Below are 272,286 nucleotides of genomic sequence, written 5' to 3'. Positions count from 1 at the left end.
TCCTATATTTCCTGAAACTTAAAGCTGTCTCTTCGGTGTCTCCTATTTCTTTGCCTTCTGACTGTATTCTTTGCATTTCTCCCTCTCTTCTACTGGTGTATCACGTCTGATGAATTCTACATTGAATTCCATCTTGTCTTATACGTTCCTTAATCTTCGTTAAGTACTGCCTGGTTACAAGACTCTAGATCGAACGCGACCACAACTGGTCGACCCTATATTTCTAAGTTATATCAAACAACTCATCTCCGTTCTCTTATTACACAAACTTATCCTCCTCCTGTACTAATCTTTCTAACTTTGGTACCATCCACTTTTCTGCTAAATACTTTAGTGCACACACACACACACACACACACACACACCCTAGCCTATGCCAATCTTACTGACCAGTCGCTAGGGGAGGATGAACAACTGGGTGGATTGTGAGCCAGCTGCTACGACCAGGAGTCGAGCCTATGCAGGTTTGATCCCAGGCTAACCGTTCACCCGAGATAGTGTGTGTGTGTGTGTGTGTGTGTGTGTTAAGAATTCATGCCGTAAATAGCAGAAAGAAGAAAAAGCACTTCACCTCGCTCGCGATAAACGCTTGCCCACGAGTTTGTAACCATTACTATGTGTGAAATCAGACGAGTCAAACCTTAAATAGCTGCCTAGATCGAGATTATCGAAGCCTAAGAAACTTTTGAACACCTGTATTACATTATCCCTTAACCTATTCGGCTCTAACTCAATATATCTTTGTAGTTTAGCCGGCTTTCAAGAGATGTGTGTCTCAGCGCGGGAAACATCTTCGTATCTCGATACTGTACTCTCTCTCTCTCTCTCTCTCTCTCTCTCTCTCTCTCTCTCTCTCTCTCTCTCTCTCTCTCTCTCTCTCCCTCTCTCCATTCTGTCCCATGTCTTTCTTTCTTCATGTAAGGTGACCGAAACTGAACACACTATTCAAGATGGGTACGTCCGCACACCAATGAACGGGAAAAACTTTCTTCGAGTTGGTTTCCTGGGACGAAGTCGAAAGCCCCAACCTATGAAGCCAAGAATTTTGTTAATCCTTTTTTTCACTGGATTTGTGCAATGCTTACGTGGCTTTATGGATCACCAGAGATTATTGCACCCAAGTCTTTCCCCTCATCTACCACAACATTCAGCTCAGCAGAATTCATACTGCAAATTTGTTATCTCGTTTCACTACCGATGGGTAAAATGTGTAGAATTCATCTGCCGTCTAGTCATTCAGTTCAGTTTCAGTTGCAGAATAATTTCCCAGCTTAGTATTTTTTTTCTTTTTTTTGCGAGTTTCGATATCTTACAATGCAATCTACTATTAGTGTCATTAACATACATGATTTGGAATCTATTCGAAAACGCTGGTCTCTGCAGCACACCAAGTGTCACGTTTAACCACTGATGACGACTTTGTTAATGGCCAGTCAACCAATTTTCATATCTAACCCAATATTCAGAAATATCAATCATATCAAGTTTGTTTGTTTTTCCCCTCCAGTGCAACAACAGCCTCTTACGTTCAAATTTTGCTGCGTATACTCCACGCATCGACATGATGATGTATTTTGATATGCAACTGCGACTTATTTCGAAAAGTAAATACTTACGAAGTACGATGAGGCGGGACGAGGTCTTGTTTTAACTTTAGGCTACGTTTTGTGACCAGAACGAACGCGTAGACCCACTGAAGAAGGAGAGCCTAGTCGAAGCCGCAGTTCAGTTGTATAGTTCACATCCTTCGCACAATCATCATCAGTACCTGTACCTAAAGCCATTCCCCTGTATCAATCTAAAACGGTGCACTATTACCTATTGTACCCCCTCGACGTGGTAGAGAGAGAGAGAGAGAGAGAGAGAGAGAGAGAGAGAGAGAGAGAGAGAGAGAGAGAGAGAGAGAGAGAGAGAGAGAGATGCTGCTCTTTTTCTAACATTTCAATCCATTTGTTTGTCCTCCCACCCTCACGCACGTTCAGCTAGCGACGACACATCCACCAGTCACTTTTTTTTATCATGGATCTACACTCCACTTCCAGACGTATGGCTAGAGAAGTGCTGGTGTGAAGGAGAGAGAGAGAGAGAGAGAGAGAGAGAGAGAGAGAGAGAGAGAGAGAGAGAGAGAGAGATACTCTTTGGTGAGTGGTTTCTTTTTCTTTAAATTTCGATGTGGAGCGAGAGGCAGTGGTCAGACTGTATCAGAAAAAAAAGAAGAAAATATGTAGGCAAGGGAGAGAAAAAAATCGTTGTTTGGAAGAAAACTCAGAAGAAATATGAATATGATATCTACTAAGAGTGCCCGTACAAAGCATAAGGCCCAGTAAATTGAAATTGTGCAACTTGAAACAAAAGTGTCTTGGAATTCCCAAGTGAAATCAATAATAAAAAAAAGGAAAAAAATGTTCTCATACAGATTAAAAGCAACTCACTTATAACTCTCTTACAAAAATACATTCAAACATGACGATGTACATCAACGAATGAAAAACACAGCGATTCATATAAAGTAAATGTAACGGAAAGAGGCAATATTCCATTGTTAAATATCAAAATCGTAAGGTTGGCAGGCTAACTATTCTAGCAATAATCCCACATGACGGGGAAACAACTTGATAATCCCAAACTCAACAAAAACTTATTTAAGAACGCAGTAACTTCGTAGCTGCCTTACTGTTGCTGACGATGGGTTAGTACCGGTTGATCAAGAAGGACTCTAGTGTTAGCAGTTCACAGTCTGAGGAGCTACTGACTGACACAGAGAAATATGACCGCCCCGCCCCCCCCGACATTGGCTGGTCATTATTGTGATCGCGATTACGCATTGTTAACAAGGCTATTAGACAATTAGTTCGTGTTGATTGGCCAAAATGTTTATGCATGCGTGTCCTGTGGAGTCGTTTGGTCTTGCCAGTGTACCAAGCAATAGAGCTGTTGTACCGGTAAACAATAACGTTAATTTACTTAAAGAGACAAAGTGGATCCTGTTTGTTACTCTGCAAACTACTCTAGCGATAATCTGAGGAAGAAATTCAGGTAACGAGGTAGTCGGTCGTTATGGTGTGTGTGTGTGTGTGTCTTTCCCAGCGAAACTTCGCGAGCGTAATGTCGAACATATTAATTTGCTCAGTGTCTTACGAACAAAGACATAAAGTAAAATTCATAGAAAAACTATTCATATGCAACATCTTTGTTTTTCCAGTGCTCCTTGTTCAGTGTGAAGTCGACACTGATCAGAGAATATGTGTTATGTTCGAGTGAATTATGTCACCATCAACTTATGCTTGTATTCGACTGGAATGAAATACGTCAAGTCTGTGCCGAGTGCAATACATGTGGGTCTGTTACGTACGTACTAGCTGTAGTAAGTGTATTTCTTTGCTTACATAACAGGAATATCGAGAGAAGAGAAGGTATTACTTCTCTCTCCTTCCGAAGTGAACTCCGTGTTGATATGTTTCAGTCGAAAATAGCGAAATATCATTTACGAAAACAAAGGATTCAAATACATAACTTTATGGTGATTCAAATGCGTTACCTAATGTTAGAACGAGTGGGGAACCCATCATAAAACCATCTGTTTGTCTATATGTAGATCCACTGACGAAAACCATCACTAAATGACAAATGATACTAATTCCTTAAACTGAAGCTTACTTAACCCATAAACTATGCTTACATCGCTGAACAAGATGTCAGTAAATACAATGACAGTTCCCTCGAGTGGAATGTTTGTAAATAAAGATTTTACTTCATCCTCTCCTCACTCATTCTTTCCATATGTCCAAACCATTTTAGCACACCCTCTTCCGCTCCCTCTCTCAACCTCACTCTTTTTTTACATTTCTTTACCTCTCTTTTATCCTTTCATTTATTCACGCGATCGAACCACCTCACCCCACATATTGTCCCCCAAAATTATATTTCCAACACCTCCACCCTCCTCCGCACAGCCTTTTCTGTAGCCCATGGAGGCATGGGCCATAGAGAGAGAGAGAGAGAGAGAGAGAGAGAGAGAGAGAGAGAGAGAGAGAGAGAGAGCAGTTCTTTCAGACATATTTTGTTACGCAGCCTAGTCCACTTCGTTTCATTACTTGTTTGCGTTTTTCCGAAAACCCTTGTTTACATGCGGGTGTCGGTGGGGAACCTTGTGTATGTGTAGGTAAGAATTGGTGATACCTTTGTCCAGGCTATTATCACTGGGAAGAAACTCTCGTTAAAAGAACTTGTCACTCCAACTGCGTCTACATTTCCCTGCTACTGGAAGTAGCGTGATTTTGAACCACAGGATCCTTTAGAAAAGTCTGGGGTTACACCATTACTCTCACCGAATTTATTCGTGGTGTAATTAGAAATAAGATCGTAAATCCGCTCTCCAGTCCTCATGTATAATGCACAGAAATGAGCGAGGAAAGAAAGACAAGAGTGAGGAAGAGGTGAGAGTGTGTATCATCAATTTTGATGACCGAGTGCGAGCGATGGGCCATTCGAATGCAAGAGTAGGTTACGTGACAGTGGATAATGTAGTGAACAACCTGTGGAGCTTGGCTTTGAAAAAAAGGATTCGTGATGAGGAATATCTAAGTATATTGCTGTTTTCAATGAACATTCGAACGTATATGAGGGGAAGGAAGATGGCTTCCTCTCTCTACTTAATAAGTCCATATTTACCACACAGCCAAACTCAAGCTTACATCATCATTCTCTTCCAGGTAAAGCATCGTATATGATATTCTCAATTCATGCTGGGGGTGTGTGTGTGGGTGTGTGTAAAGATAACATCAGGCAGTGATGGTGTATCAGTCTCTCTGATCAGTAGTGACACGATGGTCTATGAAACTTCCTGTTATACACACCAAGGACTTACTACGTACTGTCGCCATGAGAACATTTTAAAAAGTCTCCCGGTCTAACTCTTTATACTGGATCTCCACCATAGTTAGTACCTCTGAGGAATACGTGCTGGTGTAGTAATCTATTTGTTCAGCAAAGAGAGGGGATTTTACACTCGTGCCGCCCCACCAATCTCCTGAACATTTGCTATCATCATAGAACTTTCCAACTTTCGTATGTTGTCCACATTCATTACCACATTACTTAGCTTAATCAATTTATTTATTCTTTTTTATGGAAACCTCACTGCGTCAGGTTACTCTGTCTTTGTCTTACGATGGACTGTTTACTGCCTACGTCATCAAGCTGGCTTAAGATATCCAAAGGCTGAGATCAAAACACCCGTTACTCCTCTCTCTTCCACGGTGTGTGTACCATTTCCTATTCGTACTGTACAGGGAGAGACTTCTACAGTCGTGGGGGGCCCCCGTCTCTTGAACATGCGTCACTATCATATAACTTTTCAAATCTAAGTGCGTTGTGTGTGTGTGTGTGTGTGTGTGTGTGTGTGTGTGTGTGTGTGTGTGTGTTCATGACAGTAACTGGAATGTTTACAAAAAAATGTATCTATAATTCAGCATTTGCTGCCAGTTGACCCAATACACTTACACTCGCGTGAGTATATATGATCGTATCCCTGAGTGATATTTTTTTTTGTTTTTGTTTCAGTCACTCTTTAAGTACGATACTTACTGGTCGTCAACAGCTGATGGGGCTAGAGATTGGCTTGCGAAACGTTACACGCCCGGAGCTTGAAAACGTTTTCAGAATACTGGCCATAAAAAACGTTTTCAGAACACTGGCCAAAAACGTTTTCAGAGTACTGGCCAAAAACGTTTTCAGAATACCGGCCAAAAACGTTTTCAGAATACTGGCCAAAAAAAAACGTTGGTACCTGAGGTGTTGGATCATAGACTAATGAATGAATGATTAAGACTAGGACTGAGTTTAAGGAGTACTTACAGTAACTTCTGAGTCCCCTCAGCACGACGGTACGACCCTTGAGCACGACGGTGCGACCCTTGAGCACGACGGTACGACCCTTGAGCACGATGGTACGACCCTTGAGCACGACGGTACGATCCTTGAGCACGACGGTACGATCCTTGAGCACGGCGGTACGATCCTTGTGCACGACGGTACGACCCTTGAGCACGGCGGTACGATCCTTGAGCACGACGGTACGATCCTTGAGCACGATGGTACGACCCTTGAGCACGACGGTACGATCCTTGAGCACGATGGTACGACCCTTGAGCACGACGGTACGATCCTTGAGCACGATGGTACGACCCTTGAGCACGATGGTACGACCCTTGAGCACGACGGTACGACCCTTGAGCACGAGGGTACGACCCTTGAGCATGACAGTACGACTCTTTGGTATGACTGACTAGCGTGTGATATGACCCATCACCACTCTAAAACCACTTCCATCGTACATTTTCTTTTTTCAATAAACTTTATTTGTGCAATTGTCATCTCTCTCTCTCTCTCTCTCTCTCTCTCTCTCTCTCTCTCTCTCTCTCTCTCTCTCTCTCTCTCTCTCTCTCTCTCTCTCAGAGCCGTGTTTATATAAAACCTGTCATCATAAAGAGACATTGTGGGTGCGATGCCTCTTTTGGCGAGGTTGTTATCAACGTGAGTACAGTCTCGTCAGAGAACTTATCACTCCAAAGGAGTCTACGTTTCCCTGCCACTGGAACGATATATCCCTGGGGATAGGGGAGAAAGAATACTTCCCACGTATTCCCTGCGTGTCGTAGAAGGCGACTAAAAGGGGAGGAAGCGGGGGACTGGAAATCCTCCCCTTTCTTTTTTTTTCTTTTTTTATTTTCCAAAAGAAGGAACAGAGAAGGGGGCCAGGTGAGGATATTCCCTCAAAGGCCCAGTCCTCTGTTCTTAACGCTACCTCCCCAACGCGGGAGATGTCGAATAGTATGAAAAAAATTTATACATATATATTCAGAGAGAGAGAGAGAGAGAGAGAGAGAGAGAGAGAGAGAGAGAGAGAGAGAGAGAGAGAGAGAGAGAGAGAGAGAGAGAGAGAGAGAGAGAGAGAGAGAAGCATAATTGTTGCTTATCATTTTCTTGTGCCATTTTTCCATCCCTCGTATCATCCTTTTCTTCCTGAGGATAATGGAGTACCACATCTACGTTCTTCATCTTTAGTATCAGTCACACTACAAACACAAAGCGCAGTCCAACGCTGCTCTGCTTCGCACAACGTTACAGATTTCTTAATCCATGACCAAAGTGAATCAAATAAACAACAAAGGCTACAAAAACTGAGCAATGCTGGATTGTACTTAATGCATTCATTTGGGTTCAGCAGGTGTTTGTAGACCTGACTCTTAAAGGAAGAGAGAGAAAACGGAGAAGGAAAGACAGAGGAAGGAGGAGAACTCTGCAGCTTCGCCTTTCGAGGAAGGTAACGGTCAGTCTTTGAGTGGCCGCACTCCACACAGAAACAGCGGGAAGCAAGAGCTACAAGAGTGCCTCGGGTCCGAACCGCGAGGTTGGGGACACCTGCAGACAGCTCAGGAGAACAGCGGTCAAGTTTGGAGAGAGAGAGAGAGAGAGAGAGAGAGAGAGAGAGAGAGAGAGAGAGAGAGAGAGAGAGAGAGAGAGAGAGAGAGAGAGAGAGAGAGAGCAGCAACATGGAGGCGTACGGGAAGGGGAGGTTGGAGAGAGGTGATGGCAGGAGAATCAAAGTGAAGGAAGGTGTCTGATTCCACTCTAGTTAATAACGGAGAGATGGAGGATGGAGGATCCACCCATCAGATGTGTGAGCAGGACGCAGCTCTTGGGAGGATAAAACCTCTTTGTGTGATGTGGAATTAACTGGTCACTACGAAAATCATTAAGCCACCTGTCCAACAGCACCAGCTTGTGGGATCTTGTGATGTTGAGTATGTGGGGTTTACAGGCCAGAATGGAGGATAGGCTTATGCCCAACCTGTTTATGGGATTAATGGGTTGAACTGTGGTGTCTTTGAGATTGAATAAAGGGAGAGGAGTGACTCTTAGATCGTGATAGAGGGAGAAATTGTTACCGTCGTCGGTGGATAATGCTTTGAAAGAAAACCTGCTCCCTAAGTTTGGAGAGAGAGAGAGAGAGAGAGAGAGAGAGAGAGAGAGAGAGAGAGAGAGAGAGAGAGAGAGAGAGAGAGAGAGAGAGAGAGAGAGAGAGAGAGAGACAGACAGACTGACAGAGCGTGTATGTGCCTCTGTTGTAACTACCTATTTGCACTGCGCGGGGAGGAAGTTTCACACCAGCATGGAGGGACCCTAATCTCTTGTTACATCTCTGCTATCACGGAACTTTGTAAACTTCTGTATGGTGTCTGCTTTTACTATTTCCCAATTCGGTTCATTTCATTCTTCCACTACTCTTATGTATATATATATATATATATATATATATATATATATATATATATATATATATATATATATATATATATATATATTTTTTTTTTTTTTTTTTTTTTTTTTATACTTTGTCGCTGTCTCCCGCGTTTGCGAGGTAGCGCAAGGAAACAGACGAAAGAAATGGCCCAACCCCCCCATACACATGTATATACATACGTCCACACACGCAAATATACATACCTACACAGCTTTCCATGGTTAACCCCAGACGCTTCACATGCCTTGATTCAATCCACTGACAGCACGTCAGCCCCGGTATACCACATCGCTCCAATTCACTCTGTTCCTTGCCCTCCTTTCACCCTCCTGCATGTTCAGGCCCCGATCACACAAAATCTTTTTCACTCCATCTTTCCACCTCCAATTTGGTCTCCCTCTTCTCCTTGTTCCCTCCACCTCCGACACATATATCCTCTTGGTCAAGTCTTTCCTCACTCATTCTCTCCATGTGCCCAAACCACTTCAAAACACCCTCTTCTGCTCTCTCAACCACGCTCTTTTTATTTCCACACATCTCTCTTACCCTTACGTTACTCACTCGATCAAACCACCTCACACCACACATTGTCCTCAAACATCTCATTTCCAGCACATCCATCCTCCTGCGCACAACTCTATCCATAGCCCACGCCTCGCAACCATACAACATTGTTGGAACCACTATTCCTTCAAACATACCCATTTTTGCTTTCCGAGATAATGTTCTCGACTTCCACACATTCTTCAAGGCCCCCAGAATTTTCGCCCCCTCCCCCACCCTATGATCCACTTCCGCTTCCATGGTTCCATCCGCTGCCAGATCCACTCCCAGATATCTAAAACACTTCACTTCCTCCAGTTTTTCTCCATTCAAACTCACCTCCCAATTGACTTGACCCTCAACCCTACTGTACCTAATAACCTTGCTCTTATTCACATTTACTCTTAACTTTCTTCTTCCACACACTTTACCAAACTCAGTCACCAGCTTCTGCAGTTTCACACATGAATCAGCCACCAGCGCTGTGTCGTCAGCGAACAACAACTGACTCACTTCCCAAGCTCTTTCATCCCCAACAGACTTCATACTTGCCCCTCTTTCCAAAACTCTTGCATTTACCTCCCTAACAACCCCATCCATAAACAAATATATATATATATATATATTCATTATACTTTGTCGCTGTCTCCCGCGTTGGCGAGGTAGCGCAAGGAAACAGACGAAAGAATGGCCCAACCCACCCACACACACATGTATATGCATATATATATATATATATATATATATATATATATATATATATATATATATATATATATAAACTGCTTCTTTACGTAGTTTTCAACAAGCATCTATACTTTCATGTTCTGTCCTCTGGCTGTTCTATCCTTGCGTCTTCCGGGGAACTGTGTTTTATCTACATCATCAAGTCGACTTTAAAAAACTCAAAAAAGTTTGTGATCAGGTCACCCCTCACTCTTCTCTTTTCCATTGTGGGTAAATTCAGATCTTCTATAGATTTCCCTTGTCACATAGCTCTCTTAATTTTGACACATTCTTTGTTGATCTCCACTGTACCTTCTCCATTAGCTCTTTGTTCTTTTCAAAGTGCATTGACCAAACTTGAGAGGCAAATTCTAGTTCTGGTATTATGAAGGATGTGAAACGCTGGCTGAATATTTCCTTACCATTTACTTGAATGATATCCTGATATCTGCCACTAGAAAGTTTGTCTTCTTGATTATTCTTCTCATGTGGGACTCTGGCAATAGACCACGGATGTTTAACCCCCAAGTCCTTCTTACAAACAGATTCCTGGTTGATGATAGTCATATTGAGGTCTTCTTTCACTCATTACTATCCATGTGCTTGGGTTGAATTTCACCAACTATGTATCTGACCGACTTTGGAGTCTGGTTAAGTCACGTTGTAACTTAATGGGATCCTTCTTGCTTTTCACTCCCCTCATGATCTTGCCATCATGTGCAAACATGTTTAGGTAGGAGTCCATGCCATAGATCAAGAACAGAAAAGGCCCCAGAATAGAACCCTGTGGCACTCCGCCGGTCAACTTGACCCATCTGAAAAAAAGGCTCCTCTGACATATATTCTTTTCGCTCTTCCACTAAGACAATCTATCCACTTATCCATCTTTTTCGCTTATTCCTGCCCAGTGTTCAAGATTCTTAATCAACCTCCCATGCAGTACAGAGTCAAATACTCTCTGACAGTCCAGATACGCACAATCCACTATGCCTTCTCTTTTGTCTAAATCAGAGCTCACTCTCTCATAGAAATCTAAACGGTTTGTTACAAATGACCTTTTCCTAGAACCGTGTTGCCTCTCACTAAGGTAATTTCTTCTCTGGAGAAAGTTATCCATCTGCTTTCTAGTTATTTTTTTCCCAGAACCTTACACATCACACTCATCAGGGACACGGGGCTTGTAGATAGATCACCACCGTGTTCCCTGTCTCCTTTTCCACTCACTCTCTTGGCATTCTGCCTTTCTCTAGCGACATCTTGAACAGTATTTCTAATGATTTATCAAGCGTATCTGCACTTATCTTCAGTACGTGTTGTGAAATTCTATCTGGACAATGAGCCTTGTACAGATGGGTCAAGACCACTTCAAAGTCCAGTCACTATCTTTTACGGATATTTCAACATCTTAAAAACGTCCTCGTTCCATCTCAATAGCGTTCAGGCTATAGTGTCCTCCACTACGAAAACACTTTTGAACTTGCTATTCAGTTCCTCACGTATCCTCAAACTCTTGCCTCTGAATGCCTTAGCTTGATTAGCTGCTCTTTAACTGACAATTTACTCCTGATGAAATTATGGGAACGATTTGGATTATCTCCTGTCTTGTCCATAATGTACTTTGTCAAGTTTCTTTGTTTTTCGTTCTTTATCCAGATATACGCATGTCCCTTGCTCTCGTGTACCTTTTTTTTTTTTAAGAGCTGGCTAGCTGGAATGTCGCCTGTATCAGCGTCACAAGTGAGTCTCAAAGCTCCTTTGTATTTTGACTTCTTTCGCTAAGACTCACCTCCGTCCTTCTCAACCTTCCTTCTGTATTTCCCTCACCTTAAATCTCCCAGAACTTTTCACCACAGTTCTTTTGGTTCATGGCAAGTGAATTCCACTTTCAAATTTATATAACCATAGAATTCCTCTTTTTTTAAAGTCTAGTTTCCACGGCTGTACTTTTCAAATCTTGTCTCATTTCTACTCTTTCTACGCCTTCATTTAACACATAATCAAAGATAAGCATTGCAAGATCACTTTTTCGATTACTGGTATATCAAAATTATGATATTCAAAGTACAAGTTCGTGTGTGTGTGTGTGTGAGTGTCATTACTAATCGTGTTTTACAGCGAGTTTTACACTCCTGTTGCCTCGTCTCTTGACCGTGTATATATGAATCAAGTCTTTACTTCGACGTGCGTATACAGAATACACACACTCCAGCCTTTGTTAAGAACCCATTCATCGACCAACCCCTGAGGGGAGGATGAACACCTAACTTAAATGTGGGCCGACTGCCGCGCCCAGGATTCGAACCCATGCGGCCCAACCCTAGGTGGGCCCGTGTTGATCTGTGGTCATGAATACTCACCACTACACCACGGAGGCCCATGTATTTAATCAACTATATGTACTGTATAGGCTAGGAGTTTCATTACACTTGTGGTGACCCTGTCTCTTGAACACCCACTACCACCATATAACTTCTTGTATTTATATATGATGTCTGCATTGACCATGTCCTCAATCTATCTGTGTCATTCGTGCACCACATTTATACTACACATGTACTTCTTTATATCAACAAGTTTTCTTGCTTATTCTTATGTCCTCTGGTTGTTCTATGCCTACATCTCTCGAAGAACTGTTCTCTGCCCACGTCCTCGATCTGTTTTAGAAATTCATAAGGTTGCAATCAGGTCCCTCCACACTCTTCTCTCATCCAAGGTGTATGATTACTGTGATTACTATTTGGTTACTACGTAATCTATTACGGGGAGACAGTTTCACACTCGTATCTGTGTGACAGTAATGGTTAGCCACAGGAGAAATGTAAAAAAAAAAAAAAAAAAAAAAAAAAAAAAAACGATAAAAAACTAACTATACATTAAGCTGGAAAGAAAAAAGAATATATATAAAAAAATGAAAAACACTCACAGATATACGAAGGTTCCCCCCCCCCCCCCCCCCCCCCCCCCCCCCCCCCGCCACCACCTGCCACATTGACCGCCGCCCGTCAGCGCTCAGCGTGTCGTAAACATGTATGACTAAGACAAACAAAAAAAAAAAAAAAGGGAAAAAAAAAGAAAAAACAGGACATTCGTCCGAATGGTCTCCCACCCCCACATTTGTTCACATTACCGCTGGATCATCCTGCGTACGCAGGGGTCAAAAACGCGTCTCTCTTTTAAACCCTCCGCCACACGGGGCCCAGAATGATGAACACTTGGACACGACAGTGAGACTCTTGAGAACGACGGGGTACACGACCTAGGCTCAGGGTACGACCACTGAGGACACGGTATTACGACCCCTTGAACACGACGGTACGACCTTTAACGTCGCACTAGCCTAGCCCCTTGGCGTGACCGTCTCTCGTCGTATAAAACAAAGAGATGGTCGAGGGAGAAAGAGAAAGCAAGACGCGCATTTTATAAAAAAAAAAAAAAGATGAGAGATACGGGTAGAGAAAGAGAACAAGGGGAGTAGGGGAAGGAAAGACGAAAGAAGAAAAAAAATAGAACAAAATTTTCCCAAGCATAAACGTATACACAGACCACACGTTACGCTCACTGGCATTATAAGATACAATCACAGTTATGATGAATTTCCATTTTCTTTCACATATTCATGCCACGGAAACGATGCACGCAAATAACTTATGTAATATTTTTTTTTACTACTCTCTAAAACTATAAGTTTATTATATAGTTTCTCACTTTGTTTTATCTTTATTTTTTCGTATCTAAAAATAAATTATTTCTTTATCTACTTTACTATATAACGTAACATTTATTCACTTGTACAGAATGTTCACAAACTTTCCTTCGTCTTGAGTAGATAGTAAAAAAAAAAGTTTAGAATTTCCGTTTTCTGTTTCCCAGGTAAGTTCATAAGAAAACAATGTGGAACACTTGCTCTGTTCCCCAGAGACCACAACTTGGTCTCCACTTGGGCTCTACACCACCACAGTCTCCACTTGGCCTCCACAATACCTTGCTCCTCCACACGGCTTCCACAACAACACACTTTCAATCACAGTACAACACACACACACACACACACACACACGTCACTACCCGAAGCACTCGCTCCCACCGTCGCTGGAGGCGTCCGAGAGAGGAACTGACCCCAGCGACCACCACACACCTCTGACCACGCCTCCACCACCACCACCACCTCCGCCGCCACCACCACCGCACCCTACCTACGCTACCTGTTCACATGCTGCCCGCACGCAATGCTACGCTACGCCAGTATACAAGACCACTAACCACCACCACCACAACAAAGAAAGACATGCACAGCGCCCTCCAGACAACGCTGAAAATTTTATATTCTTTAGATTACGAAGAAGAGTGTCGCCTGGCCATTGTATTTATTGATTCTCTGACACCAACCTTACACTTACACTAACTTACAGAGCGTCTACTTACATTAAATTAGCCTACGTTACACCAGCATACACTACACTAGTCTATACTACATCAGTTTACACTACACCGGCTCACACTACACCAGCTCACACTACCACACCAGCTTACACTACACCAGCTTACACTACACCAGCTTACACTACACCATCCTATATCACATCAATTTACACTACACCAGCCTATATCACACCAGCTTGCACTACACCAACCAACACTACACCAGCTTGCGCTACACTAACGTAGAGTACACCAACCTCACTACATCAGCCTACACTAAACCAGCCTACAGCACGCCACCGTTCACTACACCAACCTACAATAAACCAACCTATACTATACCACTACACTACACGTGCCTGCACTACACAGCCCTACACTACACCATCCAACACTACCTCATTCTACAGTGCACCATCCCACACTACCACACGGCACAGAGCCACGTACATAGCACTATACACAACAGAGCCACGCTATACACTACGCTGCACCTCACGCTACATATTACATAGCATCACACGCTACAGAGCCACATTATATATCACTTCATGCTACAGGATCACGCTGTACGTTACGCTACAAAGCCAGGCTATACATTACTATCACTAAATGCTTCCGAGCCACGCTATACATAGCACTATATGCTACAAAACAACGTTATACTAACCAATCATCACGTGCTCTAGAGCCACGCTATGTGTACATAGCAACGCACGCTACAAGACAACGCTATACATCACACAGTACTGCACTCAACTGCCGAGTACCTCATAAAGAAGCCAAACTATTTACGGCATCGATGATTATCGTCTTTATTTACCAGGAAAATTACACTCTTGCTCTGTGTGACCCATCGTTCCCACGGGATCGAACCTCTTGTTTATGTGTGTCAGACATGACATGTGTGATGACTCCCGTGCCAGACATGACAGGTGTGATGACTGCCATGCCAGACATGACAGGTGTGATGACTGCCGTGCCAGACATGACAGGTGTGATGACTGCCGTGCCAGACATGACAGGTGTGATGACTGCCGTGCCAGACATGACAGGTGTGATGACTGCCGTGCCAGACATGACAGGTGTGATGACTGCCGCGCCAGACATGACAGGTGTGATGACTGCCGCGCCAGACATGACAGGTGTGACGACTGCTGCAAACATTAGTGCTAGACATGGTATTAGTGTCAGACATGACATGTGTGATGCAGCAGCAGCAGCAGCAATCCTGGGCGCTCGCTCCTCCACTCACCCCTGGTCCTCCACGCGTGGCCTTGACCATAACGACGCATGGCCAGGCTAGACCCTAACGAGCCATCAGCCAGAGAGCCGTCATAACCCTCCTGATGGGGGAGTGTGTGGGTTCCTCCCCACTTGGGCCCTCTGGCCTCCCGGTAACGACCTAGGAGACGGGCTCTCTCTCCTCCTGCCCGGTCGTACAGTCGTACCGACGTACCTCGCATGACCTTACGTGACCTGACCACCATCCCCAGGGAGGTCAAAGTCATTGACCTGGTGGCCACGCCTACATAACTAAGACCCACCCCTAGCGTGAGCTGGCCAAGCCTGAACCCGTTGAGTCGAACCTCAAGTTTGGGGACACCGAGGCTCGCTCTTACACACACACACAGACACACACACACACACACACACACACACACCCTACCACGTGACTGTGGCTCACGTGGTACCAAGCAGCCCACGTGACTCCAGCTCCTCCCCTCCTGTAGGATCCCTGTTGGACCTTGCACTACGCCTTGTCTCCTGGAGCAACAGAGCCACACGGACCTCGGCTACACCACGACCCTCCTGCACTACGGACCGTCAGCCTCGGCGACCACCTCCCACCTGGAGCAATGGACTGGGGCAAAAACCTCCATCCCTCTTGTTGCTCCGGCCACACAGCCACGGTAATATGGCGACACACATCCCGTATACTACACAGCTACGGTAATACGGCAACACACATCCCGTTTACTACACAGCCACGGAACTTCGGCGATGCCTCCTCCACTCTGCGGCACATCTCGGGAACTCGGCAAACCCCCCACCCTCCTGAAGCACTGATCTCACCGACCGACTCACTCCCATCCCGCGACGATCTTGCCTCGCCTTCCCCGCTGCACCAGCGCTGCGGGGGCAGACCTACCTCATCCGTCATGCTGACAGCTCTGCCTCACCTCACCTCACTCCAAGGCCACCTCTTTCCCCTACCGTGCCAGCTGCAGTTCACCCCTGGAGCGGCACACTAACCTGTTCTTATCAGGACGACATTGTCGCGTTATCCGGGTCTCCCTACCATAGTAAGTAGAGGTTACACAACTTAAACACAACTAAAGTTGCATCGTAACCAGACGTGGCAGGTGTCGTGCCCTACTGCTTATGATAAGGCGAGATATAACATGACCCTTCTTAATGCCAGGTCAAAACCCAAGCCGTCATAGTCAAGGGTCGTCCCGTCGTGCTCAAGGGTCGTATCGTCGTGCTCAAGGGTCATACCGTCATAGTCAAGGGTCGTACCATCAAGATCTAGGGTCATACCGTCGTGTTCAAGGGTCGTACCGTCGTGCTCAAGGGTCATACCGTCATGGTCAATGTTCGCATCGTCATGATCTAGGGTCGTACCGTCGTGTTCAAGGGTCGTACCGTCGTGCTCAAGGGTCATACCGTCGTGCTCACGGATCGTACCGTCGTGTTCAAGGATCATACCGTCGTGCTCAGACTTTCCCGACCTTAGAAACGATCGTAATGTATGAAATAAAGCACAAGGATCCGAAGACATATGCCATGCCCAGAACATAACATTGGGTCTCTCTATACGACAAGAGACTTAACAATGGCAAAATGGCCCCAGGGAACCTAGAAGGGAAGGCGTGAGTAATAAGCCCTGAATACGCTTTGTGTCGCTCGGTGTTAGAATACCACGGGATAATACGGAGAATATAATGGGGACTTTATTTCAAACACGAGCTGTCAATTAATAATACTTAGCATCACGCTCGACCCTCTATGATTGCTCCCAGTCAGCCAATGCCAGTATACGCTGTGGTAAGTACGGAATATATATATATATATATATATATATATATATATATATATATATATATATATATATATATATATATATATATATATATATATATATATCATTATACTTAACGGCTGTTACCCGCGTCAGCGAGGTAGCGCAAGGAAAGAGACGAAGAATGGCCCAACCCACCCACATACACGTGTATATACATAAACGCCCACACACGCACATATACATACATATTCATTTCAACGTATACATACACAGACATATACATATATACACATATACAAAGCCATACTTGCTACCTTCATGCATTCTCGTCGCCACCCTGCCACAAACGAAAATAGCATTCCCCCCAAACCCCCCTCTCCAGCAAGACAGCTCCAGGAACAGACAAAAAAAGGCCACATTCGTTCACACTCAGTCTCTAGCTGTCATGTGTAATGCACCGAAACCACAGCTCCCTTTCCACATCCAGGCCCCACAGACCTTTCCATGGTTTACCCCAGACGCTTCACATGCCCTGGTTCAATCTATTGAAAGCACGTCGACCCCAGTACACCACATCGTTGCAATTCACTCTATTCTTTGGATGCCTTTCAACCTCCTGTATGTTTAGGCCCCGATCGCATCTCTTTCACTCCATCCTTTAACATCCAATTTGGTTTCCCGCTTCTTCTTCCCTCCACCTCTGACACATATATCCTCTTTGTCAATCTTTCCTCACTTATTCTCTCCTTGTGTCGAAACCATTTCAACACCTTCTTCTGCTCTCACAACCACATTCTTTTCGTTACCAAACATCTCTCTTACCCTTTCATTACTTACCCGATCAAACCACCTCACACCACATGTCATCAAACATCTCATTTCCAACACATCCATCTCCTCCGCACAACCCTATCAATAGGCCATGCCTCGCAACCATATAACATTGTTGGAACCACTATTCCTTCAAACATACCCATTTTTGATCTTCGAGATAATCTTCTCGCCTTCCACACATTCTTCAACGCTCCCAGAACCTTTGCCCCCTCCCCATCCTGTGACTCACTTCCGCTTCCATGGTTCCATCCGCTGCCAGATATCTAAAACACTTCACTTCCTCCAATTTTTCTCCATTCAAACTTACCTCCCAGTTAACTTGTCCCTCCACCCTACTGAATCTAATAACCTTGCTCTTATTCACATTTACTCTCAACTATCTTCTTTCACACACTTTACTAAACTTAGTCACCAACCTCTACAGTTTCTCATCCGAATCAGCCACCAGCGCTGTATCACCAGCGAACAACAACTGACTCACTTCCCAAGCCCTCTCATCCACAACAGACTTCATACTTGCTCCTCTCTCTAAAACTCTCGCATTCACCTACCTAACCACCCCAACCATAAACAAATGAAAAAACATGAAGACATCACGCACCCCTGCCGCAAACCGACATTCACTGGGAACTAATCACTTTCCTCTCTTCCTACTCGTACACATGCTTTACATCCTTGGTAAGAACTTTTCACTGCTTCTAGCAACTTACCTCCCTACACCATATGCTCTTAAAACCTTCCACAGAGCATCTCTATCAACCCTATCACATGACTTCTCCAGATCCAAAAATGCTACATATAAATCCATGTTTTTCTAAGTGTTTCTCACATGCATTCTTCAAAGCAAACACTTAATCCACACATCCTCTACCACTTCTGAAACCACACTGCTCCTCCCTAATCTGATGCTCTGTACATGCCTTTACCCTCTCAATCAATACCCTCCTATATAATTTCCCAAGAACATTCCTCAACAAACTTATACCTCTGTAATTTGAACACTCACCTTTATCCCCTTTGTCTTTGTACAATGGCACTATGCATGCATTCCACCATAGAGGCCATGAATGTCAAGCTACATCCAGCAACCGAAAAATCTTCAATGCCTTCTTCAGGTGCTAAGGATAATTCTTAAGACCATATACGCTCTCACTATGCATGTGGCCCTTGAAACTCAAGGACTTGGGACACGTTGAGCGTTTAATTATTCTTGAATTCTATCGTCAATAGAGGAAGTATTGAGCCTCCGGACTTAAACAAATGAAAAAAGCAAATGAAATCAAGTTCTGCCAGATCTGAAATATGTCTTGTGTTTCGTGCGACCTGGGGTCAAGACGATAAAGGAAGTATTGAGCCTCTGGACTTAAACAAATGAAAAAAGCAAATGAAATCAAGTTCTGCCAGATCTGAAATATGTTTTGTGACTCGTGCTACCTGGGGTCAAGATCATGCCTGTAATAGAGTAGCCACCTACTCTGGAGTCTTGCCAAGATCCATTCCATTAACGAGTGGCTTCTCATCCATCAAACTTCCTTCCCACTTTCATTCGATATAGTTCCAGTGCCGTTAGGATCCCTTGAGGCTACTGAAGGGGTTAACTTGGAGGGTTTGCCACTCGTGGTCGATGGGTACCAGCTGGGCTGTACGGTACCCGCTGGAATATTCCTGGCGTACCCTCAGGGATACACGTACCACAGGTTAAGAACCTCTTCATCCCTTCCTCACCTCATAGAGAACATTCTGCTCTAAATAATTCGGTAATTCCCCTGGACCATGCAAATTATGTTCACTCCGGGCAGGATCGTATGTGATCTCCTAGACCTTATGGTCAACAAACATATGGAAACCACTAGGAGGAAAATCGCACGGCATTTTGTTAAAATGTTAAGATCCTCTTTAAATAAAGCGTGGCCCATGAACAATCTTTACACATTCATGTCGTATGAAAGTAAAGTGGAACCATAAAAGATAATGGAATTCATCGCATGTGAAACTGTACATTCTAAATTCTTGTCGTCAAGGCCAGCAGACTTATTATGTATACGAGTCCTTATGGCACATGTAACACTTCAAGGTGATAACCTGCCCCCCCATCAAAGTCCGACCTGAACCTGCAGGAGGAATACGACCTGGACGTGTTACATGCGACGCTGACACAGATATGTTCTGACCTCGACGGTAAAACATTGAAAGGCGTTCTTTCACATGGACCAACACCCCAATCATTGTCCCTCATATCCCTTATCCCTAGAGAGATGTGACTGTAAAGATAATTACAGGACAAACCTGTATTTCATCTTGTGTATAACTCGTGTATAACGTCAGCGAGGACGCGTTTGATCTAGAAGTTTTATGAAGAGAAACAAAACTTTGACAATTTCGAAACGATCAGGTCATCAGTGTCCCGTATGTTCCGTATTTAGTTATGAAAGAGATTCTTAAACATTTTACGGCATCAGTGTCCCGTATGTTCCGTACTTAGTTAAGAAAGAGATTCTTAAACATTTTACGGCCTCGGTATTGAGCTTACGTTACGAGTGGACTGTTGTCATTACAAGGAATACAAAAGCTATTGTGGTAAGGAACCAGTCATAACTTTGGGATCCCTACCTGGTAACTCTGGGGCCCCCAGCCGGAGATGCATAATGTCACCAGACGAGGGATGGACGCGCGGATCATTAAATATTACTGGAACCTTCGGATCACTTGAACTGAAAACTAGATTTGGTGAGTTAGCAACGGGAATAGTAGGAAAATGGCTAAGTATTCCTTGTGTGTGTGTGTGTGTGTGTGTGTGTGTGTGTGTGTGTGTGTGTGTGTGTGTGTGTGTGTGTGTGTATATATAAATTCCTATGAGACCACGGGGAAAATAAAACACGATAAGTTCCCAAGTGAACTTTCGTGTAATAATCACATCATCAGGGGAGACACAAGAGAGAAATATAACGGTCAGTTGATATACATCGAAGAGACGAAGCTAGGACGCCATTTGGTAAACATGCGATTGTCCAAGACAGACAACGAGCGTTCATAAACTTATCATTTTACAAATTTTATCAACAATAAAGTTATCTAATTTGTATGAATTACCATGATGTCCCATCTAGTATAGTGGTAGGTGGGGACGAGTCTTCTGCTATACCATGATGTCCCCATCTATTATGGTGGTAGGTGGGGACGAGTCTTCTGCTATACCATGATGTCCTCATCTATTATGGTGGTAGGTGGGGACGAGTCTTCTGCTATACCATGATGTCCTCATCTATTATGGTGGTAGGTGGGGACGAGTCTTCTGCTTTACTATCCTGTCCCCATCTATTATGGTGGTGGATGGGGAGAAGCTTTCTGCTTCCCAATTATTATAGTAGTGGTTGGGGACGAGTCTGCTTTACTATCCTGTCCCCATCTATCATAGTAGTGGGCTGGTAGAAACCTTCTACTTTACGATCCTTTTCCCATGTATATAAACTAGGAATTCATGTTGTTATTCCTCTCCTCCAGCAGATAACCTTCGTCATAGACCATCAGGTCTTCCGTTACATGTCCCTTCCTATCCACTCCTTATCCCTAGGACCCTACAGGCCACCCGTTCGGCAGTTCCCTCGCCATGAATAAAACCGACCATCAGTTCCTCCAGGCACCTGCAAACACGATGGAGAACATCCAGCTGCCATCCAGTAAGATGATGGAGCCCACCGCTCCTTCCCTCTGACTAGAGGAGAGTCGTCCCTGGTCGCCCGCAGCAGTAACAGACCTCCGTCCTCTTATCTGTACTGATGGAGACGTCTTTTTTCCTCTCCCCCGTCTGCCCGACTTACGACCCACATTTCTTACCTCGCGATTTACTTCTCCTTTCTCTCTCGAAGACCTTTTCCTCGTCGCCTGCAGATTTTTACATCCTTATTATTTTTGCATAGAGAAATAATTCATTCATGTCTTGACATTTACCACACATGAGGAGGTCGCTTCGAACCACCCCCGTGGAACACAGGGCCGGAGCAAGGATGCATTACGTCCAGTACGACGACCAAATCTCTGTTTGTGTCCCTTGAATACGATGGTACGACTCGAGCACGACCACAGGTGTAGGGAGTCAGGACACAGCAGATGTATGGCGTCAGTACACAGCAGGCGCGTGAGGCTCGAACACAACAGGTGTGCGGGCTCAGGGTACAACAAGTGTGTGGAGCCAGGATACAACAGGTGCGTTGAGGTCAGGACACTACAAGTTTGTGGGGTTAGGACACAACATGTGTGAGGAGTTAGGAAACAGGTGTGGGGCGTCAGTACAAAGCAGGTGTGTGAGGTAAGAACACAATAGGTGTGTTGCGTTAGGATAAAATAGTTGCGTGAGGTCAGGACACAACAGGTGTGTGGGGTCAGGGTACTACAGGTGTGTGGGGTCAGTACACTGAAGGTGTGTGGGGTCACCACCCGACAGGTGTGTGAGCTCAGGACACTACAGGTGTGTGTAAGGTCATGCCAACAAATGTAGGGTTGTCACTCATACATGATAAGTTATGTGCTAAAGTACTCTCTCTCTCTCTCTCTCTCTCTCTCTCTCTCTCTCTCTCTCTCTCTCTCTCTCTCTCTCTCTCTCTCTAGGGTAATCATTTTCTTTCCCTCACGTTCTCTATAACGCTGCATTCACGGGCCAGCCGGGATCGAGTCCCACATAGGTTCGAATCTTGGTCGCGGCAGTCGGTCCACAGTCAAACCCAACTGTGCATCCTGCCGTAAGGGCTGCTCAGTGAAGTGGGCACATGGCTGAGGACAGCGGATATAAATAAATGGGAAAGCCATGAATAAGGTATTAAATTGCCCTTGCCGTCTCAGCGAAAAAAAAAGGAAATAAATAAAATAATTATAAATGAATAAATAATACGACGACTATTATGATCCATGTTCATGTCTGCGCGGTAGACATGCGCAACGGCGCCTGCGCGGTAGATGTGCGCACCGCTTATCGCCGCCAACATGACACTGAAATCATAAATTTATTTAGATTTATATCTGAACATTCTTTACGTTATTTCTTTACAACCCCACTGCTTTTTGGTGAGCCTGACGCCAAGGGGGTATAAAATGCTATAACCTTTGTGTAGTAAGGTCGATATCGCACTGAGATTCCGTGTGATTTTGTATGCAAGGATCACAAATGTTTGACACAACTGTGACCTCAAGTTGATCATGTCAGGTGGTGGATGGTGAAAAGTGTACTGTCTAGGGCGCGAGTTGTGTGTTGTTACTGCTGGTGTTCTGTTGTTCGCTGGTGTTACTGCTGTGAGGCAGTGATCTGTTGTTAGCTGGTGTTACTGTTGTGAGGCAGTGATCTGTTGTTAGCTGGTGTTACTGTGATGGTGATCTGTTGTTAGCTGGTGTTACTGTTGTGAGCTAGTGTTCTGTTGTGAGCTGTGTTCCGTTGTTGCCCACGTATTCCTTGCGCGTCGTAAAAGACGACTAAGATGGGCGGGAGTGGGTGACTGGAAATCCTCCCTTCCTGTATTACTTTACAAAAGAAGGAACAGAACAAGGAGCCAGGAGAGGATTTTTCCTTCTAAGGCTCGGGCATCTATTCTTAACACTACCTTACTCACATGGGAAATGGCGAGTATGTATGATCTTTTTTTTTCATACTTGATCGCCGTTTCCCTCGTTAGCGATAGCGCCAGGAAACACATACATACATACATACATACATACATACATAAAAACATACATACATACATGCAATTTCCTAAGCTAGACACAGTATAGTTTTAGGGAAAGGAGGTCCAAACCTCTTAAGAGTTCTACGAGAGAGTGAGATCAAATACCAGAAAGCATTTGACATCGTACCACACAGGAGGCTGGTTAAGAAGCTAGATCACCTGGCAGGAATAAGGGGGTAACTCCTCCGTTGGATAGATCATCTCAGTGGGAGGGAACAAAGGCTGCATATCAGAGGAACCTTTTCCAAATGGGTTAAGCGTGACAAGCGGAGTGCCAAAGGGTTCGGTCTTGGAACCATTACATTTCCTGATGTGTATTAGTGACTTGCCTGAAGGTATGGACTCCTACCTGAATATGTTTGCAGATGCTGCTAAAGGATGAGGGAAGTGAAAAGCAAGTAAGATCGCAACAACTTACAATGGGAGGGGGTCTAAACACACTCCAAAGTTGGTCTTCAACGTGGTTGATGAAATTCAACCGAGCGAATGTTAAGTACTGAGGATGGATGGGGCAGGGCGAAAGACGGCCTCAGTATGACTATTGCCTGGTAGGAAATATGCTTCAAGTGAGTGAGAGGGAGTAGACATCGTCCCTCAGCTGTCGCCATGGTCCCATAATGGGAGAATTTGTTAAGGAGATTATCAGTCTGCCGGCATATCAGAATACGTAGCTTACAGGGATATGGATAAAGAACTATTCAGCTGGCCAGTCATGTCCTACATAAGGTCAAATCGAGAATATGCTTCTCAGGTTTGGTCAAAGCGCCTAAAGAAGCACACAAAACTCTTAAGAGAAGGTCCAGAGGAGGGCAACAAAGACAGTACCAGGATTACGAGTGCTAAGCTAGAGGGAAAGACTGGAGGCTTTGAATTAATCCCCCTTGGAAGACATAAAACTGAGGGTGTGACCTCAAACTTTTAGTCTTCCGAAGAGACTGAGGAAGTGGGCACTGGGCAGTACTTTGGGGAAGGTAGGTACAGAGCAACTAAAGGATATAACAGGAAATCAAACGTGAAACCTGTAAATTAGGATGTAAAGAAATACTTTTCTTTTATAAGAATGATGGATGAATGGAACAGATTGACCGAGAACAACGTAAATGCAGAGAGCATACATAAATCAAAGAGGCTGTACGACAGAACAGCATAAATGGATAACTACAAATAGGTAATAACAAGCAGTAATGATATTCAATGTTCCTCCGATCCACCAATTAGAAGTGGCCTAAAGACCCTTGAAGACATATACGTAAGTCGATCTCATTTTGCCCTCTACACGAGGCTGCAGTGAAGGTATCTTGATACACAATTGATAATGGAAATATTACAAAATTATATGAATAATATTAACGATAATTCGGGGGGGCCCCTGGCGGTCGCCCGTTTTGTTGTCTCGTTGAGCCTTTACTTCAGTCAATTTGGAACGATAGTACGATCAAGAGAAAATACACTCCATCCACAACACGGTGAGGTACCTGCGTTCACAGCAGAGTACCAGTTGCAGCTGCTGGCTTCACTCACACCTGGAGGCGTGAGTTGACAATATTCATCCCACCTCAGGTGTTGCTCCGTCCATTGGCTCCTAGAACGTTACGGTACGACACGTTCGGCAGGACGCTACGACCTTTGGGTATGATGATGAGGCCTTTGAACCTTAGCCTTCAGGGTCAGGTCAAAGATCAGGCCATTCTTACCTGAGAGTGGCAATGTCGTGTTCATGTGCTTACAATATTCTATCAACTTGTAAGGCCCTTCAGCCTCATTCATCCCAATTCAACACTTCTACACTCCTTCTTCCAACCATCTTACAATAATTTCATTGCAGATCATATACCCTTTCTTTTCACCTTTTGTTTTCGAAATCCTTATCTTTGATTTATTCAAATTCATCGTTTTATTATCATTATTCAATCTTTGAACCTTTTACTCATTGTCTTCCCACCCATCACTATCTTAAGCTGTCATCAGTTCCTTCATCAAACTCTGGCTCATCAACCATCGTTTTTTGCAAGATACAGCACTTCCTACCACGCTGGCATATATCTCCCTTTGATAACACCATGCTAACCTAACTCTACCACCAGTCAATTTACATCCACATCCGACGCTGAGAACCTCGCCAACTCTGTCGTTCTAAGACACATACAGAATCTTCAGGCTGAAAAAAAAAAAAACCTCTTCATGATCTTCCTCACCATCCCCACGCCCTCTGTACCTGTGGCGTCCCTCGCCAATGAAGTCTTTCCGTTCATCAACGCCACTCAGACTCACAGCGTATAACCATGTCAATCAATTTCTGAACCAACTATCCTTGCTCTTAAAAAGAATTGCCAACCAACTTCTCATAGCCTAGCTAAGGATGATTTTATCCATTGACAAAACAGTGGTGCACAAAATGAAGCCACAGAAATATATACAAATAATTCAAAACACGAGGAGTAATATTTTCTTGTATCTGTCCACAGTTGTTGGTCATAATCTATCTTCAATATAAACAGTGTAAAGTTAGTCTGATTCCTTACATGATCCCACAACCATCTCATTTTTATGGTAAAATCAATTTCTGAAGAAAAAAAAATCATAGCTCCGAATATCTCGATTTCCCGTCATAATTTTCAAGTTCCATATTCAAGAAAGAAAAAGTCGATCTCAAAACAAGTCTTGGTATAAACGATAAGGAACACATCTGCATAAGAGAGAGAGAGAGAGAGAGAGAGAGAGAGAGAGAGAGAGAGAGAGAGAGAGAGAGAGAGAGAGAGAGAGAGAGCCACTGAAGGTAACATGATAGCGCACAAGAAGAGGTGCAGGCAGAATCCTGGGTCACACACTGACTTCATATGGCATGATAACAGATCATGCCAACAGGAGATCCGCACACGCTGTATAGACTCTGGCACCTTCCCAGAAAACCAATAAACTTCACCCAACTTACCCACCTATACCAATGCTCCTCGCCTCCAGATCACGCATGCTGAAGTTAAAGAAGATACAGAATAAGGTTCTTCGATTCGTTATAAATGAAAAATACCTGTACCTTGAAAACAAGTTAGAACAGCACGAACTTTTGACAATTAAACCAGTCGGTTCATACGCACCTAAGAAGGACAGCTTCAAAGTATGGCAGAGACTTGAAGACAACGATGATACAAACTACAGATAAATTCGAGATCACAACAATAGGTCAGACATGGAACACCCTTGGTTCCTTCGAAGCCTAAGAGCATTAAGGGAGGCTTCAGTCATACATCGATGTTCAATAAATATATAAAAAAGGTTCTACACAAATACATGCACACCCCCAGTCTGCTGGGAATATATAAATACGGCACCAAAAACACGCATTCAGGTAATCATTACCTACATGCATAAAAAAAAAACTTGACACCATACACTTATACACACTTCAATCTTCGCCTCCAGTTCAAACTATAATTCTCCTATCCAACATCTTCTTCCATTCCTCCAACCATCCTAGCAAGAGAGAGAGAGAGAGAGAGAGAGAGAGAGAGAGAGAGAGAGAGAGAGAGAGTCTTAAAAATGATGTACGTTGTAATGTTGGTACGGGAGACGAGGAGCCAGTGACTACTAATGGCTTCTCGGTATTGTCAAGCCTCGATAATGTGAACCAAGAGACAAAAACCGACGACAACTCATATTTTTCGTCGGAGAAAAAACGGGTAATAGGTAGTGCCGCTACCATATACATACCTTAATAAATATTATATGGTAAATGATAGCATAACTAGTACAGTGTGCCGGTACTTTGCAACCATAAACGGCGGTGAGGTTGGTAGCCCTGGCGTTATGGTGCAAGTTTTCTCTAGAGGGATCATTGTTGCCAGACAAGACCATAATCCCCTGCACATAAAACATATCCTCTCCCACGGACACATTTACGATGGAGTGAGGAATGCGAGTAGAAAATTTTGCCTGGCATGGAAAACTTTTATTATAAATCATCCTGGGAATAAAGCTTCATTTAGATGGTCATAATGTTATGCACTTGTAAGGCACTTCGAAACACATAAACGTTTATCCCTCCATGTTTATAACAGCCTAAGTTTTTAATCACACGAGTTATTTATAGTCTATGGGATATTCGCGATGGGAAACAACACGAAAGCCAAACACAACGACAACAGCACACAATCGTTTTCATACACCTCAAGGAAAACAAAGAGATACCACCATTCTTAGTTTGAATAATTAGATTACGACAGCAGTTAATTTAAATACATGAATTCCCACGACAATGCACGCTGAAGATGGGCCATTTACAGAGATACAATATCTGTGGCCATAGAAATTATCTTTTAACACCTGAGAGAGGTGGTGAAGATTTCTTTTTTGTGTGTGGTGTTGGTCGTTTCTTGATTTGCCTAATGACCCCAGCACTTAATAGGCCTAAATCCCAAACAACCAACTAATCAGCTCTCAGAACGGTCTGGGTATACCACAAGAATAGTACACTCGATGTTCTTCTCGATCTTACCTTCAGTAAAAGTGATTTTGCTTCTCTTTCATTCAGTCACCGCAGGGGGAAAAAAAAAAAAATACATGACCGTTTCCTACCCAGAGTAACCAGCGCCGTAACTAGTGTGATCGACGTACCATATCAAGAACCGGGACCGTATCGAAAACAACAGGAACTGTGCGTAGAACAACCGGCACTATACCGATAACAACCGGCACTATACCGACAACAACCGGCAGTATATCTGCAACAACCGCCACCGCATCTTTCATGAACTCTGCATAGTAGCAGTGTAACAGCGTAGTGCCATACCAGCTTAGCAGTATATCAGCACAGCATTATACAACGGCAAGCACCAAGATACCAGTACAGCAGCAGCATGACAGCATAGCAACTTAGCAGCACAGAAGCAGCAGCATGACAGCATAGCAACTTAGCAGCACAGAAGCAGCAGCATATTAGGACAGCAGCAGCAGAGCATTATAGCAGAAACAGCTGTAATAGCAGCATCGAGACTGACCCTAAAGATGGCTAAGCTAGATAAATGCTGACTAGATAAGTTAGCATAACCACCTCTAGGACATGATATGCCAGCAGGATATTTCTGAGCTGATAAAACGAAAATCACGAGAGGTTTTTAAGGTCTCCTCCTAGTAGCAAAGATTAAGATAGCGAAGGTCAGAGACCAAAACTAGAACATAAGAGGACATGGGACATTAATGTCCACATTGGAGAAGTGTAGATGACCATCTTAACTTAAATATTAAACTGGCAACGAAGCATTAAAGTAGGAATATATAATTGTTGGTTTGGGGATTATTAAACTTAAACCTTACGGATTAAATTGGTGACTCTGGGATCAAAGCCTTCGAAATAAGACTAAACAGGTTTTGAAGACGGGGTGAGAATGTACCGAGCTAAGGACCACCTCTTCACTGCTGCAGACTCTCATTCCGAATCTATTTCTGCTAGGAACCCTTGCAGACCTGCAACCCTTGAAGTCAAGCACAGCCTTATGAAGTGTGCTGATAGGTTTTTTATACGATGATAAGTCCTCTAAAGCCTTCACCAACAGCATCTCAAGTAACTCTTACTGTTCAACCTATCGATACTCCTCTCTTCCGACCCAATCAACCTAGCGCCAACCCTTTTCGTAACTTAATATTCCTTCAACTCTAATTTGAATAACTCCACATCTAACCCTCCACTCCACCTGCTCCTAGTAAACCTATGTCCTCTCCCACAGTTTTCTCGTGCCAGGTCTTCCGAGTACACAACGAGGGGATATGAATTGGGCTGGGCATATGGTCTGGAGAGGCAGAAGCCGCGCGTCGAGCGTCTCAGCTACGCTTGGCCATCCCCACGAAAGATCGCTCTAACCTTTCCGGCCATCGCCCTGTCGCTGTCACTTCCGCTATCTCCAGAGTCTTTGAAATTCTCCTCGTCTCTCACTTTCTTCAAGCACTTCGAATATTTCTTATTCGATCCTTTTCACATTACCAATATGGTTTTCGCGGTGCGCGGTCTAGGGGCGATTTCTCCAGTGTGATACCATACCTCTGGTCTTCCTCTCTCTGGGAATGGGTCGGGGTGTGACGTTAAGTCTTTACTTGCGAAATTCCCTCCTTTGTCTTCTCTGCTTCTTTCTCTTTCCTGATGTGTAACTTCATCTTTAATCGGTTCATCGTTTACGGAGTTTCTCTCTTAATCCTGTCGACACCAGTGTTCCTCAGAGTTCTTTCCTATTGCCTACAATCTCTCTCCTCTCCCCAAATGATATTCCTTCACCCTCTAACTCTTCAGATCACTTCAAGACTCCCTTTCTAGCACTGTGTATATTTTCTCTTGTTTACAACCTGTGCAGCATCTCGAAATGGGGAGACAGATAACTGGTTATATTCACTAATGCAAAAACAGTTTATACTTATATCCCTTTTCGAATCTCGTTCGTTGCCCAGTATCAGATTTCAAGACACTGCAATTCGACTTCGAAATAACACAGATTCAACTCGGAGTATCGTGATCTCTCTCCTGGAAACTTCATACAATAAAATCAACAGATTCTGCTTTCCGAAAAAGGCGGTTATTGTATAAGTGTCTTATTCTTTCAACATCTATTTTTCATGTACAGGGGTCTTATTTACCCCAGCACGGGGAAGTACTTACATATCTGGAGCGTTTCCTCCTCCACCTCTTCAACCATCCCTATACCATCGTGACGTATCTGACCTCTACCTCTTCTACAGGTATTATTTCGGGCACTGTTCTCGTTAGCATAATATTGATGATGTTAATAACAATAATAATAATAATAATAATAATAATAATAATAATAATAATGATGATAACTATATCACAATTCTATACATCAATAATGGTGTGTGTGTGTGTGTGTGTGTATGTGTGTGTGTGTGTAGAAAAGGGGTTTATGGCCCGCCTTCGGCTAGTGTTGAACTTAGTCAAGATGAGCCCCAAAAAGAAACAAAGCTCAAGTTTAATGTCCTATATGTAAAGTCAGGGTTGGTGTGAGGGTAAAAACTAAGGGGTAGCACTACTGCTTAGGCAATGGTTGTGGAAATGTCGTGAGACCGTTCTCTTTCTCATGTATATCAATGTCGTGAAACCGTTCTCTTTCTCATGTATATCAATGACGTCGACAATAAGCTGCATTGTAAGATATCAAAATTTGCAGTTGATATTAAGCTGTGAAATAAATCTACAACTGAACTTCAACGCTTGCAGCTCCACTTGCAGTACGGTATACAAACATGTGGGCCAATGCTCTACCTTTAGTTTGACGCATGAACAATTTGCGGGTTTTTCCCTTAAATATTTGTATACCTTTCTTCATTTACCACACTAACCGTGAGTTGCTGATATCTTTTACTAACAAAAACAGCCTCGAAAGAACTGAGTGGTTTCATTGCTTTTTGAATTTCTGTATATATTCATTTGCAAATTACATACGAGAGCTAGAAAATGAATGTAAACGAATGAGGCCATTTCTCCATCTATTCCTACCTTTCCTCGCTAACGCAGGAATGGGTGAAAAGTAAAAAAAAATAATAATGATAACATTATCATTATCATTATTTCTATCATCTTTATTATTACTACTATTATTCTTTTATTTAATTCATTACAAAAATATTGGTACTGACCATCATAATCATCACAAAAAACTTATAAATTAAGAAGCGTATAGCCTCACCTATATATAGTTTAACGAAAAATATATTCGAAGCAAAACAGAGTCGTCAAATAGACGGGACAGACCCTATAAAACTGCGAGGGAAGAGGGTGCCATAATTAACCATTTATCTAATGCCAAACGGATTAACAGGGTGACAAGATGTGAATAAATGGTGCATCAAAACGTAAGAAACAAGAATGAAATGAGAGATCCGGCTCCCTCTCGGAAAAGGGAAGTTTGGAGGGGAATATAGTGGGTTGGGGACATGTCACCAGGGAAAAAATAATTCCCCAATCTGAACAATCATGGCCTACTGAAACGACAACAGCTATTCTGTTGCCATGTCATTTCGTGACCAATCCCATTAACTGACACAACACTTTTAACGACGTAACTAGCGGTTTAGTCCTCATTGTACCACGTCTTGTTGTCAAGACTACCGCCTCTAGATAAGAGTTTAAAACACTAGCAGTCTGTTTAGGGTCGAAAGGCTTTGCCCTATATTCGTAACACGACAAAGGCCACAACAGAGATTATTTCGCGAAAGAGATTGTTGCCGTGGTACGTTTTTCAGCGAAGGTTGATACTCTATTTATTTTGGTTAACGGAAAGGATAACTGTAGCCAAATCAATTGAGGCTGTAGCACATACTTTTTTTTTCCCCTCAGAATACTTCCTCAGACCCTAAAGTTGTGCAGAGTTGATTGGTTGGTAATAAAGTGAACAATCCTGATCTATTATTGTCCACTTCTTCACAGCGTGACGTGAATTCCTCATGAGAGATATGATGCTACCACCGTTATTCCATCTGAACTCAGCGGTGTGACACTTTGGATGTAATGACCTGCCATTTAAATCAACTCAAAGAGAGTACCGTCGCGCTCAAGATTTAGGCCTAAAATCAACTGGGCTATGTTAAGTTGGCTTGTTCTTTTTTTTAGTTTAGCGAGTTTTGTTAGTTTTGCCCCAAATCTTATTAGCCTAATGTTAGCTTGAATCAAATGTTGTTAGTTTAGTCCAGCTAGGTTGTTACTTAATAGGCTATCAGCTGACTAGGCTATTTTAGCTTGATTATTTTTTTTTAGTTTAACCCAACTAAGCTGTGTTAGCTTGAATTAAGTTTTGTTAGTTTAGTACCAAACTAGGATACGTTAGCTTGAATTAAATTTTGTTAGTTTAGCATCAACTAGACTATGGTATCTTGAATCAAGTTGCGTTTATATACCACAATTTTAATGCTTTGGTTAGTTTAGGTTGATTTAGATTGGGCTCATCTATTTAGCTTACATCTGGTTAGTTTAGCCAGAAAAAAATGCTTGTAAAAGTTACGTTATATATTTAACATAGCACATAAACATAATGTGAGAATACATAAAGGCTTTAACTAATAATCATGGCTAATTACTAGCGGAATAACTTAATGCACACAATTGTCACTCACTGTAAGTGCCCCAGAGTTTGTCTACAGGAATTACCATTAATTTTGATATACAAATATTCATTTAATGCTGAAAAGATGAAAACAAAGATAGGGCTGTTAAAACATTTTGGCTATCTTTCAAATGTTGACAATCAAAAACCTAAAAAAAATCATATGATTATTCATATATATATATATATATATATATATATATATATATATATATATATATATATATATATATATTGTACATTATGATGAATTCATACCTCCATTGCTCCACGTCTCTGCTAGTACCAGCCTCCCGGAAGTGCAAGTCATGGTCGTCAGCAACGCCGTGAATCATCAGGCCTGTTAACCTTACCCACCTCGACCACCTGAAATAACCCACTGTTTATCACAACGCGTCTGGTGTCTGGTGAGTCTTCACAGAGGCAATTCAGCTCTACAAGTTCCCTATAACTATCACTGTTGTATTACTAAGCTATGGTACACAAGTGCTAGAGTTTACACTGCTCGACCACCTCAGTGGCAGGACCTCGTTGCGTCTAGTCTTGAGAACTAGAGACTAATTTGACTTGTTAACAGCCGAATGTAATCGTAGTTTCATAATCTTAGATGTCTGTTTGGTTTTCATACTAGAACAAAGTAGTACGCAGAGTTCATCCTAGTCTATATAAGTTTCTTACGTGATGCACTACAACCTATGAGTTTTAGAATAGTTTGAATACCTATCACTAAAATGATAGTTTCAACCTCTCAAAAGACCCACTTTACCTATTTCATGGCCCCATGGCAGCCATCACAACACCAGCACTCATGTGTTATTTTTCTGTTGTAATCCAAGTTTCCCAAATTGGTGACGGAATAAATAGGAAGTTTATTCCTATTGTGAGCACTTTCGATATATTATAGTCACTAGGTTGTTTGTCTGGGTAGAATGTCAAAGACGATGCAATGCACAAGCCATTACCTCACCAGATACAGCTCAAGCTAGTGTTGTTTACCAACCTCAAAGATGGGTTTTCTGGTGATAGAAATGGTCTTTACTAAGAAATAATGAATTTTTCAGCGATAGTACTAACCTAGAAAATTCTTTTAAGAATCATTTACCGAGCACAAAAGGGGAAAATTATTTTGACATTTTCCTTTCAAAATCATCAACCATCTTAGACTACCTTCTTTGAGAAATGAAAGCCCCCAAAAAATTATCATCTTACACTTAATATCTTTATTACATAATAAAGAATAATAGCTCGTTTTAACTACGGATATTCTACTTACCTTCATCGTCCTTTGTATCAACCACCCCAGCGTGTTTACTATCCCTGGTCGCTTATATTACAATCCCTCATGACGTGAAAGAAAACAGGAAGAATAACAACATGAATTAGGTTTATTATTTGCGAGATAAGCCGTGAAATAATCAAACTCTATATATTCATCCTAAATCCATGGACTCTCAATGATCACCAGCACAGTTGCCGCGCTGTGAAGTCTTCTAGTAATTTATGTGACTACTGTTTTTGCGCCTACTACTTTTTATGTTACTGGGAAAGAGAGTTTTACACTAGCGTTGCCTGTGTCTTGACCCTGTAAATATATACCAAGTCTTTGATCGTACATATGTATTCACACACACCCCATCCTAAGCTAGGTTCTCATTATCTACCAACAAACCCCGAGGGGAGGATGAACACTGCCACGCCCGAGCTAGCCTGTCCTGACTGATAAGTCAGTAACGTTAATCTCTGGTGTGTCTCTCTTAGGGATTTTGTCGTGGCCATTGGTATCTAAAGCATTTCACGGTGCATAGTACAAGTATTTACTAGCTAGACTCCTTCCCTTTTGCTTTCCTGTTTCTGTCTGTTCTCAAGTATATAGTTTCCTCTCTAGCCATTCCACTGTGGAAGCCGGCGTTGGGGTGACTGGTCCTTCATATCCTGTTTAGATATGGTGTCTCTTCGGTCGAATCGCCATCTCTCCTGTCTACACATTTTTTTTTTTTTCATCATACTACCCTGTTCACTCATATGCTCATGTTTCCGTTCTAAACTATTTAACCTTCTTTCCTTCCTTACTTTAATACTCATTCTTTTTCTTGCACTGGACATATTTGCTCGCAGAATGAGAGGCAATAACTTTATCAAAACAGTACAAAAACGTATTTCTTCTTACATATATTGTTTTCTATTACTTTCTCTGTTTTCTTTTTATATTGAAGGCTCCAGTTGCAGACAAAAGTCCACATCAAGGCCGGGCCTTAGTTGAAATACAGAGAGAATTATGAAACGGAGAAAAGAGAAGACAAGGAAAAGTATTTACGAAATTTGGAGGTAGTGAGAAACCTGTCTTTTGAAATGTGCCGGGTCATAGTTGTTGGGAAAGACTAGTAGGGAGAGAGTTCCAAAGCCTCGACGTGTAGGGAAAGAAGCAGGTATCAAAACGGTCCACCCTTGAGTTGTGATGGCTACACAATAATCATGTAACGCAGCAGCTTGCCGAGTATTGCTAATTGTAAATTCTACAACCTTACAGTCCAGCTCTGGAGTAATATAAACATGCTCGGTATAACTATTTCCTCAACTCTCCTCTGGAAACCCCACTTAGGGAGTGTCACAAAATCTGTTTCCGAGACCCTGGGGGTTGTGGGGAGACATTGGGTAGTAACCGCAATCATTTTTCATCCGAGCAGCTGCTCCACATGTGCAAAGACCTCATCTGGCCAAGTTTACGAGCACTGCACGTGTGTATGGAGAGGTTCTTCTTCCACCTCTTTCTGAACCAGAGCGTAATCCAAAGACTTCCACTTCACTAACTCTCCAGTTATCACACCACTTCCAACGTCCCTTTATATCTTCCGGAATGCTGTTTCTCCCATACTTTCCTCAAAGCGTTGTTATTTCGAACACGGTTCTTGTGAGCGGTCTGCTTGGATCTCAGCCACTGAGACTTAGATCTGTAGCGAATTATAAGGTGCTTCTTCCCGAAACCTCTGTGCAGAGCCGAGCAACATGAGGATTTACTGTTATGACACCTCCTTCTTTCCTCGCGCAGCTAAACTGTGAAATTTTGTTCATTCGTCTTTCTCTCCCTTCCCATAACCTTTCCACTTTTAAGAGACAAGTCCACAAGCACCCGAGGAACTTAGATTAACTTTTCACGATATCTTTTCAGTCAATATGACTTCGATTAGAGAATACTTTTGCCTGTGTCACGTCGGTCACTATGGTAGTAACACCATAAAAGAGGATGTGATGGTAGATGGTTGTACATATCATTCAAGAATTAGCAATTTTATAATAGTTGTAATTTTTGTGACCGTGCTCTGACTAAAGATTCCACTGGTCTCTTAAACTATTTACCCAGCCTTTTCTTAGAGAAGTATATATATATATATATATATATATATATATATATATATATATATATATATATATATATATATATATATATATATATATATATGTATTTCTCTCTTGTGTCTCCCCTGATGATGTGATTATTACACGAAAGTGCACTTGAGAACTTATCGTGTTTCATTTTCCCCTTTCATTGGAAAGGATCACAATTTTGCGCGTGATCAAGATATTCCTATGAGTCCACGAGGAAAATGAAACACGAAAAGTTCCCAAGTGCACTTTCGTGTAATAATCACATCCTCAGGGGAGACACAAGAGAGAAATATAACAGTCAGCTGATATACATCGAAGAGACGAAGCTAGGACGCCATGTTTACCAAATAGCGTCCTGATCGCTCCTCCCTTTATTGAGTACCCAAGAAGATTAATGGCGTGAACTCTAATAAAAAGTCACACTTGTCGTAAATGAGATTTAAGTGATAATCCTCAGCCACATGCGAAGGCCACCTCCAGTGCAGAATGATTTTGTAAGAATTCATGACCCAAAATCATATCACTACACAAGCTGGGTAACACCTTAAACTTAACGCCATGGTAAGTTTCTCCTCGCAGCTCTACGTCCACCGTATACTGACCCAGGATTTCCGGGGAGTAATACATCGGCCATGGAAACTTCTCCCTTGTCAAGATGGATGGTAAGCTTGTTCAGTATCACTACGTTATCGTTCACGGAGTTTTCAGAACCTCCAGTGTCAATAAGAGCATGAACAGGAATCCAGTTGATTTTTCGAACGGCGCATGGATTTACCAAGGCATGAAAGTGTGGCTCCAGCTAGAGAAGCAAGCAGTGCAGCTCAATGTTTCGATCTGAGGGAGCTATTGGACTGTTTTACTGATCGACATACCTCAGTATAATGCCCGTTTTTCTTACATTTCAAACCTCCCTAGCGGGACACTGACTGCGGGGGTGCCGGTTGTTACCACAGAAGCAGCACAGAGAAGCACTGGTTGTAGTAGCAGAAACTGTATCACCTGTATCCGCAGGACTCAATGGTTGTGGCCCTGTAGCGTTTATCAGTTTAGCCCCAGCATAAGAGGCACAATGTTTCTGGGGCCATTTCCAGTGTGCGGGCCTGCTTATACGCGGTCTCTAAATTCAGGGTTTTGTTTTCTAGTAGTCGCTGACGTATTGGGCCTGAGCCTAGCGCACTGTTAGCGGCATCTCTAACAAAGTTGTCGCATGCCTCCACGGCAGCCACAGAATCAAAATGGCAGACCTTAGCTAGGAGCTTCAACGCCTCGTTCTTGTATACGAGTGGCAAGAACATTTTTTGGATATCACATACAACGCTGCCTGACATACACTCGTGGAGCAATGTTAGCCAGTGAGGAGAACAAGTTGATGCGCCGCGGGAGAAGTTGTCTGCACAGCCAAGGCGAAGTTTGTTAAACGTCTTGAGCCAGTGGTTCCTACTCCTTAACAGCAGTGGCAGAGTCTGGATCTGTGTCAAAGCCGTCAGGGAGTAAGAACCGTTCCGTAACCTTAGGTAGTTGTTTGTGCAATAAACTGAAGCAAACCAACTGGATAACAGGACTTAAGGTCAGGGGCGTAGCTAGGGTATGGCAGGTAGGGCAAGTGCCTTGGGCGCCACTTGAAGGTGGGGCGCCACTCAACAGGTTTGTTTTTTGACATTTTTAACGGATTGGCTTTTGTGAGATAAAAAAAGAAGCTCGGCTACTTTTCAACTATAGTAGTATTTTGCTACTATCAGTTGCATTACCGCTTCTACGTTACAATTTTGATCAAATAAGTCTTTATGTCTTTAAGAGTTTATATAGATTTAAGTTTCGCCTAACTCTTCAACGGTTTATAATTATACCGTATAGATTTTTATATACATCCACTGTATGTACATTTTTAATCAAGCCAGGGGTATGTTATAGCTCAAAACACTTTTTGTTTCAAAACTGAAAGATAAGATATTCAGACACTTCTATACTTGAAATAATCAAGGAAAATATATCATAATGCTCTCATTTACCGATAATACCAAGTAAATACGACTAAGCGATATTTTAAGATCCGATTTGTAATCAGAATGAAAAATACGTCTTGTAATGAGGTTTTAAAGGAAATCTGTTTTGTCTGAGAAAATGCCAAAAATTGAAGGTAACATTTCAGGGTATTTTTTGGCTCCAAAAACTTTTTGTTTCAAAATGGTAAGATGAAATATTCAAACACTTCTATACTTGAAAGGATCATGAAAAATATATCGTAATGCTCTCAGTTACCAATAATACCCAGCAAATACGATACAAAGGAGCAGAAAATATTATGAAACTGACTTTATTTCACATCAAAATTGAATGTCATGAAGACGACTAAACGATATTCTAACACCAGATTTGTATTCAGCATAGAATATTTTTCTCATAATGAGTTTTTAAAGGAAATCAATTTTCCTGAGAAAAATGCCAAAAATTGAAGGTAATAGTTTAGGGTATTTTTTTTTTTTTTTTTTTGCTTCAAAAACTTTTTGTTTCAAAATTGAAAGATAAGGTTTTTAAACACTTCCATATTTGAAATAATCATGGTAAGTATATCATAAAGCTCTCAGTTACCAATATATACCCAGTAGATACGATGCAAAGGAATAGAAGTTATTTTGAAATTGACTTCATTTAACAGTTTAATTGAATGTCATAAAGACAGCTAAACAATATCTTATCGCCAGATTTGTATTCAGCATGAAAAATACTTCTTATAATGCGTTTTTAATGGAAATCTATTTTCTGACAAAAATGCCAAAACTGAAGAAAAAATTCAGGGTATTTTTAGCTCAAAAAAATTTTTGCTTCAAAAATGAAAGATAGAATATTCAAACACTTCTATACTTGAAATAATCGTGGAAAATATATTATAATTCTCTCAGTAACCGATATATACCCAGTAAATACGATGCAAAAGAACAGAAATATTTTAAAATTGACTTCATTGAGCAGCTTAACTGAGTGTCATTAAGAGGACTGAACGTTGTTTCAAGACCAGATTTGTATTCAAAATGAAAAATGCTTTTTATAATCAGTTTTAAAGGAAATCTATTTTTCTGAGAAAAATACCAAAAATTGAAGGAAATAGTTCAGGGTATTTTTTTTTTTTAGCTCAAAAAGCTTTTTATTTCAAGATTGAAAGATAAAATGTTCAAACACTTCTATACTTGAAATAATCATGGAAAATATATAATGCTCTCAGTATCCGATACATACCCCAGTAGATACGATGCAAGGGAGCAGAAAATGATTTGAAATTGACGTCATTTAACAGCTTAACTGAATGTCATACAGACGACTAAAAAAGTTATTCCAATACCAGATTTCAGCATGAAAAGTACTTCTTATAATGAGTTTTTAAGGAAATCTATTTCTCTGAGAAAAATCCCCAAAATTGAAGGTAATAGTTCAGGGTATTTTCTAGCTTAAAAACTTTTTTAATTTAAATTGAAAGATAAAATATCTCAACCTTTCTATACTTGAAATAATCTTGGAAAGTATATCATAATGCTTTTAGTCACCGATACATACACAGTAAATACGATGATACAAAGGAATGGAAAATATCCAAAATTGACTTTGTTTAACAGCTTAATTAAATGTCATACAGACGACAAAACGATATTCTAACACCAGATTTTTTCTTACCATAGAATATACTTCTCATATTGAGTTTTTAAAGGAAATCTATTTTTCTGAGAAAAATACCAAAAACATATTTTATCTATTTATATTTATTATACTTTGTCGCTGTCTCCCGCGTTAGCGAGGTAGCGCAAGGAAACAGACGAAAGAATGGCCCAAGCTACTCATACAAACATGTACATTTCAACACCAGATATTCAGCATGAAAAAAATACATCTTATAATGACTTTTTAGAGGAAATCTATTTTTCTGAGAAAAATGCAAAAAATTCATGGTATTTCTTAGCTCAACTTTTTGTTTCAAAATTGAAAAATAAGATATTCAAACACTTTTGTATTTGAAAAAATCATGAAAAATATATATATTGCTCTCAGTTACCGATACATACTCAGTAAATAAGATGCAAAGGAACAGAAATATTCTACGATTAACTTCATCTAAGAGGTTTATTAGGTATCATTAAGAGGACTAAACGTTACTTTAACACCATATTTGTATTTAGCATGAAAAATATTTCTTATAATGAGCTTTTTAAAGAAAAATCTTGTTTGTTTTTTGAGAAAAGTACCTGCTATATCTAGGGTATGGCAGGTAGGGCAGGTGCCTTAGGCGCCATCGAACATATTTTTTTTTTTTTTTTCTTACATATGCTACCCGACTGACATTAACAGTTTGGTTTTGAGATAAAAAAGAAACTCGCTACTTTTCAACGATAGCAATATCTTGCTACTATCAGTTGCATTACCGCTTCAACATTACAATTTTTTGATCAAATAAGTCTTTAAGTCTTTAATAAGTTTATGTAAATTTAATTTTGGCCTAACTCTTCAACAGCTTATGATTACACTGTATATATTTCTATATACATCCACTGTATGTACATTTTCAATCAAGCCAGGGGCGCAATTTTAGCGTTTGCCATAGGCGTTATTTCCCCTATATACGCCCGTGCTTATAGTTTTATTGCATATATGACAGCACTCCAGCTCCATCATGTAACAAACCATGTGTAGCTATACACATCACACTACTTATACTCACGTTACACATCTAGCAGACAAAACCAACATCAAGAAAACCTTATCCACAAGTCTTACTCATCAGTAAGGCCGGCAAAACATAATATACACAAGATAGCACATAAGTAAAAGGAAAGTAACCAACCTGGGATTTTAATGTACTCAAGTCGCCACAGCTTGACAGGGACCCCTAACGTAAACAATTGCTAAGGGATTTCAAATGTAAAGCCAATAACTATTCACAATTTAAAGATTACCACAACATTATCATAGATTTGAGTTGTTAACGTGAATGAGAGTTTCATGTTTGTTTGAAAAAGTGACCAGTAAGATGCAAATGGAAGACTTTATCAGAGACACAAAATCAATAGTAAATGATGTGTTATTGACTGCATATAGCTTTTTCATCATCTGGGACACCAGAAGGCTCACAAATGCTATTCTCAAAGAATAAACTTATACCTGCTTCTGTAGGTAAGATAGTAGCAAAGACCTAGTCGAAACTAATTGATCATGTTATGTTTATCTTTGGATTTTGTGTTTTATTCAGCAAAGAAAATGCTTTTAAGAACAATAAATCACACGTGTTTGTGTTACTCAGAGATTTTAGCATCACTATAGTAAATCTATATACGTAAAGGTTCAAGGCAGCTTATGCAGTATTCATCAACAAATAATGAAATCACACTTCCAGAAATGACTGCTCCTCCAAACCACAGTTCCCCTTGGTACTCTGTGCAGGTATTGATGATACAATATGTAGTGTGAACGAATGTGGCCTTTGTTGTCTTTTCCTAGCGCTACCTCGCGCGCATGCGGGGGGAAGGGGTCATCATTTCATGTGTGGCGGGGTGGCGACGGGAATGAATCAAGGCAGACGGTATGAATTATGTACATGTGTATATATGTATATGTCTGTGTATGTACATATATGTATACGCTAGAATGTTTAGGTATGTTTATGTGCGTGTGTGGAAGTGTATGTACATACATGTGTATACGAATAAAGTGCAAATTAACGCGCACCTTCATAGAACATACAAACCTCCAACAGCCAGGATCGAACCCGGGATCCCTGTGCCACAGGCGGGAATGCTACCGCTAGGCTATGGGCACAGGGGTTCCAGGTTCGATCCTGGCTGTTAGAAGTGTGTATGATACATGTGTATGTGGGTGGGTTGGGCCATTCTTTCGTCTGTTTCCTTGCGCTACCTCGCTAACGCGGGAGACAGCAACAAAGTATAATGAAATAATGAATAAATATAATATATATATATATATATATATATATATATATATATATATATATATATATATATATATATATATATATATATATGAAGATCATGTAATGTATTTTTGTGTCAATATCTTCCCATGATCATTGACATTCTATAGATAAAGTGGATCTTGGTTTCTGATAGTAGTTTTTAACTGTTGCTAGTACACTGCAACCACCGATTTGAAAGAATGTTTTCATAACTGCCCTACACAAAGATTTCAACAGTTATTTAGTCTTTTAGACTAATCTATTACCTATAAAAATGAATACATATATTTTATCACCTTTATCCCTCTGAAATTTCATAAAGTCTTTGATCATATAGTCTCTCAAAATTTTACACGCCATGGAGGCAGTCATTTAGGCATTTTGCCATTCATCTGTTCTTTTTCCTTTAGTAGAACGAGGGTTGTGTATTAAAAATTACATTAATATACCTAATCTAAGCTCTAAGAGTCAGTTGTAGCTTACATGCTATGTTTCCGTGTCATCTATTCCAATTACTTCAGAAGCAAAGCAAAAGAAGTGTCAACAACAACAACAAAACTGTTCAAGACATAAAAATCACAAAATATGGACACTGAAAAAAAAAACAGATGCTGATTAATTCAATTTATCTTAACCATAATGTTTTAGACATTTTTAGGGCTCAGGCATGGTGTTCAAAACACACACACACACACACACACACACACACAAAAGACGGTGTTATGACAACAAAGAAAAAGTTTTGCCTTAGCCACCTACTACCAGAATCTTAAAGCCAACAGGTTTCTTTGTAACATTGCTTTGCCTTCTGTAAGAGCATTGCACTGGTGAGTACAGGTGGTTATATAAGTAAAATTAGTATGAAAGTGAGTTGGAATACCTACCTACTAAATATCTTGAAAGATAAAGCTGGGAAGATGAAGACAGGAAAAAAAATGTTGTGGCATTATTTATGATGGCATGCATCTTATGCAAGATGAAGAACATGATCAGGTAATAGATTCTATCCAGTGGGAGAAAAGACTTTGGCGGATTTGAAAGGTCAGACACGGTGGGAAAAAATGCATTTGTATTCATGGTCACCAGTTAAAGAGTGGAAACAAGTATCAGGTGTGGTTCTTTTATGAGGAGGAATGAGTGATAATCTTTTACAAACAATGTTTGAAACTGCAGTAAGTAAAGTATAGGAGATTGGATATGATATCATGCAGGGCCTCAGAGAGAGAGGGGGCTCAAGGGGTACATCATACCAGGGACCTGGGGGGAGGGTTCCAAAAAGAGGGGGGGCTGGGAATTTCCTGGAACCTCAGAAAATGCAGAAAATTAACAGAGCGAAGGCTCCATGCCACCCGTCTCTCATCTGCCATACCCATTTTGGCCTTCCATCTCAAGGCATAAAACCTCAGTGGATAAAAACAGGATGACTAATGGAGAAGTGGGAGGGGACCCGAAAGAAAACTTTGTACCTCCTGATAAAATTCCTCTCAGGGGCCCTGAACTTATCAGGCTGTTCGACATGATTATGGTCTAAGGTGAGGTCACTCTGAGTGGACAAAGTGCCCTGTATAAAGACAGGGAGGACAAAACTAAAAGTTAGAATCACAGAGCTAAAAGTCTGTTAAGTATACCCCGTAACGTGTATAGAAGTTTGGTGATTGAAAAGGCGGTGTTGTGCACCTAGCATCGAACTGGGGAGGAACATGATGGTTTGAAGAAGTAAAGGTTGTTTGAACCAGGTATTTGCTTTCAAGAATTTATATGAGACATTACCTGTAGAAATAGAGACTGTATATGGCATTCATGGATTTGGGCAGAGCTTATGATAAGGGTTGGGAGAATTGCTGCAATAAATGGAAAGGTACTGAATGCAGCGAGAAATTTTTCCCTAAGAAAGTAATCATGTGTGATAATGGTGATAATGATAATACTGATGATAACAATACTAGTAATGATAATAGAAGGTTTATCTATCAGTAAAGTTGTACATAGAATAACATTATGTCTTGGTCCGTATGTTATACTACAGGAGTAACTTTTGTTAAATGAATGAAAACGCAAAATAAAACACTCATAAAAGCACTAAAATAGGAGCATGATATCATCTTGTGTCTGATAGAGTATTGAGTTTTGACACCAGATATGGTATACTTGAGTTTCTGTACCAAGATGTTCCACATCTGACAGATTGTTAAAGCTATCTCCTTCACCTTGTGACTCTCCTATAGATGGCATGCAAGTGACTTGGCAAGAAATGTAAATAGATGTTAGATTCGAGAAAAAAGTTTTATTTTTTTTTATCAAAACGAACCGTTAATTCTTCACGTCTTTCCTACACGTCACGTCTTTCCTGCAGCCTAGTCGTACAAAGCGTATTCAGTGCCCTTTCATATCGATTGCGTAAAATGATTTTAAAGCATCGCCTTTGGATGCGTTCCAGTTGCGCGTGTTGTGTCTGGGTTAATCCTGGGTGCCACCAAAGGGGTTGGGTACTCCAGGGTTGTTCTTATGATCCTAACATACAAAGTGAACATAGCGTCTATGCTGAAGCCAAATTGACATGCTCAGTATAGTATGAAAATGGCATTTGTCTGCTTTGGACATCATGGAGTTTACGTGGTCAGTCCAGGTTAATTGCAGAGTTGATGTCAGTACCTAAAAGTTTACATTTGTACGCAATGTGTAAATTACCGTCATTCGGTGTGAGCTGGGGAAAAACATTAGGCGTTCTAGGGGACATAATCTCTATTACCTTATACTTGAGAGGATTAGAAGACATTTAACAGATCTACAGCTTCGTGCAAGGTCATTAAATGTGACCTGATCACAACCTTTAAGTTTCTAAACCAGATTAAGAACGTAAACAGTGAATAATTCTCCCAAAAATGTAGGAATAGGACAACCAGAGGAAACTGCATCATAGTGAAGAGTGTTTAAGAAATGGGGATCCAAAGGTGTAAAACTCCCTCACTATTCCTTACAAGCAGGGAAAGATAAGTGGGGAAAATGCACACATAGTTATTTAGTGCTTGCAATAACTTCACTATACTTTATTTTTGTCTTTCATGTTGAGCTTTATACAGTGAATCAGTTTTATTATTTTCTTTATCGACATATGTGGGAATGAATGCAATCATTTTTCATTTTGTTTACATATCAATGTGTGATCAGCCTATGAAATTCTAATGTTATTGATTTCGTGTTCGAGTCCATGTTTTCATATATATATATATATATATATATATATATATATATATATATATATATATATATATATATATTATCCCTGGGGATAGGAGAGAAAGAATACTTCCCACGTATTCCCTGCGTGTCGTAGAAGGCGACTAAAAGGGGAGGGAGCGGGGGGCTGGAAATCCTCCCCTCTCGCTTTTTTTTTTTTTTTCCCAAAAGAGGGAACAGAGAAGGGGGCCAGGTGAGGATACTCCCTCAAAGGCCCAGTCCTCTGTTCTCAGCGCTACCTCGCTAATGCGGGAAATGGCGAATAGTGTGAAAGAAAAGATATATATATATATATATATATATATATATATATATATATATATATATATATATATATATATAGTTACCGTGCAGCGTCTGCTCGGGGTTACACCGATAGTCACCTTTGGCGAAGAGATGTATCACTGTGAGTACAATCTCTAAAGAACTGACTTCAAAGGAGTGTACAGTTCCCTGCTGCTGGAAAGAACGCAGCCTTGATCTACACGAGCCAATACAAAAATTCTAAGTAACACTAAAACTCTTTCACTGAAATTTAACCTAGAGCCACTACAAACACATAAATAACATAAAAACATATAAGTTAATACATACAAGTTACTACAAATACATAAATAACATAAAAACATATAAGTTCATCCATACAAGTTAGCAGAGCGATCACACTGTTACCAGCTGCGAGGGACCCTTGGGCTGGAGGTAAACAAACCGCTGTGTGTGGCTACACTGGTTCAGTCACCATGTCGAGTGAGGATTGGAGAGAATGTCCCGACTGGCTCGCAAGAATTGGGCTAATAAGTCGGGATCATGTGCTCACATCACCTAATGCTAAACTTACGGATTTATGTAGATTTCTCAGGGATGGTGTCATGGTATGCAAATTACTCCATATTATCGACGAGGACAGTATAGACCTTAGAAGTATTAACCAACGTCCACAGAACGCTCAGGTACTGATATGTTGTTCTACTCGAACTGTCATTTGTGTGAATGTCAGGATAGTGAGGGATTTATATTTAGAGATGTATTAACACACTTTAGCCTTTAGATGCTATTTCTTATCATGTCTGTAGAGATTGTAAACTCTTTAGTTACTTCCATTTATGTGTGCGGGAGACTTTACATAGTGTTTGATATGACATTAGTTATTACACGTTTGATACTCCTCTCACACCGTAATTTGTGGGTAATTAACAGGACTTAACGGATTATCCAGGCTTGAAATGTTTGTTACGATCTTTGATACATGGTTTTCATACCTTGTCAGTGAAGGAGACAATAGGAATGGTTGGTATGTTTTATCTCCCAACATCTGATGATCTGCTTTAAGAATTATCACTGAGCCAGAAAAGTTTTAAGCGTTGGAATAATGAAATATGGTAGAGTATCTGTATAGGGGCACCACTGAAATAACCTGTGGATTTGGAAGAAATTCACGTCAGTGAACTCCTTATACTTTAATAGAAGTGATTTAGACTAGGGGTGTGTGATTTCTAGCACTATACATGTGATGCTTTGATAATTGACATTGAAAATGAGGGAGAGGGCTAGGAAGATCTGGGAAATTGTGGGATAAAAGTGATGGAAACACTTATGGAAATCAACAAAACTTTTGAAAACCTCACCTGACTTTCATTACCAACCTAAGTCTAGGATGTTCTTCGTGTTAATTGAAAAAAGAAAATGTGAATGTTATGATGTCAGGTGCTGTGAATTGTTTGGTAAGTGTTATTTTCCTACAGCTCCATGCCACCAATATGGCGAAAGGAAAATGACAATGATGTCTTTGATATAGTTTGAGTATGGCACTAAAGATTAAAGAAAATTATAGCCTTTTGTGAGATTAGGTGAGATTTTAATGGGTTCCATTGATTAAAACTAGTTTTATATACTTTTACTGCATATTTTACTTGATCATTATACCTCTTATTCTACATATCGTAGGAAAAAGCATATGACAAATCATGCTTCTCTGGTTAAAATCTGTTTTTCTAAGTACAAAGAGTTGGTTAATATGCCTTTCTTCTAACCCCATGATTTATTTTTTATGTGTCCCTAGGAACTTGGTACACCTAAATTCTTTGATCAAACTGTTATGTGGTTAAGAAATCAATTGGGCTTAGATGAGGTCAGCATGGTAACTGGTTTTGGTTCATGTCTTCTCTGCTATTAATTTGGGCACATCCTTAATTACTCAGGAATCTATTTGATATTGTTCCCCCATGAAAGTATATTGTGGTTAGTGGAAAGTGAGATGGAGGAGTGTGATTTGGGCCTTTTTTTCTTTCTATGACACAATACTATTAGGAAAATGTTTTGGAGGAGTATGGAGATCAAAAAAAATATTGTGGGGATGATTTTTGTAAAAGTAGGTGTAATATTTCTAGAAATGAACTAAGCTTACAAGAACTCACCTCACTTTCACTAGCAGCATATATATACTTTTAATGTATTTTTTGGAAAACAGGTGTATAGCTGAATCGAAAAAACTTGGAAAATTTTGAAGTGTTTAAGATTTCTGGGAGTGGGCATGGCAGCTGCTGGAACCATGGAAGTGGAAGTAAACTCAACACCCTCCCATATCTGTATATGTCTTTGATGCCCATTCTTTGTAGGAACTCCCTCAAGGGGGTGGCCATGGTAAAGGGGTCTCCATAACTGTTGAACTCCAGCACTGCTTCTTAGCCTTTAATGCCTCACCGTTAACAGGCCACTGGCAAGGGGAAACTAGCACTATATAGAGAAAGTTATGCAACTTTTATGGGTATATTTTTGATAACATGATATAAACATATTATGTTGAAATTTTTTAAATTTTTTGTGCTGGGAGTATTTCAGATGACTTGCACAATTTAACAGTTAAATAACTGCCTCCCAACCCAGTCTTTAACTTCACCCCACCAGACATACACCCGTCAGTAACTTATCTCCCCCAGGCAGGCATGTATGAGGTACACTTTTAGTCTGTGATCTGGACACCACTCTTGTTGACATTACAAACACTAGTTCAGCATACCGCAAGACCTCCCTTTCCCAAGATGCATTTTCCATGCGAAAGACATTAAACACTCACTCCTCATTTGTCCTGTACTCACCTCATGGACATACTCACCTTACAGACATACACAAAACATCACTACACATCTTGTCCCCATATAGGCTTCACCTCCATAATCTTCAAGTGTGCAGTGGAGTTCCCTAGGAGAGTTTTTCCTCTAACCCTCTTCAATCTCTTCCCACATGACCTCCCTTGACCTCTTGCAGACCATGGTGTGACAGTCCTTTCATATGCAGATGACCTCAGAATCACATCACATCACCTTGACATTACCCAAACAACATAAAACATGCAAAACTACATCACACAGTTAGAAAATAGGCTTCCAGGTCTACAGTAGAATGTCTGCAATACTATAAAAATCTTCTGTTACCCTCTCAACCCTCAATGTACATAAGCTAAACCTGCAGCTCAACCCATGGCCTCCCTCTTCCCTGAATGATTAACCAAGCACACTTATCAAAACTCTAGTCATACCTATATTCACTCCCCTCATCACAATGATTAAAGAAATAAGCAAACTAAATGCTCTCAGAATTAGTACCAGTATGAAATTTGATCAAGTAAAAGAATCCCTTAGGAAACTCAACAAAGAGTTCATCATAAAATGTGCCTCACCTTTCAAAAGCATATATACCATTGCTGCAAACCACTTAAAACACAAAACAATCCCCAGTTATCTAGCAGCCACAGATATTCGACACCTGCATAACATAACAGAATTGCTACCAATGCTGTACAGTCTCACCTCAATATGTTGGGCATTCAGTTCCTTGCAACCACACCATTCATACCACTTCATAACCAACCACCAATCCCCAGGATGAAATATGAAACTTACCGCTCTTCATCCTTCAGCAGTCTGTACTAACAGACCCCCCAACCCCCTTATAAACGAGACATTGACAAAACATGGGCACATTGAAATGACATGAAAGATACTAAACAATTGCCCTCTCCACACAGTCTTAAACACTGCTTAATCATATATACACCCATCTGAATTAAACTTTCTCAGCATGTATGAGTTATTCTCTTTCTGAGTTCTGGACGGCACCCATCTCTCTAGCAGTACAAACACTGATTCAGCATATCACAATTTCACCTGTGTCCTAGATGTAACTCCCATATTGAAGACATTTAACACTTACTCTTCAGTTGACCTGTGTACACTTCACAAAGAGATTCACACAGCATCACCACATTGACCTATAGTCCCACCTAGTACTGCAGGAACCCCATTAAAGTGGATCTTAGGGCAGGAAGGAATTGAAGGACCTCAGTTAATGACAGGGTTATGTTCCAAGAAAACCTGTTGCTGAACGATCTATTGTTGAGCATGCAGCTGAAACCTAGTAAATGAAAGAGGTTACACTCCTGGGCAGAAATTTTCCATATCTGACTCTCATATATGGAATATGAATGAAATAGTTTAAGATCAACTTTCTAGTCATTTTTCATTTAAGTAAGATGATGTTTAGGGTGGAGGGTTACTGGTTGGGAGAGGGAGGGGAACTATTGTTGTCTTTATTGTCCTCTGAATCATCTGATTACACAACTGTTTCAGCCGGAGATGAAAAAGTTATCAGTGTAAGCTGTATGGAATTCTCTGTTTTCTTTATAGATCCCCATATAACAATGTAAACGATATTTAAGTCCTCTGATAATGCAGGGGCAGATTTGGCAGTTGGGGTCTGTCATTAAAGATTGCTGCAGCCTTTTGTATGAGATCAAATACCTTTGCTAACTACTTGGTTGTTTAGTTGCATGTGGTAGGGGATGCTTCTGTCTATTCCTCTTGCAATTTTTTGCCTCTAACTAAGAGTTTCTAATTTGTCAGATCTTCAGAATATGACTCCAGCAACTCATTTGTGGCTTCAATATTTTCAAAGCCAACATTTTTAACGAGAGTTAGAATAGTCTGCTAGATCTGGGGGATTGTTTCTGCCTGCCCATAACCTGAGAAAGCATGCTTACACTCAAACCATATCTTACCTCAAACACCATTCATTGCTGTGGTGGTGAGTTCCTCTTATGATACAGCAGTGTTGTCCACAGCACTCTTGATACTTTAAAGTCTTTCACCACTCCCTGATAAAAGGCTTACCATTCCCAATTGTACCATCAAGGAGTTGGCAGTCATACCATGATCCATGGGCTAAAGTATGGAAATGGTGTTTTTAGGAAGGAGTTCCACCTGGACCTTTGAATTCATCTCAGTCAGGTGTTGAGGGTAGACTGGTTCACCGTGAAGATTGAGCTTTGCTTTAGTGGCTAGATATTTAATCTACTAGCAAAACATTGATATACTACTGGACAGAAAGCTAATTAGCCACTTTTTAAAGTATGTTGGGTTACCCCAAGCTTTCTGGTTAGAATCACCTATTGCAGGTATTGCCAACTTAACACAACCCTTCATGCCCTTCATATGAAAGCTCTGGGATTATCTTCATGAAACACTAGCAAGGATATAGGATTGAAATCCCCCCTCAGCATTCCATTCCAGTAGAAGTGCAAAATACCTGGCTGACTTGAATCTTGGAGTAGTCCTTTCCTCCTTGCTAATGAATGTTAAATCTGTCATTCTTTCCAAAATAAGCTAGTCTCATCTACATTAAAAACTTGCTAGGGTTGTGTAACCTTCTTCTTGAAAGATTTTAGTTAGATGATGAAAGTGCTGTTCTGCTGCCTCAGTATCACTTTAGGCAACGTCCCCAGTCACGTGGACTTAATGCAAGCAGTTTCACCTCTGAAATATTCTACCCTTTACCTGTACCAAAAGTTTCCATTTACCTTGTCTTGCCTACTTCTTGATCATCAAAGTTGTCATTGGCATATTTTTTTTATTGTGGTATTCTGTTGAAGAGAATAACTTTTCCATGTTTTTCATCACATTGCTTCTTCAGCACACTAGCAAAGCTGTTAATGGAGTGCCAGATAAAGAAGTAGGTCTTATTTTATCTTTATTTTTCCTCATGATACCACACTTGAGTGAGCAAGACCCATGAACTGGGCTATAGCCATGAGTTTCCGGCCATCAGAATGTCAAATAGTACCTAATTTCAGCTAATCTGCGTTGGGCTATTGTAGGTAACATATGATAATAACAATCTTACTTTGATTTTAGGAAGACATTCATTTAGTTATTTCTCAAAATGATTTAAATTTCTTTGATGTTCATGTGGCAGTAATTAGATACACATTTGTTTACCAGTACATAATTATATGTAGTGTTACTGGACTTTGCTTGTATGTGGCTATACCATGATTGAAAATTTACATGTGGCGAAGCAGCATTGTCATTAGTGGACAAAAAGAAGTACAGTCTCGTTGAGGATCTTCTCACTCAGGAGCATATTATTTCCCTGCTCATAATTAGACCACTGTCTTGAAGCTGCAGGAGCCTCACGAATAGGGTCCTGGGGTTAAATAGTTAAACTGATCAGTTGTATATAAATATATCCTTCCTTGACTGAAGTAATTGTTTTCTTAAGCCAAACCATATAAACCAGTGGCCTCTCTTTATTTTTTTTCTGAAACAACTTCTGGAAACAGATATCTTATTTCTTCACTCTTGAGCTCCCACATTTAGTTTCTTAGAGGAACATGTTTCTTTTAATTTGTGTTTTTGTTAGTGTTTCCAGGCACAACTCCAAGATTATATTTAAATGTTTTATATTACAGGTTTACCCTAGCAGTGTTTAATTGCAACAGAAAAATATCTGAAGTGGAATGGGTAAAGATACTTATAGAATTATTTACTTGACTTGTGGCATCCAAAATACACCATTAGTTTTTGATAGATTTTAGGGTATCTTTGATGACTGTAATGATATAACCATAAGGATAAAGAATATTAAGATAAGGTAACTAGTATGGCAATCTTCTTTTACTAGGAAAGACCATTTTAAGGTATTTTTCTGTTTACTGAGGATTGATCTTATTATTTTGACCTATGTTCCCCTAATGGATGGGAGATCTGCCCCAGCAAGTGACACCTGCTGTGGTTTCGGGCATTATTACATGACAGCTAGAGACTGAGTGTGAACGAATGGGACCTTTGTTGTCTTTTCCTAGTGCTACCTCGCACACATGAGGGGGGAGGGGGATGTTATTCCATGTGTGGCGAGGTGGCGATGGGAATAAATAAAGGCAGACAGTATGAATTATGTACATATGTATATATGTATATGTCTGTGTGTGTATATATATGTGTACATTGAGATGTATAGGTATGTATATTTGCGTGTGTGGACGTGTATGTATATACATGTGTATGGGGGTGGGTTGATTTCTTTTGTCTGTTTCCTTGTGCTACCTCGCAAACGCGGGAGACAGCGATAAAGCAAAATAAGATAAATAAAATAAATATATATATATATATATATATATATATATATATATATATATATATATATATATATATATATATATATATTTTTTTTTTTTTTTTTTTCATACTATTTGCCATTTCCCGCGTTAGCGAGGTAGCATTAAGAACAGAGAACTGGGCCTTAGAGAGAATATCCTCACCTGACCCCCTTCTCTGTTCCTTCTTTTGGAAAATTAAAAAAAACAAGAAAGGGGAGGATTTCCAGCCACCCGCTCCCTCCCCTTTTAGTCGCCTTCTACGACACGCAGGGAATACGTGGGAAGTATTCTTTCTCCCCTATCCCCAGGGATAATATATATATATATATATATATATATATATATATATATATATATATAAAAGCTGTGTAGGTATGTATATTTGCGTGTGTGGACGTGTGTATGTACATGTGTATGGGGGGGGGGGGGTTGGGCCATTTCTTTCATCTGTTTCCTTGCGCTACCTCGCAAACGCGGGAGACAGCGACAAAGTATTAAAAAAAAAAAAAATATATATAAACACCTATAAATGCACATATACATATCAACATATACATACATATACATGCACAAGCATATACATACACAAACACAGACATATATACAAATGTATATATTCATACTTGCTCACCTTCATCCATTCCTGGTGCTACCCTATCCCACAGGAAATGGTCACTACCCCCTGCTTCAACGAGGTAGCGCCAGGAAAAGACAAAAAAGGCCACATTCATTCACGTTCAATCTCTAGCTGTCGTGTGTAATGCACTGAAACCACAGACCTTTCCATGGTTTACCACAGACATTTCACATGCACTGTTTCAGTCCATTGACAGCACGTCGATCCCGGTATACCACATCATTCCAATTCACTCTCACCCTCCTGTATGTTCAGGCCCCAATTGCTCAAAATCTTTTTCACTCCATCTTCCACCTCCAGTTTGGTCTCTCACTTCTTGTTCCCTCCCCCTCTGACACATATATCCTCTTTGTAAATCTTCCCTCATTCATTCTCTCCATATGTCCAAACCATTTGAACACACCCTCTTCTGCTCTTTCAACCACACTCTGTTTATTTCCGCACATCTCTCTTACCCTTTCATTACTTACTTGATCAAACATCTTCACACCACATATTGTCCTCAAACATTTCATTTCATTCCCAACACATCCACCCTCCCCGTACAACCCTATCCGTACCCCATTCCTTACAACCATATGATATTGTTGGAACTATTATTCCCTCAAACATACCCGTTTTTGCTCTCTGAGATAACGTTCTCTCCTTCCACATATTCTTCATTGCTCCTAGAACCTTCGCCACCTCCCCCACCCTGTGACTCGCTTCTGCTTCCATGGTTCCGTTTGCTGGTAAGTCCACTCCCATATATCTAAAACACTTAACTTCCTCCAATTTTTCTCCATTCATACTTACATCCCAATTAATTTGTCCCTTGACCCTACTGAACCTAATAACTTTGCTGTTATTCACATTTACTCCTTCCACACACTTTCCCAAACTGTCACCAACCTCTGCAGTTTCTCACTCAAAACAGCCATCAGAGCTGTATCATTGATGAACAGCAACTGACTCACTTCCCAGGCTCTCTCATCCTCAACAGACTGCATACTCACCTTTCTCTTCAAAAACCTTGGAACCATGGGAGAGGAAGTGAGTCACAGGGTGGGGGAGTTGGCGAAAGTTCTGGGAGTGTTGAAGAATGTGTGGAAGGCGAGAACATTATCTCTGAGAGCAAAAATGGGTATGTTTGAAGGAATAGTGATTCCAACAATGTTCTATGGTTGTGAGGCCTGGGCTATAGATATGGTTGTGTGGAGGAGGGTGGATGTGTTGGAAATGAGATGTTAGAGGACAATATGTGGTGTGAGGTGGTTTGATTGAGTAAGTAATGAAAGGGTAAGAAAGATGTGTGGTAATAAAAAGAGTGTGGTTGAGAGAGCAGAAGAGGGTGTTTTGAAATGGTTTGGTCACATGGAGAGAGTAAGTGAGGAAAGATTGACCAAGAGGATATATGTGTCAGAGGTGGAGGGAACAAGGAGAAGTGGGAGACCAAATTGGAGGTGGAAGGATGGAGTGAGAAAGATTTTGAGCGATCAGGGCCTGAACATGCAGGAGGGTGAAAGGTGTGCAAGAAATAGTGAATTAGAACAATGTGGTATATCAGGGTCGACATGCTGTCAATGGATTTAACCAGTGCGTGTGAAACGTCTAGGGTAAACCATGGAAAGTTCTGTGGGGCCTGGATGTAGAAAGGGAGCTGTGGTTTCGGTGCATTATACATGACAGCTAGAGACTGAGTGTGAATGAATGTGGCCTTTGTTGTCTTATCCAAGACATGTGCCCGTGAACAATGTGGTATATCAGGGTCGACATGCTGTCAATGGATTTAACCAGTGCGTGTGAAACGTCTAGGGTAAACCATGGAAAGTTCTGTGGGGCCTGGATGTAGAAAGGGAGCTGTGGTTTCGGTGCATTATACATGACAGCTAGAGACTGAGTGTGAATGAATGTGGCCTTTTTTGTCTTATCCAAGTGCTACCTCGCACACATGAGGGTGGAGGGGCTTGTTATTCCATGTGTGGCGAGGTGGTGATGGGAATGAATAAGGGCAGACAGTATGAATTATGTACATGTGTATATATGTATATGTCTGTGTGTGTATATATATGTGTACATTGAGATGTATAGGTATGTATATTTGCGTGTGTGGACGTGTATGTATGTGGATGGGTTGGGCCATTCTTTTTTTTTTTTTTTTTTTTACAAAAGAAGGAACAGAGAATGGGGCCAGGTGAGGATATTCCCTCAAAGGTCCAGTCCTCTGTTCTTAACACTACCTTGCTAACGTGGGAAATGGCGAATAGTATGAAAGAAAAGAAAGATATATATATTTTCTTTTTCTTTTAAACTATTCGCCATTTTCCGCGTTAGCGAGGTAGCACTAAGAACAGAGGACTGGGCCTTTTTTGGAATATCCTCACCTGGCCCCCTCTGTTCCTTCTTTTGGAGAAAAAAAAAAAAAAATATATAATATATATATATATATATATATATATATATATATATATATATATTTATATTTTATTATACTTTGTCGCTGTCTCCCGCGTTTGCGAGGTAGCGCAAGGAAACAGACGAAAGAAATGGCCCCCCCCCATACACATGTATATACATACGTCCACACACGCAAATATACATACCTACACAGCTTTCCATGGTTTACCCCAGACGCTTCACATGCCCTGCTTCAATCCACTGACAGCACGTCAACCCCGGTATACCACATCGCTCCAATTCACTCTATTCCTTGCCCTCCTTTCACGCTCCTGCATGTTCAGGCCCCGATCACACAAAAACTTTTTCACTCCATCTTTCCACCTCCAATTTGGTCTCCCTCTTCTCCTTGTTCCCTCCACCTCTGACACATATATCCTCTTGGTCAATCTTTCCTCACTCATCCTCTCCATGTGCCCAAACCACTTCAAAACACCCTCTTCTGATCTCTCAACCACGCTCTTTTTATTTCCACACATCTCTCTTACCCTTACGTTACTCACTCGATCAAACCACCTCATACCACACATTGTCCTCAAACATCTCATTTCCAGCACATCCATCCTCCTGCGCACAACTCTATCCATAGCCCACGCCTCGCAGCCATACAACATTGTTGGAACCACTATTCCTTCAAACATACCCATTTTTGCTTTCCGAGATAATGTTCTCGACTTCCACACATTCTTCAAGGCCCCCAGGATTTTCGCCCCCTCCCCCACCCTATGATCCACTTCCGCTTCCATGGTTCCATCCGCTGCCAGATCCACTCCCAGATATCTAAAACACTTCACTTCCTCCAGTTTTTCTCCATTCAAACTCACCTCCCAACTGACTTGACCCTCAACCCTACTGTACCTAATAACTTTGCTCTTATTCACATTTACTCTTAACTTTCTTCTTCCACACACTTTTCCAAACTCAGTATTGTTGACTGGTTGGTAAGGTTATTTGATGTATGTATGACTCATGGTGAGGTGCCTGAGGATTGGCGGAATGTGTGCATAGTGCCATTGTACAAAGGCAGAAGGGATAAGAGTGAGTGCTCAAATTACAGAGGTGTAAGTTTGTTGAGTATTCCTGGTAAAGTATATGGGAGGGTATTGATTGAGAGGGTGAAGGCATGTACAGAGCATCAGATTGGGGAAGAGCAGTGTGGTTTCAGAAGTGGTAGAGGATGTGTGGATCAGGTGTTTGCTTTGAAGAATGTATGCGAGAAATACTTAGAAAAGCAAATGGATTTGTATGTGGCATGTATGGATCTGGAGAAGGCATATGATAGAGTTGATAGAGATGCTCTGTGGAAGGTATTAAGAATATATGGTGTGGGAGGCAAGTTGTTAGAAGCGATGAAAAGTTTTTATTGAGGATGTAAGGCATGTGTACATGTAGGAAGAGAGGAAAGTGATTGGTTCTCAGTGAATGTAGGTTTGCGGCAGGGGTGTGTGATGTCTCCATGGTTGTTTAATTTGTTTATGAATGGGGTTGTTAGGGAGGTAAATGCAAGAGTTTTGGAAAGAGGGGCAAGTATGAAGTCTGTTGGGGATGAGAGAGCTTGGGAAGTGAGTCAGTTGTTGTTCGCTGATGATACAGCGCTGGTGGCTGATTCATGTGAGAAACTGCAGAAGCTGGTGACTGAGTTTGGTAAAGTGTGTGGAAGAAGAAAGTTAAGAGTAAATGTGAATAAGAGCAAAGTTATTAGGTACAGTAGGGTTGAGGGTCAAGTCAGTTGGGAGGTGAGTTTGAATGGAGAAAAACTGGAGGAAGTGAAGTGTTTTAGATATCTGGGAGTGGATCTGGCAGCGGATGGAACCATGGAAGCGGAAGTGGATCATAGGGTGGGGGAGGGGGCGAAAATCCTGGGGGCCTTGAAGAATGTGTGGAAGTCGAGAACATTATCTCGGAAAGCAAAAATGGGTATGTTTGAAGGAATAGTGGTTCCAACAATGTTGTATTGTTGCGAGGCGTGGGCTATGGATAGAGTTGTGCGCAGGAGGATGGATGTGCTGGAAATGAGATGTTTGAGGACAATGTGTGGTATGAGGTGGTTTGATCGAGTGAGTAACGTAAGGGTAAGAGAGATGTGTGGAAATAAAAAGAGCGTGGTTGAGAGAGCAGAAGAGGGTGTTTTGAAGTGGTTTGGGCACATGGAGAGGATGAGTGAGGAAAGATTGACCAAGAGGATATATGTGTCAGAGGTGGAGGGAACAAGGAGAAGTGGGAGACCAAATTGGAGGTGGAAGGATGGAGTGAGAAAGATTTTGAGCGATCAGGGCCTGAACATGCAGGAGGGTGAAAGGTGTGCAAGAAATAGTGAATTAGAACAATGTGGTATATCAGGGTCGACATGCTGTCAATGGATTTAACCAGTGCGTGTGAAACGTCTAGGGTAAACCATGGAAAGTTCTGTGGGGCCTGGATGTAGAAAGGGAGCTGTGGTTTCGGTGCATTATACATGACAGCTAGAGACTGAGTGTGAATGAATGTGGCCTTTTTTGTCTTATCCAAGTGCTACCTCGCACACATGAGGGTGGAGGGGCTTGTTATTCCATGTGTGGCGAGGTGGTGATGGGAATGAATAAGGGCAGACAGTATGAATTATGTACATGTGTATATATGTATATGTCTGTGTGTGTATATATATGTGTACATTGAGATGTATAGGTATGTATATTTGCGTGTGTGGACGTGTATGTATGTGGATGGGTTGGGCCATTCTTTTTTTTTTTTTTTTTACAAAAGAAGGAACAGAGAATGGGGCCAGGTGAGGATATTCCCTCAAAGGTCCAGTCCTCTGTTCTTAACACTACCTTGCTAACGTGGGAAATGGCGAATAGTATGAAAGAAAAGAAAGATATATATATTTTCTTTTTCTTTTAAACTATTCGCCATTTTCCGCGTTAGCGAGGTAGCACTAAGAACAGAGGACTGGGCCTTTTTTGGAATATCCTCACCTGGCCCCCTCTGTTCCTTCTTTTGGAGAAAAAAAAAAAAAAATATATATATATATATATATATATATATATATATATATATATATATATATTTATATTTTATTATACTTTGTCGCTGTCTCCCGCGTTTGCGAGGTAGCGCAAGGAAACAGACGAAAGAAATGGCCCACCCCCCCCATACACATGTATATACATACGTCCACACACGCAAATATACATACCTACACAGCTTTCCATGGTTTACCCCAGACGCTTCACATGCCCTGCTTCAATCCACTGACAGCACGTCAACCCCGGTATACCACATCGCTCCAATTCACTCTATTCCTTGCCCTCCTTTCACGCTCCTGCATGTTCAGGCCCCGATCACACAAAAACTTTTTCACTCCATCTTTCCACCTCCAATTTGGTCTCCCTCTTCTCCTTGTTCCCTCCACCTCTGACACATATATCCTCTTGGTCAATTTTTCCTCACTCATCCTCTCCATGTGCCCAAACCACTTCAAAACACCCTCTTCTGCTCTCTCAACCACGCTCTTTTTATTTCCACACATCTCTCTTACCCTTACGTTACTCACTCGATCAAACCACCTCACACCACACATTGTCCTCAAACATCTCATTTCCAGCACATCCATCCTCCTGCGCACAACTCTATCCATAGCCCACGCCTCGCAGCCATACAACATTGTTTGAACCACTATTCCTTCAAACATACCCATTTTTGCTTTCCGAGATAATGTTCTCGACTTCCACACATTCTTCAAGGCCCCCAGGATTTTCGCCCCCTCCCCCACCCTATGATCCACTTCCGCTTCCATGGTTCCATCCGCTGCCAGATCCACTCCCAGATATCTAAAACACTTCACTTCCTCCAGTTTTTCTCCATTCAAACTCACCTCCCAACTGACTTGACCCTCAACCCTACTGTACCTAATAACTTTGCTCTTATTCACATTTACTCTTAACTTTCTTCTTCCACACACTTTTCCAAACTCAGTATTGTTGACTGGTTGGTAAGGTTATTTGATGTATGTATGACTCATGGTGAGGTGCCTGAGGATTGGCGGAATGTGTGCATAGTGCCATTGTACAAAGGCAGAAGGGATAAGAGTGAGTGCTCAAATTACAGAGGTGTAAGTTTGTTGAGTATTCCTGGTAAAGTATATGGGAGGGTATTGATTGAGAGGGTGAAGGCATGTACAGAGCATCAGATTGGGGAAGAGCAGTGTGGTTTCAGAAGTGGTAGAGGATGTGTGGATCAGGTGTTTGCTTTGAAGAATGTATGCGAGAAATACTTAGAAAAGCAAATGGATTTGTATGTGGCATGTATGGATCTGGAGAAGGCATATGATAGAGTTGATAGAGATGCTCTGTGGAAGGTATTAAGAATATATGGTGTGGGAGGCAAGTTGTTAGAAGCGGTGAAAAGTTTTTATTGAGGATGTAAGGCATGTGTACATGTAGGAAGAGAGGAAAGTGATTGGTTCTCAGTGAATGTAGGTTTGCGGCAGGGGTGTGTGATGTCTCCATGGTTGTTTAATTTGTTTATGAATGGGGTTGTTAGGGAGGTAAATGCAAGAGTTTTGGAAAGAGGGGCAAGTATGAAGTCTGTTGGGGATGAGAGAGCTTGGGAAGTGAGTCAGTTGTTGTTCGCTGATGATACAGCGCTGGTGGCTGATTCATGTGAGAAACTGCAGAAGCTGGTGACTGAGTTTGGTAAAGTGTGTGGAAGAAGAAAGTTAAGAGTAAATGTGAATAAGAGCAAGGTTATTAGGTACAGTAGGGTTGAGGGTCAAGTCAATTGGGAGGTGAGTTTGAATGGAGAAAAACTGGAGGAAGTGAAGTGTTTTAGATATCTGGGAGTGGATCTGTCAGCGGATGGAACCATGGAAGCGGAAGTGGATCATAGGGTGGGGGAGGGGGCGAAAATTTTGGGAGCCTTGAAAAATGTGTGGAAGTCGAGAACATTATCTCGGAAAGCAAAAATGGGTATGTTTGAAGGAATAGTGGTTCCAACAATGTTGTATTGTTGCGAGGCGTGGGCTATGGATAGAGTTGTGCGCAGGAGGATGGATGTGCTGGAAATGAGATGTTTGAGGACAATGTGTGGTGTGAGGTGGTTTGATCGAGTAAGTAACGTAAGGGTAAGAGAGATGTGTGGAAATAAAAAGAGCATGGTTGAGAGAGCAGAAGAGGGTGTTTTGAAATGGTTTGGGCACATGGAGAGAATGAGTGAGGAAAGATTGACCAAGAGGATATATGTGTCGGAGGTGGAGGGAACGAGGAGAAGAGGGAGACCAAATTGGAGGTGGAAAGATGGAGTGAAAAAGATTTTGTGTGATCGGGGCCTGAACATGCAGCAGGGTGTAAGGAGGGCAAGGAATAGAGTGAATTGGAGCGATGTGGTATACAGGGGTTGACGTGCTGTCAGTGGAGTGAATCAAGGCATGTGAAGCGTCTGGGGTAAACCATGGAAAGCTGTGTAGGTATGTATATTTGCGTGTGTGGACGTGTGTATGTACATGTGTATGGGGGGGGGTTGGGCCATTTCTTTCGTCTGTTTCCTTGCGCTACCTCGCAAACGCGGGAGACAGCGACAAAGTATAAAAAAAAAAGGAAAAAAAAAAATATATATATATATATATATATATATGTTGAAGACTCCAGTCATGGACATAAGTCCATATCAAGGCCAGGGCTTAATTGAAATATAGAGGGGATTGTGAGAGGGAAAAAGAAGAGATGAGGGGAAGTATTTACAAATTTAAGAGGAAGTGAAAATACTGTCTTTTTAAATGTGCCAGGTCATAATTATTGGGACAGACATAAGGATGTAGAGAGTTCCAAAGCTTCAGGTTGTAGAGAAAGAAATGGTTCTTATCATCATAGCTCACCCTCAAGTTGCCAATGGCCACACAGTGATCATGTGATGCATCAGTTTGCCGAGTATTGCATGGTCTAGTTAGTGGTGGGGGCACACAAGAAGCTATATCTCAGGAGCAAAATCTAAAGTAAAACCTACAAAATATTACACTTTGCTCATCATAATGAATTTTATAAGAGTTTGATGTGGAAATTAGGATTGCAACAATAGGAAAAAAGTTAAAAGTTGAAAGAAGTGAGTTTGCTTATATTAAAGTGTGGAGAGAGAGCATGAGAAAATGACAAAAGTTTTTAGAAAAGATATGGGAGGAGAAGCTAAGCTAAGGTAGACAGAGTGAGGGAGTGTGTACATGAAAGGTTTAAGGATGAAGGTGTGTGGATAATTGTGAAGGTGCTGGATGGTTTGGATGAGGTTCTAGATGTTTGATATTTAAGGTTAGAAAATGTCCTTTAGGTTGTGCAGGCGTATGTTATTGGATGAATGAGTAGTGATGCACATAGATTAGTTTGAGAAATTGATGGTTTGACAATTATAGAAATATTTGTATCTAGTTTCTTCTTTTGTAATGTTAATGTAGTCATTTTCTTATCCACAGTTTTTATGCATGAAGAACATTGGGATCTTCCTACAGACATGTGAGAAAAAGTTTGTTCTTCATAAAGATGACCTCTTTGAACCCCAAATGCTCTTCGAATTTTCAGATTTTGGGAAGGCAAGTTGTTTTTGCTCTGCTCTTCTTTCAGATTATATTATGATAATTTTGAAATTTTTATTTTGAATGATTTGAATATTTGACAATCTGACAGAGAGATCGTTATTGAATTATAGTATTAGGCTTATATTCACTAGTTGATATACTATTATTCATATACTGTGTGTTATTTTCTTATAGGTTCTTGGAACATTATCCAAACTCAGCAAAACACCAAAGGCACAACTCTTAGGAGTAGAGTGAGTATCAGATTCTCTCTCTCTCTCTCTCTCTCTCTCTCTCTCTCTCTCTCTCTCTCTCTCTCTCTCTCTCTCTCTCTCTCTCTCTCTCTCTCTCTCTCTCTCTCTCTCTCTCTCTCTCTCTCTCTCTCTCTCTCTCTGTTTTTCATGTATTTAGTACTAAAGTGCCAATCCTGCCTTATGATGAAATCTTGTTTAACTCTTTCTTCACCCTTATACATATGCCAGAGTAACCAAAGGCCATAGCAAAAAGCTGGTAAGAAGCTTGTTAGAAAGGGAGTTGAGAAGTACTAGTTTAGTATAAGGGTAGTGAATTGTATTAACCATTGAGGCAGTGAATGCTTGCAGTTGACAATGGTTGGTTTAGTGTAAGGGCGGTGAATTGTTGGAATAAGCTAACCATTGAGGCAGTGAATGCTGGCAGTTTACAAAGGATTAAAAGACTACTTGATGACATAGAAAGTTCAGGAGAAAGGGCCCCACTAGTGTTAAACTCTTTCAACAAGCTGTACAGATATATATCTAGGAAATTACAAATACATCTGTTGGAAAAAGTGATCATGTAATGGACATAAGCATCCTGCTCTTATACATGTCTTATGTTCTTGGTAAAAGTTTCTTTTTACATTTGTTAACATTCCTTTTACCCAGTATATTCTTTGTGCCATCCAAAAGGCATCTGTGTTAACCCTGTTAAATTCTTCTGATCCATGAGTCCCACATACAGTTCACTTTTTACTCAAGTATTTCTCTCTCAGATCTTCAAAGCAAACATCTTGTCCACACACACCCTACTTTTTCTGAAGCCACACTGCTTCTCCCTTCTCCCCATTCAGATTTTCTGTACATGTCAGCACTCTCCCATATACCTTACCAGGTTTACTCAACAGACTTATACCTTTGTAGTTCTTGCATTCCTTTTTGTCTTCCTTGCCTTTATATAAGGGCATTGTACTTGCATAAATTAGTTGCTAATGATCCTAATGTGTCTGTATCTAGTTTTTAATTCTTCTACATGGTATTGATATTAATATTTAGTCATGTAAATGTGAATAAGAGCAAGGTTATTAGGTACAGTAGGGTTGAGGGTCAAGTCAATTGGGAGGTAAGTTTGAATTAAGAAAAACTGGAGGAAGTAAAGTGTTTTAGATATCTGGGAGTGGATCTGGCAGCGGATGGAACCATGGAAGCGGAAGTGAATCATAGGGTGGGGGAAGGGGCGAAAATCCTGGGAGCCTTGAAGAATGTGTGGAAGTCGAGAACATTATCTTGGAAAGCAAAAATGGGTATGTTTGAAGGAATAGTGGTTCCAACAATGTTGTATGGTTGCGAGGTGTGGGCTATGGATAGAGTTGTGCGCAGGAGGGTGGATGTGCTGGAAATGAGATATTTGAGGACAATATGTGGTGTGAGGTGGTTTGATCGAGTAAGTGATGTAAGGGTAAGAGAGATGTGTGGAAATAAAAAGAGCATGGTTGAGAGAGCAGAAGAGGGTGTTTTGAAATGGTTTGGGCACATGGAGAGAATGAGTGAGGAAAGATTGACCAAGAGGATATATGTGTCGGAGGTTGAGGGAATGAGGAGAAGTGGGAGACCAAATTGGAGGTGGAAAGATGGAGTGAAAAAGATTTTGAGTGATCGGGGCCTGAACATGCAGGAGGGTGAAAGGTGTGCAAGGAATAGAGTGAATTGGATTGATGTGGTATACCAGGGTCGATGTGCTGTCAATGGATTGAATCAGGGCATGTGAAGCGTCTGGGGTAAACCATGGAAAGTTCTGTGGGGCCTGGATGTGGAAAGGGAGCTGTGGTTTCGGGCATTATTGCATGACAGCTAGAGACTGAGTGTGAACGAATGGGGCCTTTGTTGTCTTTTCCTAGCGCTACCTTGCACACATGAGGGGGGGAGGGGGATGTTATTCCATGTGTGGCGAGGTGGCGATGGGAATGAATAAAGGCAGACCGTGTGAATTGTGTGCATGTGTATATATGTATGTGCCTGTGTGTGTATATATATGTGTACATTGAGATGTATGGGTGTGTATATTTGCGTGTGTGGACGTGTATGTATATACATGTGTATGGGGGTGGGTTGGGCCATTTCTTTCGTCTGTTTCCTTGTGCTACCTCGCAAACGCGGGAGACAGCGACAAAGCAAGATAAATAGATAAATAAATATTTAGTCATTATAAAATTGTTCTATTTTGTATTAAGTTCAGTTGTATTTTTGAACTTTATTATTATTATGCCTTATCTTGAATGTATAATTATGACCATATTGGAAATAAGTATATTTGATTATACTTTTATCAGATATACTCTCACTCACTACATCTAGGGTTATACAACCAATCAGCAGTACTATCACCCCTTTTCTTGAGAAACTGAGCTGCAGTCCCATCCACTTGTACAACTATGCTACACATCTTCATGTGCAAGGCTTTTCACCCAGCCATTTGTCAGGACTTTCACTCCATGTGCCACTTCATTTCATGTGATACATTCAACTGTCCTTCACAATACTCATTCCATCTCTTTTTTACTTCTTCTTTTCCTGTTTGTACTTTCCGTCCTCTCCCTTCACTGTTGCATCCATTTATTCTCGTTTTCCTCTTACTTTTCACTTCATTCCAAAAATTTTTTTTCCCAGAAGTTCATTCTTTTTTACCCTCATGTGCACTCTTTTTCAGCTTTTGTACTCTTCTCTTGAACTATTTTTTTGTATACAATTCCCCATCACTTGCATTCCTTGCCCACAGGCTTTGTCTATACATCACTTTTTTATGTTTCGTTAGTAGTTTGACTTCCTCATCCATGTAGTCTCTACCCATTCTCATACAGCTCCATCCCCCTTGCCGACTAGATTTGTACATATTAATGAGATGAATTTTTTCAGGGGATTTCCTCAGGAGAGAGGGCATGAGAAGTATGATAATGCAATATATGAAACCCTCTGCAGGGATATGGTGAAGTAAGTACTCTGCTTGTATGTATACATGCTTTGCAGGGTAAAGCATATTTTTTTTTATTTCTGAATATCTGATTGATTCTTGCTGTGGAAGCCAAGAAATTTTTTCTTTTTTGATATGGGTGAAATAGCATATCATTGTTTTACTGGTTGTTCATAATGTTTGTTCTAACATGAATGTAATGTTTCAGTTTGTGAATGTTTCATCCTTAAGCACTTCAAGAATCAGCTTATTTTTTCTTCTCTTGTGTGTTATGGCTTGAAATGTTTGTCTACATACATGTTCAGCTTATTTTAGTGATAATAGCTGAGTTGCTCTAATTGTATGGAAAGTATGCTGATGATTGCAGATGACTTACTAACATTATTTCATTCGAGTAAAACAGAGTGTCATTATACAGAAATGCTGACTAATTTGATTTTAGAGTTAGTACCTGAAGGTGGAAAGATAGGCTTGCATAACATGAAAAAAAGAATGGAAAGATACTATATAAATCACCTATACTATTTCTCATTTTCAGCTTTAATACAGGGAACCAAAAAGACTAGTTGCAAACTTTCTGGCATCACCCAGGCTAATGTTATAGTTTGCCTTTGACATGTTCAGGCTTTTGTCTTCTTTTGGCAGATTTGAAGAAACTGATTATTGTAGCAGCAGTATGTGTGCATTATATAGCAGCAGTGTGGTTGTTATGATTATTAATGATCATTGGTAAGAAATACATTGAATATATAGATTTTTGAGTTATATGCACATCAGTCTCATATATATCAGGATCACAGTTAAGTATATTTGTACACCTAGTTTTCAACTTGGATGTAAAAGTCCTCCAGATGTATTTATTTCTGAAAAAATCTGCGTTCAATTTCTCAGCACTGTACACTTGATGTTCAGAGATATTTAAGCATACCAAGATTGGTGGATCTGTGATTCTGCCTGTGCGTGGTAAAAGTTTTTGCTGTAAGCCAGTCATTGTGTTATTTTCCATTATTGAGTTTTGATTGATTAGTGGGACTGATGCATTTTTTCTTTTAGGACCTATTTTTCCCTGGATGGTGTCATGGATTACTTAGTGGTTGGTAATAACTTAGTGGTTGGTTTATTACTAAACTTTTAGAATAGGTAATGGCCAACATCAGTTTATGTTCTCTCAGGAAATGGAAGCCAACATCAGTTGATGTTTTAACTTTTCTCACATCTCTTTGAATATCCAGCGTTTTGTCGTACATTTACTAGCTGATAGAGGTTTCTTCATCACAAGGATGGTAAAGGAAAGATTCTACTCTCCTTAGCACTGCTACAACCACCATCATAAGTGTATGACCATTAACTTGCAGGTCAACTCAAGGATTGGCTTTTATGATACCTGTGGAAGTCTCTTCCTCCTTTTGTCTTTCCCTGTTCATATAACTTTCTTCAAAAGTCAGGTCTATAAATGCTTTCAGTGCCTTGATTAATTTCCACCTTCTTTCCCTTTATCTTTTTTCTTTCATCCGAGATGGCCTTGATTTGGGGCATGCTTTTTACCTGTGTTATCTTGGTCACCATTAAGGGGGTTGAGGGACAAGTTAATTTGGAGATAAGTTTGAATAGAGAAAAACTGGAGGAGGTGAAGTGTTTTAGATATTTGGGAGTGGATTTAACAGCAGATGGAACCATGGAAGCAGAAGTGAGTCACAGGGTGGGGGAGGGTGTATTGAAATGGTTTGGTCACATGGAAAGAATGAGTGAGGAAAGATTGACAAAGAGGATATATGTGTCAGAGGTGGAGGGAACAAGGAGAAGTGGGAGACCAAATTGGAAGTGGAAGGATGGAGTGAAAAAGATTTTCAGTGATCGGGGCCTGAACATGCAGGAGTGTGAAAGGCGTGCAAGGAATAGAGTGAATTGGAATGATGTGGTATACCGGGGTTGACATGCTGTCAGTGGATTGAACCAGGGCATGTGAAGCATCTGGGGTAAACCATGGAAAGTTCTGTGGGGCCTGGATGTGGAAAGGGAGCTGTGGTTTCAGTGCATTATACATGACAGCTAGAGACTGAGTGTGAACGAATGTGGCCTTTAATGTCTTTTCTTAGCACTACCTCGCGTGCGTGCGGGGGGAGGGGGTGTCATTTCATGTGTGACGGGGTGGCAATGGTAATGAATATATGATGTGCTGAGAGGTGCAATTGGAGGAATGTCTGATCATTATCTTGTGGAGGCGAAGGTGAAGATTTGTAGAGGTTTTCAGAAAAGAAGAGAGAATGTTGGGGTGAAGAGACAGGTGAGAGTAAGTGAGCTTGGGAAGGAAACTTGTGTGAGGAAGTACCAGGAGAGACTGAGTACAGAATGGAAAAAGGTGAGAACAAAGGACGTAAGGGGAGTGGGGGAGGAATTGGATGTATTTAGGGAAGCAGTGATGGCTTGCGCAAAAGATGCTTGTGGCATGGGAAGCGTGGAAGGTGGGCAGATTAGAAAGAGTAGTGAGTGGTGGGATGAAGAAGTAAGATTATTAGTGAAAGAGAAGAGAGAGGCATTTGGACGATTTTTGCAGGGCAGTAATGCAAATGACTGGGAGATGTATAAAAGAAAGAGGCTTCCCTAAATACATCCCATTCCCCACCCACTCCTCTCACATCATTTGTCCTCACCTTTTGCCATTCTACACTGAGTCTCTCCTGATACTTCCTCACACAAGTCTCCTTTTCAAGCTCACTTACTCTTACCACTCTCTTCTCCCTGACGGAGAGTGGTAGATCATTCAGGTTGATGTTATGATGCAGGTGTCATTTATGTCTGTTAGAGCTGGAGAAGATAATGGCGAATGATGGATTTCTATAGGAATGCAGATATTCTGTTTTGAGTAAGCCAATTTTCTAATTGTGTGATGTAATACTAAGGTGTTGCGATGTAATTGTGAAGTCATCTACATATGGGAGGATATTTACTCTGTTGGGGTTGGAGGAAGTTCATGGAGAAAGAGATTGAAAAAGGCTGGAGGGATTCCAGTATAGAGCCTGAGTCTTGGAACTGTGGATGTCTTCCTAATCAGCTAAAGTTATCCATTCATTTTTTGTCATTTTTACTGAGGGTGTTGTGAAGCATCTTTTGTGTGAGGATATCTTAGGGGACGTAGTTGAATGCTTTGTTGATGTCTCTTGTCACTAACACTCTGCAGGAAAAAGGTTATGGTTGAATAAGGCCATTCATAATATATTGTATGATGTATGGGTTTAGTGTTATGGTGGGGTGTCTGGGACTGAAGCTGTAATTGGTGGGTGAGAGTGGTATGTACTGGTGTCCTGACCTAATTTTTCAAACTTGGACTGTTTTCATGTCTGTTACATGCATATTTGGTCTAGATCCTAGGTTATTGCAAATATTGTAGAAGGATCTCTGTTTTCAGGTTTTGAACATTATTCATAATTCATAAATATGAGTATTGCATATGGCACATTTCATTATATTAATTCCACCTCCTTGGTAGCCTTATGGGATGTTATTATTATTGCATAGAACCAACCAGTGTTGTAACATTGTGATAGCATCTTTTACAGGGTTATTTTATATTGGGTAACTGTACCAGTATTCTTTAAGACCTTAGACTGGTACTGGGGCCAGACATGACTTGTAGAGTGTTAACTACTGATTTATACAGTTTTTCTTTTATTATTTATAAGTGTGCCACCAAATGATAGTAGAAGGTGACATGAAAAGTGCTGTCCGTAGCTTGAAAATAACTGTTATGTGATCAGTTTACGTAGTGCTTTATGTATTGAGAATATGTTATATTTCACATGTTATCATGTATGATTATGAAAACAATGCGTGCTTACAAAATTTTTTCATTATTCGGGTTTCTTCTTTTGACCATTCCCATCCTTGTTGTTCCTCAGGATTGTGGCAGTCTTTTGTCTATTGAGGTGTCAGTGAAATTTAAGCACAAGGAAGCCTATGGAACCCTAGACTTTGAATTTTATTGTTGTTTAGTTGCATATGATAAGATTTAACATGGGATTATTTATCTTCCCATTAGTTATATGGCTTGTTAGTGATTTATAATGTATTAGATTCCCTGATGCAACTCCCTATCAACCAGCCATAATGTGGAGACCCTCACCACGCCCACTATGGTATCGAATGGGAATGATGGTCTTCACTTTGTGTCCGAGCACACTACTTTTGGTCTTCTACCACGAAGACGACCCACCTCTGAAGAGGCGGTTTATGAATCCCTCTGTTATGTGACACTGAAACCCAAGGAGGTACTAGCTTAATATTTGATGGGTCTTTTGGATTGTATATGACTGCTTGGTGTCTTTTGCCTTTATAGGTAATAAGTTCTTGGAAACTGCACGAATTACCAAATGTAGGTTATATTGTGGTTGTTTTTAAAATTGGTTTTCTTTGTTGCTTTTAGACTTGTGCATTGCGTGGAAAACAGTGTCCAGTGTATATAATATTGTGTATTTTGCAACTCATAATGCTAGAGTGACATACTGTAGTCAAGTACTGTTTCTGCTCCCGCTTAACATCATGTTATAAGTAGACTGCAAAGATGTATACACATATGCCTTTAGAGAGTGTCTTTTAGTGATATTGTAGAGGAGCTTTACAGGATTTAGTCATACAAAGCTGTGTGTTTACTCATGGGATATGTTTATTTAAGGGAATATATGTATAGTATTTGACGTAATGTATTTATGCAGAAAAACTATTGTTGTAAGTAATTAGGAATAAGTATTTAATCTCCACCTTCATTTCTTATGTGTTTTGATGTGTTGGTATTTGATACATTGAGTGTGGGGTGGCAGTTACACCTTACATGCTGATATTTGGTTAGGTATTTTTACATGTTAAAGTAGTCTGATTTTCCCAAATTGATTACTTCTAGAGTGTAAGGTGCATCTATGATTACAGAGGGTTACAGAGTGATCTTTCTCTGTGGGTATTTGTTCAGAAGTCATAGAATACAATTGCATTTTTATGTTTGTGGAAACTTCCTTTTCTTTCATTCATGATTGTTCACTGTTACTCATGTAGTATTTCTGCAATGGCCTCATTTACTCACATCCAATCCTTAGCTGTCATGTGTAATGCACCAAAAACATAGCCCTTATCCACAACCAGGCTTCACAGACCATTCTCTGGTTTCCCTTAGCTGCTTCATGTATCCTAGTTGAGTCCATTGACAGCACATTGCCCCCTGTGTACCACATTGCTCTAATCCACTATATCCTATGCATACCTTTCAACCTTCTGCATACGTAGGTCCCGAGCACACAATCTTATTCAGCACATCCTTTGGTATTCAATGTGGTCTCCCCCTTCTTTTCATTCCCTGCACTTCTAACATGTATATTCTTTTCAACCTTTTCTCATTCATTCTCTTCATATGGCCAAGACATTTTAACTTTTTTCAATTGTCTGAACCATACTCATTACGACATGTTTCACTTACTCTATTTACTTGATCATCCCTCCTCACAACACATATTGTCCTCATACATTTCTCTTCCAACACATTTACTCTTTTCCTACATACATTTCATTTCCATCAAATTCACTCTCTACATTTTCATCTATGTCCCATGCCTTGCATCCATAGAACACCAATGGGGTAACTATATCTTCATACATATCCATTTTTGCAACCCATGCAGATGATAAACCTCTCCACACATTCATCATTGCTCCCAGAACCTTCACTCTGTCACCTACTTTTTTCCCTGGGGATAGGGGACAAAGAATACTTCCCACGTATTCCCTGCGTGTCGTAAAAGGCGACTAAAAGGGGAGGGAACGGGGGGCTGGAAATCCTCCCCTCTCGTTTTTTTTTTTAATTTTCCAAAAGAAGGAACAGAGAATTGGGCCAGGTGAGGGTATTCCCTCAAAGGCCCAGTCCTCTGTTCTTAACGCTACCTCGCTAATGCAGGAAATGGCGAACAGTTTGAAAGAAAGAAAAAGTTGATAATTCTTACTTAGTCACTTCATTTGCTCTTGGGATTTAAGTGAAAACATGATGTATATTAGCTTTATTATCAATATTTTATACTTGCCAGGAAACAGAAGAAAGGCTGCATTTGCTCATGTCCATTTACTAGCTGTCAAGATTGACCAAGAGGATTTATGTGTCAGAGGTGGAGGGAACGAGAAGTGGGAGACCTAATTGCACCTTTCTCTTGACCTCCTGCCTCTTTCTTTTATACATCTCCCAGTCATTTGCATTATTTCCCTGCAAAAATCGTCCAAATGCCTCTTGCTTCTCATTCACTAGTAATCTTACTTCTTCATTCCACCACTCACTACCCTTTCTAATCTGCCCACCTCCCATGCTTCTCATGCCACAAGCATTTTTTGCGCAAGCCATCACTCCTTCCCTAAGTACATCCCATTCCTCCCCCACTCCCTTTACCTCCTTTGTTCTCACCTTTTTCCATTCTGTACTCAGCCTCTCCTGGTACTTCTTCACACAAGTCTCCTTCCCAAGCTCACTTACTCTCACCACTCTCTTCACCCCAACATTCTCTCTTCTTTTCTGAAAACCTCTACAAATCTTCACCTTCACCTCCACAAGATAATGATCAGACATCCCTCCAGTTGCACCTCTCAGCACATTAACATCCAAAAGTCTCTCTTTCACGCGCCTATCAATTAACACGTAATCCAATAACGCTCTCTGGCCATCTCTCCTACTTACATACGTATACTTATGTATATCTCTCTTTTTAAACCAGGTATTCCCAGTCACCAGTCCTTTTTCAGCATATAAATGTACAAGCTCTTCATTTCCATTTACAACACTGAACATCCCATGTACACCAATTATTCCCTCAACTGCCACATTACTCACCTTTGCATTCAAATCACCCATCACTATATATATATAGCATTATAGGGGATAGGGGAGAAAGAATACTTCCCACATATTCCCTGCGTGTCGTAGAAGGCGACTAAAAGGGGAGGGAGCGGGGGGCTGGAAATCCTCCCCTCTCGTTTTTTTTTATTTTCCAAAAGAAGGAACAGAGAATTGGGCCAGGTGAGGGTATTCCCTCAAAGGCCCAGTCCTCTGTTCTTAACGCTACCTCGTTAATGCGGGAAATGGCGATTAGTTTGAAAGAAAAGAAAAATTAATGAGATGACCTTGATTAGGGTCTTGGTTGCCTTCGTAGTCAGGTAATGTAAAAAAAAAATAATATAACAAAAAATGGAGGTTCTTCAGATTTGTATCACTGAATCAAGAATTCTTCAAGTGCTGATGAAGTTGATATGATGGCGTAGAGAATATAAGAAATATGCAGTATGCTGCCAATTCAAGACACAACAATTGTTATATCCTCATCTGTAGCTAATGCTTCGCAGGCATACAACATCATTGGCACCTCTATACTTAAGAAAAAATACTGAATTTTTTCACTCTGGGAAAGCATAATTTCTGAGGAAGTTTACAATTAAGGGGTTAGATGTCACTTGTTAACTCAAGATGTCTAAAGTTAGTCTGTGTGATTTGTGGTTGAACAGGCACTTATACAGCTTTTTGTAGGGCCTTGATCTCTCCTATCTTTTATGCACTTTCTGAACTTTCTAGTACCTCTTCTTTCACTGTTTCTTGTTTTCATTCACAAGCTACTATTATGGTAGTAGTATTTCTTTACATCTTTCTTTTAATCTTTCTCTAGCTTAACTTCAGTTTTCTTTTTATTGATTGAGTCCTTCCTTTGTGTTACCCTTTGTCTATCTTGCTTCTAATATGGGCATGTGTGTGGCTGATATACTTTCTTATAGCTTGGCTCCCTCAAATCACAAACTTTATTTTTGCTTTCTGTTAGATCTCTAGCGTATCTGTGCCTTTTCAAGTGGATTGACCAAGATGATTATGTATAATATATTTGTAGGTATGATGTACAATATAGATATATTTTGATAACCACTGTTCTCTGGGTTTGGAGGCAATGTGGATGTTAACCATCATAGAAACAGTATATAGTTACCTCCTCTATGAATCTTCTTTACTGATTTTCCTGTAACAGGATGGATGATGTGTTGGGCACTCAGGTTCCTCACACAGGTAGATTAATAGATTTTGTTTGAGTTGATATTCTTAGCTTGGTCTCTTTCCTTTTTGTGGTCTTCATCATTTTGCACATGGCTTCATTGAGTTTCATTCATCACGTATACAGCTAATGCTAGAGCCTGTCTTAGATTTCTTTTGTAGGGTTTTGCAGTCCAAGATAATTTTTTCCTCAAATTTGGCATTATATGCAAGTATATTCAGGTATGAAGAGTCTTTTGGTAAGTCTCAATTATTGTTTATAAATGTATTGCTTTCAACTCTGTTTGCCTTTACATGGTGTTGGATCAAATGCTGCAATCATTCATCTTTTATTTGAATTATTTTTGCAAGAACTAGGATCCTCAGCCTCAATACAGTGGGCTGGCACAGGACAAGGATGTTTACTTTCCTGGGGAGAAGACTTGCTATTTTGGCAAGTCTTTAACATTAGTCAGGAATTGCAGCAGCCCCAAAACATACCTGTAGGACACAAAGTTTTTCTCTTCTCTGTCTGTGTCCCACAGGCAGTGAGGTATCTGGATATTTTAGGGGTTAGGATCTTCTTCAACCTGGTTTAATGGGTGGGGTAGTGCATGCATTCCCCATCTTCCACTAAGCACTAATCCATGGTAGCAAAAGCTCACTTACTTTCAGTCCTTCTTCGACAGTGAGAGTATACCATGGTGATGATGTCACTGACTCACTCTTAGGGTATGATCTACCTTGCAGTGCAGAATTCTCTTGGATTGTGAGTAGAGTAGACATTTTTATGAGTACATTTTTCTCCCCAACCTTTCCACTGCCCTTATTTAGATTAGTTTCTTTTTCCAGTTCCATAAGGATGTGATTAGATTATGGGATAAACATTTTTTATATGCATATTATTATGTCTTTCCTTTCCTTTCCTACTTTTCCCCATTTCCTGTGTTAGCAAAGTAGTGCCAGGGACAGGTGAAGAAAAGGCCTCATTCTCTCACTTTAGTTCTCTGTTTGTTGTGTAACGCACCAAAATAATACAGTACTGTTATTATACATAGAGGAATTATTGTTTTATTGCTGTTGGTGTCCCTGCACATAGAGGAATTATTGTTTTATTACTGTTGTGTCCCTGCTACCATTATTGTTGGTGCTTTTCCTCCTGCCTCCATTATTCTTTTTCCCCCCTGTGTTTTGAGTTGCTTTTCATTCTTTTGGAGGCTTTACATGTGTATGCCCCAGACAGGATGAGTTATACTAGAAGTAGGGATAAGGTTGGTATTGCTGTTGGGAGCTTCACTGTTTCAAACCTCACGCAAGTTTCAGCCTTGGGATGAATGGCATTTTTTCTATTTTCTTTGGTTTTCTTAACCTCTTGTTAACCTCCCACAGCTATCACAAAGAAGATTTTTTTTAATGCTTGCTCAAATCTTGCTGAATTCCCTGTAATAACTTTACATGGTAAAGGTTAGATGTGTGCTTTCAGTCTGGTCTCCCTGTATGAGCAGAGACAGAGCTGTAGATTACATTTTATCTATGGTGGCCATACAGTTCAAACACCATTATGACTTGATTTCAACTTGCACAGCTTTTGGGAAAATTCAGTTTTGCAGCTGTGGTCAGTGTCATATTGAAGTTGAAGGCAAGAAGGGTTACTTTCTCGGTAAACAGATCCTTTTCTGCAGTAAACAGAGTTCATATGAGAATGCAACCCCCAGAAAATATTGAGTCTGTTTTGGTGGAATGTCTGAGAGATTCTCCCATGGAAAGTCCCAGATTCTTCTTTGATGGCCTGGGTTGATACTAGGTTGACATTTTGAATCAATGATAAGGCTTTCATTCTTTGAAAGGTGGTGGACATAAAGGGAACTATTGATTCCATGATTTTCAACTCCCAGAATATCTTTAGCCGGGATGCAGGATTTTATTTCTGATGGGAATTAAAGAGCTAAATTCTGGGCAATATCCAAGATCTTTTTTCTCCAAGTTTTTGAACTATTAGGAGTGTGTAAGGTTTGTGCAGATGGTGTTTTTGAGAATCCATAGAATGCCAACATAATTGTTTGTAGTTATGGATGCCTTCAAGTGTTTTTTCCTTAGGAGTGCCACTCCAGCTAGATCCCTGTCACCAGAGTCAAATAGCCAGAACTTTGTTTTATTTTAAGGCAGAATTAGCATAGATTTTAAGCGTAGCTGAGGAGTTGTAAATTGTGTGACATATAATGTTGGTTTTTCTGTGAAACATAAAGTTGCTCCAACTTTTGTCAGTTATACAAGTTTGTGGCATTACTGCAGTGTGCCTTCTTGTGGTTATGCTACAAGACAGAAGCTACCTGAAGCAAGGCTGTGTCATCATCTAGAAGCTACCTCAAGCAAGGCTGTGTCATCATCTCTTGACGAAAGGAAATCCAATCTGATTTAGGAACTGTACACTCCAAAGGGGTCCATTTTATCTCTGCCACTGGAAGTAGCATAGCTGTAAAGGATCTTGGGGCCTTACAAAGATGATAATGATGAGGTCTGTTTTGTCAGAATTACACATACAGCCTCCAGCTTTGGATTACCATAGACCCTCAGTATTCTATGCAGCATGCTATATCTTGACAGGGAAATTTCACAGAGCAAATTAAGGTACATTTTACCTGGGGTATATATCTAATGTATTTTTTTTTTCATTTAGAATTGACATTTATATGTGCAACCCCACACTCATCTTTGAGAATTAATTCAAATGAATTGGATATAGAAAGGAAGGAAGAGATTGTAAGAAATAGTTTTTTATTTACTGCAAGCATGGGCTGGCTTGCTTATTATATGCATGTATTGTGCAGTTATTTTGGATTGCTCTGCAGCTGTCTATGCTAGAAGCAGCATTTCTTGGTTTGCATTGACTCAAAAGAAGTAAGGGGGAAAATTCAGTTGCTTGGTATGAATTAGTGAAAACCCTATCTGCTTCTAGCATATGAAGAGAGTGCCTGTTATGTTGTAGATGGAAGTGTTTGCAAATATTCATGTTTTATTCTGATGTGCAGTGGGCCAGAAGGTGATCTCATGAACCAGAACATAAGGACTTTTGAGGAGGAAGACGACTACGCTTTCACAGATGAGAAAATATATGCAGAACTCAAACTTTGTCGTACACATCCCCGACAGGTAGGTCAATGAAAAATGAAAGCTGGAGGGAGGTTGAAAAACTGTGTGGTATATATTAGAACAGGTACTGAATGATTTTGAAAAGTGTTGTAATATCTCATATTATCAAGTACATAGTAGCATATACCTCTACAGGGTGTCCAAAATGTTATGTCATCCCTATGTAGATTTTATATATAGATATGTTTATAGTATACCTGTTAAGCCTGCATTTACAAAATACAGTTGTATAGATATGACATTTTTGTATGCAAATTTTTATGTGAATTATTTATGGCACTTTATAGTAACTGAAAGTCTTATTTGTCCCTTGGTCTCTGTTAATGTACAGTCATTCTCATATCAAGTTCTGTTTAACATTCCTGTGCATGTGAAGAGTTAAAAGGCAAAACGCATTCCTGAATCTATAAGCTCATCCCTCATGTTTAGTGTCTCTAAGCCACTTGGGTGACAAAATATTCTGGATGCCTTGTTGGTATTTGGAAATGAGGGAAGCAGTGGACAGAATTTGAATAAAAATCAAGCTGTGCCATCAGTGGTCAGGTATGTAAGGAGTGTGGATGTAAGCCATTTTTGTAGTTAGCAGTGGTGTACCATATTGTTAGTGAAGTATAAAATGCACTTGGCTTGTTATTCTTGTCATCTGGTTTACTGTCTTGGATATGACCCAGATCAGCCCATACTGAATGAAATAGGACAAACACTTTTGTGAAGGAGAAGAGAAGGAAGTAATGGTGTACAAAGAAAGTTTAGAACAGTTAGATATCTGGGGAGGAAGTACAGGTAGGTAATATGATGTAAAATTGAAGAAGATAATTGGAAAAAGCATTCATAATAAGATGCCCAGAGTTGCTTGTAAGGCATTACTCCCAGGCTTAAATAGTTTTCCTCAGATCAGAAACATCTACTAACTTATGTTATTATGTCCCATCCTTATATAGCTCTTTGGATATTCTTAGATCAAATTAATAAATAGACCAAGAACTTGTCATACCATTTGGACAAAGATAATAAAAGGTTTTGAGAAGTCTACCAATGCAGTATGGAGCATTACTCAAGCCCCGTTCCCCTCAGTAAGATGTAATGTTCACATGAAACTCAAATTAGACTACTGCATAGGCATTTCTCACTTTAGTTCACAAGTGCTTATTGTAAATACTTTCAATTTTCTTCCACCAACAAGTCTCCTCAGCAGAGTTGGTAGGTTGTATGGTAGGGTAGTGATAGGTCATGTTTAAGGGGTTAGTAGATCCTATGTTGGTGAAGGAGAAAGTGGCCTGAAGAAGGGAAGAGACTGTGTACCATTTTTTTCACGTAGACAAGTAGTATAGAAAGAGGGAAAAAACTTTACCGCCTTCATGATATAAGAAAAGGCTTATAGAATGAACAGAATACCTCTTTGTGAACTTCTAACTTCTTATATATACGAAAGTACATTTTTTTTTTTTTTTTTTTATTTACTTTGTCGCTGTCTCCCGCGTTTGCGAGGTAGCGCAAGGAAACAGACGAAAGAAATGGCCCAACCCCCCCATACACATGTAAAAACATACGTCCACACACGCAAATATACATACATACCTACACAGCTTTCCATGGTTTACCCCAGACGCTTCACATGCCTTGCTTCAATCCACTGACAGCACGTCAACCCCGGTATACCACATCGCTCCAATTCACTCTATTCCTTGCCCTCCTTTCACCCTCCTGCATGTTCAGGCCCCGATCACACAAAATCTTTTTCACTCCATCTTTCCACCTCCAGTTTGGTCTCCCTCTTCTCCTTGTTCCCTCCACCTCCGACACATATATCCTCTTGGTCAATCTTTCCTCACTCATCCTCTCCATGTGCCCAAACCACTTCAAAACACCCTCTTCTGCTCTCTCAACCACGCTCTTTTTATTTCCACACATCTCTCTTACCCTTACGTTACTCACTCGATCAAACCACCTCACACCACACATTGTCCTCAAACATCTCATTTCCAGCACATCCATCCTCCTGCGCACAACTCTATCCATAGCCCACGCCTCGCAACCATACAACATTGTTGGAACCACTATTCCTTCAAACATACCCATTTTTGCTTTCCGAGATAATGTTCTCGACTTCCACACATTCTTCAAGGCCCCTAGGATTTTCACCCCCTCCCCCACCCTATGATCCACTTCCGCTTCCATGGTTCCATCCGCTGCCAGATCCACTCCCAGATATCTAAAACACTTCACTTCCTCCAGTTTTTCTCCATTCAAACTCACCTCCCAATTGACTTGACCCTCAACCCTACTGTACCTAATAACCTTGCTCTTATTCACATTTACTCTTAACTTTCTTCTTCCACACACTTTTCCAAACTCAGTCACCAGCTTCTGCAGTTTCTCACATGAATCAGCCACCAGCGCTGTATCATCAGCGAACAACAACTGACTCACTTCCCAAGCTCTCTCATCCCCAACAGACTTCATACTTGCCCCTCTTTCCAAAACTCTTGCATTTACCTCCCTAACAACCCCATCCATTTGTGAGAATAAATAGTAGAATGGGTCAGTAGATAAATGTGGGCATTCATTAAGTTTGTGTGATGTTTTTTGAGAGGGTTTTCTGTGAGTTGAGAACAAGGTGGGATGATTATGATGTGCCACCAGGCTCTCCTTAACAACAGTGTTATGTTCTTGAAGATTTGATCTGTTGCTCAAGCAATCTCTCATCATAACTTCCTCGGTAAAATCAGACTTGGACAGGCTATCTCAATGGGGTAGACAAAGTCTGGTTAAGTTTAATGCCTCAAGGACCTAGTTTCTGCCCATTTCTTCTCGAAAATTCCTTACAACTTTCCTCACTCCTTTGACCAATTGAACATACTTGGTATTGATATGATATCCACACAATCTTGGAAGCCCCACATTACAGAAATAGCTAAGTCTGCCCCTAAGAAACTAAGAGTCATGTGTAGATGCTGAACCTTCTTTTCTTTTGAACAGTTGCTCCATTTACATGAAGGATCAATCCATCCTTTTTTTGAGTATTGCTCTAACATCTGAGGTGTTTCTAGCTCTACATCCTTACATAAGAAAGTTGAGTTGAAAGCAGCCTTACTCATCAACTCCTCCAGGTTAACTTCAAAGCTTAATCCACTTACCCTACTTCACAATGTTGGTTCACTTTTCCTCTTCTATGGGTATTTGGATTTTGCTCCTGAAAGCTGGCTTTTTTGTCCCCCCACCACTAGTTAGACTACACAATGCTCAGCTAGCTGCTGCATCACATGATTACACTGTCGCTGATAGCAACTTAAGGGTAGGCCATTTTGATAACTGTTCCTTTCCTTACACCTTTAAGGTTTGAGGCTCTGCCTCTCATGTTTTTCCCAATAATTATGACTTGGCTCTTTTTATATAAGACAGGTTTTCACTTCCTCCAAAATACATAGATACTCTTCCTTGTCTCTTCTTTTTTAATGTGGACTTTTGTCTGTGATTGGAGTCTTGAAGAAAAAAATGTCATTGTAGGTGCAGTTAAAAGTCATATTATAGGTGGCAAGGCTCCTTGGTAAAAACTTTCCCTGTCTAATTCTTTTTATAGACTCTCCCTGAAACAGCTAAGCAGTGAGATACTGCATGCTCTTTGACTGGTGCAAAGATGAGAATCATATAATTTATTGCTTACATTCTAAAGGGGGACTAGATTTCAAAGCCAAACACAGTCAATGAATTAGGGTATATTATCAATAATACATCACTAATTGTATAAACAGCACCTGCCCAAACACACTCTTCTCTCTCCATCACTGTTCTCTCTACCCACCACTTTCCCCTCTCCCCCACACTGTACCCTCCTAAATACCTGCCCCATCTCATAACTCTCTGTCTTCCCCAAAACTCTACTCTCTCCAAAAACTTGCTGCCCATCCAAATACCCTCCTCCTCCCACAATACTCTCTTCCCTCCAAAACACCTGTTTTCCTCTTTCCTTAACCCTCTCTCAATTGTGATAAGCTTTTTATGCTACCCTTGCTGATCATTAAATATCTTTTCAAAAGTACTTGTGTGTTGTTCCTTCACCACATTCTCCTCCCTCCCCAACATCCTCCCTCATTCCTGCATTAGTTTCCCTCCAAGTACCCTACTCTTTCCACAACACCAACATCTCTCCTTGACACATTTCTCCTTCTTCAGCAACCTACTCCTTCCCCAGTAGTCCTTCCTCTCTAATAATCTCATTCCTTTCAGCAATGACCTCCCTCCTGGATAGTCTTACTCCTCTTTAATGCACTCTTCCCTCCCAATCACTTTCTTCCATTTCCAAGACTTTTCTCCCAACAGACTACCTCCCAGACAGTCTCCTTTCACAAAACACTATCATCCCTCCCTTAACAGCCTCATGCACCTAAATCAGTGATATCATTTACTTGATTGCATTTTTCAAGAAATGTAGATTTCCATTACTTTAACTCATACCTTTAATTTTCATCTTGAAAATATTGTTGTTGTTCGCTGATGATACAGCGCTGGTGGCTGATTCATGTGAGAAACTGCAGAAGCTGGTGACTGAGTTTGGTAAAGTGTGTGAAAGAAGAAAGTTAAGAGTAAATGTGAATAAGAGCAAGGTTATTAGGTACAGTAGGGTTGAGGGTCAATTCAGTTGGGAGGTGAGTTTGAATGGAGAAAAACTGGAGGAAGTGAAGTGTTTTAGATATCTGGGAGTGGATCTGGCAGCGGATGGAACCATGGAAGTGGAAGTGGATCATAGGGTGGGGGAGGGGGCGAAAATTCTGGGAGCCTTGAAGAATGTGTGGAAGTCGAGAACATTATCTCGGAAAGCAAAAATGGGTATGTTTGAAGGAATAGTGGTTCCAACAATGTTGTATGGTTGCGAGGCATGGACTATGGATAGAGTTGTGCGCAGGAGGATGGATGTGCTGGAAATGAGATGTTTGAGGACAATGTGTGGTGTGAGGTGGTTTGATCGAGTAAGTAACGTAAGGGTAAGAGAGATGTGTGGAAATAAAAAGAGCGTGGTTGAGAGAGCAGAAGAGGGTGTTTTGAAATGGTTTGGTCACATGGAGAGAATGAGTGAGGAAAGATTGACCAAGAGGATATATGTGTCGGAGGTGGAGGGAACGAGGAGAAGAGGGAGACCAAATTGGAGGTGGAAAGATGGAGTGAAAAAGTTTTTGTGTGATCGGGGCCTGAACATGCAGGAGGGTGAAAGGAGGGCAAAGAATAGAGTGAATTGGAGCGATGTGGTATACCGGGGTTGACGTGCTGTCAGTGGATTGAATCAAGGCATGTGTATGGGGGTGGGTTGGGCCATCTCTTTCGTCTGTTTCCTTGCGCTACCTCGCAAATGCGGGAGACAGCGACAAAGCAAAAAAAAAAAAAAAAAAAAAAAAAATCTTATAGATATGAACTTTCAAACTTCATTAATCAGCTGTAGCTAACTGAGTACATATTTTAAGCACTGCTGTCATGATATTTTATATAATTTTTGATAATATTTTGTACGAAGAAATAATGGGAATCACAGTTTTGCAAAGTTCACATTAATGGTTTTCAATGTAGATACAGGGTTAGGGATAGAAGGCCCGATATAAGACCTCAGATATTGCATATGTCTCCCAAGAAAAAAGTAAACATGTATAACATGTATATACAGTCAGGAAAGACTGAAGAATTTTTCTATGTTCAAAAGAATAATGGAAAAATTGGTGGTAGAGTTGCCATGAATCAAGAATCCTTGGATCAACTTTGGTTCAAACATTTAACTTATAATTGGTCAGTGATACGATATATTAAATTTTTTCATATATTTTTTCCTCAAAATGATCTCTCTTAGGTTCTTATCTAATGCTTGAATTGACAGTTATGTACCTATTCAGAAAAATATAGGAGTGAGAAGGTGAAATTTTTTAATGGAGGTCTTACCTTCTCATGATCATAAATGATCGTGTTCATTTCAAACATAGTCAGTAAGATGATCCAGTAAATTTTCTTATAATTGATCAAGACAGTTTTCCTCAGAAAGCTCTTGGACATAAGAAGGTAGAGAGCTCCAAAGCTTTGAGGTGTAGGGAAAGATACTCTTATCAAAACAACCTACCCTTGAGTTGTTAATGGCCACACATTAATCATGTGACACAACAGTTTGCTGAGTATTGTATGGTCTAGCTAGTGGTGGGGCTACCCAAGCAGCCAGCTCTTGGGAGCAAAAACCAAAGTGATACATACAGGAGAGGGAAAGTAAGCTAACATTGCATCATTAGTGCAAGAGGGTCAAGTTTTGAGAGTATTAAGTCAGATTGCTTTTGGCTCATTTCTGTCAAGTAAGGATGCAGAGCTAGAACCACCCTCGATGTGAGAGGAGTACTCCTTACAAGGATGAATCAATCCTTTTTGTAAATGGGGCAACTATTTAGAAGAAAAGAAATTTCGTCATCTGAACGTGAATCCCAGTATTTTAAAGGCTTACTTAGCTATTTCTTTAATGTGGGTTTTCCAAGAAAGAGTGGATTTTTACAGTAATATCAAGTATATTCGTTGAGTCAAGAGGTGGAATTACAGAATCATCAAAGGAAAGATGAGAGTTGTGTGGAGTTTTTGATAGAGTGATGGGTAGAAATTGGAGTAAAGAGGCATTAAACTTGACTAAATTTTGTCTGTTCAAGTCTGAGTTTACTGAGGAAGTTGTGTCAAGACAGGATGCAAAGTGAGTGAGAGAAGAGGGAGTAGAATTGAAGGATGTGGAGAAATGCAGATGTCAGCAAATGAATGCACTTGGTTATTTGTGGAAGAGAGGAAATGGTAAAAAGGAGAAAAAGTGTAGGGGACGGGACAGAACCTTGAAGAACATTGCTGTTGAGGGAGAAAGGGGGGGAAGGCTGATCCATCAGCATCATCAGAGATTGATCAGCTGGAGAGGAAGCTAGATATGAAGGAGCAAAGTGAGGGAGGGAAGTCAAAAAAGGGAAGTTTAGAGATGAGATCCCAGTGCCATACCCTAGGGAAATCATTGAGGGAAATTTGAAGATTAGACCCCAATGCCACACCATGCCAGAAGCTTTGGATATATCAAAGATAACTACATAGAGAGGACAGAACCTTGAGGGACACCGATGTTAATTGAGAAAGGGGGGGGGAGGCTGATCCATCAGCAACAACAAAGATAGTTCAGCAATAGAGGAAGCTAGACATGGAGCAAAGTGAGGGAGGGAAGCTTAGAGATGAGATCCCAATGCCACACCCTAGGGAAGCCATTGAGGGAAATTTAGAGACTAGACCCCAATGCCACACCCTGCAAAAGCTTTGGATATGTCAGGGACAACTACGTAAGACTACATATGACCTGTGGATCTTGTCTTACTGAAACCTTACAGGTGAGCAAAGAGAAGACTGTGAGATTCAAGATGTCTAAGGATATAGTAGTTGAGGAAGGGTTCAAAGACTCTGGAAAAGGTAGATGTCAAAGCAATAGAATGATAGTTAGAGGGTCAGAACAGTCACCCTTTTTAGGGATGGGATGTATCAAAGCATGCTTCCAAAAATGAGGGAAAAGTCTTGGTTTTTAAACAGAAATGGAACAGATGAGCAAGCACAGGTGCAGCTTCAGAGGCACACCCCTTCATTACTCAGTAACGGATGCCATCAGGACCAAAAGCCTTGCTGTGTCCAGGGAGAGAAGTGCTTTGCAGACAGTCTGGAAAGAGATTACAGGGAAGGGCATATTATTAGTAAGAGGAGCATAAGGGGGTAGAGTTTGAGGGGAAATGGGAACCAAAGAGTTGCTTTGCCGATGGGGAAGACTGCTATAGTACCATGTGAACGAAGAGTGAAGGAAAGATAGAGCGACAGAAGTTGTTGGAGATGCCCATAACTAAAGAACAGAAAGACTTAACAGGAGATGACAAGGATTTTTTTGAATATTCCTCTGAATAATGGAATGCTTTTCCTCATAGATTAACATTCTCGCAATGATTATGGGGAGTGATAAAACTAAGTGGGAATCAGAAGAAGGAAAGTTTTTCCAAGCCTGATATACCTAATCCCTTGACTGAATGGTCCAGAACATAAGTACTTCCATTCCTGCAAGAATAAACTCTGTTATGCGTGCTGTGGAAACAGAAGCATATTCACTTGAGTCGGTAATTTATTCAAGGAAAGTCAGAAAGAATCAAAGCAAGTTTTTCCAGTCAGCTTTGTTGAGGTACCAGTATTTATGTTTATTAAAGGCTGCTGGAGGGGAGATGCCATTAAAATAAATACCTTCATGAGAGTATGGTCAGATGAGCCAATTGGAAAGTGAGATTGTGTAGTTACACCAGGATGTACTAGAGGTGAAAACCAAATTCAAAATATTAGGAGAGTGGTCACAGTGGTTAGGAATATCGGTAGGGTAGGAGATGATTTGCTCTGAATCATTGAGAATGGAGAATATGAGGGCTTCAATCCCTCCACCATCCATATGAAAGGAATTCAACTATTCCCTGTGGTGAACATTGAAATCCTTAAAAGTAGAGGATCTTGGCTTGTGGATGAGAGGATACCACACTCTCATGGCATGAGTTTAGATAGTCAAAGACAGATATAGAATTTGTAGAATTAGGAGAGCAAAAGGCTAAACAGAGGAAAAGTATGGCAATTGGGTGGCAGACATTGAGCCACAAAACATGAAAATTTGGGGACTTAAGGTCTTTGAGGTATGCAACAGGTGTGTTGATGTTGGAAGAAGCACTAACACCACTTTAGAACCAGAATCATGAGTGGAGATTATGGTTGGATGTGAAAAAGGGGCTAGTGAGAACATCATTAGACAACTTTGTCTCAGAGAGAAGTAAGATATTAGGAAAATACTAGACAGATGGTTTTCAAACAAAGAGATATTATTAGAGAGATCACATATGTTGGTATAGTTATTAGAAAAAGAGGAAGGTCTAACAGAAAAAAATGGTCATGGGAGGGGCCAGTACTACTGCTGTCTGAGCCTCACCTTACATTGGCAGTAAAACCAGGTGGAAATCCAGAGACTCTTAGCACCCCATGATGTCAGGGACTTGGAGCCATAGATTTATTGGACTCTGTAATGATTATAGTAAAAAATGTTTGAGCAGGCAGGAGTAGCTAAGAGTACTTATGAGAAGAAATATATGAGGTTTGAGTAGTTGTATGGTGCACTAGCCTGATAGTCTGGTTTTGATGAGGCAGAAGGTAAGACCAGGAATCCTAACATGGAGAGTGTAGGATGGTTCAGGGTACCTCTTTAACGCTCCTCAGTCAGGACAATAGTATCACCCTAGGTTTCTGCACTGGGCTTGTGCATTGTTGAGGAAGTTGCTGCACTGACTGGTAGGATCATAGGTTTATAAAGTGTAATGATGTGTGTGTCTCTTTGGAGAGAGTGTTGGGTAGTTGAGGAGTAAGTGTTTGGTTTCTTCATTGTGGTAGTTGCATTGAAAGCATAAAGGGCCTTGGGATGTGTTGCATTGTTTTTTCAGTCACATAGGTATGGGAGATGTCCAGAGTGTAGATGGAGAGTGTGACTCGTGTTTGTCTGGGGAGTGTGGTTTCTGATTGGTATATGTCTTATAGGGTGGTATTTAAGACTGAATTTGAGGAGGATGTGTATAGTGCTTACTGGGTCATGTCAGTGTATATGTATTTTGTCAGTGTTTGATGAGAGTGTATGGATCTGTGAGTAGAGGTTGCTGAAGTTTGTAGCAGGGCTAAGCTTTTTATTTCTACTTAGGAGGTAATGGTTAGTTATAGTGTGGTTTGGGTGAGGGTTAAATCCTGTTTATTATCACTTGTATTTTTTGATGCCTGGGATATGCAAGATAATTTTTTTCTTTTTAGCTAATATGTTATTGGCCGTGAACAGGAAAACTCAATGATCAGGCATTGCTAAGGTTCCATGGCTGCTGATTTAAGAAAGTTCAATTTGTATGTTTTCATTAACGTTTGAGGATTTATTAGGGGATGCATGTGGTATTTAAGCTTCTCTGGTCTTATGTGTATTCTCTGCACTTGTATGATAAACGCATTTGATAATTTAGATAGAAATCTGTACAAAAATTTGTGATGCATAAAGAATGAATTAGCTTTTTCTTGTCGATCATTGTTGTTATGTGACATTTTTATATGGTGATTAGTGTTTATTATAATGGTAGATATGCAGAATATTTAGAATGAGATACTTAATTGATTAGTTTATCTTTGTGATCAAAGACTGTTCACGTTATTCATCCTTGTGATGACTAAAGGAAGTAGCTGTTCACAGATTCTAACTGCATGTTTTTTAAAAGGGTGATCAGGAAAATATTTATGCTGACCCATTCGACTTTGAGCCACTTTACTGTGAACTGGAAAAAGGAAAGGTATTTCTGAGTTTTAGATCAGTTGTAGCTGCTGTTTACAAGCTGTAAAAGTCCTTTTTGTGCAAAATGCTTTTTTCTGAATCAGTAAGTTTTGCCTCTGCTTTTGTTATAACATTATTCAGAAAAATATTATAATTTTGCTATGATTTACAATAGATTTGTGGTAAGTGCTTCGTTTATCTATATATCATATGAAAAGATGCATATAACTGCTTTCATGTACTATAAGTAAACATTTTTAGTGAAATGTGTGTGCTTAGCTGATAGGATTGAAAGAGTTGTGTTCGGTAGAATTTAATTTGAGACAGTTTTAATTTTTCATTTTTTTTTTATTATGCATAACAAGTAATAACACATGTGATCACTCATGTACTCAGCAGTGCCTACTTTTCAGTCTCTGTTTACTCTTTCTGTCATTATCTTTTTATTGCAGGTGTCTTTTGATAATACATTTTAGGAAATATTCAAGTTATAGCATCTTCAAATTGTTTGTGCTACCATATCTATTAAGATGTTTTCCCTCCAGGATTGGTTAGTACTGTGAGCTTAAGAGAATCTCTTTAGGTGTTAGAGACCTCTGACTCACTGCCTTTTTATGTAGTTAACCACTCCTCTGTATATTTGGCCTACAGCTTGGCCAGGGCCCACTTTGCATATTGTCAGTAACATCCACTTAGTGATGATGTCATCATCCCACTGGCTGACACATCAGTCATACCAGCTTTTCCATAATTCTCAGGATACCCAGACAATGCAGACATTCTCTACTTTTTTTATGGCTTCTTCCACCCCATCATGAATAAGTATCCTTGTATGATTTACTTTAAAGGGTAGTATAGTGTTTACTTCCATTGTATAAAGGCAAGGGGGATAAAGGATAAAGATGAGTGTTTAAACTACAGAGGTATAAGTTTGTTGTGTTCCTAGTAACTGGTATGGGAGAGTAGTGATTGATAGGATGAAGTTTTGTTGATTGGTTGGTAAGGATTTACACTGTGTGTATAGATCATGGTGAGGTGCCTGAAGATTGGAGGAATGCCATTATGTAAAGGCAGGGGATATAAAGGTGAGTGTTCAAACTACCGATGTATAAGTTTGTTGAGTGTACATAGTAAGTCGTGTGTGTGAGGGGATTCATTGACAGACTGAAGGCATGTACAAAGCATCAGATTGAAGAGGAGCTATTTAGTTTCAGAAGTGGTAGAGGATGTGCAGATCAGATGTATGCTTTAAGGAATGTTTGTGAGAAATACTTAGAGAGACAGATGGATTTGTGTGTGGCATTTATGGATCTGGAGAAAGTATATGATAGCGTTGATAGACATGCCTTGTGGAAGATCTTAAGAACATATGGTGCAGGAAGAAACCTGCTAGCTATGATTGGGTTGATAGAGATACCTTGTGGAAGGTCTTAAGAATATATGGTGTAGGCGGAAACCTGTAAGATATGATAGGATCAATAGAGATGCCTTGTAGAAGGTCTTAAGAATATATGGTGTAGGCAGAAACCTGCAGTGTTTATGAGTAGGAAAAGAGGAGAGTGAATGGTTCCAGGTGAATGTTAGTCTGCAGTAGGGAATGTGTGCAAGTTGCAATGGTTGTTCAGTTTGTTAATGGGTGGGGTGGTGAGGGAGATAATTGTTAGAGTCTAAGAGAAAGGGGCAAGTATGCAGTTTGTGGCATATGAGAGGAGCTAGGAAGTGAGCCAGTTGTTTGCTGTTGGTAGAGCACTGGTGGCTGATTCAAGTGAGAAACTATAAATGGTGAATGAGTTTCAAAGAGTGTATTAAAGGAGGAAGTTGAGTAAATGTGAATAAAAGCAAGGTTCTTAGGTTTAGCAGGGTAGATGGATAGGTTTGGGTTTGAGTTTGAATGAAATGTTTTAGGTACCTGGATGTGGACATGGCAGCGAATAGACCCATGGAAGTGGAAGTGAGACATAGGGTGAGTGAGGGGGTGAAGATTCTGGAAGCGCTGAAGAATGTGAGAAAAGAGAGAACATTTTCTGGGAGGGCAAAAATGGGCCTGTTTGAAGAATTTAGTAGCACTAACCATATGAATACAAGGCATGGACACTATGGAGGAGGGTGGATATGTTGGAATTTAATTGTTTCAAGACAGTATGTGGTGTCAGGTAGTTTGAACAAGTATTGAAAGTGTAAGAGAGAGGTATGGTAATAAAAGAGTGTGGTTGAGAGAGCTGAAGAGGTTTGCTGAAATGGTAAGGACATATAGAGAGAATGAGTGAGGAAAGTTTAACAGAGGATATATTTGTCAGAACTGGTGAGAAGAAGGAGAATGGAAAGACTGAATTTGAGGTGGAAGGATGGAGTGAAAAAGATTTTGAGCAATTGAGGCTTGAACATGCAGGGGGTGAAAGGCATGCACAGGATAGAGTGAATGGGAACAATGTTATAGGTAGTGGTCGACTGCTGTCATTGGACTGAACCAGGGTATGTGAAGCACCTGGATAAGCCATGGAAATGTCAGTGGGGTCTGTTTGTGGATAGGAAGCTGTGTTTCAGTGCATTACAGATGACAGCTAGAGAATGGATGTGAGTGGATGCTGCATTTCTTCATCTGTTCCTGGTGCTACCTTGCTAATGCAGGAAGTAGTGATCAGGTATCAAAAGAATATTAATAGTATTTGTAGTAGTAGCAGTGGCATTGATAATGATGATAAGAAGAAAAATAAAGTTTTAGTTGAGAAAGCCCAGAGGAGGTTAATAAAGATGATGCTGAAAATAAGAGAGCTGAATTTTAAGGATTGTTTAGAGACTATAAAGTTGCCCACTATGGAAAAGAGAGGAATAAGGGGAGGCCTGATGATGACTTTCAAGTTTGTTGATTAATTTGACAGTGAACAGCTTTTGAAAGATGTAAAGAAAGAATGACCATAAGTCATGGTAAGAAATGTGTTAGAAAGATTTTAAAGAAGTACTTTTAGTAATAGTGAATGAAAGGAAGAAGGTGAGTGATGAAGCTATGAATGCAGTCAGTATGCAGTTTAGAATGTTGATTGATAGTAAGAAAAGGTCTAGAGACGAGGCTTCATAGGTTTAGAACTTCTTCCCCACTCCCCATGTTGCACAAATAGTAATTGCAAATATATTCTCCAGAACTAGGATAATTGTTTTATTTTGTTTGTGTTTTATTTTTATTTTTACGATTGTGAGAATGGAATGCAAATATTGAGTTTGGATGTGGGGCTTGGAAATATACTCACTTTTACTTTGTACAACTAGGTTCTTTTTATGTAGACATACTTTGCTTGGCACTTTTCTAGTCATACCTCCTTTGTATAACAAGCAAAGGGTGTGTACGTTTTTCAGCACCTTTTTATTTCCTATCTTGTTATTTCTTGTAATGTTCAACATATTACTGTAATATTATTTAGTACAATTTACTTTTTTATAACTTTGTTATTTTTTATTATTATTATTATTATACTTTGTCGCTGTCTCCCGCGTTTGCGAGGTAGCGCAAGGAAACAGACGAAAGAAATGGCCCAACCCCCCCCCATACACATGTATATACATACGTCCACACACGCAAATATACATACCTACACAGCTTTCCATGGTTTACCCCAGACGCTTCACATGCCCTGCTTCAATCCACTGACAGCACGTCAACCCCGGTATACCACATCGCTCCAATTCACTCTATTCCTTGCCCTCCTTTCACCCTCCTGCATGTTCAGGCCCCGATCACACAAAATCTTTTTCACTCCATCTTTCCACCTCCAATTTGGTCTCCCTCTTCTCCTTGTTCCCTCCACCTCCGACACATATATCCTCTTTGTTATTATTATTATTATTATTATTATTATTATTATTATTATTATTATTATTATTTTTATTATTTTTTTATTTTGCTTTGTCGCTGTCTCCCGCGTTTGCGAGGTAGTGCAAGGAAACAGACGAAAGAAATGGCCCAACCCACCCCCATACACATGTATATACATACACGTCCACACATGCAAATATACATACCTATACATCTCAATGTACACATATATATATGCACACAGACACATACATATATACCCATGCACACAATTCACACTGTCTGCCTTTATTCATTCCCATCGCCACCTCGCCACACATGGAATACCATCCCCCTCCCCCCTTGTGTGCGAGGTAGCGCTAGGAAAAGGCAACAAAGGCCCCATTCGTTCACACTCAGTCTCTAGCTGTCATGCATAATGCCCTGAAACCACAGCTCCCTTTCCACATCCAGGCCCCACACAACTTTCCATGGTCTACCCCAGACGCTTCACATGCCCTGATTCAATCCACTGACAGCACGTCAACCCCGGTGTACCACATCGCTCCAATTCACTCTATTCCTTGCCCGCCTTTCACCCTCCTGCATGTTCAGGCCCCGATCACTCAAAATCTTTTTCACTCCATCTTTCCACCTCCAATTTGGTCTCCCACTTCTCCTCGTTTCCTCCACCTCCGACACATATATCCTCTTGGTCAATCTTTCCTCACTCATTCTCTCCATGTGCCCAAACCATTTCAAAACACCCTCTTCTGCTCTCTCAACCACGCTCTTTTAATTTCCACACATCTCTCTTACCCTTACATTACTTACTCGAACAAACCACCTCACACCACACATTGTCCTCAAACATCTCATTTCCAGCACATCCACCCTCCTGCGCACAACTCTATCCATAGCCCACGTCTCGCAACCATACAACATTGTTGGAACCACTCTTCCTTCAAACATACCCATTTTTGCTTTCCGAGATAATGTTCTCGACTTCCACACATTCTTCAAGGCTCCCAGGATTTTTGCCCCCTCCCCCACCCTATGATTCACTTCCGCTTCCATGGTTCCGTCCGCTGCCAGATCCACTCTCAGATATATAAAACACTTTACTTCCTCCAGTTTTTCTCCATTCAAACTTATCTCCCAATTGACTTGACCCTCAACCCTACTGTACCTAATAACCTTGCTCTTATTCACATTTACTCTTAACTTTCTTCTTTCACACACTTTACCAAACTCAGTCACCAGCTTCTGCAGTTTCTCACATGAATCAGCCACCAGCGCTGTATCATCAGCGAACAACAACTGACTCACTTCCCAAGCTCTCTCATTCACAACAGACTTCATACTTGCCCCTCTTTCCAAAACTCTTGCATTCACCTCCCTAACAACCCCATCCATAAACAAATTAAACAACCATGGAGACATCACACACCCCTGCCGCAAACCTACATTCACTGAGAACCAATCACTTTCCTCTCTTGCTACACGTACACATGCCTTACATCCTTGATAAAAACTTTTCACTGCTTCTGACAACTTGCTTCCCACACCATATATTCTTAATACCTTCCACAGAGCATCTCTATCAACTCTATCATATGCCTTATTATTATTATTATTAATATTATTATTAGCCTAATAAAAGCACTATTTGACCATCTAGGCCAGGCCTGCTTGTAGCTTTGGTGCTGATATAGTGCTCACTTTACTCACTTTTTGCTTTGCCTTGTTATATGAAGGAAACTGATAAGAAATGTTGGATAATGGATCAATTATTTATAACAGTGAGATAAAAGAACTCTTAGTATCCCTGTTTTCTCTTTCCCAATTACTGTATGATAATTATCAGTATCCCCCATTTTCTCAGTGCCACAACTTTTTCCACCCGCCACAACGAATTACTGTCCATTAACTTATAGATTATTATTGTTGTTATAGAACCCTAAGATTATAGATTATTATGTTGTTATACAACCCTAAGACCCCTTTTATGGGGCTCCAGCTTTGAAGTTGGATCAGGGAAATTGATGAGATTTTGCACTGGATCAGGGAAACTGATGAGACTGTATTCCTTTCCACCCATGTACAGTGATACAGCCTGGTTGAAAATGCCTTCTTGCTGGTGGTGTAGCCACTTGCAGATGGGAGTCCAGTAACACCTCATAAATTTGTCATTGATCATAACAGTTATGCTTCTACCTACTTTCTCGCTGCTCTATCATTTACTGTGCTGTTCTCTTTTTACAATCCTTAACCTTTACATTGAACAGTGTAAGCATTTTGTTATTTAACTAGATCAGGGAAAGAATGAACCCTTTTGTGGTGAGAAGGTCCTTGATGAGACTATCCCTTTCCCCTCCATGGTTGTGTAACCACTTGCAGGTAGGAGTGCAGTAATGTCTTGTAACAATAATGCTCTTACTTTCTTGCTTCTCACTCTTTTACTATGCTGTTTCCTTGTTACTGTCCTTAATCATACCATGTATTTCATTATTTCTATGTCATAGTCATGGACTTTACAGTTCCTTTCTTTGCTCTGGATGCTTATGATCTTATTTCCCTGTATTGCTTGGTTCATATTGTCAACATTCATAGACATCAGTAATGGTGGTCTCCATTCACTGTATACTGTGTTTACTAAGAGCATACCTTGAACCTCTTGCTTAACAAAATATCCTTTCAATTTATGTTGAGCTTTATGTTCGTACATCTGTAATGTTTTGAAATATTGTTTTCTCTTTAGTATGCCTAAATTGAAAGGATACTGGTTTTTGTTTGTTAGGACAATATTTTAGCAAACAGAATTTGTCCATAAACTGCTCATGTCCATGTAGATATGAGCAGCTTGCTGTGAACCACTTATTTCATTTTCAGATCTTTGTGATAATTTAAAATGTTTTTCACATCTCTAGTAACTGTACATAGAATGTAAAGGTTTTGAATTCAATGTTGTTAACATGAATTGTAATATGATATGTGGTCCATTGTATTTTTTTCAATGCTAAAGCAGTTATATTTTTTGCAGGAAGTACCAAGAGATTTGCCAAGAGAAAAGCGGGATCTTTGCCTTCAAGAGTTGGTAGAAACAGAAAGTAATTATGTTGATGCATTGGAAATGCTTTGTAAAACATTCCACATGCCATTAAGAAAATTAATATCCGAAGAGCAGCTAAGAAAAATATTCTGCAAAATCCCGGTAATTTTTCTGTTTTTATTTTTACATTAACTTTGTGTTCATGTGTCTTTTTATATGTATGAACTCTTTTGAGGTGAAGAATAAGGAGATTGAGGAATGAAGGATTGACCAGGTTTCTGCTCTTATGCAGGTACAGGCCTACTTTGCTATAAATAGGGGATGAATTCCTAGTAAAAGGAGTGTAAAGCAGAATTTTTCAAAGCGAAGATAGTTTTCCATTGTAAAAGTAGATGGAAATGAGGTGATAATAAGAAGAAACTATGGAAGACTTAGGGAAAGCACAAACAATGAATTTAAAAGACTAAAAGAAGGAGTTTACTTTTGAAATGAGTGTTTTTATTATTATTACTAAAATCCCTGTTACTGGACTCCTGCAGCTCAAGGCTTCTCTTCTGGCAAAAGCAAGGAAATTGTTGACTCCTTTGGAATAAGATGGTCCTTGATGAGACCATTCCTTTCCATCCAGCCTCGCCAAAGGTGACTTCTTACTTGCAGTTTGACCTGCTACAGGCAGAATCCAGTAACAATTGAGAATTTTTATTTACAGATATTCCAATGGATTTCCATTAATTTTAATGTTTTTGGAAGAATCTGTTTAGGCTACAGTGTTATGCAGTAGTATATCTTATTGTGTTTGAGAACAGACAGTAAACTAGTTTTTGTCTTGTTTTAGGAACTGGCAGGAATCCACAAGACCCTCCATGAGGGTCTCAAAGAAGCACAGAACTCTTTCAATAACAAAACAGTCTCGAAAGTTTTTCTTGATAACCAAGAAAAACTCCTCATTTATGGAGAATACTGTGCTAATCTTACAACTGCTCAGCAAGAACTAGAAGATGTTATGAATAACAATGAAACAATTAGAAATGTAATTCGGGTAAGCTAAAGTTGTCACTTTTGTTTGAATAATATGTTTTCAAAAAGATGTGCATTAGTGATGCAGGTAATAGACTGTGAAGATGAAAAACATTGATCATTCCAATGCTGTAGAAATGCATTGCGAATTGCTGAAAGGTGAGCTGTAACTTTAATATATTTCAATAAGTGGCATTGAAAGTGCTTTTCATTTATCAAGACATAAGGATTCTTAACTTTATGGATTTGCTGATGAGCAGGACTGAAAGAGATTGTTATTACCAACACACTTGTAAATCAAAATATTTATAATTTTCCCCTGGCATTCCGAATAATGAAATTTTATATTTGCACATATTGGTACTATTTGATTTTTATGTATTCATATAACTTTTCTATTTTCTTTTTTAAGGAGTGTCAGCAAAAAGTGAATGATGGAAGACATCAATTGCGTGAATACCTGTTTGTGCCACTGCAGCGTATTCTCAAGTATCACCTTTTACTGCAAGAGCTTGTACGCCACACTCAATCCGTAAGTAATACTCATATAGTCTTGCCAGTCCATGCTAATGTTAATTCATACAAATACTTACTGTTACACAAATGAAGGAGCCACTTGCATTCTCTAAAGATAGAATTTGAACAAAGAAGTTAAGTTGTATCAACAGGTACATTATTTCCCTGCTGTTTATAGAATATAAGATGCAAAACTCATACACTGTGCTAAATTTAAACATTTCTCTAGGTTTTGTCTCTCCTGAAATCTGTAAGCATAGAACTCCTTCCTAATGGTATTTTTTTTTTATATTTTTGCCAAGATGGCATGGGCAGTTGAGGACCTAATCAAGGCCATCTCATTAATGCTATATATAACAATAGGTAGGTGCCTCTGATGACACAGTGGTATAGTTGCCCTCTGCCAGTGTCCCACTGACAGTCAAGCACAAAAGGCTAAGAAATGGCACTTGAGTTTACCATTCTTGTATACTCTTTTGCTGTGGCCACCCTCTCAGGAGGGTTCCCGAAAGGAACAGGTGTCAGAGATATAAGTAGGTAGGTAAGTATATTTACATATTTTATTTATCGTACTTGATCGCCATTTCCCCCATCAGTGAGGTAGCGCCTTCAAACATGAAGAACGGCCCATCCACTTGTTTGTTTATTTATTTATTTATTATACTTTGTCGCTGTCTCCTGCGTTCGTGAGGTAGCGCAAGGAAACAGATAAAAGAATGGCCCAACTCACCCACATACAAATGTATATATGTACACGTCCACACCCGCACATATACATACCTACACATTGCAACATATACATATATATACATACAAAGACATATACATATATACACATGTACATAATTCATACTTGCTGCCCTTATTCATTCCCGTTGCCACCCTGCCACTTATGAAATAACAACCCCCTCCCCCCACACGCACGCGAGGTAGCACTAGGAAAAGACAATGAAGGCCATATTCTTTCACACTCAGTCTCTAGCTGTCATGTATGATGCACCAAAACCACAGCTCCCTTTTCACAGCCAGGCCCGACAAAACTTTCCGTGGTTTACCCCAGATGCTTCACATGCCTTGGTTCAATCCATTGACAGCATTTCGACCCCGGGATACCACATTGTTCCTATTCACTCTATTCTTTGCAAGCCTTTCACCCTCCTGCATATTCAGGCCCCGATTGCTCAAAATCTTTTTCATTCCATCCTTCCACTTCCAATTTGGTATTCCACTTCTCCTTGTTCCCTCCACCTCTGATGCATATATCCTCTTTGTCAATCCACATATATATACACACATATATATACATAAATGCTCGTATACATATGCATATACATATCAACATATACATTTATACATACATATACATACACATACACAGACATACATATATACACATATTCTTACTTTTTTGCCTTTGTCCATTTCTGGTGCTACCCCACCCAACAGGAAATAGCATTACTACCCCTTGCTTCAGCAAGGTAGCACCAGGAAAACAGACAAAAAAGGCCACAGTCATTCATACTCAGTCTTTAACTGTCAAGTGTAATGCACTGAAACCACAGCCCCCTGTCCACATCCAAGCTCCACAGACCTTTCCATGGTTTACCCCATATGTTTCACATGCCCTGGTTCAATCCATTGATAGCATGTTGACCCCGATATACCTCATCGTTCCATTTCACTCTATTCCTTGCACACCTCTCACCCTCCTGTATATTCAGCCCCTAATCACTCAAAAAATTTTTTCAGTCCGTCCTTCCACCTCCAGTTTGATCTCCCGCTTCTCCTTGTTCCCTCCACCTCTGACACAAATGTCCTCTTTGCCAACTTTTCCTCACTCATTCTCTCCATTTGTCCAAGGAGAAGGAGGAGACCAAATTGGAGGTGGAAAGATGGATTGAAAAAGATTTTGAGTGATCGGGGCCTTAACATATAGGAAGGTGAGAGGCATGCAAGGAATATAGTGAATTGGAATGATGTGGTATGCTGGGATTGACATGTTGTCAGTGGACTGAACCAGGGCATATGAAACATCTGTGGTAAACTATGGAAGGGTGTTTGAGGCCTTGTTGTGGACAGGGAGCTGTAATTTCTGTGCATTAGACATGCCAGCTAGAGACTGAGTGTGAATGAATGTGGCCTTTTTTGTCTGTTTTCCTGGTGCTACCTTGCTGAAGGAGGGGGTAGCAAAGCTTTTTCCTGTGGAGTGGGGTGGCACTAGAAATGGATTGAAGGCAAGCAAGTATGAATTTGTATATGTGTATGTATGTATGTGTATGTGTTTGTATAAGTGTATATGTTGATATGTTTATGTATGTATATGTATGTGTATGGGTGTTTATAGATATTTATGTGTATATGAGTGGATGGGTCATTCTTTGTCTGTTTCCTGGTGCCACCTTGCTGATGGGGGAAGCAGTGATCAAGTATAGTAAATAAATAAATGAATAGATATATTTTTCATTTTTCACTTTTTATTATACTTGATTGCCGTTTTCCGCGTCAATGGGATAGCACCAGGAAACAGATGAAGAATGGCCCATATACACATATTTACTTAATAATTTTGTTTATTGTACTTAATCGCTGTTTCCTGCTTCAGCGAGGTAACAGACGAAGAATGGCTCTCCCACTCTTATGCCCATATTTATATATAAACACCCATACACACACATATACATGCATATACATATCATCATATACATACATAGACATATACATATATACACATGTACATATTCATACTTGCTTGCCTTCATCCATTCCTGTTGCCACCCCGCCCCAGAGGAAAGAGCATCGCTACCTTGTTTCGGTGAGGTAGCGCCAAGAAAACAGACAAAACGACCACGTTCGTTCACACTCAGTCCCTAGTTATCATGTGTAATGCACCGAAACCACAGCTCCCTATCCACATCCAGGCCCCAAAGACCATTGTTTATCCCAGATGCTTCACATGCCCTGTTTCACTCCATTGACAGCATGTTGACCCTGGTATACCACATTGTTCCAATTCACTCTATTCCTTGCATGACTTTCACTCTCCAGTATGTTTAGGCCCTGATCGCTCAAAATCTTAGTCACTCCATCCTTACACCTCCAGTTTGGTCTCCTGCTTCTCCTTGTTCCCTCCACCTGTGACACATATATCCTCTTTGTCAGTCTTTCCTCTCTCATTCTCTCCATATGTCCAAACCATTTCAACACACCTACTGCTCTCTGTCACACTCTTTTTATTTCCACACATCTCTCTTATGGTTTTATTACTTATTCGATCAAACCACCTCACACCACATATTGGCTTCGAGCATTTCATTTCCAATAACTCCACCCTCCTCTGTACAGCTCTATCTGAAGCTCATGCCTTGCATCCATATTACATTGTTGGAACTACTACTCCTTCAAGCATACCCATTTTTGCTCTCCGAGATTACTTTCTCTCCTTCCACACATTCTTCATCACTCCCAAAACCTTCACCCCCTCCCCCACCCTATGACTCACTTCTGCTTCCATGGTTCCATCTGCTGCTAAATCCACTCCCAGATATCCAGAACACTCACTTCCTCCAATTTTTCTCCATTCAAATTACATCCCAATTAACTTGCCCCTCAACCCCACTGAACCAAATATATAACCTTGGTGTCATTCACATATACTCTCAACTCTCTTCTTTCACATGCTTTTCCAAACTCGGTCACCAACCTCTACAGTTTCTCACCCGAATCAACCACTAGAGCTGTATCATCAGCGAACAACATCTGACTCACTTCACAGGCCTGCTCATCCACAACAGACTGCATACTCACACCTATCTCCAAAACTCTTGCATTTACCTCCCTAACCACCCCGTCCATAAACTAATTAAGCAGCCATAGGGACATCATACACCCCTGCAGCAAACTGACATTCACTGGGAGCCAATCACTCTCTTCTCTCCCCACTCTTATGCATGCCTTACATCCTTTGAAAAAACTTTTCACTGCTTCTAACAACTTACCTGCCACACCATATACTCTTAAAACCTTCCACAAAGCATCTCTATCAACTTTATCATGTGCCTTCTCCAGATTCATAAATGCTACAGACAAATCCATCTGTTTATCTAAGTATTTCTCACATACAATCTTCAAAGCAAACATTTGATCCACACATCCTCTACCACTTATGAAACCACACTGCTTTTCCTCAATCTGATGCTCTGTACATGCCTTCACCCTCTTAGTCAATACCCTCCCATATACTTTCCCAGGAATACTCAAAAAACTTATGCCTCTATAGTTTGAAGACTCACCTTTATCTTCTTTGCCTTTGTACAAAGGCACTATGCATTCCGCCAATCCTCAGGCACTTCACCATGATCCATACCTACATTGAATATCCTCACTAGCAATCAACAACATAGTCTCCCCCTTTTTTAATAAATTCCAGTGTAATACCTTCCAAACCCGCCACCTGGCCAGATTTCGTCTTTCGCAAAGCTTTCATTGTCTCTTCTCTGTTTACCAAATCATTCTCCTTAACCCTTTCACTTCTGACCAAAACACCCAATATCTGCCTCTCTGTCATCAAACATATTCAACAAACCTCCAAGATACTCCCTCCATCTCCTTCTCACTTCATCACCACCTGTTATTACTTCCCCACATGCCCCTTCACTGATGTTCCCATTTGTTCTCTTGTCTTATGCACGTTATTTACCTCTACCAAAACATCTTTTTATTCTCCCTAAAGTTTAATGATGCTTTCTCACCCCAACTCTCATTTGCCCTCTTTTTCATCCCTGGCACCTTTCTCTTGACCTCCTGCCACTTTCTTTTATACATCTCCCAGTCATTTGCTCTACTTTGCAAATGTCGCCCAAATGCCTCTCTTTTCTCTTTCACTAACAACCTTACTACTTCATTCCACGACTCACTACCCTTTTTAATCTGCCCACTTCCTACCTTTCTCATGCCACATGCATCTTTTGTGCAAGCCATCACTGCTTCCTTGAATACATCCCGTTCCTCACAAGAAGGTGGAGGGAACAAGGAGAAGCAGGAGACCAAATTAGAGGTGGAAGGATGGATTGAAAAAGATTTTGAGCGATTGGGGCCTGAACATACATGAGGGTGAGAGGTGTGTAAGGAATAGAGTGAACTGGAATGATGTAGTATACCAGGGTTGACGTGCTGTCAGTGGACTGAACCAGGGCATGTGAAGTGCCTGGGGTAAACCATGGAAAGGTCTGTGGGGCCTGGATGTAGATAGTGAGCTGTGGTTTCAGTGCACTACTCATGCAAGCTAGAGACTGAGTGTGAACAAATATTCCCTTTCTTGTCTGTTTTTCCTGGCACTGCCTTGCTGAAGTGGGGGTAACAATGCTGTTTCCTGTCAGGTGGGGTAGCACCAGGAATGGATGAAGGCAAGCAAATATGAATATGTGCACATGTATATTTGTATATGTCTGTGTGTGTATGTATATGAATGTATGTGTATATGTTGATATGTATAGGTTCATATGGGGTTATCCCTGGGGATAGGGGAGAAAATACTTCCCACGTATTCCCTGCGTGTCGTAGAAGGCGACTAAAAGGGGAGGGAGCGGGGGGCTGGAAATCCTCCCCTCTCGTTTTTTTTTTAATTTTCCAAAAGAAGGAACAGAGAAGGGGGCCAGGTGAGGATATTCCCTCAAAGGCCCAGTCCTTTGTCTTAACGCTACCTCGCTAATGCGGGAAATGGCGAATAGTTTGAAAGAAAAAAAATGTGCATATATGGGTATTTATGTATACTTATGTGTATTAGTGGATGGGTCATTCTAGGTTCTGTCTCCTGGTGTTTCCTTGCTGACATGGGAAACAGCAATTAAGAGTGAAAAATGTACGTGTATAAGCATTTATTTGTATATATATGTGTATATGAGTGAGTGGGCTGTTCATTGTCTGTTACCTGGTACTACCTTGCTGATGCAGGAACTGATGATCAAGTATAATGAATTTATAAGTAAATATCCCTGAGGTAAGGGAGAAAGAATTCTCCTTACATATTTCCTGCATGTTGTATGTATGTGTTGAAATTTATAGGTATGTATATGTGCGTGTATAGATGTTTATGTATATACATGTGTGTATGGATGGGTTGGGCCATTCTTTCATCTGTTTCCTTGCGCTACCTTGCTAACACGAGAGACAGCGACAAAGTATAATAGAAAATATAAAAGGGAGCAGAAGAAAGAGCCAAGTAGGGCATCCTCATGCTCCTTAAAGGCTTAGGCTGTGGTGTTTAAATTTGCATGGAGAAATGAGCAATGAGAAAAGTGAAGAAATAAGTAGTATGTTTCGGGAACGAAACCTGATTGTTCTGGCTCTGATTGAAACAAAGTTTAAGGGTAGAGGGGGAAAATAGTTTGGGAATGTCCAAGGAGTAAAGTCATGGGTTGGTGATAGGACAAAAGCTAAGGAAGGAGCAGTACTACTCTTGGAGCAGGTGTTTTGGGAGTAGGTAATAGAATGTAAGGAAGTAAGTTTTAGATTGACATAGGTAAAACTGAAAGTGGATTGCATGAGGTGGGTGATTACTAGTGATTATGCGCATAGCCATGAGAAGTAAGATCAAGAGATCAGGTATTAGTGATGGATGATTTAAATGTGAAGGTAAGTAATGTGGCAGTCTAGGGTGTAATTGGGGTGCATGGGGTATTCAGTGCTGTATATGGAAATGGTGAAGAGCTTGTAGAGTTTTGTGCTGATAAAGGATTGGTGACTGGCATCACCTAATTTAGAAATATGGACATACTCAAGTATAAGTGTGTGAGTGGGAGAGATGGTCAGTGAGCATTATGAAATTGCATATGAATTGACATGCATGTGAAAGAGAGACTTGTGGATGTACATGTGCCGAAAGGAGCAGCTGGTAGGATGTATGATCACTATCTTGTGCAGGTGAGGGTGAGATTTGTAGAGGTTTTTGAAAAAGAGGAAACAATATTTGGGAGAAGAGGGTGGTGAGAGTGAGTGAGCTTGTGCGAAGTACCAGCAGAGATATAGTGTAGAATGGCAAAAGGTGAGGAAAAAATGAAATAAGGTTGGTGGTTGAGGAATGGGAAGTATTTCGGGAAGCAGTGATAGCATGTGTATGAGATGCATGTGGCATGCAAAAGGTAGGAGATGGGCAGATCAGAAAGGGTAGTGAGTGGTTTGATGAAGTAAAGTTGCTAGTGAAAGTGAAAAGAGAGGTATTAGGGTATTACAAGGAAGGAGAGCAAATGATTGGGAGATGTATAAGAGAAAGCACAAGGTGGTTGAGAAGAGGGTGCAGGGGTTGAAAAAGAGGGCAAATTAGTAAACTTTAGGGAGAATAAGAAAATGTTTTGGAAAGAAATAAATAATTCTGGAAAAAAGATAGCAGATGGGAACATCAGTGAAAGGGGCAGAAGGGGAAGTGATAACAGGAAGTGAGGAAATGAAGTCAGTATTTGGAAGGATTGTTATATGTGTTTGATGATAGAGAGGCAGATAAAGGGTGTTTTGGTTGGTGTTGTATGTGGTTATATATCATAGAGAGTGGTTTGATGAAGAGAGAAGAGGCGATGAAAGCCTTGTATAAGATGAAATGCTGCAAGGTAGCTAGAGTGGATGGTATTGTAGTTGAATTTATTGAGAAATGGGGTGACTTTGTTGTTGACTGGTTGGTAAGGATTTTCAGTGTATGTATGGATCAATTGCAGTGCCATCCACTCCAGCTGCCTTGCTGCATTTCATCAAACACATTAAACAGTCCTTCAAAATACTCAATCTCCTCACTTCATCACTAACTGTTGTCACTTTCCCTTTTGCCCAATTCCCCGATGTTCCCATTAGTTCTCTTGTCTTTCGCACATTGTTTACCTCCTTCCATAACATATATTTGTCTTCCCAAAAGTTTATTGATACTCTCTCACCCCAACTATCATTTGTCCTCTTTTTCAACCACTGCACATTCCTTGTGACCTCCTGCTGCTTTCTCATATCTTCCAATCATTTATGCTCCCTCCCTGTAAGTACTGCCTAAATGCCTCTCTTTTCTTATTCACTAGCAAATTTATTTCTTCATTCCATTACTCACTACCCTTTTTAATCTGCTTAGTTCCCACCTTTTGCATGCCACATGCATCTCTTGCACCTACCATTTCTGCTTTCCTAAATATCTCGTATTCCTCACCCATTCCCCTTGCTTCATTTACTCTCACCTTTAGCCATTCTACAGACAGTCTCTCCTGATATTTCTTCACACAAGTCTTCTGTCCAAGCTCATGCACTCTCACCGCTCTCTTCTTCCCAATATTGTTTCCTCTTTATTGAAAACCTCTACAAATCATCACCTTCTCCTCCACAAGATAGTGATCGGACATCCCACCCGCTGCCCTTCTCAGCACATTTACATCCAAAAGTCTCTCTTTTACACACATATCAGTCGATATGTAATGTAATAATGCCCATTAACCATCTCTCCTACTCACATACATAAGCAGCAGTAATCACCCATCTCTCACCATTCACTTTCAGTTTTACCCACATTAATCTAGAATTAACTTCATTACATTCTGTCACACACTCCCATTACTCCTGCTTCAGGAGTAGTACTACTCCTTCCTTAGCTCTTGTCCACTCTCCAATCCCTGACTTTACTCCTAAGACTTTTCCAAAGCACTCATTCCCCATTACCCATGAGCTTTGCTTCAATCAGAGCCAGATCATCCAGGTTTCATTCCCCAAATGCATTTCCTATTTCTCGTCTCTTCTCACTTGGTTACATCCATTCAAATTTAGACACCCCAACCTGAGCCGTCGAGGAGGATGAGCAAGCCCTGCATGGACTCTTCTTCTGCTTCCTCTTTTAGAAATCTAAATATGAGAATAATGTGCTATATACAGCTCTGATTATGAAGAGTATATTTTAAGAGAAGAGGGATGACATAAATACTGTACAATATGGTGATAGTATTGATAGTGGAGTAGTTGAAAATTAAAGATTTATGTAAATGTAAGAGAAGAACTGTTTAGAAAATAGATTTTTAGTTTTAGATCGTGAGGCATGTGTCATTAATTTGCGATATGCATGAAATGAATAACATTGTATAGGAAAAAGGTCAGTCCATTCATTTTGAATATGATGATTTTATGGTTGCTAAATAATTGATAAACTTTGCTAACTCAGGTGTTATTGAGGATTTGAAACTTTTTGTTTTTACCATTTGATAAAGTGTAGTGATAGGTGAAAAAGAAACTCATTCATCTTCATTCTTACTAGTCTATTCCATCATGGATGTTTTTTTTTTTTTTTTTTTTTTTTTTTTTTTTTTTTTTTATACTTTGTCGCTGTCTCCCGCGTTTGCAAGGTAGCGCAAGGAAACAGACGAAAGAAATGGCCCAACCCCCCCCCCCCATACACATGTACATACACACGTCCACACACGCAAATATACATACCTACACAGCTTTCCATGGTTTACCCCAGACGCTTCACATGCCTTGATTCAATCCACTGACAGCACGTCAACCCCTGTATACCACATCGCTCCAATTCACTCTATTCCTTGCCCTCCTTTCACCCTCCTGCATGTTCAGGCCCCGATCACACAAAATCTTTTTCACTCCATCTTTCCACCTCCAATTTGGTCTCCCTCTTCTCCTCGTTCCCTCCACCTCCGACACATATATCCTCTTGGTCAATCTTTCCTCACTCATTCTCTCCATGTGCCCAAACCATTTCAAAACACCCTCTTCTGCTCTCTCAACCACGCTCTTTTTATTTCCACACATCTCTCTTACCCTTACGTTACTTACTCGATCAAACCACCTCACACCACACATTGTCCTCAAACATCTCATTTCCAGCACATCCATCCTCCTGCGCACAACTCTATCCATAGCCCACGCCTCGCAACCATACAACATTGTTGGAACCACTATTCCTTCAAACATACCCATTTTTGCTTTCCGAGATAATGTTCTCGACTTCCACACATTTTTCAAGGCTCCCTTTAAATTTGAATTTTTCATTACAGACTCACAGTGATCTAGAAAACTTAAAAAAAGCCCATGAAGCGATGGTAGATGTAGCTGTGTATATCAATGAAGTGAAGCGTGACAGTGAAATGCTACAAATCATAAAAGACCTTCAGGTATTTAAAAAATTTTCATAGCTTTTCTGTGACATTTCTGTCTGTAGCATGTAAAAGTTATTCTTTTAACCATTGTGTGATATTCTAGGATGCCTCCTTGTTTTTGTATTTGGCTGTTTTATTTGCTTTTATCTTGTTTGAGTTAGAATTTTCAGTTTCCAAAATTTGTATGTTCATTAGCATGTTATATGGTAATTCCTAGTATTATTATACTTTATTTCCATCTCTTGCGTCAGCGAGGTAGAGCAAGGAAACAGATGAGGAATGGCCCAGCCCACCAACAGACACATATATATACATAAATGCCCATGCACGCACATATACATACATATACATACACAGACATATACATATATACACATCGCCATTCCCATCGCCACCCCGCCACACATGAAATAGCATCCCCCCTCCATCAAGGTAGTGCCAGGAAAAGACGAAAAAGGCACATTCATTCTCACTCAGTCTCTAGCTGTCATATGTAATGCACCAAAACCATAGCTCCCTTTCCACAGCCAGGCCCCCAGACCTTTCCATGGTTTACCCCAGACACTTCACATTCCCTGGTTCAATCCATTGACAGCACATCAACCCTGGTATACATTGTTCCAATTCACTTTATTCATCGCACACCTCTCACCCTCCTGTATGTTCAGGCCCCAATCGCTCAAAATCTTTTTCACTCCATCCTTCCACCTCCAATTTGGTTTCCTGCTTCTACTTGTTCCCTCCACTTCTGACACATATATCCTCTTTGTCAATCTTTCCTCACTCATTCTCTCTATGTGTCCGAAACATTTCAACACACCCTCATCTGCGCTTTCTATCACACGCTTTTTATTACCACACATTTCTCATACCCTTTCATTACTTACTCGATCAAGCTACCTCACACCATATATTATCCTCAAACATTCATTTCCAACACATCCTCCCTCCTCTGCACCACCCTATCTTTAGCCCGCGCCTCGCAACCATATAACATTGTTGGAACCACTATTCCTTCAAACATACCCATTTTTGTTCTCCGAGATAACGTTCTCACCTACACATTCTTCAACGCTCCCAGAACCTTCGCCCCTTCCCCCACCCTGTGACTCACTTCCACATCCATGGTCCCATCCACTGCTAAGTCCACTCCCAGATATCTAAAACACTTCACTTCCTCCAGTTTTTCTCCATTCAAACTTACCTCCCAGTTAACTTGTCCCTCAACCCTACTGAATCTAATAACCTTGCTCTTATTCACATTTACTCTCAGCTTTCTTCTTTCACATACTTTACCAAACTCAGTCACCAACGTCTGCAGTTTCTCATCCAAATCAGCCACCAGTGCTGTATCATCAGCAAACAGCTGACTCAGTTCCCAAGCCCTCTCATCCAGAATAGACTGTATTCTTGCTCCTTTCTCCAAAACTCTTGCATTCACCTTCCTAACCACCCCATCCATAAACAAATTAAACAGCCATGGAGACATCATACACCCCTGCAGCAAACCGACCATCACTGAGAACAAATCACTTTCCTCTCTTCCTGCTCCTCCACATGCCTTACATCCTCGGTAAAAGCTTTTCAAAGCTTCTAGCAACTTACTTCCTGCACCATATACTCTTAAAACCTTCTACAAGGGATCTCTATCAGCCCTATCCTATGCCTTTTCCAGATGCTTAAATGCTACATACAAATCCATCTGTTTTTCTAAGTATTTCTCACATATATTCTTCAAAGCAAACACTTGATCCACACTCCTCTTCCATATCTGAAACCACACTGCTCTTCCCCAGTCTGATGCTCCGTACATGCCTTCACCCTCTCAGTCACTACCCTCCCATATAATTTCCCAGGAATACTGTACAAACTTATGCTTCTGTAATTTGAACACCACCTTTATCTGCTTTGCCTTTGTACAGTGGCACTATGCATGCAATGATATTAATTATTAATGCTTGATATTTGAATTATTTTAATCTGAAAAGAAGCCTCTTGTTTCAGGTTTTTAGAATATGGATTCACAGGTTTAAAGTTTTGGCTGTTCTCAAAATTTTTTAAAGTACATGTACTTGATGCATCCTAGCTAAGGCATGAATAAGTGTTTTTTTTTATAAGAAAAGTTACTGTTGTGTACTCCTACCGTTATACATTATAAATGACACCTAGAAACTAGATGGGTGTAGTTGAGTCTGCCAAAGCAGGAAAAGTAACTGGGTGTGAGATGAAAATAGGAATGTAAGTTATTATATCAGTCTTTTGTACCATACTATTATTAAATGTTTTCTTCATCATTATTAATTTCTTTCAGTATTAAGAAAAGTATATTTGGCTATTTATTGATTTCACTTTTTTTTAACTTGATTGCTGTTTCCTCATTAGTGAGGTAGTGCAAGGAACAGATGAAGAAAAGGCCACATCAACTCACATCAATTCTCTTGCTGTAATTTATAATGCACTGAAACCCCAGCTTCCTATCCACAGCCAGGCCCCTTAGACCTTTCCATAGTTTACCCTGGATGCTTCCTGTGCCGTGGGTCAATCCACTGACAGCATGTTGACCCCAGTATACCACATCATTCCAGTTCACTCTATTTCATGCACGTCTTTCCCCTCCTGTATGTTCATGCCCTGATTGCTCTAAATCTTTTTCATTCTATTCTTCCATCTCCAATTTGGTCTATCTGTTTCCTTGTTCCCTCCACTTCTGACACATATATCCTCTTGTCATCCTTTCCTCACTTCATGTGTCCAAACCATTTAAGCACCCTTTTCAACTCTCAACTGCACTGTTTTTATTACCACATCTCTCTTACCCTTTCATTACTTGATAAACCACCTCACACCACATATTGTCCTCATACATTTCATATAGAACACATCCACCCTCCTCTGTACGACCTTATCCTAAAGTTGTGCCTTGTTTGCGTATAATACTATTAGGACTACTGTTCCTTAAATATTGTATCTAAGAAATTCCATTGTATATTTATAGTGCTGTTGTAATTACCTGTTTGAACATTATAAAGGAGTTCTGTGCCCATAGGCTCCATCTTAAACTTTCTCTTTATTCATACAACTCTTTGATTTGATAATTTTGGACTCATAGTGCAGTCCCCATGCTTTTTTCCTTTTTTTTTTTTCCACATCTCTGTAATTATAGAAGTAATTCTTAATTTCTTATGAATTCTTTTTGTTTAGTGTCTTGCTGTTACTTGTTGCTCTTCCTATGTTATTTCAAAGAAGGTTTTTCTTACAGCACTTTGAATTCGATTCTGTCCATATTCCTTGTTCTCCTTGGGAACTCTGTCTGTGGGGTGGCTATGGTAAATCTCTACTGGTTGCCCTAACCATACACTTCTTAGCATGCTCCATCCTCCTCATTTTTACCTGGATCTTTCCCGCATCTTTCTCTTTTACTTAACCCTTCCAGGATGCTGGCTGTCTTCCCATCACACTAATTCTTGTTACCATGCACTATATATTTTCTTCCTCTCCACGTGACTAAACCACTTCATGATGCTTCATGTGACCCACTGCAAAACACCACCACCTTTTACTTTCCACTCTCTGATATACCACATCTCCAGTTTACTCCATCTGTCTATCAACACAGCAACTACCTATCAAATACCTTAAACTTTAAGATTGTTTGCTTTGTTCCACGTCCATGTTTCACATCAGAAATCAGGGTTAACGGAATTGTTCTGTCCTCTAATCCTTTTTTGATATTCATGATATCGTTGAACCTTTTGAAGAACTGTTTTCTTTCGACTTCATTAAACTAGTTTCAAATAATGATGGTTGTGATCAGGTCACTGTGGGCAAATTTAAGGCCTCTAACCTTTCCTTGTAATTTGTTTTTCCTTGTTCTGGTGCTGCACTATATATGTTACCTTTCTCAGGACCCTCTGTGTTAGTTCTTTAAGTGGAATGACTAAACTTTAGCATATTCTAGTTTTGGTCTAATGTAGCATGTGAAGAGCATGCAGACTATTTCCTTGAATGCTCCTCTGATGTTTGCTGGCAGGGAGTTTGTTTTCATAACTCTCATCTGTGACTCTGGTGACCAGTTAGGTATGATGTTTACTCCCAAGCCCCTGTCACACACACATTCCAGCAGTTTATTTCTTGCTAGATGATTATCATGTTAAGGACTTTTTTCACTCTATTCTGTGCTCATTATCTTGATTTTGATTGGGTTTAATTTCATCAACCATGTATCAGACCAACTTCAGAGCTTGTCTCTGTGTCTAGTTGTATGGTTCAAAGCAAAATGCTTTCAGACAGTTCAGTTGCTAACAATTTACCCATACTTATCTTTTCTTGAACTCCTAATCTCTTAAGTAAGATTTCTTTTCCAGCCCTCTTAATGTACAATTTTTCAATTTTTTTTCTTACTTTCTTTCATACTTGATTGCCATTTCTTATGTTTACGAGTTAGTGCTAGGAACAGACGGAAAAAGGCCACATCCACTCACACCCATTCTCTAGCTGTCATGTGTATTGCATGGAAACTGCTTATCCTCATCCAGGCCCTACAGGACTTTCCAAGGTGTACTTTGGACACTTCACATGTCCTGGTTCAGTCCATCGACAGCATGTTGACCCCAGTATACCACATAGTTCCAGTTCACTCTTAACTCATGGATGCCTTTCATCCTCTTGTATGTTTGGGACCCGATCACTCAAAATCTTTTTAACTCCATCCTGTCACAGGAGATTTAGAAAGCAAAGACTAATACCATAACTTGTCAGATGCTTTGGAAATTTCAAGGGCTACAACAAAATTTTTTCAAAATCCTTGAGAGAGGAGGACCAGATACGAGTCATATAGGAGAGATCAACAGTAGACCTAGCACTGCAAAATCCATGCTGGTGATCTGAAGGTGCCTCCACCACTAGCTAGGCCATGCAATAATTGGCAAGCTGCTGCATCACATGATTACTGTTTGGCCATTTGCAACTCAAGGGTGAGCCATTCTGATAACTGTTTTTTCCCTACACCTTGAAGCTTTGGAATTCTCTACCCTCTTGTCTTTGCCAATTACTAACACCTGGCTCTTTTAAAAGACAGGTGTTTTTATTTCCTAGAAAATTCATAAATGTTTTCCCCTTTCTTCTTTTTCTCTTTCATAATCCTCTCTGTATTCCAATTAAGGCCTGGTCTTGATGTGGACTTTTGGTCATGACTGGAGCCTTTAGTGTAAAAAAGAAATTGTGCAAGAGAATGAGATTTTAATATTTTCAAAGGCTTTGGAGATAACAAAAGTGAGAGGGTAATAATTGGAGGGGTTAGGGTGCTCTCTTTCTTAGAGATGGGCTGCCCCAAGGCATGCTTCTTGTTCATATGTTCACTCCATTTCAGCATGCCCTCTTCAGCTCTCATACATATGCATCTCTCTTACCCTAGTATTTCTTGCCCAATCAACCCTCTTCACACTAGATTTCTACCTCAAACATTTCATTTGCAACTGATCCACCCTGTTCCATTTTTTTATTTTTTTTTTATGAAGGGTCCACTTTTCTCGTTCATAAAATACTGTCAGGACTATTGTGCCATCAAACATACCCGTCTTTGCCTCTCACTAGCGACCTTTCTTTGTACACACTTAACCGTGTGCCTAGGACCATAGCCCTCTCACCTATCCTGTGGCTCACTTTAGGTCTCATGGTTCCATTTGCTGCTATTTCCACTCCCAGGTATCAAAAACACACTATTTCCTGTAGATTCTCTTCATTCAAATTTGCATGCCAAGACTTGCTGCTTCACTGTTCAACCTAATTACCTTGCTTTACTCACATTTATTCTCAACTTTCTCCTTACATACTTTCTCCCAAGTTCAGAAATCATCTTCTGGAAAAACAGTTTCTTATTTGAATCAGCCACCAACACTGTCATCAGTAAAAAGAAACAGACTCACCTCCCACGGCTCCCTATCCCATACAGACTGTAGACCTGCCTCTCCAAGATTCTTAGTCACCATCCTCTCCACCTCATCTGTAAACAGATTAAATTGTCATGGTAACGTTACAATCCCCTGACACAGACCCATCTTCACATTCACCCTCCTTTATACCAATTGCCACAAGCCTGGATAAAAATTTCTATCTGTTTTAGTAGATTCCTTCACACAATTTATTTATAACACAATCCAAAGTGCATCTCTACCAACCCTAATATATTCCTTTGGATCAATAAATGTCACATAAAAATCCTTGTCCTTCTCTGGGTATTTCACACGAATTTGTCAGCAAACATTTTTTTTTTTTTTTTTTTTTTTTTTTTTTATATACTTTGTCGCTGTCTCCCGCGTTTGCGAGGTAGCGCAAGGAAACAGACGAAAGAAATGGCCCAACCCCCCCCCATACACATGTATATACATACGTCCACACACGCAAATATACATACCTACACAGCTTTCCATGGTTTACCCCAGACGCTTCACATGCCTTGATTCAATCCACTGACAGCACGTCAGCCCCGGTATACCACATCGCTCCAATTCACTCTATTCCTTGCCCTCCTTTCACCCTCCTGCATGTTCAGGCCCCGATCACACAAAATCTTTTCACTCCATCTTTCCACCTCCAATTTGGTCTCCCTCTTCTCCTTGTTCCCTCCACCTCCGACACATATATCCTCTTGGTCAATCTTTCCTCACTCATCCTCTCCATGTGCCCAAACCACTTCAAAACACCCTCTTCTGCTCTCTCAACCACGCTCTTTTTATTTCCACACATCTCTCTTACCCTTACGTTACTCACTCGATCAAACCACCTCACACCACACATTGTCCTCAAACATCTCATTTCCAGCACATCCATCCTCCTGCGCACAACTCTATCCATAGCCCACGCCTCGCAACCATACAACATTGTTGGAACCACTATTCCTTCATACATACCCATTTTTGCTTTCCGAGATAATGTTCTCGACTTCCACACATTCTTCAAGGCCCCCAGAATTTTCGCCCCCTCCCCCACCCTATGATCCACTTCCGCTTCCATGGTTCCATCCGCTGCCAGATCCACTCCCAGATATCTAAAACACTTCACTTCCTCCAGTTTTTCTCCATTCAAACTCACCTCCCAATTGACTTGACCCTCAACCCTACTGTACCTAATAACCTTGCTCTTATTCACATTTACTCTTAACTTTCTTCTTCCACACACTTTACCAAACATATGATCCACAAATCTTTTACAGTTTTTCCTCTGCAATCTTATTCAACTGCATTCCCATCCAGTTCAGTCACTTTGCTGCATTTCATCTTAAGCAAAGCTCTCACCACTTTGTTTCTTTTCTCCAAATCACTTGTCATGACTCCTGATTGCACACCTTCATATCTAAAGAAACCCTTCAAATGCCTTCCTATTATTGAACACAATGAATTTTCAGAATACTCTCACCATCTCCTCACCATGTCTTTGCCTGTTACCATCCCCGTTAGTCTCCTTCGCCAATGTTCCCATTTTTTTTTCCTCATTTTTAACTCACCTCAACTCTCATTTGCCCTTTTTTCAGCACTAACACCTTCCTCTTGACCTGGCACTTTTTCTTGTACATCTTCCAATTATCCACACTCTTTCCTCAATTATTTGTTTATTGTAAGATATTCACAGAAAATCAATTGTATTGTAATATTGCTTCTTTGATAAGGATTAGGCCATAGGGGCACTCATGATTTTCCATCATATCTCTGGCAGATTCAAGGAAGAAACTACAGAAGTTAGTGACTGAGTGTGTAAGAGTGTGGTAAAGGAGGAAGTGCAATTTAAAGCAAGGTTATTAGGTTTAGCAGAATTGAGGGACAGGTTAATTGAGGTGTGAGTTTGAATGGAGAAGTATTGGAAGATATGAAATGTTTTAAATACCTAAGAGTGGACATGGCAGCAAATGGAACTGTGGAAGTTGAAGTGAAGCACAGGGTGGTTAAGGGGGCGAAGATACTGGGAGCACTGAAGAATGTGTAGAAAGAGAGATCATTATCAGAGGGCAAAAATGGGTGTGTTTGCAAGTACAGTATTCCCAGCAGTGTTATATGGATGTGGGGCATGGGCCACATATGAGGATGTGTAAAGGAGGATGGATAAGATAGAAATGAAATGATTGAGAACAATATTTGGTGTGAGGTGGTTTGATCTAAGAGGTCATGAAAGAGTGAGAGAAAGGTATGGTAATGAAAAGAGTGTGGTTGAAAGAGCTGAAAAAGGTGTGCTGAAATGATTTGTAGGTATGGAGAGTAAGTAAGGAGGGGTTGTTGTAGAGGATACGTGTGTCAGAAGTAGAGGGAATACAAAAAAGAGGGAGACCCAACTGGAGATGGGAAAATGGAGTAAGAAATATTTTGAATGATCAGGGCTTGAATATGCAGGAGGATGAAAGTCTTGCACAGGATGAAGTGAATTGGAACATTGTGGTATACAGAGGCCAGTGTTCTGTCAGTGGACTGAGTCACGGCATGTGAAGTGGCTGCAGTAATCTAAATAATCCATGGAAAGGTTTGTTTGGTCTGATTTTGATAGGGAGCTGTGGTTTCGGTGCATTACACATGACAACTGGAGAATGGATGTGAGCAAATGCAGCTTTTCTTTGTCTGTTCCTGGCACTACCTTGCTAATGTAGGAAAGGCAGGCAAGTATAAAATAGGTTCTAATTTTACTAGTTAATCATCTCTAGTTTGTCATGGCATTTTTATGTCCTCCACTTTCCTAACTTATCAGACCATTTTTAGACTTTTCAGCTCCTTGCAGTCAACTCTTTTTACCTCTGTCTTCATACATATATTCGGTTTTGATTTTGATTTAATTCCAGATGAGTATAATGGATATGCCAAATGAAATAAGCAGTTTAGAAGATCTTGGGAAACTTAGATATGATGGGGAAACTCGGATTGAATGTCACCCAGACCCAATTAAGAAGAGGTATGTATGTTCTTTTTACCTAAGAGATAATAGGGGCTACTCATCTCATGGTCTTTTTCTTTAGTGAACTGTGTGAGTTAGAGAGTTTAGGGCCCTGCATGACAGCAGCTTATGACAAGGCAAAGTGCCTTCTTGTCCTCTTCTACTGATATCTTTCTCTGGTCTATGGCTAAAAGTATTTCAACAATTTTCTTTTCCTTTCTGATGATACTATAACTTTCTCCCCTACTGATGAATCATTTCTTTTTGTAATGTCGTTAGAAATTTCCTCTGCCTGACGTGACAAGTAGATGAACCCATACCTTGTGTTAACATTGTTCTTAATCCCTTCTTCTAGGTAAGCTTTCACACTATCAGTGAATGGGTTGTTACTTACCTTGATGTCAACCATTCAGTGATAGTGTGAAATTTTACTTAGGGGAAGGGATTAAGAATAATGTTAACACAAGGTCTTTGTTCATCTGCTGGTCATGTCAAGCAGTGGAGATTGCTGTGATGGGACCCAAGTCTAAACACAAAACCCATGTATGTTTCATATTCAACTTATACACATAGCCTGAAGGTAATGTATACAATATTTTTGATAGTTTTGCTCATGAAACAAAGTTTTTGTAACACTGAACCTTCAGAAAGCTAAGGTGTTACAACCTCAGCTGCCCGTGTGGACAATCGGTGGTTGTTTGGCATCACCTTCATTCCTGACTCTGAATTTATATGCTGCTCATAAGCAGTTATTTTCTTACACTTATTCACACAGAGCAGAGGATAAGCAAACAACACATGTAGGTGTGGCAGTGACAATGGTGTATAACCTACTGGCACCAAGAGAGTGTCAGAGACCAGTATGGGCAAGTGAGATCAGGTGTGGAATTTTCCACTTGTAATATCATGTTGCCACTCAGAAAGATTTGGATTTTGGAGCATTTTGGATTTCAGATTTTCAGATTAGGGATGCTCAACCTATATATTTCTTCATGAACTTCAAGCCATTAGCACTCTCACATTTTTCAAGTGCTTTGCAGGAACCTTTGTTGGTGGATTTTTGATGTTTTTATGCCAGTTCTTTTTGAAGTAGATTACTAAGATCCTTTTCCTAAGAATCCTGTAACTTTCCCATCTCAGTCAAGAGGAAGATGTCAAGAGTCTTTAGATCTTTTCTTTTTTGAATTCTTTCCTTATAGCTCAGGATCAGGAGGAAGACAGTGAGTTAAGTCTGTGGTTTGATACCTTCCTTTCAGGTTAATAGTCTTTATGTTCTGTCAGATTCCTCAAGGAATTATATTTTCTAATTAGATCTCCATAGAACATTTGTTCAATCATCCCAGTCCTTTGTTTCCTTTGTCTGTGAGGAACAGACCATGTTGGATCAAGATGCCAGTATCCCTTGCTCAGTCTAGACTCACTGCTAGAAGCCCATGATATTGGAGAGTTGGCATGTACTCTTACCTTTTTCAAAGAATCTTTAGTTGAGTGAGATTAACTATTATTATTATTATTTTGCTTTGTCGCTGTCTCCTGCATTAGCGGGGTATTGCAAGGAAACAGACAAAAGAATGGCCCAACCCACCCACATACACATGTATATACATACACGTTCATACATGCAAATATACATACCAATACATCTCAACGTATACATATATATACACACACAGACATATACATATATACAGATGTACATAATTCATACTGTCTCCCTTTATTCATTCCCATCGCCACTCCACCACTCATGAAATAACAACCCCCTCTCCCCGCATGTGCGCGAGGTAGCACTAGGAAAAGACAACAAAGGCCACATTCATTCACACTCAGTCTCTAGCTGTCATGTATAATGCACCGAAACCACAGCTCCCTTTCCACATCCAGGCCCCACAGAACTTACCATGGTTTACCCCCAGACGCTTCACATGCCCTGGTTCAATCCATTGACAGCACATCGACCCCGGTATACCACATCGTTCCAATTCACTCTATTCCTTGCACGCCTTTCACCCTCCTGCATGTTCAGGCCCTGATCACTCAAAATCTTTTTCACTCCCTCTTTCCACCTCCAGTTTGGTCTCCCACTTCTCCTTGTTCCCTCCACCTCTGACACATATATCCTCTTGGTCAATCTTTCCTCACTCATTCTCTCCATGTGACCAAACCATTTCAAAACACCCTCTTCTGCTCTCTCAACCACACTCTTTTTATTACCACACATATCTCTTACCCTATTATTACTTACTCGATCAAACCACCTCACACCACATATTGTCCTCAAACTTCTCATTTCCAGCACATCCACCCTTCTCCGCACAACTCTATCTATAGCCCATGCCTCGCAACCATGTAACATTGTTGGAACCACTATTCCTTCATACATACCCATTTTTGCTTTCCGAGATAATGTTCTCGACTTCCACACCTTCTTCAACGCTCCCAGAACTTTCGCCCCCTCCCCCACCCAATGATTCACTTTTGCTTCCATGGTTCCATCCGCTGCCAAATCCACTCCCAGATATCTAAAGCACTCCACTTCCTCCAGTTTTTCTCCATTCAAACTTACCTCCCAATTGACTTGTCCCTCAACCCTACTGTACCTAATAACCTTGCTCTTATTTACATTTACTCTCAGCTTTCTTCTTTCACACACTTTACCAAACTCAGTCACCAGCTTCTTCAGTTTCTCACATGAATCAGCCAGCAAAGCTGTATCATCAGCGAACAACAACTGACTCACTTCCCGAGCTCTCTCATCCACGATAGACTGCATACTTGCCCCTCTTTCCAAGACTCTTGCATTCACCTCCCTAACTACCCCATCCATAAACAAATTAAACAACCATGGAGACATCACACACCCCTGCCGCAAACCTACATTCACTGAGAACCACTTTCCTCTCTTCCTACACGTACACATGCCTTACATCCTCGATAAAAACTTTTCACTGCTTCTAACAACTTGCCTCCCACACCATATATTCTTAATAACTTCCACAGAGCATCTCTATCAACTCTATCATATGCCTTCTCCAGATCCATAAATGCTACATACACATCCATTTGCTTTTCTAAGTATAAGTCTGAGATTAACTATATGGGTTTTTAGTAGTCCCTGAACTGTTTTGTTAGATGTTATCTCACCTGGGTTTCTTTCAGCCTTCCTGGTATGATCTTAGGTTTGCTACCTTCAGTAGATGGTGCTCCCACTTGGAATTTAAGGTGTAATTAAAGGTAAACATTTTATTTGTTTTTCCTTGGTTTTTATTAGTTTCTTGAGCCCTTCCTGTTTTCATGTGGGTATGCAATTAGAACCTGAAAGGGCTCTGTCTGTAGGTGAGAATTGTGGGTTTTGAATGATAAGAATACTTTTTTCTATTAGAGGCAGAGTTTTGTGGGCCTCTTTTCACTACATGTGAAAAAATCAATCTTTGATACCAAACAATAACAGGCCTATGGTAGATGCCAGTGATCACTGAATGAGTGAGGGATATACAAGAGTGTCATATGGATGGTGATGTTGTAGTGTCATGGTAAGGCATGAATGGTCATTAAGTCCAAATGAACAAGCATTGACCAGTCCTTTACTGTTTATGGTGGTTGAAGGGTTGGGGATTCTCATGAATTCCAATTTTGTATGAGGTTCACTGGTTTAACTCCCCCTTTGAGAAGTTGCCTCTCAGATGCTCATAGATGCTTTTGGTAGAGAAATGGTTATTCTTTTTCAAAATATATATATTTCTTACTGTGAATATTATTTGGAGTTTTACTATAATACTGATTTTTATTTTCAGTTGTCAATACATTTTTTATAAACATCTCTTTGGGCTTAGGAAGAATGATGTCAAAATTATACTGCAGGAGTAGAATGAGACATTACAGTATTAAATGACAAAAGACCATATATGTGGCTTACAATGTGTGTCAGAAATAGCAGTTCCAAAATCACACTTTCTTTTAAGTCCATCATTCCTTGTTTTTGTTTTCAGCTAAACTATTCTCAATTTGGAACCATGTTTATATGCTTTTTAGTATTAACTGTCCATAAGCTGATGCAACTGTGTATCACCATCAAGGTTTGAAGGTGCACATAATTCCTGAAAACATTTAAGCCTCATAATCCTTGATGATTTCCTGCACTATGCTGTATATCTCACCACATTACTTTCTAAGGTTGATTCAGATTTTCAGCAAATGACCTCATTGTTTACATTTGGGATAAAATAGGATTTGTAGTATTACATGGCATATTACAATCATACTAGGTTTGTTTGGGAAAGGCAGCTTGAGATGATCAGTGGCCTCATAAATAGATCTCTTATTCTGTTCATTTTTCTGGTTGAAATTTGTTTTAGGTACTAGCAAATCTCATTTTCATCAAAACTGATTTTCATTGTCTTTTATTTCAGATATGTATTTGTGTTTGACAAAGTTATGGTGATCTGCAGCAGACAAACAAGGGTAACTAACTTTTCTCCTATTTACTATTTGCTGAGTAAATATGATTTGATATCAGGTTTTCTAACTAAAAGTTTATGACTACCTTGAAGATCCAAACTTTGTCCATTATGAGCTTATGAGGAATTATAATTTTGCCTTTTTATTTTTCGAGTACATAACCATAAGATTTCCAGCCTCAGGCACGTGCGAGCTTTTCAGAAATTATTACCCTAATGCAGAAGGATGTGAATGAAGTACTGAATTAGTATTTTAGTCATTAAGATAAATTGTCCTTACCATTTATCAACTTGAGATACCGAGCAGTAAACATTGCTAGACTGCCTGTAGACACAGCTGGTAAGGAAGAAAAGTAATGGTATACTAAAATATTTCAGTATTTATTGCTGCCATTGCTTTTGCTTTGCTGGAGTTTATCCATTCTATTTGATATTGACATTCAATATTCATTTGCGTTGATAACTGTAGCTTATTTGGAATTTATAAATTGTAATATTGATATAAAAAATGTTTTTGCATCCATTTAACATATATAATATGCTGCAAAATATGCTGTTCATCTTTTTTTTGGCAGAGATTATCAGAGCTGTTCATAAGTCCTAATTCCAATAGATGGTCTTTGGGGGAGCTGTCAATAGAGGTACTTACTAATCAGTGTCTTGATGCTGTTACAATGTAAATGCTAACGTTTATTTGTGGCATTTTCGTAGTGTATGGTATTTGAAAAACTCACAGATGTTGCTTGTCCTTTATGTTGGTTTTGTCTCTAGCACTGAGGTACATGTAGTTTGCTTCTGTGGAGGGAAGTTGATTAGTCATTGTATAAGGTCATTACTTTTTATTTCATTGTGAGTTAAAAAGCATAAAACTAAGTATTAGAAATATTATAGTTGGAGGAAAATGATGTCATAGATTAGAAGGAGGAAGAAAAGTAGGAACATATTTGTTTTTGAGAAACAGAAGTTGAAATGTGAATTACAATTTAAAGATCATTTTCTTGATTTGTTTGTTTCCCAGCACATTAGAATAGTGTATCATAGAAGGAAACATTGGTGTTGCAAATCAGAGTAACTGTAGAGCACATTACATTATAGTAGAAAAAGAAAAGTGCAACTTTGTCTCAGCTGTGTAAATTGATTTAGGGAGTGATGCTGATGTCATATATCTGAAAGAGAAATTAATATATCTGAAAAGGCTGAAAGTCAGCTGAGAGTGAATTTTAACAGGAAAAATGTAAAATTATGTGAGTAGGGCAAGATTAGATCGTGAAAGAAGTTTGTTCTGAATAGATTGTATAAGATATAGGTGGCACATGAATGCAGTGTAGATTTCAAAAAGAAATAAAAGAACGTATTTGTATTTGGGAGATGGAAGTAAGTGTAAGAGACATTCTAAAGTGACTTGGAAAGACAAATGGGTTGAAAATAGTTGGATATGTGGATATGATTGGCTATTTAAGAGATTTTTCTTGGTTTGCATAAATTGAATCAGTCACAGTAAACTATTGTAGATGTTCTTTGTTCTGAGTTTGAATTTTTTTAGTGGGGGTAGGGAAGTTTAGGGGAATTACAGTCTAGTAGAATTTAGAAAGAAAAATATTTACATATGTGGGAAGTATTTAACAAATATAAAGTTCAGGATTTGTGTGATTAATGTATTGTGTATTACAAACATATTGCAAGTAGAACATATCCACATATGTAGATACTACCCTGAAAGAAGTTAAAGCCTCTCATTTGTAGCCTCGATACAATTCTTATTTTTGACCACACTTATAGCAGCATATTTCAGACTCCTCTTTATCCATTTAATACAGTATAGGTATTTTTCATATCCACTTTTAATTTCTTTTCTGTTCTATAGGTCTTTGTATTTTCATTCTTGTATATTCTCACTTTCCTTTCATGTATTCTTACTAAGGTAGAAATAAGCTTTTCTCACATTATTATGTATGTGATAGATGACGAGCTTGCTGAATACTTCACTGAAGTATTACAAGTATTGTGGCAAGGCTTTTGATATTTGTAGGTGTAGAGGTAGTCTGCAATCAGTATTTTTAAGAATTTCAGACTTTAGACCTTGCAGTGACCTAGGTATGTCATAAGATAATGCAGCCTGCAGTTTTCACTGGGAGAGTAAAACAAGTGTGTGACTGAGAAGGAGAATCGGTGTTCTTAGTGAAAATGGGTCTTTGTGAATTATGTTTGATGTTATCATTGCTGTTTAATCTGCTCTTGAACAGGGTGTTTGGAAAAGTGAATGCAAGGGTGTGCCTGCAGTATGCAGGAAGTGGGATGGCATTGGAAGTGAATCAGTTGCTGTTATGGATACCATGGCTCTGTTGGAAGACTGCAGGGGAAACTTCAGAAGCTGTTAACAAAGTATGGGAAGTTGTGTGGAATAAGAAAATTCTCAAGAAACTGTGGCAATACAATTTGTTGGAATGTATACAGGATTAGCACTGAAGATGCAAGGAGGAAGAATGTGTTAAAGGAGAAAGTTGGGAATGAATGCAAATAAAAGAAAGGTTATTAGGTTTAGAATGGTTAAGGGACAGGTTAGTTGCAGTGTGAATTTGATTGGAGAAAATTTGGAGGAAGTGAAGTGTTTTAAATACCTGGGAGTGGACATAGTGGCAAATAGTACCCCGAAAGCAGAAGTGAGTCATAGGCAAAGGGAGGGATTGAAGTTTCTGGGAATGCTAAAGAATTTGTAGAAAGAGAGAATGTTATCTGGAAGGGCAGAAATGGGTATGTTTAAAGGAATAGTAGTTCTAACAATAGTATGTGAATGCAAGGCATGGGTTATTGGATGTGTTCGAAATGTAATCTTGAGGACAGTATGTGGTGTGAGGTAGTTTGACCAAGGATGGGAAGAACATGCTTCTTTCAATTGCTTTATCACCATGATGAGATTGTAGAGGCACTGGAAATACTTGCAAACTTTGCAAAGTCCTTAATGAATGGGAATATGATTTCATGGCTAACAAAATGTACTGCATGGGAAGAACTGAAAAAGTAGGATGATTGATATACAGCCTCATGCCTGACAGATCACAACTCATTGTTGTAATCAGGATATTAGTGTCTCCTTTGTAAAAAATCTCAGCTCCATATAGAACTTTATTTGCACCTCTACTGTTTCTCATTCACACATCTGGCATAAATGCAAGTACAAGCCATGCACAATCCTCCTTTGGAAATTATATGATAAGAAATATGAAAATCCTTTCCACAGAAGACACTTAAGAAATTAGAGGGAGACATGAACCAGGTCTTCCATTAGGCTACTGAGGATAACATATATTTTTGTGGTGAAAATTTCCAAATATTCTTATGGTGGAAAGGAATAGATAAAGGGCGGTATACATTTTGGGAAAGATATAGATACACTCATTTTGTGAAAGAGTAGTGTAAAGATCTTTGAAAGCATTTGTTGTAACAAAGCAATAGTTGTCTCTACCAAAAAGAGGGAAGGCTAGATTTAATGCTCCCTTGAGTATAGAGATAAAGCAAGTGATGACACTCTTCAAGGAACTGACACTGTTCCTAATAAGATATGACTGTACTAAGATCACTTGTCTGGAAAGGGGAAACTGCAGGGTATGAAATGTGCTCAAAGATGTTTCACAGCCTTCATTGACATCCAAAAAGACTGCCAACTGGATTTTATGTACCTTCTAGGCAAGAGACGCACAGCAGGTGGTGATGCTCCTAAAGCACTGTTTCCCTCTTGAAAGGAATATTACTGTGTAATAAATCACCTAATAAGGAAGACAAAACTGTAGTTAGGAAAGATTGCAAAGATCTTTCACAGCCTGCAGTGACACTATCAAAGATCTGAGCACTCCAGATATCTAAAAATTAGGAGGCTGTGCACTTTGGAATGCAGACAGGAGAGATGTATTATGTTTACACTTTGGATATTTACAAAGTCAGTGAGATTAAACTTTAGTATTTGGGGGCTAAAATTGTGTAATAAATAGCTTTCCTATCTCACTTTGGTCCTTCATATCTAGCTTCCTCTCTGGCCAGCATGTCTCTCTGGTTGTTAATGGATCAGCCTCCTCTCCTTTTTCCATCGACATTGATATTCCTCAAGGTTTTGTCCTATCCCTTACTTTTTTTCTCCATTTTATCAATGATATACTCTGTTTCAAAATATCCATGTGCACTCATATGCTGACAACTCAACACTGCATTCATCTACATCCCTCATTTCTGCTCCTTATTCTCTCCCTTGATCTGCATCATGTCTTGACTCAACTTTCTCAATAAACTCAGACTTGGACAAGATATCTCAATGGGATAGATGAAATCTAGTCAAGTGTAATGCCTCCAAGACCCAGTTTCTACTCATCTCTCTATCAAAAACTCTTGACAACTTTCTTGTCCCTTTTGATGGTTCTGTAATTCCACCTCTGGACTCAGTGAATGTACTTGGTATTATTGTAACATCCACTCTTTCTTGGAGACCCCACTTTACTGAAATAGCTTCTAAGAAACTGGGAGTCCTATTTAGATGTTAAAATTTCTTTTTTAGAACAGTTGCTCCATTTATACAAAGGATTATTTCGTCCGTGTATGAAGTCCTTCTCTTGCATTTGGGGTGGTTCTAGCTCTGCATCCTTACTAGTGTTGAGCTGAAAGTGGCCCGACATATAGACTCTCCCAGGCTAACATCAAAACCTGACTTTTTTGCCTTATGCTGTTATGTAAGTTCACTTCCCTTTTCTGTAGGTATTGCTTTGGGTTTTGCATCTGAGAGCTGACTGCTTGTGTGCCTCCCACCACTAGCTAGACCACACGATACTCATCAAGCTGCAGCATCACATGTGTGGCTTTTAGCAACTCAAGGGTGGGCCTTTTTGAAGACTGTATCTTACCCTACTCATTGAAGCTTTGGAACTCTCTGCCTTCTCATGGCTTTCCCAGTAACTATAACCTGGCACATTTTTAAAAGACAGGTTTTTCACTTCCTCCAAAATTTGTAAATACTTTCCCTTGCCTTTCCTTTTTATCTTTCATAATCCTCCCTATATGTCAATTAAAGCCCAGCCTTGATGTGGACTTTTGTCTGTGACTGGAGCCTCCAACATGAAAAAAAGAAGAATAGAAAGTGTAGACTGTACAGTAGAGAAATATATAAAGGGTTTGGATGGGTATCTAGGATGTGGTGGTCATGTCAGCGAGTGGGATGCATTGTGAACCTGCACTTTAGTGGTTCTAAAGTTGCACTCTTCTGTCCCAGGTAGCTGTCTTTTCATTTTGCCTCACCCACACATGGAATGCTGGCATTTTGTTTCACAAACATACAATCTCTCCTTGTCACGCATAAAACTTGACAACGCTTGACTCACACAGCTCATTCTTCATAATTCTAGATCTTCCTATGGTGAACACCATACACTTGCCCTGTCTTCTGGTAAAATGGTAGGAGTAACAGATACGAGTCTCAGGTAGGAACATTAAGCGGGAGCATTAGGTACAAACATTGGGTACAAGTGATAAATAGGGACATTAGACTGGTGCTTTAGATAGAACTAGTAGGTTGGAACATTCGACTGGAACATTAGGTAAACACTGTAGGTAGAAGTCGGTAGGAACAATAGGTAGGAGCCTCTGGAAGTTCTGTGCTAGAGTTGCCCTCTATCGGTGGCCTGTTAAGGATGAGGCACTAAAGGCTAGGAAGCAGCACTGGAATTCACCAATTATGGAGACTTAGACTTTTGTCTTGGCCATCCTCTTGAGGGAGTTCGCAGAGGGAAATTGGCATCAAATATATAGAGAGATAGATAGATCCCTCAAAGGCCCAGTCCTCTGTTCTTAATGCTACCTCGCTAATGCGGGAAACGGCGAATAGTATGAAAGAAAGAAAGAAAGAAGATAGATGGGATTTGCTTTCCAACAGCCATAGGTATTTATTGTAAGGTAGCCTGCCAACAATGCTCAAATGACTTATTTCTGTGCATTTTTTACGATGATTATTACTGCAATTTCTTTACCCTTATGCAATGGAACATCCAATCATGATACATATGACCCTTTATTGGAACTTAATGTATTCATTGATTTAGAAATATTGAATTAGAAATATTTTGTCCAAAAAGATGATATTTTTTCTGTGGAAATATTGCTGATTTGAGCATATGAGTTAGGATGAAGTAAGAGTTTCTAGATAGTGATATAGGAATTAAAGAGAGATTTAGAAATGTACTGAAGTAAGGTGAGATTGTTTGCAAGTTAAGATTACCATGCATGTAAGACTTTTTATGCGTGATTGATTGTTGCAAGAGGAAAAAATGCCTTCTAGAAGCAAAAGCAAAAATGTTTATGGATAATTTTGAGTACGGTTCTATTGATTTTACCTGTAATTTATTAGGTTTGTGATCAACAGTACTGTTTTGATTTTGTGATCTTGTACAGATTAAACATGTGTTAATTTTTGATTTCCTGCTGCCATGATTACTACTGCTCTTCTGTGGTTCACAGATAATGGACAAGATACTTGGGGTAACTACTGGCTTTATTAATTCTGTGGAATTATTGTAATGCATAAAATTGTTATTTACAAGTGCTTAAGAATTATTAGGTAAGCATCTTGAAAAGCTTAAGAGTTAAGTTTTCCTTTCCTGGTCTTGGTTCCTGCTAACAAAATTGAGGAGAACTCATATTATCTTTAAAGTTTCTATGGGTTTGTTTTATGTAATATTGTTTGTGTGTGTTAGATAAGATGATTAATCCATCACCAAATATTACTTTAGTGAATGTTATTTTATTTGCTTCAGAAACAATGAGTTTAAAACTTCCCCTTGCTTGGTTAAGGTAGTGATGAGAGGGAGTAGAGAAGAACAGATTGGATGAATGAATTAAAGAGTGAGTTAGTGAATGTGTGAATGAATTTCGGGAGTGGAAGAGGATGGAGTAGGATAGTATGAAGAAAAGGAGGAAAACAGAATGATGTAGTGAGTTGAAAATGGGTGAAATAGGGATACAGAGAAGGGAGGAGAGAGAGAGAGAGAAAGAGTGTGTGTGCATATTATTATCTACCTATGAGTACTCACAACAAGATTTTTGAGATTTTGTAGTTAAGCAGGGACTGCATTAAGTACTCACCATTTGCTCTTTCATAATGATTTTGTTCTTTTCTGTCACACATTGCACAAGTGTGTGTCTTTGGTTCATCTGAGAAATTTCTCTGTTATTTGTCCTGTATTTACTATGTATGTTACTTACTCCTTGTGTATTTCTTATTTCATATAGCAAAACAAGGAAGTATCTCTTGACTTATCTTGCTGGGCTCTAAAAAATTCATTTTTGGTACTTTTTTGATATACGCCTTCAACTTCTTATTACTTTCTTCCTTTTTTTATTTCTTTGAATTCTAGAATGTTTTCTTTAATGCCATCCTTTTTTTTTTTTTTACCATGCATAGATTGTCACATATCCCTCTGTCCTTATTCTGCTCAGACAATATGATTAAAAATTTTTCTGTTGTTTAAGTTTATGTTTCCCATGCCACAAATTTTTCATGTAAGGTGTTCCTGAATTCCTACTTATTAATTTAAGTGTGCTCATTTGATGGCCGTCCGCCAAAGTAGCATTAGATTTACCTTCACGCATATACATTGAACATTTTCATCATCAGCTTTCTGTCTCATCATAAAAGTTCTCATTATGTCACTGCTCATTACATGAATTGAAAATAGTCTTTTTTTTCAGTTGCAATTTCAAGTTCCATCCAATCATTTGTGATGACAACCTGATCCTTAACATTCTCTCTTTTGGTTTGGTTTGTTCTGTGAGCTGTGATAAGTATGTCAGACCTTTAGGGGTTAGAAACCTCTTAACGCCCTCTCATACTGATGAGAAATATGCCTCTTAACAGCTTGGCTTGTCCCAGGCCTGCTCTCTGACAAATCAACAACCTCCACACAGTGATGAGATCCTTTTCCCTAGGTCACAGGTTGAGATGCATCTCATTATCCCATGGGACACCAAGAGGATACCACATCAACTGTGGCTGCCAGCTTCATATTTGAATTATAAAGGTTGGGTAGAGTTCATAAACAGTATTGACAACATATGCATGTTTGGTTTGCTTGCAAGAGACTTGTACACAAGGTTTTCTGTACAGTTAGTTACTGAGTACGTAGCCTTCCTTTTCGTATTTATCATTTGTTCAGTCCCTGTAATGTTTGCGTAGATCTTGTGTGTTTGAATGATTCCAGTCCCCTTTTCACGCAGACTTCTCATTTTCTATGGTTGTGTATCTTTCCTGTGGAGACTTTTAGTGTTTGGGCCCTTTACATGGGTAATATGCAGAGGTAGGAACAATAATGGTGTTGTCCTAAAGCAACAGCACTGATTCTTACCGTAGGGTTATGCTCTCTTAGGTTGAATATTCGTCATTCAAGCCTTCCTTCTTGACTGACATTTTGGTAGACAAAAGGCTCCCTTAGCTTGACCCAGGGGGTAAGGGACTTCCTCTTTGTTACAAAAACTACTTTTTTCATAGGTTTGATAGTGTTAGGAGCAACTTGTGAACCAAGCTCAACCACCCCTAAGCCATGGTAGATGGGTTAGATCATGTGGCCCACTAACCTGGCTGTCCCACACCTTCACCATTGTTAAGTTTTTGCATCAAAATATTGTGAATTTACCTATGTGCACATTGTCTGTATCTTTGATGCTTGTTCCCTCCAGGAACTCCCATTGAGGGGAGGGCCATGACAAAAGACCACTTATCCCTATCCTTACATGTCTTCCTCATGTACACCACATATTGTCCTCAAACATTTCATTTCCAACACATCAACTGTCCTCCATACAACCCTGTCTATACCCCATGCCTTACAACCAGATAATATTGTTGGAACTACTATTCATTCAGACATACCCGTTTTGCTCTCCGAGATAATGTTCTCTCCTTCCACACATTCTTCATCGCTCCCAGAACCTTCGCTTCCTCCCCCACCCTGTGACTCACTTCCACTCCCATGGATCCATTTGCTGCTAATCCACTCCTAGATATCTAAAGCACTTCACTTCCTCCAATTTTTTCTCCATTCTTACTCGAATCACTCTTGATTGCTGTTTCCACATTAACATGGTAGTACCAAGAACAAATGAAGAGAGACCACATCAGGGCACATCCATTCCTTAGGTGTCTTGTGTAATGCACTGAAACCACAGCTCCTTATCCACAATCAGGCCCCACAGACTTTTACATGGTTTACCTCAGACGGTTTACCTCAGACTCTTAATATGCCCTTGTTCAGCCCATAGATAGCATGGTGACCCTAGTATACCGCCCTCCTGCGTGCTCAAACCCTGATCGCTCAAAATTTTTTCACTGCATCCTTCTATCTCTAATTTGGTCTTCCTGTTCTTGTTCCCTCCACTTCTGATGCATATATCCTCCTTGTCAACCTTTCCTCTTATTCTCTCCATATGTCAAAACCCTTTTAGCCCACCCTCTTCAGCTCTCTCAACCACATTCTTTTTATTACCACACATCTCTCTTACCCTTTCATTACTTATTTGATCAAACCACCTCATACCACTTACTGTCCTCAAACATCCAGCACATTCACCTTTCTCGGAACAGCCTCACATATACGTATACCCTTGTCTCGCATCCATATGATATTGTTGGGACTCCTTTTTCTTCAGACATACCTATTTTTGCCCTCCCAGATAAAGTTCTTTCTTTCCACTCATTCTTCAGCACTCTTAGAACCTTGACCCCTCCTCACCCACCATATGACAGACTGCCACTTTTATAGTTCCATTTAGAACCAAGTCCTCTCCCAGGTATCTGAAATACCTCACTTCCTCCAGTCTCTCTCCATATAAACTCAAACCCAAGCTAACCTGTTCCTCAACCCTTCTAAACCTAATAACCTTGCTTTTATTCAGATTTACTCTCAACTTTGTCCATTCTCACACTATTTCAAACTCAGTCACCAGGTTCAGTAGTCTCTCATTTGAATCTGCCACCAGTGCTGTATCGTCAGCAGACAACTGACTTCGGATGCCTTTCATCCCTCACACATTGCATAATTGCCCCTCTTTCTAAGACTGTTACATTTACCTCCCTCTACCATATCCATATACAAATTGAACAACCTTGGTGACCAGCCTTTAACTTGAATTATTTACTCTCTTCCTACGCATACATGACTTACACCTTTGAATATAACTTCTCTGCTTCTAGCAGCTTTCCTCCCACACTATATATTCATAAAACCATCTCTATCATCTGTATCATATGGTTTCTCTGGATCAGTAAATGCCACATACAATTCCATTTGTTTCTCTAGGTATTTCTAGTATTCTTTGAAGGAAACACCTGATCCACACATCCTTTACCACTTCTGAAACCACAATGCTCCTCCCTAATCTGATGATCTGTACATACTTTCATTCTCTCAGTCTCTCACTCACAGCATCTGTAAATCTTTCTGTGTAAAAGAGGATATTGTTTTTGATGTTTCAAAATCCAATTATATATTCTGAAGAGCTCCGCTGATTCTCCCTTCCTCATATAATTCCTTTTCATCTCTAAGGGCACAGACTATCTCTGCATTTCCTTAAATGTCAATTATATTGTCTTATCTATGAATACTTTCTCTTCATATGACCTAAGTATATCACAAATGTAGTCTTGAGTAAATCACCAATGCCTTATCCAGTATTTTCTCCAACTTAGTTTTATTCCAATCTCACCAAGTTTTTGAGACTAGATTCAAGAAGAATAAGATTAAATTTGGTAGAATTAAACATACTTCATGGATTAGTGGGTCTTTAGTATCCAAGTTGCAGTATTGTAACTTTTTGTGTATGTTAAATTTCATGATTATTTTCTCTCTCAACCATTGTATGTAACTCTTTATGATAAGATATTTTAATATCTTATCTTTAGGAAACATCACATTTGGAGGGAATGAAAGATATATTTTGTCTGGAAACTCCTTTGTCAAAAAATATTTCCATTTAGATATATTCAGATTTTGCTCTCATCTTTGGTCTCTTTGTCATATAGAAATATTTATGACAGAATTTTAGTCTCCTCTCTCTCTCTTATCTGTGCAGTATGAGTACCTGTATTTATATCTTAATGATCCAGCTGTAAGATGGCTGGCTGTTTGTGTTTCTACTCATCAAGAAGATTTTCACCAAAGAATTGTTATTTAGTTGAACAGTTTAAGAGGGAGTAAGGCCTTATCTCTTAAACTTTCTTTACTGTTATACAAATTTTTTTAATTTTTCTATACGTTTTGTATTTACAGTCTCATCATCTCTTCAGTGGATCATAGGGTGGGGGAGGGGGCGAAAATCCTGGGAGCCTTGAAGAATGTGTGGAAGTCGAGAACATTATCTTGGAAAGCAAAAATGGGTATGTTTGAAGGAATAGTGGTTCCAACAGTGTTGTATGGTTGCGAGGCGTGGGCTATGGATAGAGTTGTGTGCAGGAGGATGGATGTGCTGGAAATGAGATGTTTGAGGACAGTGTGTGGTGTGAGTTGGTTTGATCGAGTAAGTAACGTAAGGGTAAGAGAGATGTGTGGAAATAAAAAGAGCGTGGTTGAGAGAGCAGAAGAGGGTGTTTTGAAATGGTTTGGGCACATGGAGAGAATGAGTGAGGAAAGATTGACCAAGAGGATATATGTGTCGGAGGTGGAGGGAACGAGGAGAAGTGGGAGACCAAATTGGAGGTGGAAAGATGGAGTGAAAAAGATTTTGTGTGATCGGGGCCTGAACATGCAGGAGGGTGAAAGGAGGGCAAGGAATAGAGTGAATTGGATCGATGTGGTATACCGGGGTTGACGTGCTGTCAGTGGATTGAATTAGGGCATGTGAAGCGTCTGGGGTAAACCATGGAAAGCTGTGTAGGTATGTATATTTGCGTGTGTGGACGTATGTATATGCATGTTGTATGAGGGTGGGTTGGGCCATTTCTTTTGTCTGTTTCCTTGCGCTACCTCGCAAACGCGGGAGACAGCGACAAAGCAAAAAAAAAAAAAAAAAAAAAAAAAAATCATCTCTTTAGTTATTATTGAAATGCTACACATCTCTTCAATTTCTTTGTTTTATGATCTTTTGTTAATTTTTTTGTAAAGAAGTCCTCGCAGTGAATATTATCAATTTACCTCAAAAACTAAAAAGTTGTCCTTGTGCGTCTGGCATTTTGGTTGTGTCTGTCTTTTTTGGTTACATGTGTGTTTACCTCCCATCAGCCTGGATGTTTGGTAAAGGATCCTGGAGAAAAATATTAGGTTTTTAACATATATGTTAGCCTCATTTTCTGGAAAGCAGAGAACCAATGACCAGTAGAAAGCATTGTACTTATATTTCAATGTTGATGAAATGGCATGGAATATCATGGTGTGATGATAATTTCCAACAATGTATGAAATTCTTTTTTTATTCTACTTTTTGTGCTTTAAGGCTGATGATGCTGAATTTATTTATTCACTGTGCTTGTGATTTATGTTGTTGATTTCAAGTCAAAGTTTATGATAAGTAAGTGATTTTTTGCATGTAAATTTCAGTGTGATTTGTTATGAATAGCCCAGAGTAAGTATGTATTACACAATTTATTTTTATAAATAACACATCGATTTTTCTTTCATTCTCATGACTTTATTCTGGAGTTTTGAAATGACATTGAGGAGGCATATTTTCTTAAATATTTCAAATTTGGAGTAAACAGCAGTTGATAAATTCAAGGAGACAAACAAAAGGTTTATAAGGAAACCTCTAGGATTTGAAAATGCTATGCAACTGCTTACAGCTGCAAATACAGTAATTTTATTTTTTGGTGGAAATGTTCTATGATTATGGTTTGAAATTCCTGTAATGTGAAATATTTTGATTAATTTCAAATATATTATGCTTTTTGGAGAAGGTAAGGGGCACATTAGGTAGATTTGACATGAAAGAATGATACCAAGACTGTTATGACGGTTATTTTTAGACAAACAGGGAAAGTTTAAGAGTAATGACATAGGAAAAGCGTAGCAGAAGCTACTATGCAGGATTAATAGGCAATGAAAATTTAGATAGCTCATAATCAGGATGAAGTAGTGAATTGAAAGAAATAAATTAGGGAGTTTTAATGTTGATTTTTGCAATAATTATATGCTAGTATTATTTTTATCCTTAGTATTTAACCATCAAACTACTTGACCTTTTACCCCCAAAGAATGAATTACTCAAATGTGTATTTTTTCAAATGTGTTTTGTAATATTATCAATGATTATGTTAACTGAGAAAGCTGTGATTTGCAAAAAGTCATGTTTTTTTGAAAAACAACTGTAAAAGTTGATTAGGGACGAGAGGCACATAATTATGCTGATTTTTCTTAACGCAAGAGCATTTATTGCAGTAAACTTCCTCACCATTCTATGCTTGCATGGATATTTGCATGGTTTTTTATCAGATGCAACAAACCACACAAAACAGTGCACTTAAGATTATCTTTGGCTGCCAGACAACCACAGACATCAATGCCTAAACCATGAAACAGTCTCATCATCAGTACAGTCACACCTCAGTATGCTTGGCACTCAGTTCTTTGGAGCAGCACTAGATCTCTCCCACCCAGAGTACCTTATAACCAACCTCCTACCCCTTGGTGGAAGTATAGAGCTAACTCCTACTTCACACTTCAGTCACATATACTTACAGATCTCTCCTCCCCAACAAATGTGACTTTGACAAAACTTATTCGCACCATTGTGATTTGAGGTGCACTAACCTACTCCCCTCCCTGTCATAAACCCTACTCCTTCAGATGTGCTTCTCTCTGAAACTACACTCCCCAGGCATGTATACTCCATTGCTTGTATTCTGGATGACATCTCCAATTTTACAAACCATTTCAGGATATCACAAGATCCCCTCCTGCTCATGAAACAACATCTATACTGAAGACACTGAACATTTGTCCCTCATTCCTCATTTTACACAGCAGCACACTTTTTGACATGTTGTCCACCCCAGTAAGTGCTGTGGGAGGCCTGCACAAGGGAATTTCTGAGCAGATATCTACATATCTGTATGTAGAGAGATTCATACATACATACATAAATACATACATACATGCATACATAAAAACATACATACATACTCACCTTTGTAGACTTTACTAAGACTTTGACTTGATCAACCATAGCATCATCATGTGGAAGGCCTGCACAAAGGAATTTCAGAGCAGATATTTACATATCTATATGTAGATAGATTCATACATACATACATACATATGTACATACTCACCTTTGTAGACTTTACTAAGAATTTGACTTGATCAACCATAACATCATCATAAAGAAAGCTTTCAACCCTGGAATACAGGGGTGTTTTGTCTTATGGCTGGCGGACTTCCTGACTGAGCGACATCAAGCCAGCCACTTTCAGGGGGCCGCTTCCATCATATTTTTCCCACTTGCAGTGTCCCACAGGGCACCACGACAGGACTGCTATGCTTCCACAGCCTTATCGCTGACACTTTGAGGGATACACACCACCACTAAAAGTATTAAATGACTCCATCTTTAGATCTTGAGGACATCATCACCAAGCTTCAGGAGTGGACTACAGCCAATGATGTCACCATCAGTCACATCAAGACTTTTCTGGAGCACTTCATCTTGGGTGTGGACAACATCCTGCCCCCTGATATTACACTTAGCTCTTAGTTAAGGGAGTCAGAGACTTCAAATTTTTGATGTCACTATAAATGAAGATTTAAACTAGACTCATGTCATCACTACCATCAAATCTTCCTCATGATGTCTCTACCCTATCCACCAACTGATGTCACTGGGAATGTGTATACTATCTTCATTCTACCTAAGCTCACCCATGGCTCCTCAGCCTGGTCCTCTTCCTTGCAGCTACACATAGGGACTAGCTGGAAAGAGTGCAGAATCATGGTGGGCCTACCTTACACCACCTAACAAGAGGCTCTCCACCCTCTCTGACTGACACTAGCAGTTCACATGGCAGTTGGATGATAAACTACTGACACACCTCAATCACTGAGAACTTCCCCCAACATTCCATCCTCACAGACTGCTGTCCATCACCACAATCGACTTGTGCCAATCAGAGTTCGTATAAACAGATATAAGAACAGTCTGATGCCAATAATTGTGAATGATAAAAACAATCCATGAAGTGTACAGCTGATCAAGTAAACAACTTAATTTTCCTTCTGTTAAGCTGTGCAGTATTTCCACTAATGTATTATTATAGTATTACTATAACTTAATCAACATTTATGTGTTCATTACTAAGTGCCTGATGTATAAACCATAGTATTTACTCTGTAAAATTTTCTTTACATGTGAAATTCTAGCTTTATGGATGTTCCTCATTCATGTGCTTGTCCAAAGAGTAGAAATATCCAGCCCTACATTGATCTTAAGCTCTTTTATGTGTTTACTAGTTGCAGTTATGACCTCTCAGTTCTGTAATGTCTGTAATATCTCATCTGTGTATTTTCAGCTGAATGGCTTCCTAAATTTAGTGAACCATTCATTATTGTTATTATTATTATTATGATTATTATTATTATTATTATTGTTATTATTATTACTATTATTATTATTATTATTATTATTATTATTATTATTATTATTATTATTATTATTATTATGATATACATGTTCATTTCTGGGGAAGTGTTAAAAACATTCTACCTGTGCATTCCTTGCATGTCACAGAAGGCAACAAAATGGGGTGGGAGCAGGGGTCTGGAACACCCCCTTCTTGTATTTTAATTTCTTTAAGGTCAAACAGAAGGAGCCAAGTGGAGAGTGCTCATCCTCCTTGAAGGCTCAGGTTAGGAGTGTCTGAATGTGTGTGTGGATGTAACCAAGATAAGAAGAAAGGAGAGATAGGTGGTTTTGTTTGAGGAAAGGAACCTGGATGTTCTGGCTCTGAGTGAATGAAAGCTCAAGGGTGAAGGGGAAGAATGGTTTTGCAATGTCTTTGGAGTAAAATCAAGAGTTGGTATGAGGGCATGAGTTAGGGAAGGATAGCTTTACTGCTAAAGCAGGAATCATGGGAGTGTGTGTGTTAAGGATATGTGGAATAGGGGGACAGCTGGCGGATGGTGTAAAAGCCTTGTATAGAGATGAAAAATTTATATGTAAGAGTGGTTGGAGAGTTGAGTCAAAGTTTTGGCATACATGTGTGTGTGTGAGGCAGGGCTGTGTGATGTGTGGAAAGAGAGAATGTTATCTTGAAGAGCAAAAATGGGTATGTTTGAAGGAATAGTAATTTCAGCAACATTATATGGTTGCGAGGCATGGGATATAGATAGGGTTGTATGGAGGAGGGTGGTTATGTTGGAAATGAAATGTTTGAGGACAATATATGGTGTGAGGTGGTTTGATCAAGTAGGTAATGAAAGGGTAAGAGAGATGTATGAAAATAAAAAAAGTGTGGTTGAGAGAGCAAAAGAGGGTGTTAAAAAGCTTTGGACACATGGAGAGAATGAGTGAGGGAAGATTGACAAAGAGGATATATATGTCAGAGGTGGAGGGAACAGGAAGCAGGAGACCAAATTGGAGGTGGAAAGATGGATAGAAGATTTTGAGCGATCAGGGCCTGAACATACAGGAGGGTGAGAGGCATGCAAGGAATGAGTGCATTGGAATGATGTGGTATACTGGGGTCGATGTGCTGTCAGTGGACTGACCCAGGGCATGTGAAACATCTGGGATAAACCATGGAAAGGTCTGTGGGGCCTGGATGTGGATAGGGAGCTGTGGTTTTGATGCATTACACATGACAGCTATATGTGGATGGTGTGATAAAAGAGACGAAAGCCAAACTAGGGAAAGTGGGTGCAGAGGTAAAGTGTGGCACAGATATAGTGGCTAGTGGCAAGCCTTTTTGTGGATGATGCTATGTTGTTTGCGGAGAGTGAAGAGAAATCACAGAAGGTTATAAGTGTGTATTATGATGTGTAAACATAGCCAATTGAGGGTAATGCAAGTAAAAGTAAAGTAATGATGTTTGAAGGAATCAGAGTGAAAGTATAGATTTTGTAAAGCCATATATAGTGAAAAAAGGAAGCATACTGAACTGTGCTTTGGATATAGGGGAGAAAAACTGGAAGAGCAGGGAGAATTTAAGTATTTAGGAGCTGTTTAGCATAAGTTTGATGGTAGGAAAGGAGAGAGAAGGGAGAGAGCAGTACAGGGTAGAATAGTGATTGGGGCCCTTAACAGAATAATGAAGGGTATAGGTGTAAGTATGGAAATGAAGAGAGGATTAAAGGATGGCACAGTCCTCCCAACCCTGTCCTATGCAGCCAAAACATGGACTTGGAATAGGTCAGAGGTTGAGAATCCAGGCTGTGGAAATGAGCTGTTTGAGAGGATATAATGAAGAAAGAAAAGAAGGGGTGTATAAGAGATATGGTATGGCAGGGAATGCAAAGGGAATGAATTATGGGGTGATAGAATGGGAAGAATGTAATACTTTCAGGTATTTTGGGTATTTGGAAAGAATGCAAGACTGGGAGTTTAAAGGAGAGTGTAATACAACTAGAGGGGTTTGTGTGAGAGGAAGACCAACTGTGACATAGGCAAATGGAGTGGAAGAATATTGGAAGGAAAGAAATGGTGGAAGAATGTGTGGAATGGTGTGTGAGAGGGGGGCATGTAAGGGCATGGATAGGTGGAGACTCTTTTGTTGAGGCCACTTACTCGATGGGAGTTCCTGGAAGGATTGGGCATCAAAGATATAGATGAATAGATATATAGTGAAAAAGTTTAAGGGAGAGAGCTCCAGACTGATGTGGGTGAAAATGAAAGTGGATTGCGAGAGATGGGTGATCATTGGTGTCTATGAACCTAGATTTTGCTGTGGTGAGCACTATGTGCTAGCCCTGCCTTTTGGCAAAACATTAGGAGCAATTGGTAGAAGTGGTAGGTAAGAACATGTAGGAGCAATAGGTAGAAGTAGTAGGTTGGAATGTTAGGCAGGAGCATTAGGTAGAAGTAAGTAGTCAGTAGGAACGTTAGGTAGGAGCTTCTGCAGACACTATGCTAGACTTGCCCTCTTCCAGTGGCCTGTTAAGGGTAAGGCACTAAAAGCTAAAAAGCAACACTGTAGTTCACTTGTTATGGAGACTCTGTTGCCGTGGTCACCCCCTTTAGGAGTTCTAGAAGGGAAGAGGCATCAGAGATATAGATAGATAGATAGATGAACATAGCTACGAGAAGAAAGATCTTGAGAGGCAAGTGTTTTGGGAGCAGCTAAGTGAGTGTGTCAGTGGTTTTGATGCAAGAGACTGGGTATTAGTGATGGGTGATTTAATTGTGAAGATGAGTAATGTTGCAGTTGAGGATATAATTGGGGAAGGATGTGGTATTCAGTAACGTGAATGGAAATGGTGAATAGCCTGTGGAGTTGTGAGTTGGAAAAGGACAGGTGATTAAGAGTACTTGGCTTAAAAAAGGGACTTTCAAAAGTATGCAAATGTAAGTAGGAAAGATGGTCAGTGGGTATTTTTGGATTACATTCTGATTGATTGGTGTGCAAAAGAGAGATTTTTGGATGTTAATGTGTTGAGAGGAGCAGCTGGTGGGATGTTTGATCACTAGCTTGTGGAGTCAAAGATGTAGATTTGTGGAATACTTTGAGAAAGAGAAGGATGTGTGTGGCATTCATGGATCTAAAGAAAGCATGTGTTAAGGTTGACAGAGATAGCTAGTGGAAGGTGTTACAAACTAAGGCTTGGGAGAAAAGTTATTAGAAGCAGTGCAAAGTTTCTGTCAAAAGTGTTAGGAATGTGTATGAGTAGGAAGAGAGACGAGTGAGTGGTTCAAATGAAGGTTAGTCTTTGAGATTGGTGTATGGTTTCACTGTGGCTGTTTGATTTGTTTATGGGTTTGGTGATGAGGGAGGTAAATACAAGAATCTTGGAGGGTGAGTATGCAGTCTGTTGAGGATAAGGGGGCCTGGAAAATTGTTGTTTGCTTATGACATGGCGCTGGTGGTAGATTCCAGTGAGAACCTGCTGAAGTTAGTGACTGAGTTTGGAAGGATGTGAAAGGAGGAAGTTGAGAGTAGAAATGAATAAAAGCAAGGTTATTAGGTTTAGAAGGGTAGGGAGACAGGTTAGTGCATGAGTCTGAATGGAGAAAATCTTGAAAAAGCAAAGTGTTTTAGATACCTGTGAGTGGACATGGCAGCAAATGGAACTATGGAATTGGAAGTGAGTCATAGGGTGGATGCCAGGGCAAAGGTTATGTGAGCATTGAAGAATGCATAGAACAAGAGGTTATTATCTGGAGGGCAAAAATGGGTGTATTTAGTATAGTAGTACAGTGTTGTATGGATGCAAGGCCTGAGCTATGGATGAGGATGGATGGAGGATGATAGATGTGTTGGATATGAAATGTTTGTGGTGTGAGGTTGTTTGATCGAGTGAGTAATAAAAGGATAAAAGAAGTAATAAAAAGAGTGTGGTTGAGATAGCAGAAGAGGGTATTCTGAAATAGTTTGGACGTGGAGGGAGAAAATGAATGAGGAGGGATTGATAAGAGGATATATATGTCAGAAGTGGAGGGGACAAGAAGGGGAGACCAAATTGGAAATTGAAGGATAGAGTGAAAAAGATTTTGAGTGATCAGGGCCTGACTTGCAAGAGAGTGAAAGATGTACATGGGATAGTGTGAATTGGAACAGTTTGCTGTATAAGGGGCAACAAGCTGTCAATAGGCTGAACCAGGGTATGTGAAGTGGCAAGGGGAAACCGTGAAAGGTCTATGGGGCCTGGTTGTGGATAGGGCATTGTGGTTTTGATGCATTACACATGACAGCTAGAGAGTGGATGTGAGTGAATGCAACCTACTCTTTGTCTGTTCCTGGCACTACCTCACTAACACTGGAATTGTTGATCAGTGAAGAGAAAATGAAAATGCATATACAGATGAGTATAAGATATCTCAAATTGTTTGGAAAATATTGTGGTAATCTTAAATAAAATTTCCATTTTTCATACATGTGTGTTATCTGTTTCCTGCATAAAATTGGTTGTGCCAGGAATAGATCAGAAGAAAAAGCCTCATTAGCTCAAATCCATTCACTAGCTGTCATGCTTAATGCACCAAAACAACAGCACCTCTATCCATAACCAGGCCACACAGACCTTTCTGTGATTTCCTGTAGTTCCTTCATGTGCCCTGGTTCAGTCCATTTACCACATGACATTTTTCCAATCAATTCTATTCCATGAACACCTTTTACCTTCATGCACATTCAGGCCTTGAGCACTCAAAGTCTGTTTCAGTTCATTTTTCCATCTCCCATTTGGTCTCTCCTTTTTCCTTGACCTCTCCACTTCTATCACACATCTTTTTTGTCCATCTCTCCTCACCCATTCTATCCATATTCCCTAGCCATTTTGCACACCGTCTTAGCTCTCAGTCATACACTTCTTATTGCTCACACCTCTCTCTTTTTCTGTCATTACTTAGTCAACCCTTCTTACACTGCATGTTGTCCTTAAACATTTTGTTTCCATCAAATCCACCCTCTCTCGTAAGTTATCTGTTGCCCGTGCCTCACATCCATACAACATCACTGGGACTACTATGCCTTCAAACATTATCATTTTTGACCTCCCAGATAATCACCTGTCCTCCCATTCATTCCTTAATGGTCCCAAAACCTTTGCCCCCCACCCCTCACCCACACTATGACTTGCCTCCACCTTCATGGTTCCATTTGCCACCTTATCCACTCTCAGGTATCTACATCAATCCACATTCTCTCTGTTGAAACTCATACTTCTAGTAACCTGTCTGTGTGCTTTGTTAAACCTGATAACCATGATTTTATTCACATTTGCTCTTAACTTCCTCCTTTTGCACACTTTCCCAAACTCAGACACCAGCTTCTGCAGTTTCTCATTCAGATCTGCTACCAGTGTCACGACATCAGCAGGCGATAATTGTCTCATCTCCCTGGCTTCCCCACCCGAACAGACTGCATGCTTGCTCCTCTCTCAAAGACCCTTGGAAATTTCCACTTCACCACCCAACCCATAAAAAAATTTGACAGCTATGGTGATATCACACACCCCTAATGCAGACCCACTGTGACTTGGAAGCACTCACCCTCATCTGTTCCTACTTACACACTTGCCTTGTTCCTTTAATGGAAAGTCTTCTATGATTGTAGCAGCCATCCTCCCACACTGCATATTTGCAACACCTTCCACTGAGCATCTCTATCATCCCTGTCATATGCTATCTCTAGATTCATAAATGCCACATACAGGTCCCTCTTTTTCTCTTCAGTATTTCTCACTCACATTCTTCAAATCAAACACCTGATCCATACATCCTTTACCATCCCTAGAACCACATTGTTTCTACCCAGTCTAGAGCTCAGTGCATGCCACCACTTTCAAAATTACCATCCTCCCCATACAACTTTCCAGATTTACTCAGCAAACTTATCCCTTTAATTTTAACATTAACTTTTTGTCCCCTTTGTCTTTATACAGTGGTACTATGCAGGCATTTCTCCAATCCTCAGTTACCTTGCCATGAGTCACACATACAATGAAAATCTTTACTTAGCAGTCAACAGCACAACCCCTTTCCAAAAAAATTTAGCTGTTATTCTGTCCACTCCAGCTGCTTTGCTGCACTTCATCTTATGCAATTCTGTCACCATCTCTTCTCTCTTCCATTAGTCACTTTCCATGACTTTGCACACCTCATCCAAAGCATCACATATTTGCCATCCTATCTTTGAACACATTTAACAACTCCTAAGAATACTCTTTCTTTTTCCTCTTCACCTCATTTCATACTGTTATGACTTTCCCATTTGCCCCTGTTGGTGATGTTCCCATTTGTTTTTTGTGTTTGTCACACTATTAACATCCTTTCAAAGCATTTGTATCGTCCATAAAGGCTGCTGTTACTTGCTCACCCCAACTCTCAATTTTCCTCTTTTTCAACTCCTGTACCTTCTCTTGACCTCCTGCCACTTTCTTTTGTATATCTTCCAGCTACTTGTACTCCTTCCTTGCCAACAATGCCATACACAGCAAGTTCATTTCCTGTTTCTTACCTATCCACCTCCCACCTTTAGCATACCACACATTTCTCTTACACATATAAACAGTACTTCCCTGAACAACTATTCCTCACCCATTCCCCAAATTTCATTTAATTTCACCTTTTCCTATTATTTACACATTCTTGATATTTCTTTTCACAAGCCTCTTTTCTAAGCTCACTCATTTTCATAACCTTCTTCCCACCCATGCCATTTTTCTTTTGCACATAAAGCCTGTACAAACCTTCACCCTCACCTCCACCAGGTAAGTATTAGACATCCCACCAGTTGCCCTTCTCAACACATTCATGTCTCCCTTTTGCATGCATGTCAGTTAGTACATAATCCAGTGGTGCCCTCTTTCCTTCTCTTCCCTTCACCCATGTATATTTATGCATGACCCTATTTTCAGACTAGGTATTCCCGTCACCAGTCCTTCTCAGCACACGACTCAACAAGCTCTTCATTTTTATTCACATTGTACCCTCAACTGTCACATTACCCATTTTTGCATTCAATCACCAATACTTGATTCCTTGCATCACAACTGCTGACACACTCATTAAGTTCCTTTCAAAACACATGCTTTTCTTCTTTAGCCCTATCATCTCAAGTTGCAGAAGCACTTATAATCACCCACCCCTCATTATCTGCTTTCATTTTTACCCACATCAAGCTAGGGCTTACCATTTTTCACTCTTTTGCACATTACCACAACTCGTTTAGCAGCACTGCTACCCTTAAGCTCTTTCCTTCACACTAACCCCTAACTTTACCCTTAAGACATTGTCAAACATTTCTTCCCCTTTCCCTTTTGAGCTTGTTTTGCTCAGAACTAGAATGTCCAGGTTTCTCTCTTCATACATATTGCCTATCTCTCCCTGCTCATCATGGGTACATTCACACAAATTCACACACCCCAGTCTGAGCCTTTGAGGAGGATGAGCACTCCTTGCTTGACTCCTCTTCCAGCTCTCCCTCCCTTCCCACTCCTGCCCCCCTACTATCACATATTGCAATACAAAGGGATTGTGAAAAGTATTCTTTCTCCCATATCCATAGGGATCCAACCCCCTTTAGTTGCCTTCTACAAGATGCAGGAAATATGTGGGAAGTATTTGTTTGTATTTTTTTTTATTACAGATTACATATTTGAAATGGATGTATATGTATATTCACATATCTCTTCCTGAAAAACATACATATGATGTAAATTTCTCATTATTGATTATCTATGCAGAATGTATGTGTATAATTAACTTATTCTTTCTAAACTACAACCCTCAGGATGAAAAATATGTGTTCAAGGACTGGGTGAAGTTGGAGAACTGCAATGTACAGAATACATTCACTGGGGCACATGGAGTTAGTACTAAGAGTAAGCAGAATTCTTTTCATCTGGTAGTTAATGGTAACAAGAAAGCCTATACCATTTTTGCCAAGGACAGTGATGCAAAAGAGAAGTGGATGAAGAACATAAGTGAAGCAATGTAAGTTTTAATTGGGTATTTTTTTTTTATTTTTCTAAAATGTAGAAAAAAAATCAGTGAGCTATGCCATAGAGTTTCTTGGTAGTGCAGTAGGATGGCATAGGCAAAGCATCATGCATGCAGTGGAGTATTGGCACAATTCAGAATTCTTCTATTAATACCTCTGTGGCACCCAGACTCCACTCCTCAAACTATTATTTCTGTAATGAATATGTAAAGGTTTCCCAATTCTTTATGTAGGTACCCTAAGAATAACCCAGAAGTTGTAACATCTAGATGAGTATTGTCTAGATGCATTGGACAAGAAATATTACAGCAGATAGGGCTTGTGTGACTGTTGTACAAAGTGAGGGGTTACAGGGAAGGAGTCTTGATGGTGGAGGTGAACTTTATCCTTCAAGAATAGGAAGTCAGCACATAACATGGTATGTCTCCCCTCAGACCTATAGCTTAGGTGTAACATGGTATGTGTCCCCTCATACCTATAGCTTAGGTGTGACTCATCTCAGTTAGTCAGCTGGTTGCTCTGTTTTGTCGGATAACCCCCTTGTTAGTAATTGCCTTCTTTCCTTTGTGGAGAGCAGCTTTACTTAGATTAATCATCCTGGGATGAGGAAGTATTAAGCATGTTTATTAGATTACTGTGTCATAGATATAGTCTTGCTGGTTATTATATATTAATTTTGGGTAGAGAGAATATGACTAATTTCTGCTTTAGCTCACCTGGTTCCTGTTTGGGATTGTGTCCCCTCAGACCTATATCTTAGGTGTGACTCACCTCAGTTAGTCAGCTGGTCGCTCTGTTCTGTTGGATAACCACCTTGTTAGCAATTAGCTTCTTTCTTTTGTGGTGAATAGCTTTACTTAGATTAATCATCCTGGGATGAGGAAGTATTAAGCATGTTTATTAGATTACTGTGTTATAGATATAGTCTTGCTGGTTATTATGTATTCATTTTGGGGAGAGAGAATGTGACTAATTTCTGCTTTAGCTCACTTGGTTCCTGTTTGGGTAATGACCCTATGTATGTGTTTGGTTTATGGTGCTTAAGGTGCTTTTTTATGAACTGGGATTTATCCACTCCTTTATTTTCTGGCAGGAAATGCAGAAAGATCCTCCTCTTTTCCTAAAATGGTATACTGATGTAGAGAAAGTTACAGTTTGAATAGCTCATGTAGATGACAAAGCTAAAGAATACTGTATACCTAGATATAATTAGATTCACTCATTTATCAGTTACACTTTTGTATGGCCATTAACCCTCTGTAGCGTATTTTATGTGAAATCTGGTATTGTGAGCAATTCCCTTTCTTTCTTTGATTGTATGCAGTGCTGCAAATCTATTGAAGCCATGTAGCTAATATTGACATGATTAGCAAGTATGTGAAAAAGAATTGCCACTGTTATGTTTAATGCTTGCAAAAAAGGAGGTATGATAGAAGTAATAAAATATACTGCCATAATCGGTCTTGACCCTTAAATTCCTCCAGACATAGGTCTGTGCAAGCTGAGCAGCTCCTCTAGATGTAGATCTTCACTTCAAATTTCATGACTATTTAAAGGCTACCTGCCAGCCTGGATGGTTGCCGATCTGGTTTTGCACAATGAAATGTCCCCACAGTCATTCACCCTCAGCCATGCCAAAGGACACACATTCCTGCATACTTTTTTGGAAGGAAATTGAGCAGCTTTGCTGGATTTAGGGAACCAGGCAGAAGATGAGCCTGAATGACTTGACAATGATGATCTGCCCCCATATTATATGGAGACTGATTTCATGGACACTGACTCCCAGCATTGCAAGTGACCAAGATAAGGCAGCAGAAGATGTTTCTAGGATAGTTGCTCCAGTGTTGCCAGTGGTAATGCTAGAACTAAAGCTTTTTTTTTTATTCATTATTATGATGTTATTTGTATTATTAATTACCTTTCTGCCTCTGGAAAGTGAGTTTATGGGCACCAACTCATCTAGTACTGGAAGTGACCAAAATGCAGCACCAGAAGGTGTTCCTAGCATAGGCCAGAATAACCAATGATTGTTGTTCCTTTTTTTATTGTTTTGTCATTATTTTTATTATTATTTACTTCTGTTTGTGGAAAGTGATTGTATGGATACTGACTTTCCCACCTTGAAAGTGATCAATATGAAGCAGCAGAAGGTGTTTCCTGCACAAGTGTAGCTAGTGTTGCCAACGGTCTTTCATTGTTCTGGTTTTTTTTTTTTTTTTTTTTTTTTCATACTATATGCCATTTCCCGCGTTAGCAAGGTAGCATTAAGAACAGAGAACTGGGCCTTAGAGGGAATATCCTTACCTGACCCCCTTCTCTGTTCCTTCTTTTGGAAAATTAAAAAAAACAAGAGAGGGGAGGATTTCCAGCCACCCGCTCCCTCCCCTTTTAGTTGCCTTCTACGACACGCATTGTTCTGGTATTTGTTTTATTATTCACCTCTCTGAGTATTATAATAGACATCTTAGTTTGATTTTTTCTACAAGCACATACAAATCTCATAGACACAAGTCCACAAGATACTGTAGATGTATGTGATATTCCTCTGTGCCTGATTCCTTGCTTTGAGATTCATACTCTGATGATGTATTCCAGTACAGTTAAAAAACCTGTATATAATGACATAATATACACATCTTTTTTTTTTTATTATTATACTTAATCACTGTTTCCTGCATCAGCAAGGTAGCTTCAGGAAGCAGACGAAAAATGGCTCATCCACTCGTATACACATATATATACATAAGCACCCACATACGCAGACATTACATACATACACATGTACATATTCATATTTGCTTGCCTTTATCCATTCCTGTCACCACCTTGCCCCACAGGAAAACAGCAATGCCCACACATGCCCATATACATATCTATACATTTCAACATATACATATACAGACGTATATATACATACACGTGTACATATTCATACTTGCTACCTTCATCCATTCCCATTGCAACCCGGCCACACATGAAATAGCACCCCCTCCCCCAGCAAGCGCGCAAGGTAGCACTAGGAAAAGACAACAAAGGTCACATTTGTTCCCACTCAGTCTCTAGCTGTCATGTATAATGCCCCGAAACCACAGTCTCTAGCTGTCATGTATAATGCCCCGAAACCACAGCTCCCTTTCCACATCCATGCCCCACAAAACTTTCCACAGTTTATCCTAGACACTTCACATGCCCTGGTTCAATCCATTGACAACATGTCCAATTCACTCTATTCCTTGCACGCCTCTCACCCTTCTATATGTTCAGACCCTAATCACTCAAAATCTTTTTCACTCCATCCTTCAACCTCCAATTTGGTCTCCCACATCTCCTCGCTCCCTCTACCTCTGACACATATATCTTCTTTGTCAATCTTTCCTCACTCATTCTCTCTATGTGACCAAACCATTTCAATACACCCACTTCTGCTCTCTCAACCATACTCTATTTATTACCACACATCTCTCTTACCCTTTCATTACTTACTCAATCAAACCACCTCACACATTTCATTTCCAATACATCCACCCTCCTCTGAACAACCCTATTTATAGCCCATGCATCGCAACCATATAACATTGTTGGAACCACTATTCCTTCAAACATACCCATTTTTGCCCTCCGAGATAATGTTCTTGCCTTCCATACATTCTTCAACACTCCCAGAACCTTCGCCCCCTCCCCCACCCTGTGACTCACTACCGCTTCCATGGTTCCATCCGCTGCTAAATCCATTCCCAGATATCTAAAACACTTCACTTCCTCTAGTTTTTCTCCATTCAAACTTACCTCCCAATTGACTTGCCCCTCAACCCTACTGAGCCAATTAACCTTGCTCTTATTCACATTTATTCTCAGCTTTCTTCTTTCACACACTTTACCAAACTCAGTCACCAACCTCTGCAGTTTCTCACCCGAATCAGCCACCAGTGCTGTATCATCAGCAAACATTTGACTCACTTCCCAAGCTCTCTCATCCACAACAGACTGCATACTTGCTCCCCTCTCCAAAACTCTTGCATTCACTTCCCTAACCACCCCATCCTTAAACAAATTAAACAACTATGGAGACATCGTGCCCCCCTGCCGCAAACCGACATTCAATGGGAACCAGTCGCTTTCCTCTCTTCCTCCTCATACACATGCCTTACATCCCCGATAAAACCTTTTCACTGCCTCCAGCAACTTACCTCCCATACCATATACTCTTAATACTTTCCACAAAGCATCTCTATCAATCCTATCATATGCCCTCTCCAGATCCATAAATGATACATACAAATCCATTTGCTTTTCTAAGTATTTCTCACATACATTCTTCAAAGCAAACACCTGATTCACACATCCTCTACTGCTTCTGAAACCACACTGCTCTTCCCCAATCTTATGCTCTGTACATGCCTTCACCCTCTCAATCAATACCCTCCCATATGATTTCCCAGGAATACTCAACAAACTTTTACCTCTAATGTGAACACTCACTTTTATCCCCTTTGCCTTTATACAGTGGCACTATGCATGCATTCCACCAAACCTCAGGTACTTCACCATGAACCATACATGCATTGAACATTCTTACCAACCAATCAAGAACACAGTCACCCCCTTTTTTTTTATTAAATTCCACTGCATTACCAACCAAACCTGCCACCTTGCTGGCTTTCATCTTCCGCAAGGCTTTCACTACCTCTTCTCTGTTTACCAAACCATTCTCCCTGACCCTCTAACTTCGCATACCACCTCAACCAAAACACCCTATATCTGCCACTATTATCAAACACATTCAACATACCTTCAAAATACTCACTCCATCTCCTTCTCACATCGCCACTACTTGTTTTTACCTCCCCATTAGCCCCTTTCACTGATGTTCCCATTTGTTCTCTCATCTTATGCACGTTAATTACCTCCTTCCAAAACATCTTTTTATCCTCCCTCAAATTTAAAGATACTCTTTCACCCCAACTCTCATTTGCCCTCTTTTTCACCTCTTGCACCTTTCTTTCACTCTGCTGCTTTCTTTTATACATCTCCCAGTTATTTCCACTACTTCCCTGCAAAGATTGTCCAAATGCCTCTCTTCCCTTTCACTAACAATCTTACTTCTTCATCCCACCTCTCACTACCCTTTCTAATCTGCCCACCTAACACCTTTCTCATGCGACAAGCATCTATTGCGCAAGCCATCACTGCTTCCCTAAATACATCCCATTCCTCCCCCACTCCCCTTACTTCATTTACTCTTACGTTTTGCTATTCTGTACCCAATCTCTCCTGGTACTTCCTCACACAAGTCTCCTTTCCAAGCTCACTTACTCTCACCACTTTCTTCACTCCAACATTCTCTCTCCTTTTCTGAAAACCTCTACAAATCTTCACCTTTGCCTTCACAAGGTGATGATCAGACATCCCTCCAGCTGTCCCTCTCAGCATATTGACATCTGAAAGTCCCTCTTTCACATGCCTGTCATTTAACACGTAATCCAATAACGCTCTCTGGCCATCTCTCCTACTTTCATACGTATACTTATGTATATCTCTCTTGTTAAACCAGGTATTCCCAATCACCAGCCCTTTTTCAGCACACAAATCTACAAGCTCTTCACCATTTCCATTTACAACACTGAAAACCCTATGTACACCAATTATACCCTCAACTGCCACATACTCACCTTTGCATTCAAATCACCCATCTCTATAACCCGGTCTTGTGCATCAAAGCTGCTAACATGCTCACTCAGCTGCTCCCAGGACACTTGCCTCTCATGGTCTTTCTTCTTATGACCAGTGTATAGGCACCAATCATCACCCATCTCTCTTCATCCACTTTCACTTTTACCCATATCAATCTAACATTTACTTTCTTACACGCTATCACATACTCCCACAACTCCTGCTTCAGGAGTAGTGCTACTCCTTCCTTTGCTCTTGGCCTCTCACCAACCCCTGACTTTACTCCCAAGACATTCCCAAACCACTCTTCCCCTTTACCCTTAAGCTTCGTTTCACTCAGACCCAAAACATGTGTTCAACTAGGAAGAGAGGATTGTGAATGGTTTTAAGTGTTGGCCTGTGGCAGGGATGTATACATCACCATGGTTGTTTACTTTTTCTGTGGATGGGGTATGAGGGAGGTAAATGTGAAATTCTTGGAGAGAAGGATGAATATGCAGTCCGTGAAGGCTAAGAGTGCATGGGAAGTGAGTCAGTTGTTGTTTGGTGATGTTACAGCACTGATGGTAGATTTGTGTGAAAAACTGCCTAAGTTGTTGACTGAGTTTGGAAGAGTGAATGAAAGCAAGGTTCTTAGGTTTAGCATGGTTGAAGATCAGTTGGGGTGTGAGTTTCATTGGAGAAAAACTGGAGGAAGTGAAGTGTTTTAGATTCATGGGAATGGACATGGCAGCGAGAGGAACAATGGAAGTGGAAGTGAGTCATAGGATGGATGAGGGGGCAAAGGTTCAGGGAGTGCTGAAGAATGTGTGGAAAGAATAATTGTCATCTGTGAGGGCAAAATTGTTTATGTTTGAAGGTGTAACAGTCCCAACAATATTTTATGGTTGCAAGGCATGGGCTGTAGATAAGGCTGGGTGAATGAGGATGGATGTGTTGGGAAAGGAGTAAGAGAGTGAGAGAGAGGTGTGGTATTACAAAGAGTAAGGTTGAATGATCAGGAGAGGGTGTGTTGAAATGGTTTGGACATATGAAGAGAATGAGTGAGGGAAAGTTGACAAAGATGATACATGTGTCTGAAGTGTAGGGAACAAGGAGAAAGGGGAGACTTAATTTAAGGTGGAAGGATGGAGTGAAAAAGATTTTGCACAATCAGGGCCTGAACGTGCAGGAGGGTGAAAGGTGTGCATGGGATAGTGAATAGGAACATTGTAGTGGGGTAAACCATGGAAAAGTCTATGGGGCCTGGTTGTGAATAGGGAGCTGTGGTTTCAGTGCATTACACCTGGCAACTAAAGAATGGATGTGAGTGGATATGGCATTTCTTCACCTGTTCCAGTACTACCTCACTAATGTGGGAAACAGCTCTCAAACATGATAAAAAAGAAAGATAGAGTTCCCTGTGAAATTAGATGTTTAACCTCATTATAATCTGTTAAACAGTTTGTCTCAGAATAAGACTTGCCATTTCATTCATTTCAACAATTGAAAATGTACTCAGGAGAAACAGTTAGTTAATTTGTACATCACTGTAGTTTGTTGATCAATAACATCCCTATTTTTCCCTTGTCTTGAGAGCTGTAATGGGAATTTTTTTCTTGCCCATACATGCTTCTCTTACAATTGGTTAGCTTGGGAAAGGGTGGAGAGCTTTTGTGCCCATTGTATATAGTATAATAGGACAGCCAGAGACTGAGTGTGAATGAATGTGGCCTATGCTGTCTTTTCCTAGCACTACCTCATGCGCACGCGGGGGGAGGGGGGGTGCTATTTCATGTGTGGTGGGGTGGCGGCAGGAATGGATGAATGCAGCATGTATGAATTTGTACATGTGTATGTATGTATCTGTCTGTGTATGTATATGTATGTATACATTGAAATGTATAGGTATGTATATGTGTGTGTATGGCCGTTTATGTATATACATGTGTGTGTGGGTGGATTGGGCCATTCTTTCATCTGTTTCCTTGCGCTACCCCGCTAAAGCGGGAGACATCAATAGCGAATTGATGATTATTTTGCATACATACAACCTGTATGGAATGTAGTGATACATTCTAAAAATCCTATCCTGAGATTTTATTATTGCACCAATATTTACTAATAGAGAGAAACATCAGGGAGAAAGATAAAATCAAAATAATCAGCTCAATACAGACCATCACTGCACTCAAGACAATTACCATTTCTTTATTGTAATGATGATTGCTGTTTTAAAGTCCAAGAAAAATTTATGCAAATCTTAGTTCACCATGAATTTGGTGTATAACCAAGTTGGAAGTATTATGGTGCACTGCCAGTGACTCACTGAGAACTAGAGGGATCAATCAATGTACTTTGGTGAATGTTCAATAGGTACTGTACCCGTTCAGGGATTTCAGGCAGGTTAGGAGAGGAGTTGCTCGATTAGCAGAATTGCAGGAGTTGAATATGACTAGAACTTTTACAGATAATTCTGAACCTTCAAGAAGCCAGTCTCACAAATTTTGCTGAAAAATAGATGCAAAATTAATTTAAGCAGATATTTTATTCTTAATTTCAGTAAAATCAAGCCCCCTTACTCCATATACCTGTGTATGGCCAGAGTTCTTCTCTTGGCTATATGGCATGCCCGAAATTTTAAGGTGGGTATACGCTGTATGGCTGCGTATTCCCCCAATTACAGCACTGACTTTATGTTTTCCTTTTAAGCATTTGGATTTGTATGTGCTCATTTAGGCTTATATGATAGATTCTTAGACTGTCAAACTAATGTAGTGGGTGAAAAGGCCTTTTATATTTCAAGAATATTTTTCTGTTGCTTCATCAAAATTTTATTTAGCTTTGAGCTCATGATTTGGTCCTCCAAAAGATTTACATAAGTTTTGTTCTTAGTAAAGAAATCTGGGTATCTTTTTTTGTGCTAAATATATTAACTTTTTATTGCTCTTTCAGTGATTACTTGAACCCTCATGAGAATCAAGCATCTGGCCATGCTTTCTCCATCACCACATTTAGCAAGTCAAACACTAGATGTAATGTATGTGAGAAATTACTCAAGGGAACCATTTTTCAGGTAAGAGAATATTTTTGAATTTTTGTAAATCCTTTTTTTCAGACTTGAATGTTACAGGGTTTTCCAAATGATACAGGTTTACCAAACAAATGTTTTTAATTTTGCATTACACATGACAACTAGAGAATGGATGAAGGCAAGCAAGGATGAATATGTGCATGTGTATATATGTATATGTGTATATTTATATGTATTTGTCTGTGTATGTGGATGTATATGTGTATATGTTTATATATATGTGTATGTGCATGTATATATGTATGTGTGTATATAAGTGGATGGGTCTTTTTGTATATAAGTAGATGGGTCTTTCTTCGTCTGTTTCCTGACACTACCTTGCTAACCTGGGAAATGGCGAACTTGTATAATGATAATGATACAAGCTGAGTATTCCTAGGAAATTATATGGGAGGGTATTGACTGAGAGGGTGAAGGCATGTACAGAGCATCAGATTGAGAAAGAGCAGTGTGGTTTCAGAAGTGGTAGAGGATGTGTGGATCAGGTGTTTGCTTTGAAGAATGTATATGAGAAATACTTAGAAAAGCAAATGGATCTGTATGTAGCATTTATGGAGCTGGAGAAGGCACATGATAGAGTTGATAGAGATGCTCTGTGGAAGGTATTAAGAATATATGGTGTGGGAGGCAAGTTCTTAGAAGCAGTGAAAAGTTTTTATCGAGGATGTAAGGCATGTGTACATGTCGGAAGAGAGGAAAGTGATTGGTTCTCAGTGAATGTTGGTTTGCGGCAGGGGTGCATGATGTCTCCATGGTTGTTTAATTTGTTTATGGATGGGGTTGTTAGGGAGGTGAATGCAAGAGTTTTGGAAAGAGGGGCAAGTATGAAGTCTGTTGTGGATGAGAGAGCTTGGGAAGTGAGTCAGTTGTTGTTCGCTGATGATACAGCACTGGTGGCTGATTCGAGTGAGAAACTGCAGAAGCTGGTGACTGAGTTTGGTAAAGTGTGTGAATGAAGAAAGCTGAAAGTGAATGTGAATAAGAGCAAGGTTGTTAGGTACAGTAGGGTTAAGGGACAAGTCAGTTGGGAGGTAAGTTTGATTGGAGAAAAACTGGAGGAAGTGAAGTGTTTTAGATATCTGGGAGTGGATTTGGCAGCAGATGGAACCATGGAAGTTGAAGTGAATCATAGGGTGGGGGAGGGGGCGAAAGTTCTGGGAGCTGTCAGTGGATTGAACCAGGGCATGTGAAGCATCTGGGGGAAATCATGGAAAGTTCTGTGGGGCCTGGATGTGGAAAGGGAGCTGTGGTTTTGATGGAATGTACATGACTGCTAGAGACTGAGTGTGAACAAATGTGGCCTTTGTTGTCTTTTCCTAGCACTACTTCGCACACATGTAGGGGGAGGGGGTTGTTATTTCATGTGTGGCGGGGTGGCGACGGGAATGAATAAGGGCAGACTATGAATTATGTACATGTGTATATATGTATATGCCTGTGTGTATATATATATGTATACGTTGAGATGTATAGGTATGTATATGTGCGTGTGTGGACGTGTATGTATATACATGGTTGGGTTGGGCCATTCTTTCGTCTGTTTCCTTGTGCTACCTCGCTAACGTGGGAGACAGCGACAAAGTATGATAAATAAAATAAATAAAAACTAATAATCATAATGATGTTTATTTATTTATCATTTTATTATACTTTGTCGCTGTCTCCCGCATTAGCGAGGTAGCACAAGTCATGTATAATACACCGAAACCACAGCTCCCTTTCCACATCCAGGCCCCACAAAACTTTCCATGGTTTACCCCAGACGCTTCACATGCCCGAGTTCAATTCATTGACAGCTCATCGACTCCGGTATACCACATCGTTCCAATTCATTCTTTTCCTTGCATGCCTTTCACCCTCCTGCATGCTCAGGCCTCAATGCTCAAAATCTTTTTCACTCCATCCTTCCACCTCCAATTTGGTATCCCACTTCTCCTCGTTCCCTTTACCTCTGACACATATATCCTTTTTTGTCAGTCTTTCCTCACTCATTCTCTCCATGTGACCAAACCATTTCAAAACACTCTCTTTTGCTCTCTCAACCAGACTCTTTTTATTACCACACATCTCTCTTACCCTTTCATTACTCACTTGATCGCACCACTGCACACCACATATTGTCCTCAAATATCTCATTTCCAACACATCCACCCTCCTCTGCACAACCCTATCTATAGCCCACGCCTCACATCCATATAACATTGTTGGAACAACTATTCCTTCAGACATACCCATTTTTGCTTTCTGAGATAATGTTCTCGCCTTCCACACATTTTCAACACTCCCAGAACTTTTGCCCCTACCCCACCCTGTGACTCACTTCTGCTTCCATGGTTCCATCCACTGTCAAATCCACTCCCAGATATCTAAAACAATTCACTTCCTCCAGTTTTTCTCCATTCAAGCTAACCTCCCATTTGACATGTCCCTCACCCCTACTGTACCTAATAACCTTGCTCTTATTCACATTTACTCTCAGCTTTCTTCTTTCACAACACTTTACTAAACTCAGTCACGAGCTTCTGCAGTCTCTCACCCGAGTCAGCCATCAGCACTGTATCATACAACACTTTACTAAACTCAGTCACGAGCTTCTGCAGTCTCTCACCCGAGTCAGCCACCAGCACTGTATCATCAGCGAACAACAATTGACTCACTTCCCAAGCCCTCTCATCCACAACAGACTGCATGCTTGCCCCTCTCTCCAAAACTCCTGCATTCACCTCCCTAACAACCCCATCCATAAACAAATTAAACAACCATGGAGACATCACACACCCCTGCCACAGACCAACATTCACTGAGGACCAATCACTTTCCTCTCTTCCTACTCGCACACATGCCTTACATCCTTGATAAAAGCTTTTCACTGCTTCTAACAACTTGCCTCTCACACCATATACTCTTAATACCTTCCACAGAGCATCTCTATCAACTTTATCATATATGCCTTCTCCAGATCCATAAATGCTACATACAATTCCATTTGTTTTTCCATTTCTCACATACATTCTTCAAAGCAAACACTTGATCCACACATCCTCTACCAATTCTGGAACCACACTGCTCATCCCCAATCTGATGCTCTGTACATGCCATCACCCTCTCAATCAATACCCTCCCATATAACTTCCAAGGAATACTCAACAAACTTATACCTCTGTAATTTGAACGCTCACTTTTATCCCCTTTGCCTTTGTACAGTGGCATTATGCATGCATTCCACCAATCCTCAGGTACTTCACCATGAGTCATACATACATCGAATATCCTCACCAACCAGTCAACAACACAGTCACCCCCTTTTTTAATGAATTCAACTGCAATACCATCCAAACCCGCTGCCTTGCCGGCTTTCAACTTCTGCAAAGCTTTCACTACCTCTTCTCTGTTTACCAAATCATTCTCCATGACCCTCTCACTTCGCACACCACCTCGACCAAAACACCCTATATCTGCCACTATCATCAAACACATTCAACATACCTTCAAAATACTCACTCCATCTCCTTCTCACATCACCACTACTTGTTTTTACCTCCCCATTAACCCCCTTCACCAATTTTCTCATTTGTTGTCTTAATAATAATAATGATAATTCCCCATATGTTGTAGAAGGTGACTGAAGGGGGCTGGAGTGGGGTTGGTTTAGAATGTTTTAGGATTGACATAATTTTGGCAAGTTTCCAGGTGTTAGAGATTTTGTTGTTTATACTGGAATAGTTAAAGATATCTGTAAGCGCTTTCATTGCAAATGGGCCATAGTGTTTTAGGTGAAAATTTGATGTGATTTTAGGGCCTGCTGTAGAAGAGTTCTTGAAGGGTTTATTTGCATTGCTTATATCAGTAGGAATGAAAGATGGGTTGGCAGCAGTTCTGGATTGATTTTGTGTAGGTTTTCAATGACTTTCCTGTTTAGGTTTGTGGTTGGTTTGTGGCTGATATATATGAAATATTGATGGATACCGAAAGAGGTCTTACAACAACAAAATCCCTGTGTATACCCTTGCTGATGGTCAAAAGAATATCAGCAAAATTCATACAAAATTTTGGTCTGCCTCACAGTTGCAAAAAAGATAAAAGTTCTGGTTCTTATCACTTGCCATATGCAGTGAGAAAAAAGATTACCTTATTCAATATTTTGTGCTAATTTTTAAAGATAGGCACTTCATTTTTTCTTTTTAGCAGCAAGCAAGCATCTGGTTGGGGACCTTTTTTACACCAGTTTTAGTATGAGGCATGGCACATCTTTTTGTCATCCTGTATCAGATATGCCCTTTTCCCACTGTGGTACAAGGTTCTCAGCAGTTTCTATACCTTTACATTTTGAGGACTAAAAAGCAATATAAGTATAAACGTATTCTGAGGAATCATTCATTGTGTTCAGTTGGCCATTACTTACAAGCAACTACTGTATTAACTTAAGTATGAAATATATGTATGAAAAGAATTTTGCATTAGCAGAATAAGTGCAACTTGTATAAATTAGATATCTATAGAATAGATGCTCATTGTAAGTCATTAGAACCATGAGAAAAGAAACTGTATTACATCTTAGTTGCTGAGGGTTTTCCCTTTTTCAATAACAAACTTTATCTCAAGAGGAAGTTACGTCACCTCTGTATCTAGTTTGTACACTCCAGGTGAGGTTTATACGTCAGATATGACCATGCTTTAGAGGTGCAAGTTGTCTGCTGTTCATAAGTGCTCTTGATTTAATGTTCACGCTGTTGATATCAATCAGGCTGCATTTGATGTTTTATGTTATTCCTTTATTAAGTTAATGTTGTTATTATCTGTGATTTTGGACTTTAAAAAAGTATATAAATGAAGAAAAATAGTGCCTCAAAAGTCCCAGCTCAAATGTTGTCAGCAAACTTTTCCTCTGCGTTCAGTATCATTATTAGAGCAAGATATATCTGTAGTGTGCTGTGTTCAGTATCGTTATTAGAGCAAGATATATCTGTAGTGTGCTCTCAGTTCACCATTCCAAATTGTTCTGTAATTCACTAGCAGCAGCTGATCATTTTTACCAGAATACAAAAGAGTTTTAGAATAGTGAAAAATGTTAGCTACTTTATTGTGCTTTCTCCAAGTTCACTGTAAGAGTCAACAGACTAAAGGAAGCTAGAAAAGATAGAATGGAGGATTTAGAGTTGAGAAAGAAAAAGCTTTTCGATGGAGATAGTAGCCTGTATGAAGAATTAAGTGGTGAATGGAAAAAGAGGTTGTCAGATTATCAGTTTTTGGTAAATAAAGAAAAGCCAAAGACACAGAGGAAGTTGATCACTGATGTGGTTGATAAATTCAGTGAAAAGATTAAAAGATACAGCAGAAATGAGCCATCTGATTGCAGCAGAAGACATGAACTTGTATGTTTATAATTGAAGTATTTACATATATGTAAGTTTATAGAGGTACTTTGATTAATGCTGCTTTATTTCCTGTCATTTTTTTTTTCTAAGCAAACAAAAATGAAAAAGTTGTCTTTCAAGCAGTTCAAAAGTCCCACTTGAAAACAGCCATTACATATTTTCTTCATTTCTCCGAGCTGCACATATGCTGATCACGACTCAGTATATCAGTCTCTCTCTGTGCCAGTTTTGAAAGCTCTCCTAATGATTTTGTTAGTAGCACTATGGTAACCATTTATTTCTCTCTGATTACTTTTGTAAACCTAGTTTACCCATACTATCTGTAAAAATGGCCTGCAGGTGATAGTGTTGGTTGTGTGGCTAAACAGTAAAGGAAAAGCATCAGTCTAGATATGAAAGTTCAGGTTATAATGTGTGTTGAAGCTTTTAAGCTTCAGGCTGATATCAGTCAGATCTTGGGTTAGGGTATATCCACAGTTATGAAGATTATGAAGGATATATAGATTCTCCCTTCTCATTGCCCTTTGCTGTCATATAGGATTGCTGACAGATGGTGTTTAACTTACGCTGCTCCACCTTAATGCAGTATTGAATTCCTTCGCATCTTTATATATTATAGTGTACTGTATTTTTTTATATCGTCATCATCAAGAATTATTGTTGTTATTTATCGATTGATTTTAAATGTTTGCCATATGTGCATATACAATCATTATTTGTGCTGTTGCAAATATTCCATTGAAGCCCTCATATATCACTTATAGGGGACTTGTAGTGGTATCTGGCATGAATTTTCATTAAGACTTCAGTTTTATCAACTTGTTTAGCATTGTTTTTAGTAGCAATTGGTTTTTAGAAATGCATCCAAAACATTGATCAGTATCTTACACTACTCCAACCAAAAGCATTGCCGAATACAGACTATATTGTATTTTTTTCATTTCATTATCATTACGATTTATTGTTATTTATTGAATTGATTTAAAACATTTCTTATGTTTACACAGTCATTATTTATGCTATTACCAATACAGTGTGTATCCAGCTGAAGACACCATATATTGCTTATAGGTGAGAAATGGTGTAAGGCATAAATATCCGCCAGAACCATAACATAATAACCTTTTTAGCATTGTTTTGACTAGCATTTGGATTACAGGAACACGTCTTGGCCATTTATCAAGGTACCTCTGTATGTGGCTATATTTTCTCATACCTGTTCACAATGAAAAATGTAGAAATATATTGAAGTTTATTTTGTTCTTTATGTTCATGTGTTAATATTATTCTAAATGCTGTGCACATTTTTTTTAAAGGGATATCTGTGTGCAAAATGCAAGATGGAAGTTCACAAGTCATGCATGAATAATGTTAATCAGTGCCATGGATGTGTATCATCACTGACATCATCCCACCAAATCAGTCAGGCAGCTGCTTTGGTAAGTATCTATGATTTACAAATATTTACCATAAACATCATAACACTCCAGTCAGGCATCTTTTACCTATATGTCTGGATATAGGTTTATGTTGATAAAGTCCAAGGAATTCCTTATATTGCATGCTTCTCATTGCATTGGCTTGTTTATTTTTTCATACTCTATCGCCGCTTCCTGCATAAGTGAGATAGTGCCAGGAACAGATGAAGAAAGACCACATGTGCTTACATCCATTCTCTAGCTGTCTTGTGTAATGCACCAAAACCAGAGATCCCTGTCCACAACCAGGCCCCACATACCTTTCCATGGTTTACCCTGGCTACTTCAAATGCCCTGGTTCAGTCCATTGACAGCACATCCACCCCATTACACTACATTGTTCCAGTTCACTCTTATCTCGTGCATGCCATTCACCCTCCTGAATGTTCAGGCCCCGATTACTCAGAATCTTTTCTCTTTTTTACTCCATCCTTCCATCTCCAATTTGGTCCTCCCATTCTCCCTGTTCTTCATTTTCTGACACATATATCCTCTTTGTCAACCTTTCCTCGCTCATTCTTTCCATATGTCCATACCATTTCAGTACACCTTCATCTGCTTACTCAACCACACTCTTCTTATCACCACACATCTCTCTTATCTTTTCATTACTTACTTGATCAAACCGTCTCACACCACATATTATCCTCAAACATTTCATTTCTAACACATCCACCCTCCTCCACATGACCTTATTTATAGTCCATGCTTCACATACACTTGACATTTTTGAGACTACTATTTCTTCAAACATACCCATTTTTGCCCTTCCAGACAACATTCTCTCTTTCCTCATATTCTTCAGTGCTCCCAGAACTCTCACTCCCTCCCTTACCCTATGACTCAATTCCACTTCCATGGGTCCATTCACTGCCATATCCACTCCCAGATTTCTAAAACACTTCACTTCCTCCAATTTTTCTCCTTTCAAACTCGCTCTCCAACTAAGATAACCTTGACCCAGCTGAACCTAATAACCACGTTTTTACTCGACTTTCTGTTATCACCAATTCTTCCAAATTCAGTCCCCAACTACTGGAGTTTCTTATTTGAATCTGCCATCATTGCTGTATCATCAGCAAGCAGCAACCAACTCACTTCCCAGGCCCTCTCATTGCCCACAGACTGCAAACTTACCCTTCTCCCCAACATTCTCACATTTACATCCCTCACCACCCCATCCATGAATATATTCAACTACCATGGAGACATCAGATGCCCTTGCCTTCACTTGGAACCATTTGCTCTCCTCTGTTTCTACTCACACTCATGCCTTACACCCTTATTAAAAGCCTCTCACTGCTTGTAGAAGCTTTCCTCCACCGTATATTCTTAAGACCTTCCACAGTGCATCTCTATCAACCCTACCAAATGCCTTCTTCAGACCCATAAATGCCATATTCACATACATGTTTTTACAAGCATTTCTGACGCAAGCTGAGGTGGGGCTGTATCGGGAGGATCATCGTGTTCATTATGGTGTTGAGCGTTTGTGTTGCTAAGCCATAGGTAATTATTCTGAGTGCATTGTTTTGTGTGGTATTCAGCTTTGTTATATTTGTCTTTGAGAGGGTGGAGGACAAGGCACGTGAGGCTTAAGTTAAAGTGGAGAGGATGAATCATTTGTAAAGGATGTTGAGAGATTCTTTTTCTTGTCCCGCTCTAGTGCCATATATTTTTCTTAGAGCAGTTAGTTTGTGTATTGCTATTGTGTTGATGTTATTGATATAGGGATTGAGTGCCACAATTGTGTCTTACATGATGCCTAGAATGGTTAGTGTATCTCTCCATGGGAGAAACTGTCCATTCAAAGTGACTAGAGGGTGTGAGGTGGACTCATGAAGATTTGTATGGAGATGCTGACATTATGTTGTAGGTAAACCTTTGTGATAAGGGATATTATGTATTTTGATTTTACATTTAGTCATAAATCATGGCCAGAGGGTTGAAGAAGGGAAGAGATATACTCAATAATGACCCATCTCAAAAGCTCTGAGGAGTAGTTGTGAAAAGAGTGTGTTTTACTACTGATTCACCACCTGCCTCTCTTCCCTCACTCTTAACATTAACACTCCGACCTTCCCCTCCAACCTCTTTCATGGGATTGGCTGTTTACTTTTTGTAAAACATTATTTTTGACAACTGAATACATGGTTGATTTTCTATATTTTATATTTTATTATACTTTGTCGCTTGGGAAGTGAGTCAGTTGTTGTTCGCTGATGATACAGCGCTGGTGGCTGATTCGGGTGAGAAACTGCAAAAGCTGGTGACTGAGTTTGGTAAAGTGTGTGAGAGAAGAAAGCTGAGAGTAAATGTGAATAAGGGCAAGGTTATTAGGTACAGTGGGTTCAGGGACAAGTCAATTGGGAGGTAAGTTTGAATGGAGAAAAACTGGAGGAAGTGAAGTGTTTTAGATATCTGGGAGTGGATTTGGCAGCAGATGGAACCATGGAAGCGGAAGTGAATCATATAGGGTGGGGGAGGGGGCGAAAGTTCTGGGAGCATTGAAAAATGTGTGGAAATCGAGAACGTTATCTTGTAAGGCAAAAATGGGTATGTTTGAAGGAATGGTGGTTCCAACAATGTTATATGGTTGCAAGGCGTGAGCTATAGATAGAGTAGTGCAGAGGAGGTTGGATGAGCTGGAAATGATATGTTTGAGGACAATATGTGGTGTGAGATGGTTTGATCGAGTAAGTAATGAAAGGGTAAGAGAGATGTGTGGTAATATAAAGAGTGTGGTTGAGAGAGCAGAAGAGGGTGTTTTGAAATGGTATGGTCACATGGAGAGAAGGAGTAAGGAAAGATTGACAAAGAGGATATATGTGTCAGAGGTGGAGGGAATGAGAAGTGGGAGACCAAATTGGAGGTGGAAAGATGGAGTGAAAAAGATTTTGAGTGATCAGGGCCTGAACATGCAGGAGGGTGAAAGGCATGCAAGGAATAGAGTGAATTGGAATGATGTGGTATACTGGGGTTGACATGCTGTCAATGGATTGAACCAGGGCATGTGAAGCATCTAGGGTAAACCATGGAAAGTTTTGTGGGGCCTGGATGTGGAAAGGGAGCTGTGGTTTCAGTGCATGATACATGACAGCTAGAGACTGAGTGTGAACGAATGTGGCCTTTGTTGTCTTTTCCTGGTGCTACCTCGCGCACATGTGGGGGTAGTTCACAAGGTACATGATATGTATTTATGTGGACCAACTTCTTCAAAAGAGTCCTGGTGTTACTCAGGAACTTTCTAAAGGATCTTGCAGCCCAAGGCTTCAATACTTCCAGTAACAGGCAAATATAGACTCCTGTGGAGCAAGAGTTTTTTTTTTTGACATAACTATACTCTTAGTGATACAGCCTCACTAAAGGTGACTTTTCACTCATAGTTTAACCTTGATTAGGCAGAGTCTGGTTAACATCCACAATATGAATGTAGGCTGAAGCAGACTTGTTGACAAGGAAAGTGAAGCTGATTGGGGATCTTCAGATGATCAGAAACTTGATACCATGAATAATAAATGGGCATGCAGAAAATATTAAACAAATAGTTGAATTTGTGAAAACTAGTACAATTGTGCAGTGTGTGGTGTGTGGTATTCTCTGTGTTTCCCTATCTGTTCTATGTATCTATATCTCTGATGCTTGTTCCTTCTTGGAACTCCCTCAAAGGGGTTGCCACAGTGATAGTCTCCATAACTAGTGAACTCCACTGCTGCTTCTTTGCCTTTAGTGCCTCATCCTTAACATGCCACTGATAGAGGGCAACTCTAGTGCAGTGTTTGCAGAGGCTCCTACCCACTGTTGTGACTGACTGCTTCTACCTGCTGTTCCTCCATTATGTTCCTAACCACAACTCCTACCTATTGCTCCTGCCAAAATGATCCTATGTACTGCTTTTATCGATTATTCCCATGGTTTTGCCAAAAAGCAGGACTAACACATAGTGCTCACCACAGAAAAATCTAGGGTTATGATGATTGAGCTGTGTCATTTAAGTGGTGTCAGGTGTATTATATGTGACAAAGAGAGAGTGTATATTTGTGGACAGAATGCCTGTTGTTTATGTGTGGGTGATGCAGAAAGAAAAGACAGTGCTGGGTCACTATGTAGCCGTCACTAACCCTCTCAATACCCAAGCAGGTAATACTTAGATATTGCATTTGCCATGACTATGGCGTGTAACTTTCTTGTCTTTATTTTTTCCTTTACTACCCTTTCTTCCCTTGCTGGAATATGTCCAATTTCTTTCTGCTTCATTTGCATAGCTCATCCATTGCCTAAGTTCTTCAGAAATAATTCAACTTTCATGTCCATGGTTCTTTCAAAAATATTTACAATATTCTTCAAGCAGTGTTTATGATATATGAATGCATATATGTATGCAGGTTTCAATATTCATTATTTCATCAGCATATTTTTATTAAATAGATGTAGTTAATGCAAATTATACTTCAGTCTGTTTTGTAATGCTTATAGGTGTATTTCGAAATGTTTTCTGGAGTATAGATAGTGAGCATTTCTGAGGATTGTGAAATAATTTTGTCAGAATATTTTGTAAATGATATCCCTAGGGATAGGGGAGAAAGAATACTTCCCACGTATTCCCTGCGTATCGGAGAAGGTGAATAAAAGGGGAGGGAGTGGGGGGGCTGGAAATCCTCCCCTCTCGTTTTTTTTTTATTTTTCCAAAAGAAGGAACAGAGGGGGCCAGGTGAGGATATTCCAAAAAAGGCCCAGTCCTCTGTTCTTAATGCTACCTCGCTAATGCGGGAAATGGCGATTAGTTTAAAAGAAAAAAAAAGAAATTTTGTAAATGAATGTAGTCATCTAATTCAAAGTATTTTTATACAAACATCATCTTTTGTTAAGAGAAAATATGAAAAGAAAATTAGATAATATGACTTTTTCCCTAATTACACTAAGTATATTATAGTTAAGCATTTGTTTAAACAGTAAAAAAAGTTTGGAGTACAGACTGTATTTTCAAAAGTTATATATGTGTAACAAATAAATTTGTTGATTTACCTGTAGAAATAGAGATATGTCTTTTTGGGTATGCCATTGGAAATTTCATAAGGGAAAGAATTAAGTTGGAAATTGCATAAGGGAAGGAACTAATATCCACAATACAAGATAAAAAGAAATGCAATACGGTAATAGAATACAACAGTAGTTGGACCATTGGATTGTTAGTCCAAGTAAGTATACAGTAGAACCTCTGCTGTTTGTAAAGCAAGACAACTAAATGTTCAAAACAAAGTATATTTTTCAGTATCAGTTGGTGATCCTCTATCATCTGAAAAATATTGAAAAAAGAGACTTAAAGATATTTCAGATTGTGCTTGCACTATGCCAGTGATTAGTGTACTCACCACTTGGTGTTTTGTGGTGCTGATCATTGTTTACTTTTTTCATGTGCTTTCTGGCATGGTTTTGTGTGCTGGTCTTGTACGTTTGTGCATTTTGTACAATTGCCTGACAGCTCCTCTAAGCCATATACTTCTTGCATCAAGCTCAAGAGGAATGTTTTAAAAAAGCTGTGTGAAGAAGGAGTAGTGCAGGAGGATGGCTAATAGCATGTTTAAGGTAGCACTTATGAAGGACTTCAACACAGACATGGCAGCTATTTACAACATCACCAAGCAGCAGAAGATCCAGGCATTTAGTAATGCTTATATGCATACATGTATTAATTTTCCCTCTGTGTAAGATATTTTCAGATAGGTTATACTTTATTGTACTTTGTTGCTGTCTCCCGCGTTAGCAAGGTAGTGCAAGGAAACAGACGAAAGAATGGCCCAACCCACCCACATACACATGTATATACATACATGTCCACACACGCACATATACATACCTATACATTTCATCGTATACATATATATACGTACACAGACATATAAATATATACACATTTACATAATTCACACTTGCAGCCATTGTTCATTCCCGTCGCCACCCCACCACACATGAAATGACAACCCACGAGGTAGCGCTAGGAAAAGATGACAAAGGCCACATTCGTTCACACTCAGTCTCTAGCTGTCATGTATAATGCACCGAAACCACAGCTCCCTTTCCACATTCAGGCCCCACAAAACTTTCCATGGTTTACCCCTAACGCTTCACATGCCCTGGTTCAATCCATTGACAACATGTTGACCCCAGTGTACCACATCATTCCAATTCACTGTATTTTGATATATCACAATTTCTGAATTACTAATATATTAAAGAATTCAAATACTAGAATTTTTTTGTTGCCCAAAACAGCTGATTCCCCATGCATTTTGGATTACAGAGGTTTAATGTAATAATTCTTTAGCTGGGTGGAGTTTTTAGATAAGCTGGTGACAGCTGCAGAGCAGACAGCTTCATAGTCACTGAGGAGTACAGTACAGTATCTGCTGTATGGCAGATTTAGGATGATTGCCCTTTCTCTTCCAGTACAATACAGTACAGAATTGATTTTCTGTTGAGACACTACTTCAGTACAATGAACTATTAACTGAACAAATGCTTGCCATTATTGGATTCCATATTCGCACAAAATTTTTCACTGAAGCCCCTTCAACTGACTTCTGTATAATTGCTACTTTCTAGAGAACATTAAGTATAACATGCTTAGGATTGAACTCATCATGAGGAAGCAGTCTCTTGGAATCCACAGTGAGAGCTCAAAATTCTCTACCTTTTTCAGATAGGAAAAGTCACATGCAGTATTGATGTGTTTAACTGAACATGGACATTGACCCCATGAGTATACTGTGCCTGATAGAGGGTCCATGGCTAGCTTAAATGATGAACAACTGCAGTTGATTATTGAATGATATTCTCTGTATTTGCTTAGTTTCTTCATATTAATTATTGTTTTATCTTTTTATTACATTTTACAGGAACTTGTATGAACAGTAAGTGTACAATGTACATAGATGTATATACAAAAACAAGTCACAACATTTGCCACATTCCCACGCTGTTAAACAGCTGACTATAGTTAAATTCCTTGTGAAGAAGCAATCTCTTCTTCATTTACAAAATACCATTCTCTGTTTTTTGTTATTTTCTTAGTCTTAATAATTGATTTATGTATTATATTATATCCCTGGGGATACGGGAGAAATATCCCTGGGGATAGGGGAGAAAGAATACTTCCCACGTATTCCCTGTGTGTCGTAGAAGGCGACTAAAAGGGAAGGGAGAGGGTGGCTGGAAATCCTCCCCTCTCGTTTTTTTTTTTTTTTTCTTTAATTTTCCAAAAGAATGAACAGAGAAGGGGGCCAGGTGCGGATATTCCCTCAAAGGCTCAGTCCTTTGTTCTTAACGCTACCTCGCTAACGCAGGAAATGGCGAATAGTATGAAAGAAAAGAAAGAAGTATTATATTGTTACATTTAGTAGTAAATTACATGAACCATAATTGTGGCCGACTACAGCTGACGTCTTTGTGAAGCAGTCTTTCCTTTGATTACACAGCATTCTCTTTTCTTCCTTAGTTTCTTTGTATTAATAATTGTTTTATATATTGTTGTTGTTTCAGTTTGCTGTAAATTACATGAACCATGAGTGTAAGATGAACAGTAATGTACATGTGTGTATGTAAAAAATGTCCACATTAGCTGTGTGCCCATGCTGCTAAAATGGCCAAACAGCTGAGCTCATTGTGAGTATGCAGTTTCTTCTTACTTTGTTTAACAACATTCTCTGTTTTTGCTTAGTTTCTTTAGCTTTATAATTGTTTTATACATTATTTCATTACATTTTGCTGTAAATTACATGAGCCATAAATGTAACATGAACATTAATGTATGCATACATACAAAGGTGGTACAGGAACTATTAGATGGAAATGTGTCACAGCATTGCATGCTGCATGTAAAAGTGTTTGTGGGTGCACTGCATATCTCCTGGAGGAGGAAGTTGAGGCCAGGAAAGAAAGAAGAGTTAACCCTCTGGTCATATTGATCATGGTGATCTTCTACTCTTCCCTCTAGGCCCCCTGGTTAATGATGAAGAATGAGGAAGTATAAACCACTGTGTGTCTTCCAGCCATTGTAAAGTTATTACTGTATTTGTAGCAGTCATTGGTGGTCCATTGATTTGCTGTTCACCAATTGTTCTTGTTAGCCCAGGTTCAGCTCTTGGGCTTGCAGTGATGAAATTGTTTATGGACCTCAGTGGAGTAGCAGTTAGCATTACCGATGGTCATGCATGTATGGGCCACCTGGTTGTGGCACTCAGTCCTTGGTCTATCCAGCTATTCATCTTCTCGTATGGGCTGGTCAGTGAAAAGGGTACCTGGTATAGGCTAGGGTGTGGGTGTGTGCGTGCATACATACATAGGAAGATTGACAAGGTATGCATATGGGGTTAAGAGATGGGGCAATATGAGTTTAAAACTCTGTAATGCATGAACGTTAATCACAAGTCATGTGACATCAGGCACTTTTCCACACTGCTGCAGTAACCTATTGTAGCTGAACTCATGAGGAGAATATCTCCTTTTTTTTATTACAGAATTCTGTTCTCCATTTTTTCTTAGTTTTGTAGCCTTGACAGTTGTATTGTATATTGTTTTATACATTACGTTGTAATTACATGAAAATAACCCGAAAGTGTGCATATATGTAAACATGTATTCAGTTGTGAGTTACTGGGTACAGTGGCTAGCTTTGGAGTGCCCAGCACTACAATATCTGATGACAGAGTGGCAATTTTCCCAACCACAGAAATTTTACCTATCTAGGTCAAGTTGTCTTTTTTCTGAACTGTAGTACATTAGATTAAAGACATTTGACTGTATGTTGAAATAATGTCATTTATGCTTACACTTTTCTGCTTATTTTTCCGAGTTTCCACAAATGTTTCAGTTAAGTATTTTTCTGTTTTCTCTTTTCAGTCAGACTCTCTTGGTGCTTTGCGCTCATCAAGGGTGAGTTTTCGTGATTTGTTATATGTTTTTTATTCAGAGAATTGATGTTTTTTATTGAGAGAATTGATAGGCAGCTTTATTTTTTTTTCAATTTAGAAGGTGTGTGAAAAAAAGTGGAAATTAATGATATTACTGGTTATGAACAACACTTTGATAACAGGGAAATCAGTAAGAAGCCTCATAAACATTAGCAAAGGATATTGGAAACTTAACCCTTTGGCCATTATTTATGACAAAAGTTATCATACTGTACACAGTTTTCCTGTTCACCACAAAATACAAAAAAAGTACACACTTTTCAAAAAACACTTTGTGCATCCTACATGGTTTGTTGACCCTCCCCAACCAGGAAATGGCACAAGGATCCTCTAAGGTGCTGTCCCCATGCAGTGTCTGACATAAATCTCTTGCATAAACAATGATTCACTTGACTGAGAACCACCACCCACATACTGATGCACTCATCTTTCTTTTTTGTTTTACTGTGTTTTCACCTTTATTTAGCTGATTTATGGATGTTTTAATGTCAAAATGTGCTGTGTAAATATATTCACTGACTTATAATGTGTGAATAAAGAAATAGAATGGTAATATACAAAGATTTTTATGGGTGATTACAGAATTGTGTTCACTGAGGTAGTCAACTTGAGATCATGTGAGATGGATGAAAAAATTTGCTTCTTTATAACGATCACGTGAGATGGGTGAAAAGTTTTGCTTCTTTGTAGTTTTCATTTTGATCTCTAAATCAATCACTTTCCATTGTTTTGTCATTCATTATGACCTAGAAATAAGGGCAATATTTACAGTAAAAGTCTAAGAAATTTTCAAAACATTACACTCGTGATGCATGTCACTTTGTATAAGACGTGCCTTGTGGAAGAGGCTGTACAACAGTGCATCCCTCTGCCGTATTCCTCTGCACACATTGCTTAGTGTTTCTGTTACAAACACATTTGTCTGTTTCTCAACAGAATATCATATTTGAGTTATGGGAGACTTTGTGTAAAATTAAATTCCCGTACATGAGTTTACATGAGAAAGACAGACAACAGGAGGCCTGATTGGCCCACAACTGGGTTGTCCTGAAAAAAAAAAAATGATTCTACTTGACAAAAAATGTAATTCTGCTCAGTTCTTTTCTAAGCTATCACTGATTCCCCGCTGCTGCTCATAGCTTTTTAGTGCCCATTTGTCAAGTTGCACTGCTCTGACCCAGGTAGCTGTCTTTCTGCCTCACCTACATGTGGACTACTGGCATTCTGTCCACCAACGTACAATCTCTCCTTGTCATACATAACACTTGACAACACTGAACTCATACAGCTCATTCTTTGTAACTAGATATTTTTTGCTGTTAGCACTATGCTTTAACCCTGCCTTTTGGTAGAATATTAAGAGCAATAGATAGAAGTAGTAGTTAAGAACATTTATGCAGGAGCATTAGTTGGAAACTTTAGATGGAAGTAATATGTATAAACATCAGGAAGGAACATTATGTAAAAGTAGTCATTTGGAACATAGGTAGGAGTTGCCTTCTGCCAGTGGCCTGCTAGGATGAGGCAGTAAAGGTTAAGAGGTGACATTGGAGTTAACTTGTTATGGAGAGACTATTGTTGTGGGCACCCCCTTGAGGGGCTATAGATAAGACTGTGCAAAGGAGTGTGGATGTACTTGAAATGAAATGTTTGAGGACAGTATGTGGTGTGAGTGGTTTGATGGAGTAAGCAAGGAAAGTATAAGAGAGAGGTGTGGTAATATTTCAGATGTGGTTGAGAGAGTTGAAGAGGGTGAGCTGAAAAGGTTTGGACATGGAGAGAGTGAATGAGTAAATGTTGACAGAGGGGATATGTGAGTTAAAAGTGGAGGGAACAAGGAGAATGGGGACACTAAATTGGAGATGTAAGGATGGAATGAAAAAGATTTTGATTGATCAGGGCCAGAACATGCAGGAGGGTGAAATGTGTGCATGGGATAGAGTGAATTGGAACAATGCAGTTAGCACGGGTTGACTTGCTGTCAGTGGACTCATCCAGGGTATATTAAATATCCAGTTTAAACCATGGAAAGGTTTCTGGATGTGAGTGGATGTGGCATATTCTTTGTCTGTTCCTGGTGTTACTTTGCATATGTGGGAAATGGCAATCAAGTATATATTCATTTATTTATATTATTATACTTTGTCGCTGTCTCCCACGTTAGCAATGTAGCACAAGGAAACATACGAAACAATGGCCCAACCCACCCACATACACATGTATATACATAAACGCCCACACACACACACACATATGCATACCTATACATTTCATCATATACATACATACACAGACATATACATTTATACACATGTACATATTCATACATGCTGCCTTCATCCATTCCCACCACCACCCCGCCACACATGAAATGGCACTCACACACGCACACACAGACACCGCGAGGTAGTGCTAGGAAAAGAAAAAAAAGGCCACATTCATTCACACTCATTACCTCATGGATAACGTATTTACCATTGTTATGGGTAGTAGTAAGTGCTTAATGGACATCGGAGGAAGGAAAGTTTTCCCAAGTTCGATATGCTTGATCCCATGCCTGATTGGCCTAAGAACAGGAACAGTTGAACGACAGATTGGAAGAAGAGGTCATCTCGGTGGATGAGGGGATTAATGCTTCCATTCCCACGGCAATAATCTTTGCTGTGCATTTGGTGGAGACAGAAGCATCTCTGTATAAGAAACTGTAATTTACCTAAGGAAAATCAGAAAAGAATTTTCACATGTTCTAATCAACTTTGTTGAGATACCAATATTTATGTTTACAAGGGGCTGCTGTTTTGGGAGATGCTATGAAAATGGATACATTTATGAGAATGTGGTCAGTTGAACCATTTAGGGGTGAGCCTTCAACATAGAAATAAAAGAATTAGAGGTGAAAAACAGATCCAGAATATGAAGACAGTGGTAACAGCAATCAGGAATATGGGTGGGGTGAGAGGTAACTTGTTCTATATCTTTGAGAAAGGAGAAAGTGAGAGCTTCATTCCCCTAACCCCCCCACTCCCCAGCTCCATCCCCACCCCACCACCACTACCACCACCACCACCATTTGTGTGGGAGGAATCCAACCATTCCCTACAGTGAACTTGGAAATTCTCATAGTAGATGATCTTGGCTTATGTGTGAGAGGATGCCACAGTCTCATGGCAGGAGTTTAGATAGTTGAAGAAAAATATTGAATTTATAGTATTATGAGAGCAGAAGGTGAAAGAAAGGAAAAGTATGGCAGTTGGAAGACAGATCTTGGTCCAGATAGTATCAAAGTTTGGGGACTCAAGGTCCTCGAGGCTTGCAACAAGTGTTTTTATGTTGAAAAATGCACAGACACCACCTTTGAACTGGAATTGTGATTGGAGATTACAGTTTGTTATGGAAAAGGGGCTTTTAAGAACATCATTATACAGTTGGGTCTGAGAGAAGTAATGTATTAGGAGAGGCACTAGACATGGTGTTCAATGCAAGAGAGGTTACTGGAGACACCATGAATGTTGGTAGAGTGAATTGGAAAAAGAGGCATGTCTATCTAAGAGGGAAAGGTCATGGGAGGGCATTACTAATGCTGTCTGAGCCATTCTTCTCATTGGCACAAGATTCAGGCAGAAACCCAGAGGTTCATAGCACCCCAGGTTACCAGGGACTAGGTTTGTTGGACTCTGACAATCACATATAAGGACACTTGTGCAGACAGGAGATGGTAAGAAAAATTAAGTGTGGTTTGAGTAGGTGTATGGTGCTTGTAAAGAAAAGATGGCAGGACTACCCTGTAAGTTCCGTTTTGATGTGACAGAAAGTAAGATCAGCAATCCCAGCATGGAGAATATAAGATAGTCTCAGGCACCACTAACTTTCCTTAGTCAGATGTTAGTACCACCATAGGCTACTGCTGTCAACAGCCTACTACCTAATGGACTGCTTCAAAATATGTTTGATGAATTTAAGTTTTTCATCAATAATTATTGCCAGATATCTGATGTTTGCTTTACTTTCTATTTTTTTTCCTGTAGAGCATCAGTATCTGTGCACTGCAGTAGTATTAATTGCCCCATGACTAATATACTAATGTTTCTTTCCATTAAATAGTAATGTCTCATCTGCCTTTCTGTAGATATTATCCCTATTTCTCTCTAGTTTTTCTTGATCTTTCACACTCCATTGCTTTATTTACTCTCATGTCATCTAGGAAACATTTGACTGCACTCTCTGTTACTACAGCCAGAACTGTTCCTTGTAGTAGCATTTGTCGTACATTTTCCTCCTCAGATATGTTTTAGTTACAAATACTTTGAACTTCCTGTTGGTTGAAAAATCTTTGATCTATTTTCCTGCTTTTTCCTTTAATAATTTGCCTTGCTGCTTCTCAGATAACACTTCATATTACACTTTAACAAATGCTTTCACAAAATCAAGAAAAACAATGAACATAGAGCTATTACATATAGCTTGGTGCACTTTGTAAAATTTTTTTTTGCTGCTGTCTCCCGCGTTTGCGAGGTAGCGCAAGGAAACAGATGAAAGAAATGGCCCAACCCACCCCCATACACAATGTATATACATACACGTCCACACACGCAAATATACATACCTATACATCTCAATGTACACATAAATATACACACACAGACACATACATATATACCCATGCACACAATTCACACTGTCTGCCTTTGTTCATTCCCATCGCCACCTCACCACACATGGACTACCATCCCCCTCCCCCCTCATGTGTGCGAGGTAGCACTAGGAAAAGACAATATTATGAGTCTAATTTTCAGAGGTGACTTGGAATGGAAAGATATATTTAGTTTTTACTCAAAGAGAAATGGATTTTTCTAGTATTGATTTTTCAAATGGGCTACTCAAATTTCTTTTGTGTAAATTGCTCATTTTACCATATTTATTGCATGATTTGATAAACTTATAAGTAAATTTATTTCTCATGCATGGTCTGCAAAATCAGTATTACTGGAATCTTATCAGCTTACTTTTCTATTTTGTAATTACCTATATCATGAAAATTTTGTCTATTACTCTCACCAGTGCCTACACTTCTTTTTACTTGATTAATAGAATTGTCGTTGTCAAGCAGCACCATCTCCAAACGTTCTTTGTGCTTTCAGAATTTTCCAGCATGGATCATCTGATGAATCCTTTGGCAACAGTTAGCACAAAACTTGAAAAGACTGAAAAACCATGGTGACAGGACAGACCATCCTGGCCCCAGATAAAAGTTAAACCTATGTTTCAGTCATTCTTTAATTGTCAAAGATATTACTATCTCTCTTCCTTCAAAATGATAATTCTTCATTTTTTTTGGTTTACTAATCATGAATTATCATGCTTGTTATCTAGTTTCCAGGATATGGAAATCTTCAGTTTCAAGAATATCCCTGGTGGGCTGAGAGAATGGCACGTGATGATGCTTCAATCCACTTAGCGTTATCTCCAGAGGGAACATTTCTTGTACGTTGGTCTGACCGTCATGAAATGCCTGTCCTCTCTCTCAAGTGAGTTTTTTTTATACTGATAGCAGTGATTCCCTAATGGTTATGATAATATTATATTATTATGATAATGATAATGAAAGTGATAATTTGAATGTGAAAGTGGGTAATGTGACAGTTAGGGGCCATGAAGTATTCAGTGAGATGAATGAAAATGGTAACGAACTTGTGGAATTATGTGTAGAAAAAGAACTGCTGATTGGAAATGACTGGCTTAAAAAGGACATGCATAAGCATGTATGGATGATTAAGAAAGATGCTATGCAAGCTTTATTGGATTATTATGTAATCAATAGGCATGCAAAAGAGAGCCTCTTAGATGTGAATTTGCTGAGAGAGGCAGGTGGTGGGAGGTCTGATCATAACTTAGTTGAGGTGTGTGTGAAGATTTGTTAAGGTCTGTGGAAAAGGAAAATGAGTGAGAAGAGGGTATTAAAAGAAAGTGAGCTTGGAAGAGGAACTCGTATGAAGAAATACTTTGAGAGATTGAGTGTAAATTGGCAAAAGATGAAAGCAAACAAAGTTAGGGCATTGGGAGAGGAATGGAAGGTAACTGGGGAACCATGTTGGCATGTGCAAGAGAAATGTGTGGCTTGCAGAAAGTGGGAGGTGAGCAGGTGAGAATGGGTAATGTGTAGTGGGATGATGAAGTAAAGTTGTGAGAGAAAACATTAAGAGAGTTGTATGGGTGGAACTTACAGGGAAGGAGTACAAGTGATTAGGCGGTACAGAAGAGAAAGGAGCAGGAGGTTAAGAGTAAGGTGCAGGTGCTGAAAAGGAGGGGTGAGGGAGTAGTAGAAAACTTCAGGGAGTAAGAAAATGTTTTGGAAGGATGTTGCTTAAGTGTGAGGTAAATAAGGTAAACAGATGGGGACATCAGTGAAGGGGGGAGATGGGGAAGTGGTAACTGGAAGAGATGAGGTGAAGAGGAGATGGTGTGAGTACTTTGAAAGACTGTTGAATGCACACCAATAATCACCCACCTCTCTCCATCAACTTTCAGTTTTACCCATATTAATCGAGAATTTACTTTCTTACATTCTATCACATACTCCCACAACTCCTGTTTCAGGAGTATTGCTACTCCTTCCCTTGCTCTTGTCCTCTCACTAACCCCTGACTTTACTCCCCAGACATTCCCAAACCACTCTTCCCCTTTACCCTTGAGCTTCGTTTCACTCAGAGCCAAAACATCCAGGTTCCTTTCCTCAAACATACTACCTATCTCTCCTTTTTTCACATCTTGGTTACATCCACACACATTTAGGCACCCCACTCTGAGCCTTCGAGGAGGATGAGCACTCCCCGCGTGACTCCTTCTTCTGTGTCCCATTTTAGAAAGTTAGTACAAGGAGGGGAGGATTTCCGGCCCCCCGCTCCCGTCCCCTCTAGTTGCTTTCTACGACACGCGAGGAATACGTGGGAAGTATTCTTTCACCCCTATCCCCAGGGATAATATACATATATATATACATATACACATACACACACATACACACACACTCGCACATATACACACACACACACATACATATATATACATATGAAAAATGTAAGAAACAATGCTTTGTGGAATGTGTTACAAATATATGGGGTAGGAGGAAAGTTGTCAGAATCAGTGAGGACTTTTTGTCAAGAGATTAAAGCGTTTGTGCAAGTAGGTAGACATGGGGATGGGTGGTTCCAGGTGAAGATGACTTAAAAATTTGTGATGTAACCAATGTCTGTTCCGTTTGTTTTTGGATGGGGATGGTGATTAGGTGAATGCATGGTTTCATGGAGAGAATGACTAAGTATGCAGAGGTTGAAAATGGGTATGTTTGAAGGTATCATAGTCCTGAAAATGTAGTACAGCATGGGCTGAAGATGTGAATTTACGGTAGAGGTTGAATGTGTTGTAAATTAAATGTTTAAGGACAATATGTGATGGAGGAGGGTTGACTGGGTATGTAATGATAGGATAAGAGAGAGTTGGGGTGATAAGAAGAGTATGGTTGAGAGATGATGAGGGTGGTGTGCTGAAATGGCTTGGACATTTTGAGAGAATGAGTGAGGAGAGATTGACAAGGAAGATATATGTGTTAGAAATGGAGGGGACAAGGAAAAAGGAGAGACTGAATTGGAGATGGAAGGATAGTGTGAATAAGATTTTCCAAAAAGAGGAACAGAGAATGGGGCCAAGTGAGGATTTTTGCTCTAATGCTCAGTCATTTGTTCTTGATGCTACCTCGCTAATGTGGGAAATGACGAATATTCATGAAAAAACACTGATACACAATAGAGGAACTGCTTTGCTACCAAAACAATACAGACCAGTCATCTTAACACTGGACTTGATTGTTTCAAAGAATGATAGATAACATATTGGATCATCTTCATACAAACAAACTTGTAGATGATTGTAGGACTGCATGGCTTTGTCCTTTATCAGTTGAAAGCATACAAACTCATGTACTTGTTCACTATAATGACATATATGAAATACTAATTAGTTGGAAAAGAATGGATACTCTTCTTTAAGCTTCAAAGCATTCGACAAAGTGAATTATGAATGCTACAAAAGAAACTGGTAGGACAAAATATATAAGAAAATTAGAAAAAGAGATCCAAGGGTTTCTTACTAACAGAGTTATGAAAGTAGATGCAGATGGAAACATGCTTCAGATGTACCAGTGAGGATAGTTCTAGCTTCAGTAATGTTTGTAATCATGACATCAGATATAGATTTGGAAATAAGAGAAACACCCTCCTTTTTCATGGACTAACTGCTGAGAAGGGTGGTCTAAGTCAAATTTTATTACTTCCTGAATGTTTTCAAGGAACATTGATAAATGAAATATCAACAATTATAATGGAAACTTGCCTTATTCCTTTTAGGCTGGAGGGGTTCAGGGAGTAGCAAAGACTACTTGTAATCAGAAGGAAATAGCTCCAGGGCCATCAGATGTGTAATTTCATTCCAGTTTCCTCCAGTTCAGATGCAGCTCTGGTCAATTCTGATGAAATTTATGGTCCCCTCAGTGACCAGACACCATGTTATTTTACACTTTCAGCATAAGCTTCTCTTTGAAGATAGATTCAGGAAATCTTTTGCTGATTCCCATCCTGTGGCCTTCATAAATACTGCAGAACTAATATTATTTTTTATTTTCTTTCTTTTAGGGCAAATGGTGATGTGAAACACATGCGAGTTTTTCGACAGGATGAAACTAAATTCTTTTACTTGAGTGAGGCTCGCTACTTTAGATCCATCGTGGAACTCATCAACTTTTACAGACAGTCACCATTGTCGGAAAGTTTCACTGGGTAATGTGTATACCTCTTTTTTGTTGATTTATTTGGTGAAAGACAATATAATATAGTGAGGTAAATGTGGGTATTTTTAATGAAAACCAGAAATAAGCTGGAAAGACAAAATGATGGAAGACGTGCATCAGAGGGAAATGAGTATGGAATCATACAAATTTAGCACCCAAGGTAAGTCATGCGCATCATTTATATTCTAATTTTTTTCATTTTAGCTGAGATGGCATGTGCAACTATGGCCCTAATCAAACGTCTGGGGTAAACCATGGAAAGGTCTTTAGGGCCTGGATGTGGATTACATGCCTAATCACATTACATAGTTTATGGTTTCTTTTCCAGTTATGTTTATACTCTACAAATGTATTTTTAATGGACTTTACATGATTATTGTATTTCTTTATGTACATAATTTTTTTTATATGTACATATATATATATTATTTACAAGAGAACGTAGAGGAATGCCAATGAGTGGGAAATGATAACAAGTAGTGACGAGAAAAGGGGTTGCTACTGGACACTATTTCTTCCACCTGTGCTTAAACTTTGTAGGTTCGTACTTTACTAAAGGGGGAGAAAGCCCAAATTCTTGCCTAGAAGCAAGAAAATTTAGGTACACTTGAGATTTCTTGGTGCAGTGGACGCTTAGAATGCATCATCAGGCGGCTGCTTCCTGCAACACCTCACAGTGCCTCGCCTCATTCAGGAGATCAAGACTCAATGAAACTTTGCCAGTTCTGTGCCCTGACATCTGCAGATGGTAATCAAGGCCAAAGGATAGATAACAGAGTAATAACATGTATGTGTGACATCGCCTATGAAAACGTATGGGGAAGCAGACAAGTTTTATTGTGGACACTGTACGTATGGATCATGGTGAGGTGCCTGAGGATTTGCAGAATGCATGTGTAGTACCATTGTATAAAGGCAAGGAGTACAAAGGTGAGTGTTAGAACTTAAGAGGAATAAAAATGTTGAGTGTACTTGGTAAGTTGTATGGGAGAGAGGTCATTCAGAGGGTTAGGCATGTACAGAGCATCATTTTGGGGAGGAACAGTGTAGTTTTAGGAGTGGTAGAAGATGTGTGGATTAAGTGTTTGCTTTAAAGAATTTGGGTGAGATACTTATAGAAACACAAGTATTTGTGTGTGGCATTTATGGATTTGAAGAATGTATAATAATAAGGTAGTAGTTGGTAAGCAGCCAATGGCCAGAGAGGTATGTTACCAGTACTACCCTCCTGGGTATCAGGAGGGTTAGTGATGGCTGCGTAGGGAGCCGTCTCTTCAGTGGTTGTCAATTGCACTCATCTGACCCAAGAAGCTGTATTTTCTTTCTGTCTCACCCACACATGGACTACTGGCATTCTGTCCACAAACATACAATCTCTCCTTGTCATACATTACACTTGACAACACTTAAGTCACAGCTCATTCTTCATAACTCTAGATTTTACTCTGGTAAGCACCATGTGCTAGCTTTGCCTTCTGACAAAATGGTAGGGGCAGTAGATAGAAGCAGTAGGTAGGAACATTTATGCAGGAGTATTAGGTAGAAACATTAGTTAGAAGTTGTAGGTAGGAACATTAGGTAGGAGCAGTAGGTAGAAGTAGTCAGTAGGAATATTAGGGAGGAGCCTCTGCAAACACTGCATTTGAGTTGCTGTCTGCCATTGGCCTACTAAGGGTGAGGCTTTATAGGCTAAGAAATGGCACTGGAGTTCACTAGTTATGGAAACTATTGCTATGGCCACCCATTTGAGGGAGTTCCAGTTGGAACAGGCATCAGAAATTTAGATTGATTGATAGATAGTGATAAGGTAGATAGAGATACCCTATGAAAGGTCTTTTAAATATATAACGTAGGAGGAAAGGTACTGGAAGCAGTGTAAGTTTTTATCATGAGAAGAAGGCATGTGTGCAAGTAGGTAGAAAGGAGGATGAGTGGTTCCAATTGAAGGTGGGTCTGTAACAGGAGTGTGTGATGCCACCATGGCTGTTTAATTTGTTTAGGGTTGGGGTGATGAGGGAGTTAGATGTAAAAATCTTGGAGAGAGGAGCAAGTATGCAGTGTGTAAGGGGTGAGGCAGGCCTGTGAAGTGAGTGAGTTGTTGTGTTCTGATGACATGGCATTGGTGGCAGATTTGTGTGAGAAACTGTTGGAGCTGGTCTCTCAGCTTGTGAGATCGCGTGAAAGGAGGAAGTTGAGGGTAAATGTGAACAAAAGCAAGGTTATTAGATTTAGCAGAGCAGAAAGATGGATTAGATGGGGTGTAAACTTGATTTGAGAACATTTGGAGGAAATGTAATTTGGACATGGCAGTGAATAGAACCGTGGAAGTAGAAATGGGTTATAGGAAGAATGAAGATGCAAATGCTCTGGGAGCACTAAGGAAAGAGAGGATGATGTCTGAAAGGACAAAAATGGGTATATTTGAAGATACAGTATTCCTAACTTTGTTATATTGAAATGATGCATAGATTGTAGATGAGAATGTGTGAAAAGGGTGGATGTGTTGGAAATGAAATGTTTAAGAACAATATGTGGTGTGAGGTGGTTTAATTGAGTGACAGAAGAGTAAGAGAAAGGTTTGGTAAGACGAGGAGTGTGATTGAGAGAGCTGAAGAGGGTGTGTTGAAATGGTTTGGACATATGGAGAGAGTGAGTGAGGAGGATAAATGTTTCAGATGAATAGGGGAAAAGGAAAAGAGAGACACCAGACTAGAGATGGAAGGATGGAGTGGAAGAGATTTTAACTGATTGGGGCCTAAACATGCAGGAGGATGAAAGATGTGCATGAAATAGATTGAATTGGAATGATGTGGTATAGAGGTGGGTGGCATGCTGACAGTGGACTGAACCAGGGCATACGAAGCAGCTGAAGGAACCACAGAAAGATGTGTGGGGCCTGGTTGTTTATAGGGGGCTGTTGTTTCAGTGCAGTACACATACTGCTAGAGAATGGATATGAGCGAATAAGGCCTTTTCCTCATCTGTTCATTGCACTTCCTTGCTAATGCAGACAAATATAGAAAAAATCCATTTACACAAACAAAACTTTAATTACATGAATAAAGGAAAACATAACTTAATTTGCATCAAAAATACTAACACTTGTACCCAAAAAATTTTACTTCTAATGCTATCTACAATATTGAACACTAGGATCTGAGTTCCCATCCACATGACGTACATACACTGTCTCTGATGTCTTGTGGATGATCAAGATGTGGGACATTTTTTTCCAACTGCAACAGTGTTGTCAGTGACATATATGGGTAGTTGGTGGAAAGAAACATCATGTAGGATTTTAAACAGAGACTGAAAGCTTCAATTCATGGGACAACGTGAAAAGGGCTTTAATGTTTGTCGCAAGATGAAAGGAGCAGTTGAATGGCTAACCCGATAACCGTGTAGAGTCATCCAGCATTTCTTTTTCTAGGGGCCCCATTTGTAGATATAACTTGTTTGAAGCTAATCAATTTTCATTTCACCTACCATTTATGGAAGAAATTTACTCAAAGTTACCAAGATCTCTTTGTAAGTTGTGTTCTTGATATTGCTATGTCAAGAGTTGTGATTTATCAGTGTAATTCCTCATTCATGAGTCAAAAATTCCAACAAGAGCCATGTACTAATAAGGAATTAGTTAAAAGCATTATACTTTGAATTAAATGTTTTAACCTGTTTAGAGGTTGGTGAACAAACATTGGACATTGGGAGAGCATAATGTATGCTTTCCATGACCATAGGTATAACACATGGCCATGTCAAAGTGAATTTTATAGGCTTTCCAGCTTTTCATAGAAGGTAATCATAGGGAAGACTTCATTTCCCACCTTGTTTGTTTGATGGCTATTTAATCCTTCATCTCAAGCCACTCATATAAGCAAAATTCGTGACCATATCATATGATTATTTGTTATTTATACAGTAATTTATATTTAAGATACCATTTACATACTTTTTTTACAAGTATTTAATTGCACAGTATATTAATCTATTTTGTCTTTTATTATAGAAAATTTGTATAGCCCATTATCCCTTTAACATTTACAAATGCAGATCTTCACTGCATGATCACTGTCCTCTGATGAAAATCATGCTCAGTCTTCAGCCATCATTTAAAGCTGGTGTGAAGGTCTGGCAGGATCATTTAGTTGCAAAGTACCCATAAAATTTCTTGCAGGGTCATTTAGGGCCCTACCATACCTAAGAGAACAGAATATTGCAAGTTGTTGACAAACAAAATCAAGCAAAAATTGTCCATGGTACAAGTGGAGGAGGCAGTTTTGCAATGGGTTCTTGTTCACCACTCAGCTCTGCAAGTGCTGCGTGGGTCTGAATCATTCAGTCAGGCAGTTTTTCACTGCTGCTGTTTGCTTTCTACGAAGCAAACAGGGCATATCTAGTGTAAGAATTAGTGACCATGAGCCCATGATTATGTTGAAAGAGAGAGAAACTAACAGACATTATACTTTTATGAAAGACAAGAGATGAACATACCCACCTTCACCATATGGAAAACATTACAGTGCATGAACAGTACATTATTTGTAAGCCAATATATGCTGATTCTACACATGAAAAATAGGAGGAAATGATTGAATACTTGGATGCAGGTCCATAAATTTGTACTCATATTTTCTCCATAAATTCATATTCATATTTTCTCCATACATTCATACTCATTTTTTTCAAAGTAATGTCAAAAGCTTACTTCCTGAAAATTTTACAGATATTACATTTTTCTGAAATAGTGCTGCCTTGAGACAGAGGTATACTTTGAAAAGATGTTTGGTTTGTTGTACAAACAAACATACAGTGTTTCTGTGAAAGACCTCTGATGTTAGCTAGGACCTTTCTGAAGGTTCCTACCACCCAAGGCTGCACTTCTTCCAGTTGCAGGGAAATGACACCTTCAGAGTGAAAAGTCCTTAGATGAGACTGTACCTTTAATGATAGAGCCTCACCAAAGGTGACTTATCATTGGCAGTGTAACGTCAAGCAGACAGAGGCCAGTAACACCTTTCAGTAGTTGTGACATTCATGTATGCCTCATTCCCTGCTTTAAGAAGTATCATTTCCTTTGGGCATATTAATCTTGCAAGGTATTATTTTCCTTTGGGCATGCTGCTGGAGAGAGTTAAGGGTGGGGAGAGAGCCTTTACCTTGCTATCCTTTCCTCTACTGCTTTTAAGGGAACTGCTTTTTTTTCTCTTAGTTTTAAGGCCAGACCACCTTGCTTGGACCTTGTGTCTGTGTATTTGTGTAACTCTTTCTCTCTCATTCCTTTGGGTTTGTTGTTATGACTCTTGTCCCATGTTTTATTTGCTGCTTCTCTCATATACTTTCCATATTAAGACCTGAAGCCTTTGTTTCTCATGCTTGTCCCACCAGTTTTGAATTTTATAAATTCTAACTCTTGATGTTCCATGATTGAGGCTTTAATTCTAGTAATTTTGACTATTTCCATGAAAGCATTAGCAAACTTCCACATACTTTCCTGTAATCTCTGCTGTTCTCATGTGTTACCAAGTTTCTTATCCTCCTTTAACTTCATTGAGCACACTGTGTAGTCTCAATCTCTCTAACCAGTGCCATTTTCACTTCACATCTCATCTCTTTACAAGACCCAGCAGGAGCCCCTAAGAGTGTTAAACTTACTGGTTATGAAATGAACCATGGTCTTCTACCTGTACTGAAATGGCATTATTGCCTCCCACTAGTTGTTTTCTTCCATAAGCAGAGGTCCCAATTCAAGGGCACACCCAATCTTTCTACAAAAATCAGGCATTCATATAGGACAATGATAATATTAGTTTTATTTTTCTGTGCTTTAAAGACTTCAGAGTGGAGTAGTTATATCAGCTAAGAGTCTCTCTCTCTCTCTCTCTCTCTCTCTCTCTCTCTCTCTCTCTCTCTCTCTCTCTCTCTCTCTCTCTCTCTCTCTCTCTCTCTCTCTCTCTCTCTCTCTCTCTCTCTCTCTCTCTCTCTCTCTCTCTCTCTCTCTCTCTCTCGAGGTATGGGAAACAAAAGACAAGTCTGAATTTTTGAAAATGAAGCGTATGAATTACATAATACACCTCAGCAACAGTGAAAAGGAGATGGAAAAAAAATAAAATATTGCCTATACTCATTTTGGATGTTTGTGGTGGGGGAAAGTGTTGAGCAATTGTTAGAATTCTATTTACGGAAAACAAATCAGATTGTCTAAAGGGCGTGGTGGTCCACATTATACAAATATGCTATCAGGAATTCAAACATACCTAAACAACTATGAAACATTGAAGACACAAACAAAAACTCAAATTGTTTTGTGCTAAGTCTCAGATAATGTGAAGGAGGGTAGACATTTATGTAGTAAAGCTCCTGGTATCTCACATGCTGTGTTAAGGATACCGTCACTTCTGTATGTATTCAGCATGTTTAAATTACCTTATACAAGGTGATAGAAAGACAGGTTAATGGTATGCAACTAAGAAGGCTAGGAATCATTGCATTAAGCAAGACATTTTGGACTTATACATTGTGGGTATTGATGTTGACAACATACTTGTATTGTTTAGAAAATAAACTGTAAAATAAGACAGAATAATTTACAGATTGGATTGTTGTTTGCACCGTCCCTTGTATGATACAGCAGTTGTGAAGTTCTCATATAAGGGAAAAGGTCCCAATCACCTAAGTTTGGAACCTGGCCAAAGAGTAGTGATTATGAGTAGAGAAGGAGAGAATCGTGGTTGGTGGAAGGGTAGAATTGGCTCCAGGGTAAGTTATGTTACTTTTCTGTTGTCTTAGCTGAACTAAAACCATTTTGCAGGAAAGTCATTGCATGTTTTTTAAATACTAATGTCATGAGGTAGCTTAGTTGAGAGGACCACTGTGTATTTAATTCAACTCTTTGAAGTAGAGTAAGAAGTACTATACTGCCCATCATGCTTGTTTGAGTTTGCTTGGTCATACATGTACCTGTACACTTGTGCATCCACACTTTGGTTAGATTTTTAAATCTGAGTTTGGTTCTTGGCCATTATTTGATACAAAGTCATTTCCCTTCATGTTTCATGCTTCAGAGGCCAACTTTGTAAACATTGAATACCTATGTTTTGTTATTCTTCTCCATAGAATCAGATTTTCACATTTCAGTTTTATTTTGTTTATTTTGTATTGAGATTATTGTAATTTGATTGATAATTTTGTTTTATTTCAGGTGGGCTACTTCCCTAAAGAATATGTTACAATTGAAAATGAAGTCTTGCCTCCATGGTGAAATGATATTTAAATTTACATTACCTAAGGTGAAGGTGATGTTATTTTATTGATCTAAGATTGCTATTGGGCTATCAATGTGTTGTAGCATTTCATCAGTGAAGATTTGTCACTGAATTACATGCCAGTGATCCTACATACTTCAAAGTGAAGTTGTTTATTAATGCACCACATATTTCCTCAGCTTTAAAAAACCCTAAAGGAATTTCTCAAGGAATTATTTGCATCTTGCTCTTTTCTTATATTTTGTTTTGTCATAATTCACAGTAATATCTGGTGAAAGTTGATATTTGTACTCCTTGTCTCTCTTTACATACAATTTCATTGTATGTAGTGTATCCTCCCAAACTTAGAGTAATTGGTGTTTGAGGATTTCAGGATTTGGACCTAAAAACTTATGAATTTTGTGAGATATAGAGGTATCTCCCAAACCTGGATTGTTTGATGTACAAGGTTGATGGTCTGAAGTGTATGTATACTAGGTTTTGGGAAAAAATTGTGTGCAATTAGTTATACCATTCAGACTAATTGTCCACAACTCAGAAAGACAATCTTTCTTCTCAATTATTTTCCATGACCTGGCTAAAGGCTGAACATCAGTAGATTTTCAGAATATCTGCATTCTGGAGGATGTAGTATTCAGAGTGTCAGGAGTTTGTTAGGATACACTGTATGTACAGTTACTGACAAAAGTTTGTTCTGCCCTCACAATGATGTCTAATGGTAGACAGCTGTATGATCTAAACATACAACTTATAGAAGCTGGTATGCTTGTTAAGTAGCTGTCTCATAGATGCTGGTAAATGTTTGTACCAGGTTTCATTGTTCGAGTGTGCATGGAGCCATGGCTTAAAATATCCTAACATCTTCCTAAATTAATTAATGTTTAAATCTCTTATCCTTTTAGTTGCATAACTGAATTGCATCTTCCACTGATAGGCTTCATCAGGCCTTTCAGCTGTTCCACATATACCAGAGATGTGCATGTTAGTGGTTTTTGACTGTATCATAGTCAAAAAAGATGGGGAACAATCTAAAGTTGCTGATGGTATATGCATATAACTTTGGTTATATTTTTATCCTATTTCATTTAATCAGGGCACCCATGTCCTATATACACAATTTCAAATTTGTTGTATTCTCTTTGGACCAAGGGACCATGTTTTATCTACAGTTCAGAAATGTCTGAGCACTCTATTCACTCTCACTCTTATGGTAATTATTCAAAACTTTTACTCCGTTTTGAATTTGTTGATATAACCCAAATAAGATTTATACCTACTTTCCCAATTTATTATGGTTATCATCAATCACTAATAATTTATAACCAAATATAGTACCAGCTGTTACAAAGATATGATGAGTTATGATAGGAAAGATGAAACAGTGGTATGAATCACCATTTTATTGAGAGAGAGAGTCAAGTATATAGGAGCTTAGTATACTTAGATCACAAGATGAAATTTAAAATGTATATGTCTTAATAATTGTCAGGTGTTTATCCTACCAGTCAGAGCGAGATATGTAGATGAATCCACCAAGAAATTGTACTTGCTGTAAAGAAACAGATGCATTGATTTATACATATTCATCTTTTTGTCTGTCTATACTATGTTGGCTTTATGTTTATTCAGAACAAGATAATGATAATCATCCTAGGACATTTTTGTCTGTGAATGTCACACCTGCAGCAAGTTTCAGTAGTCAAACAGCAAATGCTTAGAAAATGTACTGAAGGATTGTTTTAATCGGTTTGGCTGTCAGATAAAAGAATTGAGTGGATGTCTATTGTTTAGTCTCAGAATAACATTATGTGAATAGAATGTGAAATGAATCAGCACATTATACAGTTATACAAAGTTTACATAGAGAAATAGGTAAAGCTGAGAAAGGCTAAAGGGGAAACACTCTAAAACAAAGAATTGGAGAACTGATATTTGAGGGATTATTTGGCAATTTAGAATATATAATAGATGCATTGTTACTATATGCTGAAGAAAAGAACTGTAAGTGGAAGAAACAACTTCTCCACAGTAGTGCTTCCAACCAAGGCCACCAAGGCCAACTGATGTAGTGTTTGTCATGTACCAGACCTCATCTCAATAATGACCTTTGACTTGAATGGTCTTGTACATCTCTCTCAAGCTCCTTATACTTTGACTTAAAGTGGTTAGTGGAAAGAAGTTAATTTATTGCATGAGCCTGTGGTATGAGTCTTATACATAAGTGATGTTCATGAGCTAGAGGGGTAATCATGTGCCAAATATTTTGTTTATTTTTGTGTAAGATTTTATGCTGTAATTGTAGTTTTTATTACATTTTTTATAGTATATTGTGTGGATAGTAGAATGCTATATTGGTATTGTACTCTATTATGGATACTGTATTTTTAGTAGAGTAAACTTGTTGATTTTCTGTCACATGCTCATAGCTTTATCTTGTAAATCATTTTTTAAAAATGCTGTGAAAATCTCACATTTCTCCTTTATTAATCTTAAGAGTTATACATATTTGATCACTTTTATTTTGTATACAGTGCTCCTTCCCTCTTGCACACAACCACATACACAGTAGAAGTGCTATCACATTATCACTAAAACACATTGATGTTATTCTCAGGCATTATCAACAGTATTTCACCTTCCCTAATGTTTGGATACACATTGTAATCATTCTTTTTATTGCCCACATATTAGGTAACATTGAAACCAATTATAATGGTATAGTTTGGCAAATGAAGCAGCCTGCTGCACTTGGACTTAAAGAAGTGATCAGTCATACATATGGGAAAACTAGTGTAAAGCGGCTTTTTTATAATATAGACCATTTATCCTCTTTCTAAGATTAGCAAATTACAAATTTTAGAGGAGATTATACAAGTTAGTTGTGTGAACTGTTTTTACCCACGTTTGTACTAGGCCACTGTATATTATAAATGCACCAGTTGGTAGCCTCGTTTCATAAGTGTATTACCTGACAAGGTAGTCTCTTGACATTGGCTGCAAATCTCATGAAAAATGTTGCTTGCATAATTATTACTGAAGAGGCTACTTTATTTAATGTACATTCTGTTGTAGACAAAAGCTGGTTAAACACATAGTAGTAATGTCCTAAAACTGAAATAACAAAGTGACTGCAAATTATAATTCACACACCTCATGCTGAGCATTGCTACTGCAAGTTGTGGCAAAACTCTGCCTACTCATGAGCAAGATAGTTTTGTACTCAACAAAGATTGAAGGGTACTTGCTTTATCATCCTGTTCTTTCTTAGCAGACCCATAATTTATAAGCCCAAACCACTCCAATGCAGTATCATCATCTCCAGACACCCTATCCTGCATGGATATATCCCTCTCTACTCTTTCTCCCCAAAAAAACAAAACAAAACTGAATACATCATATTTTGCCTAAATAGCATAATGAACATATAATCATTGTGATGATATTTGCTGCATTTGGCCTTAGCACTCAGGGAGTTTTCTAGTATTGTTGAATAATTGGAGAAATTTATAATTTAAACAATCATAAGAAATGGTTTTGGATTTTGTGATAAATAGATGATGCATAACCAGTACTGCATACAAAAGTTGGGAACTGTGAACCAGTTCTTTTTGCATACCACATATCTGTTGTTACCCGATTCCACCAGTATGATGTTACACAATGAGTGAAAAGTCACTTTGGTAAGGCTGTTTCATAGATGGGACAGTCTCATCAAAGAACTTATACTCTAAAGGAGTCCATATTTCCCTTCTGAAAGAAGTAGGACTGCCTTGGGCTGCAGGAGCCTTTCATAGAAATTGATATTGTGGTAATGTTAAATGATAAATAGATACCACAAAGCTGATATATCAGTTTACCAGCTGATGTGATATGCAATCAGCCCCTCTGTTACTGTATTCCATATCATGAGAAGGCAGAGATGAGGTGAAAAAGAGATGGAGTTAGTATTTGAAGGCCTATTGAATGCATTTAGTGAGAGGATGGCAGATGTGGGGTGTTAAGGAGGTGGAGTTATGCGAAGTGAGAGAGTCATAGCAAGAGAATAGATGAAAAGAGAAGAGGTGGGGAAAGCATTGTGTAGTAACTTAGGTGTGTTCCAAGGTTATAAGAAGACATTCTGGTCCAGCCAATGGTCTGCTTGTTTATCCTTTGCCAAAATCATAGATAACACAAAAGTCCACTTATAAGTACAGGAACAGTAAACAACAGATAATCACAGTGGAGTACTTAGTCCTTCAACTGGGTATCATAATAATAGTACTGTTATTATTATTTTATTATACTTGATCACCATTTCCTGCACCTGGAAACAGTCAAAGAAAGACCCATCCACTCATATACACACACATATACATACACGTACATATACATATATATGCATACACAACCATATACATATATGCACATGTACGTATTCATACTCACTTGCCTTCATCCATTCTGGTGCCACCACGCCTCACAGGAAACAGCATCGCCAACCCCTACATCCTATATACCATTGCACTGCATTTCTTAACTAAGAATTGAATAGTTGAATTGAATAGTTTAAGATAAACCAGTCTCTTAAAGAAAGATTGTAAGAATTAGGATAATTAGCTGTGGAATGAAAGAAATTGACATTAAATCAGTCAGTCCTGGAGTTTCTTATCAAGGGGGGAGGCATGCAAGCAGTCAACTCCCAAGAGCAGAAGCCAAAGTAAACGAGAGCGAGAGAGAGAAGACACATTGCAGCAAAAAGATTGGTGCTTGAGATGAGGCAAACTGCATTTGGCTGAACTCTCTGAAATAGTGCATGAAAAGATTTTCCACCAAATTAAGATAAAACTAATAATGACATTTTTCAAAACATTTTTTTAAGATTGCCTGTCTGTGTAGGTGGAGTTGCTGCTATGAGAGGAAATACATTCAAGACTTGATTTTTCTTTTAAGCAGTCATCTACATTAATCTATTACTAAGAAAAAGAGTGAGGTTGAAAGAGCTGAAGAGGGTGTGCTGAAGTGGTTTGGAAATATAAAAAGAATTAGAAAGGAAAGGTTGACAAAGTGGAGGTTACAAGGAGAATAGGGAGGCCAGCTATGAAGTGGAAGAATGGAGTGAAAAATGTTTTGGGTGACTAGGGCCTGAACATGCAGGATAGTGAAAGGTGTGCACGGGATAGAGTGAATTGGAATGTTGTGGTATACAGAGGGTGACGTACTGTCAGGGAACTGAAGTGTCTGGAGTAAAACATGGAACGGTCTGTGGGCCTAGTTGTGGATGGGGGGGCTATGATATCGATGCATTACATGTGACAGCTAGAGAGTGGATGCAGTCTTTCTTTCTTTGTTACTGGTGCTACAGTATTAGTGCAGAAAATGGAGATCAAGCATGAAAAACAAATAATGATATGGAGTTTCCAAGATAGATTTAAGAATAAATTGATGACAAGTTTATTGAACAACAAAGGCATCAGAGGAAAAAGCAAAGGCAAAAGGGACTGTAGTGGGAGAACTTAGTAGAAAAAATGGGTTTTAGAAACACTACATCTTACTAGAGTATATCTTATTGAGAACTGTTGTCCATGTTTGAAATGAAAAAAGTAGTTAAGTAAGCAATTATTAACCTTTCTTGTGCAGTACAAAATACAACACTACCCTTCCCCAGTGTGGTGACACCAAATAAAAAGGTCTGAATTAAGGAAATATAATATTTTCTAGACATAAAACTTATTTGTAAACTGTTGAAAAAACAAAGGATCAACTTACAGATTATACCATGTTGTAGCAGACACAAACTGACCATTGGTGAGTGGGGAAAAACAGAGTTGTGTACATTCTGCCAGCTGAGAGACAAACTAGCAATGTCTGAAGGCCTATGGTGGCCCATGTTACATTTTTTCATCACTGCCAATATAAAACACACCTAAGCGACTGTGAAACTAAAAAAAAAAAGAGCTATATAAAATTGACTTACTAAATGTATTGTTCCATACAGAGGTAGAGGGGTGCATGGAATAAGGGGGATATATTTACACTAATCCCTGGACAAATAAGCCATTTTTCAAGGTCACTGTCACAGTGTTATGCTTACACTGCATGTGTATTGCTCTTCCAAACACACACACACACACTGCTTCATCTGTAAAGCATCTTTGAGGCAAGCAACTGAAAATGAAGTTTGAAACTTCACTAATTGAGCTCACAATGTGGTCACCATAACTAGCAAATTATAACTAAGACCATTGTTTTTTCATGTGAATGAGTATATCATAACCTTTGCCAACTCATGGTAAGCATAGCAACTTCAGTGATGCACTAAAGTCTTAAAGGCACCAGGTCTAAAGTATCAGGCACCTGTTCCAGCTGGGAAACACAAAATGAACAGAAGTTGTCTCGTGCACAGGAAAGGTTAAAAAGTGTAAATGAGAAAAGATGGTATTTAAAGGAAATGGTATAGTCATTAGCTTGAAGGAAAATTATTCATAAAAAGAAAGAAGAGGGCACAGTAGTTCTAAAACAAAACCTTGAGGACCTCTGCTGATAGTTTAATAGGGAGATATTAATCCAGTGTTAATTACAGTAATTGGTAATTTGGAAATGAACCTGGAATACAGTTTGCAGAGCAAAGGGAAAAAGCCGAAGACTGGAAGTTTAGAGATGAGAAACCTTTCAAAAGTTAACAGCAGCATTCTCATTGTTTCAGTTATGAGTAGCTTATTAATTCTATTGTCTAAGTTAACTTGAGCATTCTCATGATACTGCCTCTGTTGATGACAGCATTCTTCAATTATTGCTTGAAAACATCATGTATCTCTCTCATTATTTTATGGTGTGGGATCAACACTACATGTACATCAGACTCAATATATCAGTTACTGAGCAAGACCCTGCATCAGGAGTCTTTCAGAACCCAGTAATGTACAGTTCTACAATAAGAATGAACTTGCTTTATGTGGTTTACTGCAGTGCAATATCAGCACAGGTCACGATTTGAAAATCTAAAGTTCTTGAAACCTAAAGCTCCCAAAATCCATAGTCCAATACTTTGAAAATTACTATAAAGTTTAACCAGTGCTCCCAGAATTGGTAGCTTTTTGCAACACCTTTTTTTTACTTTCTTTTTAAGTGTAAAGTTTCTTATTGTGAAAGAGAATATCAAAAACCTGTTACTTCACATATGATAAAGAAATGATAAAAATACATGGTAAACAGTGAGACCATACATTAGAAAAATATCTAATGTATTTGTGTGTTTGGCCTTAAAGTAGCCAGCACACATTTTTCACGTGGTGCTTATTTGTATAGTTTTATTAGTTGTACAGTTTTAACAATATGCTAGATCTCCAAAATTGGAAAAAAATCCCAACCCTTGTTTAATGACTAATGAAAAACAGTAGTGCCAGAAAACTTTGTAAATAGCAACATTAACATGATTTTCAAAAGTAAAGATTCACTTTATGCTTGTCACTCGACTTTTGCATATGTTTATGCAGCAAAGGTATGTCATCATTAATGGATGAAAAAGAGTACTATCTCATCAAGGAAATTTTGATTGTGAAGGAGTCCATCATTTCTTTGCTACTGATTGTAGTGCAGCCTTGAACCTGCAGGATTCCCATTATAGGGGTCCTGGAGCAATATGAGAAATTTATTCTAAAAGCATTTTAAAAAGTATTTGGAAAGTATTTATTTTTAGATGAAGTGGAACATGTTTTCAGAAATTTAACCCTTTGATTCATGCCTGAAGTGGCATTTTATGAAGCCAAATTTTTTTTTTCTCTATATGGCCAATTATAAAAACCTCCTCCTGAGCACTTTTTATATATGATCGGCTGGTGCTTCATGGCTTGTAGGTGCATGACCAGCACGTTTAAAATTTTCAAAGCTTAGCGGGAGTACACTACTGGGAAAATTACAGTGCTAAACATTCATTGTACTAACACTTTTTTTTAATAGGATATAATTATCAATCATATACAGCACTTCTGTTCCACTTGCTGAACTATTTTTTTGGTATGTTCTTATAGAGAGTGCTCATCACACCCTCATTAGTCACTGCTCCACAACCCTTCTCTGAAGCATTCAAAATAAGGCTAGATTTATGGCTGAAGTCAGTCTGTTATGAGACTTGGATAGATAATTATTTGAGAGGTATCATGGCAAAAGGAAATAATGTATGGTAATTCAATAAGCAAGATATGCAGTAAGCTCTGCAAGCCCTCTTAATGTAGCAAAATTTTGTCAGAGGGAGGTTCATAGGTACTCCTTCCTCCTCACTCGCTGCACCCTCATCCTATCCACTACCTGTCCCTCTCCCTTCCAAACCACTGCTTTCACCCTTTTCACTGTATGCTCCCTACTCTCCCCACTTTATGCTACTAAACCCTCCCTACTCACTGCTCCCCATCCTCCCCACTCACTTCTCCCCCACTCAGTGATCCCTCACTCCTCAATAATTGCTTACTGATCCTACTCATTCACTGTTCCCACCCTCTCCACCACTCTCTTAAGGACTAATTACTACCCTGTCCTCCCCATTTACTGCTTCTTTTCTTACATTACTTATTGTCCTCTACTTTCCTTATTTGCTGTGTTTACCCTTCCCAGCCTAATTATCCACTATTCCTCCTGACTCACTGCTCCCCTCCCCACCCTTCCATTTTGCTAAATGGAATTGCCTTATTCTCCCAACTTAGTTAGTCTAAGACATGATATAAAAAACTGTTTGAAATGTTGCTTTCCAGTACAATAACACCAGTTAATAAGACCTTGATAAAAAATAGGCCAAATCATGCAACTATCGGGAGTGTTTGCACTGTCAAATGCAAGGCATGTAAAGATTTATACATAGGCCAGACTGGAAAAACTGTAATGGAGAGGTTTTATTGTCACCGTCATGCAGTACACAGGGATGACTACAAAAATGCGATTGCTAAACACTGTCATGAAAATGATCACCCCATAGATCTTGAAAACCCCATTATTCTCTACCCCTCTGCTGAGTATGCCACACATAACATCATTGAATCTGTCTAAATTGCTAATACTTTGAACTTAAGTTGTCCCTTGGCAGTTTCGAAGCCCATCCTAGCATTAACCATTACAAGAGAATTGACAAAACACGAAAACAAAAAAAGTTGTTCAAGACATAACCAGCTACCTAGGTCAACCTTACAAAGGTAACTGCCAGACAAAGCGGACAGTGGTTGGTCTGTACTGATTGGTGCTGGATGGCGGGACTCAAGTGTGATGTTGGGATTTGAATAAATTTGTTAAGTACTGGCACCTGATGAGGTGGATTGTCTCCACAAAACATAGCATGCCATATGTATAGAATAATTACTCGTTGAATAGAATTATGTGAACTACTGAAGTGAGAGGGTCAGGGAGAATGATTTGGTAAACAGAGAAGAGGTAGTGAAAGCTTTGCAGAAGATGAAAGCCAGCAAGGTGGTGGGTTTGGATGGACCTGCTGTGGAATTTATTATAAAAGGGGGTAACTGTGTTGTTGACTGGTTGGTAAGGATATTCAGTGTATGTATGGTTCATGGTGAAGTGCCTGAGGATTGGTGGAATGCATGCATAGTGCCATTGTACAAAGGCAAAGAGGATAAAGGTGAGTGCTCAAATTCGAGAGGTATAAGTTTGTTGAGTATTCCTGGCAAATTATATGGGAGGGTATTGATTGAGAGGGTGAAGGCATGTACAGAGCATCAAATTGGGGAAGAGCAGTGTGGTTTCAAAAGTGGTAGAGGATGTGTAGATCAGGTGTTTGCTTTGAAGAATGTATGTGAGAAATACTTATAAAAACAGATGGATTTGTATGAAGCATTTATGGATCTAGAGAAAGCATATGATAAGAGTTGATAGAGATGCACTATGGAAGGTATTAAGAGTATATGGTGTGGGAGGTAAGTTGCTAGAAGCAGTGAAAAGTTTTTATCGAGGATGTAAGGCATGTGTACGAGTAGGAAGAGAGAAAAGTGATTGGTTCCCGGTGAATGTCGGTTTGCTGCAAGGATGTGTGATGTCTCCATGGTTGTTTAATTTTTTTATGGATGGAGTTGTTAGGGAGGTGAATGCAAGAGTTTTGGAGAGAGGGGCAAGTATGCAGTCTGTTGTAGATGAGAGGGCTTAGGAAGTGAGTTGTTTGCTGATGATACAACGCTGGTGGCTTATTTGGGTGAGAAACTGCAGAAGCTGGCGACTGAGTTTGGTAAAGTGCATGAAAGAAGAAAGCTGAGAGTAAATGTGAATAAGAGCAAGGTTATTAGGTTCAGTAGGGTTGAGGGACAAGTAATTTGGGAGGTGAGTTTGAATGGAGAAAAACTAGAGGAAGTGAAGTGTTTTAGATATCTGGGAGTGGATTTGGCAGCAGATGGAACCATGGAAGCGAAAGTGAGTCACAGGGTGGGGGACGGTGTGAAGGTTCTGGGAGCGTTGAGGAATGTGTGGAAGGGGAGAACGTTATCTCATAGAGCAAAAATGGGTATGTTTGAAGGAATAGTGGTTCCAACAATGTTATATGGTTGTGAGGCATGGGCTATAGATAGGGCTGTGCAGAGGAGGGTGCATGTGTTGGAAATGAGATGTTTGATGACAATATGTGGTGTGAGGTGGTTTGATCGAGTAAATATTGAAAGGGTGAAAGAGATGTGTGGAAATAAAAAGAGTGTGGTTGAAAGAGCAGAAGAGGGTGTATTGAAATGGTTTGGTCACATGGGGAGAATGAGTGAGGAAAGATTGACAAAGAGGATATATGTGTCAGAGGTGGAGGGAACGAGGAGAAATGGGAGACCAAATTGGAGGTGGAAGGGTGGAGTGAAAAAGATTTTGAGTGATTGGGGCCTGAACATACAGGAGGGTGAAAGGCACGCAAGGAATATACATTTTAAAATTTTTTTTTTTTTGTCGCTGTCTCCCGCGTTTGCGAGTTAGCGCAAGGAAACAGACGAAAGAAATGGCCCAACCCACCCCCATACACATGTATATACATACGTCCACACACGCAAATATACATACCTACACAGCTTTCCATGGTTCACCCCAGACGCTTCACATGCCCTGATTCAATCCACTGACAGCACGTCAACCCCGGTATACCACATCGATCCAGTTCACTCTATTCCTTGCCCTCCTTTCACCCTCCTGCATGTTCAGGCCCCAATCACACAAAATCTTTTTCACTCCATCTTTCCACCTCCAATTTGGTCTCCCACTTCTCCTCGTTCCCTCCACCTCCAACACATATATCCTCTTGGTCAATCTTTCCTCACTCATTCTCTCCATGTGCCCAAACCATTTCAAAACACCCTCTTCTGCTCTCTCAACCACGCTCTTTTTATTTCCACACATCTCTCTTACCCTTACGTTACTTACTCGATCAAACCACCTCACACCACACATTGTCCTCAAACGTCTCATTTCCAGCACATCCATCCTCCTGCGCACAACTCTATCCATAGCCCACGCCTCGCAACCATACAACATTGTTGGAACCACTATTCCTTCAAATATACCCATTTTTGCTTTCCGAGATAATGTTCTCGACTTCCACACATTCTTCAAGGCTCCCAGGATTTTCGCCCCCTCCCCCACCCTATGATCTACTTCCGCTTCCATGGTTCCATCCGCTACCAGATCCACTCCCAGATATCTAAAACACTTTACTTCCTCCAGTTTTTCTCCATTCAAACTTACCTCCCAACTGACTTGACCCTCAACCCTACTGTACCTAATTACCTTGCTCTTATTCACATTTACTCTTAACTTTCTTCTTTCACACACTTTACCAAACTCAGTCACCAGCTTCTGCAGTTTCTCACATGAATCAGCCACCAGCGCTGTATCATCAGCGAACAACAACTGACTCACTTCCCAAGCTCTCTCATCCCCAACAGACTTCATACTTGCCCCTTTTTCCAAAACTCTTGCATTTACCTCCCTAACAACCCCATCCATAAACAAATTAAACAACCATGGAAACATCACACACCCCTGCCACAAACCTACATTCACTGAGAACCAATCACTTTCCTCTCTTCCTACACGTACACATGCCTTACATCCTCGATAAAAACTTTTCACTGCTTCTAACATTTTAACATATACAAATATATACATACACAGACATATTGATATATACACACATGTACTTATTCATACATGCTGCCTTCGTCCATTTCCGTTGCTACCCCACCACACATGAAATGGCACTCCCCTCCCCACACGCGTGCGAGAGGCAGTGCTAGGAAAAGACAACAAAGGCCACATTCGTTCACACTCAGTCTCTAGCTGTCATATGTTATGCACCGAAACCACAGCTCCCTTTCCACATCCAGGCCCCACAAAACTTTCCATGGTTTACCCCAGACACTTCCATGCCCTTGTTTAATCCACTGACGGCATGTCGACCCCAGTATACCACATCGTTCCAATTCACTCTATTCCTTACATGCCTTTCACCCTTCTGTATGTCTAGGCCCCAATCGCTCAAAATCTTCTTCACTCAATCCTTCCACCTCCAATTTGGTCTCCCACTTCTCCTCATTCCCTCCACCTCTGACACATATATCCTCTTTGTCAATCTTTCCTCACTCATTCTCTCCATGTGACCAAACCATTTTAATACACCCTCTTTTGCTCTCTCAACCACACTTCTTATTACCACACATCTCTCTTACCCTTTCATTACCTACTCAATCAAACCATCTCACACCACATACTGTCCTCAGACATCTCATTTCGAACACATCCACCCTCCTCCATACAACCCTATCTATAGCCCATGCCTTGTAACCATAGAAAATTGTTGGAATCACTATTCCTTCAGACATACCCATTTTCGCTCTCTGAGATAACATTCTCTCTTTCCACACATTTTTCATTGCTCCCAGTACCTTCGCCCTCTCCCCTACCCTATGACTCACTTCTGCTTCTATGGTTCCATTCACTGCTAAGTCCACTCCCACATATCTAAAATACTTTTCTTCCCCCAATTTTTCTCCATTCAAACTTATATCCCAATTAACTTGTCTTTCAATCCTACTGAATCTAATAACCTTGCTCTTATTCACATTTACTCACAACTTTCTCCTTTCACATACTTTTCCAAACTCAGTCACCAATTTCTGCAGTTTCACTCTTGAATCAGCCACCAGAGCTGTATCATCAGCGAACAACAACTGACTCACTTCCCAGGACCTCTCGTCCCCAACAGACTGCATACTTGCCCCTTTCTTCAAAACTCTTGCATTCACCTCCCTAACCACCTCATCCATAAACAAATCAAACAACCATGGGGACATCACACATCCCTGCCACAGACCAACATTAAATGGGAACCAATCACTCTCTTCTCTTCCCACTCGTACACATGCTTTACATTCTTGGGAAAACCTTTTCACTGCTTCTAGCAACATTTCTCGTACCCTATATACTCTTAAGACCTTCCACAAAGCATCTTTATCAACCCTATCATATGCCTTCTCCAGATCCATAAATGCTACTTACAAATCCATCTGTTTTTCTAAGTATTTTTTTTTCATGTCCACCATTTCCCATATCAGTGAGTTAGCACCAGGAACAAAGACAAAGACAAACTCATATGTTAACATTCATTCTTCAGCTGTCGTTTGCAATGCACCAAAACTACAGCCCCAAAGATCTTTCTATAGTTTCCCTTGGCCACTTCACATTCCCTGATTCAGTCCATTGACAACACACTACCCCCTGTAATCCACATCGTTCCCATGCACATCTTTCACTGTCTTGCATGTTCACACCCCAATTACAAATGAATATTTTTAACTCCATCCTTACATAAAGTCCTCCCATTACCTTAGGAGTACATAGATAGAACTAGGTACAGTTGTTACATGATTTCCCAAACCATAAGATCTGTAGAGATGCCTCCCATGAAGGCCTCCTGCTATGAATAATCTAAGTAACTTATTTCTTTAATGTCTTTACATTTCTCATGTTATTCTTCATTTTCCTCACAAACAGATGTGTAAAAATTCCTTCAACAATCTACACATTTTCCAAAATATCATCATGTGTGCATGACCTGCAGATTGATGACTGTGCACTTATAATGGTAATTGAAGAAGTACTGAAGAAAGTACAATTTTTTTCCACTCCTCATTGATGGAAGATGCCTCTACAGGCTACAAATGATGCAAAAGTCAGCTTAATATTTAAAGAGAACCAGGAAAAGTTAAAACATTAGTTGATGTTGGCTGCCATTTCCTAAGAGAACATCAGCTGTTGTTTCATAGTTAATGAGCTTTTTAGCTTTACTGTTTATGCATGCTCATCATTTCCCATGTTAGAGAAATAGCATCAGGAACAGATGAAGAAATAACCAATGACCTTATTCTCACATCCATTCTTTAGCTGTTATGTATAATGCATCAAAACCAGAGCTCCCTGTCCATGACCAGGCCTCACAGACTTTTCCTTGGTTTTGCCTAACCACTTCTTTCTTGCCCAATATTAAACTTGTGATGGGATACAGGATCTTCTCAATTATAAGCCACACTTATTTTTAAAAAATGCAAAAGTGGAGTGTGACTTGTAGTAGAATATAGTGCATGAATATTCTTGTGAGTGGCCTCTACCACCTCACCACAGTTATATCTGTCACCACAACTTACCACATTCACCTCTTCCTCCACCACCACAACTTCTCCAGAGTCAATTCTACCACCACATTCTTGCCATTACCACTATCACCCGCACCTTGACCTCCCTCTCCATCTCCCAGGGGCACCAAGAGCCAGCTGATGTGGTCCCTGGGGAAGGGTTGGCATATGGCCTCCAAGGGAGGGGGCTTAGAGGCCTGAATGAGATGATAAATGGCAGGAATTGATAATCTCCCTAAAATTTATTTTGATGTTTTGTATTCTCTATTTTTTGATCAACTACTGTATTGATATTATCAAATTTCATCTCCTCTAGACTAGGCCAACCAGAGACTTAGACCCTGAGAATTTTGCCAAGGTATCTGCACAGATTTGTTTCTTTTGTTGGGCTTACCTTTCCACCAACACCAGCAACAAAAACATATCATCATCATCATTATCATTCACCAACATTACCTCCATTACCCTACCACCGCCAGAATTGCCAACTGTTACTGCTACCATCACTACTAACTGTTAGTACCACCACTGCCAACAACAGCACTCCTAACACCACAACAGCAACCAACCACTTTTGAGATTAAGTTGATTAAGGACCAAGAGGGAAGTTGATATGCTTGACTTTTCTCCTGATAATGAAAAAGGAATAATGAATATCATGTTTTACAGGCCTCTCGTGTAAAAGATGTGGAAATGTTACATTTCTTTCTTTCTAATGAGTTTGTCTCTTACTGTACCCTTATTTCATAGAGGTAAAATGTTGGTGACAAATAAAATGAATAAGTTTACAGAAATGCTGTATATGAATGCTCAATAACATTTACATAGTAATATTATCTGCAACATCCCTAGACAGAATCCAGATATCTCAGCTACCCAAGAAGCTCATAAACCACAATGATAGCCAGTGGTTAGATTTGAGTATGCAATGCTTCCCAATTATTAATGCTGTAATGTGATTATTAATTTATGGGGGTAATTAAGGTCACCACATACATGAAAAGCAAAAGCATGAAGTCATGACTGATTCTACACTAGAGTACATTAGAGGTTGTGTGTTTTTCAATTTGCATATAAGGTAACCAAATTATGAAAGTTGATCCACTAGATACATCACACTGCTACCTGCTTGTTCTCTCACACCATTTGAGGTATAGTTTCATGTTTTTAGAGGTTTTATTACATTCTTCATCACATTTGTCTCCAAATTTCACAATAAAAGGATGTGGGTGATTGATATTTGCATTCTGTCCACAAACATACAGTCTCTCCTTTTCACACATAACATTTGACAACACCTAGCTCACACAGCTCATTCTTCATAATCTTAGATTTTCCTGTAGTGAGCACTATGTGCCAGCCCTGCCTTTTAGCAAAATTGAAGGAGCAATAGGTAGATGTAGTCAGTAGGAACATTGGACAGGAGCATTAGGTAGAAGTATTAAGTAGGAATATTTGTTGGGAAAATTAGAAGTGGTAGGTTGGAACACGAGGTGAACACAGGTAGTAGTTGGTGCTAGAATTGCCCTCCACCAATGGCCTGTTAAGGATGATAGGCTAAGCAGCAGCACTGGAGTTCATCATTTATGAAGACTTTTGCTGTGGCCACCCCTTAAGGGAGTTCCAAAGGGAATGGGCATCAGAGATATAGATGAATAGACATGAATATTTGATGAGGATAAAGGTAAGAATTCTGAATATGAACTGATTTTGATGTTTGGTGTCATAGTCAAAGGGTTGGTGACAGGACAAAAAGCTAAGGAAGGAGTAGGACCATTATTGAGGCAGTTATGGGAGTGTGTTATAGAGTGTAGGGAAGTAGATTTTAGATTGATGTGGGTAAAAATCAAAGTGGTTGGTGAGAGATGGGTGATGATTAGTGCTTATGCACTGGGCCATGAGAAGAAAGATCATGAAAGGCAAGTGTTTTGGGAGCAGTTGCGTGAGTGTCAGCAGTTTTAAGAGACTGGTTACTTATGATTGGTGATTTAAATGCAAAGATAAGTAATATAGCACTTGAGGGAATAATTTAGGAGCATGGGGTATTCACTGTTATGAATGGAAATGGAGAATAGTTTGTTAAGTTGTGTACTGAAAAAGGAATGGTGATTGGGAATACCTAATTTATAAAAAAGGGACATACACAAGTATATGGAGTAGGAGAGATGGTCTGTGGGTATTACTGGATTACTTCTTAATTGATAGGCATGAAAAAGAGACTTTTTGAAGTAAATGTGCTGAGAGGGGCAGCTGACAGGGTGTCTGATTGCTATCTAGTGGAGGAGAGGGTGAAGATTAGTAGATGGTTTTGGAAAAGAGAAAACAATGTTGGTAAGAAGAAAGTGGTAAGAGAAAGTGAGCTTGGAAAAGTGACTTAAGTGAAAAAATACCAAGAGAGATTGAGTGAAGAATGGCAAAAGGTGAGATTAAATGAAGCAAGGGGAGTGGGTGAGGAATAGGAGGTATTTAGGGAAGCAGTGATGGCAAGTGAGAGATCATGTTGCATGTGAGAGGTTGGAGATGAGCAAATTAGAAAGGGTAGTGACTTGTGGGATGAAGTAAAGTAGCTGATGAAAGAGAAAAGAGAGACATTTGGTCAGTACTTACAGGGGAGGCATGCAAATGATTGAGGATGTATACAAGGAAGCAGCAGGTCAAGTGGAAGGTTCAGGGGTTGAAAGAGTTGGCAAATGAGATTAGGATGAACGAATACCCATAAGCTTTACGACCCATAAGATGTTTTGGAACAAGGTTAATAATGTGCAAAAAAAAAAAACAAAGAGAACAAATAGGAACATCGGTGAAGGGAGCAAAGGTAGTTATGAAGTGAGTGGAAGATGGAGTGAGTATTTTGAGGGACAGTTGAATGTGTTTGATGATGGAGAGGCAGATGTAGGGTATTTGGGTTGGGATGGTATGGGAAGAGAGAGTCATAGAGTGGTATGGCAAAGAGAGAAGAGGTGATGGTGTATGGATCATGGTGTGGTGCTTGAGGATTGGCATAATGCATGTATAAAGCCAAGGTAGGTAAAGGTGAGTGTTCATACTAAAGGTGTAAGTTTGTTGAGTTTACCTAGTAGGTTGGGAGGGTATTGATTGTGAGGGTGAATTCATGTACAGAGCATCAGATTGGGGAAAAGCAGTGTGGTTTCAAAAGTCGTAGAGGATGTGTAGATCAGATGTTTGTTTTAAAGAATGAGTAAGAAATACCTGGATAAACAGATGGATTTGTATGTGGCATTTATGGATCTGGAGAATACACATCTAAGAGTTGACAAAGATGCCTTGTGAAAGGTCTTAAGAACGTAGTGTTGGAGGAAAGCTGCTAGAATCAGTGAGTTTTTATCATGGATGTAAGGCATGTGTACAAGTAGTAAGAGAGGAGAGTGAATGGTTTCAAGCGAAGGTTGGTCTGCAGCAGAGGTTTGTGGTCACCATTGTTGTGCAGTTTGCTTATGGATAGGGTGGTGAGGAAGGTAAATGCAAGAGACTTGGAGAAAGTGGCGAGTGTGCAATCTGTGAGAGATAAGAGGGCCTGGGAAGTGAGTCAGTTGTTTGCTGATGGTAAAGCACTGGTGGCAAATTTGAGTGAGAAACTGCAGAAGTTGATGACTGAGATTGGAAGTGTGTGAAAGGATTAAGTTCAGAGTGAACGTGAATAAAAGCAGGGTCATTAGGTTTAGTAGGGTTGAGGGACAGGTTATGTGGGGAAAAATTGTTTGAAGTGAGATGTTTTAGATATCTGGGAGTGAACATGGCAGTGAATGGAACTGTGGAGGTGGAAGTGAGTCATAGGGTGGGAGAGGTGGCAAACATTCAGGGAGCACTGAAAAATGCCTGGAAAGAGCTAACGTTATCTGGGAGGGCAATGGTTATGTTTGAAGGAATAGTAGTTCCAACAATATTATATGGATAAGAGGCATGGACTTAGATAAGACTGTGCAGAGGAGGGGGGATGTGTTGGAAATGAAATGCTTGAGGACAATAAGTGGTATGAGGTGGCTTGATAGAGTAAGTAATGCAAGGGTAAGAGTGATGTGTGCTAATAAAAAGAGTGTGGTTGAGAAAGTTGGAGAAGGTTTGAAAAGTTAACAAAGAGGATATATGTATCAGAAGTGTAGAGAACAAGGAGAATGACCAGAATGGTGATGGAAGGATAGTGTGAAAAAGATCTAGAGAAATTGGGGCCTAAACATGCATGTGGTGAAAGGTATACATGGGATAGAATGAACTGGAATGATGCAGTCGACATGCTGTCATTGGACTTAACCAGGGTATGTGAAGCATCTTGGGTAAACCATTGAAAGGTTTGTGTGACCTAGTTATGGATAGCAAGTTATGCTTTGAGTGGATTACATATGACGACTAGAGAATGGATGTGAGTGGATGCAGCCTTTCTTCGTCTGTTCCTGATGCTACCTAACTAACACTGGAAATGGCAATTGTGTACAAAGAAAAAAATATATATATATATATATATTGACAAAGAGGATATATGTTTCAGAAGTGGAGGGAACCAGGAGAATTGGGAGACCAAATTGGAGACAGAAGAATGGAGTGGAAAATATTTTGAGCAATCAGGGCCTGAAACATGCAGGAGGGTGAAAGGTGTGCACAGGATAGAGTGACTTGGAATGATTTGATGCACTGAAGTTGACATGCTGTCAATGGACTGAACTAGGGCATATGGAGTGTCCGGGGTAAACCATGGAAAGGACTGTAGGACCTGATTATAGAGAGGGAGCTATAGTTTAGATGTTTTACACATGGCAGCTAGAGAATGGATGAAAACAAATGCAGCCTTTCATTAGTTCCTCTTCCTGGGCTTGACCTCTGGCAATTTGTGAATTTGTCAGTCATTAACACTAACCACTACACCATGGAGGTCCATAGATTAATTTTTTCTTTTGTAGAATGCTGTATTGTAGTGTAATAGAATTTTTTTTCTACCTGATTATTTAGACAGGTGAGGTTCAGATAACAGGGACTTCACTGTATTGCACAGACAAAACTTGCATTATAGTTATATTCAGACCACAATGTGTGGATCCACATTTCTAAAATCAAAGATATTCCAATATCAACTTTTCTTGATCCTGAAAATTATGGATTTATGTATTTTGACCTATAATATTTAGTACAAATTAGATGTCTTGGTTGATACATTAGCAGGGAAATCATGACCACTCAGAAAGCAAATACAGTATCTATGCTTTATTTGGCTCCTCATTAGTGTTAGAAATAAATTACTGGACTTGAGTACATCGATGGTAATGAAAGTGATCCTTTGACAAGGAAAGAAAGTAGAGGTAAAAGTCTTTAGACTTAATATAGTATAGCTTGATATAAGGGTATCGTTCGCTTGATGGTTAGTGGGTAGTATCTTGTGATCACTGCTTCTCATTTTCGTTATTTTTTAGAATAGGAATGGTAGTTTAGTATATTATCTCCTTACTTATGGATATCATTTGTACATAAGAAGTGAATAATATGTATACATTAAAACCAAGTATAGAATAGGAAGTAGGATTCTACTTCATAGGATAAAAAACAAGGAATATATAAGTGAAGAAGCAGGGTAACTTCTCCACCATTGTGAATTGGCTGTCCCTGCTAGTCATGTTAGTGTCATAGATCCCACCTCTGCAAAATAAATTCCCCTAAAATATGCATAGGGACTCTACCTCTGCAAAATCAGTTTTCATGAAAGATGCATACTTTTATGCACCCCAAGTAAAGAGAAAGGGGGTGAATATCAGAAGTGGGATAGACCGTAGGCAATTGCTTCATGTGACTGTTCTTAAAACCAACATTAGCAAGTCTTTGGCAATTATTCCATTCATTCTTGCCTGGCTTTCAAAAAAAATTTGTTTGAATGAAATTATATGTGGATAAGCCATTTTTCAAGGTGGTTAAAGGTTTATTGGGTAAGAAAAAAAAATGTAATCTTACCAAACAGTAGATGCTGTAGCTAATTGTTATATTTAACTTTTCTCAGATTCATAGTATGCAGCCCTTGCTGTATATTTTTCTCAGCCAGTCTCAAAATTAGCTTAACACCCTCATGCATTGTCTTACTAATAACATCCCTTCCCAAGCACAGGGATATTTGTGATCTGGCACGGTAGAACTGTACTGTGTTTTTGCCTTCAGACAGATTTTCAACAGCCATTCCATTACTCTCACATGAAACCAACTACATTGTATGTAGACTTGGTTACTATCAGATTAAATATAAAAAAAATAATAATGATTTTGTTGTGGTCATTGCATTTTAGTTTTCAGTCAGCTTCTCTTTTCACTAGTAAAGACCTGCATAAGCACACTGTTTGATACCTAAAAAAGTTGACATTTTTAAGCTCTAAATTGGTAAAATCAGAAATTAGAAATGAGTAATACTAAGGCTGCTATACTGAAAAAATGGACTGTTGAGAAATCTTTCCATTACTTTTTTATTATTCCACTGATTATGAGTATCTAGGTATGTTATGGTGGTTTTAGAATTTTGCTAGCATGTATGGTTTGGCTGTAAGCAATTTCAGAAAAAAATATCCCTAATTAGTGTACTGTATTGCAATATACTCAAAGGGAGTGTAACACTATACAACAGTAACATAGTATTTAACAGTGTAATGTTTACAGTATTGTACTGATATAAGGAAACTATACATTATGCCAACCATATCTTTTGGTGCACAGAATGACATTTATTGTGAGACACAGAAGTGGTTCACACACAAATGACAGTTACTACTTTGAACCAGTGAAATATCATAGAATACACCAATGAATACTTTATAAACACCTTACAAGCAAATATTACTGCACAATGGAGGGTGGGAGTGTGTGTAAATGACAAGAAAAGTTTTTGAAGTGCAAGTGAACTGTACCTTTAGGCATGACTGCTGAGAGGTAATTGATGCATGCTATGCAGTGTTACCATTTACCTCAGTAAAGTTGGATAACCATGAGAGACCAGACTTAGAGGTAGATGCACAAAATTTTCACATTGGTTGAAATTACTTAATTTTAAGTGATTTTTTTTTTTCATTTTTGAGTGAGTTGATAGTCGAGTCAGATGCAGATTGGATGAGACGAGAAACTGACATGGCATGTGCATCATGGTGTGTGAAGGACTCAGCATTTGAAAAGCTTCCTGGAATATTTAACAAGTTCATTTGGCTGTCTCATATATGAATAGTTATCAGAGGATTTCTAAGATTTTTTTCTCTCAAAAAACAAATTCTGGATTTGATTATTTGTTTTAAGATATTCACTAGTTTAGTTACGTTCTTTTTGTCTTTTAAGGCAATTTTCATGAACTAAGCTCTGTTCATTTGTTTGTCTTAGGTTTCTGATATAGATATTTATGAATTGTTTCAAGGAAGAATATAATCTTTTATATAAATTTATAAAGCCTGGTAACTGTTAGAATAAGGAAATCAAACTTCTGTGATTCAGCTTATCTCCATAAATCAAAACTGCACCTGATTTATTTACTGTTAGGTTAATCTTTTATATAATTCTCAATATACAGAAAGTGGACTGTGGTGAGATGTAAAACTGGCTTTGATTGTTTCTTATTTTTAATTAGAGGTCTTTCATTTCAGAGCAGTTTAAGTAGATTGTAGTGAACATCCATTTTCTGGTCAAAATAAGGGTTTAATATTTATAAGAAAAGATATCCTGAATTGTAGTGGGATTGCAGATACTGAATACCTTTCTTTACATAAACTATAGATAGTTTAGAAATATGTTCTGTGCCCTTTTGTATGAATAATTTTACCTTAATAAGTAAACATTACCATGTAAGCTGCAGTCATACATCTTTTCCACTCCATAGCCTATGTGAAATAAAAAATATTACAATTGTTGCAAGTTGCCTTTAAGTATAACTGAAAATTAGTATATATATATATATATATATATATATATATATATATATATATATATATTTTTTTTTTTTTTTTTTTTTTTTTGTGCTTTGTCGCTGTCTCCCGCGTTTGCGAGGTAGCGCAAGGAAACAGACAAAAGAAATGGCCCAACCCACCCCCATACACATGTATATACATACGTCCACACACGCAAATATACATACCTACACAGCTTTCCATGGTTTACCCCAGACGCTTCACATGCCTTGATTCAATCCACTGACAGCACGTCAACCCAGGTATACCACATCGCTCCAATTCACTCTATTCCTTGCCCTCCTTTCACCCTCCTGCATGTTCAGGCCCCGATCACACAAAATCTTTTTCACTCCATCTTTCCACCTCCAATTTGGTCTCCTTCTTCTCCTCGTTCCCTCCACCTCCGACACATATATCCTCTTGGTCAATCTTTCCTCACTCCATGTGCCCAAACCATTTCAAAATACCCTCTTCTGCTGTCTCAACCACGCTCTTTTTATTTCCACACATCTCTCTTACCCTTACATTACTTACTCGATCAAACCACCTCACACCACACATTGTCCTCAAACATCTCATTTCCAGCACATCCATCCTCCTGCGCACAACTCTATCCATAGCCCACGCCTCGCAACCATACAACATTGTTGGAACCACTATTCCTTCAAACATACCCATTTTTGCTTTTCGAGATAATGTTCTCGACTTCCACACATTCTTCAAGGCTCCCAGAATTTTCGCCCCCTCCCCCACCCTATGATCCACTTCCGCTTCCATGGTTCCATCTGCTGCCAGATCCACTCCCAGATATCTAAAACACTTCACTTCCTCCAGTTTTTCTCCATTCAAACTCACCTCCCAATTGACTTGACCCTCAACCCTACTGTACCTAATAACCTTGCTCTTATTCACATTTACTCTTAACTTTCTTCTTTCACACACTTTACCAAACTCAGTCACCAGCTTCTGCAGTTTCTCAAATGAATCAGCCACCAGCGCTGTATCATCAGCGAACAACAACTGACTCACTTCCCAAGCTCTCTCATCCCCAACAGACTTCATACTTGCCCCTCTTTCCAAAACTCTTGCATTTACCTCCCTAACAACCCCATCCATAAACAAATTAAACAACCATGGAGACATCACACACCCCTGCCGCAAACCTACATTCACTGAGAACCAATCACCAATATATATATATATATATATATATATATATATATATATATATATATATATATATATATATATATATATCCCATTTTAGAAAGTTAAAAAATACAAGGAGGGGAGTATTTCTGGCCCCCCCGCTCCCGTCACCTCTAGTCGCCCTCTACGACACGCAAGGAATGCGTGGGAAGTATTCTTTCACCCCTATCCCCAGGGATAATGTATATATATATATATATATATATATATATATATATATATATATATATATATATATATATATATACATACACATACATACACACATATACACACACACACACATACATATATATATACATATGAAAAATGTAAGAAATGATTTAGAAAACTGAAACTTCTAGCTTGAAATGAAATGAAAAAATGAATGTCACATAATGGCTCAACCTCTGGCTATGGAAAAGGGAAATGTATAATTCATTTACACAAACGTCAATAGTAGTTCTCATCAATTTAACCACTGTATCAATAAGCTTCAATGTCTAAGCTACATTTTTTCCAATTTCACTATTTTCTTGTCAAAGCACCATGTATGAAAACTATCACTCCAGTAACACAACTATAAACATTTACTTTCCCTTTAAAAAAGTTCTGGGGAAGTCTGTGTAGAAGTCGAGAACATTATCTCGGAAAGCAAAAGTGGGTATGTTTGAAGGAATAGTGGTTCCGACAATGTTGTATGGTTGCGAGGCGTGGGCTATGGATAGAGTTGTGTGCAGGAGGATGGATGTGCTGGAAATGAGATGTTTGAGGACAATGTGTGGTGTGAGGTGGTTTGATCGAGTAAGTAATGTAAGGGTAAGAGAAATGTGTGGAAATAAAGAGAGCGTGGTTGAGAGAGCAGAAGAGGGTGTTTTGAAATGGTTTGGGCACATGGAGAGAATGAGTGAGGAAAGGTTGACCAAGAGGATATATGTGTCGGAGGTGGAGGGAATGAGGAGAAGTGGGAGACCAAATTGGAGGTGGAAAGATGGAGTGAAAAAGATTTTGGGTGATCGGGGCCTGAACATGCAGGAGGGTGAAAAGAGGGCAAGGAATAGAGTGAATTGGATCGATGTGGTATACCGGGGTTGACGTGCTGTCAGTGGACTGAATCAGGGCATGTGAAGCATCTGGGGTAAACCATGGAAAGCTGTGTAGGTATGTATATTTGCGTGTGTGGATGTATGTATATACATGTGTATGGGGGTGGGTTGGGCCATTTCTTTCGTCTGTTTCCTTGCGCTACCTCGCAAATGCGGGAGACAGCGACAAAGCAAAAAAAAAAATGTATATATATATATATATATATATATATATATATATATATATATATATATATATATATATATATATATACCTTGCACACATGCGGAGGGAGGGGGTTGTTATTTCATGTGTGGCGAGGTGGTGATGGGAATGAATAAAGGCAGACAGTATGAATTATGTACATGTGTATATATGTATATGTCTGTGCGTGTATATATATGTATACATTGAGATGTATAGGTATGTATATTTGCGACAAAGCAAAGTAAATGAATAAATAATATATATATATATATATATATATATATATATATATATATATATATATATATATATATTTCATTTATTTATTTATTTTATTTTGCTTTGTCGCTGTCTTCCGTGTTTGCGAGGTAGCGCAAGGAAACAGACGAAAGAAATGGCCCAACCCACCCCCATACACAGTGTATATACATACACATCCACACACGCAAATATACATACCTATACATCTCAATGTACACATATATATACTCACACAGACACATACATATATACCCATGCATACAATTCACACTGTCTGCCTTGATTCATTCCCATCGCCACCTCGCCACACATGGAATACCATCCCCCCCCCCCCCCTCATGTGTGCGAGGTAGCACTAGGAAAAGACAACAAAGGCCCCATTCGTTCACACTCAGTCTCTAGCTGTCGTGCAATAATGCCCGAAACCACAGCTCCCTTTCCACATCCAGGCCCCACACAACTTTTCATGGTTTACCCCAGACGCTTCACATGCCTTAATTCAATCCACTGACAGCACGTCAACCACGGTATACCACATCGATCCAATTCACTCTATTCCTTGCCCTCCTTTCACCCTCCTGCATGTTCAGGCCCCGATCACACAAAATCTTTTTCACTCAATCTTTCCACCTCAAATTTGGTCTCCCACTTCTCCTCGTTCCCTCCACCTCCGACACATATATTCTCTTGGTCAATCTTTCCTCACTCATTCTCTCCATGTGCCCAAACCATTTCAAAACACCCTCTTCTGCTCTCTCAACCACGCTCTTTTTATTTCCACACATCTCTCTTACCCTTACATTACTTACTCGATCAAACCACCTCACACCACATATTGTCCTCAAACATCTCATTTCCAGCACATCCACCCTCCTGCGCATAACTCTATCCATAGCCCACGCCTCGCAACCATACAACATTGTTGGAACCACTATTCCTTCAAACATACCCATTTTTGCTTTTTGAGATAATGTTCTCGACTTCCACACATTCTTCAAGGCTCCCAGGATTTTCGCCCCTTCCCCCACCCTATGATTCACTTCCACTTCCATGGTTACATCCGCTGCCAGATCCACTCCCAGATATCTAAAACACTTTACATCCTCCAGTTTTTTTTCCATTCAAACTTACCTCCCAATTGACTTGACCCTCAACCCTACTGTACCTAATAACCTTGCTCTTACTCACATTTACTCTTAACTTTCTTCTTTCACACACTTTACCAAACTCAGTCACCAGCTTCTGCAGTTTCTCACATGAATCAGCCACCAGCGCTGTATCATCAGTGAACGACAACTGACTCTTTTCCCAAGCTCTCTCATCCCCAACAGACTGCATACTTGCCCCTCTTTCCAAAACTCTTGCATTTACCTCCCTAACAACCCATCCATAAACACATTAAACAACCATGGAGACAATACACACCCCTGCGGCAAACCTACATTCACTGAGAACCAACCACTTTCCTCTCTTCCTACATGTACACATGCCTTACATCCTCGATAAAAACTTTTCACTGCTTCTAACAACTTGCCTCCCACACCATATATTCTTAGTACCTTCCACAGAGCATCTCTATTAACTATATCATATGCCTTCTCCAGATCCATAAATGCTACATACAAATCCATTTGCTTTTCTAAGTATTTCTCACATACATTCTTCAAAGCAAACACCTGACCCACACATCCTCTACCACTTCTGAAACCACACTGCTCTTCCCCAATCTGATGCTCTGTACATGCCTTCACCCTCTCAATCAATACCCTCCCATATAATTTACTAGGAACACTCAACAAACTTTTTTTTTTTTTTGTCGCTGTCTCCCGCGTTTGCGAGGTAGCGCAAGGAAACAGGCGAAAGAAATGGCCCAACCCACCCCCATACACATGTATATACATACGTCCACACACGCAAATATACATACCTACACAGCTTTCCATGGTTTACCCCAGACGCTTCACATGCCCTGATTCAATCCACTGACAGCACGTCAACCCCGATATACCACATCGCTCCAATTCACTCTATTCCTTGCCCTCCTTTCACCCTCCTGCATGTTCAGGCCCCGATCACACAAAATCTTTTTCACTCCATCTTTCCACCTCCAATTTGGTCTCCCTCTTCTCCTCGTTCCCTCCACCTCCGACACATATATCCTCTTGGTCAATCTTTCCTCACTCATTCTTTCCATGTGCCCAAACCATTTCAAAACACCCTCTTCTGCTCTCTCAATAAACTTATACCTCTGTAATTTGAGCACTCACTCTTATCCCCTTTGCCTTTATACAATGGCACTATGCACGCATTCCGCCAATCCTCAGGCACCTCACCATGAATCATACATACATTAAATAACCTTACCAACCAGTCAACAATACAGTCACCCCTTTTTTAATAAATTCCACTGCAATACCATCCAAACCTGCTGCCTTGCTGGCTTTCACCTTCCACAAAGCTTTTACTACCTCTTCTCTGTTTACCAAATCATTTTCCCTAACCCTCTCACTTTGCACACCACCTCGACCTAAACACCCTATATCTGCCACTCTATCATCAAACACATTCAACAAATCTTCAAAATACTCACTTCATCTCCTTCTCACATCACCACTACTTGTTATCACCTCCCCATTTACCCCTTCACTGAAGTTCCCAATTGCTCCCTTGTCTTACGCACTTTGTTTACCTCCTTCCAGAACATCTTTTTATTCTCCCTAAAATTTAATGATACTCTCTCTCTCACCCCAACTCTCATTTGCCCTCTTTTTCACCTCTTGCACCTTTCTCTTGACCTCCTGTCTCTTTCTTTTATACCTCTCCCACTCATTTGCATTTTTTCCCAGCAAAAATCATCCAAATTCCTCTCTCTTCTCTTTCACTAATAATCTTACTTCTTCATCCCACCACTCACTACCCCTTTCTAATCAACCCACCTCCCATGCTTCTCATGCCACAAGCATCTTTTGCACAAGCCATCACTGCTTCCCTAAATACATCCCATTCCTCCCCCACTCCCCTTACCTCCTTTGTTCTCACCTTTGTCCATTCTGCACTCAGTCTCTCCTGGTACTTCCTCACACAAGTCTCCTTTCCAAGCTCACTTACTCTCACCATCCTCTTCACCCCAACATTCTCTCTTCTTTTCTGAAAACCCATACAAATCTTCACCTTCTCCTCCACAAGATAATGATCAGACATCCCTCCAGTTGCACCTCTCAGCGCATTAACATCCAAAAGTCTCTCTTTCGTGCGCCTGTCAATTAACACGTAATCCAATAACGCTCTCTGGCCATCTCTCCTACTTACATATGTATCCTTATGTATATCTTGCTTTTTAAACCAGGTATTCCCAATCACCAGTCCTTTTTCAGCACATAAATCTACAAGCTCTTCACCATTTCCATTTACAACACTGAACACCCCATGTATACCAATTATTCCCTCAACTGCCACATTACTCACCTTTGCATTCAAATCACCCATCACTATAACCTGGTCTTGTGCATCAAAACCATTAACACACTCATTCAGCTGCTCCCAAAACACTTGCCTCTCATGATCTTTCTTCTCATGCCCAGGTGCATATGCACCAATAATCACCCATCTGTCTCCATCAACTTTCAGTTTTACCCATATTAATTTAGAATTTACTTTCTTACATTCTATCACATACTCCCACAACTCCTGTTTCAGGAGTAGTGCTACTCCTTCCCTTGCTTACTAACCCCTGACTTTACTCCCAAGACATTCCCAAACCACTCTTCCCCTTTACCCTTGAGCTTCGTTTCACCCAGAGTGAAACATCCAGGTTCCTTTCCTCAAACATACTACCTATCTCTCCTTTTGTCACATCTTGGTTACATCCACATACATTTAGACACCCCAATCTGAGCCTATGAGGAGGATGAGCACTCCCCGCGTGACTCCTTCTTCTGTTTCCCATATATATATATATATATATATATATATATATATATATATATATATATATATATATATATATATATATATATATAAGGTGAGAACAATGGAAGTAAGGGGAGTGGGGGAGGAATGGGATGTATTTAGGGAATCATTGATGGATTGCTGCGCAAAAGATGCTTGTGGCATGAGAAGAGTGGGAGGTGGGTTGATTAGAAAGGGTAGTGAGTGGTGGGATGAAGAAGTAAGATTATTAGCGAAAGAGAAGAGAGAGGCATTTGGACGATTTTTGCAGGGAAAAAATGCAATTGGGTGGGAGATGTATAAAAGAAAGAGACAGGAGGTCAAGAGAAAGGTGCAAGAGGTGAAAAAGAGGGCAAATGAGAGTTGGGGTGAGAGAGTATCATTAAATTTTAGGGAGAATAAAAAGATGTTCTGGAAGGGGGTAAATAAAGTGCATAAGACAAAGGAGCAAATGGGAACTTCAATGAAGGGCGCAAATGGGGAGGTGATAACAAGTAGTGGTGATGTGAGAAGGAGATGGAGTGAGTATTTTGAAGGTTTGTTGAATGTGTCTGATGACAGAGTGGCAGATATAGGGTGTTTTGGTCGAGGTGGTGTGCAAAGTGAGAGGGTTAGGGAAAATGATTTGGTAAACAGAGAAGAGGTAGTAAAAGCTATGCGGAAGATGAAAGCCGGCAAGGCAGCAGGTTTGGATGGTATTCCAATGGAATTTATTAAAAAAGGGGGTGACTGTATTATTGACTGGTTGGTAAGGTTATTTAATGTATGTATGACTCATGGTGAGGTGCCTGAGGATTGGCGGAATGCGTGCATAGTGCCATTGTACAAAGGCAAAGGGGATAAGAGTGAGTGCTCAAATTACAGAGGTATAAGTTTGTTGAGTATTCCTGGTAAATTATATGGGAGGGTATTGATTGAGAGGGTGAAGGCATGTACAGAGCATCAGATTGGGGAAGAGCAGTGTGGTTTCAGAAGTGGTAGAGGATGTGTGGATCAGGTGTTTGCTTTGAAGAATGTATGTGAGAAATACTTAGAAAAGCAAATGGATTTGTATGTAGCATTTATGGATCTGGAGAAGGCATATGATAGAGTTGATAGAGATGCTCTGTGGAAGGTATTAAGAATATATGGTGTGGGTAGCAAGTTGTTAGAAGCAGTGAAAAGTTTTCATCGAGGATGTAAGGCATGTGTACGTGTAGGAAGAGAGGAAAGTGATTGGTTCTCAGTGAATGTAGGTTTGCGGCAGGGGTGTGTGATGTCTCCATGGTTGTTTAATTTGTTTATGGATGGGGTTGTTAGGGAGGTGAATGCAAGAGTTTTGGAAAGAGGGGCAAGTATGAAGTCTGTTGGGGATGAGAGAGCTTGGGAAGTGAGTCAGTTGTTGTTTGCTGATGATACAGCGCTGGTGGCTGATTCATATGAGAAACTGCAGAAGCTGGTGACTGAGTTTGGTAAAGTGTGTGAAAGAAGAAAGTTAAGAGTAAATGTGAATAAGAGCAAGGTAATTAGGTACAGTAGGGTTGAGGGTCAAGTCAAGTGGGAGGTAAGTTTGAATGGAGAAAAACTGGAGGAAGTAAAGTGTTTTAGATATCTGGGAGTGGATGTGGCAGCGGATGGAACCATGGAAGCGGAAGTGGATCATAGGGTGGGGGAGGGGGCGAAAATCCTGGGAGCCTTGAAGAATGTGTGGAAGTCGAGAACATTATCTCGGAAAGCAAAAATGGGTATGTTTGAAGGAATAGTGGTTCCAACAATGTTGTACGGTTGCGAGGCGTGGGCTATGGATAGAGTTGTGCGCAGGAGGATGGATGTGCTGGAAATGAGATGTTTGAGGACAATGTGTGGTGTGAGGTGCTTTGATCGAGTAAGTAACGTAAGGGTAAGAGAGATGTGTGGAAATAAAAAGAGCGTGGTTGAGAGAGCAGAAGAGGGTGTTTTGAAATGGTTTGGGCACATGGAGAGAATGAGTGAGGAAAGATTGACCAAGAGGATATTTGTGTCGGAGGTGGAGGGAACGAGGAGAAGTGGGAGACCAAATTGGAGGTGGAAAGATGGAGTGAAAAAGATTTTGTGTGATCGGGGCCTGAACATGCAGGAGGGTGAAAGGAGGGCAAGGAATAGAGTGAATTGGATCGATGTGGTATACCGGGGTTGACGTGCTGTCAGTGGATTGAATCAGGGCATGTGAAGCATCTGGGGTAAACCATGGAAAGCTGTGTAGGTATGTATATTTGCGTGTGTGGACGTATGTATATACATGTGTATGGGGGTGGGTTGGGCCATTTCTTTCGTCTGTTTCCTTGCGCTACCTCGCAAACGCGGGAGACAGCGACAAAGCAAAAAAAAAAAAAAAAAAAAAAAAAAACATATATTCATTTATTTATTATACTTTGTTGCTGTCTCCCGTGTTGCTCTGGGGTGAGGAAGGTTGGCTTGTTTAATACATAGGATAGTATGTCATTCCTGAAAACATTAGTACTTTAAAATAACAGGTAGGCTAGATCTTAGAATATCTGTGAACATGTCCCCTGTCCCCTGAAGTACATGCCCAAAAGGATTAAAAAGAACATGTTTATAAAGTTGGCAAATTCTGTATATAGATTCGTGATGTCATGTTTAATGTGTAGATTATGAACTGTTATAGCTCAGAATTGAAGAATGTCTCATGAACCACAGATATTGGTTCTTGAAAAGTCAAGTTGACTGACAATAATGTCTTCGAAAAAGGCTCACATTTTGATCATTAAAAAATGTTATGAGGTTCCCATTAATTGATTACAACAGTTTGTAGTGACAGTAAATGTCTTCTTGAGAATACTAGCATAGCATTTTCAGGTAAAAGTTTTTTTAAGATTATAATGGTGCTCAATTAGAATGAATAGGAAATAAGCTTATATAGTATATCATGTTTTTCAGGCACATTTTTTTATGAATTGTTCTGTAAATTAGCTCAAGCATACATATGTATGTATAGTCATTAACCTGTAGACCAAGGGTGGGGATTTTTATTTTATCATATATCTCTTCTTATGATTGTATTTATGTTAACCTGTAATTTTGTTACAGTTGATAAAAGCATTTACACTTTTTAATCTTAAGCAGAAATTCAAGGAGCAACCTGTTAGAGGACCATGTATTGATGGTGGTTTCATTGTCATTTAGGGATGTGAAATGCATTCTTAGTTTGTCAAGACAGCAGCAAACAAATCAAAATATTATGAAATCTTTCTCATTTATCTAGAGATTTTGGAAGGTTTCCAAGTTGGGTATGGGAACTCTGAGGTACGTAATCTCTGCGGTAGGAAGTGACACAAAAATACTTGTTATGAGGGAATGGAGGAATGGAAACTTTAAGAATTAATCAATTTAGAATTTTTAGCATAATAATTGTTATTTATTGTTTAAAGAGAAATGTATATGTTTTCACTGAAGGGAAGACAGAAAGGCCTTTTCATCTATAAGTAGTATCAAACTGACTGATGGCTGCCTGTCAGGCAGGTTTTGGAATCTTAGCCTGGTGACTAAGGCAATTGCTAAAATATGCATCAGCATTGTTATTGATGTAATGCAATGGCTTCAATATGTATAAGTTTTAGAAAAATGTTTGTACCTTTTTCTGATGGTGTTGTAATTTGAAAGAATTTTGTGGACTTTGAGTCTGTTTTAAGTGAAGCTAAAGTTTTTAGTGTGATGAATACAAGCAGTATTTTTCAATTGATATTCATAATCATGAATAGTCTTATTATTGGTGTATATCCTCTATGGACTGAACATTGTTTACCATCGTACAAGAAGTGATACAAAGATTACTTTTTGATAACATGGGTGAAAAGTAGAATTGTGTCAGTGATGTATGGTTTGATAGTAGCTCTAATGGTTAAATGTCCCTCATTGTGAACATGTTGTTGAAGCTTATGTAGCATCAAGTTGTTGCCTTAGTTTGAGACCTGCTTGTGTATAGATTTTATGAGTAATAACATTCTTTAGATAAAGAAGACAAAATAATCATCTTGGTTGGAGTGATAGAACCTTACTAAATATAATGTTCCATTATTTTGTAAGATGACCAATGCAGGATTATCAAGGATATCTTTCATCACATGTCCATTTTGATACAGGATCTTGGAAATTTTTCTTTTCTTCTATAATAGAGAGTAAGATTTAAAGTCAGGTAGGGAGAAATTTTGTAATGTCTTTATAAATGTAAATAACAAGTTTATGCTTAATATTTATCATATTATTGCCTGTAGATGTCACTTGGCTCATGAGTCTTTTGATTAGATGGTGAAAAATATCACATTCCTTGGAGTAATGTATGGAAATCATGTACAGGATTTATAATACTCATGTATGGCAGTCATTTTAAATCAAATATATGTGAAGATGTATGATTTTATGGACTATGTTTCCAAAGCCACACATGGCTCTAACTTCTTCAGTATATCTGTTCACGTGCTTGCTTTTGTGACTTCTGTTCATGTAACATCGAATGTAGAAATGAATACTTTTATTTTCTCCTAAACCCTGCATGTTTATGATGATATTATAACTTTTTTCAGAAGATTTTTCATGCAGTCTATTCCTGATCCTGGGTGGTTAAAGGAATAACTTAGATTTGCTATTAAGGTCTTTTGGTTGATTTGGTTTTACCAGGGCAGACAGTTTTTCTGCATTACTGAAATCTGTCATTCCATCAAATTTTTTGTGCTCTCTGGTATGTGTTGTTCCTTGAATTTATATATATATATATATATATATATATATATATATATATATATATATATATATATATATATATATATATATATATGTTTCTGATTTAGATGTTCATTGTACAAATGTTGTGCACAATAATAAGTCCATAGGATGTTTATTCCAGTGTTTTGCATTAAAAATTTAAAGGGGCAGTATAGACAATTGATTGCTGATTGTCATTGGAGGACTTAATAAATATAATCATAAAAGATTATTTAAGATGTTCATTGAAATGGATAGAAGTATTTGGTGGTAATTATGAATGAATACAGTATTTAGATAATCATTAAGTACCATTATATAGTTTGACTGAATCAGCATGGGAATGATATGCTGATTATGGTAGTTTTTTTTTTTTTTTTTTACATATTGCCCCTTTAGGTGTTACCATGCAGATGCAGTGCAAAATATTGATTCCGTCGGATGTACATTGCATAGTATACTTTTTTACTGTTGAAGAAAAGATGTCACTTAGCATTCGTTGATGAGGTTCTCGTAAAGATTATTCTCTGCTATGACAGATATTGTGGCTCAGCAGTCCTTTGTATTTTGTATAAGATGACAAATTTCTTTCGACAAATTCAGGCATTTTTACCTTATCTAAATATATTTTCTATTTTGTCCCTTGATATAGTAGTATCTGAATAAGTAGATAAAAAGCTTGCCTGAAACTTATCAGTAGTATTTAACAAGAAACTCAACATTGTTTCCACTGTCCTCCTCTTGATTATATACAGCATCATTTCCACCATCCTCTTCATTATTTAGATATGTAAAACAATACTTATAGGTAATAAAGAAAGCTTTTTTCTCTGCATCCCTGCATTCATCGTATTTAATGTAATTATTATTTCTTTTTCTAATATTAAGATCTAAAAAGAAATTAATGCAGTTATGTTTTGTGTTTAGTGAAGCAAATTATTGCTAGTGTTCTTAACATATTGCTGATTATGTTGATGCTGTTACTTGCCGACTGGAGTCAAGTCTCATGAATAATATCTCACAGTGCTGGTTTCATATGAAACTTCTTATGAATATTTCCTAAATTTAATATATTTTTTCTATTTGATATGTGAATTTCCGATATTTTGTGTCATTTTGTAGATATTTCATTAAAAGTATGATTTTAAGAATAAAACAAAATTATTTCAAAATTAAAATGATAAAATCATATGCCATGCTAACTAGAAGTGCTCCATTTAAGTGCTGCTGTCACTTTTACAAGTGTGTTATGATGACTTTGTTGCATGTATTACTTTCTTGTTTATCAGAAATAAAGGTTTTTATGATCACTTTTAAAATGAGAATTTTAGAACTAGTATTATCATGAAAACAGATTTTCCCTCTAAGTTGCGTGAACTCACATTTCTGTGAGATTTCTTATTTGAAAGTGGATCTGGAGTCATTCATTCCATATTAATGAGGTGCAAAGCTTTTTTCACAAAAATGATGTTTCAGATCCAAATATCTTAGAAGTAAAATTTAGATAGGTGTAAACAAATGAAGTCTGTAAATCCAGTCAAAATACCTAGCCACAAACAAACTGATGAATGGTCTTACTTCAGTAGCTATCATAAATAATAGTGCTAAGAGGCCAGAGGATAAGCTCAGGCAATTATTTCCCCAAAAGAATATTAATATGCAATGTGTTCCATTAGGTGGTACTTTATTGTCATTGTTTGAATTGACATATCTATCAAGCATGGAACCTTAGTCTGTTTTTAATCTTGTAAAACTTTCCATCACCTGCTGAGCCTTTTTATCAAGTTGTTGTTTCTTGTTGTATAGAATCTTCTCATAATTTTGTAGATCAGCTATACAGTCAACATATTTTATTCTGACATCTTTCAGTATCATAAAATTTTTCTGTGATTGATATGAACCTTTTATTAGCCTTCATGATTCATAAGTACCATTTATAATAGTTGATGCAATGGTAAGATGTGATTTTCTATTGAGGAGAAATGATTAAAATCTACCTTTTGAAAATGATGGTAGTCACAAGAAGTAGTCACCATTTTTGTGCTGTTGTACTAAGAAGTCATTCACCCCAACACTCGCATGCTTTCTTTTTCAGCCACTGCACCTTCCTCCTGACCTCCTGCTGCTTTCTCTTGTACATCTCATAGTCACTCGCACTCCTTCCCTGCAAATATCACTCATATGTTTCTAGACAGTCTTCACACCAAAAATATCACAATGGAGAAGCACAGCATTCACCTCACTACTGCTAATGTACCTACCAGCAGAGTAAAGAACTACTTGTATGAGATGAAACATATCCAACTTATCATCAAATTCTTCAGGCAATGTCATGACAATGTCAGCCACGGCATGGAAAACTCTTTCATCACAGAATATTTGAGGGACTTGCATACAATGCAAAAAGACTTGTTCTTCAGCACTACATATTGAAGGTATTCTCCATAACAGCAATTTATAGTAGCACTTGAATATGATACCACCCTTAAGTGAAGGCTATTGTGTATGTTACTACACAATGAGGGGATTTTCCTACAGCTTAGCAGAGTGAATGGACCACTTTCAGCACCACATGGCTGAAGGACTCCCACAGCCTCACCAGTCGATGAAGGAAATCCCTTCGTACATCATGTGTGCAAGGAGTCGCATGCACCCATCACACAATGAAGGGACTCACCCACAATACTACAAAATAAAGAAACTCACCTAAATCACTACAAAACAGAGGGACTCCCCTACAACAGCTCACAAATAAAGAGACTCGCCTAAAACACACAATATAGAGACTCGCCTACAATATCACAGTAAAGAGACACCTACATCATGCAATAAAGCGACTCACCTATAACATCATACAACAAAGGGACTCATCTACAAAAGCACTCAATGAAGGGATTTGTCTACAACACACAGTGAACAACTCTCCTTCAATTATAAGACACTGAAATCGCCTGTAATGCCAAATTATAAGACACTGAAATCGCCTGTAATGCCACACAAAAGGACATAATGGAACCCTCTATAACGATTTTCATTGTTAGTTAGGTCTGTTCACCTACACGCACGTGAGGGACCTATGGAATCCCTTTCTTTAACGATCTATTCAACCTCCTCCCTGTTAGTATTCCTCATGGTTGCTTCTTGGCTGGGAATCAATGCAAGTGTTACTGGGGGTCACTATGGAGCTGTTACTATGTTATTTGGTAAAGAGTGAGGACTACACCATGATACTGGGAAAGGTCTAGGACAATACTGTGTTACTGGGGAAGGTCTGGGACAATACTATGGTACTGGGAGAGTCTGGCACAATACCGTGGTACTGGGGAAGGTCTGAGACAATACTAGATACTGGACAGGTGTGTGAAAATAGTGGTACAGGGGAAAGTTTGGGAGATTTATAGGGTACTGGGTAAGGTTTGGGACTATGGTGATACTGGGGAAGATGTGGGACAATACTGTGCTACTGGGTACAGTCTTGGACAATACTGTAGTATTGGGTAAGGTCTGAGACAATCTATGGTACTGTGAAAGGTAAGGCACAATACCATGACATTGGTGATGGTATGGTACATTACTGTGGTACATGAGGTCTTATTACTTTGGGACTGAGGAAGTTCTGAGGCAGTTCTGTGGTGTTGGTGTGTAACAGTACTGTGATACTAGGGAAGGTCTGGAACAATACCATGGTATTTGGGAAACTATGGGATAATACTGTGGTACTAGGAAGGCTGTGGTCAATAACGTGGTACTGGGGCAGGTCTTGGAAACAATGTGGTACTGGAGGATACCTACAACAATACTGTGGTATTGGGGAAGATCTTGGACAATACATGGTACTGGCGAAGGTCTAGGACAATACCATAGTATTAAGGAATGTTTAGGACAATACTGTGGTACTAGAGAAGCTCTGGAATAATACTTTAGTCATGGAAGGTCTTGGACATTTCTGTGGTATTGGGGAAGATTAGGAATGACAGGGATAATACTATGGTACTGGGAAAGTCTGGGACAGCACAGTGGCACTGGAAATGTCTGGAATAATGTTGTGGTTCTTGGTAAGGACTGGGACAATCCTGTAATACTGAGGAAGGTCTGAGACTATACTGTGGAAGATGAGACAATGTTGTGGTATTGAGGAGGCCTGTGACAATACTGTATACTGGGAAAGGGTCAGGAATAATACGGTGTTACTAGGGAAGATCGGAGCAAATACTGTGATATTGGGGAAAGTCTGAGAGAATACTGTGGTACTGAGGAAGATCTAGAATGATATTGTAGTAGTCGGGAAGGCACTGGGGAAGGTGAGGGATAATTCTCCGGTACTGGGAAAGGTCTGGGACAGTTCTGTAGTTCTGGGAAAGGTTGGGGACAGGACTGTGCTACGCCGGAAGGTCCGGGACAATAATGTGGTCTTGGGATGGTCTTGGACATTACCATGGTACTAGGGAAGGTACTATGTTACTGGAGAAGTTCTGGAACAGTACTGTGGTACTGGGGAGGGTCTGGGAAATAGTGTAATACTAGGGAAAATTTGGGATAATAGTGTGGTATTAGGGAAAGTATGTGACAATAATGTAGAACTGGGAATTGTCTGGGACAATACCGTTGTGTTAAGGAAGGTCTGAGACAATACTGTGGTGTTGGGAATATTTGGGACAAAACTGTGGGACAAAACTGTTGTACTGGGGAAAGTGTGAGACAATACAATGGTATTGAAAAATGTCTAGAACAATACTTTGGTACTGGACGTAGTCCAGAACAATGGTATTCGGGGAATGCATGGCAATACCATGTCAGTGGGGCAACTCTGGGTCAATCATTTGGTACTGGGGAGAGTCTGGAACAATACCGTTGCATTAGGGAAAGTGTGGAACAAAAATGTGGTACTAGAGAAGGTTGGAACGATACTTTGGTACTGGAGAAATTTAGGATACTACTGTGGAACTGGTAAAGGTCTTAAGTCAATACTATGGCATTTTGGAAGGTTTAGAACATTTCTGTGTACTGATGAATATTAGGAAAATCCTGTGGTACTGCAGTGGGCCTGAGACAACATTGTGGTATTGGGAGGAAAACCCTCTTTCTTTTACAACTGTGATATAGCATGATGAAATGCTTCTATACTTGAAACCATCATGGAGCGCATCCCATAATGTTGCATACGTAATACGAAACCGTATAAGTAACATAATACCTTTCAAATATAATAACCAATTACACACGACTTAATGACCCCCAAACAATATACCATTCTCAGGTTTGCATTCAGGATAAGAAATAGTCTTCATACTGATGTTTTCCGGGAAATCGTGTATTTCTTCCTACATAGCTCAGCGACTGCATACATGAAGATAACTGTAATACTATCCAAAATATAGTTTGAGTCCCTCGCGATCCTTCCCACACTCTCTACTGACATTAACGATGTGGTGTCAACGTGTAGATCCATTTCCATTGTAAGAATCTTGTGGTTTATGTTCCTCAGTATGGTATCCAGTGCCTGGAATGCGTATCTTCTGATACAGTGCTCACACTGTAGTCTGTTGAAACTCTTCCTATCTTTATAAGAGCATTTTTCAGAGTTAAATTTTAATAGCCATTTGTCCTCCCACGGCAGCATTTTGCTGAGATCTGTTTGCATTATATTCAGTCAGTCCTTATCGTTACGCACTTTCACGTTTTTGGCATCATCCCCAAACTTGTTCAGGTTTGATTCCGCCCAGTTTGGAAAATCATTTACGCAGATCAGAAACAGTAATGTACCCAGCACTGAGCCCTGAGGAACTCAAACTGTCACCTTTTCATGTCCAGACTGTAAATGATCCCTTGAGGTGATAGCCTCCTCCCAGTTGGGTAGTTACCAATTCATTTGAAGAGCCTTCCTTTGCCCCTAGCCTGGACATCTTACTTCTTCAGTTCTAAGAAAGACATTTTCAAAGGCTTTCTGGATGCCCATCAACATACAGTCCATTTAGTCCTCATTTTTTTTTTCCACGGATGTTGCTAACTCGCCATCAAAAATCAGTACATTCGTCATGTAAGAGCTTGTCATTCTGAATCCACGGTGTTTCCCACTTCAGACGTCAGTGCCAGTCAAGATCTCTTTCGTCTTCCTTATTACTTTCTCGAGTATTTTGCAGGTTATATTCGTTACAGTGTTTCAGGGTTACTTTTCTCTCACTTTCTATAATTATTGGCATTACGGTAGCTCTTTCTTATTCTGTAGCAACATTATCCTCAATGAGGGGAATTTCAAACATCATCGCCAGTGGTTTCACAAGCATTTCCTTGTATTTTCTGAGTACAAGCAGTGAGATGACATCTGGTCCATGAAATAGCTTTCACACTTCCCCTGGATTCATTTCAATATTCCCTAAAGTAGCTTCCCCGCCGATAGTAATGGCATCTTAGGGGTCTTCGAATGTAAACATATATTGAAGACTTGTACTCATTTCCACACGTATTTCCGGATGCGTATCAATAATTTTTCCTTGTAAGCTCCTTAATCGATTTGGTCTTTAATCGTTAATCTATTTCTTATATTTTGTGATAGTTATGTAATTTTTTTTTATCTATCAACCATTCTTCTTTTATACTTCAACTGTTCCTCCTACATCCCGTCCATAATTTGTCTTGGTGTTTCGTCGCTTTTCCCTTTATCCGTCCATCTATTACTAAACCCTACTGTTGGTACACACCTCCCCTAACTCTTCGTTGTGTACTTCACAGAATTCTTTAAAGTAGTGCACTGGACCCAAGTTTTGGAATTTGGCCTGACAATCTGTCTCTTCAGAGCAAGTGTTTAAGGCTTCATTCTTTATGTACTCCGCTACTATGGGAGACCTTCTTGTTTCTTAACACTTCCTATGGTGATGGAGAAGGTCTAAGACAATCCTGTAGTACATGGGAAATAATAGGACAACACTCTGGCACTGGAGAAGATCTGGGACGTACCATGGCACTGGGGAAGATATGGGAAAATACCGTTGCAATGGGAAAGGTCTGGGACAATACTGTGGTAAGGAGAAAAGTTTAGGGGAATACTGTAATACTTAGGAAGGTATGGGGCAATACCGTGTACTGGTGTAATACAAGGGAAATTGGTTAGGTCAGTACTGTGATGCAGGGAAAAGTCATGTTCAGCAGCTTTAGAAAGAATTTGGATCAATACTGTCACAGTGGAAAAGGGCGCGGATTGAAGAGCGAGTCGAGAACCCAACTCATCACTAATCACAGATGAAGCCGCCCCAGGTGCCAAGAAGTCTCGAGTCGATGGCTAAAGTTTTGAAATGCCGCAGATAAATTATTTCCATTGTATCCCTGGCCTTACGCGGTGAGCAGCGAGGTTCGAGAATGCGTCGTCATCCTTAAATGGAAGTTTGAGACTAAATCTTCAAACATTTCACAAGGAAAAACAGTTCATTAAGATGTTCTCGCATGAGAAAAAGAGTCAATTCAATGGGTAATTCAAAAGGTAATTCTAGTTATATAAGGAATAAAGAATGCTTGAAAAAATACAGGGGGCATTTGATGGGGATCTCTATAGTGTCGACCGTCAGGATGTCGATCTACACCGAGAGACAATCGACACATGTTCTACAACAATCCTTTCTTGCCATCAAAGTTGTCGACAATACAATGTTATAGACATGTAGGTTCATGGGTTGCTAGTGCACGCTGTACGTTTTGAATATCTTTCTTACATTCCTAAAGATGTCGGTGGCTACGTCTGTGAAGTGGGTGATGCACGAAGCGGAAAACCAACCGAGCCATTAACCTCACAGACAGTGAGGAACAGACACTGAAAAGACCACTTTAGCTGGTGCGGCTCTCTCTACACTCTCCTTCCTCAGGCACTAGACATCTCATGCAGTGCTCCAGTAGCGTTTAACTCACCAGCTGATGCCGTATCAGAGCGTCTCAATGTAACGAACTCTTTTTGTAGAGACTCTAGCTTTAATATAGCCGTTTTATATCTCTTAGTACATTTCTCCAACGATTTCGAACTGGTCTATTTCGCAGCCAATTTATTTATAATTTTCACCCAAGCAATTCTGTGACACGTCGTATGTCTTCAGGATCCTTATTATGTCTAACTCTTTATGTATAAGGAGAGGGTTCTTGACCACAACACATGCAAGTTTATGCAAACTTTCCTGCTGGCCAAGACGTGATAATATTTCCAGTATGTTCGTCACATTTAGCTCCTCCTCTACCCAAGGGATCAGGACTCATTGTCGGCAGGGCAACAGACACTGCCAATCACCCGGTACAGCAGCTCCGCTCGAATTATGTCTCTCTCATATCATATGTGACACACCACCAAGTGATGCAGAGCGTAAGCCATCAGACTATCATCAACATCGTACCTACCAACCTTCCTCTCCTTCAGTAGTTCATAGTGAACAACTTATACTTCAATAAATGAAACGATCAAGCGATGAAACTCATTCCCATGACCTAGTATAGCAGAAGCCTAGTCATTTACGAATGCTCAAGCGAGGTAACTCATTCCTTGACCTAGTACCGCAGAAGCCTAGTTTCACTACAATCACCACAACTGACGTATTATATGAATGCCCGAGTGAAGAAGCAATTCACTAGTGTCGCAGTAGTCTAGGAATCACCATCATAACAGACCGGGATGAAGAAGACTGACTAGTGGCATTCAAGGAGCCGCCCAAGTGCCCATCCAGCCAGCCGCCCTGTAATAATTAGAATATGTGTTTATCTGTTGGTTCCATTCTCCCGAAGCTGATTTGTCCCGTGACCATCAGGGGAGAGCAGAATCCTCGAGTAAATGAAGTTAGTGTTATCGCCATGTAGCAGAAAAGTTATCATCATTACCGTAAAGTTTTAGGTAAAAGTAAGGAAAAAATCTAAACAATACATGTTAGATTTGATTAAGTTTGATTAGATTAAATTAAGTTACGCTAAGTCAGTTTACGCTGGGTTCAGATGGGTTAAGTTGGCTGATTTCTTCAGAACGTAACAGGAACCCAACCTAACCTAGCCCATTTTGCCGTGAAAAAAAAAAAAAAATCCCGCATTTCCGAGTAAAGATTTTCGAGAAATTTGTTGACTAGAACAACTTATTTCTGCATGATAAGTCGATTACTCCACAAGGAGAGGCTACGCAAGAACACTACATAATTACCAAATGTACCCCAAAGACAGTTCAAAAGAGACAGCTGGGCCCCAGACCCTCAACAAATTAGAGCACAGGTCAGGTCACCGGTAACTCTGAACCTTCCTAGAGGACCCGCAACTACTCCTGTACACTTCCTAAGCAATACCTACTTCAGTTTAAGACAGAGAACTGTACAATATTCCTACACAGAATGAGTTCCAAGGAAGGAAGTACAGCGAATGTTCATAAGAGGTTGTGGATGGGGGAGCAGTGGATATCTACTGAGGTGGGAGGAAATGGATGAACATGAGAAAACCCGAGAGGCTGGGGTTGTGATAACCTCCCACACTGTGTACACATCATTTGTCAAATCACGTAATACTTTGTGGAAATAAACGAGCTGCAGGGGAGACAAAGGTCTGCTGGAGGGCGAGAAGGATGCGGCGTTTCTCATTCTAGCTTAGGTACTTCCTCACTGTGCTGTACTGAACCAACACACACACACACACACACACACACACACACACACACACACATTATATATATATATACATAAGCGTCCGTGGTGTTGTGGTTAGCGTAACTAACCATGTGTCAGCAGGGGCCAGCTCGGGGTCGAACCCACACAGGCATGGCAATCGGCCCAAACCCAACACAGGCGTTCATCTTGTCCTCGGACCTGGTCGAGAAATGGTGTACCTGACTTTAGCCGGTGTGTGTGTGTGTGTGTGTGTGTGTGTGTGTAAGTTTTTACCTACATAGGAGTAAAGACATGGTACATATTCACAAGGTTAAGAGACGGGGCAACACAAATGTAACACACAAATAGTAACCAATATACCAGAGGAATATTTAACCATACACTGGGACAACCTAGCCCAGAGTTGGGCGTCTATTCTAACCCCTCTAATCATCGACCTGTTGCTCTGAATTCTTATATTTCAAGTCTTCGTTTCTCTTTTCGACTCATACTTCCTTCAGCACTTTGTATCGCACAATCGACTCTCCACCTCATCACCAAGATGGCTTTCGTAAGGCCAGATCCAATGGCGATATCCTTTCCTATCTTTGGGGTCGGATTTCTAAGCTCCGCTCTTTTGGTTTGCTTTGGCCGATCTGTTTCCATAGTTGCTGATGGATCAATCTCTTACTATCATTTCTTACCAACATCTGTGTCTCTCCGGGATCTATCCTGTCTCCAACGCCTTCTCTTATACAGATGCCTAAATGTACTTATTCTATGAAAACTCAAACAGTGCATCCATCCGCTTCTCGTAATTCTGCTTCATCTTTCATCTCGTCTATGACTCGTCTTGTTACAGGTACCTCTATGAACTCAGATTTGGGCAGGATATCCCACTGGAGAATTCACAACCTAGTTAAGTCTAATGAATCTACATTAAAGGTCAATTTCTTCCTATTTCTCTTTTTATATCCCCTAACAACATTTCCACCTGTAAGCCTACCACTCAGTATAATAAACATACGAGGTGTCACCCTACATCATATGACGAGCGAAGTTTACCATTAAGAAACTGGGAGTCCTGTTCTGAAGAGGTGCTACTATACAAAGGACTGCTTCGTCCTCGCACAAGGTACTGCTCTCACATCTGGGGAGGTTTTTATCACCGCACGGTTAACTTTTCCAGTCTAACCTGAAATCTTGACCTACTTCTGTGCCACGGTGTTTGTTCTCTTTCCCTTTTCTACAGGTATTACTTTAATTTTTTGCTCCCGAAACTGTCTGCTTGTGTTCCCCTGCCATCAATCAGATCACATAATCAGCAAGCTACTGCGTCATATGATTTTACTGTGTGGCTGTTGGCAACTCAAGGATGGGCCGTTGTGATGTTTGTTTCTTTCCTTACACCGCTAAACTTTGGAATTTTCTGGCTCTCAACTTCTTACCTAATACTTACCACCTGACCCTCATTAAAAGGTATGTTTTTCGTTTTCCCCAAAACTCTTGACATTTTCCTTTTCACTCTTTACTTTTAAATCTTTCTGCCTCTTTTAAATATTCAATGCAAGGTCTAACGTCGAAAAGAACTTTTGCCCATGAACAGTGACTTTAACATGAAAAAAGAATAGGATATAAAGATATGGCACCAGATACGAATATCCAACAATCCGGTCACAGCTACTCTTGAAATATCCTTTGAGTCTACGTTTTATCCTCTCTGTCCTACCTCTTTGTTACTGCTCCTCGTATTCTTGCTAAAAAAAAAAAAAAAGAAAAGGCCAGGAGAGGAAACAGGGCGCATCTAGAGGAGAGGCAAGAAAACGTGACTGGAGGGGAAGCAAGAGGACGCGTCTGGAGGAGAGGCAGGAGGACGTGGCTGGTGGAGGAGGAGGGGTGGTCGGCGAGGAGGCCAGGGAGACAGCAGGAGGTTTCACGATTAATTTGTCGACAGTTGGTGCAGTACGTCATTAATCTGCCTGTCGGCTCAACGTCACTCCCGTGCCCCTCCTCCGCCATACACGTCCACGATAACGGGATGAGAGACGGAAAAAATAAGGGAAACTTGTGAAGAAAACTGTGGTTGTCATGAGGGCCAACGGTGGTGGTGGTGGTACAGTACTATAAAGGTCAGGTCGGGTCAACTGTAGTGGTGGTGGTGGTGGTACAGTACAGATCAGGTCGGGATACACCCCTGGTGAGTCTAATTACTCACGTTTTGTCCTTTGAGAAGGTCGAGTACTTCTGTATGTTTGTACCTAATGCCACTGGTGGTTGAATTATATATGATGTTTACCGTGTGAACAGGCTTCTGTGTGGTGGCAATGACACAACCCTGGGATTCCGTGTACTGGGCTTTAGCTATTTGAAGGCTACGCTACGATCAGCAGCAGGAAAGTGAGGGACTCCTTTGGAGTGACAAGCTTGCTTCTCGATCAGTCTGCACTTCTTTTCGTCCACTGACGAAGATACATCCTCACTGATGGTGACTTTACATTTGCAGCGTAACGACAAGATGGCAGAATATATATATATATATATATATATATATATATATATATATATATATATATATATATATATATATATATATATAATCCCTGGGGATAGGGGATTAAGAATACTTCCCACGTATTCCCTGCGTGTCGTAGAAGGCGACTAAAAGGGGAGGGAGCGGGGGGCTGGAAATCCTCCCCTCTCGTTTTTTTTTTTAATTTTCCAAAAGAAGGAACAGAGGGGGCCAGGTGAGGATATTCCAAAAAAGGCCCAGTCCTCTGTTCCTAACGCTACCTCGCTAACGCGGGAAATGGCAAATAGTTTAAAAGAAAGAAAAGAATATATATATATATATATATATATATATATATATATATATATATATATATATATATATATATATATATATATATATATATTTTTTTTTTTTTTTTTTTTTTTTTTTTTTTATACTTTGTCGCTGTCTCCCGCGTATTGCGAGGTAGCGCAAGGAAACAGACGAAAGAAATGGCCCAACCCCCCCCATACACATGTACATACACACGTCCACACACACAAATATACATACCTACACAGCTTTCCATGGTTTACCCCGGACGCTTCACATGCCTTGATTCAATCCACTGACAGCACGTCAACCCCTGTATACCACATCGCTCCAATTCACTCTATTCCTTGCCCTCCTTTCACCCTCCTGCATGTTCAGGCCCCGATCACACAAAATCTTTTTCACTCCATCTTTCCACCTCCAATTTGGTCTCCCTCTTCTCCTCGTTCCCTCCACCTCCGACACATATATCCTCTTGGTCAATCTTTCCTCACTCATTCTCTCCATGTGCCCAAACCATTTTAAAACAATCTCTTCTGCTCTCTCAACCACGCTCTTTTTATTTCCACACATCTCTCTTACCCTTACGTTACTTACTCGATCAAACCACCTCACACCACACATTGTCCTCAAACATCTCATTTCCAGCACATCCATCCTCCTGCGCACAACTCTATCCATAGCCCACGCCTCGCAACCATACAACATTGTTGGAACTACTATTCCTTCAAACATACCCATTTTTGCTTTCCGGGATAATGTTCTCGACTTCCACACATTTTTCAAGGCTCCCAAAATTTTCGCCCCCTCCCCCACCCTATGATCCACTTCCGCTTCCATGGTTCCATCCGCTGACAGATCCACTCCCAGATATCTAAAACACTTCACTTCCTCCAGTTTTTCACCATTCAAACTCACCTCCCAATTGACTTGACCCTCAGCCCTACTGTACCTAATAACCTTGCTCTTATTCACATTTACTCTTAACTTTCTTCTTCCACACACTTTACCAAACTCCGTCACCAGCTTCTGCAGTTTCTCACATGAAACCGCCACCAGCGCTGTATCATCAGCGAACAACAACTGACTCACTTCCCAAGCTCTCTCATCCCCAACAGACTTCATACTTGCCCCTCTTTCCAAGACTCTTGCATTTACCTCTCTAACAACCCCATCCATAAACAAATTAAACAACCATGGAGACATCACACACCCCTGCCGCAAACCTACATTCACTGAGAACCAATCACTTTCCTCTCTTCCTACACGTACACATGCCTTACATCCTCGATAAAAACCTTTCACTGCTTCTAACAGTGAAAAGTTTATATATATATATATATATATATATATATATATATATATATATATATATATTTTTTTTTCTTTTTTTTTTTTTCATACTATTCGCCATTTCCCGCATTTGCGAGGTAGCGTTAAGAACAGAGGACTGGGCCTTAGAGGGAAAATCCTCACCTGGCCCCCTTCTCTGTTCCTTCTTTTGGAAAATTAAAAAAAAAAACGAGAAGGGAGGATTTCCAGCCACCCACTCCCTCCCCTTTTAGTCGCCTTCTACGACACGCAGGGAATACGTGGGAAGTATTCTTTCTCCCCTATCCCCAGGGATAATATATATATATATATATATATATATATATATATATATATATATATATATATATATATATATATATATATGTGTGTGTGTGTGTGTGTGTGTGTGTGTGTGTGTGTGTGTGTGTGTGTGTGTGTGTGTGTGTGTGTGTTCAAGAGAGAGAGATCTGTATCTGAAGTAATTTTCTAAGTTACTAAAGTCTGCCATAAATCTGATTTCTATCAGTTCACGTCCTTGCCCGCCGCTACACTATCCAGTGTTGACCATATCGTCACTGCTTATGAGACATGTTTTTCCTGTGATCAAAAATGCTATAAACCACCGTCCCTTCTTAGCATGATAGGCTAATGAAGTTAAGTTTTCCGTCAGCATACACGGACTGAAGGAAAGTAATGGTGAAAGTAGCAGAAAGATGATACAACGATACGAATGGAAAAGTAGAATAGTATGTCTGTGATGAGTGTGGTCGCAAAATGCTGGAAAAGATAATCAGAAAGCAAATCGATGACAAATTACAAGACAGAAACGACTTATGTGAGATACTGCACGGATTCAGTGAAGGGAGTCCATGTGTAATAAATCTCTTACGTCTAAGAAAGAGTGAGCCCTGTCTAAAACATGAACAGGAGGCTGGGTCGATTACGTGCAGTACATTTGAACTGCCAGAAAGCATTTGACACTATATACGAGGCTGGTAAAGGCAGTGGATCCTCAGGCAGGGTTAAGACGGATACTAACTTCGACTGACAGATGATATAACTCAGTGGGAGGAAGCAAAAAGGACTCATGTTATGTAGTCAGGATGGGGAAGTCAGTGGCGTGCCGCAAGGTTTGGTCCCAGAACCCATCACTGATCCTCTCGATTTATGAATCGGGTGTAACACGCCCTCCCCGGCCTGTACAAAATACGTTATCACACACAACTAATCGTGTCTTTAACTATAACAGAAGGAAGAAAGATAGAAAGAAAAAAGCTGATGTAGAAGTCTTAAGATCATCTGTGAGAAACGTAGAGAGAGAGAGAGAGTCGGACAGAAAACTGTTACCGAGATGTTCCTGTATGTCAGACCGACCGGCACCTCTCTCTCTCTCTCTCTCTCTCTCTCTCTCTCTCTCTCTCTCTCTCTCTCTCTCTCTCTCTCTCTCTCTCGCGGAGTGTACGAGGGCGAGGAAGTCATCCCATAAACCCACACAGCCCCAGGGTGACAAATCGCTTCCCATTCATAATGAGTTAACGACTTCGTACGAAGAAGAGTCGGCAGGCGACGGTGAGGCTAATTATCTGAGGCCGTTCGTCAGCTGCGAACACCTGATGTGTGCCAGTGTGGCGCGGGGAGGACGACCACATGGTGAGGCAGGGTGGATGCATGATGATGTGTGCCAGTGTGGTACGAGGGAGGCAGGGCGGTCGCATGGTGAGGCAGGGTAGCAGCATGGTGAGGCAGGGTAGCCGCATGGTGAGGAAGGGTGACTGCATGATGAGGCAGGGTAACTGCATATATATATATATATATATATATATATATATATATATATATATATATATATATATATATATATATATATATATATATTCTTTTTTTTTCTTTTAAACTATTCGCCATTTCCCGCGTTAGCGAGGTAGCGTTAGGAACAGAGGACTGGGCCTTTTTTGGAATATCCTCACCCGGCCCCCTCTGTTCCTTCTTTTGGAAAATTAAAAAAAAAAAAAACGAGAGGGGAGGATTTCCAGCCCCCCGCTCCCTCCCCTTTTAGTCGCCTTCTACGACACGCAGGGAATACGTGGGAAGTATTCTTAATCCCCTATCCCCAGGGATAAATATATATATATATATATATATATATATATATATATATATATATATATATACATATATATATATATATATATATATATATATATATATATATATATATATATATATCACCATCACATGATGGTGATAATGATGGTGTCAATTGTGAAGGTGATAACGACGGTCTCATATGTGATGGTGATAATAATGGTGTCACTTATGATGGTGATGATAATGACAGTAGTGCCAATGTTGAAGATGACAGTGCTCACTGCAAGACCCCTTCAAGTGCCGCTGATAGCACGACAGTGAGGACAACAACAACAACAACAACCAGCAACAGCAGTGGTGGTACAGCAGACCATCGGTGTCAGCAACAGCAGGAGGGCCGTCCTCAAAGCCCACCTCCCTCAAACTTCGATTAATCTCACCGTTGACGTGGAGGAGCGAGGGCCGCTTCCTCACCCAACCCCGAAGACGAACGAGAGAGAGAGAGGGGGAAGGAGGCGGAGGCTCACCTTGTCCGACGACGCTTCTCCTCCTTCCTCTCCCTCGCGGAGCTTATCACTTCACGAAGTCAGTCAGATACTGACATAGATCATTTATGAGTGAATGAACGGATTCAGATTTTAACTGATAAATGTGTCAGGTTATCCCTGGGAGGACAATGAAGGCTGGTTTCGGGATGTGTTAGGGATGGGCTATCCTTCATGAGGGAAATGGAAATACTTCTACCACGTCTTGGGAGAAACCCTGGAGTTAGTGGGACCACGACTTAAAGGGATGTTGGAGATAAAGACCTCTGAAGTACAAGATTAGACTGACCTCGGAGACACACGAGGTGTTGGTTATAAAACTGAACAATGACAATGTTGGGGTAAGAATATCCTGGACTGACGAGACACAAGAGTGAAGGAACTCGAATCAAGACACGAAATCATGTAACGGAAGAGGAAGGCTGGGAGTCTGTGATCTGACAGATGGTGCTACAGACAGTGACACATAGCTTAGGAGGTGACGGGATGGGGCTGACCTCGACAGAGGATGTGCTGGAGTTACTCTGATCTTGACTTACGAGATGTGGAGATGGTGTAGACCGGACTCTGGTGATGGGGTAGACAGACTGGCCTCCGGTTCTATGAAGGTCTTGACTTTCGGAGGTTTGCAGCTTCAGTGATCCACCTGAAAGATGGTTGAGACATTAGGAATCTAGCTTTTGATGAATGGGTTGAAAGTATATATGAATATCTACAAGTAGCATGGGTAGCAGAAGAAAAAAGCGAAATGAGACACAAAATCGTTTTGATGGCATATCAGTGAACTCAAAATCTTTAATTATCACATTAACATACTTTAAACATGAATAGATAGTATGTTTACGGCATCATTCTACATAGGAATACACACACACACACACGCACACACGCACACAAACACACACACACACACACACACACGTATCCCAATTGGGATGGTGAATAAAGACAGAGGAGATCTTCTAAATCTTATACTTCTAACGTTTCAGTCTGCGCAGAAGCCTTCTTCAGATCCCTAAGTAAGATACAAGTTGTTGTTCATTATTGTCGTACCGCAGTGCGACACGGGCCCTTGTCTGGAGGCGGCCCGATCCGTGTGTTCGAGTGGGGGACCGGACTAGTGTTACTGTGTGTCTTGTGTGTGTGTGTGTGCATAGATCCCACACCGTGGCACAACACGGGCACCTACCCACCCGTGTGGCCACCTCAGTGTGACACCGGATGGAGGAGCATCTCCAGAACCCCAGGGGAACCGGCTTTGCTATACTGTCTCCATCTATAGTGAGTGGGTGGGGAGGAGCCTTCTGCTGTACTGTCATGTCTCCATCTATAGTGGTGGGTGGGGAGGAGCCGTCTGCTGCACTATCCTGTCTCCATCTATAGTGGTAGGTGGAGAGGAGTCTTCTGCTGTACTATCCTGTCTCCCATTCTTCATCTCTCTAGTCTTCCTCTTTTCACTGTCTCTCTCTTCCCCGACCTTCACATCCTTACTGTTCTCCCTCCATCCCCCGCTACCCTGCCCCAACCACTCCCTGAGGGACACCTCCGCTGCTTAGTGTGAAGTATGAATCACGTGATAATATATCTCAATTCCCAGTCCCACTTATCAGAGAACTGAAGAACGTCGCTTCCCTCCTCTCCCTGACACAATCTCCCGCTGCCTCTGGCTCCTCTACCCCTCGTACATTCCCTGCCCTCACAACCTTACACTAGCCATAACACAACACGTATCCTGTCATGGTGAGTCCTCGGCTTTAGATCCGGGTTGCTTCCTAGACCAATGAAAATGAATCCTGAACATCTGACGTTGAGGGGAAAACCTTGGTCAAAGATTCGTTTTCCATGACTACAATGAGAAAGTTTCATTCATAGTCCTACAACTTTATACATTCAAAGTACAGTTTCTTGTTACACCTTAGATATTCACATCCACATCTATGCATTCACTATACAGCATGTATCTGGGTTCTATGGTTACCAAAACATGTGTTACGAGGCGGAAAAAGATGCGTCTTTGTAGCAGTAATAATGCCTCGTACCTCCACTATACGTACATACGTTCCACTACCACAGTGGATCGTCAGATATCCATGATAACTCACCTTACACCTGTAGTCACATCCTTCGTTCTCCTGCACTTGTACTCAAGTGACACTTGTGCCCACTCGATATACTCTTTGTTGATGAGGGGTGTGCCATCACATGAGTTGGTTCCCTCTGACAAGAAGAGATGTGTATCCCGGATCTATGTCTGCGGTTGAGAGAGGGAGAGAGAGAGAGAGAGAGAGAGAGAGAGAGAGAGAGAGAGAGAGAGAGAGAGAGAGAGAGAGAGAGAGAGAGAGAGATCGCCTGTGATGTCTTTCCTTGAGCCAGGTTTCCGCTAAGACAGCATCGAGCTCATTCCTCCGTGATCTCCAGGTGGGGAGGATTCCGAGGGATGTTTACAGGTTTATCCACATCACCCGCAGTGTAGACACCAGATGAGGGACCCGTCTGGCTACGGTATAATTCGAGCCATTCACCTGAAACACCAGTCACAGGGCCGCTTGAGAGTCCTACCAGAGATGAACAGACCCAGGTATAAATGCATTTCTCCCTGAAGATTCTAAACGTCTTCCAGAACTGCGAAGATGTCAAGTCCAGCATGATCTGTAGAAGCTACATCTGGTGCTGGTCATTGTGTCACAAGAATCGCCTCTGGAAATAAGCAGACGTCCGTCACGAGTTCCCTGGTCTGTAAAAGTTGGCACCACTTTAAGGAATGGAGGATCTTGCAATACCAATCTATAGGGCAACTGATAATAGAAATATACATCATTCTTATCAGGGGGGCTTCAGACGGGGGAGGAAGTCTAAGAAATGGGAGGTCGGTCACAGGACCTCCAGCCCAGGTTCTCGTGGACGGAAAAGCGGGTTCAACACTCGGTCCTCAACGTAAGACGACCGAGTTGCGACACATGAGGTACGTAGCCTTACTCCACTTCGGGAGACCATGAATTGTCCTGCCAGCTTCACGTTGTACCACTCCCCTTCAGAGTTTTATTACTGAGGCAGTGAGGGTAAGTAGGTCTGGTGCAGCTTAGTCCGCCTTCTTAACTGAACCTTTTTCTCCCTCTCTCTCATACCCCAACCCATGGTCGAAGGTTGTATGGATGACCTCCATAACTCTTGAGTCAGTCAAGGTAACAAGCGTCAGTACCCTCACCTCGGAACCATAATCTTCAGCGTCTCTTGCTACCATGGATCACTTCCGACACTCTCAGCCGTATCTCAGTCCTCCCTGGCACGATGTTGGGGTCGGCAAGCAACTCACTTGTCCAGGCAAGAGAAAAGTTCCTCCACCAAATTCCTCGACGTCCTGAGCATGGCATTTACCCAGACAGTTATGAGGCAGGTCCGGCCGGGCCATTTACTCCCTGCTCCGTGTGGTACACATTGATCAGCGGCCAGCACCCTCGGCTCCTCGCTCCTGAGGGAGAAACAAATAACATGACGGCCCACACACGTTCCTCCCGCCGGCCCTTTCCCTTATTACCGGACGTGATGAGATCCTCATTTTCCTCCTAGTGGTGCCTGCTGGTCCCCCGCCTTTCTTCTCTCCGTCTCGCTGGTGTGTCCTTCCTGCCACCTGATGCTCCCTGATGCTGAGTGCCAAGATCCTGGGCTTCAGCCGCCTCACTATTACAGTCTGGTTTCTTTTCGCTTTCTGGTGCCTGGTGCCTGCTTACTTCATGGTCCTAACTCTGTGGGATCCCATTTCAATTTCCCGTTGCTTTATTCTCTGTAGCCTGGCTTCCTTCTGTTGTCTGACTATCTTCTGTTGCCTGACTATCTTCTGTTGCCTGACTATCTTCTGTTGTCTGACTATCTTCTGTTGTCTGACTATCTTCTGCTGTCTGACTATCTTCTGTTGCCTGACTATCTTCTGTTGTCTGACTATCTTCTGTTGCCTGACTATCTTCTGTTGCCTGACTATCTTCTGTTGTCTGACTATCCTCTGTTGTCTGACTATCTTCTGTTGCCTGACTATCTTCTGTTGTCTGACTATCTTCTGCTGTCTGACTATCTTCTGTTGCCTGACTATCTTCTGTTGCCTGACTATCTTCTGTTGCCTGACTATCTTCTGTTGCCTGACTATCTTCTGTTGTCAGACTATCTTCTGTTGTCTGACTATCTTCTGCTGTCTGACTATCCTCTGTTGTCTGACTATCTTCTGTTGCCTGACTATCTTCTGTTGTCTGACTATCTTCTGCTGTCTGACTATCTTCTGTTGCCTGACTATCTTCTGTTGTCTGACTATCTTCTGTTGTCTGACTATCTTCTGTTGTCTGACTATCCTCTGTTGTCTGACTATCTTCTGTTGTCTGACTATCTTCTGTTGCCTGACTATCTTCTGTTGTCTGACTATCCTCTGTTGTCTGGCTTTCCTCTGTTGTGTAATGGCCTTATGCCTAATGTCTTCTTCCTGGTCTCCGACAAATGACACGCAAGACGTGTCCTAAATAATGACCAAGCCACAGTGCGTTGTAATATGCGTCAAGTCTCTACATATAACTGGTTATGTTCCTTAATATGTATTCGGTGGGTTATTAGAATTTATAAACTTTATTTTGGGGACAAAATATCAGGCACAAGCAGCCTACGGCACATTCCAAGTAGAACACATATTTGTTACTTCAAACACCTGCAGGTACTTAAACGAACATCATTTATTAGTCATTTAGCTAAGCAGTGTTGTAATGAATCAAAAGACGGAAAATACACATTTTTGGATGGTTATATGTGCAAGTTTATCTGCAGCTTATCCCGGCTTCCTCGTATAATGAAAAGGTGCTTAACGGAGGTACAGAAGGTGGATAATATTGTCTAAGCCAGGAACACACACACGTATCCATCGACTTCGATTTCTGTTTAGGGAGCTTATCATTCCCTTGAACAAGGCGGTACGACCTGTGAGCACGACGGTACGACCTGTGAGCACGACGGTACGACCTGTGAGCACGACGGTATGATCCTTGAACACGACGGCACGACCCTTGAGCACGACGGTATGATCCTTGAGCACGACGGCACGACCCTTGAGCACGACGGCACGACCCTTGAGCACGACGGTATGATCCTTGAACACGACGGTATGACCCTTGAGCACGACGGTACGATCCTTAAGCACGACGGTACGACGGCACGATCACTGGTTATGATGGCTTGGCCTCTGACCTGAACCATAACACTAGAATCTGGACTGCCAATGAAGATACTAAACACTTTTAGTCTTCGTTCACTAATAATGAACACTTTCAGGCACTTTCCTCCCCACATACTACATACAAGGCCCGACAAAGAATCACCTCCTCTCTCAACAAGTAACACATGAGCGGCAGCCAGCCAGCCAGCGAGCCAGCCAGGCAAGCAGAAGGACGGAGAGAGAAATAGCCTAGCCAAGCATGAAACCAGAACCATGTCAGTTGTAACAGTAGTGCTAAGGCCTCCTTCCTAATTCTCATAAATTATGTATAAGTCTGAGGGTTCCTGCTCACAGGAACACCTGTTGTAACAACTTGAACTGCGGTATATGTGTGTGTGTGAGGACGAAAACTTTAAAGTACATTTGGTAATGGAGCAAATTTCTAGATCTTTGTTAACCACACGGTTGTGAGTGATCGCGATCGATCAGGTAAGTTATCATTACTTGTACCAAGTGTCATCTGCGATACACTAGTTGCTAACAGTCACTTGCTGTTTCTGCTGTAGTCTGACCTCCTGAAGTTCTGTCCTAATACATCATGGTTACTCATTACTTCGAGGAGCTAAAAACAGGGAAAAAATGACAGGTTATATATGACTGTAGGTCAGTCTTCTCTATCGATGGTCTATCGTCCATAAAGTCATACATGACAGTCGCTCACCATGAGTATCCACAGTCTCAGCCGTGGGTAAAAGATGAAAATAAAATATTAATCCTAAAACATCTTTACGAATTGCCTTGCGCATCTTAGGACGACAGTCCTCTTGGACCTCCAGCTCTGGCGCGTAAAATTAAGAGATGCCGCGGCGCTTTTCCCATTATCCCGGCGTCAAAACGATGGACTGATACCGACAGTCGTCATCACTACTTGAGACCAGGCGAGCGGTCATATAAATAGTTATAAAACAATGCACGTATTCATTTTTTTTTTCTTCTGGCTGAGGATCGACTCGTCTCTCGTGAAAGAGATCCTCCATCAACCATAAACAATGAATGACTAAAGTAACAAACAACAAATATATGGAAAAATGATTGAATAAGTATATAAAGGGATACATAAATTGTTATGCGAATAAATTCTACTGACCTACGGATGGAGTAACACCGCCCTATGTACAGAGTGACATTAGAAACAAAATGTTATTCCAATAATGTTATGTCGGTCACTAAGTATAATGTGTCAGGTTATATAACTATCTCAGTTACCCTTAGCTGGATTCCGTATGATCTGTCAACCTTCTCACGACCACCGACTATTATTCTGATTCGTCTCAGTGTATGAACCTCTGGGGTCGGGAGTCCGCAGGCTCGACCTCATCCCAGCCGAGTCTAATTCAGAAAAAAAGATCCAACAAATTAGGAAGATGGTTCCTGAAGTGTGTGTGTGTGTGTGTGTGTGTGTGTGTGTGTGTTACCAGAAGTACAATGTCCTCCACTTCGATGGGTCTGGAGACCATTATAATTGCCCGAGATACGTCAGTCGACCGCCACACCACCAATCGTCTACAAACTTCCTTGTGAAGGTTCAGTGAGCACCACACCTGCCCAGTGAACATCCACAGGGCACCAAACCTGCCCAGTGAACATCCACTGAGCACCACACCTGCCCACTGAACATCCACAGGGCACCACACCTGCCCAGTGAACATCCACAGGGCACCACACCTGCTTAGTGAACATCCACAGGGCACCACACCTGCCCACTGAACATCCACAGGGCACCACACCTGCCCAGTGAACATCCACTGAGCACCACACCTGCCCAGTGAACATCCACAGGGCACCACACCTGCTTAGTGAACATCCACAGGGCACCACACCTGCCCAGTGAACGTTTGCCGAGCAACGCTGCTCCCCGCTGAACGCTCCAAATGCAACATTTTCCCTCGCGAATGCTATGGAAAAACAGCCTCCTCAGTGAACCATATCTGAACACCTCACTCCCAGGATGTGTCGCCTCTCACGCTGATATCCTCCCGCAGGTGTGTGTGTGTGTGTACGAGCGCCGCGGGTGACGTGAGAGGGTCGGCGAGGAGGCTGGAGCCAGTGTCCCGTCAGACCTCGACCCGACCGCACACCCACACACACACCCACACACATACATACACACGCTGGCGCCCCTCCAGCACCCACGCCGCCCCCAGGCAGGTCCGCTGGGCCGCGTAAGCCTGGACCCACTTCCGTCAACGCTTGCTGCAACGCCGAACGCGCCCATGACCTCTCAGAACGATCTCAAAATCGTACGTCACTGTGCTCATCAGATTATCACGATGATAGACAGAACTACGTGACAGGTCGATCTTTCGGGGAAGCAATGTCTTGGGAAACTGCCAGAAATGACCTCGTTCCATGAGCTGGCTGCGTTGCGTAGTTGTAGATAGGCGTGAGAGTGAGGGTGTTGTGACGTCTTGTGGGAGTTCGATGTCCTCCAGATGAAGTGGACGACGAGGACACACACACACACACACACACACACACACATTCCCTGCCGAACCCTCAGGTAAAAGCCTCTGACACGCAGGACAAAGACTGTCGTAATGTGTGGGTCGGAGAAGGAGATGAAACCAGTGTTCAACACAGTATGTAACGTAGTGATGACGTGAAGCGAGTGAATGCGCCAGGCCGTCGTTTAGCCACACCGGTCATCCAAGCGCTTGAGCAAGAATGTTGCCAAGTTTCCCAGCATCATTCATCGTTACGTTGGTGATACTGTTCCGAGGGAACGACACAGCGAGATCCAGGAGGTTCCAGAGCTGCCTCGCGCGGTGTGAGTTTGAGATCAGCAACACCCACGAGCTACGGGTGTACGCCGAGGACATCTTGTCCTTCCAGCGGTTCTTCGACCCACGACTCCTGGGCGACTCCCAGCAGGAGGTGACGAGCATGCAGGTGTGGTGCAGCCAAGCCCTCCTGGGAGAGACCATCATGCCCTTCCAGCCTGCCTGGGCCACACTCTCCCCTCGTCTGCTCCGCTTGCGGGTACAAGGTTGTCGCATCATGGCGCTGGCTCCCTGTGCCTTCGAGAACTTCCAGAGCCTCACCTCACTCACCATCGACAACCAGGACGAGGGCAGCCCCTTCATGGCCTCCAAGGATGGTCTTCAGGGGCTTCGCAACTTGGCGTCCTTCAGACTCACCAGAGTTCGACTCCGGAGCATTGATGGAAGCCTCTTCCACCCTGATGCCCGACACAACCTGATGAAGGTTTACCTCAGCCACAACGCCCTCGGCAGGATCGACAAACACACCCTCTGTGGCATGCCGAGACTGAGTGATCTCGACCTGAGTTTCAACAAGTTAGCTGGCAATAAGATAGATTTTCTAAAGTGCGCCCACTCTTTATATCTACTGAACGTTTCATATAACGCTATAGAGACGCTTGGGAGCGACATCTTTACACAGAATAAGATGCTACACACCTTAGACCTATCGCACAATAAGATGCAGGTCGTGTCCACGCTGGTAAGTTTGATCAACGCAACTAAAGCTTTGAGGAGAGTGTACCTGGCGGGTAACCCCTGGCAGTGCAATGTTACCTCCCTCTTCCAGCTGCACTACCTGGCGGCCGGGTCCTCCCTGCAGATCGTGGACTGGAAGGGTCTCAGGTGTGTGCGGGACGGGGAGTGGCTCCTGGTTCAGGATGTCATATTTCCCTACGCTTTCGGCCGCCTCCTGCAGGCGTGGCCGGTGTTGTTGGTGGTGGCACTGGTCCTGACCTGCCTCTGCTGCCTTCTGGCACTCAAGTGTCACCTAGATCACCTCGGAGTCTCCCTGTGGCACTGGCTGCAGGCGAGTGTATCTCATGCCAGTGGGAGCAGACGGACCACAGACACCTCATGTTCCAAGCTGCCTCAGTCCGCCACGTGCGCGTCGGTCCTCCAGTGCCTGGAGGAGGAGGAGGAAGAAGAGGTGGAGGTGGTGCTGAACTCTGACGCTGGACGCCTTACGGCAGACGAGGGCGAGAAGATCAACGGCATAACCGCAGACCTGATTGAGAAAGTCATGAACGACATCCATGGTAAGACAGAGGTCGTCGTCGTGGTGTCGTCCAGCGAACACGAGACGGTAAACAGTGAAGGAAGTGTCGCTGTAGCTGCTCGTGGTGGGTGTGTGCAGGAACGCTCCCATCACAGCCAGCTTGATCCAGACGTCCAACCGAGCGAGGCGGGGAGGAGTAGACCCAGCCACTCCCCGAACGGTCTGCCTCATGTCAGCGCCTTGGAGGATGGGGACGACCGTGGAGAACGTGGCAGTACGGCAGGAGATTCGGGTGGCTGGGACGACGGAGCGCCGGAGACGACGGCGAAGGCCGGAGAGACTCATCCTGACACCGACAGCTCGGGGAAGGACGGAGATGGAGGCGCTCCGACCGACGGGGGAGACGAACTCGACCACTCAGAGCTCCCCTTGTCCACGTCCGCAGGTCTGTGTCTACCACCATTATTCTGGTCACACCTATACGTCTACCACCATCATCCTGGTCACACCTGTATGTCTACCACCATTATCCTGGTCATAGTTGTATGTCTACCACCATTATCCTGGTCACACCTGTATGTCTACCACCATTATCCTGGTCACACCTGTATGTCTACCACCATTATCCTGGTCACACATGTATGTCTACCACCATTATCCTGGTCACACCTGTATGTCTACCACCATTATCCTGGTCACACCTGTATGTCTACCACCATTATCCTGGTCACACATGTATGTCTACCACCATTATCCTGGTCACACCTGTATGTCTACCACCATTATCCTGGTCACACCTATATGTCTACCACCATTATCCTGGTCACACCTGTATGTCTACCACCATTATCCTGGTCACAGTTGTGTTTACCACCATTATCCTGGTCACAGTTGTATGTCTACCACCATTATCCTGGTCACAGTTGTATGTCTACCACCATTATCCTGGTCACATCTGTATGTCTACCACCATTATCCTGGTCACACCTGTATGTCTACCACCATTATCCTGGTCACACCTGTATGTCTACCACCATTATCCTGGTCACAGTTGTATGTCTTCCACCATTATCCTGGTCACACCTGTATGTCTACCATCATTATCCTGGTCACAGTTGTAAGTCTACCACCATTATCCTGGTCACAGTTGTATGTCTACCACCATTATCCTGGTCACACCTGTATGTCTACCACCATTATCCTGGTCACAGTTGTATGTCTACCACCATTATCCTGGTCACAGTTGTATGTCTACCACCATTATCCTGGTCACAGTTGTATGTCTACCACCATTATCCTGGTCACAGTTGTATGCCTACCACCATTATCCTGGTCACAGTTGTATGTCTACCACCATTATCCTGGTCACAGTTGTATGTCTACCACCATTATCCTGGTCACAGTTGTATGTCTACCACCATTATCCTGGTCACAGTTGTATGTCTACCACCATTATCCTAGTCACAGTTGTATGTCTACCACCATTATCCTAGTCACAGTTGTATGTCTACCACCATTATCCTGGTCACAGTTGTATGTCTACCACCATTATCCTGGTCACAGTTGTATGTCTACCACCATTATCCTGGTCACACCTGTATGTCTACCACCATTATCCTGGTCACAGTTGTATGTCTACCACCATTATCCTGGTCACAGTTGTATGTCTACCACCATTATCCTGGTCACAGTTGTATGTCTACCACCTTGACTGTAATGTATTCATACAAACATCAGGTAGGTCACATCTAAGGGGCATTGTGCCTTACGGTACCATGAAACTCTCCTTGGATGTTACAAGTTTCAGAATTACTTCAAAAAATTTTCATATAAAGCCCATGACTTTTTATCGGTGTCAAATGCACACACACACACACACACACACACACACACACACACATGTGGGTAGTATTTTTCTACGTGGCTGTTGTCTACAACCTACTGACACGGAGGTTGTAAGATGGTTCGAGCCATCAGTACAACACTCAGTAAGTCAGGAGGGTTGTACTTCCCTGGGGTGGCTGCTAGGGGCCACAACCTACGAACTATATATTAAGTACTCCAGCCAGTAATCTATGTCTACAGTCCCACTCCAAAGGAGGAGTTAACTGCTTACTCCAACACCATCAGGCAATCGCACGTATAGTAGGTTAGGATTTGCCTCACTCCACCACAAGGCCACACCTTCAGCCTCAGCTTGATCAAGCGCCTCGACACAGAGGACTTCAACATCCACCACAACCAATGGTAGATATTTTTTTTTCCACCCCCAGATGGTGGAGGTTCGGTAGAGATGCTCAGGCCTAAGTCTGGCGTAGGCTCTTAACACACGGCTCCTCCCGCTTCCCTCCTTCCCTCCGTTTTCCCTCTGACCTTCTGGAAGGGAGGGAGGAGGGGGTGGGGGGCGTTGAAATCCTCACGTTTTCTATTCTTAAAGATCTTGAGATGGGGGAAAAAATTATCCTCCGCCCCACTTATGTTCACGGGGCGTCACGACCACCCGCTCAACACTCTAGGTCTGTTTTCACACCTGTGAACCTTTGCGATGTAACACCACCATTTCATCCCCCGGTTGGTTCATCTGATCACCCAATTGTACACGTCTTTTTTTTACCCGCTCAGCTCAGCTCCTCCTCCTCCTCCGAAGACTTCCCCCCTCCCTCTAAACGCCATTTACGGTCCCTGACGAAAATTCTTTTCTGGTCTTCTCTGAGGAGATTACTGTCTGTCTCTTCTGCAAACGCTGAGTTCGACCCCTCTCTTACCCCGAGGCTATCGGGGCGAGGGATCTGTCATGTCGGGTCTGGACAACCTCTCCTGTTCTTTTACTCTCATTCAGCTTCCTTCTCCACCCGGAACCCATTGTTCATATGTCCCTTGTACGGGGAAGCGATGCTTTACCTACAGGAGGCGTCGTAACCTCTCCACTTCCTCTTCTTATAATTCTCTCCGGGATTTAGACAAAAGTGTCTCTCACAACTTGTGTCATTCATCCTTCCCTTCGTTTTCCTTTTCCGAAGACAATATAACCGTTTTCTCTTTTGATTAAGCAAGTGAATTTTTCTTCTCTTTCCTCCTCTGACTTCGACATGAGCTTTACCACACACACCCCCTGATGTTCCTCTTACTACTCCTATGCCTCTTCCTGTAAGCTTACTTTTCGTACTGCCTCAGAAATCACTTCTCTCTCTGGACACAGGTAAGGCGTATGGACCAGATGATATATATATATATATATATATATATATATATATATATATATATATATATATATATATATATAGCATTACCACCTCCCACCCAACATTCTCTTCTCTACCCTTCCACAGACGTCACCTTCGAAACCCTCTAGAGGTCTGAAACACAATGGAATTATAAATAGTCTGCAAGAGCTTGAGAGAGAGAGAGAGAGAGAGAGAGAGAGAGAGAGAGAGAGAGAGAGAGAGAGAGAGAGAGAGAGAGAGAGAGAGAGAGAGAGAGAGAGAGAGAGAGAGAGACTTAAAAAACCAGGGTCATGGATTCTGAACACGTTTATATCTCTATACCATTCTTTGCTACAGAGACGGCCCCTCTGCTCAGTAAAACTGGAAATACTTTGAAGAGAAATATTTTACCACCAGTAAACACGATGGTGAGATGATCACAAAAAACTGATGTATTTCGAGGATAACTAAGCCATTCTTGCGACAAATATACAGCCTGAATTGGGGAGTGTGTTTCTATGCATTTTGTCATTATATGAAAACTTTACATTCTACGTTCTTTTGTGCTAACTTCCTTGTACATATTGCAGCGTCAAAAAGGAATTTATACGACGCGACTTAAAGATATTGACGACCCTTTACGAAAATGACTGGACTTGGGGCGTCCCCTGCTTCTTGTGTACCGGCCTCTTTTAGTGTGTACCTGCCTCTTGTAGTGTGTATCTGCCTCTTGTAGTGTGTACCTGCCTCTTGTAGTGTGTACCTGCCTCTTGTAGTGTGTACCTGTCTCTTGTAGTGTGTACTTGCCTCTTGTAGTGTGTACCTGCCTCTTGTAGTGTGTACCCTGTCTCTTGTCGTGTGTACCCTGCCTCTTGTAGTGTGTACCATGCCTCTTGCAGTGTGTACCCTGTCTCTTGTAGTGTGTACCATGCCTCTTGCAGTGTGTACCCTGTCTCTTGTAGTGTGTACCATGCCTCTTGCAGTGTGTACCCTGTCTCTTGTAGTGTGTACCTGCCTCTTTTAGTGTGTACCCTGCCTCTTATAGTGTGTACCCTGCCTCTTGTAGTGTGTCACTGCCCCTTGTAGCGTCTACCTGCCTCTTGTACTGTGTACCCTGCCTCTTGTAGTGTGGACCCTGCCTCTTGTAGTGTGTACCCTACCTCTTGTAGGCGTGTACCCTGCCCCTTGTGGTGTTTACCTCTGACTCCTGTAAGCTGTAGTCCATGTACCACGTACTTCCTGTATCACGTAAACCCTGTCGCATGCGATTCCTGAAGCGTGTGTAGTCCCACTAGAATACATCTGTAGTAGCAAGTAGCTAGCCTGTGTACACTGCCCACACGCTGTAGCATGTAGCCTCCATCTCATGTGGTCCCTGGCTATGAGTGTTCATCATGAGGGATCATTTGTCAGAGAACTGTTCCGTCAATGAGCCTTGAGGGCTGGTAGGAAGTGGGAGGGAGGGACGCCCCCCTCACTTCCAATAGGCCTCGCCCATCCATCCACCCTGTGTGGGCGGGTGATGAGGGCTGCGGGTGAAGGAGGGAGTGGGTTGTGTGTATATACTGTGCTTGTTGGATCCATGTATGAATAACATGTCTGCCTTCAGATAGATGTTGTTGTAGATTAGATTACAGTGGATTTCAGGAATGTTTGTTTGTTTGTTTGTGTGTGTGTGTGTGTGTGTGTGTGTGTGTGTGTGTGTGTGTGTGTGGGTCGTAAAGTTGTGCTCAAGTGGTTAATCATCGTATACCTCGTCCCCCCACCCCCTGCTCTCTCAATGTATGTCCACACACGCAGGTCAAACACTATACCGTACACCACACTGCCGGGTGGTGATCCCTGGTGTGACATGAGCCACACTGGATCGTCAAGAGGGGGTTGGATACTGATGGTTATTCTATAAAAGGATCGAATACGGTCGGTCGACCCTGGAGACGAACAATGGCCAATACCTTTATACAGAGCTTCCCAGTGAGAGAAACGTTTAACGCCTCTAAAACCCAATTTCCTTTCTTCTTTTTCAAAGTTGCTGAAGGCCCTGTAGTTCTACTCCACCAACTTGGTAACATCACAATATCTAACATATCTTGGAAATGTCTAAACCACACAGCCACGTCTGCCACCATGAAACTGGGAGTCCTTTACATATCTCAAATGATTCTCCTGTTCCGAAAAATTTCTTCCATTATGGAAAGAAGTCATTTATTTATCTTTAAATACATTTACTGTTCTTGTTTAAATGCACTGCTGTTCTTTTATTTAGGCACGTTTAAATCTGTTTCATTACAGACAGATATTTATGTCTTAGACATTACGACTTACAGACTCTTAATCTGGTCTTAGAGTGTGAACTGCTTTTCCCTACACTATCATACCCTTAGTTCTCTTTCCCTCTTCCACACATATTACTTCTATGCTTGCTTGCGTGTCCTGCCTTGAACAAGACGATGTGATCCTCAGGAAGCTACAGCGTCATCAATGAGAGGCTGTCACGGCCGGTCACACCGGGGTGCACCGTTGTGACGTCTGTCTCCTTCCTTACACCACTTAACTCTCCACCCTCACACGTCTTTCCTGACATCTGGGAGCTGACCCATATCAAAAGACAGGCCTTTCCAATTACAGAAAAATTACGGTATATTTTCTTATGTTTTTTCTCCTTTATTCTCCATCTCTTTTGCTTATTCCATTCGACGCTTGGCCTTTGTAAGGACAATTGCACATCACTGGAGACTCCGACACGAAGGAAAAAATAGTTTATTCTGGTCGCATATGGTCGCTCTGGAGGCATATGGTCGCTCTGGACGCATATCCGTCGCTCTGTTCGCATATGGTCGCTCCGGTCGCATATGGTCGCATATGATCGCTCTGGTCGCATATGGTCATTCTGGTCGCATATGGTCGTTCTGGACGCATATGGTCGCTCTGGTCGCACATCTGTCGCTCTGGTCGTATATGGTCGCTCGGGTCGCATATGGTCGCTCTGGTCGCATATGATCGCTCTGGTCGCATATGATCGCTCTGGCCGCATATGGTCGCTCTGGTCGCATATGGTCGCTCGGGTTCCTTCCTGTCGGGTTCTGAGCGAACGTGGTCGTATCTGGTGGGTATATGATGACAGTCCACTCACGTAGGTCGCAAGTCGTATGCTGGAGGGAATAGTCTGTTCATTGGTCGTTTGTGATGGGATGGGCCATGCACGGTGGATTCCGGCCGGATAAGGTCATATAAGGTCAAATATGATGTTAAAATATCGTTTATTCGTCTTCATGACATTCATTTAAGCTGTTAAATGAAGTCAATTTTAGGATGAAAAATACTTCTTAAACTGAGATATTAAAGGAAATCTATTTTTTTAAGAAAAATGCTAAAAACTGAAGGGGAATTTTTAGCCCAAAAACCTTTTTGTTTCAAAATTGAAAGATAAGGTATTGAAACACTTCTAGACTTGAAATAATCATGGAAAATATATCATAATGATCTAAGTTACCGATATATATTCAGTAAATACGATGTAAAGGAGCAGAAAATGTCTAAAATTGAATTCATTTAACAGCTTAAATGAATGTCATAAACACGAATAAAAGATATCTTAACTTCAGATTTGTATTCAGCATGGAAAATACATCTTATACTGAGCATTTAAATATAATCTATTTTTTTGGAAAAAAAAAATGCAAAAACTGAAGGTAATAGTTCAGGGGAATTTTTAGCCCAAAAGACTTTTTCTTTAAGAATTGAAAGGTAATATACTGAAACACATCTATACTTGAAATAATCATGGAAAATATATCACAATGCTCTCAGTTACCGATACATATCCAGGAAATACGATGTAAAGCAGAAGAAAATGTCTTAAAATTCACTTCATTTAACAGCTTAAACCAATGTCAGAAAGACGAATAAACGATATTTTAACTTAAGATTTGTATTCAGCATGAAAAATACTTCTTACTGAGTTTTTAAAAGAAATCTATTTTTTTGAGAAACATGATAAAAACTGAAGGTAATATTTCAGGGGAATATTTAGCCCAGAAATCTTTTTGTATCAAAACTGAAAGATAAGGTATTGAAACACTTCTAGACTTGAAATAATCATGGAAAATATATGACAATGATCTAAGTTACCGATACATATGCAGTAAATACGATATAAAGGAGCAGAAAATGTCAAAAAGTGAATTCATTTAAAAGCTTAAATGAATGTCATAAACACGAATAAACGATATTTTAACATCAGATTTGTATTCAGCATAAGAAATACTTATTACAATGAGATTTTAAAAGAAATCTTTTTTTTTTTTTGAGATAAATGCAAAAAACTGAAGGTAATAAAAAGTTCAGGGGGATTTTTAGCCCAAAAAACTTTTCCTCTCAAAATTGAAAGGTAATATATTGAAACACATCTATACTTGGGGTTGTTAGGGAGGTAAATGCAAGAGTTTTGGAAAGAGGGGCAAGTATGAAGTCTGTTGGGGATGAGAGAGCTTGGGAAGTGAGTCAGTTGTTGTTCGCTGATGATACAGCGCTGGTGGCTGATTCATGTGAGAAACTGCAGAAGCTGGTGACTGAGTTTGGAAAAGTGTGTGGAAGAAGAAAGTTAAGAGTAAATGTGAATAAGAGCAAGGTTATTAGGTACAGTAGGGTTGAGGGTCAAGTCAATTGGGAGGTGAGTTTGAATGGAGAAAAACTGGAGGAAGTGAAGTGTTTTAGATATCTGGGAGTGGATCTGGCAGCAGATGGAACCATGGAAGCGGAAGTGGATCATAGGGTGGGGGAGGGGGCGAAAATCCTGGGGGCCTTGAAAAATGTGTGGAAGTCGAGAATATTATCTCGGAAAGCAAAAATGGGTATGTTTGAAGGAATAGTGGTTCCAACAATGTTGTATGGTTGCGAGGCGTGGGCTATGGATAGAGTTGTGCGCAGGAGGATGGATGTGCTGGAAATGAGATGTTTGAGGACAATGTGTGGTGTGATGTGGTTTGATCGAGTGAATAACGTAAGGGTAAGAGAGATGTGTGGAAATAAAAAGAGCGTGGTTGAGAGAGCAGAAGAGGGTGTTTTGAAGTGGTTTGGGCACATGGAGAGAATGAGAGAGGAAAGATTGACCAAGAGGATATATGTGTCGGAGGTGGAGGGAACAAGGAGAAGAGGGAGACCAAATTGGAGGTGGAAAGATGGAGTGAAAAAGATTTTGTGTGATCGGGGCCTGAACATGCAGGAGGGTGAAAGGAGGGCAAGGAATAGAGTGAATTGGAGCGATGTGGTATACCGGGGTTGACGTGCTGTCAGTGGATTGAAGCAAGGCATGTGAAGCGTCTGGGGTAAACCATGGAAAGCTGTGTAGGTATGTATATTTGCGTGTGTGGACGTATGTATATACATGTGTATGGGGGGGGTTGGGCCATTTCTTTCGTCTGTTTCCTTGTGCTACCTCGCAAACGCGGGAGACAGCGACAAAGTATAATAAAAAATATAAAAAAATCTATACTTGAAATAATCATAGAAAATACATCACAATGCTCTCAGATACCGAACATATCTAGTAAATACGACGTAAAGGAGCAGAAAATATCTTGAAATTGACTTCATTTAACAGGTTAAATGAATATCATAAAGACGAATAAAGGATATTTTAACATCATATCCATATTCAGCATGAAAAATACTTCTTATATTGAGCTTTTAAAGGAAATCTATTTCTTGAGAAACATGCCAAAAACTGAAGGTAAAAGTTCAGGGTTTTTTTTAGCACAAAAAAAATTTGTTTGAAAACTGAGCAATAATACAATGAAACACACCTGTACTTGAAATAATCATGGAAAATATACCACAATGCTTTAAGATAGCGATATTATTCCAGTGAATACAATGTAAAGGAGGGGAAAATATCCTAAAATTGACTTCATTTAACAGCTTAAATGAATTTCATAAACACTAGCAAACGATATTTTAACATCAGATTTGTATTCAGCATGAAAAGTTCAAGGGAATTTTAGCCCAAAAAACTTTTTCTTTAAAAATTGAAAGGTAATATATTGAAACACATCTATACTTGAAATAATCATGGAAAATATATCACAATGCTCTCAGTTACCGATACATATCCAGGAAATACGATGTAAAGGAGAAGAAAATGTCTTAAAATTGACGTCATTTAACAGCTTAAATAAATGTCATAAAGACGAATAAACGACAATTCAATATCATATTTGTATTCAGCATGAAAGATACTTCTTATACTGAGATATTAAAGGAAAACTATTTTTTTTGAGAAATATGCTAAAAACTGAAGGTAATAGTTCAGGGGAATTTTTAGCCCAAAACCTTATATGCTTCAATATTGAAAGATAAGGTATTAAAACACTTCTAGACTTGAAATAATCATGGAAAATATATCATAATGCTCTCAGTTACCGATACATATCCAAGAATTGCGATGTAAAGGAGAAGAAAATGTCTTAGAATTTACTTCATTTAACAGCTTAAATGAACGTCATAAAGACGAATAAACGATATTTTATCATCATATTTGTATTAAGCATGAAAAATACTTCTTATAATGAGATATTAAAGGAAAACTATCTTTTTGAGAAAATTGCTAAAAAGTGAAGGTAATAGTTCAGGAGAATTTTTAGTCCAAAAAAACTTTTTCTTTAAAAATTGAAAAGTAACATATTTAAACACATATATACTTGAAATAATCATGGAAAATATATCACAATGCTTTCAGTTACCGATACATATACAGGAAATACGATGTAAAGGAGAAGAAAATGTCTTAAAATTGACTTCATTTGACAACTTAAATGAATGTCATAAAGACGAATAAACGATATTTTAACATCATATTTGCATTCAGCACGAAAAAGACTTCTTACACTGAGATATTAAAGGAAATCTATTTTTTTGAGAAAAATGCTAAAAACTGAAGGAGAATTTTTAGCCCAAAAAACTTTTTCTTTAAAAATTGAAAGGTAATATATTGAAACACATCTATACTTGAAATAATCATCTAAAATATATCACAACGCTCTCAGTTGCCGATATACATCCAGGAAATACGATGTAAAGGAGAAGAAAATGTCTTCAAATTGACGTCATTTAACACCTTAAATGATTGTCATAAAGACGAATAAATGATATTTTAATATCATATTTTTATTCAGCATGAAAAATACTTCTTATACTGAGATATTAAAGGAAAACAATTTTTTGGGGAAATATACTAAAAACTGAAGAATTTTTAGTCCAAAAAACTTTTTCTTTAAAAATTGAAAAGTAACACATTGAAACACATCTATACTTGAAATAATCATGGAAAATATATCACAATGCTCTCAGCTACCGATACATATCCAGGAAATACGATGTAACGGAGAAGGAAATGTCTTAAAATTGACTTCATTTAACAGCTTAAATGAATGTCATAAAGACGAATAAACGATATTTTAACATCATATTTGTATACAGCATGAAAAATACTTCCTATACTGAGATATTAAAGGAAAACTATTTTTGTGAGAAATATACTAAAAACTGAAGGTTTTTAGTCCAAAAAACGTTTTCTTTAAAAATTGAAAAGTAACACATTGAAACACATCTATACTTGAAATGATCATGGAAAATATATCACAATGCTCTCAGCTACCGATACATATCAAGGAAATATGATGTAACGGAGAAGAAAATGTCTTAAAATTAACTTCATTTAACAGCTTAAATGAATGTCATAAAGACGAATGATCGATATTTTAACATCATATTTGTATTCAGCATGAAAAAGACTTCTTACACTGACATATTAAAGGAAATCTATTTTTTTGAGAAAAATGCTAAAAACTGAAGATAATAGTTCAGGAGAATTTTTAGCCCAAAAAACTTTTTCTTTCAAAATTGAAAAGTAATATATTGAAACACATCTATACTTGAAATAATCATGGAAAATATATCACAATGCTCTCAGTCACCGATACATATCCAGGAAATACGATATAAAGGAGAAGAAATGTCTTAAAATTGACTTCATTTAACAGCTTAAATGAATGTCATAAAGACGAATAATCGATATTTTAACATCATATATGTATTCAGCATGAAAAAGACTTCTTACACTGAGATATTAAAGGAAATCTATTTTTTTAAGAAAAATGCTAAAAACTGAAGGTAATAGTTCAGGAGAATTTATAGCCCAAAAAACTTTTTCTTTAAAAATTGAAAGGTAATATATTGAAACACATCTATAATTGAAGGAGAATTTTTAGCAAAAAAACTTTCGTTTCAAAATTGAAAGGTAATATATTGAAACACATCTATAATTGAAATAATCATGGAAAATATATCACAATGCTCTCAGTCACCGATACATGTCCAGGAAATACGATGTACCGGAGAAGAAAATGTCTTAAACTTGACTTCATTGAACAGCTTAAATGAAAGTCATAAAGACGAATAAACGATATTTTAACAACATATTTGTATTCAGCATGAAAGATACTTCTTATACTGAGATATTAAAGGAAAACTATTTTTGTGAGATATATGCTAAAAACTGAAGGTAATAGTTCAGGAGAATTTTTAGTCCAAAAAACTTTTTCTTTAGAAATTTAAAAGTAACACATTGAAACACATCTATACTTGAAATAATCATGGAAAATATATCACAATGCTCTCAGCTACCGATACATATCCAGGAAATATGATGTAACGGAGAAGAAAATGTCTTAAAATTGACTTCATTTAACAGCTTAAATGAATGTCATGAAGACGAATAAACGATATTTTAACATCATATTTGTATACAGCATGAAAAATACTTCCTATACTGAGATATTAAAGGAAATCTATTTTTTTGAGAAAAATGGTAAAAACTGAAGGTAATAGATCAGGAGAATTTTTAGCCCAAAAAACCTTTCCTTTAAAAAATTGAAAGGTAATATATTGAAACACATCTATACTTGAAATAATCATCTAAAATATATCACAATGCTTTCAGTTACCGATACATATCCAGGAAATACGATGTAAGGGAGAAGAAAATGTCTTGAAATTGACTTCATTTAACAGCTTAAATGAATGTCATAAAGACGAATAAACGATATTTTAACATAAAATTTGTATACAGCATGAAAAATACTTCCTATACTGAGATATTAAAGGAAATCTATTTTCTTGAGAAAATTGCTAAAAACTGAAGGTAACAGTTCAGGAGAATTTTTAGCCCAAAAAACTTTTTCTTTCAAAATTGAAAAGTAATATATTGAAACACATCTATACTTGAAATAATCATGGAAAATATATCACAATGCTCTCAGTCACCGATACATATCCAGGAAAAACGATGTAAAGGAGAAGAAAATGTCTTAAAATTGACTTCATTTAACAGCTTAAATGAATGTCATAAAGACGAATAATCGATATTTTAACATCATATATGTATTCAGCATGAAAAAGACTTCTTACACTGAGATATTAAAGGAAATCTATTTTTTTGAGAAAAATGCTAAAAACTGTAGGTAATAGTTCAGGAGAATTTTTAGCCCAAAAAACTTTTTCTTTAAAAATTGAAAGGTAATATATTGAAACACATCTATACTTGAAATAATCATATAAAATATATCACAACGCTCTTAGTTACCGATAAACATCCACGAAATACGATGTAAAGGAGAAGAAAATGTCTTCAAATTGACGTCATTTAACAGCTTAAATGAATGTCATAAAGACGAATAAACGACAATTTAATATCATATTTGTATTCAGCATGAAAGATACTTCTTATACTGAGATATTAAAGGAAAACTATTTTTTTAAGAAATATGCTAAAAACTGAAGGTAATAGTTCAGGAGAATTTTTAGTCCAAAAAACTTTTTCTTTAAAAATTGAAAAGTAACACATTGAAACACATCTATACTTGAAATAATCATGGAAAATATATCACAATGCTCTCAGTCACCGATACATATCCAGGAAATACGATGTAAAGGAGAAGAAATGTCTTAAAATTGACTTCATTTAACAGCTTAAATGAATGTCATAAAGACGAATAAACGATATTTTAACATCATATTTGTATACAGCATGAAAAATACTTCTATACTGAGATATTAAAGGAAATCTATTTTTTTGAGAAAAATGCTAAAAACTGAAGGTAATAGTTCAGGAGAATTTTTAGCCCAAAAAACTTTCCTTTCAAAATTGAAAGGTAATATATTGAAACACATCTATAATTGAAATAATCATGGAAAATATATCACAATGCTCTCAGTCACCGATACATATCCAGGAAATACGATGTAAAGGAGAAGAAAATGTCTTAAAATTGACTTCATTTAACAGCTTAAATGAATGTCATAAAGACGAATAAACGATATTTTAACATCAATTTGTATTCAGCATGAAAGATACTTCTTATACTGAGATATTAAAGGAAATCTATTTTTTGAGAAAAATGCTAAAAACTGAAGGTAATAGTTCAGGAGAATTTTTAGCCCAAAAAACTTTTTCTTTAAAAATTGAAAGGTAATATATTGAAACACATCTATACTTGAAATAATCATGGAAAATATATCACAATGCTCTCAGTTACCGATACATATCCAGGAAATACGATGTAAAGGAGAAGAAAATGTCTTAAAATTGACTTCATTTAACAGCTTAAATGAATGTCATAAAGACGAATAAACGATATTTTAACTTCATATTTGTATTCAGCATGAAAAATACTTCTTATACTGAGATATTATAGGAAATCTATTTTTTTGAGAAAAATAGTAAAAACTGAAGGTAATAGTTCAGGACAATTTTTAGCCCAAAAAACCTTTCCTTTAAAAAATTGAAAGGTAATATATTGAAACACATATATACATGAAATAATCATCTAAAATATATCACAATGCTTTCAGTTACCGATACATATCCAGGATATACGACGTAAGGGAGAAAAAATGTCTTAAATGTCTTAAAATGTCTTAAAATTGACTTCATTTAACAGCTTAAATGAAAGTCATAAAGACGAATAAACGATATTTTAACATCATATTTGTATACAGCATGAAAAATACTTCCTATACTGAAATGTTAAAGGATATCTATTTTTTGAGAAAATTGCTAAAAACTGAAGGTAACAGTTCAGGAGAATTTTTTGCAAAAAAAAAATTTCCTTTCAAAATTGAAAAGTAATACATTGAAACACATCTATACTTGAAATAATCATGGAAAATATATCACAATGCTCTCAGTCACCGATACATATCCAGGAAATACGATGTAAAGGAGAAGAAAATGTCTTAAATTTGACTTCGTTTAACAGCTTAAATGAATGTCATAAAGAAGAATAATCGATATTTTAACATCATATTTGTATTCAGCATGAAAAAGACTCCTTACACTGAGATATTAAAGGAAATCTATTTTTTTGAGAAAAATGCTAAAAACTGAAGATAATAGTTCAGGAGAATTTTTAGCCCAAAAAACTTTTTCTTTAAAAATTGAAAGGTAATATATTGAAACACATCTATACTTGAAATAATCATCTAAAATATATCACAACGCTCTCAGTTACCGATACACATCCAGGAAATACGATGTAAAGGAGAAGAAAATGTCTTCAAATTCACGTCATTTAACAGCTTAAATGAATGTCATAAAGACGAATAAACGACATATTAATATCATATTTGTATTCAGCATGAAAGATACTTCTTACACTGAGATATTAAAGGAAAACTATTTTTTTGAGAAATATGCTAAAAACTGAAGGAGAGTTTTTAGTCCAAAAAACTTTTTCTTTGGAAATTGAAAAGTAACACATTGAAACACATCTATACTTGAAATAATCATGGAAAATATATCACAATGCTCTCAGCTACCGATACATATCCAGGAAATCCGATGTAACGGAGAAGAAAATGTCTTAAAATTGACTTCATTTAACAGCTTAAATGAATGTCATAAAGATGAATAAACGATATTTTAACATCATATTTCTATACAGCATGAAAAATACTTCCTATACTGAGATATCAAAGGAAATTTATTTTTTTGAGAAAAATGCAAAAAACTGAAGGTTTTAGTTCAGGAGAATTTTTAGACCAAAAAACTTTTTCTTTAAAAATTGAAAGGTAATATATTGAAACACATCTACACTTGAAATAATGATAGAAAATATATCACAATGCTCTCAGTTACCGATAAATATCCAGGAAATACGATGTAACGGAGAAGAAAATGTCTTAGAATTTACTTCATTCAACAGATTAAATGAATGTCATAAAGACGAATAAACGATATTTTAACATCATATTTATATACAGCATGAAAAATACTTCCTATACTGAGATATTAAAGGAAATCTATTTTTTTGAGAAAAATGCTAAAAACTGAAGGTATTAGTTCAGGAAAATTTTTAGCCCAAAAAACCTTTTCTTTAAAAATTGAAAGGTAATACATTGAAACACATCTATGCTTGAAATAATCATAGAAAATATATCACAATGCTCTCAGTTAACGATACATATCCAGGAAATACGATGTAAAGGAGAAGAAAATGGCTTAAAATTGACTTCATTTAACAGCTTAAATGAATGTCATAAAGACGAAAAAACGATATTTTAATATCATATTTGTGTTCAGCATGAAAAATACTTCTTACACTGAGATATGAAAGGAAATCTATTTTTTGTGAAAAATTCTAAAAAACTGAAGGTATTCAGGAGAATCTTTAGCCCAAAAAACTTTTTCTTTAAAAATTGAAGGGTAATATATTGAAACACATCTATACTTGAAATAATCACAGAAAATATATCAGAATGCTTACCGATACCGATACATATCCAGGAAATACGATGTAACGGAGAAGAAAATGTCTTAGAAAAAACGATATTTTAATATCATATTTGTATTCAGCATGAAAAATACTTCTTATACTCAGATACTAAAGGAAATCTATTTTTTTGAGAAAAATACTAAAAACTGAAGGTAATAGTCCGGGAGAATTTTAAGGCCAAAAAAATTTTTCTTTAAAAATTGAAAGGTAATATATTGAAACACATCTATTTTGAAATAATCATGGAAAATATATCACAATGCTCTCAGTTACCGATACATATACAGGAAATACGATGTAACGGAGAAGAAAATGTCTTAGAATTTACTTCATTTAACAGATTAAATGAATGTCATAAAGACGAATAAACGATATTTTAACATCATATTTGTATTCAGAATGTAAAATACTTTCTACACTGAGATATTAAAGGAAATCTATTTTTTTGAGAAAAATGCTAAAAGCTTAAGGTAATAGTTCAGGAGAATTTTTAGCCCAAAAAACTTTTTCTTTAACAATTGAAAAGTAACACATTGAAACACATCTATACTTGAAATAATCAGGGGAAATATATCACAATGCTCTCAGCTACCGATACATATACAGGAAACACGATGTAACGGAGAAGAAAATGTCTTAAAATTGACTTCATTTAACAGCTTAAATGAATGTCATAAAGACGAATAAACGATATTCTAACATCATATTTGTATACAGCATGAAAAATACTTCCTATACTGAGATATTAAAGGAAATCTATTTTTTTGAGAAAAATGCTAAAAACTGAAGAATTTTTGGCCCAAAAAACTTTTCCTTTAAAAATTGAAAGGTGATATATTGAAACACATCTATAACTGCAATAATCATGGAAAATTTATCACAATGCTCTCAGTCACCGATACATATCCAGGAAATACGATGTACCGGAGAAGAAAATGTCTTAAAATTGACTTCATTTAACAGCTTAAATGAATGTCATAAAGAGGAATAAACGATATTTTAACATCATATTTGTATTCAGCATGAAAAGGACTTCCTATACTGAGATATTAAAGGAAATCTATTGTTTTGAGAACAATGCTAAAAACTGAAGGTAATACCTCCGGAGAATTTTTAGCCCAAAAAACTTTTTCCTTAAAAATTGAAAGGTAATATATTGAAACACATCTATACTTGAAATAATCATAGAAAATATATCACAACGCTCTCAGTTACCGATACATATCCAGGAAATACGATGTAAAGGTGAAGAAAATGTCTTAAAATTGACTTCATTTAACAGCTTAAATGAATGTCATAAAGACGAATAAACGATATTTTAACATCATATTTGTATTCAGCATGAAAAAGACTTCTTACACTAAGATATTTAAGGAGATCTATTTTTTTGAGAAAAATGCTAAAAACTGAAGGTAATAGCTCAGGAGAATTTTTAGCCCAAAAACTTTTTCTTTAAAAATTGAAAGGTAATATATTGAAACACATCTATACTTGAAATAATCATCTAAAATATATCACAATGCTCTCAGTTACCGATACATATCCAGGAAATACGATGTAAATGAGAAGAAAATGTCTTAAAATTTACTTCATTTAACAGCTTAAATGAACGTCATAAACACGAATAAACGATATTTTAAAATCATATTTGTATTCAGCATGAAAAATACTTCTTACACTGAGATATTAAAGAAAATCTATTTTTTTTTAGAAAAATGCTAAAAACTGAAGGTAATAGTTCAGGAGAATTTTTAGCCCAAAAAACCTTTCCTTTAAAAAATTGAAAGGTAATATAGTGAAACACATCTATACTTGAAATAATCATCTAAAATATATCACAATGCTTTCAGCTACGGATACATATCCAGGAAATACGATGTAAAGGAGAAGAAAATGTCTTAAAATTGACTTCATCTAACAGCTTAAATGAATGTCATAAAGACGAATAAACGATATCTTAACATCATATTTGTATACAACATGAAAAAGACTTCCTATACTGAGATATTAAAGGAAATCTATTTTTTTGAGAAAAATGCTAAAAACTGAAGGTAATAGTTCAGGAGAATTTTTAGCCCAAAAAACTTTTCCTTTAAAAATTGAAAGGTAATATAGTGAAACACATCTATACTTGAAATAATCATGGAAAATATATCGCAATGCTCTCAGTTACCGATACATATCCAGGAAATACGATGTAAAGGAGATGAAAATGTCTTAAAACTGACTTCATTTAACAGCTTAAATGAATGTCATAAAGACGAATAAACGATATTTTAACATCATATTTGTATTCAGCATGGAAAAGACTTCTTACACTGAGATATTAAAGGAGATCTATTTTTTTGAGAAAAATGCTAAAAACTGAAGGTAATAGTTCAGAAGAATTTTTAGTCCAAAAAACTTTTTCTTTAAAAATTGAAAAATAACACATTGAAACACATATATACTTGAAATAATCATCTAAAATATATCACAACGCTCTCAGTTACCGATATACATCCAGGAAATACGATGTAAAAGAGAAGAAAATGTCTTCAAATTGACGTCATTTAACAGCTTAAATGAATGTCATAAAGACGAATAAACGATATTTTAATATCATATTTGTATTCAGAATGAAAGATGCTTCTTATACTGAGATATTAAAGGAAAAGTATTTTTTTGAGAAATTTGCTAAAAACTGAAGGTAATAGTTCAGGAGAATTTTTAGTCCAAAAAACGTTTTCTTTAAAAATTGAAAAGTAACACATTGAAACACATCTATACTTGAAATAATCATGGAAAATATATCACAATGCTCTCAGCTACCGATACATATCCAGGAAATACGATGTAACGGAGAAGAAAATGTCTTAAAATTGACTTCATTTAACAGCTTAAATGAATGTCATAAAGACGAATAAACGATATCTTAACATCATATTTCTATACAGCATGAAAAATACTTCCTATACTGAGATATTAAAGGAAATCTATTTTTTTGAAAAAAAAAATGCTAAAAACTGAAGGTAATAGTTCAGAATTTTTAGCCCAAAAAACTTTCCTTTCAAAATTGAAAGGTAATATATTGAAACACATCTATAACAGAAATAATCATGGAAAATATATCACAATGCTCTAAGTCACCGATACATATCCAGGTAATACGATGTACCGGAGAAGAAAATGTCTTAAAATTGACTTCATTTAACAGCTTAAATGAATATCACAAAGACGAATAAACGATATTTTTACATCACATTTGTATTCAGCATGAAAAATACTTCCTATACTGAGATATTAAAGGAAATCTATTTTTTTGAGAAAAATGCAAAAAACTGAAGGTATTAGTTCAGGAGAATTTTTAGCCCAAAAAACTTTTTCTTTAAAAATTGAAAGGTAATATATTGAAACACATCTATACTTGAAATAATCATAGAAAATATATCACAATGCTCTCAGTTACCCATACATATCCAGGAAATACGATGTAAAGGAGAAGAAAATGTCTTAAAATTGACTTCATTTAACAGCTTCAATGAATGTCATAAAGACGAATAAACGATATTTTAATATCATATTTGTATTCAGCATGAAAAATACTTTTTATACTGAGTTATTAAAGGAAATCTATATTTTTGAGAAAAATGCTAAAAAGTGAAGGTAATAGTTCAGGAGAATTTTTAGCCCAAAAAACCTCTCCTTTAAAAAATTGAAAGGTAATATATTGAAACACATCTATACTTGAAATAATCATGCAAAATATATCACAATGTTCTCAGCTACCGATACATATCCAGGAAATACGATGTCACGGAGAAGAAAATGTCTTAATATTGACTTCATTTAACAGCTTGAATGAATGTCATAAAGACGAATAAACGATATTTTAACATCATATTTCTATACAGCATGAAAAATACTTCCTATACTGAGATATCAAAGGAAATTTATTTTTTTGAAAAAAATGCTAAAAACTGAAGGTAATAGTTCAGGAGAATTTTTAGCCCAAAAAACTTTCCTTTCAAAATTGAAAGGTAATATACTGAAACACATCTATAACTGAAATAATCATGGAAAATATATCACAATGCTCTCAGTCACCGATACATATCCAGGAAATACGATGTACCGGAAAAGAAAATGTCTTAAAATTGACTTCATTTAACAGCTTAAATGAATGTCATAAAGACGAATAAACGATATTTTAATATCATATTTGTATTCAGAATGAAAAATACTTCCTATACAGAGATATTAAAGGAAATCTATTTTTTTGAGAAAAATGCAAAAAACTGTAGGTATTAGTTCAGGGGAATTTTTAGCCCAAAAAACTTTTTCTTTAAAAATTGAAAGGTAATATATTGAAACACATCTATACTTGAAATAATCATAGAAAATATATCACAATGCTCTCAGTTACCGATACATATCCAGGAAATACGATGTAACGGAGAAGAAAATGTCTTAAAATTGACTTCATTTAACAGCTTCAATGAATGTCATAAAGACGAATAAACGATATTTTAATATCATATTTGTATTCAGCATGAAAAATACTTTTTATAATGAGTTATTAAAGGAAATCTATTTTTTTGAGAAAAATGCTAAAACTGAAGGTAATAGTTCAGGGGAATTTTTAGCCCAAAAATCTTTTTGTTTCAAAATGGAAAGATAAGATACTGAAACACTTCTAGACTTGAAATAATCATGGAAAATATATCACAATGATCTAAGTTACCGATACATATTCAGTAAATACGATGTAAAGGAGCAGAAAATGTCTAGAAATGAATTCATTTAACAGCTTAAATGAATGTCATAGAGACGAATAAACGATATTATAACATCAGATTTGTATTCAGCATAAAAAATGCTTATCATACTGAGTTTTTAAAGGAAATCTATTTTTTTGAGAAAAATGCAAAAAACTGAAGGTAATAAATAGTTCAGGAGAATTTTTAGCCCAAAAAACTTTTTGTTTCAAAATTGAAAGATAAGATATTGAAACACTTCTAGACTTGAAATAATCATGGAAAATATATCATAATGATCTAAGTTACCGATACATATTCAGTAAATACGATGGTCGCTCGGGTTCCTTCCTGTCAGGTCCAGAGCGAACGTGGTCGTATTTGGTGGGTATATGATGACAGTCCACTCACGTAGGTCGCTAGTCGTATGCTGGAGGGAATAGTCTGTTCATTGGTCGTTTGTGATGGGATGGGCCATGCACCGTGGATTCCGGCCGGATAAGGTCATATAAGTGGGTACAGTTCATACATGGCTGGAGAACTTAATCGTACATGGTCACAGAAGGTTTGATGTCTTGTGCGATCCTGAAATCTGTAGTGATGGGCGAGGTGGAGGTGTTGGTACACAGTGAGCTTCCGTGGTGTAGTGGTCAGCGTTAGTGACTATGGAAACAGTCGTGGAGTTGTACAGGGGGCGGGGGCTGCAAATCCTTCCCTCCAGTCTTTTGCTTTTCCGGAAGAAGGAACAGAGAAAGGGGCCAAGTGAGGGATTTTTTCACCTCTAAGGCTCAGTCCTATGTTCTCGACGCTACCTCGCTGACGCGGGAAATGGCGAATATGTATAAACATTATATATATATATATATATATATATATATATATATATATATATATATATATATATATATATATTTATTTATTTATTTATTATATATATATATATATATATATATATATATATATATATATATATATATATATATATATTTTTTTTTTTTTTTTTTTTTGCTTTGTCGTTGTCTCCCGCGTTTGCGAGGAAGCGCAAGGAAACAGACGAAAGAAATGGCCCAACCCCCCCCCATACACATGTATATACATACACGTCCACACACGCAAATATACATACCTACACAGCTTTCCATGGTTTACCCCAGACGCTTCACATGCCCTGATTCAATCCACTGACAGCACGTCAACCCCGGTATACCACATCGATCCAATTCACTCTATTCCTTGCCCTCCTTTCATCCTCCTGCATGTTCAAGCCCCGATCACACAAAATCTTTTTCACTCCATCTTTCCACTTCCAATTTGGTCTCCCACTTCTCCTCGTTCCCTCCACCTCCATATATATATATATATATATATATATATATATATATATATATATATATATATATATATATATATATCTGTGTGTGTGTGTGTGTGTGTGTGTGTGTGTGTGTGTGTGTGTGTGTGTGTGTGTGTGTGTCTGTGTGTGTGTGTGTGTGTGTGTGTGTGTGTGTGTGTGTGTAAGAAGAACATCCCACATTGGAAAAGAAAACACGAAATAGAGGAGACGGAATATTTCGGTCCAGAGTCCAGGACCCTCATCAGCTGACTGAAATGAACATACAGACAGACAAGGCCTAAAGTTAGTTAGGGTCACATAACCAGCCACGAGGCTTGAAGTCACGGAGCCCAACCATTAACCTAAGATACCTGACATATGACCCACCCACTGACCTGAGGAGAGGTTGGGGATAATCCTCAGAATGACAGGAGCCATGATCAAATCAGGTCACCACTGCCCACATGACAAGTGGTAATTAAGGGTAGAGCTAATATAATGAAGAAGAGTCGTCCCAGTCTATAGTGTGAGCCTCACTTGGAATATGTTTAGAATTAGCAGAATTTTCCTACGCCAACAGCACATTTATGTCCAGTTGTTCTATAAGCACAATTCAATACACACAGAGCAACACAATCGCGTCACAATACACACACACACACACACACACACACACACACATACACACACACACACATATATATATACAAACAAAATGCATAGGAACGTGCACCTTCATAGAACATACATATCTCCAACAGCCACGAACCCGCAATGCTCCCGCCTCCTACGCAGGACACCCGGGTTCGATCCTGGCCGTCGGAGGTTAGTATGTTATATGGTAGTGCGCGTTCATATGCACTGTCTACGTATATATATATATATATATATATATATATATATATATATATATATATATATATATACGTAGGTGTTACCGGACTACGCCTGTTTGAAGTTACACCGCGGGTGAAAAGTCACCAATGGCGAGGCTAAATCGCCACTTCAGGAAATATATTACAAACTCGTCAAGATTATCTCACTTCAAAGGAGTCTCCTTTATCCCTGCTACTGAACATAGCGCAGCCTTGAGTACCACATGCCCCTGGAAAAGAAGTCCTGAGGTATAACCAGGACCTTTTGGGGAATATAAAGTCCTGATGTAATTATGAATATATGAATAAATCATTTACAGTCCGGCAACCACAGACACTCAACACCTACATAAAGAAACAAATATCTCCCCCAATACAATCCAACCTCAATATGCTTGGTGTTCAATGCCTTGCAACAGCACTGGAGTCCGCCTATCCAAACCACCCAGTAAAATGTGTGTAGGAAAGATGGTTCGCGGGAATGATTGAAATACAGGGTGAGTGGTTCCAGGTGAAGGGTAGGTCTGCAGTAGGGGTGTGTGATATCACGATGGCTGTTTGACTTTATTATGGATGGGATTAGTGAGAGAAGTGAATTAAAGGGTCTTCTTGGAGAGGTGGGTGAGTATGCAGTCTTTAGGAGATGAAGGGGCCTGGGGAGAGTCAGCTGTTGTCTGCTGATGACACTGCTCTGGTGGCAGTGATAAACTGTAAAAGCTGATGTCTGAGTTTGGGAGAGTGTGTTAAAGGGAGAATGTAAGGGAGAAGTGAATGAAGCCAATTTTATTATATTTAAAAGTGCAGAAGAACAGGTTAGATGGGACACAAGTTTGAACGAAGAAATTACGGAGGAAGTGGAATATTCTTGATACATGAGATTAGACACGGCAGCAAATGGATAGGAAAGTGGAAGCGGAAATGAATTGTAGGTGGGGTGAGGGAGCAAAGGTTCTGGGGCAGTTGAGGAATGTGTGGACAAAGAGATCGTTATCTGTGAGGGTGAAAATTGGTATGTTTGAAGGTATGGTATTTCCAAAAATATTATATGGATGCGAGGCATGGGTTATAGAGAGAAGAAGGTTGGATGTGTTGGATATGAAATATCTGAGGACAATATATGGTGTGAGCTGGTTTGATCGAGTGAGTAATGAAAGGGTAAGGGATGTGTGGTAATAAGAAGAGGAAGACTGAGAGCTGAAAAAAATGTGCTGAAATGGTTTGGACATATAGAGAGAATGAGTGAGGAGAGGTTGACAAAGAGAGTATATGTGTTCGAAGTGGAAGGGACAAGGAGAAGTGGGAGATCAAACTGAAGATGGAAGGATGGAGTGAAGAATATTTGCGTGTTCGGGCCATTGAACACGCAAGAGGGTGAAAGGCGTGCACAAGACAGAGTTAATTGGAGGGATGTGGTATAAAGAGGGCGACGACCTGCCAACTGGCTGTACCAGGGGATATGAAGCAAGGTGTAGAAACCATGGGAAGGTGTGTGGGGCCTGGATGTGAAGGAGCTGTGATTCCGGTGCATTACCCATGACAGCTAGAGAATGGATGTGAGGAAATGTGGCCTTTCTTCGTCTGTTCTTGGCGCTACCTCACTAACACGGGAAACGGCTAGCAAGCATGAAAATATAAGATTATATAAATATATGAAATGTGATTACCAAATACCCCTGTCTTAAAGGTTCCTACAGCCCAAGGCTGCCCTACTTTCAGTAGCAGAGAAATGTAGACTCCTTGAGTGATAAGATGTTTAACAAGAATGTACTCCCAATGATACACCTTGCCAAGGGTGATTTGTAATTTGCGGTGTAACATCTTGCAGGCGAAGTCTACCCCTCTACCTCCTTCCTCATAGCCTGTCTCTCTACCTTCCCCCTTATAATCTGCTCCTCGACCTCCTCCCTTATATCCTGTCTCTCTACCTTCTTCCTTATACTCTGCCTCTCTACCTCCGTCCTGATATCCTGCCCATTTACCTTCTCCCTTATAGCCTTCCTCTCTACCCCCTCCCTTAAAGCCTGCTTTTATACCTCCTCCTTCAAAGCCTGTTTCTCTCCCTCCTGCCATACATCTTCCCCTCTCTACCTCCTCCCATTATGGCCTGCCTCTCTACCTCCTCCCATTTACCTCACTGCAGGTCTCTCCGTATGGCGTCTCTCCCCAGCATCTCCTGGGCCGGGGGGGCGCCCCGGCCGTCACATGGGCAGCAGCTGGTGTGCTTGCGCCCCATGTGCTGCCCTCTGTCCACACCCTCGTACCACTTTTTATACATTAGTGTGGGCCGCGCCTACCCCGCGGCGAGTCAGGCCCCCACCTGCCACCACTTGTCCCGCACCCCGACGTCTCCCCCCAAACCCTGCCCTCACCTCCCGTCCATTACTCTCCCTACTGGTCAAACAATCTGCCAACCTTTCAGTCTCCTCCCAGATATTTCCTCTATTTTTTTTTTTTTTGTAAACTCCTTCCCAAAGGTAATTAGATATGCCACGTAGGACGCTGTTTCTGACCACCCCCATCTCTATACTCTGGGGGAACTCGTCAGTAGCTCACCACCAAGAACCTAGTACCTTTCCCCGGACTCTTGAGTGAACGTAGTCCTCGAACTGATCCTTGCGACTGAAGGTTTTTTTTTTTTTTCTCTACGACGTCTTGTCCAGTCGCCTCCTTCGTGTACGACGCCAGTCATCCGCTCTAACAACAGCTCCCAGTATGGTATCGCTCACCTAATTATCGGTGGACATCCTACAAGGGGGAGGGTGGGAGGATTAATGAGAGGCCCTGTTTGCTGTGGACTATGACTTTGTTTACCTCAGGGTTGCTCCTTCTTCAGGAAGTGTTTTCACAACCTCTCGACACGTCTGGATGGTTCCTCTCGTTGTTCGTTCTTCTCTGGCTAAAACAGATGCGAAGCTGTTCCATTCTAGCTTATTTTCGTCTTCCGTTCTGGAGGTGAGGTTCTACTGACGGAGATCAGGCTTGAGGGCAGATGCCACTGTCCTCTCACGTTCCTCTCCTCTCCTTCCTTCCTTCCGTCCGGACATCTTCAGGCAGGGAAAAGATTACTCAGATCGTGACTCAGTGAACAGATGAGCGAGTTCTGAGTCATCTCCAGCAGTGTGATCTTTTTATACAATGGTGGTCAGCTCCCTGAGCACGACGGCACGACCCTTGAGGGTAGAGTTACATCTTTGGAGCACGATGGTATGACCCTTGAGCACGACGGTATGATCCTTGAGCACGATGGTATGATCCTTGAGCACGATGGTATGACCCTTGAGCACGATGGTATGGTCCTTGGGCACGATGGTATGATCCTTGAGCACGATGGTATGACCCTTGAGCACGATGGTATGATCCTTGAGCACGATGGTATGATCCTTGAGCACGATGGTATGACCCTTGAGCACGATGGTATGATCCTTGAGCACGATGGTATGATCCTTGAGCACGATGGTATGACCCTTGAGCACGATGGTATGACCCTTGAGCACGATGGTATGGTCCTTGAGCACGATGGTATGGTCCTTGAGCACGATGGTATGGTCCTTGAGCACGATGGTATGATCCTTGAGCACGATGGTATGATCCTTGAGCACGATGGTATGGTCCTTGAGCACGATGGTATGGTCCTTGAGCACGATGGTATGGTCCTTGAGCACGATGGTATGATCCTTGAGCACGATGGTATGATCCTTGAGCACGATGGTATGGTCCTTGAGCACGATGGTATGATCCTTGAGCACGATGGTATGATCCTTGAGCACGATGGTATGATCCTTGAGCACGGTGGTATGATCCTTGAGCACGATGGTATGATCCTTGAGCACGATGGTATGATCCTTGAGCACGATGGTATGATCCTTGAGCACGATGGTATGATCCTTGAGCACGATGGTATGACCCTTGAGCACGATGGTATGGTCCTTGAGCACGATGGTATGACCCTTGAGCACGATGGTATGATCCTTGAGCACGATGGTATGACCCTTGAGCACGATGGTATGGTCCTTGAGCACGATGGTATGACCCTTGAGCACGATGGTATGACCCTTGAGCACGATGGTATGGTCCTTGAGCACGATGGTATGACCCTTGAGCACGATGGTATGATCCTTGAGCACGATGGTATGACCCTTGAGCACGATGGTATGACCCTTGAGCACGATGGTATGACCCTTGAGCACGATGGTATGACCCTTGAGCACGATGGTATGGTCCTTGAGCACGATGGTATGACCCTTGAGCACGATGGTATGGACCTTGAGCACGATGGTATGACCCTTGAGCACGATGGTATGACCCTTGAGCACGATGGTATGATCCTTGAGCACGATGGTATGACCCTTGAGCACGATGGTATGACCCTTGAGCACGATGGTATGATCCTTGAGCACGATGGTATGACCCTTGAGCACGATGGTATTGACCTAGAGCACGATGGTCTGGCCCCTGAGCACGATGGTATGACCCTTGAGCACGATGGTATGACCCTTGAGCACGATGGTATGACCCTTGAGCACGATGGTATGATCCCTTGAGCACGATGGTATGACCCTTGAGCACGATGGTATGACCCTTGAGCACGATGGTATGACCCTTGAGCACGATGGTATGACCCTTGAGCACGATGGTATGATCCTTGAGCACGATGGTATGACCCTTGAGCACGATGGTATGACCCTTGAGCACGATGGTATGACCCTTGAGCACGATGGTATGACCCTTGAGCACGATGGTATGACCCTTGAGCACGATGGTATGACCCTTGAGCACGATGGTATGACCCTTGAGCACGATGGTATGACCCTTGAGCACGATGGTATGATCCTTGAGCACGATGGTATGACCCTTGAGCACGATGGTATGACCCTTGAGCACGATGGTATGACCCTTGAGCACGATGGTATGACCCTTGAGCACGATGGTATGACCTTGAGCACGATGGTATGACCCTTGAGCACGATGGTATGACCCTTGAGCACGATGGTATGATCCTTGAGCACGATGGTATGACCCTTGAGCACGATGGTATGACCCTTGAGCACGATGGTATGACCCTTGAGCACGATGGTATGGTCCTTGAGCACGATGGTATGACCCTTGAGCACGATGGTATGACCTTGAGCACGATGGTATGATCCTTGAGCACGATGGTATGATCCTTGAGCACGATGGTATGATCCTTGAGCACGATGGTATGACCCTTGAGCACGATGGTATGACCCTTGAGCACGATGGTATGATCCTTGAGCACGATGGTATGACCCTTGAGCACGATGGTATGACCCTTGAGCACGATGGTATGATCCTTGAGCACGATGGTATGACCTCTGAGTACGATGGTATGACCCTTGAGCACGATGGTATGATCCTTGAGCACGATGGTATGACCCTTGAGCACGATGGTATGATCCTTGAGCACGATGGTATGATCCTTGAGCACGATGGTATGACCCTTGAGCACGATGGTATGGTCCTTGAGCACGATGGTATGATCCTTGAGCACGATGGTATGATCCTTGAGCACGATGGTATGGTCCTTGAGCACGATGGTATGACCCTTGAGCACGATGGTATGATCCTTGAGCACGATGGTATGACCCTTGAGCACGATGGTATGATCCTTGAGCACGATGGTATGATCCTTGAGCACGATGGTATGATCCTTGAGCACGATGGTATGATCCTTGAGCACGATGGTATGATCCTTGAGCACGATGGTATGATCCTTGAGCACGATGGTATGATCCTTGAGCACGATGGTATGATCCTTGAGCACGATGGTATGATCCTTGAGCACGATGGTATGACCCTTGAGCACGATGGTATGATCCTTGAGCACGATGGTATGATCCTTGAGCACGATGGTATGATCCTTGAGCACGATGGTATGATCCTGAGCACGATGGTATGATCCTTGAGCACGATGGTATGACCCTTGAGCACGATGGTATGATCCTTGAGCACGATGGTATGATCCTTGAGCACGATGGTATGATCCTTGAGCACGATGGTATGGTCCTTGAGCACGATGGTATGATCCTTGAGCACGGTGGTATGATCCTTGAGCACGATGGTATGGTCCTTGAGCACGATGGTATGATCCTTGAGCACGATGGTATGATCCTTGAGCACGGTGGTATGATCCTTGAGTACGATGGTATGATCCTTGAGCACCACGATATGATCCTTGAGTACGACGGTCAAGCCTTTAAGGACGACGGTACGCTCCTTTGAGCACGATGGTATGACCTTAGAGGGCGATGGTTCCTAACCCTTAACCACTATGGGTACCACTCTTGCGTACCATGATGATGGCCTGGCCTATGACCGGATCCAAAAAAAAAAAAAAAGGCTGGGCCTTTATATACCCTGGACGTGCATCATTGTGGTCTAAGGGCTTCAAGCTCGTTCTCCCGTTCGAACCAACATTGGCGGCGACAGTTGAAGAATGCCAGTCATCTCATATTCTGACGTCGTGTGGCCCTCAAGTCTCTCTTGTTATTGGGTCATGAATTAAAAAGTATATGAAGATTGCCAATGCGCTTAAGGGGCCCAGAGATAACTGTCTCGTTCGTCAATCGTTAACTGACCCACTTCGGATTTTGT

The 272,286-nt window shown here is 39.9% G+C and overlaps 1 protein-coding gene across 3 annotated transcripts; it reads left to right on the top strand.

Moving 5' to 3' along the window:
• The first annotated feature begins 45,977 nt into the window (after positions 1-45,977).
• On the top strand, positions 45,978-185,619 carry Vav (Vav guanine nucleotide exchange factor). Of its 3 annotated transcripts, XM_071665644.1 has the most exons (21): positions 45,979-46,188; positions 62,177-62,293; positions 62,474-62,532; positions 65,428-65,502; positions 76,544-76,664; positions 86,957-87,028; positions 93,840-94,010; positions 94,684-94,887; positions 95,278-95,397; positions 105,404-105,520; positions 114,324-114,433; positions 118,825-118,876; positions 119,448-119,513; positions 142,268-142,470; positions 151,085-151,205; positions 157,915-158,037; positions 166,975-167,007; positions 172,416-172,570; positions 175,730-175,873; positions 182,478-182,643; positions 183,086-183,275. In XM_071665644.1, the coding sequence occupies exons 1-21, from the start codon at positions 45,979-45,981 to the stop codon at positions 183,143-183,145; spliced, it is 2,499 nt and encodes an 832-aa protein (XP_071521745.1). In that variant the 3' UTR covers positions 183,146-183,275. The 3 variants fall into 3 exon arrangements, with proteins under 3 accessions (XP_071521753.1, XP_071521745.1, XP_071521762.1); XM_071665652.1 differs by lacking the exon at positions 119,448-119,513 and having other exon boundaries at positions 45,978-46,188; positions 183,086-185,619; XM_071665661.1 differs by lacking the exon at positions 86,957-87,028.
• The last annotated feature ends 86,667 nt before the right edge of the window (positions 185,620-272,286 follow it).

This window comes from Panulirus ornatus, chromosome 1 (assembly GCF_036320965.1).
Source record: "Panulirus ornatus isolate Po-2019 chromosome 1, ASM3632096v1, whole genome shotgun sequence".
Lineage (NCBI taxonomy): Eukaryota > Metazoa > Arthropoda > Malacostraca > Decapoda > Palinuridae > Panulirus > Panulirus ornatus.
The sequence above is the reverse complement of the archived record's forward strand: the minus strand, read 5'-3'. Positions and strand labels throughout refer to the sequence as shown.

Bases quoted from the DNA above. Each gene is read 5' to 3' on its own strand.
- Vav (XM_071665644.1), top strand. From the start codon at position 45,979: ATGTCGAGTGAGGATTGGAGAGAATGTCCCGACTGGCTCGCAAGAATT. The intron at 105,521-114,323 runs GTATTTAAAAAA...ATTTAATTCCAG, and splicing joins AAATCATAAAAGACCTTCAG to ATGAGTATAATGGATATGCC. The intron at 119,514-142,267 runs GTACTTACTAAT...TACAACCCTCAG, and splicing joins TGGGGGAGCTGTCAATAGAG to GATGAAAAATATGTGTTCAA.